Consider the following 288,358-nt stretch of genomic DNA (forward strand, 5'->3'; position numbering starts at 1 on the left):
GTGTGGCAAAAAAAAAGAAAAAAAGGAGAACGAAAAAGAAAAAAGGAGTGGTACAATAACAAAGAATAATACACAAAATAAAATTAGAAAGATAAAAAATATATTAGAAAAAATAAAAATACAATTGAAACAACTGCAACATGGTAAAATAAAACCACACCAGAGGAAAAAAAAAACACTAGGTAAAACAGAACCCCGATCTAAAAGATGAAAAAATATAATAAAGCCTTGGCTATGGGGGTAGAGTTTAGGCGGGGGTGGAACTTAGGCAGGGGCTGGGGTTTTGGGTGGGGCAGGACCTAGGCGGGTGGTAGTGCGACATTTGAGCGTGGGGTGAGGCCTAGTCTCAGAACCCATGCAGCTGTAGCCGGAAAAGGCCCTGGGAGTGGGGCCTAAGTGGGACATCCTTCAAGTGTGGGGCGGGGCCTCTACTTAGGACCTATGTGGAAGGGGAGCGACAGGACATGGAAGGAGGGCCTCTGGAGTGTTGAGTTTGGAGGTGGGGCCCTGAGTGAGGGCGTGTGGGTGGGGTTTAGGCCCACAGTGTTGGAGGGGGTCTCAGAGGGGGTCTCCGTGTGTAGCGGTGGGGCCCTGGGTGAGGGGGTAGGGTCGGGGCTTGGGTTCTGCCTGGCAGGAGGGAAGCTCCTAGGGCAGAAGATTAAGCCCGGGAGCCCAATAGGTTCCCCGGTGCCTAAGTGGACAGGGAAAGCACTAGCCCCGTTCCCTTCCGTTCCTTCGCTCCCCTCCCCCACCTTCTCCCCCAGGGTCTCCCCCATCACTGCTGGACCCCTAACCGTGGGTGGGTCCCGCTGGGTGTAGGAGCTCATCCCCTCCCCCAGCCACCCTTCAGGGGTGCTGGTCCCAGAGGTCCGGCTTTTACTTTTGCTCCCCCTTCCCTCCCTCCCTCTCCTTCAGGACCCGCGTGGCTGGAGGGGCCCTCGGTGGGCAGATGATCAGGCCTGGGATCTCAGCAGGTTCCTGGGGGTCCACCTGGGCAGGGGAAACCTGGCCACGCTCCCTTTTGATCCTCTGCCCTCCCAATGGTCCCCCAATTTACCCCTTCGGGTGTGGGATCCCTTCTCCTCCCCCAGCTGCCCCTCAGGGGTGCCAGTGTTGTCCCACCTCCACATCTCCTTCCCCTTCACTCCCCCCACGCTCCACGTCCTACCCGGTCTCTTGGGGTTCCTTCCTTCCCCTTGGGTGTCCATGGTCCCCCACGGGTGCCTGGTAGGTGCCCTAGTTGTGCGGAGACGCGAATTCCACATCCTCTTCATACGCAATCTTGACTCCGCCCCCCTAGTCCTTGATTTTAACTGAAATGATTTTAGTGCCTCATCATTTAAGAGGACAACTCTCATTAGATTTTGTTGAACAGCTTTCAAGAGTTTTCTGCCTTTGCAGTGTTTTACTAAGAGTATCTGCTAAATGTTACCAAATGACTTCATATGATAAAGGATTTGCTGTTACAGGTATTAGTATAAAGCATGTTGCTACGTTTTCTAATGTTGAACCATACTTGCATTTCTCAGTACAGCATTACCATCTTTATTACACTTTGGAATTTAAGTTTTTCTGGCTTCACGATATTATTGGGGGGCTCTTTATTTTATCCTATGACAGAATAGTTTAAATAGCTCTAGGGTTAAAGGTTACATTAAAATCAACTGTCAGTTTACCTGGCATTGGCATCTTTTTTGAATAGTAGACTTTTTATCCAGCTTTCCTATGGGAATTGATCCATTCAAATGTTTCACCCTTTCTTGGCTCCTTTTCCATTCCTTGGGGGCTGAGGCCTTGCTCGGAAGTACCCATTCCTGGTCCTGGTTCTTTTGGGCCCCGGGACCCAGTTTTGTGTTTCACATGAGTGCAGTTGTCCTGGGGCCTTAGGAGCAACTGGCCCAGGAGGTGAAGGTACATGAGCTTGAGGAGAGGAGAGTCCAGTTTGGCCCCAGCTCTCCAAGTCTTTTTCTCTTTTTGTTTTAACGAGTTCACATCTTTGGAGTGTTGCCTGCCTACATAGCAACTCCATCCCATCTGACAATACAGCTTGTCCTGCTTGAGACATTCACAAGACCAGGGCAGAAATTATATTTGGGGTAACAGGAAATCTGGAATAACAGTGAATTATTAGAATGTTTAAAAAATAAAGAGCTCATTTGTCCCCACCCCTATCATACCTCTATGTTCCTTTGTCTTCCTCTGTTATGGCTTTAGTTGTGTGGGTTGTCCTGGGAAATAATTAGGAAACTAATTAGTTATGTAATTACAAGATATGTGTGATGAGACCCACAAAATGTGTCCCATAGTTCTATTGGGGAGGAAGAAAATGTCCTCTAAGTTCTTCTGGCTGGTCTAAGAGTAAAATGGACATGAGACAGATTAACAGGAGAAAATAAACAAAATTTAATAATATGTATACATGGGAGAGACCCAGGAAAACTGAGTAACTTGCTAAAATGGTCAAAGCCTTCATCTTAAATACCATCTTCAGCTAAAGATGAAAGAGGATGTTGGGAGTAGTGGCTTGGAAATTCAAAGGGGGTGAAGGCAATTCACGTGGAGACAGGAAAGCAAATGTTGGTAAACAAATATTTGCTGGGACAGTGGGACACAGAGTGGACTTTGGCCTCTGGGCTGTGCCAGTTCCCCCCCACCCCCACCCCTCACCCCAATTCTTTGCAGACATCCCTCCCTGCTGATAACTCTGTTCCAAGGACAGTCCCTTTATCTCAGATCTTTAGACAGCTAAGGGGGAGGTAAAAAGAGAGACCTTCTGGGCTTCCCTGGTGGCACAATGGTTGAGAATCTGTCTGCCAATGCAGGGGACACGGGTTCGAGCCCTAGTCTGGGAAGATCCCACATGCCGCGGAACAACTAAGCTCGTGTGCCACAACTACTGAGCCCGCATGCCACAACTACTGAGCCTGTGTGCCACAACTACTGAGCCTGCGCTCTAGAGCCCACGAGCCACAACTACTGAAGCCCACGTGCCTAGAGCCAGTGCTCCACAACAAGAGAAGCCACCACAATGAGAAGCCCGTGCACCGCAACAAAGAGTAGCCCCCGTTCGCTGCAACTAGAGAAAGCCCTCACGCAGCAATGAAGACCAATGCAGCCAAAATTAAATTAATTAATTAATTAACTAATAAGAAAAAATGTAAGACGTTCTGTGTCTTCAAAATGATCAGCCTAAATTAATCCTCATGCCAAAGAGACATACTTGGGGGTGGTGCGTGTGCAAATTGTTCTGCTCTGCAGTTTCTTTGAGACATCCTTATTGTCTGCATCTATCACGCTTTGCCTGTGCCCTTGAAACATACCACCATGATATGGTTCTAGGACGTATCAAGTTTCCCTAAATGTCTTTGGTTAGATTTCTATTTGCATAGCCATAAATAAGCTTTTGAAGGGAAATTTCTCCTTTTTTAATAATGACTGAAATTGTTTTTATATAATAATAATGTTAACTGAAATAATTAGTAATTTATTTTTGTATTATTAAAGAGATATATATCTGGAGTTGAATTTACAGATATATTTAGAAAGGATGAACAAATGCTAAAAAGTTTTTATTATTTGGTATAATCTGCAACTGATTAAGTTTTTCTATTCTTTGTTGAAACTTGTCTTAAAACTAAATTGTATTTTTGCATCATTTTATGTGCCTAAGAGAAAAGGAAAACAGCCCCTAGGTAAGCATCCAAGCACCATCTGCCTGCTTAACTGCTACTCACAGATTATTTTTCTGTTTTAGAAATTATTTAACATGGAGAATGAGTGTATATAAATATTTAAGAGTGGATTTACATATGCCATAAAACTGGAGAACAAACTGGTGATACAATCAATATTTGTTCTATTCTTTTATTGATTGAACAGAAAACAAAACTAAGGAAAGTGACCCACCCTTACAGGGAAGTTGTCCAAAGTTGGCAAATAGAAGTAGGATAGATTTCTGCAATGTTCCATTTGTTCTGTAGAGCGTGGCTTCATTCCCCACCCCCTGCCGCCCTGCCTTAAAACATTTACATGTATATTATGGCAATAAAAAATAAATTAGAAAACAAGAGAACAACACACTACTATTTCCTATCAATAAACCATCCACTGTCTTCATTTTTGTGTTCTCTTCTAGTCTCTTTCCCCATACATCCTGCAATTTAGAGTGTCATTATAATAGTTTGGATACAACTCTGCAAGCTGTGCAGGGAAAGGAGTGGAGAGGGACAGGGGAGGGAGGGAGGGAGGGAGAGACGGGACAGGTGTTGGAACACAGCGTTGTGTCGATTCCTGGCATGCTTGTGGCTTCCGTGGCCCCAGACTGCAGTTGAAGAGATTAATGTGGAACCCTAAAGCAATGAGATCAGAATTGTCTCACTCCAGAAGCACAGGCAAAAAATTATTAAAAGGAATCTGATTCTCTACTTTAATTCCTAAAAGGGAATTAAGGCAATTTATAAGCTTCATCTACATCTCTTTCCTGTCTGAATTTTCCTCCCCCTTACCTGATCAGAAGCAGCAAGCCACCCCAAGGCTCAGTCCTCTCAACACACCTTCAAGTGTTTTATGTCACCCCCCTCCCTGCCCACACCCCCGACCTTGTAACCTGGACTTTGTCTCCCTCATTGTGCTAGTCTGGGCCCTCTGAGTCAGAGATGCCAAGACAGGATTAGACAGGCAAGAGATTTTCAAAAAGAAACATCTTTGAGGAAATGAAGAGGGAGGCCAGGGAGGTGTCTGACCTTGAGGAGAGAGGGAAGAATGGTAAGTCAGGTGATCTGTACCCTCAAGCAGAAACCTGGTCCAGGGAGACTCCTCCCAGATCAGAGGCCGGACATCAAAGCAAGGCCCTGCCATGGAGAAGCAGCTCAGGCGGATGGATGTATGACCAGTGCCCTAGGGATCCAAAAAGAGAAACTCATGTGCAAAAAGAAATGTACTGAAAGAAATGTACTAACAGAAAGAGGAAACAAATTTGGAATAAAAGGTAATTTAGGTTTTCAAAATAAACGTTGAGAAGAATGATCTGTCTATGAAATTAGACTTGAAGTAATTCAGGGAGATTAGGAAAGCTAATGAGAAAACTAAAATTTTATTTTCCAGTGTTTAAAAATTGCAGTGGAGAAGTGAAGTGAGTTAGCTCAGAGGTGTGGACATGGCAAATGGTGTAAAGATGGACAGGAAAACGTTGACAGAGAAGTCGGGAAGAGCATGAAATCTCACTTCCTAAATGAGACGTCAGAACAGTGAACAGATTGAACACAAATTAACAGCAACAAAAAAAAATGTTCTTAGAGACTTTTGAGTCTGTTAATAGAAAATGTCTCACCAAGCATCAGTGAAAAAAGTCCAGTATGTAGACATAAAGTAGTTCATGTTTGAATTTCTGGAGTAAAGAAAGAGAGTCCAACAAAGAAGAGAAAGTCTTACTGGCCTTGGATCTGTCCTGTGCAGAGGAGAGAGCAGTGGCCAGCAATCCCCCGGAGCCTGATGGTGGGAAAAGCACTTTGATGCTGTAGGGGTTAGGACAGCCAGCTAGCTCTCAGGAGAGAGGTGAACTGCAGACAGAACTGTTAAGCAAAAGGGAATCAGAACTTGGAGGTTTGGAACATTCTCAGCCTATCCACTGTTTCAGAAAATTAGAAAGTTTGTTCTAAAGAGAAAACTAGGGTTGCGGCTGAAAAACTATTTGATAAAGTGATCCTGGTGAGCTGTGGACTTAATCAGCCATCTCAGCAGAAGCTGGGAATGGAGATGGGATTATACCAGCAGGAACATGGCCAGTTCGAACTAAAGGGACACAGAGAGCAGAATGAAGGAAGGGATTCTACACAACAAACCACCGAGCTAGTCAGCCGTGAATGTGTACTATCCTTCAAGAAAATCATTTGTCTTAAATATTTCCATTTCTAAACAAGGATAAACATAAATCAATCAAGCAAAGATTCCAAAGGAGAGCAAAACAAACAGTCCAAAAGTAATACGGAAGTTAGTAGCTAGTAAAACAAATAGAAAAATAATGAGTTAGAAAATTTTAAAAAATAGAATTGATAAAACCAAAAACTATCTTCGACCAAATCAATAAAATTATGACTGTTAACAAGTCAAATAAAGAAAAAGATGAAAAGCACTGATTTTATAAAACTAGGGAAAATAAAGAGAAGTTACTAGCTGTGGAGCTGAATTTAAATGTATAGGAGAACACTTTGTGCAATTGGAACTTTTATTAATAAAAGAGGAAACCCTCAATGAAGCAGACTATTTCTGGGTCTACTGAAAATGTCTCATAATTTTCTGTCCCGTGTGCCGTAGGTTTTGTCTTCCCATAGAATCGAATTAGATAAAATCATCGAACAACCTTCCTGCTAAGGGCAAGTTTCTCTTACTTGAGCAGCCTGGGTTTCAGGCCCAGGAGGTCACTTCTGTTCCCAAATCTGCGGCTCCTTCCAAAGTCATGTGTTGCAGCTCCGGGGTGGACTTGATGAAAGTATAACTGGCAGTTCTGCTTCCTGGGTCTTCTTTCCTTTTCCTTTTTCTATCTGAGAGCCAGCTGTTAAATGCCTTCCAGACCATCACTAGATCTCCTTTCCCCTCTTTCCTCCTCAGGTTGAATCCTGGCTCATGTGACATAACAGGCAATGCTTGGTTTACTTTTCCTTATTTGTTCACAATAACTTAGGGTTGATCCATGTTGCCAGCTCTGCAGCTGTGGTCTAGACACTGATTTTCCAAATCCGGCTCTTGTTCAGATATCAATTTATGTGTTGAAGAAGGCTAGGAAAACTGTGGTTTCAATACATTTTATTCTATTATGAGTATAGATTCTGTTCTAATTAATAACATTATTACTGATTGCAAAGCTCACCATTCAGAATTGATGAGACCCTCTCGGCCTTTGTACAAGCCCGATATGAGGGGGTCCGACCAGTCCAGGAGCCGTCTCGGGGGTGACTCAGAAGCTCATCCTAGTGCCTGGATGGCCGGGATGTGCGGACAGGCCAGCCGTGTCACTGTCCACACACAGAATTGCAAGGGAGACCAGATGTCCGCGGCCCGTGTACCTTTTGTTGTTACTGCCGCATCACGGTGGGCTGTTCCCTCATTTCTGATCTCACAACATTCACTTCACATTCACTGCTGACCCTGTGTATGTTTCAGGTGACTTTTTAGATATGTCAACTGAGAAAAATGCACAACCTAAAAGTTGGAATTATGCTTTATTTGGCAGACTTTCCCAGGACTTCAAGCCTGGAAGGTAGTAGCATCTCAGATAGATCTGAAGGATGGCTCTGAAGAGGTAAGGGGACCGCCAAAAATAGGGATCTTTGCAACAAAGGCCAGGCAGTTGGAACATCAAAAGATGACTACTTAAAGAAAACCAGCTATCTCAGGTTAAGGAACTTAGTGTTTTTCTATGTATGGGAAGACGCAAGAGTCTGGACTCACTGAAATCATCCCTTTGATACACACCTTGACTACCTAGGGCCAGTATCCTGTTTTTCTCCATCCTGAATTCCCCTCAGGGCCCATAGTCTGGGGTGGCCACAGTGGCTGATGGCTTGGTGGCCCCAACATTCATTGTTTACTGGAAGGGCAGGTGACATTTTTCGGTCCACAGATACATTAATGGCATTTGGAAAAAGGCTATTTCCTGGAACGCGGGCCTCTCACTGCCGTGGCCTCTCCCATTGCGGAGCACAGGCTCCGGACGCGCAGGCTCAGCGGCCATGGCTCACGGGCCCAGCCGCTCCGCGGCACGTGGGATCCTCCCGGACCGGGGCACGAACCCGCGCCCCCTGCGTCGGCAGGTGGACTCTCAACAACTGCGCCACCAGGGAAGCCCTAGGCTTCTATTTTGAAGGTTAAATTTGATGACGTGCTGTGGTATTGAATAAAGCTAGGTCTAACTACCAGAGTAAGGTGATGAATCATTTAAACAGTCTGGCAACAGCGCCAGTGCTTCCCCCCATAGGTGAATGTTTCTGCCTTGTGTGCGGGGATCAGAGGGAAGCACAGACTGCAGAAGAAGGTGGAAGATGCTGGCAGAATCTGGGAGCTCGGGCATTACACTGACCCTTGAAGGAGGAGGTCCCAGGAGCTGAGACCTAGAGCCATCAAAGGGGAGGAAACCAGGAGGCAGCTGCATGGTGGTAGCCTGGATGGAATATGGGGACACACACGGGCATCCCTGTGGACACTGCTTGCACCCTGAGAATGAACAGTGTGTCCCAGGAGCTCCAAGGCTCCCACACCGGCTTTCCACGGTGACCACTAAAACTGTATTGGGATAAATGGTCTAAATTGGAAATAAATGAAAAACTTGATTTACATGTTTTAAAAATATTCCATTTGAATTCAAGAAGCCTTAATAGGCCTTTGGCAACAGCAAATGGTTGCCCTGTGGTCGTCATTCACACTTGCAATTTTGAAACATGCGGGCCAGCTGGCATGTTAGATTGTACCAGAAACGCTTGAGAGACAAATCCATGCTTTGCAAAAGGAAGTCTGATGTACAGCCTCAATTCTAATCTCTTGATATTTCTAGGTTTCAGCGTTCCCATCTCTGTGTTGAGGGAGTCTGAATAAAAGATCTCCAAGGTCTAAAATCTGTGGTGCAAACATTCTCCACCTCAATGTTCCCACCCCGCATCTCCTGTAGGAACAAAGGGAGGGTAGGCAAAGCAAAGCAAGACTCTGAGTTCCTACCAATAAAGAACCACATACATTTACGCTGTACATATAATTATCCTAATAATTGTTGGTCAGATGTACTTGCTATAAACTGTGAAACTGAATCCTGATATAAATTATATTTTTACATAAATGGATAGACGACACATGCAAAATTGTGTTTAATTTGCTAAGGATAGAACCAGCAGGAAGACAAAAGAGCCTGTTCAAATACAGGGATGCATAGAATCATCCAGGAAAGGAATGCACATAGGAGATTGCTAAGTTCCATAACCTGCCGTCTGACTTTTTACAGATCAATAAATCCACAGCATCTTCGAGTCACCATCCCCACTTGCCTAAACAGTGAAAACATCTGATCAATTTTTACAGGTTAACATCCTGTCTTACAGGGCTACTTAGCATCTTCTCCTTTCTCACTTGGGAATTGTTAGTGTCAATTGAAAAAAAAAATGCACAACCTAAAAATTGAGAATTCTGCTTTATTTGGCAAAAAAAAAACTGAGGACTTAAGCCCAGACAGGCTCTCAGATAGCTCTGAGGGACTGCTGTGAAGACGTAAGGGTGGGCCAGGATATAGAGGAGTTTTTGCAACAAAGACCAGGTAGTGGGAACATCAAAAGATGACTGTTAGTTAGTTAAAGAAAACCAGGCATCTCAAGTGAAGGAATTTAGTGCTTTTCTATGTATGGGAAGATGCAAGAGTCTGGGCTCACTGACATCATCCCTTTGTTCTGCACCTCAGCCATCTGGGGCCAGTGTCCTGTGTTTTCTCATCCGGAGTCCCTTCAGGGTGCACCGCTGGGGTGGGCTGCAGTGGCTGACGGCTGGATTGAGGGCGTCCTGCTTCCATCCTGAGTTCCCTCAGGGCTCACCGTCAGGGCCGCTGTAACGTGATGGCTTGATGGCTGCAACATCCTTTGTGTACTGATGTCACAGTGACATTTTTCATTCACACCATGATAGAGTGTGTGGAAAAACTCTCCCAGTGAGATCAACTCTAAGGTTTGGATAAAATATACATGCAGTTTTTTTTTAAAAAAATGGTTTGAAGATATCAGAGTGCAAAGGACTTGGAGGTCTAGCTGTCAGAGGAAAGGCAGGCTCACTGAGCTAAGCTCCATACTCACCTCCCCAGTGTTTGCTCAGGGCACTTGCAGGATCTAGAGCAGAGACAGATGTCCTGCGGAAAGCCATAGCCCAGGTGGCAGCTTCTGGCTGAGCTGGGAGGTGGAAGGTGGTGTTTGGGCTGCCAGGGAGGCTGGGAACTGAGAGGGAGGCTGCATTTGAGAAGAGGAGGGAACCACAAAGAAGTGAGGCCCAAATTCTTCATGTAATTTTCCTTCAAGGCATTTGCAGACTGCAAAGCTGCAATGTGCCAGGTATTCTCGAAGCAGAACCCGAGCAGAAAGCAGCAACTGGGTGGCTGGAGCTTGCGGAGACCTGCCAGGACTACATTGCTCAAGAGAGCGTGTGGAGGGGCCCCAGCAAACAGCAGGAGTTTTCAACCAAGACTTCAAGAAAGGCTGTGCCCTAGGAGTGAGCTGGGGGGCTGGAAAAGACCAACCCGAACAAAGCCTCAAATCCATTCGCGGCCAGATCACTGTAGCCCTCCTGTACTCTGTCAGCCAAAAGGCTCTATCCGGGGCCTGTACAATGTCGCTTTCACAGTATCTGTTGTTTAATTCAAAACTTCCAGGCAAGCCAAGAAATACCAAATGACCCCAAACCAAGAGAAAAGCAAACTAGGAAATGAGAGACTCACAGGTTATCAAGGTATGGTGACTATTTCAGAAGGTTTTTAAAGTAACAGACTAACATGCACAAGAAGACGGAAGAAAAGCTGGAGAATTTCACTGAGAACTGGGTTATACTGAAAACGTTGAAACTGAAAAATGCAATAACAAATTAAGAATTACGGTTTGCTAAAAAGACGAGGCAGAGCAGAAGGGGGGTATCGCTGATCTAGAAGACGAATGCTGGGCTCCTGGCTGCCTGGGTCTCCCTCGCTGCCCTGCCGTCCTGCTGTGCTGGGCTCTTCCTCAGTGCTTAGCCCCTGATGGGGGAGGAGGAGGTGCCCCCAGGCACCCACTTAGGCCTTTCTTCCTTAATGCCCTGTCTTCTTGTGGCTCACCATTCCGTGTAAAAATCTAAAGCATGTTGGCAATTTACCCTTCTGTGTAGCCATGGCAGTTTTATTTTCATTGTGTCAATTCATTATTTAATTCTAAAACTGTAACTCAGTTGTACATGCCCTAAGTTCCAGCTCTGCGCTGTGTGCAGCGCTAGACGCTGCGATGACCCTCCCTCCTCCCTGGTGGGGAGACCCTGAGGGCCCCTGAGGGTGGCGCTGTGACAGGCAGCTCTGCCGGAGATACAGGAGAACCCAGGAGGGACGCTTGATTACAGATGTCCCCGCAGGTTCAGGCTTGGTTTGGAATTTGTGAGCCTCAGCCCAATTTATTGTCAGGTCAGTGGACACATGATATCACGGGCTGGATTGTGCTGGTGTCAACCGAAAAAAAGAAAAAAAGCACACCCTAAAAGTTGAGAGTTATGTTTTATTTGGAGGACAGCACTGAGAACTTAAGCCCGGGACACAGCCTCTTGGGTTGCTCTGAGGGACTGCTCCAAAGAGGTAAGCGGGGAACCAGGATATATAGGAATTTTTGCAACAAAGACCAGGTAGTCAGGACATCAAAAGATTACTGTTAATGAAAGAAAACCAGGCATCTCAAGTGAAGGAATTTAGCGCTTTTCTATGCATGGGAAGATGCAAGAGTCTGGGCTCACTGAAAGCATCCCTTTGTTCTGCACCTCAGCCATCTGGGGCCAGTGTCCTGTGTTTTCTCATCCGGAGTCCCCTCAGGGTGCACCGCTGGGGTGGGCTGCAGTGGCTGACGGCTAGATTGAGGGCGTCCTGCTTCCATCCTAAGTTCCCTCAGGGCTCACCGTCAGGGCCGCTGTAACGTGATGGCTTGATGGCTGCAACATCCTTTGTGTACTGATACAGCAGCGACATTTTTTCACTCACACTGGTAACTAGGGCAAAACTGGGGGCTTGACACAGACTCTGCATTTCGGGAGACTGGATGTGGGGCTCCTGAGGGGATGAGAGACCTCCTTGGTGTTGAGTCCCCCGCCAGCACCTCGGGTCCTGGGCTGCACCTGATACAAGCTATTCTGACACTGCAAGTCAGTCACTGTGCAGGTGATGTGAACGACAGGTAGGGACTCCTTGCTCTGAAGTCAGAGCGGCACAGAAAAGTTCAGGGTAGCCAACGCCCATCAACTGCCTGCTTGAACAACTGTTCCTCAGGCAAAAAGGCATTATACGCTGTGTTCGTTTTGAAATCAGCCATTTTTAGCCTGAGCGTCCTTGAGTAACAGCCAGGCCAGCAATAGAATTTAATGTATCAATGATTAGTTATGAGCCATGTGACTTGGACTAATGTTTATTCCCTCTAAATCTCATTTCCATTTATAAAATTCTTCTGCATGCATCGTATTTTTTAAAGTACCATATAAATATCAGATATTATAATTAGATTAATTAAGATTAAAAACTGCTTCTCTCTATTCCCCTACTTCCTAATGAAGTCATATATATAAATATGGCTTTATTTGCCACTGAATAATTGTAGTGACCAGACTGCTTTTGTACATCCGGATTCTCTTCAGTAATTTATATTTTAGCTCATCAAGTTATATGTGTTTTTTTTTGTTTTTCAAGTTCCTAAGTGGTTCTTGGACTTCAAGTCTATAATTTTTTTTTTTTAAGAAGATGTTGGGGGTAGGAGTTTTATTAATTAATGAATTTATTTTTGCTGTGTTGGGTCTTCGTTTCTGTGCAAGGGCTTTCTCTAGTTGTGGCAAGCGGGGGCCACTCTTCATCGCAGTGCGCGGGCCTCTCACTATCGTGGCCTCTCTTGTTACAGAACACAGGCTCCAGATGCGCAGGCTCAGTAGTTGTGCTTCACAGTCCTAGTTGCTCCGTGGCATGTGGGATCTTCCCAGACCAGGGCTCGAACCCGTGTCCCCTGCATTAGCAAGCAGATTCTCAACCACTGCGCCACCAGGGAAGCCCCCAAGTCTATAAATTTAAAGTAAGTGTTTCATGAAATTGAAAATACAACTACCACACATCAAAACTTATGAGACCACAGCTAAAGTAGAACTGAAAGAGAAATTTATGGAACTAAATGCTTACATTAGAAAAGAGGAAAATTCTCAAATCAATAATGTAAATCACCAACTCAAGAAACTAGAAAAAGAACATCAGGGACTTCCCTGGTGGCACAGTGGTTAAGAATCCGCCTACCAGTGCAGGGGACAGGAGTTCAAGCCCTGGTCCGGGAAGATCCCACATGCTGTGGAGCAGCTAAGCCTGTGTGCCACAGCTACCAAGCCTGTGCTCTAGAGCACTCACGCCACAACTACTGAGACCACATGCTGCAGCTACTGAAGCCCACGCACCTAGAGCCTGTGCTCCACAAGAGAAACCACCGCAATGAGAAGCACGTGAACTGCAACCAAGAGTAGCCCCCACTCGCCGCAACTAGAGAAAGCCCGCGCGCAGCAACAAAGACCAAGGCAGCCAAAATTAAATAAATAAATAAATTTATTAAAAAAAGAAAAAAGAAAACAAACTGAAAGTAATAGAATAAAATAGTAATGATAAAAACAAGTCAATAAAACTGCAAACAGAAAGTCAGTTGTGAAAATTAATGAAGTAAAAAGCTGTTTTTTTTTTCAAAGATCAATAAAACTGATAAACCCTTAATACAACACAGGAAAAAAAATAGAGAAGATGCAAATTACTAATATTAAGAATAAAACAGGAGATGTCATTACAGATCCCACAGAAATTAAAAGGATAATAAAAGAATACTAACAGCTCTACACACATAAATTTAACAATTTAGAGGATATGAACCAACTCCTTGAAAAATATGAGCTGCCCCAACTTACCCAACATGAGACAGATAACCTGTATGAAAGCTACTAAGGAAATGGAATTCATAATTTTAAAGTCCCCTCAAAACTCCAGGTCCTGATGTTTCCATTGGAGAAAAGTACCAGACATTTAAAGAACTAATATCACTTCTATAAAATCTTCCAAGAAGAGAAGAGGAAGAAATACTTCCCAACCCATTCTATGAAGTCAGTATCAACCTGATACCAAAACTAAACGAAAGACAATATTTTAAAAAGTACAGACCAATATCTTTAATAAATAAACAGCATTTCTTAACATTTTTATTAGCAAATCAAATACATCAATATATAAAAAGGATTTTATGTTATGACCACAAGGGATTTTTTTTTTCCAGGAATGCAAAGTTGGCTCAAAAGTCAATCAGTAGGGTTTCCAGTCACCTCTCCATCCCAAAAACAAGTAAAAAGCTCAACAAATGGAAAAATCGGTAACACTTCTTAGATCCATCAGAGAAGTAAGGTCACAAAGCAAACTGAATCTCCCTAAAATTTGGAGAGACGTAGAGACAGATGTAGAGAATCAAACTCACCAGAGCAGAGACCTCCATGTGAATCAGCGCCAGGGCAGGAAAGCCTAACCTGTACGTGACGAATTGCTGAGAGTCAAAACCCCCGGGGGCCCCAGACATGGAGGGTCCTCACAGTTACGTGAACTTTGACATCTTTTGACAGAAGAAGGGGGTACGTATCCTTTCTGAAATATTTCAGAACCTTCTGTTCTTTTAAAAAAGTTCTGATCTCAGGAGAAACTTGACCACAGCCTAACCTGTTGAGGTTTTATCCAAGCGCAATTGAAGTGGGGGAAGGGAAATACCCAACTCCAGCCCCCGGAGCCATCCGTACAACCAAGGGGGAAGGTGGGGGGCTAAGAAACACTTGTGAAGCTCACAGTCCAGAAGCAAATACGAAAAGCTTAAGACCTAATGATGGGACTGAGAACCCTCCCTCCACCTTGCTGTCAGGGTTACTAAAGTTCTTTTTAGAGTAGTTCCTCTTCCCCAGTGCATCATGGGTGACCATTGAAAACGAAATTAACGAGGTACACCAAGAGGCAAAAAACAAACAAACAGTTTGAAGAGACCAGAACCAGAGTCAGATAGGACATGTTGGAATTATCAAACCAGAATTTTAAAATAATTATGATTGAGAATGCAAATAAACGGACTGCTGATTGGAATGTAAATTTCATAGTTACTCCGGTAAACAGTTTGGTAGTTTCTCATAAAACTGAACCTACAACTGCTGTAGGCTCCAGTGATTGCACTCCTGGGCTCTCATCTCAGAAGAATGAAGATTATGTTCACGCAAAACACATACGTGAATTTTTATAGCAGCTTTATCCTTGATAGCCAAAAAACTGGGAGAAAATCCAAAACGTTCATCAGTAGGTGCATGGATAAAGTGGGGTCCATCCATAGCATGGAAACATCTCTGTAAAAGGAATGAGCCATTGGTACTTTTGACAGCTTGGCAAGGTCTCAAGGGTCTTATGCTGAGTTTAAAAAGCCAACCTCAGGGGCTTCCCTGGTGGCGCAGTGGTTGGGAGTCCGCCTGCCGATGCGGGGCACGCGGGTTCGTGCCCCGGTCCGGGAGGATCCCACGTGCCGCGGAGCGGCTGGGCCTGTGAGCCATGGCCGCTGAGCCTGCGCGTCCGGAGCCTGTGCTCTGCAACGGGAGGGGCCACAGCAGTGAGAGGCCCGCGTACCACAAAAAAAAAGCCAACCTCAGAAGTCACTTATTGTTCCATTCCACATATGTAACATTCTTTTAATGACAAAACTATAGATATGAAAAGGATAGTGATTTCCAGGGTTAAGGTTGAGCGGGTGGGGAGGGTGATAACAGTGGCTCTAAACGGAGGCATGAGGGTGATGTTGGTGGTGATGGAGTGGTTCTGGATCTTGGTCTGGTGATGGTCACACAAAACTACGCAGATGATAAAATGACACAGCTGTGCACACACCCACTGTACCTGTCAGCTCCTCCCACTGGTTTTGTGCTATAACTACGTAAGATGTAACTTGGGAAAACTGAGTGAAAAGCACATGGGTTCTCCCTGTAATACCAACTTCTTCGTTTGACTGGAATCTATAACTTCAAAATAAAAAATTTTTAAAGTAATATGGTTCATAGGAAAACGTGTGTGTGTGTGTGTGTGTGTGTACACATTCAGAGGGAGTTGGGTACAAGAGTCTCATAATTTGGTTAATTTATAGGAACATTGCTTTTAAGATGGAAGATTCGGAAATTTTCAGTAATTGGAATCTGTTATAGAAATATCAATAGGTTGTAGAAATTGTATTTTAGTGAACTGTTCACAATTTACCAAACACTTTTATGTGGTTTTGATTCAAAAAGAACTTACAAAGTGCAGGAGCAGTAACTCTGTTGAACTATATCATAAGTAAATATTTGAAGCAGGAAGGAACAGCAACAGTGCATATAATTCTAAAAGTCACGTGAATAACCCTCTACTCAGACTAAAATCATCTTACATGAAGAAAGCTTATTTTTCTTCTTTTTTCAAATCGCAGTATAGTTGATTTACAGTGTTGTGTTAGTTTCAGGTGTACAGCACAGTGATTCAGTTATATACCTATGAAGAAAGCTTATTTTGTAAATTCTTCAAGGGTCGACACTTGTACCACCTAACTGTTACTGATACGACCACACAGAGAAAAGAGTTAAGTGACTTTTGAACAAAACGCACCAATTTGGAACACAGTTCCCTCTCCCCTCCTGTCAGTCTTGCCACGACAGACAAAAGTGTCCCCACGTGGTGTCCAAACCTACGAGGGGTTAGGAAAGGGGTTATAACATAATCCAGATGCAACAATGGTCCAAAATTTACAAATTATGTCATAGTAAAATCCTTTACCAGGAATAATTGCTCTTTTTTTTTTTTTTTTTTTTTTTTTTTTTTTTTTTGCGGTACGCGGCCCTCTCACTGTTGTGGCCTCTCCCGTTGCGGAGCACAGGCTCCAGATGCGCAGGCTCAGCAGCCATGGCTCACGGGCCCAGCCGCTCTGCGGCATGTGGGATCTTCCCGGACGGGGGCACGAACCCGTGTCCCCTGCATCGGCAGGCGGATTCTCAACCACTGCGCCACCAGGGAAGCCCTAATTGCTCTTTTTTAATCACAGGCCTGGGAGACAAATACCTGACAGTCCAGATGCTTGTAGAACCTTCGACCTGAGTTTAATCCAAAGTTAAGACTCAGTGAAGACCCAGAATCAGGGTTTCTTCTCACTATTCATTAAGCAGTAATAAGGAGATGACTTTATATATAAGTATTTTGAAAGCTTCTGAAACAAACACTTTCTTATATGAGACAAAGTGTAAATTGTTGCTTTCTACCGCCTGGATTAGGTGCTTAAATTACCTTTTTGAACACTTGGTGTTTTTGTTGGATTTTGCTTTTCTTCGCGGATACACATTTTACTAATACACTACCAGCACTTTCTTGTGAGCCTCACTTTACCATATCTCTTCCTAGCCTGAAGCAAATGATAATAAACGCTCTCAGCATTTAAGCATTTCGTATACACGGGGTGCGGGGGGTGGTTTTGGGAGGCCGGTTTCCAAATGCCCACTGACCTTGCTTGTGACGGGGACACAGGGGTGCTGCCTCACATGAGCCCTGTGTACGGATGTGGAGTGACCCCCGGGGACATATTTTTAAGCGAAAACAGCCAAGTACGTAGAGTTAGGAGTATGCTACCTTTTACGAAAGAAAGACGAATCAATAATAATTTGCTGATTCTTTTAAAGAAAGTTACGCTAGGGGATACAGTAGAGCTGGTGAAGCTGGCCATCGCAGTGGCTGGGTGGGAGAGCGCAGTGAGGCAAACGAGGCTCACGCTGTACACCACTGTTCATACGGCCACGTGGAGAGAAGGGCTGGGTGACTTCTGAACAAAGGGCACCAACTCTGAGAACTAAGAAAATCTTACTGTTAGGAAAAGCGCTTACGGTGTCATTTTAAAACTCTTTTACGTGACTGTGAGAGAGAGATCAATTTGAAGTGTTTCATTGTAAGAGAAAAGAGGTGCACGTATAAAATCTAAGAAGAAAGGATTATGAATCCTAATGTCAACTCACAATTTGAAACCTGTGCGTGTGTGTGTGTGTGTGTGTGTCCCCACCTGTGCCCACTGAGAGGGGCTGGATGCAGTGACTTCCCAGTAATAATGAGCACTTGCAATAATCAGGCCTTGGATCCTCGGTATCGCTCTCCACCAAAGGAACCTGGGCCCCTCGGAGAAAAGGCTGATTTCAGATGTGGGCAAAGTGAGCTGAAAATGCGTTGCTGGCACCGATGTGGCCGAGGCTGGTAGCAGCTGAGGGAGTGTGTCTGAAGGACACGGGAGTGGCCTAAAGCTGGGGCCACTCAAAAGCCGAATTGGGACAATTCTATTCTAGCGTAATCCTCAGGACTCCGGTGATGTATGGTATTCCCATTCTGCAGATGAGGCCATTAAGGCTCAGAACAATGACATCCCTTAGTCCAAGATCTCATAACTAGTGAGTAGTGGTACCGGACTTTGAATCCAGATTTTTCTGAAGAGGAGACAGGTAACTGCGTGAATATCTGTATCTAAAGGTACAGGTTTTCTGGGCAATTATGGAGTACCCTCTATGTGCAAAGCACACTGATAGATATTAGGGCAAATTAGAAGGCGATTGGACCCTCAAATCAAACTCTGAAAAAGAGACAAAAAGAGAAAAGCACACCAAAGAGACCTGGTGTCAAAAAGTCAGGGCATCCCAGGAGCCGAGTGGGACCAGGGCTCACAGGGTGGGTCCCACCTGCAGCTGCTGCTGTGGCTCTTTGGCCTCTGACCTCACAGAGCCGAGGACACAGTCCAAGGCCGAGGAACGGGAGGTGGGCTGGGTGGGGGGTTTGGAGATCAGGGACCTCCTGTGGGCCTACATGTGGGGAGGGTCTGGAGTTCAAGTATCCTGATTCACCGAAGCTGATGCAGGAGTGACTTTGGGACCGAAGAGGCAGTGGTTCCAGGCGTGTGAGCGTGACGTGTCAGCAACCTGCAGAGACCGCTGCCCTCTGGGAAACCAGGAGCAGTGCTCAACGGAGAAAACCGGGCTGATCTGTGTTTGGGCTCCTCCTCAGCTGGATGACTGTCAATGCTTCGAGGTCTTGGGGAGACAAGCGGGGTCAGGAGAGGAACCTAGGGCGGGTCTGAGTGGAGGGGCCCGAGGAAAGCGGAGCTCCTGGCGGGAGAAGGGGCGGTGCCCGGGGGTGAGGTCTCCAGGGCCACCTTCTGGAGCCCTGATCCTTGCCGCTTGGCTGACACAGAAGACAAAGCCACTGAAGCATGAGTTACTCTGCTTGGAGTTGTTCTGACTAGAATGACAAAAAAGCCAGTTTTTATCCTAGAGTTTTGGCGGATTCATTCATTTTTTAAAATTCTGCAGATGAAGATTTTTCACGTGTTTGATGACTTGATACAGTGTCATTGGGCGTGCTTTGGTGTGAGCACATTATCCAAGGCTGTAGAAGCGAAGGAAGGGAGGATGAGCCTGAGAGCCCTGTGTTCAAGGCTGAGGTAAGGACCGATGTCTCCGTTTCAGAGAAAGGTTTGGAGGCTGAGCAGTTGTTCCCATATGACTGAGTGGTATGAACTGTAGCACAGAAACCATTTGTTTCAACCGAAACAACTCACACTGGAAATCTCCCTGATAACCATTGCTTCGTGTCCTGGATTTTACATGGAGTAAGATGTACACATGGCACCTTTGTTGGCGGAGAAGCTGGCAGGTGATGTTGATCAAGAATCGAGGGGTCTTCAGTTCTCAAGGAAGACTGTGGACCATGTACCCCTGGTTCATGCTGAGACAGTGCCTCTCAAAGCGTGGCCCCAGGCCAGCACCGGCATCACCGGGGCACTTGTTATCCAAGCAGATTCCCTGCTCACAGCCCAAACCTGAGTCAGAAGTGCTAGGGGGTGGGACCACTAACCGGTGTTTCTAGAGCCGTCCAGGTGGTTGTTCTGTAAGCTGACCTTTGAAACCTGCTCTAAGAGGTGTGGTGGTAACACTGGATTTATGTCACTTCAAGCAATTTGCTTGTTTCCGCTCTCTCTCCTGATAAGCCTGGTTCTCTGAAAGTCCCCGTTAATCAAGTTTTTCTATGATTACTTGGAATTAATTGAATCAAAGGATTGCAGATCCAGCCCACGTAGAAGGCCCCCAAACTGAAAATCACAGTCGGTGAAAAACACAGGATTGTCATTCATAAAAACTTTATTTTTAAAATTTTTTTAAACTTTTAATTTTATGTTTGAGTATAGCCAGTTAACAATGTTGTGATTAAAACAAATAAAACAAATAAAAATCAATGTAGTGATAGTTTCAGGTACACAGCAAAGTGACTCAGCCATACATGCATGTATCCATTCTCCAAACTCCCCTCCCATCCAGGCTGCCACATAACATTGAGCAGAGCTCCCTGTGCTATACAGTAGGTCCTTGTTGGTTATCCATTTTAAATATAGCAGTGTGTACATGTCCATTGACTCCAAACCCCCTGAATATCCCTTCCCCCTCTGCTAACCTAAGTTCATTCTCTAGGTCTGTGAGTCTGTTTCTGTTTGGTAAATAAGTTCATTTGTATCATTTTAAATAACATGGCTTTCATTTCAGGAAAACACTGGGAACACTTCATAGTCCTGAAATGGTAACTCTTTCACTGTCCTTCCCGAAAGGGAGTGGATAAAACACGCAGGGTAAAGCTAACTCTAATTAAGTGCAATCTGTTTCTTCTTTCCAGGCCCAAACTGCTTCGCCGAGACCGCTGTCATCCCCGCTGGGAGGGAAGTGAAGACGGACGAGTGCACCGTCTGCCACTGCACCTACGAGGAGGGCACCTGGAGGATTGAGAGGCAGGCCATGTGCACCAGGCACGAGTGCCGGCAGATGTAGGGCTGGCCGCACGGACCACAGATGTTTTCTAGGATCCTTTCCCGATCTACCTGAACGTTCTGGATGCCTCTGGGAAATATCGACTGAAAGGAGCAGACTTTTGATGAGGAATTGTGGAAAACTGTTGGTACCTTTTCTTTTCTTGGTCACAACAACTGCAGGAGAAGGAAATGGACATATTTCAAAACATCGACAAGAACTTTGGGCAAAAAAGTCCACTTCTAAATAAATGTGCTATTTTCACAGTAAGTACACTAAAGTACACTATTATATATGAAATGTATTTCTATAATCCCTCTATTAGAGAGCTTCTATAAATGTTTTCTATAGATACAGATTAAAAATGCTGTGTTGTCAACTGTCCTCGCTGCGTACCTGCATTTCTTCTGCATTTCTGATTCCATCACGTGAGATTACTTGTGGTCGCTGATTCTCCTACGAATCTTGGAATAGTGCACCCATTAATGGATCGTAAGATAAGGGAACTGATTTTCCCTGAGATCCTCTCCAAATTCTATCTCATTACAGAGAGATATATAGTGTCGATCCTTAGAAGATCCGGTCAAATTCACACAAATATAATATTTCCTCCTTGTAACTTACTGCTTTTAGTATCTCCATTCTCAGTCATTTGGGAGATGCAGGTACAAAGATGACTAATACATGCTTTTTCTGTTCATTCGAAGCTCCCACGTCGTGGGCCATTCATTGGTGGATGCACGCAGATATTTCATTTTCACTTACTTGACTTTCTCTTCTAAACGTGACTTTACATCATGCCCCAAACTAAGGAACAGGATAGGCTGGATTATTCGCATCATTGGTACCTCACGCAGAAGCACACAAATAGGGGAACCCCTGTTTCTCTGGAGGAGAGGTAAGGGAAACTGAACCCCTGAACAAGTCTATACCTGCAATCTACATGTGGCACGGACATCCCACCTCTCTAGCCCATGGACTTGTGGTTCTCCTGGGGGCGATCCTGTCTCCTACATGGCAGGCATAGTCCAATCCTGAACGAGAGCCCTGTATTAGTCACTGTGCAAGAGCCCCATGAGAAAGCAGTTCTGTTGAATATATCAAAACAACAGCGCCGAAGGTCACGGGCAACGTTCCTGGAGTTACATGTCACTCCAAACCAACTCCACTTCTCTTCATTTGGATAAAAGAAGCCACTGCTAATCCCGCTGATCTGATCAGTGCAGGTTATAGAATATTTCCGCCTTTATCAATCACTTCAACACCTGACACACTGATGAAAAAGGTGGCCAGAGTTTTAATAGGTTTAGGGAGAAAAAGCAGAACTATGGTCACTATTTAATGCCTTTAAAGCTTTTCCCCCATACATTTATTGATTCCAAAATTTTGAATTAAGCATCTAAGTACAAATTATTGTGACCACAAGAAAAGGAATAAATCATGGTTTCCTGCCTTCATGGACTTTTGGCCTCTGGTGCAACACAAATAAGAAATCAATCACTATGTACCGTGGTGAGAGCTGAACTAGAGGTCAGCAAAGGGTGGTCAAAGAGGCTTCACTCCACACAGAAGAAATCACTTAGTCATTAACGTTTGAATAATACCCAAGAAAAATGGATACTTTTGTCATCGCTAAAAAGTTGACCCATTGTGGACCTTAGTAACTGCAAAGCCACCACTAACTGAATCCTCAAGAAATTTACATATGCTTAATTTTTATCTTATCAAGAACACTTTGGGCCAAATGGGCTCTGCACACAGCTTTCCATGCAAATCCTCAGGGGAAGTACCACGTAGACGCTCTCAGGTGTGATCAGCTTTCCAGAACTTACTTTTTGTATTAAAGGCTACTAGAAATCAGCCATCTCTCCATCATCCAAGGGAAGACTTTTATGAGCCAAGGTTATATCAAGGTATGATTTTGTCAACAAATGGCCCCAGCCTCCTGGGGAGGTGGGTCAGCAGGGATGTCTCAGCACACAAGCACCCTCTTCTCACCCCAGCGGACATGCTGCAACTAGACAGACCCCATCAAGGGGGCCCAGAGTCTCCCTGCTCCCCTTGGTGATGTCGCTCCTCCCAGCTGGGCAGCGAGCTTGGAAATCATGGTGATGGCTCCTCAAACGTGGTGAGAATTCCAGGAAACCTGGTATTTTGTTGCACAGAGAGCATGAACCTGACACCATCCTGTGAAATTGTCTAAACTCGCATGACCCACCCTTGTCCCAGGCATGCTCCAGGCTGGAGCCCCAGGGCCATTATTACAGTAAAGTAACCCCTGCCCCTCCTCTTTCCACATAAGGACGATACATAACCAAACACAGGGCAGAACATGGATTAACAACACTGCATAGGCTTAATGTAGAATGATACAATTTGCATTGTTGTCCAAGAGAAACGTGATTCTCAGGTTCTTTATTTCCTGCTGTTGATATTAGACTTTCACATCCATAAAGTATATCGGGGGAAATTTTGGTTTCCTCCTCTATTTCCATAGAACATTTTGCTGAGATTCCTAATGATGAAACTGCTCTAACAGAGGGAAGTATGGGTCCAAGTTATTGATTTCAAAATACGGTTTTGACATAGTACTGAAAAGGAAGGCTTAAAATTCTAGTGCAGAAGTGATTGGAGAGCCATCATTCTTAAAATTCAAATAGGCCTACTCCATGAGTACCTCATAAATGTTGCTGAATGGTTTACTCAAGTGAAAAAAAGGAAACCATGCTTACCAATGTATTACATGAATTTATTTAAAATGTTTCAACCTATATCAATATCTGAAAACCTGAAGCTACTTGTATAAGCAATAGTGACTCTGGAATTTTCTAATCTGATGTTTCAGATTTTCAAATTAGATTCATTCTTTCCGCCATAGGCTCTTTCCTTGTTGGATGGATCCATCAGTACTTGTACATTTCACAGAAGCTCGTATCTCACCTACTGCACACAACAAACGTTAGCTGCACCCTTCGCCACATGCCACAGTCTGCAGTACAGATGGAGACCTGAGTGTATGTTTGACCTCAAGGAATTTATATGCCTTGAAACTCACATTTGATTAGTTCCTTTTCAATCTTTTCATACCTTCAATGTCTTCATCTCCTGTGTGCAGTAAAACATAAAGAGATGAATTCTTAAACGATTTAAAATTTGTGGCATCATAAATAACTTTAATAAACTCTTCTCTTCACTCCCCCAATGTAAGTGTTGTATGTGTACAATGTTAAAAAATGCCCAAAAAATTTCAGAGAATTCAGATGTTTTCGATTTTGTTTTTGTTTTGATTTTAAGCATTGAAATGGACTTCTTGATGTGTCCATTAGTTGAAACATGAAAAATACACAGTTTCTAACAAGCATTATTCTAACATGCATCGATTATTTTAAACATCGATTACTGAAACATAGAGAAAACAAAAGTATAGACACAAGCCAAATTAGCAAATATTAACAACTCACTCTATTTGCTTTAATAGGCAAGAGAGCAAGTCTGCTTTTTATTAATTTTAAAAAGTCAGATGTAATTGTGTTGCATTGGAGGACACATCTGACTTTTTAGAATTAATAAAAAATTAACAAAGGTGACCTAGATGTCATCCCATTGGCACAGGGGACAGTTCCAGGCGTCCCAGTTAGTGGGCACCATTGGTGACAGCATATGGCTTCTCTGGCCAATATAATTTGCAACATAATGTTCTTACTAGACCTGCCCACTTACTATCACTCCGATGGCTGATGCAGTCATTTTTCCTGAATAATCTGGTTTAGAGCAAGCAATTCACTTATTCTAGAATAAATGCATTTTTACGGTTCGTACTTTTCACATTCCAGCTGCCACTCTTTATGGTTCCACAGTAGAACTGGTCCATGCTCCTCACTCCAAAGCAACCTCCCCAGTCTACGATTTTAGTTTCCTAAACACAGATTTCCATTTTGACTGAATGCTCCCAATCGCACACAGAACAGCCAGACTCCTCAGCATGGCAGGCTGGCATCTTTACATGTGGATCCTGGTCCACACCCTGACCTGGCCCTGCTGGCTCTCAGCACCTTAGGATCGGGCTGCCTCAGACTGGGCTCTGAACCTGCCTCTACCTCCCATCCCTGCCTTTTCAGCGCAGGGAGAGATGAGCCACTTTTCAGTATCAAACTCAAAGGCCATTACTTGTGAAAAGCTTCTTTAGTCCTAATTGGACAGTCATTTTATACCGTGCCATACTATTCATTTGGTATCTTATTTTAGCATGATTTATTTTTTCTATTTTTTGAAGTATAGTTGATTTACAATGTTGTGTTAATTTCTGCTGTACAGCAAAGTGACTCATATATATATATATATATATATATATATATATGTTATTTTTCTAATATATCCCTTTCCATTATGGTTTATCACAGGATACTGAATACAGTTCCTTTGCTATACAGTAGGACCTTGTTGTTTATCCATCCTATATATAATAGTTTGTATCTGCTAATCCCAAACTCCAATCCATCCCTCCCCCACCCTTCCTCCCCCTTGGCAAGCACAAATCTCTTCTCTAGGTCCGTGAGTCTGATTCTGTTTCATAGATAAGTTCTTTAGTGTCATACTTTAGACTCCACATATAAGCAATATCATATGATATTTGTCTTTCTTTGTCTGACCTACTTCACTTAGTATGATAATCTCCAGGTCCATTCATGTTGCTGCAAATGGCACAATTTCATTCCTTTTTATGGCTGAGTAGTATTCCATTGTATATATGTACCACATCTTCTTCATCCATTCCTCTGTCAATGGACATTTAGATGGCTTCCATGTCTTGGCTGTTGTGAATAGTGTATTTTAGCATGATTTTGAAATATCGTACTTTGCTTTATAGTTCACTTTATTTTTGCTCTATTCTTTACTCTAAAATCTAATTCAGGCTATGGACCATTCCATCCCCAGAATATCATCCAGTACCTTTATGTTAAAGGTTTATTGAGTTGTTGTCAATATATAAATTTAGTTATTTGCTGCCCTTGTTTAAGGCCAACACGTTTCTTGAAGAGCAACTCAAAGCTCCCATTACTATTTGCCTGCCCGGTGGTCTCTTGGTGTCTCAGTTGACTTGCAGACCTCAAAGGTCCAGGGCCAGGAACCTGAGGCCTACCCAGTCCCCAGTGTTGCAGAGTTTAGGGTGAGTAGCTATGAGACAGTCATTGGCCATTTATGATGCAAGTCAGGAAACAAATGGCTTTTGGTGTAAAATTTCTGATGCTAAATGTAATTTCTTATACTGAGGAGACACTGGTACTTACTGATGATAAAACAAGTCAAGTTCACAGTTTTCTTTACTGTATTTCTTTACTGATTATTTCTAACTTTTGGAATATAAATCTCTTATCTTTGACTTTCTTTCAGTGTTTTGAGTATTTCTGAATATTTTAATTTTTTTACATAACATAATTAAACACCTCAATAGGTATCTGATGAATTAATTAATCAATGAACTGAGTTATCAGTACAGAAATACAAGTTTCCATAGCTTGCTGGAAAAGTGTTACAAAGTGATGGTTGTCTATATTTCACCATGGTCAAACTGTGAAGAACCTGCTGCTCTAACCTAACACAGAAATGTGGAAATTAAGTACAAATGCCTAATTTTAAAAGTAATAAATTCCACTGAACATTAAGTGACACTGGACAGTCATGCTGGCCAAGAGCACTCAACCGGAGTTTCAATAACATTCAGAAAATGTAAATGAAAATGTGCCCCAACTGCTTGGCACATGGGCGTTTTATGGTCTAAGAACTATATTCTGTTTAACTCCTACCTGTTAAGTTCAGAGAAGCATATAAATCCAGTGGCTGCCACATTATTGAGACACAGAATTATCAAAAATAATCAAAGGAGGGACTTCCCTGGTGGAGCAGTGGTTAAGAATCTGACTGACAATGCAGGGGACACAGGTTTGAGCCCTGGTCCAGGAGTATCCCACATGCCAGGGAGCAACTAAGCCCGTGCACCACAACTACTGAGCCGGTACTCTAGAGCCCGCGAGCAACAACTACTGAGCCGGATGCCACAACTACTGAAGCCCATGTGCCTAGAGCCTATGCTCTACAACAAGAGAAGCCACTGCAATGAGAAGGCTGCACACTGCACCAAAGAGTAGCCCCTTCTCACTGCAACTAGAGAAAGCGCACGTGCAGCAACGAGGACCCAACACAGCCAATAAATAAATAAATAAATAAATAAATTTAAAAAAATTCAAAGGATATACCTGCAGTCATTTTAGTACATTACTGACACAGTCTGATGAATAAAAACAATTGTAAATATTGACACCTAAGTTTTAAATTCATTTCAAAAAATACAAACATTTCCCAATGTTATTTAATAGTCAGTAACATTTAATGATTAATTTCCTATTTTTAAAAATTGCTGTAATTAATTTCAGGCCTATTGCCTTTCAGTATACTTTATGGGAATATTGGTTTTCCCATTTTCTTTATTTATTATACTTACATTATCAAATGAATACAATTCTATGTTTATTTCTACTTGATTTCAGGGATTATTTCCTTTGGAAGCATGTATTTCCTACAATTAAAATGAAAACGAGTGAAAAGTATCCAATAAGTAATGTCTTTCTATGAAATTATTAGCACCCTATATATAACAGAGTTACTTATTTTGTAGTTTGAAATAATCCACTATTAGGCAATCAATAAATGCATATTTTAAGCCAAGAGTTATGCAGTTTCCCCAGGCAGTAGTTAACATTATCTCCTTTTTTGCAGAAAGGTAAATGTAAGCTCAGAAAGTTCAGACATGAGTTCAAGTTTCATTCCATTGAATGACGGGCTTGAGTTAAGAACCAGACTGTGATGATAATCTCAATAGATGCAGGAAAAAGCTTTTGACAAAAGTCAACACACATTTATGATAAAAACTCTCCAGAAAGTAGGCATAGAGGGAACTTAACATAATAAAGGCCATATATGACAAACCCACAGCCAACATCATCCTCAATGGTGAAAACCTGAAACCAGTTCCACTAAGATCAGGAACAAGACAAGGTTGCTCACTCTCAACACTATCATTGAACATAGTTTTGGAAGTTTTAGCCACAGCAATCAGAGAAGAAAAAGAAATAAAAGGAATCCAAATCAGAAAAGAAGGAAAACTGTCACTGTTTGTAGATGACATGATACTATACATAGAGAATCCTAAAGAGGCTACCAGAAAACTAGTAGAGCTAATCAATGAATTTGGTAAAGTAGCAGGATACAAAGTTAATGCAGAGGTATTTCTTGCATTTCTATACACTAATGATGAAAAATCTGAAAGAGAAATTAAGATACCACTCCCATTTACCACTGCAAATAAAAGAATAAAATACCTAGGAATAAACCCACCTAAGGAGACAAAAGACCTGTATGCAGAAAACTTTAAGACACTGATGAAAGAAACTAAAGATAATACAAACATATGGAGAGATATACCATGTTCTTTGATTGGAAGAATCAACACTGTGAAAATGACTACACTACCCAAAGCAATCTACAGATTCAATGCAATCCCTATCAAACTACCAATGGCATTTTTCACAGAACTAGAACAAAAAATTTAACGCTCCGCAACAGGAGAAGCTACTGCAATGAGAAGCCAGCACACTGCAACAAAGAGTAGCCCCCACTCACCGCAATTAGAGAAAGCCCACACACAGCAATGAGGACCCAACACAGCCAATAAATTAATTTATTAATTAAAAAAAATCTACAATGATGTATCACCTCACACTGGTCAGAATGGCCTTCATCAAAAAATCTACAAACAATAAATGTTGGAGAGGGTGTGGAGAAACAGGAACCCTCTTGTACTGTTGGTGGGAATGTAAATTGATACAGCCACTATGGAGAACAGTATAGAGGTTCCTTAAGAAACTAAAAATAGAACTACCATACAACCCAGCAATCCCACTACTAGACATATACCCTGAAAAAACCATAACTCAATAAGAGTCATGTACCACAATGTTCATTAGAGCACTATTTACAATAGCCAGGACATGGAAGCAACCTAAGTGTCTATCGACAGATGAATGGATAAAGAAGATGTGGCACATACATACAATGGAATATTGCTCAGCCACAGAAAGAAAGGAAACTGAGTTATTTGTAGTGAGGTGGATGGACCTAGAGTCTGTCATGCAGAGTGAAGTAAGTCAGAAAGAGTAAAACAAATACTGTATGCTAACACATATATATGGAATCCAAAAAAAAAAAAAAGGGTTCTGAAGAACCTAGGGGCAGACAGGAATAAAGACGCAGATATAGAAAATGGACTTGAGGACACGGGGAGAGGGAAGGGTAATCCGGGACGAAGTGAGAGAGTGGCATGGACATATATACATTACGAAATGTAAAATAGACAGCTAGTGGGAAGCAACCACATAGCACAGGGAGATCAGCTCAGTGCTTTGTGACCACCTAGATGGGTGTGATAGGGAGGGGGGGAAGGAGATGCAAGAGGGAGGAGATATGGGGATATATGTATAGGTATAGCTGATTCACTTTGTCATACAGCAGAAACTAACAACACAACATTGTAAAGCAATTATACTCCAATAGAGATTTAAAAAAAAAAAAAAAAAACAAAAAACAGACTGTGCTTTATATCAGAGCCTAGGACTTTAAAGCAGAGCCTTCAGAAATTCGACAGGAATTTCCAAAATGCTCTTCCTCTCTAATCCACACAAATATAGGGAACGAACAGCCACAGAGTCCCCTAATTCTACTATGGCAATCTCGACAGTTGTGAGACTGAAAGGTAATTCCTCACAAAATATGACTCCCTAGTCTAAATGTTTGTTGTATACTTTTGCTCCTAACCAAACTATATCTAGATCTCTTGTTAAAAGAGTATTCAAGCATCAGTAGTGGTTTTTATGTCTTTGTTTAGGTACGGTCCTTACATTGAAATTTATAAAATATGACCAAATATCAGGACCCACTTTCCTGAAACTAAATGAAGTAAGCTGCCATTTACTGTGTTCTGATTATATGACATGTACTATAATAGATATCTCAGATTCTCTCATCTGATTTCTTCCTTTTGTCAACTTTGCTGTCTCAATGTGGAAATTAAGACGTGGTAGATGATGTGTCTGAGTTTCAGTGATAGAACCAAGACCACGTCTGTCTGGTCCCATTTCCCTGCATGGGGCACAGTCAGGGCTGGAATGGGTGGTACCACCTGCATCAAGTGTTCTTCCGGAGGAGTATCAGCTGACCTCCTTCAACCAGTGATATCATGTTACAGATATTTCTTGAGTGTATCCTATAGGTCAAGTATGGTTTAGGCCTGGATGACCAAGAAATGTATGGCCTTTGGGCCAATGGAACTCTTGGTCTAGGACACCTACAGAGTCCTTAAGTCAGCAAAAACAGGGATGACATTAAATTCCACTTTGAACTTTTGCATAAAGTCATTAACTTGTATCAGTATCATCATTTATAATTTAAAATAAAAAATCTCGCTACCTCCTGATATACAGTAGAGATTGAATTATGAGGTTAAGACTGTATGGAACCAATGACTTTCAAAAGGTATTAAGTGTCTTCTTGGGTTAGTTACACTCTGCACGCGTTTTTTCATTTAATTCTCGTAAACTTCAGTTTAATTTAACTCACATAAATTAATTATAATCTTCACACATTATATTGGGTTGGCCAAAAGGTTCGTTCTTTTATTTCCATAAAATGGCTCTACTAGTGCTTAGTTGTCTTTAACTTCATTCAGAACAATTTTGTTAGATTGTATCTGACAACTATCATATCAGCGTGCATTTTAAAAAAGACAGCAAAATTGGCGAATTTTTGTGTAGCCATTTTAATATTGAAGATGGAAGATAAAAGGCAACAGTTTCAGCATATTATGCTTCATTATTTCAAGAAAGGTAAAAATGCAACTGAAATGCAAAGAAAGATTTATGTAGTGTATGGAGAAGCTTCTGTGACTGGTCGAATGTGCGAAAAGTGGTTTGCAAGGTTTCGTGCCAGAGATCTCTTGCTGGATGATGCTCCCCGGTGGGGTAGACTAGTTGAAGTTGATAGCGATCAAATCGAGACATGGAGAACAATCAACATTATACTACGCGGGAGACAGCCGACATACTCAGAATGTCCAAATCAAGCATTGAAAATCATCTGCACCTGCTTGGTTATGTTCATCACTTTGATGTTTGGGTTCCACATAAGTTAAGCGAAAACATCCATCTTGACTGTATTTCGGCTTATAATTCTCTACTTAAATGTAATGAAAATGTTCTGTTTTTAAAACAAATTGTGATGGGTGATGAAAAGTGGATACTGTACCATAATGTGGAACGGAAGAGATCGTGGGGCAAGCAAAATGAACCACCACCAACCACACCAAAGGCTGGCTCTTCATCCAAAGAAGGTGATGTTGTGTATATGGTGGGACTGGAAAGGAATCCTCTATTACGAGCTCCTTCCAGAAAACCAAACAATTAATTCCAACAAGTACTGCTCCCAATTAGACCAACTGAAAGTGGCACTCGACGAAGTGTCCGGAATTAGTCAACAGAAAACGCATACTCCTCCATCAGGATAACGCAAGACCGCATGTTTCTTTGATGAGCAGGCAAAAACTGTTGCAGCTTGGCTGGGAAGTTCTGATTCACCCGCTGTATTCAGACATTGCACCTTTGGATTTCCACTGATTTTGGTCTTTATAAAATTCTCTTAATGGAAAAAATGTCAATTCCTTGGAAGACTGTAAAAGGCACCTGGAACAGTTCTTTGCTCAAAAAGATAAAAAGTTTTGGGAAGATGGAATTATGAAGTTGCCTGAAAAACGGCAGGAGGTAGTGGAACAAAAAGGTAAATATGCTGTTCAATAAAGTTCTTGGTGAAAATGAAAAATGTGTCTTTTATTTTTACCTAGAAACTGAAGACACTTTTTTGCCAACCCAACATGGTACTAAATCTGTGATTTCAAAGCACATGCTATTCTCAAAACAAAACCAAAGACTGTCCCCAGTGCAAACAATTCCAGTGGCAGTGGGAGTGGTTGAGGGGGTGAGAAGGTCCCTCTGGGCAGCAGTCGGCAGACCCTGGCCAGGTCAGTCCAGCAGCTCCCACCCTCCCTGTTTTCTCTAGAAGAAAGCATTCCTACTTAAAAATAGGCATCAGTGCAATAAAGGAGCTTCATATAAAATATGATTTCCTATTGATCTTTTTGTAGGTTTGGATTAATTATGGTAAATCAATACCACAAAAATGTAGATCTTACAAAGAGCGACACTGAAGTAAGAATCAAAATTTGTCCTCTATTTATGTAAAAACTAAATGTCTTTAGAGAACAGACTGGTGGTGGCCAAGGGGGAGGGGGTTAGGGGAGGCATGGAGTGGGAGGCTGGGGTGAGCAGATGTAAGCTTTTATATACAGGATGGATAAACAACAAGGTCCTACTGTATAGCACAAGGAACTCTATTCAATATTACCTTATGAACCATAATGGAAAATAATATTAAAAAAGAATGTATATATATATATATATGTATAACTGAATCACTTTGCTGTACAGCGGTAATTAACACAACATTGTAAATCAACTATACTTCAATTAAAAAAAAGTGCCTTTAAAAGAAACATAATGGGCTTTTTTAGTACAATAAACAACATACCTACTCTTGAAAGGACAGATAATGTTATATACTAATAAGGGGGGAACGTAAAGGGAATGACTAATTTGGGTCTGGAACCGAAATGGAAAGGTTGAAATTTAGACTAATATAGATTTTAAAGTGTGTTAGAAACCTTTAAAATATCGAGGAATATGATTTAAAGGCTCAAAAATGACAGTATATAATGAATCCCTTTCTTAAAAAAATAAAGAAAATACATTTTAAAAAGTAGTCTTTGGGAGAGATCATTTCCCTCAATATATTCCTCAGAACTATCTGTATTTTCCAGCTGGAAGCTTCTTCCCATACATGCGTGCATCTAAACACATGGTTAAACATTTATCCTCTGAATTCACCGAGATCTGAAGTACAAATGTAAATATAAGTAGGATCAGATTGAAACAAAACAAGCAAAAGACAAAAGCAGCAATGCATCACTGGGTAGGCATTTCTTTTGGATCAATACCATAAAAAAGACAGATCTTACAAATAGTGACACTGAAGTAAGAATCAAAGGTTGATGTCCGACATCAAAGAAAGACAGATGGAAGCTGTAAAAGGTGTGTGGAGCAGACTGAGAGAGATGCTACTCAGGACTCTGTCACTCTAATTTGTCTCTGTAAATTCATAAAGTCTGTTACTGTTTGCTCATAGCTTTAAGTATAAGCATGCATATACACACATATGTATTTAATTGTGTTATTTACTACTTACTTGAATTAATTTTAAAAAATAATTTTAGAAACTGATTCCACAGACCCAGTATTTGAAAATGAAAAAAAAACCCAAATCAAATTATTTTAAATGGCGTCATTTACAAATATGTGTGATGATTTACAAGGTACCAGATGAATATAAAACCATAGGTCCCTGTTCTCATCTTTAACAGACTGTTGCAGGGACTGTATTTACTACATTTATGAATTACACACAGTTTTCCTATAGACTGAGAGTGATGATGTATTTTTAAAGTCCTTTAGTGAAAGCGAGTCTGCCTGTAAGTGTTTATGTCCCGTGCAAGTTTATCAGACAGCACTGACTTTATCTACCAAGTGTAACAATGAAGAATTCTCCGACCACCGTTTTTCCTGCTTATCTGACAGACAGAGAATATCATGCTCAGTGTTGAAGATACTTGGGGAATTCCCGTTGGGGAAAAAGAGACGAGGAAATTGATCTAAAGGGAATGCCCATGATGCTTTTAGGAACAAGGGCTAGAACATGCTAGTTGGAGGGATGGATCTGCGACCAGCAGAGGATGGTAGGAGTGAAAAGGCATAGGCAAGTGGGTCCCATCCCTGGCCTAGGCCTTATTCCACATCCACAGAATCAAAATCACCAGAAACAAAGGCCAGAGCAGCCTTTGAACATTTATCCTTAATAGATGTTTGCAATCTCTTTGCTTTATGTAACTTAGCAGTTCAGACTTTGGCCACTGGAGGCTGGTTCTAACCCCAGCCCCACCACTTACTGAATGTTAACCAAGTCCATGCTACCTACCTCCAACTTTCACCCTGCTCACCAGTAAAATAGAGACTGCAGTGCCAACCCTTAAGGTAATTAAATGAGTTAATATTTGTAAAACACAGACTAGAATAGATCATATTTATATGGCACAAGGTCCATATAAAAGTGTTCACTGCTTAACACATTGGAAATACGAGACTATTGAAATTAAGACATTTTGGAGAAAATACTTGGAAAGAATATGTCCAGTAAGGGGTTAATATCCAAAATATATAAAGAACTTATACAACTCCATATCAAACAAAGAAACAAAAAATCTGATTAAAAAAATGGGCAGAAGACCTGAATAGACATTTTTCCAAAGAAGACATACAGAAGACCAACAGTCACATGAAAAGATGCTCAGCATCACTAACTGTCAGGGAAATGAAATTCAAAGGCACGGTGAGATATCACCTTACACCTGTCAGAATGGCTATTATGAAAAAGACAACGATTCAGTGTTGGTGATGATGTGGAAAAAAGGGAACCCTCGTGTGCTGTTGGTAGGAATGCCAATTGGTTCAGCCACCAGGGAAAACAGTATGGTGTTTCCTCAAAAAACTAAAAATAGAACTACTATATGATTCAGCAATCCCACTCCTGGGTATCGATCCAAAGAAAATGAAAACACTAAATTTAAAAAATATATGCACCCTCATGTTCACTGAATTATTTACAATAGCCAAGATATGGACAGATGAATACATAAAGAAGATGAGAAAATAAGTGAGAGAAAGACAAATACAGTATGTTTTCAATTATATTTGGAATTTAAATACCAAAATAAATGAACAAACAAAACAGAAACAGACTCACAGAGAGCAACCTTGTGGGTACCAGAGGGGAGAGGGTGGGGAGAGGGGCAGGATAGGTGAAGGGGATTAAGAGATACAAACTACCAGTTATGAAACTAATCAGTCACAGGGATGTAATTAATGTACAGCACAGGGAATATAGTCAATATTTTATAATAAAACTTTTTTTGAAGATTCTAATTAAGTAAAAGTGAATGTCTTAATTTAGGACTCATTTTTTCCCTATTCTATGCCTCTCAAATGTTTAAATTTAAAACATATAATATCTTAGATTTTATCCTATTTATATATGATATCTGCCAGGAAAATGTTTTATAATACTTTAATTATATGTGATGTTGAATTTATATGATTAGGTCCAATGTGTACGTATTGTTTCATGGGTATGTGGGTCGAGCTGATTCTTAAAGTAAACTATTTTTTAAGCCGGGTTTTGCACTTCCACACAGAGTTACATTTAAAGGAATACCTTTGAAATAGTTCAGTCTTTTAAAGTAAATTAAACAAGAATAATATGTGTCATTAAAAAATACTCAAAATGCTATAAATATTTTGAATTATTTAAATATAATCCTTGAGGCTTATTTCAATATATACTATGACTTTCACTTCTTATTAAAATAAAGGATGGACATTACACTGAAGTAGTATCTATAATATAAACTTGCCTCACGGTACAGACTGTGTGACAATACATTTTCATTGTGTTGCTTCTAAAATTAAATGTGGAACTTCCCTGGTGGAGCAGTGGTTAAGAACCCGCCTGCCGATGCAGGGGGCACAGGTTCGAGCCCTGGTCCAGGGAGATCCCACATGCTGCGGAGCAACTAAGCCCGTGTGCCACAACTACTGAGCCTGCACTCTAGGGCCCTTGAGCCACAACTACTGAGCCCGCGTGTCACAACTACTGAAGCCCGCGTGCCTAGAGCCCGTGCTCTACAACAAGAGAAGCCACCGCAATGAGAAGCCCACACTGCAATGGAGAGTAGCCCCCACTCACTGTAACTAGAGAAAGCCCATGCACAGCAACAAAGACCCAGTGCAGCCAGAATATATATATATAATTAAATGCAATGCTCATTAAACTATGTAACTAGAAATAGGGTCTAACAGTAAGTAAATACCTTAAGTGCAAACTTCCACTAGAGTTTCCTCCACCGTAGCATGGAGGAAGACTTCTTTAAAAATAAATAAAAACCAAAAATCTTCTTTTTAAAGCTAAGAACTTCACATTCCTGAATTGGCAGATTGGATAATTTAGAAAAACCTTCCTGCCAAAGGCAACAAAAGAAGATGGACAGAATGTATAATTCTTCTTTTGGTATCAAAAGAAACCATGGAATTCTGAAGACAGCTGAATATCATAAATGTGCTGAAGGAAAATAAATGCCAACTTAGAATTTCATATAGAGAAACGGTACCCTACAGACTGTAGTATACATAAGTAGTTGCCTTATTAAGACGTAATATTTATTGATGCTTTTATCACTTTACAGGCAAAGCCATAGTACGATTTAACTCCATTTACCTCTTCCTTATGTATATCCATTATTTAAAATATTTTAATTCTACGTGTTTCATATCTGACAAGTCTTGACTATTACTTTTCTGATAGTCATTATTCATTTAGCTATATCCCTGTATCTGCTATTTTATTGGTTTTTTATTCCTTCTTTCATTTTCATTGAAAATCATATTTCTTCTGCCCGAAGAATACTTTTTGGTATCTCTTTTAGTGAATTTCTACTGGTGGTGATTTTTTTCAGTTTTCATTTGATTGAAAATATCTTTATGTTTTATGTCTTAAAACTATAAGGATATAAAATAGTAAAAAAATAAACATTAGATCTTGATAAGAATGTATACTATAATTTATAGGGTAGTATTTTTATATGTAACTGGTAAAATGAATAGGAGACAAAATACTCAGAGACATTTTACCAACCTGAATAACTTAATTAACAAAGTTGACCTAGTGGACATGTACATAATTCTTCCTAAAAAAATTACAGAATACATATTTTTTTACAAGCACATGTGGAAAATTTATAAACAATGACTTTATGCTGAGCCATAAAGGAAGTCTCAACACATTGTAAAGAACTGACATCATCCAGATTGTAATTCCTGACAACAGTTCAATTAAACTATAAATCAGTAAGAGGAGCTAAGTAAAAAGCCTCCATATGTTGCAAATTAATAGAATTCCAAATATCCCGGGGGACAAATGAGATGTCACAGTGAAAATTATAAATCTGATGGACTGACCAAGAACAAAAAGAAAGAAAAGGTACAAATAACAAATGTCAGGAATGGAAGAAGCAAAGTCACCTGAGACTTGGAAAATATTAAGATAATCAAATTATACTTCAGGAGACGTCTGGTTCTGCCAAAATACAGTAGTTCCCTTCCTCGAAGATTCTCCCTCTTTCTACTAAAAACCCTGGACATGACTCAAAAGAAACAAAAGAAGACTCTGGAAGTTGCAAAGAAGCAGGGGGCTGCCTGAGTTCCGTGGGATTTGGGGAAGACCTCTGCAGAGAGTTCCCTGTTTCCTTACTGTCTCCCCTGGAAAGCACACCCGCCAACAGCATAAACAAAAGTGCTCCAAGGAAGGCCAAAGGATGGGAAAAGGATGACCAAACAACAGAAGACTTCTCTGCCCATTCCTACCCTACCCTGGGCACACACCCACCCCTGGTTTCAGCAGACTGAAGGGGAGCTGGCCTCGCACTCGCCCTCCTCCTGCAGAAGCAGATGGCACTGCTGCTCCCCTGCTGGGTGGTGGGGGTCCACTCCTGCACCGCCTATGCTATGGAGTGGTCCCACCCTTGGCTGGCTACTCTTCTGTGCAGGATTCCATGGCTGGGGCCAGGCTGGGAGTGGCACCCTGGGCAGTGGTGCTGACTACACAGTGGGTGGCTGTACATTCCTGAAAGGATGGACCATTGGAAGATGAATGTCATCAAGTCGCTACCCAGTTGCTGGTGTCCTTGAGGAGGGGGGCCATACCAGGGACTCAGAGGTGGCGTGAACTGGAAGAGTCTGGGAAAGCAGGGGTCCGTGCCATCGGGAGCACACGTAGCTCACCTCATTACCCTGGCCATTCTGTCCATGTGTCCGTGTGATGAAAGCTGGCCAGTGTCACCTGGCTGGGACATTTTACCCACTTGCTTGTTCAGGGCCTCTTCCAGGGTACAAGCTTCCTGCTGGATGTTAACATGAGATTCAACGTCCTCATACTTGTGCCTATGCCCCTCTGTCCGTCCACAGGTCCCTGCTCCAGACATTTTTGTATCCAATCTTCCAGGCTTTTTCCTTCTAGGCCCCTGGCTGCAGCCAGCCTGTGGACCACCGACCAGGAGCAGGTATAGAATGTCCCCTCTCCAGTCTTTCCGCAACCTCTGAAATGGGCAGCCGCTCATAAATTCTGGCTTGCACTCACTGACGGAGCCAGTGCACCCATAAATCAAGCTTGGGATCTTCCTCATCCTTGAGTTGGTTGAACTGATGTGAGCATGGGGAAGGGCCCTGATGCAATGGTTGTAGATAAGATGGGGGTTGGGACGCCAGCTCTTGCAGTGTACTTGGGCTCGCTGGTCCTGTCTGGACTCAGTCATCAATGGACCACTTCCAGGCAACAACGGACTGCTGCCAAGTCAGCCCAGATTCAGTGCCTAGTGGGCGGTTCTGGGTCCGTGATCACTTGTGCCTAGAGCTAGGCATTCCCTCAGGCTTTATTACTGCATTACTCTGTCTCTCTCTCCTCGCTTTAGTCCTGGCCTGCAGAGGAGACCCACCAATGAAGTGCTTAGTGATGCTGGTACCGCTCAGACCCTCACGTCCCTGATGGCCCTGTGAATGGTGTGCCCTCGAGCCCCCTTGTGGAACACAGTGCTCTGTTGGGGTTCTCAGCCTCATGTCAGTTATCGGTTCCTGCATCCCTACGTCTGCATTCCTTGCTCCATCACTTTCCCGGGGCTGCCCCAGCACTTCCACGCTGCTCAGTGTGGCCCATCACTTTCCCCAGGCCTCTAAGAGCACGCCCCCCACCCCCAGCAGTAAGTTTGCGCATAACCTAGGGTCTTTGCCAGGGGAACCCAAAAAAAGTGTCCTGCTCAGTGAACCCTTGCACAGTCCATTTCATATTCCAGTTCCTCTGACCAAACACCCTCACCCTCCAACCTCCTGCTTGCTGCCAGTGCAATGAATGGGGTCCTTCTGTAGCTAAAAAGGGGCCCTCTGGCTCGACCCATAGTCTTCAATCATCTGTTTCTCATTATTCCTTTTCAAAGCATCCATTTGACTTAACAGTATTCTGCCAACACAGTTGACCTTGCTGGCATCATTGTCCCCTCATCTTTCAAACCTTCACACCTGCAAGCACACGGCACACAGGTGAGCACCCTCTCTGCCCACTGTCCCTGAGCCCCACCTTACTGCCTGTGTTCTCCGACTACTCCCGGCTCCTGGCGTTCCTTGGGTTAGTTAGGATCTCCTGAGAAACAGTCACAAAAATAAGATTAGATGTGTAAGAGATTTATTTGGGAAAATGTGTGTGAGAGAAAAAGGGGAGAAAGAGAGAAGAGGCTGAGAGAGCCTGGGGTAAGATGTAGGTTGGACCCCTAGGAGGCAAGAAGGAAGGAGGGGAGGTCTTGGGTGGAGCTGGAGGCTGCAGCGTGGGTCCAAGACAGGGCAGGCCGGGTGATGGGCAGCCCTCAGGCCACAGTCGCCCATCAGGAAGCCCCATGTATGCAGATAATGGGCCCGAGCTCTGAGCTCCATGGAGCTCAGTCACTGGGGGACACAGCCTGAAGGAAGCGCGGGGCCAGGGCAAACAGCAGGGGATCCAGAGCGCGGCCGTGGGTCCGTAGGTCAGTCACCCCTTATGACAGAAGGTGGGGAAGGAGCGTTGTCACAGCTGTTACACCCGCATCCTGTGCCAGCACCAGCCCATCTATCCTGGGCATTGTGGTCTTCGGTTCACTCTGCCACGGGACACCGGGGTGCTCAGACTCGCCACGGAGGACCCCAGCCTTCCTGCCTGTCTCCACAGTGCTGGGGAAACCCAGTCTCCTCTGGAACACTAGAGTCAATCACTCTGACCTTACAGTCAGCTCCCTCTTACGCATTGATTCAAGAGTGTGAGATGCAAGTTCCAGCTCACAGCTTAACAGATGCATTCCTCCCTTGGTAAATACTGCCTCTAAACTAGCAGAGTCCACAACTGCAGAGACCAGAAGCTAATGTTTGCTAGCTGGTCTGTGGCGTAATCGTGAGAAGCCATTCCTGTCACCTACTCCCCAACACACACACGATTCGGAGACCCACGAGGGTCTTAACTACAGAAGTGACACTACCAGATACTACTGTCGTACAGGTAGGGACAGCTCTCCCACCATGCCCTTCTCCAGATAATCACTGTAATTCTATAGGAGTAAAATCAGTGAGGAGAGTGTGGCCATTGCTATTAGCTGGTGATTCAAAGCATAAGTCACACCCAGGAGGACATTACCTGAGCCTCCAGGTGATCCCTTCAGGCGGCACCAGAAGAGTCTTCACCAGACCAACCCACCATCCTGTCACTACAGATGTTTCAAGGTAATGGGGAGCAGGGTGAAACTAGTAAACTGTAAGAGCACAAGTCTACTGCCATGCTTCACTTTTGTAAAGTAAGTTCCCTGTTCAGTAGCAATGCTGTGAGGACCACAATCACAGCAATAACAGCATTTGCTAAATCTGCAGGTGGTGGTTTTGGCAGAAATACTGGAAAGCAAAGCTGCACCCAGTTCCAGTGTGAACAAAGCACGGCCCCTTTCAGGATGGCCTTGGTCCCATGCTGCTGGACCTGCCACCCAGGTGGTTGGCTGTCTCCCTGGTAAATGCTGCCGTAATGGGGGCTCCTTGTTGGACTCTCCTGTTGGAAGATCAGGCACTCAGAAGAGGCTGCAGCCAGGTTGTGTCTTGATATCAGGCAGAGCCTCCATCTTTGTCACCATGGCCACTTGGTTCATGGCAAGGAGAGGCGGACCACTGTCCACAGAATGGTCATCTCGTGTATTGGATGGTCAAGGCTCTCTCAGCTGAGTTTCCCTTTAGTGTGCATTCCTCCATGCTCTGTGCTTATTCTGAGAGATGTAGTCACAAACATTTCCTTCTTGTCAACAAATTTCCAATCTTGTCCCACTAAACTTCTGCTTATTGCTTAAAAATCCATGCAGCTCCATGCTTCTAGTCAACTCTCATTTCTGACCAAGTGGAAAAACAAGGGCACTGCTCAAAGTTCCATCTCTTGAGAAGATTTCCCTTCACTGCTCTTACGGGACTACCTGTGAGCGTGGCTATAACTGTCCACTTTTGGATGCTTCCAGTATATCATGTACAGTCAACTTCCCCAGGCCTTCAGGACCCGCCCGAGCCCTTCTCACGCACACCCGTCCAGCACTCCCATGGCTGGTGGTGGGCGCAGCTCGTGCAGTGGCCTGCAACAGCTGCAGAGCCATCCCTTGCTCTGAGTCTCATTCAAAACTGGCAGCTTGCCAGGGTACTTAGTAAATTAGCAGGAGAAACAGATCAGTAGAAATTAATACTGACTCCAAAATCAAGAGAATTCCCCCGTTCGGCTTTGCACCTCTTTCTTGCTGGAAGAAGCCAGATGAAATTCTTCTACAGTCATGGAAGGAAATCAACATGGGCCAGATCACAAGACCCCTAGAAATGTCACCAAGGTGGCAGGATCCTGAAATCTTGTGGGGCTTGCATCCAACCTTCTGACACGTCTGCGTCTCACAAAGTTGTGTGAAGAATTTGGTAATTCCTGTTTAGCACTGCAGTGAGCACGGTGCCTTTAACACAGTGGGTCGGCCTGGTGCACTGTGGAATGGAAAGGTCAAGGATCTGCAGACAAGATGATGACAGAGCTGTAATTTGACACAGCCTTGCAGTAGGACAGTAGAAGTGTTATTATTGGCTGGCCAGCTGAAAACAAACTGCTTCTGGTGGACTTTACCTAAAAGTACAAAGATAAGAGCATTCACCAGATCAGCAGCTGTGGACCACGTATCAGGGACTGTTTTAATTTATTCTAGTAAATAAACAACAACTGTAAAGGGAGTTCAACTGCAATCCCACCTGATGGAGTTGGACGGTCATTCTCCAAGGTCCATCGTCTTCTGCCCAGGCCAGAGAGATGCGTGCATGGCGATGGGAGAGGAATCACTATCCTTCATCCTTCTAGTCTTTGAAAATGGCATTAATCTCCTAAATCCCTCCAGAAATGCAATGTTGCTTTTGGTTTATTATTTTCATAGGTGGGGACAGTTCTAGGGGCTCCACTAGGTCTTTCCAGTTCCAGTAACTCCATAGTTCATGGAACCAACAAGAGGAATTCATCGAGCTGCTATTCCGACTATGTGTGCTGGAACTCAGAAGAGTCAATCAGTGGACCAGGGAGCCCACCCAGCCCATCGTGAGACAGACCTGATCCCACACTCCTTTACTGGTCCCCACCCTGAGCACGGTGGTATCGTGAGTTCCTGGGAGTAACATCAGTTGAGAGCCAGAGTCGAGTAATCTCCAAAATAGCTGGTATGTTTCATTCACTATTATGCAGCCGCCCTAGCAAACGGCTGTGGGTCCCTTCTGGGAAGGCTGGAAGATGTGCAGCATAAATCTTGGGTCGCGTGGTGGGTCCTCCCTCAAGAGAGCCCGTGTGGGCTGCCTCTGCCCCAAGGTACACATACCTCTGAGTCTGTGAATTGACTCAGTTCTGGAAATTAGCTAAGAAGTCACAATTCTCAACTGCCATGGCTTAGTCAGGCTTCTTTGAAACAGGCCTGGAGCTCTGATAAACCAACCTGAATTTGAATCTCACAGACAGAACTGCCCTCCGCCTCCTTCAGTCTGGGGACACCATGAGCAATGTGCCGAGACCCCCGTGGATCCGGTCGTTCTGATCGCTGCCTCAGCCCTGACGCCCACCACCTCTGGCCTCTGCATGGCACTTCTCCTGGATGCCATCAGCCCATGTGATTCACCAGGTCCATCTCAACTCCCGTCACTGGACCACAAAGCACTGCCAGTACAGAGACCTCAAGATGCCAGCACGCTCTTCACCAAGAACTCCTCTGAGCCCTGGAAGGGAGAGGCCTCTAGACCCATCAGGGGCCAGAAACAGGGGAGTCTGCATGGAAATCTCACATAAAACGTCCACTCCGGCATTCCAGCCTCCCTAAGCCTTCAGACGCCTTACTCAGCACAGCAAGTAATTCCAGGCTGTCCACTTTATTCCGTGTAAGCTACCCACCGCTGGGGTCAGAGTCCAGTCAATCAGATGAGCAAACTGTTAGTGCGATTCCCAGCTGCTCCAACTAGTACACTGAATCCAGGCTCTCTGGCAATGACACCCGTCTCAATACGTTCAGCCCCACCCAACACGGCATTCCTTCCACTCTGGCTCAGTACACTGAGGACCTATTCCCTATGCATCGGTTATATGCTTTCTATTGCTGTGTAACATATCACCATACGTTCACGGACGAGGACAACACCCGTTTTCATCCCAGTTTCTGGGGTATGGCTTAACTAGGTCCTCTGCCCGGGACAGAGCTGTAGGCAGGTGCTGGCTGGGCTGGGCTCCTTTCTGGAGGAGGGTGTCCTCATCTCAGCTCACATGGTTGTTGCCAGAATCCAATTCCTTGCAGTCTGAGAACTAAGGCACTGCCTTCCTGCCAGCTGACAGCCAGGGACTGCCCTCAGCTCTCTGAGCCCACTGCAGGTCCTTGCCACTTGGTCGTCTTACAGGTCCTCTCACGACATGGCAGCTGTTTCTGTGCCAGTGGAAGGATCTCTTGCTCCAGATCCAGCAAAAAGGAATTCAGTGACTCTCCCATCTTTGACATCTTCTGTCGTCTAAAATCAAGTCACGGGTTCTACATGCACTCGAGGGAAGAGGATTATACCAGACATAACTCACCAGGGGGTCCCAATCAGGTGTCTCCAACATCGCCTATGCATCTCCCCAGTAAGCGTCTGCTGTAAACTGGCTACTACAATTCTTCTGATACGTGTAGTAGGTAACACTTGCTAACCAAACACCCTGGGACTGCCAGGATTCAAGTTAAGGTCTAGGTTCAGAAGCAATGAAAGATGATAGTTTCGGGGAGGAAACAAGACAACTGTTTTAGGACAACCATTATGGGCTCTTCAGGCAAGGGGAAGTTCAGGCTCCTCAGGGGAGGAAGGGCTGCTCTTACTGAGAAACAAATCCCAGTAGAATGTTGGGATTAATGTGTTTGGCTTCACTGGGACTTTCACACGTCTTCACCTCAATTCCTTCCCAACCGGTGCCTGGCCTCTGTCATGGGAAACATATTAGGTGGTGAGCTCCAGTAGATTTCTCATTCAATCCACCATTAGATTCCAATTTAAGTTTGTTTATCAAAAATCTGTGTGGCCACAGGAAAAGAGAGCTACTTCCATGGCAGTCATAGGAACTTTCTGGGTTTTTTTTTAAGCCCTGAACTCATCATTTTCTTTTACCAAATGCAGTTAGAAGCAACCAACTCATCTCGGTCCTTATACTTCACTGTCTTCATTAAAATGTACTCTTTCATCTGTGGCCTTCTCTTCCATAGGCACTTGGCCCTGAGTGATGAAGTGATCATTTAAATGATGTTTCCTCACTGAATGCCAGGAGTTGCCATCATCAGTGGAGGCCATCTTGTCTTTACATCTATAAAAGGACAGATCTGTGGAAACCGAGACCCCTGGGGAAGCTCACCCTCTGGACATCAGGCAGTGGGTGGCGTAACTGAGGTCACTGCTGGTCAATGCTGGCAGCAAGTCAGACACACAGCAGAGGAGAAGTGAGGGCCAGCTGGGGGCTTTGAGGGCACCTGTGCATCTTTTGTCACCAAGCTTAACCATGAGGACACAACACAACCTAACATAAGAGAACTGTCCTGCCCTTGGATACCCAAATCTGGGCAGCGACAGCTTATGAGTGTTCTGGGCCCCCGACTATGCAGAAAGTAGAACAGAATAGAGAAGGAAGATAACCACTGAGGTCAGAACCAGGGACCAATCAAAGAACTCACCCATATTTGACAGCAGGAAGATCTCACTATAACTTGCCCACCGGGATGGTGACTGGGATGTGTTCTCTTTACTCCCTTTTCTGAATGGGCACTTTAACCCAGTCACTCTCTTCCTTCTCACCCATTTTATATTCGTAGTTTGGAGGCACATCAACTCTAGACCATACGGACCCTGGACCTGATGCAGCCTTCCACACATCACCCATGATTTTGAACTTCAACCTGAATGCACTCACTGGGTGAGAGTTTGAACCTGTATTATGGGGGAGGGAGAGAAAATGAGCATGTGACACGCAGAGCTTGTTAATGTGAAGGGTGCGTATCGATGCAGACTCGTTAAAGGGATGCCCTGTGTCAGACAAAGACACCAGCCCACTCAACACCATCCCAAGTCCATGGCCACTTTTAACCCCTCTTCTCTATTAATGAGAATCAAAGATGAATATATCAATTTCCCACTTACGTGTCCTTGGGACAGTGTCCCCTTCAATGTGATGTAAAAGTCTTGTAGAGGGCTTTCATCTTCATCTTTTTTCTGAATAGAAGGTCAATCCGATGCCTAGATCCACAACAGCCACCTACAGCCATGAAGACAAAAGCCACATTAAGGAAGGTGGAGCAAAAAAGGACTGGTGGCCCAAGGTTAGGACAGCTCTATGGAGACATGGCACCAGCTCTAACCCGACCTTTGCTGGACTCAGAGACAGAACGGAAACCACTGCATCAGGGCTCTCTGTAACTGACACACATCTTCACCACTAATCAGCTTGTAAACTTGGGGAAGTCATACAATTATTGTGACTTGGTTTTCTCATATATGAAATGGGTAAAGAATTGGGTAAATAAACCATGAAAATATATACAATCTTTTCACATAATAAGCACTCAGTAAACAACACTCGTTAGCACCAGCAGCAGAATAATTGTATGAGGAAAGCCCAACCTCACCAGTGCCGCAGAAAAATGAAAGTGTAGTACGGGAAACTATTTCCATCTGTCAAGGTAAATAATTTACAAAATGAATTCAGGGAATTCCATGGTGGTCCATCGGTTAGGCCTCCGCGCTTCCACTGCTGGGCCTGGGTTCAATCCGGGGTAGGGGAACTACGATCCCACAAGCTGTGTGGTGTGCCCACACCCAAAAAAAGAAAAAAGTTCAGAGAGGGTGCAGTGAAATTTATACTCTGATATATCACTGTTGGGACTATAAATTGATACAATTCTTAGGAAATAAATTTGGCCAATGGTCCTAAGGATTAGAAATATCCAAACCCTGTAATTCTACTTCTGGGCAGAGGGAAGACTTAAAAATACCACAGAGTATTAAGAAAGAAGTTAACTGTAATGTTACATAAGACAGCAAAAGTCTGGAAGCAGTAGAATGTCCGACAATTAGAAATCATTAACCATACTGCGGTAATTTTGCTGAAATGTATCATGTAATAATCATTCAAATTATGTTAGTGAGGTGTATAAGATGGTGTAGAAAATATATATTAAGGGAAATACTGACTGCATATATATGAATAAAACATATAACGTGAATAAAAAATCACACAAAAGCAGGAAATTTACCAAAATGTTAACAATGCTGATATCTGGGTTATGAAACTGTAAGTGGTATTTCCCCCCTACTTCTAATTTCTTCCATTTTACCTATTTCCTGTAATGAACTCTCTACCAATTAGGATGCTTTTAGCTGTAGGACACCTAACTTGCTTTAATGAAAGGAACTTTCCTATCTCACAGAACTGGGGAGTCCAGGGCAGGCTGGGATTCAGACACGATAAGGGTAGTGATTCAGCATCACCAAGTGCCAGCTCTTTCCATGTCTCCACTCAGGGTCCTCAGCACGGGCTTCATCCTCAGGGTGTTCACCTCACGGTTTCAACAAAGTGGCGGCCAAAAAATGTCATGTGCTGACTGGCGAAGAAGGATAGTTCTCTGGAGTAAACAAACTTGGTGATCTGTTGGGAAGAAGGTGGGGGCGAATTGATACTGGAGAGTGAGCAACAATGTCTTCCCCAAATGGCTACTCTTGTCATTTGTCAAAGTATGTTTACTGCTTCCAAGATTTTCCAAAGTAATTCATTTCACTGTAGAAGACTTGGAAAACAGAGGGTATCAAAAAAAACCTCCCATAGGACCCTATCACATAGCATGACCACTATTAACATTTTGGTTCATTTGTTTTAAAACTCTAAACAATACTACATAACATTCTACCATATGGAAACAGCATAATTTATTTAACCATTTCATTCTTGCAGATAATTTCTGTTAATTCCATTTTCATTATTAGTACCTTTGGATGGAATATTTCACCTGATCTCTAATTTGCTTCCTTTGGATAGCATCCTTTAAGTGATATTACTGGACCAAACTTGTTAAGACTCTTTTTACATACTGCCAAATGAATACATATTACACACCTAATATGAGAAAAAAACCTAATTGATAAAATACAAAATGGGAACCATATTTCCCATAAGTTCACAGGTCAATGTAAATCCCAGATTGTGTAATTAAGAAAAAAAGGTTTTGTTAAAATTAAGGCATTATATAAATGTAAGATATTATTTTGATATAAACAAAAATAATGAACACCTGTAACTGTCTTAAGACAACAATCACTCTTAGGGATTCGTTTATAGTTTTTATCATACATATTGCCAATTGCTTAAAACTACTTTCAACATTCCACAACCTATCTATTAATATAACAGAAGCAGCTTTTATCTTAGTTATTATTTATACTCACAGGACTTTAATAATCTATTAATTAGTTTAAAAATTATTAAGCACATAACTATGTGCTTTGAAGATGACTAGGAAACTAGGAATACACTAGTATAATTGAATGTGGAAGACAGACACACAACCAACTAAAATAAATGTGATATGTGGTAAAACAGAGCCAAGAACATTTCACTTTGAGAACCAAGAAAAAGAAGTAATAACACTTCTCTTTCTTCTCCTAGCTCATCCTCTGCTTAAATTTCTACCAGCTGTTCTTTTTGCCTGGACTTTTAAATCTGACCTGTTCTGCCCCCTGGAATTTGTGTGGCCTCATTTCTTATGTGGTCTGCCTTCATAAGCTGAAAGTCCGTGACTGGCTCCTCTTTCTCCTGTCACTTGTCTCTTCTCATTCCAGATCACCCATCTCTTCTGACCTCCAGTGCCCGTCATCACCATGTCACCCCTGCCACTGCCTTCCCAGCTGACCAGCTAGGGGGCTAGTACTGGTCACGCCTCAGAAGGATGCATCAGAAATTAAATTCCTCTGGGCTTTTAAATAATAGGAAGAAAGTAATCCAAACTTAGGGAGTACAAAGGAAAGAATATGTACTCCAATGCATCTCATTATTAAATTAAGAAATTTGGAAAACTTTAGAAGCTTGCACTACTTTTACAGATGGAGACTTAATAGGTCTTTTACTAGTTACAGAAAGCATGTGCAAGAGGAACAATAACTCACCCAAACAGTAAAACGGCAAAAATACGTGACTTAATAGTGGAAAGACGGCTCTTGAATAACCTCTCAAAAATATATGAAAACAATTATGTCATGATTAGGAAAGTCTAAAGGGATTGTTAAAGAAAGATCAACAGGGCTAACAAAGAGATGTCATTTCCCTTCCCTCTCTTATTTGTGTGAGAATTCCAGAGTAATGTTTGTCCACAGGATGACGGAGAAGCTAATGTATTTACTGGACACTTTCAAAAAGCCATGCAGGGCCTTCCCTGGTGGCACAGTGGTTGAGAGTCCGCCTGCCGATGCAGGGGACACGGGTTTGTGCCCCGGTCCGGGAAGATCCCACATGCCGCGGAGCGGCTGGGCCCGTGAACCATGGCCGCTGAGCCTGCACATCCGGAGCCTGTGCTCCGCAACGGGAGAGGCCACAACAGTGAGAGGCCTGCGTACCGCAAAAAAAAAAAAAAAAAAAAAGCCATGCAGAGCCTCGGTTTAAGTACATGCCTTTCCTGTCCAGTGTGCTGCACAGCTGTGCCCAGATCCAATCTGTGTGCATTTTCCATTTACATATGTTCACGTCTCCACAAAGGAAATATGAAGAGAAAAACAGGGAACGTTCCAAGAAAGTGTAAAGTGGATACGAATATAATTAAAACAGTAATTAGAAAACTGAGAAGCTACTAATTTTGTGATTTACTCATGTATTTTCCTGGTAATTAATATTTAAATTTTTGGAGTTTTTCATATTCAAACACAACATCCCAGGGTGGGAGAGTAAGTATTAGGCGGTCGCAGCAGTGGTATCTGTCACAGAACACTAATAGTGAAGGAAGTGAAAATGACTGCTTGATTCTCACCCCTAGAGGTGCTGCTGGGGAAGGAAACTGCTTAGTTTCTCTTTCTCTCTCCACATTGTGAAAGGTCAAATGTTAATTTAGGCACATACAACGATTACTCCATTCTAAAATGTCAAAAAGGTAATTTGAGGGACTTTCAACTGAAAAGTTTAAGATCACCATATTGAAGTATATTAAAAACTCATAGTGTGTTTGGGACTAGGTCTTAAACTAAAGTGGCTAAAAATTGCAATAATAAGACTTGCAGTGACTTTGAGCTATGAAAGGTCAAACTGGAAGGAATAGAATCCCATAAAATTAAAATCAAGGAATGAAACAAGCTGAAATTAAAATGATTGTGGAAGAATATGGTAGCCCGAGATTAGTCAACATATAATAACGATAGAATGGGCTATTTTTGAAAAATCATAAAAAAATCTTTTGGGCTAACCCAATATAGTACATTTCAAACTATTTTAAAAACAATGATCCAAGAAATATTTTGGAGTCATATGTAGGTCTGGCACTAATGAATAAAGATTACTGGATGTACTGCATATAAGGCATTTGGACATACCGTGTTTCAATTAAAATGATGACACCATATTTTGGTAATATCTAATATATTTAATTTTGGCATAATAGTGATTTATTATATAGTAACATTTCAAAAATAGACTTTTGTGTTTAACAAACCACCGAAGAGCTCAAAATAACGTCCTATAAGCATGCTTTTGCTCCAAACCCCAAGCTGCTATTGCACTGAAGGCAGTGAATCCCATCATGGGAGTTGTAAGAGCCAGGGCTGCAGATCACTGTGAATAAAGAATAAGTTAATGAGTAAAAGTCTCCTAATGCCACGTAAATTAATTTTCAAAGAAGGTTCTTTTTTTTCTTTTTAATTGTGGTAAAATGCACATAGCATAAAATTTGCCATTTTAACCATTTTTGAGTGTACAGCTCAGTAGTGTTAAACGTATGCAAATCACTGTACAACTAATCTCCAGAACTTCTGCATCTGGGAAAAACTGCAACTCTATACCCATGAACCATCTCCTCATTCCCCCTCTCCCAGCTCCTGGCAGCCACCATTCCACAATTTGTTTCTATGAGTTTGACTCCTCTAAATGCCTCATGTAAGTGAAAAGTTTTAAGTTTTCACTCTAATCCAGCTTAAACCAAGACTGTGACCTAAAATAGTTTTACTGACCACACGATGTTGACATCAGAAGGCTGACTGGGCCATCCTGTAAGTTACAGAAGCAGCCACAAGGGGTCAAGAACCAAATGTGACTACCAGATGGTCCATAGTAACCACGATTTAGATGTATAAAGATAGCCCCAAATATGGGAAGGACTTGCAGATCATTTCTAACAATCCTCTGATTTCAAATCCTATTTCTATCCTGGGCTAATGGTGTAATTCTGGAAAAATTACTTAGCCTAAAACGTAACTCAGTTTGGTCATCCCTAACATAAGGACAATGTATACCATGAATACGTCACCACTGCTCCCTCTGTGTGATAGAAAGTAAAGAAAGGCAGGAAGAAACCAAGGTCAAATACATTCTCTGCCATTGATTAACTTTGGGATCCTGGGCAAAGTAGCCAATTCTCTTAGTTCTAGTTTCCTTATTTGTAAAACAGGTACAGTAACAATCAAGTCATAGCATTGTGAGGACTGAAACCAGATGACTTAGATGAAAAGGCACCCAGCATGTGATGGGCACTCAATAAATGCTTAACCCTGTGCATTGCGGGGTTGCTGCCTCTACTCACCTCTTCCACTGGGGGTGGGGAGGGCATCAAGGTCATGGGATGCCATCAGCCCCTAATTGAGTTGGGGTCTCTGACTAACCTATTGCAGATGTGGTCAGCCAAGGGATCACAAAGATGTTAGTAACAGCACATCTAAGGCATGGGTATCATGGGCCATCAAAAAAGATTCTTTTTCTAGCACCATGATTTAATAATACATGTCACTGACTGAATCTGAGTCATATTATATTATTTAATTTCTTATTCTTTTTAAAATATATTTTTTCAAATTGGGAAATATCTTAACCATCACTCAGAAAAAGTATTTTCCATTCTAGGTTCCACAGAGCTCCTCAAGTTTTAACAGACATTTTATTTGGGAATTAATGTTCCAGATGGAAAAAAAATTGGTAAACAAAGTTAAATAGATTTATTTGCTGCAGTAATAAGAAGAGTGTCTAAAGTGAAAATGTATGTGGTAAAATTCTAATGACATAATATTTCTCAAAGGTGTGTGATCATGGTACACTTTCTCTCAAAACACACATTAATATTTCTTGATGCACAAATATGGAAAGATTTAGCAAATGTATTGAAAGTGTCAAATCATTACATATGGAGAAGAGAAACCTGCATGCAGTCTTTACACACAGACTTTATACATGACTGTTACAAACAGAACTCTTACTGGCATAAAATCATCTAAATTAAAGTTTAAATAAATAATGATATTCTAATAAATATTCTTATAATTTAAAAAACCTTCATAATATAGTACATGTTATACCACAGAGCCCTTATCTGTAGCACTCTCTCCTACGATATATCCTGAAATATTTTGTTCTATTTTAAGTGGAATTGAGGGAAAATGCTAAAATGTTATTTAAATTTAAAGTACAAAATTAGTGAACTTTTCTTCCAGGTCTGAGTCTCAGTGAGTAGAACATCTCCCATCTACAGTTATGAGAGCATCCTGATTAAAACTTGATTATTTCAATAAGAAGAGAAGGAAGCATTGGTGACTGATCAGTATTGACATATGAAGAAATAAGTAAATACAGGAAAATATCTTAATGAATTTTGGATAGGGAATAATTCCTTAAAAAGGGAAGTGACTAGCCATAATAGAAAATAATTGATACATGTGGTATTAAAATTAAGAACTTAAAGTAACAATAGTAACAATAGTCAATCAAGAAAACTAGGAAATAGTTGCAGCTTATATAACCAACAGAGGACTACCATTCAGAAAACACAACAATTCATGTAAATCAATGAGAAAAGGACAGAAAATAATAGGAAAAACTTAACCAAGGAGGCAAATTCTTGTGTACTGAAAACTACCAAAAATTGCTGAAAGAAATCAAAGACACAAATGGAAAGACGTCCCATGTTCATTTAATATTTAATATTGTTAAGATGTCAGTACTACTAACTATCCATGAAATCGCTATCTATGAAATCTCTAGATTCTATGAAAGCTCTATCAAAATCCCAGTGGTGGCATTTTCAGAGATAAAAAAATCCATCATAAAACTCATTTGAAATCTCAAGGGACTCAGAATAGCCAAAACAATTTTGTAAAAGAATAACAAAGTTGGACATTTCACACTTGCTGATATAAGTACTACAAAGCTTCAGTAATTTCAGTGGTCTGGTACTGACATAAAGACAAAATTACAGGCAAAAAAAAATAGAAATAAACTCCCAAATAATTTTTAACAAGGATACCAAGATCATTCAATGAGGAAAGGACAGTCTTTTCAACAAATGTTTGAGCAAACTGGATATCCACTTGAAAATGAATGAGGTTGGACGCACCTTACACCATATATACAAAAATTAACTCAAAATGGACCAAAGACCTAAATATAAGAGCTGAAACCATGAAATTCTTGGAAGAAAACAGGAAAAAGCTTTATGACATTAGATTTTACAATGATTTTTTTATATGACACTGAAAGCATGAGGACAAAAGACAAATAATTAAATTGGACTACATCAAAATCGAAACTTTTTCTGCAAACTTGAACCAAGGAAAGGCCATGTGAGGACAAAATGAGAAGGTGGCCCATTATGCCATCTGCAAGCCAAGAGAGAACTCACCAGAAACGAATCACCAGCACCTTGAACTTGGGCTTCCAGCCTCCAGAATTGTGAAAAAAAATTTTGTTTAAGCCATCCAGTATATGGAATTTTGTTATGGCGGCCCACCCTAAAACAGTATTTATCCAAAAGAACTAAGAGTAGGATCTCGAAGAGATATCTGCACACCCATGTTCAGTGCAGCACTATCCACAATAGCCAAGCTATTGGCTGGAAGCAACCCTATGTCCATTGACAGACGAATGGATAAAGAAAACGCGGCATACACATGTGGACGACGGAAATGCGGTACATTAGTGCTGGGCCACCTAATGTGATGTTAATGTGGGAATGTGAAATTATAAAAAGTACTGTGGAATGGTATGAAAATGTGTGATGGTCACGTACTACACATGTTGGAGGTGGGAATGTGATACATATACACACATATACACAACAGAATAGTATTTAGCCTGCAAAAGGAAGGAAATTCTGACACATATTACAATATAGATGCCAAGTGAAATAAGCCAATCACAAAAGGACAAATGCCACATGATCTCATTTACATGAGGTACCTAGAGTAGTCGTCAAATTTATAGGGACAGAAAGAAGAGTGGTTGTCAGTGACTGAAAGGAGGGCAGAATGGGGAACTAGCGTTTAATAGGTACAGAAGTTCAGTTTGGGAAGATGAAAAAGTTCTGGAGATGGATGGTATTGACGCTTACACAACAATGTGAATGCGCTTAATGCCACTAATTTGTTCCTTTCAATATGCTTAAAAGGTTAAATCTTATATATATTTTACCATAATAAAAAATGTGATGCATTACATAATCATCAGATTGCAAATATTTAAAGTTTGTTTATGCCAAGAATTGGCATAGATATAGACAGGATCTGTCCTACATTGCGTTGTAAGTGTTTTCTAAATTTTTTGTATTAACCCAATCTGACATATTTTAATGAATTGCCCATCTTATGATCCAATATTAGCTAAAGACCTAGGATATACAAACAAAAATATTCACAACACCATTGTTTGTCATAGTAGAAAAACTGAGAAGTAGGAAGCAATTTCAACCAACAATAAAACAGATATATACTCCTTGACATATTCATAAAACAGAATATTATATAGAAAAGAAAATTTTTAAAAATTGTGTTATAACCACAAAAATGTGCATGAATCTCAGATACAATTTGCAATACTGTGAATCTGTTAAAATAGCCTCTCATTGGACATATTCTCAGACTGGATCTTTACAAATCCAACTTTATGCTGCTAATGTAAAAATGTAAGTTTTAATCAAATTAATCTATACCTGCACTGCACTCATAAATAAAACCTCAACTACAGTTTTATTTTATATAACTTGACAAATCAATTTAAAATGGACAACTTCTAAAGAGAAAAAAAGAAGGTGGTTTACCCTCTCTATACAACAAGACATTAGTTACCACAAACAGTAAAACAAAAGAGAGGACCCTTTAAAAGACATATATTCGTGTGTATGTACATATATGTGTATATACATACAAATGTAGGTGTGTGTATATATGCACCATATATTATAAGTATATATATGTGTATGTATACACACACACACACACACACAGTATGTACCCTTATTTTATGGACCTGAGAGTAAAGAAACAAAATTTGAAATTAATAAAATAAATTATTAGAGAATTTTTTTCCTGGTTGTGAGGCAGGTAAGACTTTTATAAGAGAAAACAAAGAGAGAAAATAAGCAACAAGACTTATACAATATTAAACAAAAAACAATGCACCAAACACAATGTCCACAATGCTAAAATTCAAGTGGCCAAGAATTCTAATTCTAGCTTATATTGAATTAATCAATCTGCAGAAAACACTTAAAACATCAGGAAAGAGGAAACATACACTATTGGACAGCCTTGAAGAGGTAGCGAAGACAGGCAAATGGGTAAAAGTATTATTATATATTTCAGCAGTGGGTACTCACCACACTATGTGGTGCATGGGTGGCTAAAACTGAAGCAAAAATTATGTCTACTTGGTTACAAAAACTGAGAGGACAGACTTCTAGGCCACCAGAAGATAGAGAAAGTAATGGGAGAAATTCAAGGAAATAGGTAGAAACAGAAGCAAGAACTCTAAAATCTCATATAGACTCCATGCAGATCACTGGCTGATGTGAGACCTTCACATTAGTCAATGATATTGCAAGAAGTTCAAAACCAGAAAAAGAGGGCTTCCCTGGTGGCACAGTGGTTAAGAGTCCGCCTGCCGATGCAGGGGACACGGGTTCGTGCCCCGGTCCGGGAAGATCCCACATGCCGCGGAGCGGCTGGGCCCGTGAGCCATGGCTGCTGAGCCTGTGCGTCCGTAGCCTGTGCTCCACAACGGGAGAGGCCACAGCAGTGAGAGGTCCATGTTAACGCAAAAAAAACCCAAAACCGTAAAGAGTTGGAAAGCTGAAAAAACTGAGAAGATGGTGCCTACAATGGGAGAGACAGTTTAGATTGTGAATCTAGCATATTATTAGACTAAATAATAAACACTCTTCAGAGCAAAAATAAGCCAGAAGACTCTACATAGCACTACCAATAAGTTTAGCATATAATAAAAATTATTAGATTTTCAAAGACACAGAAAACTAACTCATAGTCAAGAGAAATAAGAGTTTAAAAAAAATGAATAGAGTAACATCAGCAAAGATACTGGCAGCTCCAAATGACAGTCCCAACTAAAGAAACATGAAAATAATCAAGCAAAAACTCTCAGAATTAACTTTGAAAGAACTCTAAAAAACAATCAACATATAGGAAATAGTAAAATGGCAGAAGTAAGTCCATTCTTATCAGTAATTATTTTAATGTAAATGGATTAAATTCTATAATCAGAAGACAGAAACTGGCACAATGAATATTTATGATCCAACTATATGCAATCTGGAAGAGACTCACTTTAGACCAAATGAAACAATTAGGTTGAAAGTGAAAAAGTGGAAAAAGATATTCCATGGAAACTGTAATGAAAAAAGAGCTGGCACTAATTCAGATTAAACAGACTTTAAGTCAAAAACTGTTATAATAGAAAAAGGAAATTACATATTCCTAAAAGGATCAAATCACAAAGAAGATATAACAATTATAAAAATATACATACCAAACAACAGGTACAGAAAATATATAAAGCAAACACTGGCAGAACAGAGGGAGACATAGCTCTACAGCAATACTTGGAGATTTCATTACCTCTCTTCCAATAATGGATAGAGTTTCTAGACAGAGGATCAATAAGGAAATAGAGGACTTGACAACACTATAAACCAACTAAATTAACAGATGTATATAGAACACCTCACTCATAGCAACAGAACACCCATTTTTATCAAGTACACATGGAATATTTTCTAGGATAGACAATATTTTAGGACACAAGACAATTCTTCATAAATTTAAAAAGAATGATATCATACAAATCACAATAGAATGAAGCTACTGAAGAAATCAGTAACATAAGGACAAGTGGAATGTTCACAAATATGTGAAAATTAAACAACACATTCTTAAAAGACCAAGAAGATAAAGAATATATCAAAAGGGAAATTGGAAAACATATTGAGATGTATTAGAATGAAAGCATAACACACCAAACCATATGAGATTAAGTGAAAGCAGAGGAACATTTATTAGTAGTAAATGCCTATACTGAAAAAAAAAAAGAAAGATCTTAAATCAATAACATAACTTTACACCTGAAGGGATGAGAAAACAACAAACTAAATCTACAGATAGCAGAAGAAAGAAAACATTTTTAAAGATTAAAGTGAATATTAATAACAGAGAGAATTTTAAAAATAGAGAAAAGCAAGGGAAACAGAAGTTGATTTTTATAAAGACTAAAAGGACTGACAAACCTTTAGGTAGATTGAGAATAAGAGAGAAGAGAGAAATTTTCAGAGTCAGAAACAAAGATGGAACATCACTACCAAACTTATAGAAATAAAAAGGATAAGTCCATTTTAAGAAAAATTATATGCCACCAAATTAGGTAAGCTAGAAAAAAAATGAAAAATACCTGGAAACCCACGTGTTGCAAAAACTGACTGAAGAAGAAATAGAAAATTGGAAGAAATCTATAACAAGTAAAGATATTGAGCTAGTAACTGAAAACCTCCAATAATGAAAATCTCAGGGTGAGATGGCTTCACTGGTGAATACTACCAAACAGTTAAAGAAGAATTAAACCTATTCTTCTCAAACTCTTTCAAAAACAGAAGAGGAGGAAACACTTACTAATCAATCTGTGATATGAGCATTGCCCTGACATCAAAGCCAGATAGAGTTATTACTAAGACAAGGAAATAAATGTCAATATCTCTAGAATGCAGATGCAAACATCCTTAACAAAATACTAACAAGCAACTTCCAGCACTATATTAAAGTATTATTCACCATAATGAAGTGGGATATATTCCAGGAACTGCAAAGGTGGCTAAATATATAAAAACCAATCAAAGTAATATACTATACAAATAGAAGGGGGGAAAAAAACCTACATGATCATCTCAATTGATGCAGAGAAAGAATTTGACAAAATCCAAAATTTTCATCATAAAAACACTCAACAAACGGAACAAAATGAAAAACATTTCAATCTGATAAAGGGCTTTTATGAAAAACCCAAAGCTAACATCATCTTCAATAGTGAAATACTGAAAGTTTTCCCCCTAAGATCAAGAACAAGGCAAGGATGTCCTAAAGAAAGTTCTAGAGAGAGCAATTAGGCAAGAAAAAGAATAAAAGGCATCTGAATTATAAAAGAAAAAGTAAACTAATTGTAGATGACATGATTGTGTGTATGTATACACACACACACACACACACACACACACAGGGAGAGAGTGAGAGAAACCTGTGAATACACGTATACACATGGTACTAGAGCTAATAAAGGAATTCAGCAAAGTTGCAGGATACAAGATCAACACACAAAAAGTGGTTACGTCTATACACTAGCAGTGAAAAGTCCCAAAAGAAAATTAGAGAAGCAATTATATTTACATGATAATCCACAAAAAATCAATTTACAAAGATGTAAATTGAAGCAAGAAGGTTGAAGACTTGTAAAATTAAAATTATAAAACACTGCTGTAAGAAATAAAAGAAGACCTACATAAATGGAAACACATCCTACGTTGGAGAAGTGGAAGACAATATTATGAAGATGACAACACAATCCAAAGGAACCTACAGATCAATGTATCCTGTATCAAAATCCCTCAGGCTCGTGTTTTTTTTTTAATAACATCTTTATTGGAGTATAATTGCTTTACAATGGTGTGTTAGTTTCTGCTTTATAACAAAGTGAATCAGTTATACATATACATATGTTCCCATATCTCTTCCCTCTTGAGTCTCCCTCCCTCCCACTCTTCCCTATCCCACCCCTCTAGGTGGTCACAAACCACCAAGCTGATCTCCCTGTGCTATGCGGCTGCTTCCCACTAGCTATCTATTTTACGTTTGGTTTTGAAAAGAGGGAATGATGATCCTCAAATTCACATGGAATTGCAAGGGGCCTAAAATATACAACATAGTTTTGAAAAATACAAACCTAGAGTACTCACACTTTTAAATTTCAAAACTCCCTACAAAGCTACTGTAATCAAAACAGTGTAGTACTAGAAAAAGAGAGAATGTACACTAATGGAATAGAACTAAGAGTCCAGAAATAGCCACAGACATCAGTGGCAAACCGATTTTCAACAAAGATGACAAGACCACGCAAGGGGGAAAGAACAGTCTCTTCAGTGAAAAGTCCTGTGACCACCAGATAGCCACATGCCAAGAATATATTTGGACCCCTAACTCACACTGTTTTCTAGAACTTACCTCAAATTATCAATGACCTCTTTGAAAAAAAAGGGGTAAATTTTTCACAATTTTAGATTCCATAATGGTTTTTTAGAAATGACACCAAAAGCATCATCAATAAAAAAGAAAATAAACTGAACTTCATAAAAATATAAAACTTCTGTGCACAAATGGACATTATTAAAAAGTGAAAAAACTCTCTGAGAATAGATAAACCTTTGCAAATCATACACGTGCTAAGGTCTGAGTATAAAGAATATGTAAATATCCCTTAGAACTCAACAACAAAAAGAAAGAAAACCCAGTTTAAAAAATGAACAGAAGACTTGCCTAGACATTTTTCTGAAGATATACAAGTGGCCACCAAGTACAGGAAAAAATGCTCAACATCATTAGTCATTTGGGAAATGCAAGTCAATACTGAGACCCTACTTCACACACAAGGATAGCAATACTTTTTTAAAAGGAAAAGAACAAGTGTTGTTGAGATAGTTAACTTTGTATATTATTAGTAGCACTGTAAAATTGTGCAGGCACTGTGCTAAATAGTTTGAAAACTGCTCAAGAAAGGTAAACACAGGATTGCCTGTGTATAAAGTATAAACAAACAATGCAATATTATTCAACCATAAAAAGGAATGACATACTGATACATGCTACAATGTGGTTAAATCTTGAAACATTAGGCTAAGTGAAAGAAGCCAGAGAAAAAATGACACATATTGTATCTTTTCATTTGTATGAAATATCCAGAATAGAGACAGAAAGCAGACTGGTAGTTGTCAGGGGCTGAAGGTAGAGAAAAATAGGGAGTAACCACTTAATAAGCACAGAGCTTCTTTTTGAGGTGATTAAAATGTTTGGGAACTAGGTAGAGGTGGTGGTTGCACAGCACCATATACTAAATGTCACTGAATTATCCACTTTAAAATGGCTTTATGTTATATGAATTTCAACTTAATTAAAAAATGAGTGGAGCTTCATGTGACCCCTGGGCCAATATAAATTGGTGTAACATATGTGTAATTGATAACCAAAAAGGGAGGACAGAGGGAATAGTGCAGAAAACAATAAATGACATATATGACCCAAAAGCCTTGAATTTAACAAAAGACATAAATGAATAATCCAAAAAACTCTGCAAACACCAACATGAAATGTACAAAACCTCCACCCCTACACACAACATAGTCAAACTGCCATAAACCCCCAGTAAAGATAATCTAAATGCTATGGACTAAAAATGATGACACATTAAATGCAGGGTGCGAGAGGGAAGAAGTATGAGTAGCAGCTCACTTCTCACTAGGAGCAATAACTGCTAGAAGGCAGTGGAATATTATTCAGTGCTAAAAAGAAATACTACTAAGTGAAGGAAGCCAATCTGAAAAGGCTACACACTGTATGATTCCAACAATATAAAATTCAGGAAAAGGCAAAACTATGGAGACAGTAAAAAGATCAGTGGCTTGGGGATAAAGAATAATGAGTAGGTGGAAAGCAGAGAAATTTTAGGGTAGTGTAGCTACACTGTACGATACTGTAATTGTAAACATATGTCATTTGTCCAAAAAAACACAGAATGTACAACACCAAGAGTGAATCCTAATGTAAACCATGGACTTTGGGTGATAATGATATTTCATTCATTATAGATTCATCAATTACAACAAATGTATCACTCTGCTGAGGGATGTTGAGCGGTGGAGGTTAAGCATGAGGGGGTCCAGGGGACATATAGGAAAATCTCTGTACCTTACATTCAAATTTGCTTTGAACCCAAAACTGCCTAAAAAATAAAGTTTATTTAAAAAACATGAAAGGTAAAAAAAAAAGACATTTGGTAATACAATTTAGAGACATTGTAGATAATAACCCTGCACTACAAGTAAGGCTAAAAGTTGTTCTTTAGCCTGAAGAGAACAGTGAACAGATAGAATAAAGGAAATGATTTACCATTTTGCCTGAAACAACCGAAACATAATAACCATAGAAAGACATGGAAAATGGTTTTCAAGAAACTGGACATCAAACCACAAGGGACAGTGATCCCAAAGGACATACAGGAAACAAAATATTGATATATGAGCTCTACAACTGTTGTAGATTATTGCTTTCAGTGAGTATCTAAATTATGGCAAAGGGAACTGTGGTGGAGCTGAGTTCTTCCCTGAACTGAAGAGACAAAGCTGAAGTCCAAGAAGACATTGAATGCAGCTAGTGTTCTTCCTGTGAACCAGAAAGGAGATACTGTGGAGACAGAGAACTCTGGAGATGAGTAGAACATCTCACTTGATTATATAACAGAAATCAGCATATGTGTCTGAGGAAGCTACCTGAATCTGGGGAAAGGACCATCAATTTTGATAACTTTAGAGGAAAGGGTGCTTGGCAATCACTCAGGCTAAGGAACAGTGTCTGTTCCCAATAACCAGAAAAGAAAATTCATATTCAAAAAGCACTGGGTGGAGCACTTAGGAAAGTAGCGGAAAATGATTAGCTTTAGACTGAATGCTGAAACAGAAACACCGATCAGATTAGAAAAGCAAGACATGAAATGATCAAATCGTTTTCAATAATGTATTAACTGCACGTGAAAAGAAGAAGACAAAATTCACAGGAATACGAAAATATGCAGTACCAAATAAGGTAAAATCACAATGTTTGGAATCTACAAAAAGATTACTAGGCATGAGAAAGAGGCAAGAAAACACATAATAAAGGGAATAATCAAACAATAAAACCAAACTAGAAAAAAGGAGATGAAATACTTGTATACTAAAAACTACAAAACATTGCTGAAAGAAACTACAGGAAACCTAAATAAATAGAAAGTCATTCTGTGGTCATGGTAGGAAGACTTAATATTAAGACGTCAACATTACCCAAAACAATCTAGATATTCAATGCAATCCCTATGAAAATTCCAACAGCTTTTTTTTTTAAAGAAATTGAAAAGCCATTCCTCAATTCACAGTAAATTGCAAATGGCCCTGAACAGCCAAAACACAATCTTGAAAAAGAAGAACAAAGCCAGAGGACTCATACTTCCCAATTTCAAAACATACTACAAAGCTCCAGTAATCAAAACAGACAGACCTACAGACCAATGGAACAGAAATATACCTATTCATTTATTATCAACTGTTTCTTGATAAGGGTGCCAAGTTCATTCAATGTGAAAACAGTAGACTCTTCAACAAATGGTGCTGGGAAAACTGTATTTCCACAAGCAGAAAAACGAAGTTGGATCTCGACCTCACACTATATACAAATATTAACTATGACTTAAATAAAGAGCTAAAAATTCCTAGAAGAAAACATAGGGCTAAACCTTCATGTCTTTTGGTATGGCAACAAATGATTAGATATGGTAACAAAGTTAAAAAATGGATAAATTGGACTTCATCAAAATTTAAAATTTTGTGCATCAAAAGACATTATCAACAACTCTGTTAAATGGCTAAGCAGAAATGTTAACAGGGTCTATCTCTTTCTGGCACAAGATATAAGCACTAAGCATAAGAAAGCTGGAGTGATTATATTAATATCTAACAAAGTAGACTTCAATGCAAGGAATATTATCAGGAATAAAAAGGTGTATCATTACATAATGATGGAGAGTCAAGTCATCAGGAAAAGTAGCAATCCTAAATGCCTATTTACATAATTACTGAGTTGCAAAATACTTGGAAGACAATAAAGGAGAAATAGTGCAATCCACAATATCAGCTGGGAGCTTCAACATTTCACTCTTACAAACTGATTTAACAAGTGGAAACTAGAACAATAGAAATACAGAAGACAACTTCTACTTAAATGCCAGAATAAACTTATTATTCAAGAAGACATGGAACATTCATCAAGATGCGCCATATCCTGAACCTTGAAACACTTCTAAAAACAACTAAAAGATTCAAAGTAGTATAGAGCATGCTTTCTAAACAGAAAAAATTTAGTTGGAAATCAACAATATAAAGATACACTGGAAGTGATTAGTTATATGGGAATTAAACAGAATACTATGAAATGAGCCCTGGGACAAATAAAATTACAAAGAAAATTAGAAAATATTTTGCACTGAGTGAAGACTTAAAAATAAATAATATTAGTAGGATGAAGGTAAAACAATGGTAGGGAAAAATGTATAGCCTTAAATACTTATGTAAGAAAAGAAAAAGATATAAAATCAATGAATTGATAGTATGCTGCTCCCTTAAGAAACTAAAGAAAGAATAGTACATTAAGTTTCAGATGAGGAAGAAAGCATTAAAAAATACATAAATAAAGAGCAGATATTAATGAAATAGAAATCAAATGAAAAATTCAATAAACTAAAATCTGGCTCCTTGAAGAGACTAATAAAACTGATAAACCTCCAGCTAGAGCTTGTAAAACAAAAATAAGATACAAAACAAAAATAATAATAAGAATGCCTGTTTTTATTTCTATTCAACACCATACAGGAGGACCTAGTCACTGCAATAAAGTAAAAGAAAAAATGGCACAGATATCAGATGAAGAAGTAAAACTGTTATTTGCAGATTATATGTTTATTCTTGTAAAAAAATACAGGGTCTATAAAATAATTATGACATCTAATCACTGAATAAAACAGATATATGGGATCCAGGTTAATATTTAAAAATCAATATGTTGTAGTAATTCAAAAACACAGAGCAAGCAAAGCAATTTTTTAATGTAATATGGTAATAAAGCTTCATTAATCAAGACACTTCGGTATTGGTGAAATGATAAACATAAGGATGAATGGAGCAGAATTAAACCCACATGAATATATAGTCAGTTGAACTTTTGACAGAGGTACCAAGGAAAATTTAATGACAAAAGAAAAGTCTTCAACAAATGGTGCTGTATCACCGGGACAGGTTATCTGTATTGTAACAAATGATTATTGACCCTTACCTCATACCAAATAGAAATATTAACTCAATATCGATCATAGACTTAAATGCAAACCCAGAAGTACTAAACAAAAAGCACAGTAGAAAATCTTTGTGACCTTAGGGTAGGAAAATTTTTATTAGAACACAAAAACACATGAACCACAGAATTAAAAAAATTAATAAATTGGACTTCTTCAACGTTTTGCTTTGAAAACAAAAATGTAAGCCACAGTCTGGGAAAATATATTCACAGCACATATATAAGAAAAAAAACTTTTTGTCCATATTAAATTAAGAACTTACAACGCAGTGAGACAAACAACCCACTTAAAAAATGGGAAAGATATTTAAACAGATACTGTGCAAAGGAATACCAATATCCAATAGAAAGTTGAAAATATCTTTTAAAAAGGAAAATTAAAATTAAAACCACAATGAGATACCACTACACATACATACATTGGAATGGCTAAAATTAAAAAAGAGTGACCATACTATGCTTTGGAAAGTATTTAGAACAATTGGAACTCCGCAACTTTGCTGGTAGAACATGAAAATTGTACAGCCGCTTTAAAAATAATTTGGCATTTTTTTTATAAAGTTAAACATACACTTACCGTATGACCCAGCAATCGCAATCATAGGTATTTTCCCAGAAGAACTGAAAACACATGTCCACCCAAAGACTTGTACAGGAATGTTCATAGCAGCTTTATTTGTAATGGCCTAAAACTGGAAACAACCCAGATGTCCATCGTCAGGTGAATGGATAAATAAAATGTGGTATATCCATACAATGGACTACTACTCAGCAATAAAGAGGAGCAAACTATTAATACATGAGATAATACTGACAAACCTCAAAATTATGCCGAGTGAAAGAATTCAGACAAAGATTATATACTGCATGATTCCATTTATTAAAAATTATTAAAATGCATGCAAATATATAGTGATGCAGAGCATATCTGCATTTGCTTGGGAATGGATATTGAGGGAGGACTGATTACAAAAACGCATAAGCAAAATTCAGGGTTACAGCAGAGGTCCTCTTCTTGATTGTGGTGATAGTTTCATGGATGTATATGTGTCCAGGTCATTAAACTGTATAATTTCAACATGCGTACTTAATTGTATGTCATCGTTGAGCCCAAACAAAGCAAGTTGTAGAGGTTATTTAAGGCAAGACACCATTTTCTGATTATCATGCAAACCAATACTATATGTCATTGTTGATTGCCTCAATAAGAATTAAAAGTATAAAATTTGGGATTGGGGTAAAAAATATCCAATTCTGATAATGAATATATCTGAGCAGAAGAGGAAGACAATGGATTGTTGAGGCCTTCACAGGAAGCTTCAGCTGTGTCCTATTTAAATCACTTTAAATCTTAGGATACAAAGCAAGTGACAGAATATGAAATTTGTTTCGAATGGGTGATATGAACATACTTGTTTATAACATCATTTTCTATATTTCTAGACGTTTGAAATATAACATTATAAAGAAAAATTTTATTTCCAAAGAGCGATACTAAATCAAAGACAGACACACACATACACACACACATGCATCATTCCCTGAAAATCAAAACTAAACAAGCTTCAAGGTACAGATAGCTTCAATGAGGTATTGAGGGAAAAATTATATAAATTTTACATAAACCATTCAGAAAAAGCAAGAAGAGGGAACGACTGCAATTCACTTTTAAAACAGCAAGTGCCCTAATAATAAAATTTTATAAATATTTACAAGAAAACTATAGACCAAAGTTCCTTATGGATATAGATACAAGAATCTTTAACTAAATGTTAGCATATAAACCTCAGTGATATGTAGAAATTATGAATGATGATCATATATAGTTTATATTAGAGGTCAGTTTATACAAAGTTGGTTTAACTTCTATGTATCGATCAATGCATCATAAAACATGATAAAAGATACAAAACATATGATCATCTCAATGGTGTATACAAGACATGACAAAATTCAATCTCTTTCATGATGAAAAATCAAAATAAATAGAGAATGGAAGGGAATTTCCTTCATCAACCCGATTAATGGCATCTCTTAAAAGCTGCCAGCTAGCATCACAGCTAACGGGGAAAGCCCGTGGGCCCTGACAGTTGGCACAGGAAAAGAATGCCAACTCTCACCACTTTTGGTGAGCACTTTTCTGAACATTCTAGCCAGACTAATAGGGGCAATAAGAAGAAATAAAGAGCATGGAAATGGGAAATAAAGCAGTGAAATTGTCTTTATTCCTATGTGAGATAATTAGGTATGAAGAAAATCCTAAAAATAAAAAATAAATTCTTAGAACTATAAGTTTTATCAAGGCCACACAATACAAGGTCAATGTTTCTAGAAGAAAATTGGAATAATTCTTCATGAGTTTGGGATAAGCAGAAATTTCTTGGATGGACACAATATCTTTGGTTCTTAAGAAAAAAATTAAGAAACTTAGTTTTCTCAAAATTAAAACTTCTGTATTTGAAAGACACCATTAAGAAAGTAAAACGAATATATATGGACTTGTTTCCAGAATACATAAATAAACTTTGTAAGTCAATATTTAGAAGAATAATAATCAGAAAAAGGGTAGAGGAAATGATGTGAACAGTTTACAAAAGAACATATGTGAATGCTCACAGAGAACAAGAGAAGATATTTGATATCATTAGCTATAAAGTAAATACAAATTATATCACAAATAAAATAGCACTACACTGATTAAAATTTAAAAGTTGGACAATATCAAGACTGCAAGAATGTGAAACAACCAGATATCTCATACACTGCTTGGTGGACATGCAAAATCATACAACTACTTTGTAAAAGTTGGGAGTTTCTTAACAGTTAAAAATACTCTACCATATTATCCTAAACTTAACTCTTATGCATTTACCCAAGAGAAATGAAAACATAGGTCCACAAAAAACTTATACAGAAATGCTCATACAAGCTCTATTCACAATATCCCAAAACTACAAACAACCCAAATGTCTGTCAAAAACTGAATGTATAAATAAACAGTGGTAAATTTAATAAGTAGTTGTGATTGTGAAGTAGGATAAGGGGACAATTTGGGGAATGGAAGTTTCTATATCTTCATAGGGTATTGGTTAAATGGATGAATACACTTGTCGAAACTCAGTGAATTGTACAATTAAAATGTGCACACTTAAAAATGAGTGTATTTATGACACCTTAATAAAGTTGATTAAAGAAGTTTTCCCATAAATACTGCATGATCTAAAATAGTCAAATTCACAGAGGCAGGAAGTAGAATGCTGGTTCCCAGGGGCTGGTGAGAGGGAGAAATGCAGAGCTATTACAAAGCTTTAGTTATGCAGGATGAATAAATTCTGGAGAACCAAGTAGAGCAATATGACTCTAGTTAACAATATTACATTGCATACTTGAAATGTGGTAAAAGGGTAGATCTTAAATGATCTCACCATACACACACACACACACACACACACACACTACATATATATATATATATATATATATGTAACTATGTGAGGTATGGAGCATGATGGATATGTGAATTAGCGTAATTGTGGTGATTATTTCACAATGCATACATATATCAAAACATCAAGTTGTATATCTTCGACACATACAACTTTGTCAATTATACCACAATGAAGATGAAAAACAGACAGAGAGATATAACACATTTATGAATATGAAGCAACCTTCTCCCCAAAACATAATCCTATCAGGGTTACTGAAAATGAAAACTGACCAGCTGATTCTAAAATAAATAGGGGAATATAAGGACCTTGTGACAGACTGTATTTCCCAGAGATGGCTAACAATATATCTATCCCATTCTACACATTCTTACAATTGTGACCTTGTTGAGCAGTAGAATCCATCCGGGTCACCTCCTCTGTTCCTAAGTAGAACTTTGTATGACAGAAGTGACACCAGCTGACTTCTGAGGCTAGGTCATGGCTTTCTATTGTTGTCTTAGGACATGAGCTTTTAGATTCCACTGCCATACTGTAATGTAACAGTGCCCAGTGCTCACACAGGGCCAGTTAATGTGTATAATCCCATGAGTTAGTATGGAAACACTCAAGAATAATAGGCTTATGGCCAGAGTAAACAGAAAATGCTTGCCTCAATAGCAGAGAATGACTAGCCTAGACTGAACATTGGTTCAGCCAAATAAATTAAAAGTAAGACCAGGGCTTCCCTGGTGGCGCAGTGGTTGAGAGTCTGCCTGCCGATGCAGGGGAAGCGGGTTCGTGTCCCGGTCCAGGAGGATCCCACATGCAGCGGAGCAGCTGGGCCCGTGAGCCATGGTCTCTGAGCCTGCGTGTCCGGAGCCTGTGCTCCACAATGGGAGAGGCCGCAACAGGGAGAGGCCCGCATACCGCAAAAAAAAAAAAAAAGTAAGACCAGAAATAACCAAACTGTTTCCAAACAATTTTTCTGTGTGTGTAAGAACAAAACTCAATAATGCAAACATATAAAAATACAAAAATATTCAACAACAGAACATACACAAATATCTGGCATTCAGTGAAAAATTACTTGGCATGAGGGAGACAAGACAATATGACTCACGATAAGAAAAAAAGTTAATTACAATCTACCCTGAATATGTGGAAAAGGACATTAAAACAATTAATGTAACAATATTCCCTATGCTCAAAACTTAGAAAGCCCAGAGATAAACCCACGCACCTATGGTCAACTAATCTATGACAAAGGAAGCAAGGATATACAATGGAGAAAAGACTGTCTCTTCAATAAGTGGTGCTCGGAAAACTGTACAGTTACATGTAAAAGAATGAAATTAGAACACTCCTTACACCATACACAAAAATAAACTCAAAATGGATTAGATACCTAAATGTAAGACCAGACACTATAAAACTCTTAGAGGAAAACATAGGAAGAACACTCTTTGACATAAACCACAGCAAGATCTTTTTTGATCCACCTCCTAGAGTGATGGAAATAAAAACAAAAATAAACAAATGGGACCTAATGAAACTTAAAAGCTTTTGCACAGCAAAGGAAACCATAAACAAGACGAAAAGACAACCCTCAAAATGGGAAAAAATATTTGCAAATGAATCAATGGGCAAAGGATTAATCTCCTAAATATATAAACAGCTCATTCAGCTCAATATTAAAGAAACAAACTACCCGATCCAAAAATGGGCACAAGACCTAAATAGACATTTCTCCAAAGAAGACATAGAGATGGCCAAGATGCACATGAAAAGCTGCTCAACATCACTAATTATTAGAGAAATGCAAATCAAAAGTACAATGAGGTATCACCTCACACCAGTTAGAATGGGCAGCATCAGAAAATCTACAAGCAACAAATGCTGGAGAGGGTGTGGAGAAAAGGGAACCCTCTTGCACTGTTGGTGGGAACATAAATTGATATAGCCACTATGGAGAACAAGTATGGAGGTTCCTTAAAAAACTACAAATAGAATTACCATATGAACCAGCAATCCCACTACTGGGCATATACCCAGAGAAAACCATAATTCAAAAAGACACATGCACACCAATGTTCATTGCAGCACTGTTTACAATAGCCAGATCATGGAAGCAACCTAAATGCCCATCGACAGACAATGGATAAAGAAGATGTGGTACATATATACAAAGGAATATTACTCAGCCATAAAAAGGAATGAAATTGAGTCATTTGTAGAGACATGGATGGATCCAGAGACTGTCATACAGAGGGAAGCAAGTCAGAAAGAGAAGAACAAATATCGTATATTAACGCATATATGTGGAACCCAGAAAAAGGGTACAGATGAACCAGTTTGCAGGGCAGAAATAGAGACACAGATGTAGAGAACAAACGTATGGACACCAAGCGGGGAAAGCGGTGGGGGGTAGGGGTGGGGGTGTGATGAATTGAGAGATTGGGGTTGACACGTATACACTGATGTGTATAAAATGGATGACTAATAAGAACCTGCTGTATAAAAAAGTAAATAAAATTTTTTTAAAAACCCAAAAACTCAGTAATGCAAAAATATAAAAATATTCAATGCCAAACAACAGAACATTCACAAATATCTGGCATTCAGTGAAAAATTACTTGGCATGAGGGAAACAAGACAATATGACTCATGATAAGAAAAAAAGTTAATTGCAAACTACCCTGAATAAGTGGAAAAGGACATTAAAACAATTAATGTAACAATATTGCCTATGTTCAAAACTTAAGATAACATATGGAAGATATAAAAAAAAACATTTCATTCAATCTTCTAGAGGTCAAAACCATGCTGTGTGTGATGAAAAACACTCTGGGTAGGATTACCGGTTGACGTGATATTGTAGAAGGAAAGATGACTAATCTTGAAGATACAGCCATAGAACCTACAGAGAATAAAACACACAGAAAACATTTTTAACGAAGAGATCAACAAAGAGCTGTGGCAAAATGTCAGTCAGGTTAATATGCTTTTAATTGGAATCCCTGGTGGAGAAGATGAGACTAATAGAAAAATTATTTGAATAAATAAGTAAAACTATTTTCCAAATTTGAGGAGCACTGAGTGTCCACAAATCCAAGAAAATGAAATATTCTTCAATAGCAAATTCACACCAGAAGAAATGTTAAATAAAATCCTTCAGGCCACACAAAGAGAACTGCAGGTGGAATTGGGTCTACACCAAGAATGAAGACTAATGGAAAGGATAATTAGATGGGTAAATACATGTGATTTTTTTCTTATCATTTACATCCCCATAAAAGATAAATGTTTAATAAACAGAACAATGTAGTGTGGGATCTGTGACACAGGTAAGCTTAACTGGGTGGATGTCAACAATAGTGCAAAGGTCAGGAGAGAAGAAATGGAAGTATAATATTTTAAGATGCTTATACTTCATATGAAGTGGTATAATATTAATTAAAGGTAGACTGTGATAAATTAATGATATACACCATAAGCCTAAAATTACCACTAGAAAGAAACACACAGAGCTCTACCTAATAGGTCAACAAGGCAGATAAATGGAAGCACAAACACTATTCAATTAATTTAATTGAATGTAGAAAAAATGGAAAAAAGGGAGCAAAAAATAAGTTGGGGAAATAGAAAACAGTGAGATGATACACTTGAACCTGACAATGTGAGTAGTTACATAAAATTGGGTTTAAAGATGCCAATTACAAGGCAGATATTGTCAGACTGGACTTAAAATGCAAGATCAAACTGTATGTTGCCTAAATAAATGCATCTTAAATATGAAGATATAAATTTAAAGTAAGGGGCTAGCAAAAGGCATAGCATTTGTACTGGCCAGTTTTATGTGTCAGTTTGGCTAAGCAATACTAGTTATTCAATTAAACACTAATCTAGGCATTGTTGTGCAGGTTATTTTGTAGATAAGATTAACATTTACAATCAGCTGACTTTAAGAGGATAATCTGGTGGGATTGATTTAAACAGTTGAATGGCCTAAGACAAGAACTGAGGGTCCCTTGAATAAGAAATTCTGCCTGTGGACTTCAGCTTCAGACTGTGGCCAAGAGTTTTTTGTCTACCCTTCCTGAAGACCTGCCCTATAAATTTTGGAATTATCTAGTTAGCTATCACAATTACATGAGCCAATTTCTTGCAATTAATCTCTCAGTATACATATATCCTACTGATTCTTTTCTCTGGTGGAACCCTGACTGATAAACCATGATAATACTAATAAAAAGAAATCTGTAATTGGCAGTATTAATATTAGACAAAACAGAAGTCCGAGGAAAGATTATTACAAGGAACAAAAAATATCTCATAATGGTAGGGGCATGAATATAACCAGAAGGATATAGCATAAAAAAGTTTCAGTAAATTAAAAAGTATTCAAATCACACATATTCTCTCTGACAACTGAATTAAATTAGGTTTCAGTAACAGAAAGATCTCAGGGTTTCCCTGGTGGCGCAGTGGTTGAGAGTCCGTCTGTCAATGCAGGGGACACGGGTTCATGCCCCGGTCCGGGAAGATCCCACATGCCGTGGAGCGGCTGGGCCCGTGAGCCATGGCCATTAAGCCTGCGCATCCGGAGCAACAGGAGAGGCCACAACAGTGAGAGGCCCGTGTACCACAAAAAAAAAAAAAAAAAAAAGAGAGAAAGATCTCTGAAAATTCCCATAACATCTGGAAATTAAACACCACAATTCTAAATAACCAATTGCTTGAAGAAGAAATCCAAAGAGAAATGAACATTATGAAGTGAATGGAAATGAAAATACAATATGTCAAAATTTGTGAGGTGCCACTAAGGCTAGGGAGAAGTTTGTATCTTGACGGCCACAAATTATCAAAACGTTACCCACTCCTCCTCAAAATAAAAACCTGAATAGCATATGTATTACAGAAATCGAATTTTTAGCACACACACACACACACACACAAAAAACCCAAAAGACAAAAAACACTTCCCAACAAAGAAAACAAAATAAAAGGTGTACTCTGTCTTTGCCTTGCTGCTTATAGTAAAACGCAGGAGGAAAGAGATAAATTGATGATGGCACTGCTAAGCAAAAAGGAACTATCATCTGGTAATTAGAAACCTATCCAGATTTCAAAGAATGCTAAAATCAGGAAGTCCACTGTTAAAAAGCAAGATCTAGAGAGTAATGCTATGGCTGGATAAACTTTTGCTACCAAGACTATGTATGTGATTCATCGGTCCACTCAACCATCCTGGAAGAAACCTGGAATTGAGATATGGAATTGCAGAAAAGTTCTGTGCCTCCACAAGAGGTGTCACTCTTGACTAACGATGTGAATACCCATGACATACACAGGAGAACTGCAAGGTTTTTAAGAATGTTTTACAGCAGAAACACTGCTAACTTGGACTAAAGGGAACAGAGACAGGATCAAATTAAAGACAGTTTTTAGATTCCAAAATTCTACAAGCAAGAAATGGGCTGGTAGAATTAATCATCTGCAAACATGCACTACCCTTGAATAAAAAAGGAATGACTCCCATGGAAAAGTACTGGGTCCAGTGGTAGACCAAGTCAGACCCACAGGCCTGAAAGAGGGGATAATGGAACTTCCATGGACTAGAATGTAGTGCCTCTGTGGGCCCAGTGGGCAGAGGATTGAGCTATAGAGGACTATTCTCAAGACTAGAAATATACTGGAATTTTCCCTTCTAAATTTCAAACTTGCTTGGGACCAGTGACCCCTTTCTTTCTTCCAATTTCTCCCTTTATAATTATTAAATTATTAACTACCTGGACATGATTGATATTTATAAACTAATACACTCAACAACTACAGAATATACATTGTTTCCAATAAAATAACTATATATATGAATTAAATTAATAAGTAACATATTAAATCAGAACTCAATACAAAATGATACCTGAAAATCTCCAAATATTCACAAAATTTTTTGAGGAGGAAAAAAAGAAAAAAGGGAAAAGTGTCCTTTGGCAGTTGCATGGTGAAGTGAAAAATTAGCAAAGGGGAAAAAATTAAGATCCTGCAAGAAATAAAGAACTAAAATCTGGAGGGCACAGAATCCCTCTCCAATTACTGAAACAAATTAATAAATAAATCTACTAGCAGAAAAGGACTAGAAATTTTGTAAGACATCCCAAATACCTTAAAAATGAATATAAAAAGGCAAACATATCTGCACAGAATTATTTCAAAAAATGAGAAAATTAGACCAAATTCACATCAACTGTGGAAAAGTTTCCTTCCAAAAAATAAAGCCCCAGCCCAGATGTTTTCACTGATTAATTCTATGACATTTTAAGTAAATCCTAATTTTTTAAAAAAACTAATTACTGTTTTTTTTTTCCCCCAGAATACAGAGGAAGAGAGAACACTTGCCCAACTTGCTTTCTTAAGGCTGGCACACTCATAATACCAAACCTGAGAAAGAAATTATAACAAAATACATAATATAATAACACAGATCTTTAAAATATTAGCAAATTAAATCCAGCAGCATATAATAATGAAGTAGGATTTGTTCAAAGACAGAGATTTTGGTGACTACACACAACCGAGTGTAAAATAGTTTTACACTTTGCAAAAATAGTTTGGAAAAGTCTCAAAACAAAGGGACTACTAAAACCTTCAGTAAAAACCAAACAAAAGCAGCAAACTCTGGGGAAGGGGCAGAATATAATTTCTAGAGTCACCACATTATATTATTCCAATGCTCAACTTAAAAGAATAATAATAATTTAAAAAAGCTCAGAAAAACATGGCCCATTACAGGAACATAGTAAATTGACATATACAATGGAATATTGCTCAGCCATAAAAAGAAACGAAAGTGAGTTATTGGTAGTGAGGTGGATGGACCTAGAGTCTGTCATACAGAGTGAAGTAAGTCAGAAAGAGAAAGACAGAAACCAATCTTGAAGAAGCCCAGACATCAGGCTTATTAAAAAAAAGACTTTAAAATGACTATGTTAAATATGTTCAAAGAGCTAAAGATGTAAAAAGAACAAAGAACATAAGGAATATGGTGTATGAAGAAAATGAAAATAACAATAAAAGACAGAAATCATAAAAAAGGAAAGAGAAATGTTGGAGCTGAAACAACAGTAAATAAAATTAACTAGAGGGGTTGAACTTCATATTTGAGGCTGCACAAGAAAAAGTGAATTTGAAAATAGGACAGTTGAAATTACAAAATCTAATTTGCAGAAAGAAAAATGGATGAAGGAAAGTAACTAGTGTCAAAGGGACTTGTGAGACACCAGTATGTACATTATGGGAATCCCAGAAGAAGAGAAAGAAAAATAAATAATGACCAAAAACTTGATGAAATACATGAATCGACAAATCCAAAAATACAAGTTCCAAGTAGGAAAAACTGAAAGAGACCCACACCAGCACACACATTACAAGCAAACTGTTGAAGACAAAGGCATAGAAAAATATTGAAAGCAGCAAGACAGAAGTAATTCATCATTTACATAAGGCCCTACATAAGACGATCAGCTAATTTCTCAACAGAAACCTTGTAGGCCGGAAGTGAGTAGGAAGATACATTTAAAGTGCTGGAAAAAAAAAGTGTCAACGGAGAATTTTATATCCAGCAATAATATCCTTCAAAAAATTTTGGAGAAATTAAGCCATTCCAAGATAAAGAAAAGATGAGGGGGTTCATTACCACTAGATCTGTCCTAAAAGAAATGATAAAGGGAGTCCCTTCAAGGTACAAATGAAAGGATGCTAGACAGTAACTCAAAGTCAGACTTCATCTGACTTTATATCTTCATATAAAGATTTCTAGTAAAGGTAACACATAGTGAGTATAAATATCAGTATTATGGTAGTTTCAGGCTCTAACCACTATTTTTGTTTTCTACAGGATTTAAGAAACAAATGCATAAAAACAATTATAAATTATGTTATTGGGTACACAATATTAAAGATATAATTTAGAACATCAATAATTTAAGAGGGATGCAGAGTTGTAAAGGAGGAGAGTTTTTATATCTGAATGCAATTAAGTTGATAACCATTATAATTAGATTGTTATAACAGAATGTTATATTTCATTGCCACTGTAGCCACAGAGAAAAGAACTTTACTATATATACAAAGGAAATGAGAAGTGAATCAAAAAGTGTCATTATAAGAAATCAACTAAACAGAAAAGAATGCAGGAATGGAGGAAATAAGGAACAAAAAAGCTGTGAGAAATATAGAAAACAGATAGAAAAATGACAGAAGTCCTTCCTTATAAGTAATAACTTTAAATGTTAGTGGATTAACATCTCCAATCAAAAGACAGATATTGGCAGAATGGATTAAAAGAAAAAAAAACATGATGCAACTGTTAACTACAAGAGACCCATTTAGTTCTAAAACACAAATAGGCTGAAAGTGAAAGAACAGAAAAAGATCTTACATGCAAGGATTAATCGAAAGATTAATCAAAAGAAAGCTGGGGTGGCCATACTACTGTCAGACAAAATTAACTTCTGGACAAAAATTGTTATGAGAACATTACATATTAATGATGGACAATTCAGTTCATCAAGAAGAGATAACAATTATAAACATATGTGCACCTCACCTAGAAACAGAGTCTCAAAATATATAAAGCAAACATTGAAAGAACTGAAGGGAAATAGCTATAAAATATTAGTGACTTCAGTAACCCACCTTTAATGATAACCATACAAAAAAATTAATAAGGAAATAGAGAGCTTAAACAACACTATAAACCTATTAGACCTAAGAGACATACAGAGAAGCCTCCACAAGAATAGCTAAATACACATTTTTATCAAGTGCACAGGGAACATTCTTCAGGACAGATCATATGTTATGTAACAAAAAAAGTCTCAATAAACTTTAAAAAAATTGAAATAATACGAAGTGTCTTTTATGATTACAATATAATAAAGCTAGAAACCAGTACATTAAAGAATACTGGAAAGTACACAAATATTTGGAAATCAAATAATATACTATTAAACAATTAATGAATCAATTGATAAACACAAGGGAAACAGATACTTGAGACAAATGAAAATGATAACACAATATGCTAAAGCTTATGGGATGCAGCAAAAGAAGTGCTAACTCTAAATACTTAGATCAAAAAATGGAGATTTCAAATTATTAAACTGACTTCACTTAAGGAAGTAGGAAAAGTGGGACAAACTGACCGCCAACAGAATGATGGAAATAATAAAGATTAAAACTGAGGTAAAAAAAAAATGTATATATATGTATGTATATAGGAAAGTAATAGAGAATATCAACAAAACCAAAAGCTGGTTTGTTGAAAACATCAAGAAAATTAACCACTTTAGCTACATTGGCAATGAATAAAAGAGAAAAGACTTAAAATACTAAAATAACAATATTAGTGAAAGCGGAGACATGACTACTGATTTTACACTAACAGCAATATAAAACTATACTATGAATAACTGTACACCAGTAAGTTGTATAACCTAAATGAAATGGACACATTTCTTTCTTTTTTGGGGGGTTAGGATTTTTATTTTTTCTTTGATTTTCTTTTTTGGGGGGGAGTATAGTTGCTGGACACATTTCTAGAAACACATAATCTACCAAAATGACACATAAAGAAATAGAAAATCTGAATAAATGTGAAACTAGTAAAACATTAAATCAGTAATCAAAAACCTCCTCATAGAGAAAACCTAGAACCAGATGGCTTCACTTGTGAATTCTACTAAAATTTAAAGAAGTAACACAAATTCTTTTTTCAAACTCATCCAAAAAGTCAGAGGAGTAGACACTTCCTAACTCATCCTATAAAGCCAAACAGATGAGACACTACAAGAAAATTAGGCCAATATCCCTTATGAATACTAATACAAAAATCCTCAACAAAATATAAGAACATCAAATTTAGCAACATATTTAGAGGATTGTAAACTGTGACCGAGTGGGTTTTACTCCCAGAATGCAAGGATGATTCAACATACAAAACCTTGATCAATAAAATATACCATATTAACAGAATGAAATGTGGGGGAAAAAACATATGCTCACCTCAATTTACATAGAAAAAACATTTTTTCAATGTCAATACCCTTTTATAATAACAATAATCAACTACGTATGGAAGAAAACTCTCTAAACATGTTAAAGGCCATATACAAAGAACTCACAGCTAACATCATATTCAACGATGAAAGACTGAAAGTTTCCTCCTTAAGATAAGAACAATACGAATGTCCACATTTGCCACTTACATTCAACATTATCAGAAGTTCTTGACAGCGTAATTTGGTAAGAAAAATAAATGAATACAATTGAAAAAGAATAAAATTATTTCTGTTCAAAGATGTCATGATCTTATATGCATAAAATCCTCAACACTCTAAAAACCCTACTAAATCTAATAAACAAATTCTGCAAAATCACACCATCTGAAACCAATATGCTAAAATAGTTGTATATCTATAAATTAGCAATGAATAATCCAACATGGAAAAGAATAAAACAATTCATTTGCTATAGCATAACAAATAAAATGTTTAGCAATAACTTTAACCAAGGAGGCAGAAGATCTATTCACTGAAAACTACAAAACATTGCTGACAGAAATTAAAGGAAATGTAAATTTGGAAAGACATCCTGTGTTCATGGAAGACTTAATATTAAGATAAAAATACTACCTAAAGCAATCTACAAATTCAATGCAATCCCTATCAAGATCCCAAATGTATTTTTTTCTTTTCAGAAATAGAAAACCTCATCCTAAAATCCACATGGAACTCCAGGATCCACGAATAACCAGAAAAATCTTGAAAAAGTAAGATTTGGAGCAATCACACTTTTTGATTTCAAAACTGATTACAAAGCTACAGTAATCAAAACTGTGTGATATTAGCATAAACACAGACATACAGACCAATGGAACAGAAGAGAGGTCCCAGAAACAAACCCTCGTGTACACGGTCAACTGATGTCCAACATGGAGGCTAAGACCATTCCATGGGTAAAGGATAGTCATCTCAACAAATGGTGCTAGAAAACTGAATATCCACATGCAAATGAATAAAGTTGGAGCCTTATCATACATTATATACAAAAATCAACTCACAAAGTCCCCACCACCAAATACCACCACACTGGGGATTAGGTTTTGGCATATGAATTTACGGGGGGTACAAATATTCAGCCTATAGCAATAAGTTTGGTGAAAGTTAAAGAGGAATACTTTGTACTATTTTTCTGAAGTCCAACATTATATCAAAATAAGACGTTTAAAACAATCAATTACCTAGATATAAATCTAAGTGAAATATTTGTAAGACCTCTATAAGAACAATTATAATTGGGATGCATTTAAATGAAGACTTAATGGGATATATTTTAATGAAGAAGCACATGTGCGTGCATGTGCACGCACACACACACACACACACACACACACACATCATGTTCATGAAAGACTCAATACTGGTAGGATGACAATTCTCCCAAATAGCATTGTAGATTCAGTGAAGTGGCGATCATAATCCAACAGCCATTTTTATAGAACTTGACAAGCTGATCCAAAAGTTTGAATGGAGAGGCTATGGATCTCGTAAAATTGGGTTTGCCAAAAAAGTTCGCTTGGGTTTTTCTGTAAGATGTTACAGACAAGCCCGAATGAACTTTCTGGCCAACCCAATACAAAAGGACATGCCTTATCAGAGACTGAGACTCATTAAAAGTTATAACTGTTTTTTTTTAATTGGAGTATAACTGTTTTACACTGTTGTGTTAGTTTCTACTAACATTGTTAGTACTTGTAGTACTAACTAATGTAGTAGTACATTGTTCTACTTCATTGTTAGTACAATGAAGTGAATCAGCTATATGTATACATGTATCCCCTCCCTCTTGGACCTCCCTCCCACCACCCTCCATCTCACCCACCTAGGTCATCACAGAGCACTGAGCTGCACTCCCTGTACTATACAGCTGGTTCCCACTAGCCATGTATTTTATACATGGTAGCGTATTTATGTCAAACCTAATCTCCCAATTCATCCCACCCTCTCCTTTCCCTCATGTCCACACGTCTTTTCTCTACACCTGTGTTTCTATTCCTGCCCTGCAAATAGGTTCATCTGTACCATTTTTCTAGATTCCACATATATGCATTAATATACAATATTTGTTTTTCTCTTTCTGACTTACTTCACTCTCTATGACAGAGTCTGGGTCCATCCACATCTCTACAAATGACCCAATTTAATTTCCTGTTATGTCTGAGTAATATTCCATTGTATATATGTACCACATCATCTTTATCCATTCATCTGTTGATAGGCATTCAGGTTGCTTCCATGACCTGGCTATTGTAAATAGTGCTGCAATGAACATTGGGGTGCATGTGACTTTTTGAATTATGGTTTTCTCAGGGTATATGCCCAGTAGCACCATTGCTGGGGATAGACGAACGTATCAGTGGAACAAGAGTATTCAGAAACATATCTGCCTTTAGAGATACTTAAGTGTAGCACTGGATAAAGGATGAACTTCTCAATAAATCATACTGAGAAACTGGACGTTCTACATGAAATAAAATCAGACTACAACTTCACATAATATAAAACAATTCAACTGGGATTTCAGTATATACCACCTACTCATGTTTAAACATAAGAACCACTCTTTATTCTTCCCTTTCCTCCTGCTTTTACATTCCATAAACACTTTTTCTTGATTGTGTCTTAAATATACTAAATCTACTTTCTATTGCTGTGGCCAGTAATCAGCTCTGAAGCATGTCATCCTTAGTCATGCCTTTGTATGTGTTTTCTCTCTGCTAGGAAAACTCAGTACACAAATCTCTGTATAATCTTCTCCCACTTATCATGCAGGGCTCAACTCAAGAGTCACTTTTTAAAACAAATTTATTTATTTATTTATTCATTTATATTTGGCTGAGCCGGGTCCTAATTGCGGCATGTGGGATCCTTTAGTTGCAGCATGCAGGATCTATAGTTGTGGCATGAGGGATCTTTTAGTTGTGGCATGCAGGATCTGTAGCTGCAGCACGTGAAATCCTAGTCGTGGCATGAGGGATCTAGTTCCCTGGCCAGGGATCGAACCCAGGCCCCCTGCATTGGGGGCATGGGGCCTTAGCCACTGGACCACCAGGGAAGTCCCAGGAGTCACTTTCTGAGTGAAGTCATCCTTGACAATCCAATTGATGGATCCCCTAGTTTCACCCTAGACACTCTCCATGGTAGTCTCCAAATGAACCCCAAACCTGGTCCATCACCCACCCTTCTCTGCCCTGCTCCCTCTCTTGGAGCTAGCCTCTATGGACACCATCACCCAGGTTCCCTTCCTTTGGGTCTGGCCACAGGACAGACTTTGGGTCTGACAGGACAGACTTTGGGTCTGACAGCAGGACAGGACATTTATCTTCCTCTTGCCTCCTGCCAGTTTTACGGAGTGGCTGCCTCACTGTGTGCCTACAGCTCAGCTGGTGTCAGGCAGCCCTGTTTCCCCAGCTCTCACAGGCCACTGTCTCATTCTTCCCTCATCATTCTTCAAGCCTATGGATGGTAGCTGCTTCAAGATGCTGTAGTCCCAGGGCCTCAACATCCCTTATCCCTACCCAGACCTCTGACAGTGGCACTTTCATTCAATCCTATTCAAAATACTAGTGAGCAGACCTCCTGTTTACTGTTTAAATCCTGCCAGGTACACTAGGGTGCATCATATCACCTTTTTTAATGCTCGTTATTGTGCCTATCATCATATGCAATGACTTTATTCACCTGTTTGTTTATAAGCTGCTTGACCAGACAAAATATAAACACCAGAGAAGCAACTTGTTCATGTCTCTCATCAATGTATCCCCAGTGCCAGACACATAGTAAGCATGCTATGTATTGCTGAATTCTAACACATTTCCTGGAGGAATAAAATATAAAAAATGACATCAGTGTTACAATAAAGGGTTAGTTGCTCAAGATAAGGAAGATTTGGCTTACAAAGGGTATAATAAGTTATCCTATGAAGCCAGGGTTTTATTATTGTAGGTTTTAAAATAATGAGGTGATTACACTTGGAATTTACAAGTATAATCGGAAGCAATGTGAGTTATGGACTGAAAAGGAGAAAAAGTAAAGGGATACCAGTTAGGAAAAGACTAATCATTCCAGGCACAAGAAAATGGAATCCAAATTAAGATGACTACAGTGGGGATGAAGACAAGCAGATGAATTTGGGTGAAAGATCTAAACAAGAATTTAACTGTAGGAAGGCAGTGGGGGAGAGAGAAGGGAATGAGCAGTTATAAAGTGCTATGGATGGCTGTCCAGTTAACAAGCTCTGTGTGGCAGGCAGATCTGTGAAATCTCCCAGATAAAGATGTCAGTCTAAGCAGAACACAGCAGGGTGAGAGATACAGTCTTTACATGGCTATAAAATTTTGCTTTTTAATTTTTGAAAAGTCATGCTCAGAATCAATTAGAGGACATTCAAAGATGTCTGTAGGGCTTCCCTGGTGGCACAGTGGTTGAGAGTCCACCTGCCAATGCAGGGGACATGGGTTCGTGCCCCGGTCTGGGAAGATCCCACGTGCCGCGGTGCAGCTGGGCCCGTGAGCCATGGCCGCTGAGCCTGCGCCTCTGCAGCCTGTGCTCCGCAACGGGAGAGGCCACAACAGTGAGAGGCCCGCGTACCTCTGTGAGAGAGTCTGTAGCTCTGTAGTCTGTAGTTACACATACATTGTGAGAGAGGTTAAGATACTGTGAACGTTTTGAACTGTTAAAATAACACACCAAAAATGTGAAAACTCAAAATGCCCATTATTTAAGATTAGTACTCACATTTCTGCAAATTTATACAAGGAAATACTCAAAAAAGATAAAAGCTGGTTAAGTTCTTGTAAATAACATTTACTATAATAATAAAAATAGGAAATAATCTAAATTCCAACATAAACAAAATGTTTAAACATAATTCCTACAATTAGTTGGCCATTTTTAACAAACAAAAGTAATAAGAAGACAGTAGAGTAATATGGAATGATATTTACAACTTAATGGTTAACAGAAAAAAAATTATAATTTCATTATTCCCACTGAACCATTTATTGATAGCTCTGTTAAAATTATAAACTTATGAAGACAAAAATCAGGTGATACTATACACAAATTATAAATTTGAAGTATTAGAGAAAGAAAGCACTTCTTATTTTTCCTTAGCATGCCTTTAGTGTTGTTAACAATGGTGTTCAAGCTTTAAGGGAAATTTTTAATTTTTTACCTTTTTATTATGAAATCTAACACATGGAAAAAATAAGACATAAATGTACAATATAATGAATGTTTGCATAGAAAACCTGTCTAGAAACAATTGAGGCCATAACGTAGAAATCTGCCACCCCTTAACACTCTGCCTATGTCCCACCCACTCATACTCCTTCCCCTCCACAAATCAGCACTAGTCTTCTTCTGTGTCATGGTGATAATTTCCTTGGATTGCACTATAGTTTTAGCTTTTAGCATTCACAAATAAATCTCTATAAAACAGAGTTTAGCTATGCCTAAATTACATGGATTCCATTGTCCTTAGCTTCTTTTCCACAAGTTATATTTATAAAATATATTCATGTGGTTGTAATTCCCATTCACCAATTATAGCCATTCCATTGTATGAATACATCACTGTTTATTTGTACATTTTACTATGAATAGACATTTGGGTTGTCTCTAGTTTGGGACTATGAGAAAATATGCTGAGAGGAAATTTCCCTGAGAGTCAAATGCTAGATCATAGAGTATGTGCATCGTCATGTTTACAATAATGCCAAACTGCTGCCCAAGGGGCAAGATTTATACTCACTCAGGCAGTGCATGCTGCTCCGGGACTCCACATTTTTTTGAACACCTAGCGTATTGAGACTATTTATTTTTTGCCCACCTGATAGGTGCGTAGTAGGAGCTCATTTTGTTTTTAATTTACATTTCCCTGATTACAAAAAGGTTGAACATATTTTCATGGATCCATTGACCATTTGGAATCACTCTTTTGTGAATTACTTGTTAAAATCTTTTCCCATTTTTCAAAATTGTTTTGTCTTTTTAAAAAATGTTTTCTATGGGTTCTTTATATATCCTAGTCTTTTGTTGGTTATATCCATTATAAATAATTTTCCCATTCTGCAGATTATCTTTTCTCTCTTTGCAGTGTCTTTTGATAAACATAAGCACTCAATTTTTATGTAGACAAAAACGTTTTTTATTAAAGTTAGTGATTTTTGTGTGCTTTTCTGGAAATCTTTTTCTGCTACTGAAGACACGATATTTTCTTGTTATATTCTAAAACATTTACAGTTCTTTATGTATATATGTCTGTAATACATCTGGAAGTGAATTTTTAGCTGGGTCCAATCTTAATTTTTTCTATATGGCTTTATATGCCAGTATTACCTGACAATTTTTGTTTTATGTATTTCAAACCTATGTTAAATCCTCACAGATTTAGAAATATTTTATTTTCACCTTTTCTTGTTAGACTTATCCTTTCATCATTACTTAATGCCTCTACTAGTGTAACTAGTAAGACTTCTTGCGTTAAAGTCTGCTTTGTTGACAGCATATTTTTTTGGTCCTTAGATGTAAAACTAAAACAAGAGTTCATGGTTGCATGTCTGAGCAGGATAAATTTTTAGAGTCTAAAATACCTTATTAAAAACAACTGCATCTACTGAACAATTCATTTTCACTGTAAAATTAAATTACAAAAGTACACTTTATTAATAAAATTATCTCAAGATGTTTAACCTGTAACCTAATTATTTCTAACTACGAACACAGACACTATATCACCATGAAAGAGCTCCTTGCTTAAGTTTCCTGGGACTCCCCAAAGCTTTGGATGTGCAACAGAAAACCTTACTTATAAAGAAAGCAACAGAAAACAACAGTGCTGCATAAACTATTAGTGAGCTATACATTCATCCACAACAGTCAATGAAAAACAGTCTGCTGCCTCATTAGGAGGAAAGGCGTCCTATCTAGGTATCACTTTATCAACACCAATACTCAAGAGACTCAAACTTTCATGTCCATCAAATCACCTAGGATGCTTATAAACGTAAATGTGTGGCTCCCACACCTTGGATATATTTTTGAGAAGGTCTTCAGGTAACTTTGAGACAGTGTCATAGTTTAAAGAGGAAGAAGAAGGAGGAGTGGGATATTATGTCAAAAAAAGAATGTTATTTGATGAGCTTAAATAGGAATAAAATAAAAAGGAAAGCAAAATACATAGTCTTACAGAAATAATAGAAACTACAGAAATTACACAGTAAAACATATTTTAGAATCTGTGTTTTAAAAAATTCTATCAGAAACAATATAAAATTCTAGCTGGTCTTTGGTTGTAGTATCTTTATAATTTATGAAATTATGAGGCATCTATAATTCACAAATTAGAACTTTTTCATTATTCGGTATCAAAATGATTGACAAAATGATGCATATAGTAAGCAATGATAATGTGTAAAGAAGTACTTTCAGTGAAAATCAATTTAAAATGCTAAATTAACTAGAAATGAGAAAAATAATACAGGTAGAAATGTTAAGTCTCTAGGTTTATAAGCAAACGATCTCTATCTGTGATCTAGACATAAAGATTAAATGAGTAAAGATATCTAAAAAACAAGAAAACATCACCGTTTACTTTACCAACTGCTGAGAAAGTAAATAAACTTCCCTCACACAATAGACATGCTTATTCAGTCTTTGCTGAACATAAACTTGGTGTGTCTTCATTTTGGAAGTTAAGTCACTTTACAAAGTATCTCATATGTTTTATGTGCTTCTATCCAGTATTCCATTTCACACTTGAATGGATAAGTTCATTTAATATGTTAATTTTGTCTTATAACTATTGCTATATTTTATAGTGCCTACCAATTTGGAGAATGATAGAAATGTTTTTTGGGTAGTATGTGCTCTTTAAAATTTTTAGAGTAATAGCCTTCTGTAATATAGACTGTATTAATCACTGTAAAAATTCTGTAAAAAATGACTGTATATGATGGGGACCTGAAGGGCACATTATATTTAATGAGTTCTGTGCAAAAAAGGAGCTCAGTCTCGCTTAAGTAATCGAATAGAGATGATAATAGCATAAAGGTAATTCTAAATTAAAATATTTATTTACCATAGAACAACACAAAATGAGATACAGCAAATCATTACTTGATAAGTGTACTGAGCAATGATAATGATCCCATAAAATTCAAAAAATAAATGTTATTTCTCTCCTCTATGCAAAGATATGACTCTTATTGCCACATTAAATTTGAACTCTCCCACTCTGCTTTCAAAGCCTGTCATTCCCCACAGCTCTTCTGATACTAATCCTCTAGTCCCAGTCAAGCAAAATTCCCCCAGAAATCTGACACTCAGTCATGCCCTTGCTTGGGTGCTACTTGCTAAGCCTGTATCTTCAAAGTCTTACCTCAAGTCTCAAATCACTCAGAAAGCCTTTTTTTCAATTATATTAATCCTATATAGAGATTCATCCTATCTCTAACTTAGTTTGCTTTATATAATCTCCTTTCCGTTCTCTTCCCTGTAGTTTGGTGGTCTCTTGTTCTCTAATTGTTTCCTGGATGCATCTCCTGTATCTCTAAGCTCTGTGGGCCAAGACATATATTTAGGAGAGCAAAGCAGTATTTTAGGGGCAGAAAATATTTTGGAGATTTATACAACAGTTTCATTATATACTTCCCATGGTGTTTGTTGTCAGGAGTAAAAGAGTTGCTTAATGAACTTGATCAAATAGTACAGCATATAATAATGCTGAATGTTATAATTACATGGTAAAATTAGAGTACCTGAAAATTGGGTTTATCTGAACTTTTATACATGCAAAAAAACTCCAATGATGAAATTATTATTCATAATAATTTCATTATGATGAAACCTATCATTTCAACTGAAAGAGCTATGTTTATTTCAAAATTCTTAGAATTAACGAGATGCAACTATTTAAATTTTTAAATTTGTCTTAACGCTTTATTGACAGGCAATATAAATGCATTTAATAGACAGCTAAACTACTAAGTTTTGGTTTCACTGTTTGGCATTGCCAGGCTTTTCTTCATCATTTTCTGTGCTCTAGCGTGATATGCGTAATCACAGATTATCAAAACAGTCACAAGGTTGGCATTTGTAAGTGATTTATTTGTTAAATTTGTATTGTATTTCCTGAGATAAATTTTCAGTACATTTTGTCAAATTTCATATCCTTAAACAAAACCAATATTATGAAAAAGTAAAGCAAAATCTAACCAAGTTAAATAAAGCAAAGCAAAAATAATATTTACTGTTCTACCATATGAAAAGGTTTTTAATCTAACATAAGATAGTAGAAAAGAGGGAAGAACAGAGAAGACTCAAACAATGGCACTAATGTAGTGATATTTATGTTAGAAAGTCTTTCAAGACTGAAGGTTAACTGGCTCACTCCACAGCTGCAGATGGAAATTCTGAGACTGTAAATCCACGTCCTCATCCTAAACAGCCTCTATAGACGGTCCTATAATGAGCACAAAGGTGGGGAAGCCAGATAGATGCTCAGATCCTTTAGTGCCAGGATCAACGGTCGGAACAACTGGTAATAAAGCAACTCATATACTTACTTTTAAAAAAAGTGAAAAAGTTACCTAATCCAGACTATACAAATGTAAACTCTTCAAAAATTGATTCTAAAAGAAATATATTTTGGCTGTTAAGTAACTCTAGGTGTCTCATAACTAGTATTTGTGCTTCCTCCCAGACAACTGCCTAACACCCCAACCCCTCTTTACTCTAGTAGTAAAACAAGGCCAGAATTAAGTTGGCCTTTTTCTTTTAAATCTTCAGATTGACATAGTCTTTTCAAACACACTATTTCAAACCTAAATGATTGATAGTAAAAATAAGTGATAGACATTCACTTAGGCATAATGAAGACAAGTGAATTTTCATACATATAAACCATAAAATCATAGTTCATTACATACCACAGCACTCAGGACATTTTGGGTGTTTCAGGATATTCATTCCATACCCTGGGAAGCAGCGATTAATCCAAACCATTTGGAGAGTACCTTCAATGTAGTATATCTCAGGCAACGGCTCTGCACGTCTGCCCAGAACTTCCACTTGTTGATTAAAAAATCTCTCTATGAGAATTTTAGCCTGAAATAGAAATAAAGTATGAAAAAATTATCACATAAATGTAATTTTAGAACAAATAAGGATGCTTATGTATTTAGAAGCAGGGGAAACAAATTCTCAAGGTCCTTATTTTTTCTTGAATTCATAGGATATAAATAACACCTGTAAAACTGAAAAGATATCACCTATAAACCTCAAATATTTCTAAAAGTACTTCCATATACAACACAAAGAAAATATTTCAATATATAACCAAACTTTTTGGTCCCTTTGGTTTTGAATAATATATGGATGGGCATAAGAGCAAAACAAGACAGCTCTTTGAAATTAAATGTACTTTCAGAAGGGTACTCTAACAATTAAATGTTCTTAAAGAAATGTACTTTAAGAATCTTTAAGAAGCATATCCTGAGACATCTGCTCCACCCTTTACATAAAGAAAAATTAGGTTTAAAGATGGCATACAGCACATGTTAGAACTTCTAGCTCTGTTTCAAAAATCAAATTTACAAAATAATTAAGGCATAATTCTGACCTATAATTAATTACCTTTTTACTTGTAGTAATTATTCTGGCTTGACTCCGAAAAGTAACAAGAGGCTTATACTTTTCAGTGGCTGGTAAGCCTTACCTGGTAAAGCATGAGGTATGGTCATGAGTTCACACCCTCTACAAGCTAGTTAGTTCTGCTCAGTTCTCCTGTGCTCACCTGCACCTCTCATGTAGTCAGAAACAGGGGTAAATGAAATCGTGCTCATCTATAACCACTAATGGTGCATCTCAATCTACTGACTTCTCCAGATACCTTACAAATTACATCCCTCTGATGAAAATTTCTATAAATAATTGTAAAAGTGTTTTTCAATATACTGCATTCAACTCATTCTATTACTGAATTACTATATTTTTACAGTCTACATGGTTTTCTTGTACTTCTAATAAATTCTGTCAAATTTGCTGCTATTTACAATTTTGGTTAAGGAAGTGCTTATGAATTAATTAGCTACAAATCTGGTATCCAATTAAGTATATTTAAATGCAAGACTACAAATAAAAGTATCAGGAGACATGATCATAATCACTTGGTTTCCTGACACCCTATGCAGGAAAAAGAAAAAAAAAAAAAAAAAACAATGAAACTATACCTCACAAAATCTGACAAGAACAAAAATTATCATGTAAATCAGATTCTTCTTTCCTGTTTTCTTTCTAAGAAGGAGAATGAGAATAAATCTCTTATTTGATAAAAATGGAAAGAAGGCAAGAAATTATTTGAATCATTGACTACATTTTTTTTTTAAATAATGAGTATGTTGATGGTTGACATGGGGTTAATTATTTGTACCAAAGAAAGTGTGAAACTGAAGAATTCTCTGAGTTGGGTAAAGATTAAAGATTGTAAAGTAAAAATTTTTGGACAAATTTGGATGACATAAGAACAAATCATAATTATAGAAATTCTTCATAGATTAATCACCTGAATCACCTTAATCACAAAGAATTAATACAACTGAATAAACATCAGATTGCCTGGCCCAAGCTACTCCTCCCTTCACCCACCCATCCCCAAATTTTATAGACTTATTAAGCATATATGAAAGGAATATGTTCTATAATTATTGGTTATTGATTACAAGACTAGAACAAGAAATCATTACCACTTCAACAATAAGCAGTTTGTAAACTATATAAACTTCTGCGTGGAGAAGCTGAACAGCTTACTTTAAATACCATAACCTGCTCAACAGATCATGCCACATTAGGTACCTTTAAAAAGGCAACTAGAAAGGCTTAATATGTGCTCTACATTAGTCCAGTAAGCAACGGGAGTCCTACGATAGGCAAAAAATGGCATACATTATACACAACCAGAGTTGAATTGGAGCTCCAGTATCCATGAGGGGAGAATTCATTATGTACTAGGTATTATGGACAATACACTTTTAAGATGGAGTCTGTTGGAAACCTTTGGTTAACACCTATATTTGGGGAATCTCTTTGGAAAATGACTATAGTCATCAAATGGGGCTGGAACTAAAAAGCAAAAAACAAAACCCCAAAAAAACAAAAAAGGAGAGGCTTACAGTATCTTGGATGAAATGGAAAGAATTGTGAATTTGCATAGAAAAGACTAGTGATCTCAGTGCTCAGTGAGCAAATGAGAGGTAGGGTGTCCAGATCTTACAGGAAAATGTCCCAATGAAGAACTGTCAAAAAAGTTTAAAACAAAAACACAAAGTTGTCCCTCTCGTGGTAGGAACATCAGCATGGATGATGTACACTCACTCATATCAGTAAAACAGGCAGAGAACTATGAGATAAAGCTCAGTTTCAAAGCAGTGCCAAAGGGAAGAAGAAGAAAGTAAAGGGTTATATAATAGTTTGAATTCTATGAAAGTTGGAATCCACTGCTAAGAAGAATAATGAATCCCAGAACTTTAGAATAAAGAAAAATTTAACTTTGCAATGTAGTCTACTTCAGTCCTGAAGCAAAAGACAAAAGAATCAACTCTTCACTCAGCAATGTCACTGAAATGGTAGTTGCTCCACAAGAAATGAAACCTGTATTAGAAAACCAGAATTTTTAGAAGAAAGATTAAAGATAAATTATAATTTAGGTTTTGAAATTATTAGAGATTTAAACTGTCATATTAAAGTTCTTTAAAGTAGTATATTTCTAATTGAAAAAAAGCAAGCAGATAAGATAGGAGTGAGAGGAGAGAAATGGCATTTAAAAATACAGAAAAAGATTTCACATTTCTAACCATTTGGTGCACTAGATAGTCTGAAAAATCACCCTGCTAAAAATCACCTAACTGAACATAACACAGCAGATATTGTGTACCTATATTTCAACAATAAGAGAGGAAGAAAAAAGTAGAAAGGAAAAAAGGAAGACAGGGAAAGACAGAAAGAAAGAGAGAAAGTTGCTAAAAATGAAAATTACAAACCTAATATTAGCTGAGTCCCTATTTCATTTCATGTCAATCTGAGTATTCCAGAGTGTTATAATTTAACAAACAAAAGAGCTAAGGAAAAAAGGCTTAAAGCTGTTAAAAACAAACAAAATAAACAACCAAGAAAGACTCTAAGTAAAACAGTGAAACAGGAAAAGAAATTCAATTACAAAAGGGAAATAACAAGAAAGACTCTCAATAGGGTAGGGAGGGGCAGCAGGAGGGGGTGATGGAGTGGAGGGATGGGGGAAAGCAAAACTCCTCAGTGAATTCCTACATGATGGTTTGCTTTCAAAGTGGGTGTGGGGTTTTGTTGTACTTTCTGTGTGGTACAAGATCCCCAAGTCAGAAATTAACATAAAAATTTGGCTTTGATTGAGACCAACCATGGAACATTAGGCAAAAGCAAACATAGTAACTTTACAGAAAAACACACACAACCTAAGCCAAAGGGGCTACATCTACTGATAAAGGACTGACAAACATGTCTTATCAGCCAGAATTATGAAGCAGAGGATGAACTAAGAAACAACAGTGGGGTCAACAAACTGCCAAATTAGACCATCAAGAAATTCAGATAATGGAGCTCCAGTGACCTAAAATAGCAAAAAATGATATGAAGTATCCTTAGAACACATGAAGACATAAAACTGGTATGAAAACACAGGAAAGGAAATTTATATCACAATAAAAGAGAAAGTATATTTGAAAAATTACCTACTTAAATTACAATTAATGAAGGCAGTAAAAAATGTAGTGAAATTAAAAACTCAGTGGACAGACTGAACATCAGATTAGGCCCTGCTGGAGCCAGAACAATTAAATGCAATAAATAATTGAAGAAATTACTCAGAATGGGCTTCCCCTGGTGGCACAGTGGTTGAGAGTCCGCCTGCCGATGCAGGGGACGTGGGTTCATGCCCCGGTCTGGGAAGATCCCACATGCCACTGAGCGGCTAGGCCTGTGAGCCATGGCTGCTGAGCTTGTGCGTCCAGAGCCTGTGCTCTGCGGTGGGAGAGGCCACAACAGTGAGAGGCCTGTGTACCGCAAAAAAAAAAAAAAAAAAAAAAAAAAAAAAAAAAATTACTCAGAATGAAGAACATATTTAAAAAAAGAAAAAAAAGTAAGAGAGAGGTGGAGAAATAAATGAGATAACCCGAAACATACTAAATGGGAGTTCAAGAGAAGCAAATGCAGCAACAGGTACTTTTCAAAGATGTTCTGGCAGAAAAAAATTTCCAGAACTGATCAAAGTAATGAATCCTCAGATTTCAGTGGAACAATAAATATAGGAAGACGGAAAAATACATAAGGAAAGACTAAGAGGCAAGAAGAAATCGTAAGCAAAGAAATGGATAAAACTGTGGGTAAATCTAAACAGACACTGACATTCTGAAACAATCTTAATAATAAGTGAAAAATTTAAAAAAAATACTAGAATACTAGAAAACAAAACCTTGAAAGATAAAAACAGGTCATAAGAGTTAAGGGTCTTTAAGGCTTTTGTACTTTTTTGGAAGGTACTATAAACTAAGTAAGTTTTGGTTCTGCTATGAAGAATATGTTAAAATTTGAAACAAATCCAGAAGAAGAGTGAAAAAAAATATAACAAGAAAAAAGTCTGTTAAAAAATAGTTTAATCAATCCAAAGAAGATAGGGAAGGAGCAAAACCAGAAGAATAGAAACCCAGGTTAAATGATATATAATAGAATGATAAAAACCCATCCACATAAAGTAGAAGTATGATTTGAAAACAATAAAGCAATGAACAAGACTATAAAACAGTATCATTCTTTAAAAGGCACAATCATCCAAAAGAAAGAATAAAAGGAAAAAGTTACAAGAGATGGGACAAATAGAAAAAAATGGAAAAATGGTGGATTTAAATCCAAATCTTTGATAATTAAATTAAATGTAATTGGTCTAAATTTTCTAATTAAGAGGCAGGGATTATTAACTTGATTTGTTAGCTGGATTGTTAACTATATCCAAAAGGAATGCTGTCAGCCACACGGCAGAATAGGAGATTCCAGTCTTCACTGCACAAAAACATTGATTTGACAACGATTCAGGGATGAAAATACTTTTTAAGAACTCCTGAATATAGTAGAAATGTTCCAGCACCACCATGGGCCACAAAACCCAAGATCAGACACACTGAAAATGCTAGGAGAAACTGTTTCACTTTGACTGCATCACCACTTTCCCAGGTCATCAAAACTCAGCACCCAGAGAGATCCCTCTAGACCACAACTTCCCTCAGGGGAAGGAAAATGCAACGTGAAGGTTTGGCTTTCCCAAGCTTGGGGTCACTTCCCATGTGGACTCCTTCTGGAGGTCTACTTTTCTCTTACTGCACCTAGAACTCTGAAGAAATTAGCATGGCCGAATCATTTAGAGAAAGCTGAGAACAAAGAAAAGGGGTGGAAACTCATGGCACCTGGCACGTGTGCCCTGACAGCTGGCACACAGATCTAAGCAGGCGGTATGAAAGCCTGCAGCAAGTTAAACTCTGCAAAATTTGGTGAAGGTGCACAACCCTGAGACTGTTCCTTCAGGAGAGAGGAAGAGAGATGGAGCTTGCCACCCATGGCTCAGAATCAAGGGCACTACCCTGGGGAAAAGGGAAAGGTGACTCTTGGGGCATTTGGCATGACTCTGCAGACTACAGAGAGGGAGCAAACTCCAAGACATCCCCTTTAGGAGGGAGGGAGAGAAATGGAAGATGCATAAAAAGCCTTGGCATTTCAGGCACTGCCCTCAGGAAAAAGGAGTGGTTTGCTCTTAGCACTTGATGTGACTCTCATAACATGACATGGCTCTGTAGGATTGAGAGAAGAAATAATTCTAAGACATCCACCCCAGGAAAAAGCAAGACTTGAGGAGGTGCAGCCATAAGAAAGGTATGAGAGACTCCTAGAAACTCTAGTCTGGTAAAGGTCACTCTCTCCTGAAGCCAGACCATAAAGATTGGAAGAGGAAACTTTTCTTTAAAAGCACAGGCACCAATTCCAGCATACCAGGATCACAAAGAATCAATAAAACATGACACCATAAAAGAACAACAACAAAAAAAGCTCCAATAACCAGCTACAAAGGCCAAAGTTAGGAAGATCTATGAATCACCTAAAAATAATTCAATATAATCTTAAAGAAACTCAGTAAACTACAAGAAAACACAGACAAAATCAAGAAAACAATGTGCACATGTGCGTGCGTGCGCACACACACACACACACACACACACACACACATACACACAAAATCCAAGAAGTACAACAAAGAGATACAAACCATAAAAAAGAACCAAACAGAAATTCTATTCTGAAAAATACAGTGATTGGATTTAAAAATTCAATAGAGCTTCAAAGGTTGACTCAATCAAGCATAGAAAAGAATCAATGAATTAAAAGACAGATCATTTGAAATTGTCCAGTCAGAGAAACAAAAAGAAAAAAAGAGTGAAGAAATCCTATGAGGCTTATTTGATATCATTACCTAAATCAATACATGCACTATGGAGTTCCCTTAAGAAGAGAAAGAGAAAGGACTAGAAAGCTTATTTAAAGAAATAATACCAAAGAACTTTCTCAATCTTCAGAGGGAATGGGCATACAGATTCATAAACCTTAAAGAATACCAAATATGTTGTACTAAAGGGAACTACACCAAGAAACATTGTTATTAATTTGACAATATTCACAAAGACAGAACTACGAAAGTGGCTAGAGAAAAGCATCATCAAATAAAGGGTACCCCCCCACACAAATAATACTATCAGTGATTAGAAATCAGTGGATGTCTTGGCACAAACCTTTCAGGCTAGGAGAGTACATAATGACACATCCAAAGTGAAGAAACAAACAAACAAAACTATGAACCAGGAATACTATATCTGTCAAACTGTCCTTTGAAAATGAAGGAAAGATGAAGAGTTTCCCAGAAAAACAAAAACTGAAAGAGTTCAACACCATTAGAAGTCCCAGTATCTCAGTGCTCTGCCCAAGGGAGTGAACTGCCTTAGAAGAATTGCTAAAGAGAGTTCATCAAATGAAATGAAATGAAAGAACACTTAACAGCAACATTAAAAAGTATAAATCTCACAGCAAATACAGACTAATGTAATATTGTAAGGGTGATACATAAATGACATTTTAAACCAGTATAAAAGTTACAGACAAAAGTATCAAAAATATAAGTATAAAAATCTGTAATTAGATGTACAATATGAAAAATGTAACTTGTGACATCAATAACATACTGTGCAGAGGAGAGTATAAGTATAGACTTTCATATGCAATTCATATGCAATACAGACTTGCATATGAACTAAGTTATCAGCTTAAAGTAGACTGTTATAAGATTTATATATAAGCTTCATGATAACCAAAAAGAAAATATCTTTAAAGAAGAGAAAGGAATCAAAGTGTATCAATGCACAAAAAAGTCAAATAACAAAGGATGACAGCAACATTGGAAGAAAGGACTACAAAGATACTACAAACATACAGAAAATAATTAACGAAATAACAATAGTAGGCCCTTACCTATCAATAATAACTTTAAATGTAAATAGATTAAACTCCCCTGTGAAAAACATGACATGGCTTAACGGACAAAACAAGATCATCCAAGTATATGCTGTCTACAAGAGATTAGCTGTAGATTTAAGGACACTTATAAGCTGAAAGTGAAACATGGAAAAAGATCCCATGCAGATGACAACCAAACGGAGCAAGGATGGATGTACATATACCCAAAAGAATCACCTTGAAATAATCAAAAACTGTAATAAGAAACAAAAAAGGTCATTATATAATGATTAAGGAATCAATTCAACAGGAAGATAGAACATATATATACACCCAACATCAGAGTATATAAGTATATAAAGCAAACACTGACAGAGCTGAAAGGAAGAATAGACATCAATACAATAATAGTAGGAGATTTCAATACTCCAATTTGAATAATGGATAGAATATTCAGACAGCAAATCAATAAGGAACTACCAGACTTGAACAACACAACAGACCAAATGAACTTAACAGATCCACAGAATGTTCCATGCAACAGCAGAAGAAAATGGATTCTTCTCAAGTGTATACAAACATTCTCTAGGGTGGGTCACAAAACATGTCTTTATGAATATAAAAATATTAAGCTCACACCAAGTATATCCTCCAACCACAATGAAGTGGACCAAGAAATCAATAACAGAAGGAAAATAAAACAATTCACAAATATGTGGAATTTAAACAACACATCCTGGGATCACTGAGTCAAAGAAGACAAGAAAATATCATGAGACAAACGTAAACAAAGACACAAAATACTAAAATTTATGAGATGCAAAAAAAGCAGTACTATGAGGTAAATTTATAGCAATAAAAGCCTACGTTAGAAAAAAAGAAAAATATCAAATAAACACCCAACTTTACACCTCAAGAAACTAGAAAAAGAAAGACAAATTAAACCCAAAGTTAGGTGAAGTAAAGAAGGAATAAACACTACAGCAGAAATAAATGAAGTAGAAAACACAAAAATAGAACAATGATGAAACTAAGAGCTGTTTTTTTTTAAAGATAAACTAAGAAGACAAACAATGAGCAAGACTAACAAAGAAAAAAAGAGAGAAGACTTAAATAAAATCAGAAAACATAAAATAAGAAATGAAAGAAATTACAAATGATGCCACAGAAAGAGAAAAGATGATTATTTTCTTTCATAAATAATAATAAAGAACTATTATGAAAAACTATATGCCAACAAATTGAATAAGTTAGAACATATGGCAAATTCCTATAAACATACAAAATATAGAGGCTGAATTCAGAAATAAGAAAAAGACAGAAAACATGAACAGACCAATAATAAACAAGAAGACTGAATCAGTTATCAAAAACCTTCTAGCAAGGAAAGCTCCAGGACCAGATGTCAACATAGATGAATTCTACCATATATTTAAAGAAGAATTAATAACAGAACTTCTTAAACTTCATTCAAAAACAACAGTATAGGGAACACTTCCAAACTCATTTTGTGAGGCCAGTACCACTCTGATACCAAAACCAGACAAAGACACCAAAAGAAAAAAAATTTATAAGATAATATACCTGATTAACATACATACAAGAATCCTCAACTAAACACTAGCAAAACAAATTCAACAACGTATTAAAAGAATTATACACCATGACCAAGTGGGATGCATCTCTGGGATGCAAGGATGTTTCAACATACACAAATCAATCATTAACAGAATGAAAAATAAAAATCATATGATTATCACAATAGATGCAGAAAAGTATGATTTCACATCCATTCATAATGAAACTTCTCAATAAAGTCAGAATGTTAGGAACTTGCCAAAATATAATAATTAAGTCCATATAGAAAAATTCCACAGCTAGCAGCACATTCAAAAGTGAAAAACTGAAAACCTTTTCTCTAAGACCTGGGCAAAGAAAGGATGCCCAGTCTTGCTACTTCTATTCAATATAGTACTGAAAGTCCTAAAGAGAGTGATTAGAAAAGAAAAACAAATAAAAATCATCCAAATCTGAAACAAATAAGTAAAATCATCTGTTTTCAGATGAAATGTTCATATATGCAGAAAACCCTAAAGACTCCACAAAAACTCTTAGAATAAGCAAATTCAGTAAAGCTGCATGATACAAAATCAACATTAAAAACACCATTGTATTTCTACACACTAGCAAGAAACTATCTAAAAAGGATATCAAGAAAATAATCCCATTTACATGAGTACAAGAATAAAAAAATACTTAGAAGTAAAATTAAGTAGGAAGATGAGAGATGTGTACATTAAAAACTAAAAAACATTGATGAGAGAAATTTTTTTTAAATAAATAAATGTAAAGATACCCTACATTAAGATGGAAGACTATTGTGAAAGTGTCCAGAATACCTGGAGGGATTTAGACATTGATTGAAATTTGCTTCCAAATCCCAATGGCATTTTTTCCAGAAACAGAAAATTAAAAAAAAAAAAAACCCTAAAATTCATCTGGAACTACAAAATATCCCAGTCAAAGCAATTGTGAGCAAGATGAACAAAGCTGGAGTCATCACATGTCCTGATTTCAAATTACATTACAAAGCTATATTGATCAAAACCATATGGTACTGGCATAAAAACAGATATATTGTCCAGTGAAACAGAATGGAGTATCCAGAAATAAACCCACACATATACTGTCAACTGGTCTTACACAAGAGAGCCAAGAATACACAATGGGGAAAGGACAGTCTCTTCAATAAATGGTGTTGGGCAAACAATTTTTCCAGATGAAAAGAATGAAATCAGACCCTTCTAACTTACACAAAACTCAATTCAAAATATATTAAATATTTAAATGTAAGGCATGAAACTGTAAAATATCTGGAAGAAAATACAGAGAAAAAAAGTCTGACACTGGCCTTAGCAATGAAAACTTGGATATAATACCAAAAAACACAGGCAACAAAGGCAAAAACAGACAAATGGGATTACCTCAAACTAAAAAGTTTCTGAACAGAAAAGGAAATGAACAAGAAAATAACAAGGCAACCTATGAAATGGGAGTGTATTTGTAAACTTTGTATCAGATAAAGGGTTAATTTCCAAAATATATAAGGAAAACATAAAACTCAATAGCAAAATAATAATAATAATAATCATATGATCTGAATTTTAAAATAGGCAAAGGAACTGAAGAGACATTTCTCCAAAGAAGACATACAAACAATCAGCAGGTATATGAGAAGATTCTTTTTTTTTTAATTTATTTTTTTAAACATCTTTATTGGGGTATAATTGCTTTACAATGGTGTGTTAGTTTCTGCTTTATAACAAAGTGAATCAGCTATACATATACATATGTTCCCATATGTCTTTCCTCTTGCGTCTCCCTCCCTCCCACTCTCCCCATCCCACCCCTCCAGGCTGTCACAAAGCACCGAGCTAATATCCCTGTGCCTTGCGGCTGCTTCCCCCCAGCTATCTACCTTACTACGTTTGTTAGTGTGGAGAAGATTCTTAACAGAACTAACCATCAGGGAGGTGCAATAAAAACTGCAATGCACTATCACATCACACATGTCAGAATGACAATTATCAGAAAAACAAAAGACATAAAGTGTTGGTAAGGATATATAGAAAAGGGAATCCTTATACTTTATTGGAATAAATGTAAATTGATGCAGCCACTATGGAAAACAGTATGGAAGGTCCACAAAAAATTAAAAATAGAATTACCATATGATTTAGCAATTCCATTTCTAGGTATATATCCAAAGTAACTGAAATCAGGATCTCAAAGAGATATCTACACTCCCATGTTCACTATTCACAGTAGCCAAGACAAAGAAGCAACCTAAAAGTCCATCTGTGGTTGAAAGGATATATAAAAAACTGTGGCCTATACATATAATGGAATTTTACACAGCCACAAAAAAGAAGGAATTCTAAGGACATAGTTGAACTCAACACCACCATGAATCACCTGTTATAACTGTCGTTTATCAAGAGAATACACACTCTCCTCAAGCTCAAATGTAACATTCACTGTGACAGACAATATACTCCACCACAGCACACACTTTAACAAATTAACAAGAACAGAAATTATACAATGTCTGCTCTCAGATCATAATGTAATTAAACAGAAATCAATGGAGATTAAACAACACACTTCTAACACATGGGTCAAAGAAGATATCTCAAGACAAATTAAAAAAAGTATTCTGAAAATTTTTAATTTCAACAAAATATTAACAAAATTTGTGGGGTATACTAAATAATAATTAAAATAGTACTCAGGGATTAAGAAACAGAATTAGAAAATAACATTGCCTTCTGTTCTCAATGCCGTAAAATTTAACTCCTATTTCAAAAGTAAAGGAAAAAATATATCCCTGGGATGAGAGGTAACCCCTATGGAAGTTTTTTATATGGAAATACCTGGTTATATATAAATAGATGATTTAAGCTACATTTCAGGAGGCTTAGTGAGTACAAATTAAGAAATCATCCCCCTGTCAATTTCACTAGGCAAAAGTAATGGATACTGACCTATAAATATGCATTACTTATGATTTTAACAGAAAATTTTCATAATCGTCAAATGTAAATTACATTTTATTCCAAACCTTTTAAAATATTATTTTTAACAAAATGTTCAGGGTCATTGAAGAGTAATCTGAAGTAGGGAAATCTGCCATAAATTTACTGAGCCTGAATAATATGTTAAGCATAATGTAAAAGAGAAAACTAAATTTAATTGCTGCTGGAAGTTACAGCCTAATTTTCACCCTAAGCATAGATACAAGATGCTGAGTATAAAGCAATGTGAAAACAGTTAATAAACAGTATAGATCAAATTTATTATTTAGGATTAATAACAGCAACATGAAGAGAATTCTTCAGGATTATTAGTCATAAATTAATTTGCAATAGCAAACAAGGCCCTATAAATGGGAAAATCCTATTTCCTAATACAATCAGTTACAAAATGCTAAATTTCAAAGCATTTCATAAAAATATTAACTCCACTAAATCCTTGTCATTTATTATTTGATGTTATTTGATGAAGTTTTATTTTTATTGTTGAATTCCCTAAGTGTGTATGTTGGGGGTGGTGGTGGTGTGTTCTATAAGTAGCTAAGATGCTTACTCACACCCTGGGCATGTTCACCGCTTCCTCTTTTTTCTCACCTCACATAACGTACCTTAGATAGTCTTTTGGAAGATTCACAACTATGGTCTGCACATGGTTTGGGTCCTTTTTCAGTGTCTAGAGATGAAACTGAGAAAATATTTTATATTTTATCATGGGTCTAAACTACTATATCACAATATTTAAATTGGCTTTTGAAATATAAAATAGATCATGTATCTAATATTTCTATTCCACTAAAAAATTAAGCAATTTTCCAAATGTTAAATCACTCTTTTCAGCCAAAAACCTAACATAAAAATGTATCTTATATAAATCAGGAAAACCTATTGCAGTGAACTTAAGAGTATGTGGCAACTGACATCATACAATTTTAAACAATGGAATTATTTTGCCTTTTATACCATATATATGTGTATGTATGTATAAATGTGTTTACTCATTCAATATTCTACTTAACTCTACCCATATAACATAGTGTCAGTCATTTGACTAACTCAATTCTTAATCTCTACAAAGAGATAAATGATTATAACAATACTGAAAAGAGAATGAGGTTGGACTACAGTAGTGGCCATGGTAACTAAAATGATGAACATAGTCATATATGCATGCATTGATGTACCTATTTATTCAATAAGTAATTATTGAGAGTCTATTACATACTAAGAGTTATCCTAAGAGTCTGAGACACATAAGTGATCAAAATCTACAAACTCCCTGACTCTCTGGAAATTATATTCTAAGGCAGAAAATGAGAATAAACAACAATACATAAAAACAATAAACAGTCATCATTACAGAAACATATTTTGTGATAAGGTGATAAGTACTAGAAAACAAAGAGCAAGGAAAGAATCCTATAACCTGCAAAACTGCCCTTCAAGAGTGAAAGAGAAATGAAGACTTTCCTAACTAAACAAGAGCTGAGGGAGTTTGTGACCACCTGACCTGCCCAGCAAGAACTGCTCAGGCCGGCCTGCAGGTGAAGTGAAAGGATACTAGGAGGTAACGTGAAGCTGCATGAAAAGAAATAAAGACCTTAACAAAGGTAAGCACACGGACGACAGAAGCTGCTGTTACTGTCAGATCGGATTGTAACAGCAATTTTTCTATATATGACTTAAGAGTCTAATATACTTACAAAAAAACAATTGGTCTAAAGGCTAGTATTACTGTAACTTTGGTTTGTAACTCCACACTTTGTTTTCTATATAAATTAAGAGACTAATTCATTTAAAATAATTATTAGTTTATATTTTGGGGCAGACAATTTATAAAGTAGCAAGTTTATGTCATCAGCAACTGAAAGAGGTGGGGATACAGCTGTTAAAGGAGAGTTTTCAAATGGTGTAGAAGTTAGGTTGGTATAAATTCAGATTAGAGTGTTATAAACTTAGGAATGTGAAATGTAATTCCTGTGGTAACAACAAAGAAAATAACTATAGAATATACACAAAAGGAAATGAAAAAGATTTCAACATTTAACTACAAAAAAGTCAACTACACAAAAAAGACTATAATGAAGGAAATGAGGAACAAAACTGCTATAAAGCATAAAGAAAACAAATAGCAAAATGACATAGGTAAATTCTGCATTATCAATAATCATTTTAAAAGTAAATGGATTGGGGACTTCCCTGGTGGCGCAGTAGTTAAGAATCCACCTGCCAAAGTAGGGGACATGGGTTCAAGCCCTGGCCCAGGAATATTCCACAGAGCAACTAAACCCGTGTGCCACAACTACTGAGCCTGCACTCTAGAGCCCATGAGCCACAACTACTGAAGCCCATGCTCCCTAGAGCCCATGCGCCACAACTACTGAGCCCGCATGCTCCAACTACTGAAGCCTGCAAGCCTAGAGCCCATGCTCCACAGCAAGAGAGGTCACCACAGTGAGAAGCCCACACACCCCAATGAGTAGTAGCCCCCACTCACCACAACTAGAGAAAGCCCACATGCAGCAATGAAGTCCCAACACAGCCAAAAATAAACAAATAAATAAGTGGATTAAATTCTCAAGTCAAAAGAGAGAGATTTGAGAATGAATAAAAAAAACATAATCATACTATGTACTGTCTACAGGAGACTCACTTTAGATACAAAAACAAAAATAGATTGCAAATGAAAGGATGGAAAAAGATATTCCATGCAAATAGTAACCAAAACAGAACAAGAGTTGTTATACTCATAAGAGATAAAATAGACTTAAAATCAAGAAAGGGTATAAGAGACAAAAAAGGACAATATATACTAATAAAAGGTTTAACACAGCAAGAATATGTAATGCAAATATAAACATTTACATACCTAATATCAGACCATGAAAATTTTTGAAGTAAAAACTAACAGCATTCAAAAGAGAAATATACATTTCTACAATAACATTTGGAGACTTCAATATCTCACAATAGTGGATAGAAGAGTCAGATAGAAGATAAGTAAGGAAATAGAGGTCTTAAACAAAACAGTCATAACCCAGGACTGGATGACTTCAGTGGTGAGTTCTAACAACAGTTAGAAGAATTAATACCAGTCCTCTCAAACACTTCCAAAAAGGTGAAGAGGAGGTAACACTTCTAAACTCATCCTCTGAGGCCAGCGTTACCCAGACACAAAAGCCAGACAAAGACACCATAAAACACTACAGTCCCATATCCCTAATCAACACTGATGAAAAACTCAACAAAATACTAACCAAACTCAGGGGCTTACTAACAGGACCATACACCATGCGCAAGTGGGGTTTATTGCCAGAATTCAGGGATGGGCCCACATACAACTATGCCATTTCATCTCAGTAACGCAAGTTGTAGCCAGTGCATTGTGGCAGGAAAGCGAGATAAGAGGCGTCCAAATTGGAAAAGAAGCAGGAAAATTACTTCTGTTCAGAGATGCTATGATCTCATATGCAGACAGTAAGATTCCACAAATAAAACTGTTAAGAACTAATAAATAAATTCAGCAAAGTTGCACAATACAAAGTCAATGCACAAATCAGCTACATTTCTATACACTACAATGAAAAGCCTGAAAAGAAAATTATGGGAACAATTCCATTTACAAAGGCATCAAAAAGAATAAAATACTGAGGAATTAACCATTAACTTAACCAATACTCAGGAATTAACTTACAATTATAACGTAACCATTGTTGAAAGAAATTAAAGAAGACATATAGAAATGCATGCAATGTTCATAGACTGGAAAAGGTACCATCGTTAAAATGTCAATACTACACAAAACAATCTATAGACTCAAAGCAATCAACATTAAAATCCCAACTACATTTTCTGCAAAACAGAAAAATCCACACTAAAATCTATGTGGAATCACAAGGGACTTTATTATATAAAGTCTTAAAAAAGAATAAAGCTAAAAATCATAATTCTTGATTTCAAAATTTACTACAAAGCTGCAGTAACCAAAACAGTGTGTTACTGGCATAAAGACAGAAATATTGACCAATGTAACAGACAGCCCAGAAATAAGCCCTCACATATATGGCCAAATGATTTTTGACAATGGTGTCAACACTATTCGATGGGGAAAGCACTGCCTTTTCAATAAATGGTGCTGGGAAAACTGGATATCCACATGCAAAAGGATGAATTTCGATTCTTACCTAACACCATACATGCAAATTAGCTCAAGATGGATCAAAAACCTAAATGTAAAAACTAAAACTACAAAATTCTTAGAGGAAAACTTATGGCAAAAGCTTCATTGGATTTGGCAATGATTTCTTGGATATGTCACCAAAGGTACAAGAAACAAAAGAAAAAAACAGACAAATGGACTTTATCAAAAAAAATTTCTAAAGTGTGCATCAAAACACAATAGCAATAGAGTTAAAAGGCAACCTACAGAATGTGAGAAAATATCTGCAACTCACATATCTGATAAGGGATAAATATACAGAATATGTAGAGAACTCCTAAAACTCAATACCAAAACAAGCAAACAACCAGATTAAAAAATGAACAAAAAAACAAAAGTGGGCAATGAGGGACTTCCCTGGTGGTCCAGTGGTTAAGACTCCATGCTCCCAGTGCAGCGGGCCTGGGTTCGATCCCTGGTCAGGGAACTAGATCGCACATGCTGCAACTAAGACCCGGCACAGCCAAATAAATAAATAAAATTTTTTAAAAAACGGGTAATGAATTTGACAAGGAATTTCTCCAAAGAAGATGTAGAAATGGCCAATAAGCTCAGGAAACGATGTTCAACATAACTAATTTTTAGAGAAATGCAAATCAAAACTATAATGAGACACTACCAAACACCCATTAGGATGGTTACTATGAAAACAAAAGAAAATAACTAGTGTTGGTGAGAATGTGGTGAATTGGAACTCTTGTACACTGTTGGTGGGAATGTAAAATGTTGTAACCACTGTGGAAAAATAGTAGCAGTTCCTCAAAAAAAAATAAATAAATAAAAACAGAATTACTATTATGATCTAGCAAATCCACCTTTGAGTATATACCCAAAAGAACTGAATGCAGGGTCTCAAAGAGACATGTGTACACCTATAAGCAGCATTATTCACAATAGTGTACTGAAAACAACACAAGTGGCCATCAATGCATTCACGGAGAAGCAAAATGTTGTATATACACAGAATGAAATATTATTAGTTCTTAAAAAGGAAGAAAATCCTGCCATATGTTACAACATGGATGAACCTTGAGGACATTTTGCTAAGAGAAATAAGCCAGAAACAAACAGAAAACTACTGTATGATTCCCCTTATATGAGATATTTAGATAAAATCACAGAGATAGAAAGTAGAAGGGTAGATACTAGGAGCTGTAGGGAAAAGAGCAACTTATTGTTTAGTAGAAACAGAATATCAGCTTCCCACAATGAAAGTGTTTTGGAGGTAAATGATGATAACAGTTAGACATGAATGTATTTAATGCCATGTAATGTATACTTGAAATGGTTAAGATTAATTTTATGTATGTGCATTTTACCACAGTAAGAAAATGGAAAAAAATTAAAAATAAATGAATTAAATCAGACTTCTCCTCAGAAGTCATGCAAGCAAGAGAATAGTGTGAATGATTTTAAACACAGTATTGAAAGAAAAAAAAGTCACCAAACTAAAATACTGAATTCCGTGAAATTATTCTTCAAAACTGAAATAAAAACAAAGACTTTCTCAGAAAAACAAAAATTGAGAGAATCTATCACCAGAAACCCAGACTTATAAGAAACATTAAAAGAAGTTCTTCATAAAGAAGGAAAACAATACGTGTCCACAACTTGGATCTAAATAAAGGAAGGGCACTAGAGAAGGAATAAAAGAAGGTAATAGTAAATCTGTTTTTCTTATTCTTAACTGATCTGACAATAGCTTGTTCAAAAGCTTATGGATGAGTAAAATAAATTACTGCAGTTTTATAAGGGAAGAGAGGGCAAATTTGGGAATTCTATTGTAAAGTACTTGTACTACCCATGAAATGGTACAGAATTATTTGAAAGTAGACTTGGATTAGTCATAAAAGTGTACTGCAAACTACAGGGCAAACACTTAAAGTAAAAAACAAATTATAACTGATATGTTAATAGAAACAAATTGAGTCATATAAATGCCTGATTAAAACCAGAGAAGGCAAAAAAGTGGAAGAGGAAAAAGAAACAAAGAAAAGGGGCAACAGAACGGTAACAAATATGGTAAATGTTCATCCAACTCCACCAATAATCATTTTTAAAGTCAATGGTTTAAATTCACCAATTAAAAGACAGAGACTGTCTGAATGAATTTTTTAAAGATCTAATTATTTCTCATCTACAAGAGACCCACTTTAAACATAAAGATACTGATAGACTAAAAGTAAAGGGGTGGAGAAAATCACACCATACTAATGTGAATCAAAAGAAAGCTGGAAAAGCAATATTAACTTTAGACAAAAGACAAACATCTAGACAAAGAATAAAAGAGAAATTAGAGGACATTACTATCTATCTTTCATAAATAAAAAGGATTATAAGAATATTATATACAATAGTATGCTAAAAATTAGATAACTTACATGAAATAGATGAAAACATAAATTATCTAAACTGACCCAAGAAGAAACACAAAATAGGAACAGTAATGTAACAAAGAGATCAAATCAGTAATCAATGATCTTCCAATAAAGAAAACCCTGGACCCAATGGCTTCAGTGGTGAACTCTAACAAACATTAACTATTAAAAGAAATCTTTCTCCATCACTTTCAAAAGAATAGAAGAGGAAGGGACACTTCTTAAAACTCATTTCATGAAGCCAGTAGTATGCTGATACCAAGGGCAGACAATAACATCACAAGAAAACAAAACTCTGGGCTAATATCAATTTGAATGCAAATACTCTCAATAACAGAAGTACAAAATTATTCCAGCAGCATACTAAATATATATATATATATACCCTGACCAAGTGGGATATATTGCAGGAGTGCAAGCGTGGTTCACCATGTGGAAATCAAAAATTACAATGCACAACATTCATAGAAGGGAAAAAAAAAACATGACCATCTCATTTGACACAAAAGAAACATTTGACAAAAGCTAACACCCTTTCATGATTAAAAAAAAACACACTCAATAAACTAGGAATTGAAAGTAACTGCTTCACCCTGATAAAGAGCTTTTATGAAAAACCCACACAGCCAATATCAAATTCAATAGTGAAACACTTAAACTTTTCCCCTAGGATCAAGAACAATTCAAGGATGTCCACTTTTGCCATTTCTACTAAACAATATATTGACATTCTAGCAAGAACAATTTGGCACAAAATAGATAGAGAAGAGATAAAAGTTATCCAAATTGGAAAGAAATAAGTAAAACTATTGTTATCCTTAGGTGACATAATCTTCCATATAGAAAATACTAAAAATTCCAAGCACCATAAAATAACAATTAATTAAACCAAGATGTAAGATACACAAAAAAATCAATGAATTTCTACATACTAGCGATGAACAATGTGAAAAAGAAAATTATTGTACTTACAATAGCATCAAAAACAATAACATATGTAGTAATTACTTTATCAAGAGGTGTTAAGACTTACACACTGAAAAGTATAAAGCACTGCTGATAGATAAAGAAGTCTGCTGTGTTCTAAATATTTTATGCCCCGCCCCAGTTCTTATGTTGAAATGCTAATGCCCAATGTGGTAGTATTAGGCGGTGGGGTCTTTAGGAAGTGCTTAGGTCATGAAAATTGAGCCTTTATGAATGAGATTGGTGCTCTTACAAAAGAGGCTCCAGAGAAACCCCTAGCTGCTTCTGCTATGTGAGGACATAATGAAAAGTCTGTAACCCTTAAGAGGGCCCTCACCAAACATGGTGGCACTGTGACCTCAGAATTACAGCTTCCAGAAACGTGAGAAATAAATTTCCATTGTTTATAAGCTACCCAGTCTATGGTATTAGTTACAGCAGCCCAACAGACTAAGACAAAGTCCTAAATAAAGGGAGAGCTATCCTGTGTTCATGGGTTGGAAGACAATATTGTTCAGGAGGTAACATTAGAGACATTACAGATTCAATGCAAACCCCAATGGCCTTTTTCAACAGGAATGAAAAAGCAGGTGCAAAAAACATATGGGATTGCAACTGACTTCAAATAGCCGAAACAATGTTGAAAAGGGGAGAACAAAATTTAAGGACTCCCACTTCCCAATTTCAAATATTACTACAAACAAAGCTACTATCAAAACCTTATGATCAAAGCGTTGTGGACTACCATAAGAATAGGCATACAGAGCAATGAAATAGAATTAACACCCCAGAAATAAATTCACATATCTGTGGCTAAGTAAGTTTCAACAAGAGTACCATGACAATTCAAAGAGAAAAGAACAGTCTCTTCAAAATTGGTGTTGGGATAATCGTACATCCACATTCAAAAGTATGAGGTTGGATCCATATTTCACAGCATATACAAAAATTAACTCAAAATGAATCTGAGACCTAAATGTAGGTGGTAAACTTAAAAATTCTTATAAAAAAGAAAATGAGTACACATCAAGCAAAGAGATCTCAAATAAAAAATGTAACATTATACCTCAAGGAATAAGAAAAAGAAAATCATGCTAATCCCAACATTAGCAGAAGAAAGGAAATAATACATTAGAGCAGAAATAAATGAAATAGGAAAAAATACAAATGGTTAACAAAACCAAAACTTGGTTTTTTGAAAAGATAAAACTGACAACCTTTAGCTATAATAAGAAAAAAAGAGGATCCAAATACATGAAATTATAAATTAAAGAAGAGACATTGCTCTGATACCCAGAAATACAAAGGAGCCAAAGAGACTACTATGAATAACTATACACCAAAAATTGGACAACTGAGAAGAAACTGATAAATTCCTAGAAACATGCAACCTACCAAGACTGGAATCATAAAGAAGTAGAAAATTTGAACAGATCAATAGTGACTAAGGAGATAGAATCATTAACCAAAAATTTCCCCCCAGCTCCACAAAAAAGCCCAGAACCAGATGGCTTCACTGATTAATTCTACCAAATATTTAAAGAACTAATGTCAATCTTTTTCAAACTTCAAAAAAACTGAAGAGGAGGTAACATGCTCAAACCATTTTACAAGGCCTGATACCAAAGCCAGATAAGGACACTAATCAAAAAGAAAACTATAGGCCAATATTCCTGATGAATATAGATGGAAAAATCCTCAGCAAAATACTGGCAAACCAAAATGAACAGCACATTAAAACTATCAAACAACATGAGTAAGTGGGATTCATCTCTGAGATGCAAGGACGGTTCAACATATGCAAATCAACGAATGTGATTTATCACATTAATAGAATGAAAAATAAAAACCACATGGTCATCTCAATGTATGCAAAAATGTATCTGACAAAATTCAACTTCCATTCAAAATAAAACTCTCAACAAATTAGGTACAGAATGAATCTACCTTAATATAATAATGGCCATGTATGACAAGTCCACAGCTAACATCATACTCAATATGAAAGGTTGAAAGATTTTCCTCTAAGATCAGGAACAAGGAAAGGATGCCCACTCTCACCACCCCTATATAACATAGTACCGGAAGTCCTAGCCAGAGCAGTCCGGCAAGACAAAGAAATAAAAGACACCTGAATCAAACAAGGAGAAGTGAAACTATCTCTGTCTGCATATGATGTAATTTTACATAGAGAAAATCCTAAGGATTTCAGCAAAAAACTGTTAGACTTAATAAATGAATTTAGTTAAGTTTCAGGATACAAAGAAACATGCAAAAATTGGTATAATTTCTATATAATAACAAATTATCTGAAAAGAAATAAAGAAACAATCTTATTTACAATACTATCAAAACCAAAAAAATACATAGGAGTAAATTTAAACAAGGAGGTAAAAGGTCTGCACACTGAAAATTACAAGACAGTGATGAAAGAAACTGAAGAAGACACAAATAAATGGAGATGCCTCATGTTCATGAATTGAATGAAATTAATATTGTTAAAATATCCATACAACACAAAGTAACCTACGGATTCAACGTAATCTTTACTAAGATTCCAATGTATTTTTTACAGAAATAGAAAAAAAATCCTAAAATTTGTATGGAATCACAAAAGACCCTGAATAAGTTATCAATGCAGTTCTAAGAAAGAACGAAGCTGGAAGTATTACACTTCTAATTTTAAATTATATTACAAAGGTATAGTAGTCAAAACAATATGGTACTGGCATAAAAACAAACACATAGTCCTATGGAATAGAACTGAAAATCCAGGAAATAAACCTATGCATGTAAGGTCAACTATATTTGACAAGAAAGCCAAGAATACTCAGTTGAGAACAGACAGTCTCCCCAATAAATGATACTGGGAAAACTGGACATTCACATGCAAAAGAATGAAACTAGACTCCTATCTCATGCCACACACAAAAATTAACTCAAAATGGATTAAAGACTTAAATGTAAAACTTAAACCATAAAACTCCTAGGAGAAAACACAGGGAAAAGCTGGTGCTGGCAATGACTTTATGACTATGACACCAAAGCACAAGCAATGAAAACGAAAGTAAACAAATGGGACTACATACAACTAAAAAAGCTTCTTCACAGCAAAAGAAACAATCAACAAACTGAAAAGACAACCTAGAGAATGGTATAAAGTATTTGATAACCACATAAATTTGATAAGACAATAATATCCTAAATATATAAGGAACTCATACAATTCAAAAACAAATAGCCCAATTAAAAATTGAAAAGGACCTGAATAGACTTTTTTTTCTTAGAAAGTATTCAAATGGCCAACAGGTAAATGAAAAGGTGCTCAACATCACAAATCATCACGAAATGAAAATCAAAACCATGAGGTATCACCCACATCTGTTAGAATGATGATTATCCAAAAGACAAGAGATGAGTGATAGCAAGGATGTGGAAAAAAGGTAACCTTTATGCACCTTTAGTGGGAATATGAATTGGTATAGCTACTATGGAAAATAGTAGGGAGGTTCCTCAAAAGGTAAAAAAAAAAAAAAACAAAACAATAGAACTACCATATGATCCAGCATTCCACTTCTGGATATACATCTGAAGGAAATGAAATCACTATCTCTTAGAGATATCTGTACCCACGTGTTCAATGCGGCACCATTTACCATAGGTAAGACATAGAAACAACCTAAGTATCCATCAACAGCTGAACAGATAAAGAAAATATGCTACACACACACACACACACACACACACACACACACACACACACACACACACAGGAATATTATTCAGCCATAAAAATGAAGGAGATTCTGCCATGTGTAACAACACAGATAAAACTTGAGGGCATTTTGTTAAGTGAAACAAGTCAGAGAAAGACAAATACTGTATGACCTTACTTATATGTGGAATCTACAAAAACTGAACTCAGAAAAGGAGAACAGATTGATGATTGCCAGGGGCATGGATTGGGGGTGAGGGAAATGAATGAAGGAAGACAAAGGGTACAAATAAATTCAGGATGTAACGCAGAGCTTGGTGAATATAGTTAATAATACTGTATTGTATATATCTGAAAGTTGCTAGAAGAGTAGATTTTAAAAGTTCTTACTGCAGAAATAAATAAATTAAAACTATGTGAGAAGATCTATGTGTTTAACCTTATTATGGTAAACATTTTGCAATATATAGATACATCAAATCCTTATGTTGTACACTTTGAACTAACATATTGTTATATGTCAATTATATATCAATAAAGCTAGGGAAAAAAATCAAAATTGGGCAAAGGACTTGAATGGACTTTTCTCCAAAAAAATATATGAATGGTCAATAAGCACATGAAAAGATGCTCAACATCATGAGTCATTAGAGAAACGCAAATTAAGCCCACAGTGAACTAATTTCTATTGAAAATCATCTCTTTCCTCTTATGGGTTCAAGTACACTTTCAGCTTTTCTCAAGACTATTAAATGCCTATTAATAGCACCTATTCAATACACCAGGTACAATGACACCATAACTCTCATGAATGCTAACAGTGGGTCTTTGATGAGCTAAAGAAAGACTCAGACTATCCTTCATAATTTGCCTTAGGGGCTGGAGAACAACTCAAAATTTTTTCTGGAGAGAAGAAGTAAGGAAGATAAAAGATAGTGAAAATGGGGTTGAACACCTCTTATTCTTTTCTCTGAAAGCTTCGCACCTCTCACTTGTATCTAAACATTCAATCCTAGATGGCCAAGAAAGAGAGGGGGAATATCAGAGAAATGGGTAAGTGTAAACAAACACTGACAGTAGAGGAATCAAGGACAGAGGGTAAAGAAGAAAGAAAGGAAACAGCAACATACCATTTGAGATGAAAAGTGGAGGGGGTCCTCTTGCTACTGGGACCCATTAAGAACACATGCATGGGTATTCCTAAATGCTCATTCATAAACGGGCCCTTTATAAATCTAAAGTCTTCAGATATTAAGTCCAATTCTTGGTTTTCCAGAATATACTGGGCTTTTGCTCTGCATTGTTAGGAAAAGCAACCTAAGCTGTTAGAACAGTCCCTCTGGTCTAAAGTGTTAACCTAGCTTATTATATAATATATACACCAGGTACAATAACACTTATCTAAAGTGTTAACCTAGCTTATTATATAATTACATGCTTTTACAAATTAAATCTTTGTAGCTAAATTATCATAGCAATGTTTAAGTTATTTGGGAACCCAAACTTTTCATTAAGTACATGAATCAGCAGAAATGTATTTGGGGGCTGCTATAAGATCTAAGAAGTGAAAGTAAAGAATATGAAACATTCAGATCTATAGCATTTACATTCTAAAAATGCCACTAGTAACTCAGGTCTCTAAGATTAGTTTTGCAGTCTAACTTTGTTTTCTTTAAAGAATTACACATACTTACCTGAAAATGTAAAAAACAATTCATTTTGCAAACCAGCTCTTTGCATTTTAACATGATGGCATTCAGACTTCAGTAAGAAAACTTGACATGAAAGGTCAAGAACCAATTTGCTTAAAATCTCAAGAAGTTTCTTCTCAAAAGAAACATTATAGATAGTATTACAGGGAGCTGCATGATATCGAGCTGTGAACTGGTAATAATAATGTGGCTCACGATAAGCTGCAAAAAATTAAACAGAGAACAATACAGCAGTGGTTATTTAAGCAATTCAAATATATTTCAGCTATTCAAGAGAAATCATTATTTGGAATACATCTGACCCTTGAACAATGCAGGGTTAGAGTTAGGAACACCAACCACACCCCCAGTTGAAAATACATGTATAATTTATAGTCAGCCCTCCTCACCCACATTCCTCTGAATCCAGGGTTCTGCAATGTGTGGATGTGGATCGTGTGGTACTGCAGTATTTGCTACTGAAAACATCCATGTATAATGGACCCACACAGTTCAAACCCATGTTGTTCAAAGGTGAACTGTATATGTTTCTATATACAGCCATATATAAGTATTTTTTTAATTTAACAAGCACTTATCTAGCAGCTACTAAGTGACAAATGCTGTTATAGGCACTTTAAAAATAGAAACTCATTTAAATCTCCTAAGATTATTAAAGATTGGTATAATCTTCACATCCAGCATGTATTGAGGGAAACTATGTCACATGCCTAATGCCTGTGCAATCAAAACTGAGACTCTAGCTGAGGAGCCTAGCCCAGAGTCTGTGCCCTTAACCACCATGTCATGCTGCCTCAAACTCAGGTATGAGACTTCCCTAAGTTTAAATATTCATCTTAGGGAACGAGGGGAAGATGACAGAAGAGTAAGACGCGGAGATCACCTTCCTCCCCACAGATACACCAGAAATACATCTACACGTGGAACAACTCCTACAGAACACCTACTGAACGCTGGCAGAAGGCCTCAGACCTCCCAAAAGGCAAGAAACTCCCCACGTACCTGGGTAGGGCAAAAGAAAAAAGAAAAAACAGAGACAAAAGAATAGGGATGGAACCCGCACCAGTGGGAGCGAGCTGTGAAGGAGGAAAGGTTTCCACACACTAGGAAGCCGCTTTGTGCGTGGAGACTGCGGGTGGCGGAGGGGGAAAGCTTCGGAGCCACGGGGGAGAGAGCAGCCACAGGGGTGTGGAGGGCAAAGTGGAGAGATTCCAGCACAGAGGATCGGTGCCGACCGGCACTCACCAGCCTGAGAGGCTTGTCTGCTCACCGCCGGGGTGGGTGGGGCTGGGAGCAGAGGCTGGGGCTTCAGTCTGAGCGCAGGGAGAGGACTGGGGTTGGCGGCGTGAACACAGCCTGCAGGGAGTTAGTGCGCCACGGCTGGCCGGGAGGGAATCCGGGGAAAAGTCTGGACCTGCTGAAGAGGCAAAAGACTTTTCTTCCCTCTTTGTTTCTTGGTGCGCGAGGAGAGGGGATTAAGAGCGCTGCTTAAAGGAGCTCTAGAGACGGGCGCGAGCCGTGGCTAAAAGCGCGGACACCAGAGACGGGCGTGAGACAATAAGGCTGCTGCTGCTGCCACCAAGAAGCCTGTGTGTGAGCACAGGTCACTACCCACACCCCACTTCCGGGGAGCCTGTGCAGCCCGCCACTGCCAGGGTCCCATGATCCAGGGACAACTTCCCGGGGAGAATGTACAGCATGCTTCAGGCTGGTGCAACATCACGCCGGCCTCTGACGCCACAGGCTTGTCCCGCACTCCGTGCCCCTCCCTCCCCCCGGCCTGAGTGAGCCTGAGCCCCCGATTCAGCGGCTCCTTTAACCCCGTCCTGTCTGAGCGAAGAACAGATGCCCTCCAGCGACCTACATGCAGAGGCGGGGCCAAATCCAAAGCTGAACCCCAGGAGCTGTGCAAACAAAGAAGAGAAAGGGAAATCTCTCCCAGAAGCCTCAGAAACAGTGGATTAAAGCTCCACAATCAACTGGATGTACCTGCATCTGTGGAATACCTGAATAGACAACGAATCATCCCAAATTGAGGAGGTGGACTGTGAGAGCAAGATTTATGATTTTTTCCTCTTTTTGTAAGTGTGTATGTGTATGCTTCTGTGTGAGATTTTGTCTGTATAGCTTTGCTTCCACCATTTGTCCTAGGGTTCTATCCGTCCGTATTTTTTTTTCTTAATAATTATATTTTATTTTAATAACTTTATTTTATTTTACTTTATCATCTTTCTTTCTTTCCTTCCTTCCCTCCTTTAGACAACGAATCATCCCAAATTGAGGAGGCGGACTGTGAGAGCAACACTTATGATTTTTTCCCCTTTTCCTATTTTTGTGACTGTATGTGTATGCTTCTGTGTGAGATTTTGTCTATAGCTTTGCTTCCACCATTTGCCCTAGGGTTCTATCTGTCCGTAATTTTTTTCTTAATAATTATATTTTATTTTAATAACTTTATTTTATTTTACTTTATCATCTTTCTTTCTTTCCTTCCTTCCCTCCTTTAGACAATGAATCATTCCAAATTGAGGAGGTGGACTGTGAGAGCAACATTTATGATTTTTTCCCCTTTTCCTCTTTTTGTGACTGTATGTGTATGCTTCTGTGTGAGATTTTGTCTGTATAGCTTTGCTTCCACCATTTGTTCTAGGGTTCTATCTGCCCATTTTTTTTTTCTTAATAGTTATTTTTTGTTTTAATAACTTTATTGTATTTTATCTTACTTTATTTTATTTTATTCTTTCTTTTTCTTTTCCTTCCTTCCTTCCCTTCTTCCTTCCTTCCTCCCTCCCTCCTTTCTTTCTTTCTTTCTTTCTTACAACTTCTACTAATTCTTTCTTTCTACTTTTTCTCCCTTTTATTCTGAGCCGTGTGGATGAAAGGCACTTGGTGTTGCAGAGTCAGTGCTGTGCCTCTGAGATGGCAGAGCCAACTTCAGGACACTGGTCCACAAGAGACCTCCTAGCTCCACATAATATAAAATGGCAAAAATCTCCCAGAGATCTCCATCTCAACACAGCACCCAGCTTCACTCAATGACCAGCAAGCTACAGTGCTGGACACCCTATGCCAAACAACTGGCAAGACAGGAACACAACCCCATCCGTTAGCAGAGAGGCTGCCTAAAATCATAAGTCCACCGACACCCCAAAACACACCACCAGATGTGGATCTGCCAACCAGAAAGACAAGATCCAGCCTCATCCACCAGAACACAGGCACTAGTCCCCTCCACCAGGAAGCCTATATAACCCACTGAACCAACCTTAGCCACTGGGGAAAGACACCAAAAACAATGGGAACTATGAACCTGCAGCCTGCAAAAAGGAGAACCAACAACAGAATACACATTTTTCTCAAGTGTTCGTGGAACATTCTCCAGGATAGATCATATCTTGGGTCACAAATCAAGCCTTGGTAAATTTCAGAAAAATGAAATTGTATCAAGTATCTTTTCCGAACACAATGCTATGAAACTATATATATCAATTACAGGAAAAGGTCTGTAAAAAATGCAAACACAGGGAGGCTAAACAATACACTACTTAATAACGAAGTGATCACTGAAGAAATGAAAGAGGAAATCCAAAAATACGTACAAACAACTGACAATGGAGACACGACGAGCCAAAACCTATGGGATGCAGCAAAAGCAGTTCTAAGAGGGAAGTTTATAGCACTACAATCCTACCATCATCTTAGAAGAAAAGAGTGTCATATAATTGCCAACAATAGGCAAAAAAAAACTATGTTTCTAACATATCTATAAGCTTTATTGAGTTCAGTTACAACACCTGAAACTGAGAATAGGGTTTTTTTTTTCTATCCGTTTCAAAATCTCACTGAAATGACACAAGAAATATAAAAATGATAAATCCATGGTACTAGAAATCAGAAAAGTTTACCTTCTGAGACAGGGAGCTCTGTTGCTACTTTTGTTAATCAAGGGGCCTGCTGAGGAGACACTCTCCACTCGCACTAAAGTGATAGCCACCACCGTTCACTTTCCTACCTGCTCATTTAAGCCAAAATTGAGTGCACAGACCAAGCTACTATAAGCCTTTGTATTCAAGGTTGAGACCAGACAGCTTCTAATTCATTTACAAACATGAATGAAAACCACAGATTCTCCTAACCAAATCTGGGGAGTTCCAAAATCACTAAAGGAAAGCATGAAGGGGTTTCCCTGGTGGCACAGTGGTTGAGAATCTGCCTGCCAGTGCAAGGGACACGGGTTCAAGTTCTGGTCTGGGAAGATCCCACATGCTGCAGAGCAACTAGGCCCGTGAGCCACAACTACTGAGCCTGCCCATCTGGATCCTGTGCCCCACAACAAGAGAGCCCGTGACAGTGAAAGGCCCGCACACCGTGATGAAGAGTGGCCCCCGCTTGCCGCAACTAGAGAAAGCCCTCGCACAGAAACGAAGACCCAACACAGCCAAAAAATAAATAAATAATTAAAAAAGAAAAGCATGAAAATGAAAAAGCAAGGGAAAATAACATAAAAGAAAATTAATGTAGGAAGCATTTAGAAATAAGTTTTTAAAATTCTAACTAGTAAGGATAGAAAATATATCCATAAAACTATTATAAAGCTATTGTAGAAGAGAAGTGATGCTAAATACGAAAAGCATCCTGGAAAAAATTTTTAAATACAAATACAGAAAATTTAAAAATTAATTGAAGTAATAAATGAAAACAAGGTTAAAAATATGTTTGGAGATGGAAGTAATGAAATTCTCACATAGCATAGATCAAAATTAGAAACAAAATGACAAGAGCAAAAGAAGAGAAAAGGAAGAGAGATCCCAGATAGCCTATGTTAAAGTGAAGGAGTTCCAGGAGAGAACAGAGCAGACAAAGGAGAAGTTAATCAGGGTACAAACAGGGAAAACACTCTGTAAGCTGAAGAACGATTTGTGTCATCACACCAAAAAGGTCCATGAAACTGTGAGTAAGAAAACTGAAAAACAATGTCACATTGAGACATAAATCTTAAAAACCTATCAATATCATGCATTTACTGACACATATATTCCCATATGATAAATGACTGATTTATATTGATTATATCATGATTTATCACATCAAAGCTGTGTGATGTGATACATACAAGAACCATGTTGAAGAGTGAACCTTATCAGATGGACCTGGAAGCTGCAGCAAGGCTCCCAGCAAGGACTGCAGACAGAGCAAGCACTCCTCTGGTTCATGGGCTAACAAAGAACTCCTTTTTCCTTCCAGAAATCCGGCATGTATCATGCTATTACATTTGATAGAAAGAAATCTGAATATAAGCCACAATATCTTCAAAATGCCCTCAAAAACGCTATCAAAAGTGTCCTTTTCTGAAGACAGCTTCTTATCTCTGGGAGAAGTACACATTTACACACACAGCAACTCAGGATCCGCTTGTAAATGAGTTATTAACAAGTTGTATAAAAGAGAACACAGCAGGCTGGAGGCTGCCTACAGGATTGGCCCTTGGCTGGTAAGTATTTCCCTAAACGGACAGGCATTGCTCCCCATGTGATAAAACTGTTTCCCCACCTGAGGAACTGAACCCTGCACCTCTGGGAGTTTGGGACTTCTGTCGTTGTCAGGCAGAGGGAGCCTTCAGGACTAGCTCCCAATCAGCGCCTGGGTGCTAAGTCGGCACAGGGGTTACTGGATTTTTACCACTAAGGAAAGGAGGGGGCTCAATGCAACCTCACACAGGAAGGATAGCACAGCAGTCCTGTACGTGGATTTCACCTGGCTCTGGCCGTGACTTTCCCCCTGCCATTCCTACTGTGTGTCCCTCACCTTAGCCTTGAGTACAACTCTGCTGAGGCCAGCAAGTCCTTGCAGGGAATCCCTGCAACAGTTTAAAAAATAAAATCCTCATAGGAAAATCAGAAGCTTTCAAAGAAAAAAGACATATACGGCTCTAGAAAAATGGGAATGATAAAAAAAATGACATAAACATCTACAGGAGTTCTCAAAAGTTTTGGTCTCCGGATCTCTTTACATTCTTAAATTTCACTAAGGACCACCAAAGAACTTTTATGTAGGATATAGCTACCAATATTTATGATACAAAAAATTCAAACTGAAAAGCTTTTAAAATGCTTATTAATTCATTTTAAAATGACAGAAACTCATCAGGCAGTAACATAAAAAAAAAACACTTTTAGGTACAATAACACTTTTCAAAGAGAATCAGTGAGAACAGTAGTATTGTTTTATATTTTGAAAAGCTCTTTAAGGTCTGCTTAATAGAAGTCAGCTGGATTCTTATACTTACTTGTGCATTCAATGACATATGGTGTGTTGGTTTATTGCCTCATAGAGATATGTAGTTGGTTAGAAAGAAACATTTTAACAGCTTTTTTGCGTAATTGTGGATGACTGTTCCACAGTAGCTTACCCACTTCAACTGTAAATCTCAACACAGTTAAAACAGTAAATAATATCATTGTATAATTACAAAAACAGTTTTCACCCTACTGACCCCTTGAAAGGGACTCAGGGACTCCAAGGAGTCCATAGATTACTATTTGAAAACTACTGATCTATACTCAGAGTTAGAGTATTTGAACTTACTGGAAGTTGGCAAGAACACAATAACTTAGTAAAACAGGTAAAAAATATGAATAGAAAATCTCAAAAGGAATAATAAACACAGAAAAAGATGCTCAGAGATGCTAGTACTAAGGAAAATGCAATCACAACGGTGGCATAACATTTTATACCCCTATACAAATAAAAGAGCAATAACACCTATTTTTGTGAGGGATATGGGTACGAACAAGTTTTCATACACATTATGAAAATTAAAAAATAAAAGAAAGAAATATATATCTCAAAATATTAGAGAAAGTAATAAATTAAGAATAGGAAATTATAGAACAAAAACCGGTACATATGACTAAAGAACAAGTAGAGATTTTAAAGAAAAAGATCCAATTGGAAATACTGGGGATGGAAAGTATAGTCATTGAAATAGAAAAACGGCACCAAAGTTAAAACAGAAAGTGAACAGACTAGCTAAACTTGCAGACTTCACACTGCTGAAGACAGGTTTGATAAATTGGACAATGGTACCTTAAACACATTTAAAGATGTGTATATATGAAAGACAAGTGAAAAGATATGGATGATAAATTAAGGAGCCCTAACAAATGTTTAATTGGTATTCCAGAAATAAATAGTTAAGAGGAAAGGTTTTTAGAGATCATGAAGGAGTCAACGAAATCCAAGCTAGATGGAAACTCCACTCCAGACTGGGGCAGACAAGGGCACAAGGCTCCCTCTCCCCAAGAAGGGACAGGAGGTCAGCCTTTCTCATGCAGACCAGAGCTACCTGGTGCTAAAGGGAAGTTGTGGGTGAGTACAGCTGAGAGGTGAAGGCTCCCTCCTTCCACCTCCCCACTTTGTGAGATGGAGGCTCTAACCTGGCTGCAGCAATTCTGAAAACAATGGGAGCCCATCAGCCTTGTCCAGCTCGTCATGTGAAGTGTCCACACAGGAGAAACATGCTGTGGAGACCCGGGGCTGCTGCTGCTACCCCCTCCAACAGATGCTAAGTTCCCAAAGCAGTGTGTCACTCACAGAGAAGCACACCACTGTCCCCAGCCCCAGCTCCAGAGCAGTGGCTCAGAGAATCTGCCGGGGATGAGCAGCAGGCTGAGAAGAGAGCTCAGAATCTCTTCTCAAAGGAACTGACGTCCTTGTGATAAACTGTGGGGAAGCGCAAACCTCAGGGCACTTTCAGAAACACTGGCAGTATGGGGAAAGACAACTGGGAAAAGGCGAAACTGCAGGCAGCCTAGTTTGTCAGACAGCAACACAGGAGGTGTCAGCGGGAAGGAGCTATCCTGAGGTCAGAACAAATCTCAAACAGACCTGGGGAACCCAAACTGAACTGGATCGGTTTTAGAGGAATTTATGCCTCAGGGCATTGTTGAAAACAACAGATACATGAAACCTCTATGGGTACACCCAAAGTGCACCTTCCTAGGACAGACTTTGGAGGCCTCACACTATGGTGGTAGCGGGAGTGAACCTCACTGAAATAATCTAGCCAGTTGCTAAACAAATAAACAGGATAAAATTATGACAAATCTGGAGGGTGGGGGAAGGAAATGGACCAGTACCCAGAGTTGCTACAATACATTATCTAAAAAGTCCAGCTTCCAAACAAATTTATGAGACATGCAACGAAACAGGAAAGTATGACCTATACACTGGAAAAAACTAGGAAGCAGAAATTGCCTGTTTAAGAGTGACCAGATGTGGTCACTTTTAGAGATAAATATTAAAAACTAAAGACTTCAAAGCATTCATATAAATGTGTTAAAATAACAAAAGAAAATCATGATTAATGAAGGGAGGTGTTTTAATAATGTCACATCAAATAAAAACTATCTATAAAAAATTATAAAAAAAAGAATCAAGTGGAAATTCTGTAGGTAAAAAGGAAAAACACTGAAAGGAAAAACACAATAAGAAGCTCAACAGTAGATCTGACCTGACAGAATAAATAAATAAAGATTTTCAGACTGTTAAAAAGAAAACCACAGGCCCAAAATTGTGTCACATGTGCTAAACCCCAAGATACTAAAACTACAGTTAATATCTAATCTAATGGCAGTTTCAACCTCTCCCACAAATGTAATCCTAATCAACCAGTCTGGAATTTTCTAGTCTAACAGTAAAGTAATCTATCACACAGGCCTCCTCCAGTCCCCAGAGGAAGAAGAAGCAACCTGCATGATAAAACCAAAACCTCTGCCACTCCCTTCCCCACACCCTCAAGAAAAGAGGGCCTAGTCTAAAAATAATCCTTTCTTTTCTTTTGCTAATAGCATACAACCCCTCAGAGCCACCTTCTAGTTGCTAGATGGGATGCTCCCCGATTCATGAATTACCTAATAAAGCTAATTAGATCTTCAAATTTTCTTGAATTTTGTTTTTTAACAAGACTGAAAGAACATAACCTCAGTCAATAATCTGAATCCACACAAAAAAACAAAGCACTCCAGTAAATCATGTAATTATATAGACAGAATAAGTGCATATTTCTTCGACTTTCTTTCCTCTTTACTGATTTAAAAAGCAATTGTATAAAAGAATTTGTATATGATGTATCCCTGGGACCAAACATAAATATATATTTTCCAATAGGAGCACAATGGAGGTGGGTGGGAGCAAAGATGTACTAGACTAAGGAAATGACTACAGATGGAAACTTGAAAAAAAGCAAACAATTAAAGAAAATAAAAAATGATAAACAAGAAGGCTAATGTAACAAAATCTATAAATATACACTTGCTCTCCTAATTTCAGCTTCTCTAAACTACATAAAGTTACACAAAATAATAATTATAAAATGTATTGTTAGTTTTGTAACATTCACAGGTGTAATATGTATAATATTAATACCACAAAAAGCATGGAAAAGGAATAGATCTACATAAGACTAAGGTTTCTCTATCTCACCAGAATTAAGTTTGTAAAGATGTCAAGCTGATTCTGATAGGTTAAGATATATGCGGCAACTTCTAGAGCAATCAATAAGGAAATGATCCAAAAATATATAGTAAAAAATCATTAAAGTAATTAAAATGCTACATTAGAAAATATTCACTTAATTCACAAGACAATGAGAAATAGAAGAACACATGAGACAGGGAAATATAAAATAAAATGATAGAGTATATCCACTTATATAAATAATAATATTAAATGTGAATGGATTAAATTATCTAATCAAAAGGCAGAGACTATGAAACTGGATTTAAAAAGCAATGAACCATTTAGTGTCTACATGAGACACATTTTACATGCAAAGATACAAATAGACTGAAAGCGATGGGGTGCAAAATAATACATCCTGTATACAGCAATCACAAGAAAATAGGAATGGCTATTCAATTATCAGGCAAAGTAAACTTTAAAACAAACAAAAAATGCTACTATAGCTAAAGGGTAACATTTTTTTATAATAAAAAAAGACAACCTATCAGGAAGAGAGAACAATTATAAACATACACACACCTAAGAACAAAGCACCAAAATGAAGTAAAAACTGACAGAAATGATAAAAGAAATAATTATTTTGATTATATGATGATTATATCATTAAATAATGATAAAAACAATTCAAAATATTGCTTGGAGACTTCCAATAATGAATGAAACAACTAGGCAGAAGATCAACAAGGAAACAGAATACTTGAATAATGCTGAAACCAAATATACCTAAAAGACATCTACATACCTCTCCACCTGGCAGCAGTAGAATATACATTCTCAAGTGCTCTGGCATATTCTCAAGGATGGAGACTATTTTAAGCCACAAATCACAATAAATTTTAAAGGACTGAAATAATACAAAGTATTTTCTCTGATCACAATGTAATAAAATTAGAGTAACAGAAAAATTTGAAAAACTCACAAATGTGTGGAAATTAAACAACATAATTCTAAGTAACCAATGTGTCAAAGAAGAATCAAAAGAGAAGTTAGAAGAAAAACTTCATATAAATTGAAAAAAAAAACATAACCTATGGAATGCAGCTAAAGCAGTACATTGTAGGAAATTATATATACAAAATTATATATATATAAAATATAATATGATCTCTAATCAATAATTGAAACTTTTACCTTATGACACTAGGGAAGAAAGAGAAAACTAACCTTAAATCAAGCAGAGGGAAAGAAATAATAAAAATTAAAGTAGAGATAAATGACATAGAAAATAGAAAAACAATAGAATCAATGACACAAAAACATAGTTATTTGAAGATATCAACAAAATTTATAAATCTTTAGCTAGAGTGACCAAGAAAAAAAGAGAGGACTCAAATTAACAAATCATCAATAAAAAAGGAGGCAGTATTATTGACCTTACAGAAATAAAAAGAATTACAAAAGGATACTATAAAAACCTGTATGTCAATAAATTAGATAACTTAGATGAAATAGAAAAATCTCTAAAAGACATACACTACTGAAACTGACTCAAGAAAAAATAGACTATATGAATAGAGCTATACCAAGCAAAGAGATTAAATTAGTAATCAGAAAAAACAACTACCCAGGAAGAAAAACCCAAGCTCAGATGTTTTCACTCATGAATTCTACCAAACATTTAAAGAAACATTAACAATCCTTAATGAACTCTTCCAAAGTCAGAAGAGAAAGAAAAAATTCCCAAGTCATACTCAGTATTATCATGAAAGCAAACCCAGGTAAAAACGATATCACAAGAAAACAGAACTACAGACCAATATCTCATATGAATATAGATACAAAAATTCTCAACAACATTCCAGCAAAATGAATCTATCAGTATACTGAAAGCATTATACATCATGACCAAGTGGGATTTTAGCCCAGGAACCAAGCTTGGTTCAACACTTGAAAATCAATGAATGCAATATACCATATCAATAAAACAGAAAATAAAAAATATACAATTATCTCAATTAATGCAGGAGAAACACTTAACAAAATCCAACATCCTTTCACAATAAAAAATTTTAAATCAACAAACTTGGAATGGAAGGAAACTTCCTCAACCTAATAAAAGGCATCTATGTAAAATCCAATCTAACACCACATTTAATAGTAAAAGACTTGATGAGTCCCCCTAATATTACAAAGAAGGCAAGGATATCTGCTCTCACCATTCTTATTCAACAGAGTACCAGAAGCCCTAGTGTCCCCAATAAAAAAAGAAAAATAAGAGGCATACGATTGAAAAGAAAGAAACAAAACTGTCCCTATGTGCATATGACATGACAGTCTCACAAAGAATCTACAAACATTTTTTTTTAATTCTAGACCAAGACACAAATAATAAACCACTTTTTGTTTACAGTATGTCTCGTTTTGTTGCGCTCCACATTATTGTGCTTAGCAGATATTGCATTTTTTACAAATTGAAGGTTTGTGGCAACCCTGTGTTAAGCAAGTCTATCAGTGCCATTTTTTTCTGCAGCATTTGCTCACTTTGTGTCTTTGTATCATATTTCGGTATTTTCACAGAATTATAAGTCGAACTTGAATATGTGACTGAATTGCTGCAATCTCATGATAAAACTTGAATAAATGGGGAGTTGCTTCTTATGGATGAGCAAAGAAAGTGTTTTTTTTCTTATTTTTTATAAATCGTTTTTCTATATATTAGCAATAAACCTGTGGAATCCAAAATTTGAAATCTAACATCATTTACAATTGTGCAAAAAAAGCCCAAAATAACATACTTAGGTATACACTTAAGAAAGCATGTATATAGAGATGAAAGAGGGAATTCCCTGGCAGTCCAGTGGTTAGCACTTCCACTGCAGGGGGCACAGGTTCGATCCCTGGTCAGGGAACTAAGATCTCACATGCCTCACGGCATGGCCAAAAAGAAAAAAACAGAGAGATCGCAAACATCCCCCAAATTTATCTATAGATTGAATGCAATTCCCATCAAAATTCCAGCAGATACATTGTAGATACGTATAGGATTATTCTAAAATATATAAGGAAAGGGGTGGGCCCTAAAAAAGAAAAACATTTTGATAAAGAATAGTGCAAGGAATCACACTACCTGGTACTGAGGGTTTCTATAGTTACAGTGATCCACACAGTGACACTGGCAGAGGAACAAACCCCATAGATCAATGGAAGAAATTAGAAAACCCAGAAACAGACCCACACAAATATTCTCAACTTACTGTTGACAAAGGTACAAAAACACTTCAAGAAATCATGCTGGAGCAATTGGATATCCTAATGAAAATTATTAAACCTCACACCTTACACAAAAATTAACTGAAATTGCATCATGTTAAGCAAAACTATCACAAAAAAGGAGAAAATCTTTGCCTATGGCTAGGCAAAGAATTCTTAGACTTGACAACAAAAGCATGACTAATTAGCAAATCTGATAAATCAGACTTCATTGAATTGAAAACTCTGGCTCTGTAAAAATACTGAAAACTATTAAGACATCAAGAAAAGAAATCGAAGAAGAAAGAAATAAGTGGAAAGACATTCTGTGCTCATGGATTGGAAGAATTAATATTGTTAAAATATTAAATACTACACAAAGCAATCTACAGCTCCAATGCAATCACTATCAAAATTCCAATGGCATTTTTCACAGAAATAAAACTCTCAGAAATTTGTATGGAACCACAAAAGACCACAAATAGCCAAAGCAATCTTGAGAAAAAAGAACAAAGCTGGAGGCATCATGCTCCCTGATTTCAAGCTATATTACAAAGCTACAGTAATTAACACAATGTGGTATTGGCATACAACCAGACACACAGATCAATGTAACAGACAGAGAGCCCAGAAATAAACCCATACAGAAATGGTCAATTAATTTACAACAAAGAAGCCAAAAATATACAATGGGGAATAGACAGTCTCTTCAGTAAATGGTGTTGGGAAAACTGGCCAGCCACATTCAAAAGAATGTAACCACTGTCTTACACCATGCGCAAAAATCAACTCAAAATTGATTAAAGACTTGAATGTAAGACCCGAAACCATAAAACTTCTAGCAGAAAACACAGGCAGTAAGCTCTTTGACTTACTGTCTTAGAGATAAATTTTTTAATCCAACACCAAAAGTAAAAGCAACAAAAGCAAAACTTTTGTTCACAGCCCACGCAAATAGCAAAACTCAAAAAACGTCATCAATGACCAAAAAATAAACATTAAAGCCATGAAATACCATTATTAGACTATTACATTGGCAACAATTCAAGATACAGTATACTAAGGGCATTTTAGGTAATGAGATTCTCGTGTACTGTGGCGGGGATACAAACTGTACACTCTTTGCAGGGCAACTAGCAGAATTATCAAAATAACACTGTGAAAACCCTGTAGAAGATATTACCTTACAGAATCACCTCAGCAAAATACTAACAACATCTATAATACAAGAATACTAGTGTGTGTGTTTACACACAGATCGATGAGCAACGGACTCATACACAGAGACGCACAGAGGGACTCAGGGAAGAAGAGACTGAAGGACTTATTTCAAGGTTCCACGCACTGCTGTTTGAGGCAGGGAAAATCTGAAACACACGAAACGATCATCAACTGAGGAATGTGCAAGCAAAATCTGGAATACCATGTGGCATTGGAAAGACTAAAGTGGATCCTTAGAGTGAAACAGAATGACTTAAATGATTTTTTTAAGCACAAAAATAGTCGGTCTCCAAAATCAGTTTATTAAATGATGTGTCATCCTGCTGCCACTGGTATAGCAGTGGGGCACAGTAGGTATCAAGAGAGATAAAAATACGAACTCTAGAACGAGAACCCCTAGATTGAAATCTGAGTCCCACAGTCTAACGAAAATTGCAGTACCTACTGTACGGGTTTGTTGTGAGAATTAAATAAGTTGAATATAAATAAAGCACTTCAAAAAAAAAGCCTTGCAGGGCTTCCCTGGTGGTGCAGTGGTTGGGAGTCCGCCTGCCGGTGCAGGGGATGCAGATTCATGTCCCGGTCTGGGAGGATCCCACATGCCACGGAGTGGCTGGGCCCATAAGCCATGGCCGCTGAGCCTGCGCGTCCGGAGCCTGTGCTCCGCAGCGGGAGGGGCCACAACGGTGAGAGGCCCGCGTACCGCAAAAAAAAAAAAAAAAAGCCTTGTGAAAATAAGCAATATATGTGTTTTGCTGTTATTATTATAATTACACGTAAAAACACAGCATAAATGCTTGGTAAATATTAGCTATCATTTTCATTACTATAAACCAGCATTCATTTTAGGCACTGTTACACTTGTTAGCTTATGTGAATATACCCTTATGAGAGATTTCAAAGTATATTTGTTATAAACTATATAAACTATACTAAATAACACATATCATATTTTACAGGAAGAACTATGTAACAAAAATGAAGCGTGACTGATTACAAAGTTTAAACAAATTATTTGCCTAACAAAGTTAATATAATTTCTCATGAAAATTATGTCTTTCTTTGGATATATGGAACACCGTTTTTTAGTGTATAAAAATGATCAGGGAACCATTAATAATCTGCCATTTGTTCTACATCCCAGCTGTGAAAACAATGCTGCATGAGCTTCCTATTGCTTCCAATGGTATATTAACTTCTTAAGCCACAAACCTCGTGGCTTAAAATAACACAAATGTATTATCTCACAGTTGTGGAGATCAGACGTCCAAAGTGAGTCTTGCAAGGCTGGAATCAAAGTACATTTGCTCTGGAAGTACCAGGCTCCAGAGATCTGCCACCTCCTTGGCTTGTGGCACCTACCCCACCCTCTCCTTTCACTGCCACGTCTCCTTTTTCTGCCTTTGGGGCTGTCCTGCCTTCCTCTTTAAGGACCCCTGTGACTGCACTGGGCCCACGCTAGTAATTCAGGAGAGTCTACCCTTCTCAAGATCTTAATTACACCTGCAAAACCTGCTACTGTAGGGTAACATATTCAGAAGCTCTGGAGGTGAGACACGGACAGCCTGGGGGACCCTGACTCTGTCTCCATGCATGGGTCCCAGCCGTGAGACGGAACTTTCACTCAGGCTGTTCTCCTGGCCACTCCATGACCAACTCACCTCTCCAGTCTCAGACCTCAACAGATCAAGCTACTTTTGGACAGCGATTTTAATACAGTGGCAATTCATGTTCCCGGTCACGGGGATGGCAGTGCACCATCAAGAGGATACTCGGAATTTAAAAGCAGTACGGAGTACAATATCATGCTCATTCTCTGAAAACACGATTTCCATACCACTCTGTTTTTATGCACCGTCTTAAATTGATCTGTACATGTCAATATTCCCCTGAAGAAAAATGATCTTCCCTTACCACTAACCCCTTACAAAGCACTTCACAAAATATAGGCAGGCAGACATTTTTCTTTAATTAAGAGAGACTAAACACAACAAAATCCCTTTAAAACAAACCTGTTAAAATATGTAAATATTTGTAAACATTAAGAAATGTTAAAATACAATCAAAATCCCTTCTTACCATATACAACATATTTCAGTTGGAGATTTTTAACGACTTCTTCCACAGTAGGTTTATACTCCAGAAAACACGTGTAAACCCCACTCATGCTCTCTTTGAAGTTCTGGAATACAAGGCTTCCTGTGGAGGTCACTTGTGCAGTGCTGTTTCCTAATAGAGGAATAAGATACAGTGATCAGTAGCTTAAATTACATGAGATTGAGATAAAATAACGAAACAGTTTCTTAACAGAGAAAAACCATCCAAATTTACCTACAGAATCACTGAAGGAGTCAGGGACAAAGTCATTGTGTCTGGTGGTTCTTGACAGTGGGTGCCAGGATGAACTTAGTGTCAGAATTTCACTAACCAGAGTTCATCAAGTGTGTGGCTGCCTAAGTGGTAAGAGACTAACACACGTACATGATGTGCTCCTCATCTGCTTGTCGCACTGAGATGGCATGATCAGTACTCATATACATATTAATATAGCATATACTTATACATACTATCAAGTAATTATATTTGTATATATGCATATAAATACTTTATTTATGAGTTATGCTCTCATTAAGCATAAAAAAATGTATATGAAAGGGATAAAAACAGTGCGTCCAGAACAAAGGCTAACTCAATATAATCACGAACACCTAGGGATTTGTTGTCATTACACAAGGTACTTGGCAAAATTTGGATTACAACCGTGAGGGTTGCAGAAGAAAGAAAACAGGAGACTGGATCACTTGACACCCGAAGTCGCACAATCAGAATTGCAGGGCTGGGAGTCAGAACTTGGACGTAAGGTCCCTTGTCACTTCAGCATCACTTAAGTACCACACTGGGAGAGAGCCATGTTGTGTAATGGGAAAGAAGTCTGATTTAGAGGATTAGGACTTGGCTTTTAGGTGTGCCTTTCTTTCTCATAAACTGTGTAACTGGGGATAATCACTTAATCTTTCTGAAGTCTAGCTCCTTCATTTGCACAACAAAGAATCATAATATATGATAATATATCTCATTGAATCATTTTTGAATAACAATACAAGGAATGTTAAAGTACTTGAAAAAGCTATAAATCATTAAGCAATTAAAAATGGTTACTCTCAAAGTTCATAACCACGGGTTTGCACTAGAAAAAATTATTAGATATTAAAACTCACTCAATAATTTAATAAACTATTCATTAGAATTGAAAATATTATCTTAATAAATACTCATCTTTTTCTATTTTAAGAAAATAATTTATTGCCTATAACTGTCAAGTTGAAATTTATTTTGAAGAAATTTATTGCTTCAAAATAAGATAAAAGATGAATGTTCTTAGTGAAGAAATTTTCATTATTCATTTTTTCACTAAAAATGTGTTGAGTTTCTAGCACATGCAAAGCCCTGTTTCAGATACTGAAGGAGAAATGAATAGATGGATATACCCACCCTCAAGGGATTTACATAGAGCATTATGCCTTGAGAACTCCCATTTCTATACCTTGGATGAAGCTAAAAAATGTGATATAAATTTAGAATACATTTCTATTGTACTGCCTATTTCTTCATGAATATCTTTTGATGAAAGAGTACATATTTATCATAACATGTTGTCTCTTTTTTAGAACAGATTAAGAGGTTTTCAAGCATTTGCTATACATATATTTCAGCAGACACAAACAGATACATCATAGTAATATGATAAAAGGTGCCCACAAACTGTAAAGAAATTTTAGAATATCATGTCAGCAATGAAGCCATGCATTCCCTGGCAAAAATTTGAAATAAAATTTCCCAAACCAGAAGCATTAATAAGTGTATTAATATATATTTGAATGCCTACTACAATGTTAAATATTATGACAGCCAGAAAATCTAGTATCATACAATTTGTAAGAAAACACTCTCTGGCTACCTTCTTATTTAAAAAAATTTAAAAGTAGCACACTTTGAAAAGATACCCAGATGATTGCATAGCCAAGAGAAGAACCCACTTAACAAATACCACTTAACAAACAGACTTTTACAAAACTAAGTTTAAATGGGAATTTCAGGATGCCAAGGCATATCACTATATACTATATAAGAACTCATACAACAGCAGACAGTCAATAAATAATTAAACTGAAGTCAGGACTTCTTTCTCTAGAACTCAGCTTGATTATCTAAAAATTCAGAGTTGGATTAGATTTCTAGAAGCACGTGCCTCAGAGCTCTAAAATTACATGGCAAAATTTAAGCACCATTTCATTACAATTTATTTTTAAAAACAGGTTTATACTTTTGGTTTCTGCTCAGATATGGAGAGTGACTATAAGAGCAACAACATCATACAACAATAAGGAAAAAGACAGACAAACTGTCAACCAACAAATTTTCTTGAACCCATCAAACAAATGAGGCAGGTAGGGCAACCAGTAACCCTGAAAACCAGGAATGAACAGGGCCTGCAGGTAGAACCTAGACCTAAGCATTTGCTTCAATGGTCTAAGAACATCTGGCTAAAAGTTTTCAATAAATTGCTAAAAGCCAAGTGTTGTCCAGTGTGAGCATGTGAAGCCTCTGAGGACCACAGATGGGGGCAGGGGGAGTGCAGAGGCAGTTGCACTCTCTTACAGGCTTTTTACCTTCATGAAAATCTTTGGGTGTTCAAAGGAAGATCAGGGGAACCCTGAGCAAGATTCCTACAGGGCACTGGCTAGAGGAGGGGGCCGGCGCAGGGTACTGGCTAGAGGAGGGGGCCGGCAGCCCTGCCAAAACTCCACCCTTGCCCATTTCCCCTACCTCCTGGTGAGGAGCAATGCTTTAACCGACAAGGGAGAAGAAACAAAAATGGTCACTGAGGGCACTGTGGAAACATGTTACCACTAGAGAAGGAAACAGGAAGAAAAAAACCTCACTCTTGAGGAAGTCAGCAAGAAGTACTAGGCCAACACTAAAGCCGGCAGACAGGCTGAAGCACTTCTAAAGGCCACACCCACAAGATCCAGTGACACCACACCTGCCAAAGACTAATGCTGAATCAGAACACTAGAGACTGCCCCTCTCTCCCAACTGCCCATCACTAATAAGAGTCTAGCAAAAATGCAGTGAAATCAAGCTAGGAGAGCTGCAAGAAAGATTCTCTCTAGAGAAAGCAAAAAAGGAGAAACCAAAGCCAAAGATGAGACAATGGAGAAAAATAAGTTTTCAGTAACCACAGCAATAACCAATATCAAAGCCAGACAATTCCTGACTAGTTTAACACAAACTCCCAATATTAAAGGCTTAATAATATTTTAAAAAGTGTTCATCTCAAAGATAAAAAATAATTATCTCAATATTTACTATCTTATTCAAGATGTTCTTAAAAAATTAAGAAGCATACAGAAGGGTAAGAAATGGCACATTTCCAAAATACCAGGCAATGACACAGATGTCAGAAGTATCAGACAGTTAGTTTAAGATAACTATGAATAATGTATTAAATAATTTAATGGAAAATGTATAAAGCATGCAAGATCAGATAGGTGATTTCAGCAGAGTCTGAAACCATAAGAAATAATCAAATGGAAATGTTAGAACTAAAACCAAACCAAAAAAATAAAAAAAGAACACAGTAACACAGATGAAGTCTTCCTTCAATGAGCTCATAAAGAGGCCTGACACAGCTAAGAAAAGAACCAATGACTTGAAGACAGATCAAAAGAAATTTACCCGAAAAGAAAAAGCAACGACAACAACAAAAGCAAAACACCACCAAGAAGAATGAATCCAAGAGCTATGGAACAATTTCAAACAGTTACATAAGGGTGACAGAAATCTGAGAAGGAGCAGAGAGATAGGATGAAGCAGAAGAAATACTGGAAGATATAATGGCCGACAATTTTCAAAAATTAATGACAAACCAAAACTACAGATCCAAGAAGCTTATAAAACACCAAGCAGAATAATACAAATAACCAAAAAAAAATGCATTTAGTATTCAAATTACTGAAAGTGAAACGGAAAGAAAAAATCTTGAAATTAATCAGAAAAATATGGCACACTGCCTACAGAGGGATAAGGACTATTTTATAGCAGCCTTCTCACGAGAAACTATGCAAGCAAAAAGAATACAGAATGCCATCTTTGGAATGTTGAAAGAAAAAAACTGCCAATCCAGAATTCTACAACCAGCAAAAGAAATAGATAAGCAAACTTTACCCAAAGCAAACAGAAAGGAAATAATAGTCAGAAATCAATGAAACTGAAAACAGAAAAATACCAGAGAAAAATAACTCAAAAGCTGGTCCCTTGAAATGACTGATAAAATTGTTAACCCTGTAGCCAAGAGAGACCAAAATGAAAGAGAAAAGACACATCCAATACCAGGAGTGAACGAGAGCATATCATAGAGATCCTGCATATATCAAAAAGATAATGAGAAACTATCATAAACTATGCACATAAATTTGACAAGTTGAAAAAAATCTAAGTTGGACAAATTCCTTAAAAGACACAAACTACAAAAAGTCACAAAACGGTGAGAAGGGAAAATCCTAGTCCTACCTCATTTAGATTATCTGTGAACTCTGAAGCCAGACTTCAAAGGCACTTGACTTCAGGAAAGTACCTTGTTCTCTCAATGCCTCTGTCCACATATAAAAGGGAGAAAATGACTGTACTTACTGCAAAGAGCTGTTGTGAAACTTAAATGATTAGTATATGTAAATTGCTTAGAACAGAATCTGCTACATGATAAAAGTATACATGTTGATTATTTTTATAAAATTCGGAACAAAAACACTAAAGTAAAAATATGCTTGCAGAATATATCCATACATGTATATCTATATTTTTATATATTTAAATATGTGCATTTACTATGTGTACGAATACACACATACAGAGATATATGTATGTATTTGTGCATGTGTATTCGTACACATAGTAAATGCATAAAGAAAAGCTAAGGAATAATATTGTAAAAGTTCAGGATAATGTTTACCTAAGAGGGGTTGGGGACAGAAGAATGGGATTTTTCAACATTAGAAGGTTCAACAGTCATGATAATGGTATATCTTGGCTTCTATAGCAAGCTCAAGGATGTCTGTTTTATTACGCTTCATAACTTACATATCTGTTATACAGATTTGTATTTATCAGATGCTTCATAATAAAAATATTAAGGTAGAGTAAGATATAATCTATGATCTCATTTTTTAAAAAACATAAGAAGGATGCAGTTACAGGGTAAAGCTCAACGTGTGTGTGTGTGTGTGTGTGTGTGTGTGTGTGTGTGTGTGCAGTTATACAGGTTTGTGTGAACATTTAAAAACGTGGGAAAGTCCACACACCAAAAAGAGCTAATTCATCAGAATGGTATTAGGGTTGAAGTAAGAGATACAGGGCTTGCTGCAATAAATGCTTTACCTTTGTAACGCGCAGTTATACAGGTTTGTGTGAACATTTAAAAAAGTGGGAAAGTCCACACACCAAAAAGAGCTAATTCATCAGAATGGTATTAGGGTTGAAGTAAGAGATACAGGGCTTGCTGCAATAAATGCTTTACCTTTGTAAACCAAAAATGTTGGAAGAGAGACAGAAGAGGGTGGCAGTGGGGGTGAGAGGAAGAGAGCCTAGCAAGTCTAAGACTTGGCCTCCACACTGTACAACCATCTAAACAACCTGGATGCTTCTCTCCAAAGGGAGGCGCAAGTACATAACTACATGTTTCTTTGGTTCAACTGTAGGGGAACTATCTTTGGAATATCCATAAAAAGATAACAAAAGTACAGTGTAGTTTAACCTAGAGTCCAAAAAGCTTCTCTGTTTTTCAGGCTTTAATAGAATTAGACATTTTCCACGTCTCTCTGCAATTACAGTGATAGTACTGAGCTTTAAAGCTGGCAGACAGCGAACTATGACGTGACACTGCACTGAAAACACAACTGTAATCATGCTGTCAGAATACCAGGACTTTCTGAGAATAGTCTTTATAAATACAAAGCCCTTGCATCTATATGATTTTATTCTTACCTGGAAACAGCTACGTTTTTGAACATCTGTTTTCCATTATGAAAGTGAGTAATATAAAATGTCACTTCTAGTTAAAGGATTCAAAATTCACTTACACAGTATACTTTGCAATACAAGCTGCAAGACCTGGCCTGGCGTCTCAGAGAAGAGCATGTTTCACATCTCAATTTTCAAATCAAAGGGGTAACAAATTACAACACAACAAATCAATACTTAAATGCTTCTATTTTTGAACTCACAGAGTTTTAATAATGAATGTAAAATATATTTAATATACATGCTTGTGTTATATTATTTGCTATTAGAAAGCAATAAAAATAAAAATTGATTTTATTTTCAGTATTGGATACCTTTACTCCTGGCCCCCTTTGCTGATTTATATTAACTGCCTAGCCTCTCAGGACCTCTGTCCCTGACCTCTGCTGACCCCCTCCTACACTCTAGTACTGCAGCCAGGCAGAGGTCACGCTGCTCTGCGTACCTCCTGCAAAGCTGGGCACAATGGCAGCCACCAGGTAGTCACTCACCTAGAGCCGAGTAATTCACTTTGGAGACACACCACCTAACCTAAAGAGTGAAGTAACTCTTTAAACCTTGAGCTATTTCAGAATCAACATAAATATTACGGCAATGTACAACTTAGATTGTTCAACTATATAAAATATGAATTAAAACATATTAAAAAATAAATATTTATGAATGTTTCTTCAGCGAGTCTTTGTATGAATATACTGCTTTCCTCCATCCAGGTCTACAAAATAAACCTGTAGGTTTTCACCCACAAGCACTGTCTCAAAACACCAATAAGGGAAAAAAAGGAGAAGAAGGAAGGAAGGAACGGAGGGAAGGAGGGAGGAAGGGAGGGAGGGAAGGAAGAGAGAGAGAAAGAAAACATGGTGAATAGAGCAATAAAGAAAAACTTGCACAGAAGGTATGCAAAAGGTACTTCCTTGAACAGATATTTAGGATGAAAATTCATTATCCGAATTTTCAGCAAGGCTGAAAACAAAAACAGCTAAGCTAATTGATATTTTTTAAACTACACTGCAAAAACAAATCAGCTTTTAGCAAATGAGATATCAGAATACAAGTAAGATGGGCATTTCAAAATAACAAAATAAGAAGTTGAATGGAGAAAATGTTGACCAAATCAATCATACCAATAGTAATCTCTATGTGGTAAAATGTACCTTCATGAGAATAAGACCTTGTTTTCTCAAAAATCTGAAAACTGTAAGGTTACTATCCAGATGTAGCTCAAGTCCATCTTCTCCTCTGGATGAGTACCCAAGTACTAAACTTCCTCTTTTGTGAGCACAGCATCAGTAACATATTATTACACAGCTGCCACCAAACCACGCAGTACATTTAAGAGCATGTTTTTCATACTAAAATACTGAATGTTAAATTTAGTCAGTTTTTCAAAATGGATATTAATATTTAGGTTAAATTCAAATATAATCCATACTGTCTGGTCCGGATTTTAATCAGAGTGAAATATAAGATAAAAAATATAAAATCGTAACTACTAATAAAGTCTCAAGTTGTCCCTATGTGGGGCTGTATAAAACAAACAAATCCAGAATTTTAAACCTAGAGCTCAAAGTGCTCATTTGTATTTTTAACAAAAGCCAGAATCATATTTGCTTCTTCATACATACTTTGCTAATAAAAGTCTAACTGAGGTAACCAAAATGATTTTATGAATTTTACAATAAAAAAGGAAATTTTTTTGAAATATGGACGCTTAGAGAATTCTCCAGTTTAATCATCCAGTGTGTCTCTATCTCAAATTAAGATCTGGAAAAAATGGTCATGCCATCTACATTGTTAGATTCTAACTCCAAAAAGAAATTGCAAGAAAAAGAAGTGAGCTAATACATGAGCGTATATGAGATACAAATATTCTTTTTGCTCTGAGTACATTTCATACATATTTTTAATTATAACAACTGAAACAGAAGCCCACCTGAAATGATTTTTCCTTTCGGCCCATGCCACTGGAATGATGGGTCTATGAGTTCAGAATTCCGCAGTCGCTGGGTTACACATAACATGTGTGGACTCTTTTGATGGAGCATAACATATACTTTCACTGAAAATAAATATTAAAATGTTCCAATAATATTTTATGTTCGTTCACGATCTATAATGGCTTACATTTTTGTAGTCTGGGTTACATGTTTTCAGAAGTTTTCTTTGGATTATTGCTATTGCTTGGTAAGAACTAAATTTCATTGCATTCCATATAACTAACTTTCAAAAACATACACTTAATTTATTTGCGTGTGCGAGTGTATCTTAATCTCAGCATTATGCATTAGTCTTTTTATTCAGAGTTTATATACCAACTTACTTTGTTGTCATAAAATTATTTTAATTACAAAGTATTAAGATAATTCTATATCCATACTTCATCTGTTTTGCAAAGACACCAAACCTGAAAGAAACTGACAAGATAAATTTGTTTAGATTATGGAACAATACATTACTCACAATGATGTAACACAGTGTACTGAATTTTAAAATTGTAATGTGATTAAAAAATTCACAAATATGTGCTTTGATTGATTTTAATTATTAAGCATTTTTCCCACTTTGCTTTAAAATTTAGAGCACTGCTCATTAAACAAGCAAAAATAGTATTCTCTAGGAGATACAAAAGGAACACACTAAAGATTCAATTGTTTTGCACTTACTTATAAGAAAGCTTTTAGAAAAGCTTCTAGAAACTCCTCAGTAATCCCATGGCAACACTTCACTAATCAACCATATACTAAGATTTTTGTGTTCCAGTAAAATAAAAATTGTTTCTATGAGAATCAAAATTCTCCTTAACTTTAAAGAAACTGTCTCTAAACTTTAACCATACAACATCATGTTTATTGAATGTAGCTTTTAGATTGCTACCCTTACTTAGGTTAAGAAACTTCCCCTCAATTCTTGGTAATTTGTTTTCCTGGGACACTTGCACCTATATTCATAAATGTAACTCTATATAATTTTCTTATGTTATCCTTTGTCTTTTTCCAATTTCAGTACAAATTTGTTATTTAGTGTTTAGCACTACTAAGTTAGGCATCTAAGATTATAATAGCCACATAAAATGAATTAGGCAGATTTCCTTCTATAAATTTTCTCTGAAAGAATGTGTAAAGTGTTTTTGTCCTTGGAAACTATATAGCCTGGTACTTATTTTTTGGCAAGGGAGGAAGTAGCAAAACAAATTTCTGATTAACAATCTGGAGAATTTAATTATTAGTTTACTAAGTAATTTAATCAAGTCTGTTTTAGAAACTTATATTTTAGTAGAGTTATTCACTGTACGTTTATTATATAAAATTATTCAGAATACTAAATTCTGATTTTTAAATCTCACCATATCTTAATTTATTCATAATATTTTTGTACTTTCATTATTCTCTTGTGAAACAATTACCAAAACTCTGTCTACTAATTGCTCCAAAGACAGCTTTTGGTTCCATTCAATCTATTATTCTTCTCTGGTCTCTTTCATTAATTTCTCCTCTTATTTTATTTCCTACTCACCTCAGTTTAAACGTTTCTTCTTTTTTCTACTTTTAATGAATGCTTATTGTATTAACGTGCCATTCCTCAGCACGACTTACTGGCTCTTTTATAAGGACACCAGTCATACTGGATTTGGGTCTACCCTAATGACCTCATTTTTAACTTGATTACTTCTATAAAGATGCTGTCTCCAAATAAGTTCACTTTCTGGGGAACTGAGGATTAGGACTCAAATGTATGATTTTAGCGAGAAGGATGATTCAGTCCATCACACTGAGATTCAGTTGTTTTCCTTAACTGAAATGTTAATTCATTTTAAGGATAAATATAAGCACATCCAATAAAAAGGGAAGTTAGTTATACATGACTTTTATAATTTAGGTTTAAAAGCTGTAGTTTTAAAACAAAAGCTGTGATAAAAGTTGTGATATCAGTGTAAATGGCAGAGTAAAGAACTCCAAAAATCATCCCCTTGATAAAGGTAATAAGAAAATGGCATATTGTTAGAATCAACATTTTAAGAACTCTGGAAATTAATCAAAGACTTACAGCACCCAGGAAAAATGTACTCAGGAAAAACAACTGAATCTCGGTGTCATGGCCTGAATTATGCTTCTCCCTAAAGTCATATGGTTAAGTTCTAATTCCCAGTTCCCCAGAAAGTGAACTTATTTGGAGATAGAGTTTTTATAGAAGTAACCAAGTTAAAATGAGGGCATCAGGGTAGGCCTAAATCCAATATGACTGGTGTCCTTATAAAAAGGGGAAATTTGGACACACAGACAAACACAGAGGAAAACAATGTGAAGAGATACAGGGAGAAGATGGCCATCTCCAAGCCAAGGAAGGAGAACTGGAACAGGTCCTTGCCCTACTGCCCTCAGAAGGACCCACCCAAGCCTCCATGATTGGACTTCTATCCTCCAAAACTGTGAGACAACACATTTCTGTTGTTTAAGCTGCCAGGTCTGTGGTAATTTTTTACCATACCCCTAGCAAATACACCTGGTAAAAACAGTGAGCTTGTAGCACTTTAAGTTGCTGTATTCCCATCAGAACCAGCAGCCTGGTAGCCACTAGAGGGGCAGATGGGGTTAGATGGACTTCAGTGCCTCCTTCCCAGAGAATTGTCATTATTTCACCTTTCTGGCAGTGTTCTGGAAGACACCATGCACAAAGCTATCTTTACACGACCTAGCTTGGAGCACACCCACTGTAAAAAGCCTTTTCCCCAAGAGTCTTTGTCAAAAACAACTAGAGCTTGCCACTTAACTTTGTAAATGCCTGAAGCAGTGGGAGTAAACATCAGCTTAACCAAAAGCTTAAGAGGAAACGCTGGGTAATGACATGTCAATGGGAGCTTTGAAAACTTCAGACACGTTCCTAGGAAAATAGAAGGGCATGTTAGGCCACGTGGCCAAGACTGGGCATGCTCAGTAAAGAATGAGAGGGCTTAAAGTTCTCACCTCTGGCTGAAATTGAGCCTCTGTACAGCAGAAAGTGAAGGATATGGTGGAGCTGTCAACTGCCTGGCTAAATGTTTAAGGTAAGCCACGACAAGCTCACAAGGATTCTCAGAAAATATTAGGAGACTAACTGGTTCAGGTGTTTAATGAAATCTCTGTTGAACCATTAGCCTAACTAAGCTAACTAAGCAAAGACTTCAGTGGCCACACATGACAAGGAATACAGAATTTAAAGAGAATTAGTTCAGAAAAGTCACTAAACAAATGCTACAGGAATACCTCATTCTACTGTACTTTGCTTTACTGTACCTCACAGATTTTGCATTTTTTACCATCAGTGGTTTGTAGCAATCCTGAGTTTCAGATGATGGTTAGCATTTTTAGCAATAAAGTATTTTTTAATTAAGGTACATATATTGGTTTTTAACCAAATGCTATTGCACACTTAATAGACTGCAGTACAATGTAAACATAAGTTTTATAGGCACTGGGAAACCAAAAAATTCATGTGCCTTACTTTATTGTGATACTCACTTTATTGTGATGGCCTGTAACTGAACCTGCAATATCTCTGAGTATGCCTGTACAACAAAAAGCAACTACATAGATACCTAGAAAGGGGGAAGAATCTGATTTCCAGAGTACTACATAATATTCCCTTCAAACTCCAGTTTTCAACCAAAAATATGAGTCATGCAAAAAACCAAGAAAGTATAGTCACAGGCAGCAAAAAAAGCAACCAATAGAAACTGTCCCTGAGGAAAGTCAAATTTTGGAATTACTGGACAAAGACTTCAAATCAGTTATTTTAAATATGATCAAAGAACATCATGCCTAAAGGACTAAAAAAGTATGAAAACGATATCTCTCCATATAGAAACTATCAATAAAGGGATAGAAATTATAAAAAAAGATCCAAAGAGAAATTCCAGATTAAAAAGTACAATAACAAATGAAAATTCACAGTTAAAAATCAATAGCAGATCTCAACAGACAGAAGAAAGAATCAGCAAACTTTACGTTACATCAATGTGGGATTTATCCAATCTGAGAAAAAGAAAAATAGAAAGATACGTGAAGATAAATCAACAGTACTCAGAGACCTTTGGGAAACCATCAGGCATGCCAGTATATGCATAAAACTCCCATGGAAGAGTGGAGAGAAAGAGCCAGAAAGAATATTTGAAGGAATAATAGCAAAAACTTCCCAAAATTGATGAAAAACATAAATCCACACATCAAACAAGCCCAATGAACTCAAACTAGGGTACATTCAAAGAGATCCACACCTTAGGCACATCATAATCAACTGTGAAAACCCAGAAACAAAGAATCTTGAAAGCAGCAAGACAGAAGCAACTCATTACATAATATGGTCTTCAATAAAATTAGCTTACTTCTCATCAGAAACCATAATGAAATAGAAAGTCTGAATAGACCTAAAACAAGTAAAGTGATTGAATAATAAAAAAACTTCCCACAAGGAAAAGCTCAGCACCAGTTGAATTCACTTGTGAATACTACCAAACAAGTAGAATTAACAATACTTCACAAACTTCCAAAAAAACAGAAGAGGAGGGAACACACTCCAACTCATTTTATGAAGCCACTATTGCCCTAAAACCAAAATCAGACAAAGACTACACGAGAAATCTACAGACCACTTTTCCTTATGAATATGTACATGATAACCTTCAAAATACTAGCAACCAAATCCAGCAACATGAAAAAGGATTATACATCATAATCAACTCAGATTCATTCCAGAAATGCAAGGCTAGTTCAAAATACAAAAATCAATCAATGTAATACCTTATCATATCAATAGAATAATGGACAAAACCCACTGATCCTCTCAATATACGCAGAAAAATCATTTGACAAAATCCAATACCCTTTCACAATAAAAGCACTCAACAAACTCGGAACAGAAGGAACTCTCTTAATCTGATAAAGGGCATCTACAAAAATTCACAGCTAACTTAATAGCAAAAACTGAAATCTTTCCCAGGCCCCCAAGGTCAGGAACAAAACAAAGATATCTGTTAACATCAGTATTGAACTGGAGGTTCTACCTGGAGCAACTAGCAAGGAAAAATAGGCAGATTGTAAAAGAAGAAATAAAACTACCTCCATTTGCAGATGACATGATATTATATACAGGAAATTTTAAGGAATAATTCCCCCTATCCCTCATTTAAAAAATTAGAGCTATAAATGATTCGGCAAGATGACAGGATACAATACCCATCTGCAAATCTCAATTGTATTTCTATACAGTAGCAATGAGCAATCCAAACATTAAATTGATAAAAACATTCTATTTACAGTAGCATCAAAAAGAATAAAATATTTAGGGATACATTTAACAAAAGTAGTACAAGAAGACTCATACACTGAAAACTGTAAAGCATCACTGAAGGAATAAAGAACACCTAAATAAATGAAAAGACACTCCATGTTTATGAATTGCAGGACTGTAGAGTGTTAAGGTGGTAATACTCCCAAGATTGATCAACAGATTCAATGCAATCCCTATAAAAATCCCAATGGGCTTTTATTCCAAAAATTGCCAAAGCTGATTCTAGAATAACACAGAATTTCAAAGGACCCAGAATAGCCAAAACAATCTTGAAAAAGAGCAAATGTGAAGTACTCACACTTGATAATTTCAAAACTTATTATAAAGCAACAGCAATCAAGACAGTGTGGTACTAGCGTAAGGAAAGACATATATATCAAAGGAATAGAATTTAGAGTCCATAAAAAAAAAACTCATTCATCTATGGCAAACTGCTCTTCAACAAGAGCACCGAGACATTCAATAGAGAAGGAAAAGTTTCTTAAACAGATGATGCTGGAACAAGTGGATATCCACATGCAAAAGAATGAATTTTGATCCCTACTGTATACCATATGCAAAAATTAATTCAAAATGGATCAAAGATCTAAATATAAGCACTAAAACTATGAAATTCTTTCAAGAAAATGTAGGAGTAACACTTTGTGGCTGCTGATTAAGCAATCACTTCTGATACATGACTCCTAAAGCACCAGTACAAAAGAAAAAATAGAAATCAGACTTTATCAGAGTTTAAAATGTGTGCTTTAAAGAACACCATCAAGAAATGAAAGCACAATCCATAGATTAGAAGAAAATATTTGCAAATCCAACATCTGATAAGGGTCTAGTATCCAGAACATATTAAAAAAAAAAAAAAAAACTCTTCCATCTCAGTAATATAAAAGACAGCCAAATTAAAAATTGGGTAAAGGACTTGAACAGGCATTTCTGTAAAGAAGACATCCAAATGGTCAATAAACATATGAAAAGAGGTACCACATCACTAGTCATTAGGGAAATGCAAATAAAAAGCACAATGAGAATCCACTTCACATACACTAGGATGGCTAAAATTTTAAAAGATGGACAATAATAAATGTTAATATAGATGTTGGGAAATTTGAATCCTCAAATTTCTGGTGTCAAAGTACAATAGTTCAGGTTCTTTGAAAAATTGTTTGGCAGTTCCTCAAAATGTTAAACATAGAGTTACCATATATCCCAGCAATTTTACTCCTAGGTATACTGAAAACATATGTTCACACAGAAACTTGTCCAGAAATGTTCATAACAGCACTTTTCAAAATAGCTAAAAAGTGGAAACTTCCTAAATATCCATCAATTGATGGATACACAATTGTAGTATATCCATTCAATGGAATATTATTCAGCCATAAAAATGAATGATACATTCTGTAACATAAATGAACCTTGAAAACATCATACAAAGTGAAAGAAGCCACACACAAAACACCACATAGTATATGATTCCACTTATATGAAATGTCCGGAATGGACAAATTTATGGAGACAGAAAATAGATTAGTGGTTTCCAGGGGCTGGAGTGTGATTGCTTAATGGGTACGATGTTTCCTTCTAGAGTGATGAAAATGTTATGGAATTACACAGTGCTGATGGTTTCAGAACCTGGTCAATATACTAAAAACTACTCGAATGTATACTTTACAGGAGGAATTTTAAAGCATGTGAATTTACCTCAATTAAAAAATATATAAAGAGTTGTAGATGCTATGCCTCACGTTACTACTGCAAAATCTTATTAACCCAAAATCTTTATGATATACAGATCCCATTTAAAAAATGTTTTAGCATAAGAACTGCATATGTGGACTTCCCTGGTGGCGTAGTGCTTGGGAGTCTGCCTGCCAATGCAGGGATCCCTGGTCCAGGAAGATCCTACATGCCACGGAGCAACTAAGCCTGTGTGCCACAACTACTGAGCCTGCGCTCTAGAAGCCACAACTACTGAGCCCGTGTGCCACAACTACTGAAGGCCGTGTGCCTAGAGCCCGTGCTCCACAAGGGAAGCCACCATAATGAAAAGCCCATGCACCACAACAAAGAGTAGCCCCTTCTCACCCCAACTAGAGAAAGCCCACGTGCAGCAACGAAGACCCAATGGAGCCAAAAATTAATTAATTAATGTTTTAAAAAAGTGCTTTAAAAAAAAAGAACTGCATACATTTAATATTATGTTTAATTATTATACAATAACAAGCAAAAACACTGTAGACAACTTTAATTAGATAGCTTTTAGAAATAATTATTTTTTGCATACTTAAGAAGTTACAGCAAACAGAATTAAACTATATGAATCTAACTCTGTGGAAACAACTTTAATCCAGTTCCATAGAGGAATAGGGCCATAGGAAACTAGGATAAGTGGGGAACACTAGCCTTTTGCAAAAGATTGATAAAATTTAAACAACTGCCAATTACTTTCTTACAATTACTGAAAATCTATTTATTAATACCTGGAAAATTTGGTGATCCCACTATTTTCATTGAATCTTGGGTCAAGTGAATACCTCTTGGTAATTGAGCCAAATATCCCACTATCAAAAACAAAAAGAACAGCATTAATCAACAATCTGGCTCATTACAAATTTCAAGACATTCGAATAGGATAGTATCGCAGTATATTTGATGTTTGTTGAAGGGGAGCCATAAATCAATATCCTCTGATACCTGGTATCTCTGTTCCAGCTCTATTCCCTTCATACGCTCCAATGAAATTAACATACCCACCGCTTTCCCTATTATGTCTCACCTTCAGATTTTTCTACATCCACTTAGAATACTCTCAACAAGTCCAAATCCCCACCCTTCAAGACACAAATCACAAGTCCCTCCTCCCTCAAACCTTCTGTTTGTCCTCATTTCTTACCTCTTTAGTACGTCATCAGCAACACTCACTCTACATTGCATTACAGCTCTTCATGCACAGATATAATTTTCCTTATTTGACTATAAGCTCAATAGTAGGATCAGTGTTTATGTCAACTTATCGAGAATCGATATCTTTTGACTGCCTTCATCCAATTCCCCTCAATCCCGCCTCTGGTAACCACAAATCTGATCTCTTTTGCCATGAGTTTGTTTGTTTTTGAAATATAATTGTCCCACAACACTTTGTTAGTTCCTGTTATACAACATAGTGCTTTGATGTTTCTATACATTTTGAAATGATCACCACGGTTAGTCTAGTTATGATAAGTCATCATATAAAGACATTACATTGCTATTGACTATATTCCCCACACTGTACATTTCAAACTTGTGACTCATTTATTTTGCAACTGGAAGTTTGTACCGCTTAATCTCCCTCACCTACTTCTGTCCCCTTTGGCAAACACCTGCTTGTTCTCTATCTATAACTCTGTTTATGTTTTGATATGTTCGTTCATTTGTTTTTTTAGATTCTACATACAAGTGAGATCATGCGGCACTTGTCCTTCTCTTATTTCACTTAGCATAGCACCCTCTAGGTCCATCCATGTTGTCACAAATGACAAGATTTCATCATTATTTTATGGCTGAGTAAGAGTCCACTGTATGTACCTATTATCTTCATTATCCATTCATCTATTGATGGGCACTCAGGTTGCTCCCGTATCTTGGCTACTGTAAATAGTGCTACAATGAACACAGGGATGCATATATCTTTTCTAATTAGTGTTTTTGTTTTCTTCAGATAAATCCTAGGAGTGATATTGTTGGATCATATGGTAGCTCTATTTTTAATTTTTTGAGGTCCCTCCTTTCTGTGCTCCATGGTGGCTGCGTCAATTTACATTCCCACCACCAGTGCAGGAGAGTTCCCTTTTCTCCACAGCCTATCCAGCACTTGTTATTTGTTGCCTTTTTGATAATAGCTATTCTAACAGGTATGAGAATGGTATCTCATTGTGGTTCAGACTTGCATTTCCCTGATGATTAGTGATGTTGAGCATCTTTTTCACAGGCCCATTGGCCATCTGTATGTCTTCCCTTGGAAAAAGGTCTATTCAGATCCTCTGTCCATTTTTTAACTAGACTGTTGTTTTTTGATGTTGAGTTGTTTGTATATTTTGGATATTAACCCTTATAGGATATATTCTTTGCAAATATCTTCTCCCATTCAGTAGGTGGCAGTCAAAACGTACAAATTTCTAGTATTAGGATAAGTACATACTTGGCATGTAATAAACCATATGATAACATAAATTATTATGATAAACAAATGATTAGTATAATTAACACTGCTGTATGTTACATATGCATTGGTAAGAGTTAATCCTAAGAGCTCTCAACACAGGAAAAAAATTTTTTTCTATTTCTTTAATTTTCTACCCATATAAGATGATGGACATCCCCTCAACTTATTGTGATAATCACTTCATGATGTACGTAAGTCAAATCCTTGTGTTGTACACCTTATAATTATACAGTGCTGTATGTCACTTATACTTCAATAAAACTGGAAGAAAAAAGTATGTTCCTTAAACCTGGAGGACACAGGGATGGGAAGCAGAAGAGGAAGTTAGGGCCAGACTGGGGAGCTCTTTGTAAGCCATCCTTTGACTCTGCAAAAACCAGCAAGCAAAAAAAAGATTTAATCAAGAAAAAAATAACCTGTCAAGCACTGTACCTTGCACATAGCAAATATTAAATAATAATTGTTAAATATGATATATTCTGATGTTGTTCAGTCCTCGCTGAACAAGTGAATGTTGATGGACACATGAGTGTGCACAGACAAGTGGCAGGAGCAGCACAAAAAATGCAACAAAGCTTAGACCCAAATCTTCTTTGCTGTTAACAGAGAGGAGGTACAGAACCAAGAAGAGTATGCTATTCAAAGTCAGATGACCTGGATTTAAATCCCAACTTCCACTAACGAGTCTTAAGAAAGTCAATTAAAACTCCAGGAGCTTCAGTTTTCTCATCTGCAAAATGAGACTAAATTCCAGATTTAGAGTTTTTGTAGGAACTGAATGGACTATCATATATACTATAAAACGCAACATAAATGTTGCTTCACTATTCATACCTTACATATTAAGATACTGCGTCCTTAGTCTACTTCTTGTATCCTCAGGCCTGATCTTGTTCTTGGATCAAAAGACAACACACACACACACACACACACACACACACACACACACACACACAGAGAGAGTCGTAACTAGCATAAGATCATGGGCCGTGGTCAAGAAGCATCCTTCTCCTACGGGGTAATTAACAGCTATCAGCTAGTCTCTACTTAAACTAGAATGACCTTTGGACTTTGGCATATTTTGTAATGTCTCTTCACTCCATTTCTTTCCATTCTCCTCCTATCCCCTGTCTACCTCCGCAGCCCTTCCTCATTCATATTCTTGGAGGGCTTCTTTTTTCATTGCCCCTTTTCTGCACAAATTGTATTTTAAACAAACCTCTTTTGTGCTTTCTATGATTCAGTTCTGGGAGATACTTTATTTCTAAAAAGTCTAAAACTTAAACGCAAAATAACTTTATTTCTAAAAAGTCTAAAACTTGAACGCAAAATAACGCAGCCAAAACCTTTCTAGTTAAACGATGACCGTTGAATTAAGCACTCCCTTCGGTATCTTAACTCTATTTTGAAAACATGAGAAAGTATTTCGGATCTCTGAATCAAAAGGAGGCAAAAAACGGCGGCAGCAGAATATCAAAACTTTAAGTTGCCAGTCTTTCCTGTACTTTATAGCTAAAACCAATAGATGGAGCTCCAGGACCACGGGAAATGAGAAAGCGGCGGGACGTCTACTCATTTCAAAATACACTGAAATCCTGAGACCCGTACGTCGTGGAAAGCTGGCAAAGGACCCGGGGACTGATAAGGGGCTTGTTAACGGCCAATTTAATCTCAAGCCTTGAGCTGTGGGTGTTTGAATTACCTCGCCCGTCTATACGACATCAATGTGCCCAGTCCTGCTATTAAATTCAAGAGCAGGACCAGTGATACAGGCTTTCCCATCAGCGGACGCACGTGACACACAGAAACCTCCGGGAGCCGCGGTCCGGAGCCGCCTTCCGCCGCCTCACCTGACGGGGGCGCCCGCAGCACCAGCGCGGAGAACACCAGGACCACCACGGCCCGGGAGAGCGGGAAGCCCGCGGCCCGGGACCGCCGCCAGCCCCGCCGCGCTCGGCAGGGGGCCGAGGCCTCCATCCACCCGCCGCCGCCGCCGCCGCCGTCGCCAGCCGACACAGCGTAGAAGGTCGTTACGCAGCTCGCGCCCACCCGCCAGCCAGCGGACCGGAAGGGGGGCCGGAAAAAGGGCCACCACTTCCGGCAGGGCAGACCTGTGGAAAGTTGGGGAGCCGCAGAAGAGTCGCGGGCAGAGGGACGGGCTGGCCGAGTCTGAGTGTTGAGGCCAACTCTGGACCACAGGGCGAGGGTCACGGGAGTGAAGGCTGGTCCAGCCCGAGAGGGCTGCCTCTCTCTCCCGACGTCGGCTGCTGACTACCTACGGATTTATGGGACGCAACTGGGCGATGGATGCAAGGTCCAGCCACCAGGAATGGAAGTGGGCCTTGAGCCCCAGGAAGAGGCTGGGCGGGAAAAACGAGGCAACAGCCTTAGATGGAATGGATCGCTCAGCCCGAAAGATGGTCTTTTATCACCTGAGTTCAGAAAGATGCATAAAACCACCCGTCTGCCTACATGGGCGTTTATAGCGGGAACGTGTTAGAATACTCTGCGTTTCTGCGGTGGGAAGGATTCACTTCATGTGAAGGGAGCTACGATACAAGTAAATCTTACCCAGGTGGTACAAGTACATAGGACAATGAAGTTTAAGCAACAGAAGACAGAATGCCCAATAACCCTGTGTAATCAGAAGAAATGAGTGGTCCAGGTGGTCCAAAAGCCATCACTGGGTGTCCTTCTCTCCAGACGAGGGTTTTCGAACTGACAGCCTGAGCACCCACCTGAGTCCACCTTCCCGCTTGTTCGGTGGCGTATCTCGCACATCAATGCCTTCAGATGTATCTTGTTTGTGCCACAGAGAGCATCACCCCTTGCTGTCTTTCAGCTGGCCTGCTTTACCAACTATGTCTTCACAGCTAGAATCGTGTCTGTTTTGCCACCATGTTAACCTCAACTCCTGGGATAGTTCCTGGTATAAAGTAAGCATTCAAATAACCCGTTTATTTATTTATTTATTTTTTTTGCGGTACGCGGGCCTCTCACCGTTGTGGCCTCTCCCGCTGCGGAGCACAGGCTCCGGATGCGCAGGCTCAGCGGCCATGGCTCACGGGCCCAGCCGCTCCGCGGCATGTGGGATCCTCCCACACCGGGGCACGAACCCGCGTCCCCTGCATCGGCAGGCGGACACTCAACCACTGCGCCACCAGGGAAGCCCCCGTTTATTTTTAAAAAAGAAAAGAACAGAAAACATCTAGCAGAAAGGAAGGAGAGTTCATTTTGGACCAGGACCAGGATGAAGACATTTCTTAAGGATTACATAAATATCCAAAGTCCTTGGTTCTTATTAACAAAGGAAATTGAAATTTCTGCTTATTTCTTGAGTTTTCTGGCTATCTTTATGCATGTGCTAATTGGTAAAATGTATCCAGTACAGTTTATTCTACTGAGTAGATTTACTTCTTTAGGAATCCTTTCTAATCTGTATAAAGTCTTGACTTGAGTACAGCCTGTTCAGGCATGTCTTAGTAAAGAGACCTGCATGATTTAGACCCAGCCAGCATTTTGGTCAAGGTCTTGCACTTCCTTTGAGCACACCTAGTAAACAAATTTTACTGAATAGTGCCCAATAAATCACTATACTTGTCTGGATATATATTCTGCTAAAATTCCTTTTAATTTTTATAAACAAGTCAACCTGCACAACATGATTTTTACCAAATGAACTTTGGACTGTGGACTTATAGAGAATAAAGGGTAGAGAGGACTGTTCAGACCATGCTAAATCTTGAAATCTCTGTTTTCTGTAATTCAGTCCCTCCTGCCTTGGTCTGCAGTGTAAATTCCTAATATTCAACCTGAGAATAAGAAGTAATATTGGAGATCTTAGTTAATGTATGGTGTGATTCTAAAGATGGAAAGCTGATTGCTGAAAATCAAAAAGAAAGTGGGTCTGTTATTCGTATTTGCACTTTTAACTCCAGTAGGGATGGTGTTAGCTTTTGTGCCCAAATTCTACTGTCTGGAATTCCTTTGATAGCAGTTTTCATGCAAGACCAAGTTACCTAGTTGAAATGAGCTTTTAAATGAATAGTATATTGATGATGTCTTTTTTTGCATTGAGCTAGTAGCTGCTACTTACTGTAGTTTCCTGAAATGAGATTAAGAACTTCATTGCTCTTACTCTGCCATCATGGTAGCAAAAAGGTAGGTAAGCATAATGTAGGGCACGTAAAAGATGAACCTGTACCTTGACTATAAATTGCAAGTTACTTTCCTTAAAAATTAGATACATTGATTTAACTGTAATGTAATACATGTTCATTTTTTGCACTGCATTTAAATTTACAATTTATATAGGCAGTGTGTTTTGTACTTTTTTATATCTATCAGGTAAATACTTAAAGTATATCAGAGATATGTTTTAAAAAAAATATTGCCTCTTCATTAACTGCTTTATTTATACCCTTTACTGAATCTCATTTACCCATAAAGTATCAACTTATGGAAAAATTTAAAAATGAGCACAGTTTTCCTGAGCATTGCTGAGGAAACTGTCATGGAGATTTTACTGACAAGTCTGTTTTTGTTTTTCCTAAGAATTAAATTATGATGTATCTAATAAATGGTCCAATGTGTTAGAGTTCTAGCTGTTGCCAAGCAACATGGGCTCTGTTTCGTTTAGTTTTTTCTGTTCTGATCCCTTACTTCCTTTGATGGAGAAAAAATATTTACCTTAAAACTTTTTTAAAAGAAGAAACTCTATTGACATTGAGAAAGCCAAATCAATAACTATGTTAGGTTAACCAATCGTCAGTGGTTAGAAATATAAGAGTTTTATAAAGAGAAAGACTTCAGAAGCAATTAATATACAGTCACCCACAATTTTAAAGAGAAAGGCCGTATATATGGATTCACAGCACACACCTGGAAAGATAAGTATCTCTGAAGGATCCTTCCTTTCAAGAACAAAGGCTGTTGAGAATATAGATTACCCACACTATCATGCTCTCTTACGAAAACTGAACATGCCTTTTGTGAAAGGAGTTGAGGACAGACATGACTGTGAAAGAATTGAAAAGAAAGGCAACCCTACTTTTCTTAAATTTCACCCTTATCCCCCTTCAGTCCTGCCAGACTATCATTTACACTATCCTTATCCCACACCGTATGGGCCAGATTATCCATTATTTCCACTTCGGGATGATGTACCCTTAGGTGACACCTGTTCAGGGTTTGTGAGCCCTGGTGGTGATGCTGACTTAAAGCCTGGCATTGGCAGAACCATACCAAGCTTGGTAGATTTCAGTGATGTGAAACCTCAACATCGAGTTCCCAGGCCAGACACAGGATTTCAGACGACATTAAAAAGGAAAAAAATGTTACTAGAAGAACTAAAACAAGACAGGAGATGGAATTCCAGGGCAGTACCAGACATTTCCATCAGAGCAAGACTTGGAGGTAAATGATGTGACATGGGCTTTGTAATTTTTAAACACTCAAATGAGAGAGAAGAGCATGGATCTAAGATTTAGCAGTTCATTTGACATAAAATTGTAAAAGACCAAATAAGGAATTCTTATTTTTAAATTATGGATTGTAAGGAAAAAGTAATAAGAATGATAAGCCTTTTTTAAACCTGTTTGTAAAAAAATAGTTGGTTTTCAAAAAATATTCATCAGTATGTGGCCAACACAAAGTATATATCAGATAATTTATTCTAAACACACAGATAACCTAATTTTGCCACAAAGGAATTTATATTTAACTTTGATAATTGTGTATCATGCCTCCTTATCTGTCTCTGTCCTTTGAAAAAATTAACTTGCTGATGATTATCAAAGAGTTAGGTTACAGGAGCTGAAATGCAATGCGAAAGTAGTTGAAAGTAAATTTTGGGGTCTTGTAAGAACAGGAGCTGAAGAGAGGCAACCCCTGCATAAATAACTCCACCACATTCCTGGAGGCAGAATTTGATGAACACTCACTGACTGCTGCACCTTTTGGTTTCTCTGTAAGAACTCCTAGAGGGTGTCACAAGCCTGGCCCAGAAGTGGTGAGGAACTTCCAGAAGAAATCCACGGGCAGTGTTCCTGTATGGAATGTGCCTCGTAGGCAGGGAGTGAAAAGAGATTAACGTGTTTGAGCATGTGGGAAAAGCAAAGACCAAGTGTTATAGCAAGAGATGCTGAGCTTGCTCTAGCCTTAAGAGGCTGCGCCCTCTTCACCACTCCTCTGCAGTGCCCCGCCACAGACCAGAAGCCTAGGGAGGCTGTGTGGAGGAACAGTGACATCATTGTTTTTTGGAGCAGTGGAAGCTCATGGTTCCTGCCACTCCTCCATGAAGAGAGGCCATAGGCACTTGGGACTAGGAAGGGAGTACGAATCAGGGCAAAGGTAGTAGAAATGCAAAGCCCCACAAAATAATGGTCCCAAGCCACACTCTCCAGATACCCACTCTTGAACAAGAAAAGAACAATTTGATGAGAGATAAGCAAGGGATAAGAACTATGCTTTTAATGTGCACTCCAGTTGTGGCCTCAGCGGGTAGGCTTAGGGAAATTCCTTAGTTTGGAATGTTCACGTAAATATATAAATGAGGTCCAATAACATTTTAAGAAATAATTATTTTATAATCCATTTGAAATACCATCTAGGGAAATAAGGTATTACTGAGAATCAAATGCAGTTCACATTGAAGGAACCATTGATGAGTTCAGGCCAGTCTTACAGCCATAGTACAGTTTTCACTGATTCTGAACTAGTGACCAATTGTCTGATCTGTCCAGAAAGGAGCTTGAGCTCAATCTTTTGTTAATGTTTCAATGTACACTAATAGTCATTATCAAGAACTCTTCTTTAAAGGAATCGAAGTCATTTTTCACTGTAGTCTTATTTTAGACAAGTATGACACTTAGCTTGTAAGCAGAAAATCCCAACCTAGAGTAATTTTTAAGAACAATATTGATTTGTTTTTGTAAGTTTTCCTAAGAGTGAACTGTCAAAGCATTCCAACAAATTAGAGGTGAAGAAGCTAACTTATGACTGAGATAGGGATAACAGACATTGCACCAACAGTTCAGAACCAAATATAGAGCTCATCTAGCCTCTATTTCATTGCCTAGATCAGTACAGCAGAATGCAGAAGATAGGCTCTAGAGTGAGACTGTCTGTACTCTATTCCTGGCAGGAAACTTACTTGCACCATGACCCAGGACTCGTTGCTAATCTCTATGCCTGTGTATCCTTACTTATAAAATTCAGATACTAGTTATAATTTACAATAGCGAGGGCTATTTACCGTTATTCATGTAAAAATATCTGACAAAGGAATGAACCAATAACATTTGTTAGATGTTGTAAAGTTAAACAAAGTCATGTTAAGTTAAAGTCCAGAATTTTCAGTTCCTTCATACATAAATTGTCTTATAAAATTGTAGGAATTGAATGAATTAAGATGGGTAAAATACTTAGCAAAATTCGTGGAACCTGGTAAAGCATTTAATTAGTAGTAGGTGTTATGAGCTATTAACAGTTTCAAAGAACAATACTTGAAGTTCAGGGATTGATTTCAATATAATTTGGCCTATGCTTTCAGTGATTCTGGAAATAATCATTAATTATAAATAAATATTTGCAGTTTTTAGCAAACCTAAATACACATAATTTCTCATACATTCTGATAAAGAAGGATATCTTCTCAGAATTAATTATATCACACACCATTATGCTTTTCAGTGGACTTTCATAAATATCAAAACGTCCACTTTATAGATTATATCACTGATTTTTTGTCCTATTTCAACCTTATCTAGACATTTAACAGTGGTCAGTTGTTTTTTGTTCCTAGTTCCATCCTGTCATGGGAGCCACACCCTCATGGCCTCATCTGAACCTAATTACCCAAAGGCCCCACCTCCAAATACCATCATATTGGGGTAGGGGCTACAGCATATGAATTTTGGGGTACACACCCTCAGTAACAACCATCTTAACCATTTTTAAGTGTGTAATTCATTGGTGTTAAACACATTATTTTGCAGCCATCACCACTGTCCGTCTCCATAACTCCTTCCATCTTACCAAACTGAAATGCTATATCCATCAAATACTAACTACCTTTCCCTCCTTCCTCTCAACCCCTAGCAATCATTTTACTTTCTTTCTCTATGAATTTGACCACTTTAGCTACCTCGTATGAGCAAAATCATACAGTATTTGTCTTTTTGTGACTGGTTTGTTTCACTTAGCATAGTGTCCTCAAGGACAGCAGTGTTCTTGCTGTAGCATATGTCAGAATTCCTTCCTTTTTAAGGCTGGATAATTTTCCATTTTATGTATATACCACGTTTTGTTTATCCTTTCATCCATCAATGGACACTTGGGTTGCTTCACCTTTTAGCTATTGTGAATAATGCTGCTATGAACGTGGGTGTACAGATATCTCTTCAAGATCCCATTTCTGTTCTTTGGGGTATATACGGAAAGGTGGAATTGCTCAATGGTAATTCTGTGTTAGTGTTTTGAGGAACCAGCTATTGTTTTCCATAGTGGCTAATCCATTTTACATTGCCACACACTGTATTAACGCACAATTACAATTCCTTACATTCAAGGAATAAACCCCACTTGGTCATGGTGTATAATCCTTTCAAATGTGTGTTAAATTCTGTTTTCTAGTATTTGAGGATTTTCGCATCAGTATTCATCAGGATATCGGTCCATTTCTTCTTGTGTCTTTGTCTGGCTTTGATATCAGTTGGCCTTATGGAATGAATTTGGAAGTGTTCTCTTCAATTTCTTTGGAAGAGCTTGAAGTGGATTAGTGTTAATTCTTTTTTAAATATTTTGTAGATTTACCAGTGAAGCCATCTGATCTGGAGCTTTTCTTCATTGGGAGTTTTGATTACTGATTCAATCTCCTTATTAGTTATAGGTCTGTTCATATTTTCTGTTTCTTCATGATTCAGTCTTGGTAGGCTATGTGGTTTTAGGAATTTGTCCATTTCATGTAGGTTATATAATCGTTTGGTGTACAACTGTTCATAATACTTTCTTATAATCCTTTTTTATTTCTGTAAAATTGTTGGTTCTAAACCTCAGGAGTTCCCCAGGTGAGATCCAAAACTGGCCCCTGTACTCACAGGGCAAGGAGAAAGAGGCAGACTCTCCAGACGGGTAGGTGGCAGGTTTAATTACCAAGGAAACTTACTTATGCTTGTCTTAGGTGCCTTAAGATGAGTAAGATCTCTGCACCCACCCTCCAGAATCTTCAAGTTTATGTAGAGGACTTAACAGGGTTCAGTCACGTATACTGTCCAGATGGTCTCAACGAAGCGTTACTCTCTCAAGGCTGTGTTCCTGAAACAGCTCCTCCTGTGGGAACAGTGGGCAGAACATACATTCATTTCAAGGACAGAGGAGAGGGTAGGAGCCTCTGATTGCCTGAGTTCAGCTCATGGCTCAGTGGGTGGTCACGTCCTCTCAATGACCTCCAGCAAAAATCAGTTGTAATGTCCCTTCTTTCATTTGTGATTTTAGTTATTTGAGCCTTCTTTCTTTTTCTCTGAGTCAGTCTAGCTAAATGTTTGTCAATTTTGTTGATCTTTTCAAGAACCAACTCTTGCTTTCATTGATTTTCCCTATTGTTTTTCTATTCTCTCTTTTGTGTCTTTCTGACCTAATCTTTATTATTTTCTTTTTTCTGCTAGCTTTGGGTTTAGTTTGTTCTTTTTCTAGTTCTTTAAGGTGTAAATTTAGGTGGTTGATTTGAGATATTTCTTCTTTAATACAAGCATTTATACCTATGAGTTTTCCTCTTAACACTACTTTTGCTGAACCCCATTACTTATGTTTTTGTTTTCATTTGTCTCAAGATAATTTCTAATTTACCATGTTATTTCTTCTTTAATCCAATGGTTATTTAGGGGTGTGGTGTTTAATTTTCATATATCAGTTTTTAATTTTATTCCAGTCTATTGATTTCTAGTTTCATTCCATTGTGTTCAGAAAGTATTAATATATTTTACATGCTTTCAGTCCTTTTAAGTTTACTAAGACTTGCTTTGTCACCTATAGTATAGCCTAGAGAATGTTCTAAGTGCACCTGAGAAAAATGTGTATTCCGCTTGGGTATTCTGTTGGTTTGAGTGTTCTGTAAATGTCTGTTAGGTCAAATTGTTGTTTAAGTCCTCTACTTCCTTGCTGATCTTTGTCTGGTTGTTCTATTCATTATTGAAAGTAGGTACTAAAGTCTTCAACTGTTATTGTAGGGCCGTTTCTCTCTTCAATTCTGTCAATATTTGTATCATGTATTTTGAAGGTTGGATGTTTGGTTCATATAAATAAAATAGAGAATAGAAAAACAGCAGAAAAAATAACCTAAACCTAAAGTTGGTTCTTTGAAAATATCAACATAATTAACCTACCTTTTGCTATATTGAGAAAGAAAACTCAGGGAAGACCACTCACAAAGGGTATTTCAGATGTTAAAAAAAAAAACCTGTCTGCAACCATTAGAGGAGAGACAACACATGAATAAAAAAATATACATAGAATAGTCCTTGAATCTTTCTTCTAAGGTTTTGGCTTCCTTAAAAGCACCTTGTTATGGAAATGTTTTATAATAAAAATAATAAGGCCTATGGGAAAATAGTGTTCATGGTAGATTGCTCCAAACTCATACAGTTTCATGGGTTACACACAAAACCCATACACTGTAAAAATACGATCACAGTTTTAAACATGTTAAATCTCTAATAAATGAAATACTTTTGTCAAGGAAATAATACAGTGCTTTCCTTGACAAAACACTTGATATTTGTTTGGTGGCATGAAAGCAATGAAGTGAGACTGTGGGTTATGAAGGAGAGGTGTGTAATAGCTGTTCCCAAAAGTGGCTTTTGGCAGCTCACCCCTTCCTGCGTGTGCCTGCCACTTTTCCTACCATAAAATGAGGTCTGTTTCCTTCTCACATTGACTCTCGGCTTGGACATATGAGTGGCTTTAGCCAATAAGATATTAGCAAGCATGATGCAAGTGGAGGCCTGGTAAGTACTTGCACATTGAGATTGGTCATTTAGGGATTGTTCCCCTGGAGTTTCAGTCACTATTTTGTGAGAGACCCAACCTAGATCCAGAGGGGAAGAAAAATAAGGCATTGGTCATCAGGCCCAGCTGAGCCCAGCTAGCAGTCAATACCAACTTGCCAGCCGCGTGAGTGAGGTCATTTTGAACTAGCTATCGGAGCTATGCCTTATGACAGAACAATTCAGAGGCCCAGTAGATGATGAATGGTTGTTTTAAGCTGCTAGGTGTGAGGTTATTTCGCAGCACTAGTTACTGAAACGAGGTAGAAGAAAGGATGTCATCATACTTAGATGTAAGCGTAGTGCCCCTGAGGTATATAGTTGTAATTCATTGCCCTGTTTACTTCTACTCTGGCTTAAAGTCAAAATTTTAGTTTTCTTGTTTTTCTACTTTCCTTTTTATTTTTTTCTAAGTAACTGCTAGAATGGCTTCAAATCAGAGGATACCAAAAAGCACCATATTGCTGCTGATGGCATGAGAATCTACTGGAGGGTTTTCTTTGGCCAGCTGAGTCACAGACAGAATTATCCTTCTTCTCAAAACTGAAAAGATCATGGAATTCAGCACGGCCTCTCTCACTCTGCCTTGGCCTCTTGCCTTCGCTTCTGTATTAGTTTTCTCTTGCTGCTATAACAAACTGCCACAAACTTAGCACCTTTAAACAAAGGCCATTTATTACTGACAAGTTTGTGGGTCAAAAACCTGAGCGGGCTTAACTCTGTTCTCTATTTGAGATCCAACCGCCAAAGTCAAGGTGTGCTCTTTGTTCATATCTGGAGGGTCTGGGGAGAAATCTACTTTGGGGCTCATTCTAACTGTGCAGAATACAGTCCCTGACATCTGAGGCGCCCGTTTCCTTGCTCTCTGGCAGCAGGGGATGCACTCTGCTCCTGGAGTCTCCTCACATGGCCTGCTCCATCTTTACAGTCAGCAGTGCTGTGTCAAGGCCTTCTCACATGCTACTCTCTCTCACTTACCTTCAGAATCCACAGAGGGTCCCCCATTCTCCAGCCCTTCATTGCCACTTCTGAGTTTGCAGGTTCTGTCCTGCTTGGTCAAATATTGACTGAATCAGCATCATCATTATGAAGATGATGTTACTACATTACTACTATAGGTACTAATAATGTTACAACTACTAACTGATACTGTTATAAACTGCATGCCAGAAATTTGCCAATTCCGTTAAATACATTAATGGTAGTTTTTACAACCCTGACAGCAATCATTAAAGGTAAGAAAAATAAGACTCAGGGGGGTCAAATAATTCACGAGGTCACAGTGGTACCTTAGCCAGGAAGTATATACATTATTAAGCCCCAAGTATTGCTGTAGGCTCTTATGGAGCTTCACCAGATTGCTATCCATGGTGACCAGGGTGCTCCTGTGTTATCCCAAATCCCTGTCACAATTCATCTCACCTATGCTTAGATATCTCTGTACTGTCCAGCTAGCTCCCAGTTTTAACATTTTAGTTCATCTTTTGCTGAGTTAGATTAACTCATGGGGCAAAGCTAAAAAGTGGAGGACCAAGTTAGAAGAACCCATGCGGTAGGAAAAGGATCTCTGTGGTACAACCGTTATCTTCACCTACACTAGTGCCCTGTCCAAACCAGAGTAATTTGCCAAAGTTATCAGTCTCTCTTATTAAGACTTACTGAGGAGGATAGGTCCAAGGCTTTCATGTCCTGACATTGGCCTACCTCGTTTGTTCATCTTCCACCATTCCCTGGCTGCCATTTCAAGACATAGCTATACCCAACCTTCAGTAAGAGTTGTGATGCTGCTCTCACAGGGCAAGCCTACCATTGTACATACTGTTCCCGCATCTGGAATGACTCTTCTTCCTCCACTTCCCCTTTGTTATCCAAGTCATACTCAATTGTCAAGATGAGGTCAGGTCTTATCTTCAGGAAGATGTTCCTAACTCCCTACAATCTGGCTGGATTAGATGTCCCTCCTCTGCACTCCCGCAGCACTCAGAGCTCAACAGTGATCACAGTCACCACATTGTACTGAAATTATCTACTTACATGTCTGTCTTTTCCATTTGTTCATGAGCACCTCAAAACCAGGAAACCTGTTTTCCATCTTTATACATTCATCTGCTTTCATTTGTGGTGAGGTAAATATTTGTTGAAGGCAGCTTTTATATTTGCCCATCTCTTATCATTAGGTTGAATTATCTACATAGTAAACTCCTTTGTGTCACCACCATCCCCAACCTGTCTGCATGCACATGCACATGCACAGATTAATAATGCCCGAGAGATCTCTTCCAATAATAAATAATAAACAACAAATAATTGTACACTATTTAATTAATCTAACTCATAAATTCCAGAGCGCTTCTGTTCTCACTGCTGAGAAAAGTTGTTAGATAATCCATGGAAAAATCAATACCACACAGTTTAGCTTTCTAGTAGGAAGTATTTCTGGTGGAAGAAGAAATTCCTATTGCATTGTGTACATTTGTATTTCTTACGTATGTACCCAAAGCACATACATTTTTGTTTTCAGGTTGGACAAGCCCACTGAGAGTTACTGCCTTAAAACCTCATCATGAAGAATACTCAGTAAATCACCTATATACATTTGATGAGAAAGCAACATGTACCGTAAGGTTTTCTTACTGCATAGCATTATGTAGTATTTGTAATCAATTTATTTCCTTGTCTGTATTTGACATTTTATGCCCTGTAAAAAATAGCTACGCATACTGAGTGAAGTAAGTCAGATAGAGAAAGAGAAATATCATATGATATTGCTTATATGCAGAATCTAAAAAACAAATGATACAAATGAACTTATTTACAAAACAGAAACAGACTCACAGACTTAGAGAACAAACTTATGGTTACCAGAGGGGAAGGGTGGGGAGTGGGAAGAATAGTTAGGAAGTTTGGGATTGACGTGTACACACTGCTATATTTAAAATAGATAACCAATAAGGACCTACTGTATAGCACAGGGAACTCTGCTCAGTATTATGTTACAACCTAAATGGGAAGAGAATTTGATAAAGAATAGGTACATGTATATGTATAACTGAATCACTTTGCTGTACATCTGAAGCTAACACAACATTGCCAATCAACTATACTCCAAATATAAAATAAAAAGTTTAAAAAAAATAGCTACCATTTATAAAGTACTCCTTATGGGCCAGGCACTATGTAGAAGTTCACAGTTATTGTATATTATGCATGTCTGTGCATCCCTACAACAGAACAGTACTATGGAAGAAGAATGAGTAGTAGATGATGGTAGTGCCCAACACAGGCCCCTCTACTGGCAAGTGCACCCTCCCCAGTGGCAGTAGGCAATAGCCACTAAATGTCTGCCAGCTGCCAGCTGGACACTGCACCCTCCCACATTGACCACTCAGGCTTTGGCCAATGACTGACTTCCTTGAAGAAACAGAATAAAGCTAGATTTCAGCTGAAACCACATTCCCACTGGTGTGTTTTCCTTGTCGTATCCTACACTTCACCTAGAGCACTCCCACCATGTATTAATTGAACAAAACTTGTGTTTGAGTCCCTGCTTCTGGACAAGACAGTGTTGTTATCCCCATCTTATTTGAGAAATCTGAAGTCCTGTGATGTTAAGCAACTGACTTTTGACCACAAACTTTAAACCGGGATGTATGTCTGAATCATCCTATATGGATTAATAGATTCTAAACCCGTGGTATTTAAATTACTTGAAGACTCCCCAAGGAATACATAGATATGACAAGGGATTGAAAAAAAAAACAGCTTTACTGAGGTATGTTTTACACACCATAAAGTTTGCCCATTTAAAGTGTTCAATTCAGTGGGGTTTTTTTCTTCATTCTTTTAGGATATTCACTGAGTTGTACAACCATTGCCACAATCTAATTTTAGAACTCTTTCATCACTCCAAAAAGAAACCCATGCCTATTAGCAGTAAAGATACGGATGCTTTCAAGGAGTCAGTTTCCATTTCTGTTACTCTTGTATGTACTCCTTCCTAAAGTTGATCTGCCTGATGAATTACCTGTACTTAGAGATACAGATTGATTTCTTCTTTTCCCTCTTTCCCCACCTCTCCCTTTGCCTTTTCTAATTTTACCACAAAAAGGAATGGAGCATACCTCCCACAAATCATGTACTAGGGTATATGGCCATGGAATAAAAAGGTCATTCAAAATAAATGTCAACAATGCCTCCTCTACTCAAGATGCCATCCACCCATGCCAGGGCTTCATGTCTTTCTTTGTCTATGCATTTTTCTCTATAAGAAAATTAAAGCATTAGAAATGAGGGAGATGTGACCTGTTTTGAGCTATTCTAAATTCAGATAAAAGGCAGAATTTGTTTACAAGGGTAAAGAAAATTTGTTATTTTCACTTATTCCATCTCCAGACTCTTCAAAGAGTCTATTGCTCCTTCTGGTAAGTCCTGTGAAAGCAAATGAAAGGGAACATTATAAGAAATTGAAGGCATTAATGCCTTTTTTTTTTCCATCTAAGGCTGCAAATTTATGGCAAGGCTACATACTTTACTTAGCTATATATTGTAGAATTAGAATTCTGAAGTTTGTGCTTGTCCTGCAAAAGCTTATAGAGCATACTTATTTAAATTTAAAATAAGCTTAGACTTTTATGACAAAATCTTGATATTTTACTACCAGTAGTGGGAGCTAAGTAACATGGGACAGTACTTCCAATGGAAAAACAACTGGATTAACATTTTTTTAATATCAAAAAGCTAATAAGGTGGAGAGAAATTACTGGGCCAGTGAGAGGGTAGAAACTCTAAAATATAAGCTATCACTTAGGGTCACTTCAGCCTTACAGCAATTTGCTGTTCTGGAAAGGGAAACTAAACTTTAACTGAACTTTTCCTAGCCTCGTGGGTATAAAACACCAAACATTAGAATTGGTCTTTGAAAACCACCCACTACACCTGAAGCCTTTCACCTTAGAAGTAAGGGTAGATCAATAGTAAAAAGCCTTGAACAGACTATAGCTGCTTCACAATAAAAGAGAAAAACAAGTCTTGAACTGGTATTAAGGTGATCCTAGATTGCTATCATTCCCAGAGTCCAGACATACAAATAAAACTTCTTTGGAGGATGATAGTATATTAATTACTAAGCCTCAAATTATTTCTGTCAATAACTTTTAAAATATAATGTTTAACACATAATCAACAGTAACCAAATGCATAAAGAGAAAGGACACTGTGAATGAGAATCAGCAGAAATGAGAGAAAACAAAGAGAGACAAAAATTGATTCTAGACGTTGGAAATATGCATAAAATGTTCAAAAAGAAAAAAGATTAAGCTCGAAATTTTTGTAAATAAGTTAGAAATTAGAAAATGCAAAATTAGAAAAATGAGAAAAATGTAGTACCAGAACTGAAAAATACAGTAAGCAAAGAATAAGGTAGATGGGTGCTGTAGCAGATTAGACACAGTGAAAGAGAGGAAAATACTCTTGATGATGCACAGATTTACAAAAAGATGGAAAATACCAAAGGGAGAGTAAAAATCATAGAGGATACAGTGAAAAAGAAAAACATATGTTTATTTGGAATTCTAGATGTGTAAGAGAATAGGAGAGAAGCAACATGTGAAGACACAATTATCATATCCACTGCTGTTTATTTATGGAGTTCCCTGCGGCATCCCCTCACATATTCTGCTGTACATTAAGGATTAATTATTAGTAAGCCAATCATGACAGCAGCAGCAGCAGCTGCTGATGTCAGCCCCAGCACCAACAAAAATGGCAGCAAGAGTCTCAAAAGACAGACAAAGCACAGAAGACACAAAAATGGAAAGAAGGAAATTTTTTTTTAACTATTTTTTTTTTTTTTTTTTTACGCTGTGGCCCCTCCCGCTGAGGAGCACAGGCTCCGGACACGCAGGCTCAGCGGCCACGGCTCACGGGCCCAGCCACTCTGAGACACGTGGGATCCTCCTGGACCGGGGCATGAACCCGCGTCCCCTGCATCAGCAGGCGGACTCTCAACCACTGCGCCACCACGGAAGCCCAAGAAGGAAATTTTTGCAAGTTATTTCTTCACATTGTTTATGGTAATTGCATTGTTTAGAATCTGGGCATCAGTTGTTATCTTTTGTTAGGTCTTATTGAACATGAAATTCTAGGAAATTGAAACATGATATTGTTGGTGATGGAGGATCTTAATGTGAGTGATGCTAAAGTATCAGGACATAAAGAGAGATCTCCTTCAATGTTATTAGTCTTGTCAGAAGAAACTAGGAAATATCTAGATTTATTAGTAGAGGTTCCCATTGAATCAGATTCCAAGAGCACTAGAGATGAAGTCAAAGATCAAATTTAATCACTTCTTTATGAAATAGTACACACAAAACATTCAGAGAACAGAGATAGAAGATGTACCAGCAGAAGAATAGCTACTAGAAAATGAATATTTATTAGGAAATTATGTAGATGATAAATTTGAGGACCTGGAAACTAAAACATTTCATAAAGAAATTGAAGCTACATAACATAGAAGTGGCAGCTTACAAGACTAATCAGGAAGTGGGAGAGAAAAATCCAGATTCCAATGAAAGACTGTGCCATGATACCAATGACATGATAAACCAAGATGATGATGAACAATAATATGAACCACCAGAAAATGGGGAGACATAAATTCAGACCCTGCTAGGAAATATTTAGTTACCTTCTTGAAGCAGAGCAATAGGAAATGACAGATTGCAGAATCTTTGCCCGTAAAACTAGAGGAGGGCCAATCTTATCCACACATCGCTCACCAACTTTATCAATACATTGCCCACAGGAAACAGGTAATTGTGACAAATCTTGTAAATTGCTGAAAAGCTCACAATCTAAAACATTTTAAATGAATTGTAGTCAATTGTAATTTAGAATACTTTTTAGAAATAAACAATTGATGTGATTTTGCATTTCTACATGCCTCATTTTTGACAGCAGATCCATTGGTTTTATTTGCCTGTTTGCTCCATCTCTCACGCAGCTCTTATTCTTACCCATGTTTATGTGTAATCTTCAGAAAAGATGTAGAAATTATATTGATGTAGCAGAAATTGTTTTGTCAAAGATGTCGTATGTGTTAGTAGTGCATAACACTAACAATGTTAGGTTTACTTGGGTGACCTCTGTGCTAAACATGGATTTTTATCTGCAAAGGCACGGAAATATTTGCTAACGACTCAGGCTGATAGGAATCGTCATAAACTGTGTGCCAATCAACAGGACAACGGGATACTGGGGAATATAGTACATATAGATATACTGGAACTAGATATAGTAGGATAAAACAGCACAGTTAACAACTCAACCTAATAGACATACAAAAATAAATCTTTTTGCAAGGACCATTTACAAAAATTACCACATACTATGCCGTAAAACAAGTCTAAAAATATTTCGAATGTTTTAAGTCATACAAAGTATATTCTTTGCCCACAAGACTATTATGACAGGTCAAAACACCTTAGAAAATCATGCATTTGGAAATATAAAAATGTATTTATGAATGAGTGATGGGCCAAAGAAGAAATCATAAAGGAAACTAGAAAATATCTTGAACTGAATAATAAAATGTTGTACAACACAAGGAATATAGCCAATATCTTACAATAACTATAAATGGAGTATAACCTTTAAAACTTGTGAATCACTATATTGTACAGCTGTAGATTATATAATGTTGTACATCAACTGTACTTCAATTTAAAAAATAAAATCGATCATGGGAGGAGTGCGCCTCCAGGGAAGGAAAGGCCAGAAGTGATTCCGCCATGGTTGGGACCAGCCTGGAGCCAGTGAGGGTCCCTGACTGAAGACCCAGCAGGCCAGCTTTGAAGAAAACCTAGAGAGAGGGCAAATTACAAATCATCCCCAGACTACAGGAGATACAGACATGGCAGAAGGGACTTGGATCAGGTCAGAAGCCAATTTCCCTGTGGTACCTAAGTGGATCCTGATGAATTTACCCTTGCAAGTGAAAAAGATGACATTACATACAAAACTGGAAGTGCACGAGTAAGAAGAGATTGAATAATAACTCATACATGCCTTTTGGGGCATTTAAGCCCTGAGAAAACCCTCTGTGACCCAGAGACTCACAAAGCGAGAGGAGTTGTCATTCTTCATGGTCTGGGCATTGCCAAAGGCCTCCAGCAGGGGATTGGCATTGATGATTTGATCTTCCAGAGTTCCCTGCAAAGACAAGAGCAGTCCTCACATCTGGCCTTCCTGAGCACTCTGACAGTCTTGATTCGGACACACCAATCAGACCCACCTGCACTTTGCCACTTTCATCCTTCTTCTCTCCAGTAACTGCAATTGTTGCAAAGTACTGGATGACACGCTCCTCTGTGTTCACAGTCTTTCCTGCTCCAGATTCTCCACTGTCAAACAGAAACCAAATAATAGATCAGAACTACAGCTTACATTGTCAATATCTAAGACAATCACCACAAACCAGAGAAGAAGAAAAAAGTCACTTGTGTGGTCAGGATGGACTGGTTCTCATGATCTGTGAAAAAGAAATCAAGACCATCAGTTTTTAAAAATAGTACACATCCAATATGAAGATTATCGACTCTGTTCAGATTAAACATAGTTTATTCTTTTTAACATTTTGAAGATGTTGCCTGTGATCTTGGTTTTGTGTGTCGATCCCAGATAGTACTTGCCTCTTGCAGTAAAATGTGAAAACGAGAGGCAAGGAATCACCTGTTTCTTCTTAAAATATTATTAATTTTAAAATTTATGGGAAATTTCAAACATATGCAAAGGTAGAGGACATAATGTAAAGAGCTCCTATGTACCCATCATACAGTTTCAGCAGTTATTATTTGGCCAGTTTTATATAATCTATACTCCAATCCTAAACTCACTCAGTTATTTTAAAGAAAATTCCAGGCATCATATAATTTCATCTGTAACTACTTCAGTAAGAATCATACAATTTTGAAGTTTCATTTAACAGATGAAGAAACAAACCCAGAGAGAAATAAGTGATTTTCTAATACTTACATAGCTTTTCAAGATATTTAGGTCAATAGTTTATATATTTTTCTGCTACCTGGCCTCCTCCAGGTTCTTCATATTAATTTGACTACTGCTAATTCTAAAAAAGGAAGAGATCTGGAATTGTAACTGTTGGTGCTCATTTACTTTTAGTTTCCTTGTATACACACTTCTAAGGGATAAAAACAAAAATTATCACTAAAAATAATAAAATAAAAAAATAAAATAGAATTATTGTAGCAATGTGTGGGAATGCAACTATAACAGTGCCTGGAGGAAAATATATAATCTTTTTTTAAATAATCTTAAATGAATATGTTATAACAGAAGAAAACCTGAAAATTTAAGAACTAAGCAAGCATCCATCTCAAAATGAGAAAAAATAATAGTTTTTTAAGCTGAATGGAGGATATAATAAAGATAAAATGAGAAATAAGAAAAGAGAAAACAAACATATATTTTAAAAGAACTCCAAGGCCACAAGTTGGTTCATTGATAAACAATTGATAAATATCTGCCAATGTCAATCAAGAAGAACAAAAATATATAACTTTGGGAAAGCCAAATATAATGCTGACCTCATAAAACTGTGCATCCCCACATAGCCTCAAAAACAGTGCAGAACAAGACAAATGACAGTATACAAAAACCTTACCATAACTAGAAGGCAGAGAAATTCTAAATTTCAAATTACTGCAAGTTCAAAAGAAAAGAAAACAGAAAATCCTAACAAGTCATGTCTCAACACCTCAACAGAAACCCTTTTTTTGGTAAATAAGGACAGCTTTGGAAAAATTACATGGTAGACAGAAGCCAGCTTAAAATTGGTCAAAACCGTGGATAAATAGACAAAAGTCTAGGACTAAAAATATAGATAATGTCAAAGTCTAAGTCTACAGAGAAGGAGTTAAAAGAACATGTGATCTGAGATGGCAGTTTCTGAAAGGAATTGATTGTGTAGGAGAAGAAGGTTAAAAGAAAAAAAAAGAAGGAAAAGAGGAAAATTTAAGATCCTGAAAGGCAAAAAGAATTATTTAATTGGAGATTTTACAACCCCTCTGGTAACAGTCAACTAAGATAAGGAGAAAACTTTATTAAAGAAACTGTGCTTTGCTACACAGACAGAAGAGGGTACCACTGAACTACAAATATTAAACCACACAAAATTCACAGAATTAATTAAAGAAAACTGTAATAAGACAGAAAACAAGAATCAAAATACCTTAGTGAAGAAAATTCCTCCCCAAATCAACTTTAAAAAATATTGTAATATAACACTCAGAAGTTTGTTATATATTTTCAAGCAAGCATTTGAGAATATGAAAATTGCCTGCATAAAGAAATTCAAAGATTTACAAATAAAATTTTAGGTGAAACAAGTGAAAGAAAATTCATTTCAAAATTAAGACCTAATTTCTAATTACATGATGCCCAAGGAAACTAAAATTAAATAAGATTTAATTAAAATAAAAATTTAATGGGGGACTTTGAAGAAAGCCAGGAAGACACCCAAGAGAAGAAGAATGAAGAATTAGTTTAAAATATCTGAGTGAAAATGGTTGAAAAGGAAGATAAGCAAAGATAAGCAAAGAAGAAAGAATATATGTATAATTGGAGTCCCTGAAGAAAAACTAAATGATAGAATGGAAATAATGTGTTAAACCAGGGTCTCTCAACTTTGGCGCAGTGACATTTTGGGCTGGATAATTCTTTGTTGTGGGAGAGATTTTGTGCAGTGTAGGATGATTAGCAGCATTCCTGGCTTCTCCCCACTAAACACCAGTAGCACCTTTCTTGATGAATGAAAATCCATTCTCAAAATGCTAGAAAATGGACAGCAAAGGAAAACAACAATAGTACAAAGTGAGAAAAAAGATAACAGAAGAAATTAATGAAGTACAGGAGATGGAGTAACATGCACTCAACTATCCTGCCTTAATAATGTAGAAAACTGAACAGATTTTGAGAAATAATGGCTTCCAGACACTAGACAAGAGGCAGTGAAGTACTAAGCTCTCTGAGGAAGGAAGAAGAACATTGTGAACTCCACAATCATACTGGCTTACTACCCGGAGACAGTTTCTAAACCACAGTCCAGGGAAGGGAAATCCATACAAAGCTTCACACTTTCATGCAGTTGAGGAGACATAGAGATTGGTGTTCTGGGGGTGAGGGGCAAGTCAAGCATAATTTGCAGAGTAGGATACCAGGGAGGAGGGAGCTACAGCAAGGGGGCTCTGGAGATCTGGGAGAGAGAATGAGCAGATCTTTGAGCAATGATCTGTGCCTCCTTAAGCGGAAACTACCAAAGCTGAGGAAACACCTATTGTAAAGAACTGACATGATCATTTTCTGAAGCTCAAACAGGCAGGGGATGTCCATGTCCCCACAAAGTAGAAGGAAGAAACTTTTTAGTTCATGGGATGTCAGGTGGACGCTTCAGAAGGATGTCACCTCTGAAGTCAGGCTTAGTTAGCCTTACTCTAAAGCTTCCTCTGGACTTTAATAAACAAAGCTTAAAAGCAACCCTCAAAAGCACCCAACTGATTACAAGTACTGAACTTTGTGCTGAAACAGAATCTAACACTATTTAAGTATCAAAATAAGTTCTAGTAACCAATAAACTAACATCCAAAATAAGCAAAACTCAATTAAAAATTGATTTTTATGCAAAGGAGAAGAAAAATATTACCCATAGTCAGGAGCAAAAGTAAGTCAGTAATGCCAGACACAGAAGTGACAGACATGAAGAAACAAGCAGACAGGGATATGTTCAAGCAGCTATTACAAATGTGTTCCCTACATTCAGGATGTAGAGGAGACCACACTATGATGATGTGGAAAATGGGCCATACAAACAAGACTCAGAAGGACTTCTAGAGAAAAACACCATGTCTAAAATGAAAGATAAATGGATAGCTTCAAGAACAGATTAGACACTGCAGAATAAAAGGTCAGTGAAATTAAAGACATAGCAGTAGAAACTCGAACATGAAATACAGAGAGAAAATTAACAAATAAAGCATCAGTCAGCTGTGGGACAGTGTCGAGCAGTCTAACATACATGTAGTTGGAATTCCAGGGTAAAAAGGAAAGTGGGAAAAAAATATTTTGGGAAATAATGGCCCAAATTGTTCCTAACTGAAGAAAATTATGAATCTTCACATCCCAAAAATTCAGCAAATGCCAAGCTGAGTAAAGATAAATAAAACCATGCACATCAACCACATTGTGGAAAAACAGTGATAAAGAGAAAATCCTAAAATAGTTAGAGAAAAAATATTATGTACAGAGGAACACATGTAAAAATGACAGTAGGTTTCTTGTCAGAATCTGTGCAAGCCAGAATAAAATGAAAACACATTTTAAATTTTTAGAAAATCAACTATGAATACTTTAACCAGAAATAACACATTTCAAAAATAAAGTCAAAACACACAAGGACATTTTCAGAAAAACCAAGCTGAGAAAATTCATTGCTAGCAGACATAAAGGAAGTTCTTTAGATAGAAAAAACTAAAGTATATGGAAATTTGAATTTCCACAATGAAATGGATTTGAGATCAACAGAAATGGTAAACATGTGGGTAAAAATAAAATACTATGTTTTGTTTTTAAGTTAAAGTATACTGACTGTTAAAGAAACAACCATTACAGGGCTTCCCTGGTGGCGCAGGGGTTGAGAGTCTGCCTGCCAATGCAGGGGACACGGGTTTGTGCCCCGGTCTGGGAAGATCCCACATGCCGCGAAGCGGCTGGGCCCGTGAGCCATGGCCGCTGAGCCTGCGCGACTGGAGCCTGCGCATCCAGAGCCTGCGCGTCCGGAGCCTGTGCTCCACAATGGGAGAGGCCACAACAGTGAGACGCCTGCGTACAGCAAAAAAAAAAAAAAAAAAAAAAAGAAAAAAAAAGAAAAGAAAGAAACAGCCATTACAAGTAGTTAGAGGTTATAGCATATGTAGGAGTAAACTGTATAACAGTAACCCAGGGAATGTCAGGATGAAATGTCAGGGGATATGCTGTTGTAATTTTTACACCATTTGTGAAATGGTTGTAATATACTGTAAACCCTAGAATTAAAGACATGTATTGTAAATCCTAGAGTGACCATGATAAAAGAAAGAAAGAGAGAGAGACACACACAGAAAGGAAGGAAGGAAGGAAAGAGAGAAAGAAAGAAAGCTAATAGGCAGAGATAAAATTAAATTGTAAAGAGGAAAAAAATTACCTTAACTAATCCAAAACAAAGTAATGCAAAAGGAAAAGGAGGTGAAACAAATAGTAAATAAAGCTAGATTTTAAAGCTAGATTTAAACCAAATTATGTCAATTGTTATATTGACTCTAACTATATATAATTAAATTTAAAGTCAGCAATTTTTATGTTGGATTAAAAAAATTAATACCCAACTATATTCTGGCTACAAGAAAACCATGTTAAATAGAAATAGATAAAAGTTTAAGATGGGAAAATATATACTGCACAAAAAAGAGTTAAAGAAAACAGAAATATCTGTAATAATATCAAACGAAGTAGATTTCAGAACAAGAAATTTTACCAGATAGATATTCCATGATGATAAAGAAGGTCAATTTATAAAATGACCTAATAACACAACTCAAATACATGAAGCAAAAACTGATGGAACTGAAAAGCAGATCCACAATCACTATCAGAGATTTAAACACTCCATTCTTAGTAACTGATAGAAAAGGTAGACAGAAAAAAAAAGTGAAGATAAAGAAGATATAAAAAGAAGATATAAAAAAACATTATTGACTGACTTGACCTACTTGGTATAGTCCACACAACAATAGCAGAATAGGAATTCTTGTCAATTCACACAGAGGGTTCACTAAGGTAGATTGTATTCTGGGACATAAAATAAATCAATAAATTAAGAGAATTGAAATTATACACAGAATACGCTCTGATTGCAAATGAATTAAAGTAGAAATCAGTAATGAAAGGTATCAGGTAGAGACTGAAGATGCACACACATGTTTAGGGTCTAGCAATATAGCACGTGGTTACTAAAGTTAAGTCATGATAAAGTTAAGTCTACCCCAGAAATGTAAAATTTGCTTAACTTTAGGAAATTGGTAAACATAACTAACTGTATCACAGTAGAAAAGTCATATACTCATCTAAACATAGGCAAAAAAAGAAAAAAGTTTGATGAAAAGAACTGAAAATTATCCTCAAATTAACAATAGATATCTATGAAAAGGTAAATCAAACAATATTTGAACTCTACACATTGGAGTTCCTAGCCAGCCAAATCAAAGAAACATAAAAATAGTATAAAACTTAGAAAGTGTTAAACAAATCTATTATTCTTGATAATATGATTATGCATGTTAAAAATCCAATTAAATCTGCAGTTAACTTACTGAAAATAAAAAATGAGTGTAATAAGTTTTCTAGAAATAAATATTATTATAAAATCATTAATTGTATTCTAAATATCAGTGAGAAGCAGAACATTTTTTAAGTTTAAGCTATCATTTAAAATTGCATCAAAATTATTAACTATTGAGTAATAAATCTAACAAAACATATTCAAGAACCCTGTGGCAAAACTAGTACATGTATTGAGAGAAATTTTAAAATACCCAAATAGATAGAGAAATATACTATTATCTGGATTGGAAGGCTCAACATTTAAAGTTTTTTTAGACCTTTCTAAGTTGATTTACAGTTTCAATGTAATTTCAATCAATATCCTATCTGTGTATTTGTGGAAATTGAAAATTTCTTTATAAAATGGATGCAGAAACCAAAGAATCAGAAATAACCAAGACTATTCTTAGGAAGAAGGGAAAAGGGAAAAAGAAGGGAAAAATCAATATTCATTACATTTATGAGGGGACTTCCTCAACCTGATATTTAAGGCATCTGTGATGAACTAAGGCTAAAGTAATGGTGAAAGACAATTTTCTTTCTCTAAAATCAGGAACAAGACAAAAATGCCTGCTCTTACCACTTTTATTTTCCATCCAATGGAGGTAATGGCTATTGCAGCAGGGTAAGGAAGAGAGGTAGAAGTCATAAATATTGGAAAGGAAGAAACAAATCTATCTTTACATAGAGATGACCTAATATTTATAAAAATCCTCAGGAATCTTCAAAACAACTACTAAAAGTAATAGCTGAATTTATTAAAGGCATAAGTTTATAGTTAATATACAAAAACCAATTGTATTTGTGCATATCAGAAAGCAACAATTGGAAAATGAAAATTCAAAAGATTCTGTTTACAATAGGGCCAAAATCAACATAGAATTTAGTGAAACACATGCACATTTTCTTCACTGACAACTAGAGTACATTGATGAATGAAATCAATTAAAGAAGACCTAAATAAATGGAAAGCAAACCAGGTTTATGGACTGAAAGACTTATTATTGTTAATATGTTAATGCTTCCCCAGTTGATCTATAGATACTTTCAATGCAAACTCCATCAAAATCTTAAGAGCCACTTTTGAAGAAATTGGCAAGCTGATTATAAAATCAATATAAAACGGAAACCTAAAATAACTAAATCAATTTTGAATAAGAAGAATAAACTTGGAGGATTTATGCCACCTGATTTCAAGTCTTACTATAAAGTTACAATAATCAGTACCAAAGGGAAAATGATAGATACAGATTAACGGAACATAAAAGAGAGTCCAGAAGTGGAGCCGCCTAATATATTGCCATTTGATTTTTTTAATGTGCCAAGGCATTTTAGTGAAGAAAGGGAAGTCTTAATATATTACTAAAACAACTGGATATCCTATGGGGAAAAAAATCAAGTTTTACTATATTAACATATACAAAAAATTAACCTTAAAATGGATAATAGGCCTCAATATAAAATTAAGATTGTAAAATTTTTTTAATATTTAGATTTTCAAAATGCATTGTTAAGAAAATGAAACAGCAAGCTACACAATGGGAAAATATTCACAATCACATATATGACAAAGGATTTGTATCTATAATGTATAAAAACCTCTTAAAATCAGTCAATAACAAGACGAACAACCCAAGTGAAAAATGAACAAAAGATCTGAACAGACACTTCACAAAAAAAATAAGAATGGCTAAAAAATACATGAAAAGATGTTCAACATGCTGAGTCATTAGTGAAAAACAGTATATCCCCACAATGGCTAAAATTTAAAAGACTGAAATTCCAGGTGTTGACAAGGATCCAGGACACTGGAACTCTCACACACTGCTGGTGGGATTGTGAAACATTACAAATACTTTGGAAATTCTTTAACACTGTTTAGAAGTTAAACACACACTTATCAAGTGTCCCAGCCATTCTACTCCTAGATATTTACCCAAGACAAATTTAAATGTACGTCCACACAATGACTTGAACATAAATATTCAAAGCAGCTTTATTCATAATTGCCAAAATGTGGAAACAAATGTTCACATGCATGTGAAAGTATGAACAAATTGTGGCATAGTCATACAATGGAATAGTATTCAGCAATAAAAATCTACTGATACATGCAACAACATGAATGAATCTCAAAATCATTATACTGAATGAAAGTAGCCAGAAACAAAATATTACATACCAACTGATTCTATTTAAACAAACCTCTAAAAATGCAAACCAATATAGAGTGACAAAAAGCAGATCATTTTTGCCCTGGCCTGGGAACAGGGGGAGATATGGACGCAAAGGGGCATGAGAAATACTTCTGCAAAATATAAATGCTCTGGATCTTGTCTGTTGTGTTTTCATGGATATACACAGCTATAATATGTCATCAAATTGTATGCATTTATCGAATTTAGTTCCTTGCAGTATATTATACCTCAATACAGTTTATTTTTTTAATAAAGGATATGATAAACAACTTTATGCCAGTCAATCTGACAACTTAGCTAAGATGAGAAAATTCCTTGAAAACACAACAAAACTGACATAATAAGAAAGTCTGAGGAGCCCTATACCTATTAAATAGCTTAATTGATTATCAAAACACTTTCTACAGAAAAAACTCCAGGGCTAGGTAGTTTTACTAATGAGCAAGTTCAGATATTTAAGGAAGAAATAATATCATTTTACCCAAATAATATATTTGAGGACAAAAGAATCCTGTCATCACAATATGAAAAAGATATCACAACAAAAATTAGTCTGATATGAACAGACAAAAAAATCCTTAGCAAAATTTTACTAAATTGAATTTAGTAATATATAAAAAGGATGATACATCACAACTAAGTGGGGATTATTCCAGGATTGCAAGATTTGTTTAGCATTCAAAAATCAGTGACTGTAATTTACTATATATGTTCTCAAACCACCACAGAGTTAAATTAAAAATAAATAGCTATAAGATGTCTAGGAAAACATCAAATATTTTTAAATTAAACACCACAATTCTAAATAATCCATGGGTCAAAGAAGAAATCACAGGAGAAATTAGAAAATGTTTTAAACTGAATGATAAATTTGAAAATGAAACATATCAAATTTTGTATAAAGGAATTAAAACTCTGCTAAGAAGAAAAAAATAGTCTTTTGTGTATATATTAGAAAATAATATATGTTTCATTTTCTTAACAAGAAAGGTCTAAAATTAATTAAATACATTTCAATCTTAAAAAAATTATTAAGCCAAAAATAAGAAATGAGTAGAATAGCATATATTTGTAAGTTTTAATTTAATTAGTAGGAGTATACACACACACACACACACACACACACACACACACACACACACACACACACACAATGTAAATTTCCAAGACAATAGAGGAACGTAGGAAAGCATTAAATCTGGTGGATCCAAGACGTGCTTTGAAAGAAGAAAAATGCAGAATAAGAGAAAAAGAAAGCATGGTGAATATAAAACATTAGCAATTTTCATTTACATCTAATCTTTTTTAACTTATTATTCACCACTTCTAGGATGATGGAGAACCACTTTTACAATCAAACAAGAAATATAATGCAAAAGACTCATTTTACAAGTCCTCTACACAAAAGTAAGCATTTTTCTCCAGTAGAATTTGATTTTAAAATGTATTTCTTTTTTCTTTGATAACACATCTCCTTTGTGTCCACAATATCCTGGATCCTGTGAGGAATTCAAAGACTATCAGACACAATTCTTTACTTACTTACATTGATTGCTAAAATAAACAGTTGAAGGAAGAAAACCTATATTTAATAGAAAAATAAAACCAAAACAGAAAGGAAAGGCTCAGAGAGAGAGGACGAGATAAGGATGTCCAGCATCTTAGAAAATGAAAGCAGAGAAGTTTGAAGGAGAACTTTTTTACTCAGTTGAAAATCATATAGAGTATCTGTTATGTGTCCATGCCCTAGGCTGTGAGATTCACCAGTGAATAAAAGAGTCCTCCAATGAGCACTCACTCCAAAGGGAGACGGACAATAAGCCACAAACGTAATAAGTAAATAGATCATATCTTAGAAGGTGATGAGTCAATGAAAAAATAAGAGAGAAAAAATAGAACAGGATAAGAATATCAAGAGTGTCCTGTGTGGAGTAACAGGCTTCCAGAATAACTAGGAGGTCTGGGTAGGCCTCCTTGAGCGATGAGATTTGAGCAGGAACTTGGAAGTGAGTGCTGTGCAGATATCTGGATTGACTACTTCCCAGTCAAAGGGAACGTAGAGCAAAAGCCCTGTCAGAAGTGTGATTGAGGTGTCAAGGAAGAGCAAAGGCCAGGAGTCTACAGTGCAGTAAGAGAGGGGTAGCAAAAGAAGAGGTCAGGGAGTACTCAGGAACCAGATCTTGCTGGGCACTTGCAGAGACTGTAAACAGTAGGGTGTCAGCAGTGAAGTGGCCAGATCAGACTTGTGTATCAAAGTAGTCATGGTGGCTGCTGGGTTCAAAGTGGACCAGGTGAGGGGAGAAGCTGGGAGACCAGGCAGAAGGTTACTGCTGTCATCTAGGTCAGAGATAATGGCGTTTTGGAGGAGCGTGGTAGGAAGTTGTAACAGTTGCTGGCCTCTGGATACATTTTGAGAGCAGAGTCAACACAGTTTCCAGACTGGAGATCGTGAGTCTGAAAGAAAGAGGCATGGAGAATGATTCCAAGGTTTAGGGCTCTGCAGCTGGATGGACTGAAGCCATCACTCATCAAGATGAAGGCTGGTGGAGCAGGTTTGGAGGGAAAGATCAGAGGTCAGTTTTAGATGTGCTGAATATAAAGATGCTCATTAGACATCCATGTGGATGCGTCAAGTAGGCAACTGGGTCTGTGGGTCTGCAGTCTGGGGGAGAGGTCTGGGCTGGAGGAGCAAGTCTGGGTGTCATGGCTTATGGGCAGTGATGTCAAGCCCCAGCAATGGATGAGCCAGAGGAGAACAAAGCTTGAGTCCTGGCATCTGTACATCAAGAAAGAGGAGAAGGGGCTTCCCTGGTGGTGCAGTGGTTGAGGGTCCGCCTGCCAATGCAGGGGACGCAGGGGGTTGGGGGGAGGAAATGCAGAGACCTAGTGCTTGGGTGGCAAACTAAGAAAAAGTGCTTTAGGGGGCAGGGGGGTGAACATCATGTGAATGTTACTGACTCCTCAGTGGCAGGTAATCAAGATCAGAGGTCTAACTTCGACCATCAGGGGCTGAGTGACCTTAAGCAAACAAATTCAGTTTTCTAAGCCATAGCTTATTTATTTGTAAATTAATGTTCTTCTTGCCCTGCTGCAAAGCTCAAATGAATTTCTTTTCGGTAAAGTGTAAGATGTATGTATATACGTGTATGCATTCGTTTTCTATTGCTGTGTAACAGATTACCACAATATGGCAGCTTTACATCATGCCCATGTAGTAGCTCACGTTTGCATAAGACAGAAGTGCTGGCAAGTGCCCGCTGAGTTCAATGCTCAGGGTTCTCAGGCTGGAATCAAGATGTCAGCAGCGGCTGAGTCCCAGTCTCCCAGGATCATTCAGATTGTTGGCAGAATTCAGCTCAGCGCAGCTCTAGGACTCTCAGGATTTGTTTAAGGATGACTGAAGTGTGTCTGCTGCTGTTTTCTTGCTTCTTTTTAGGGGTCACCTGTTTAGGTCAGAACCACTTAAGATAATCTGCCTTTTATTTTATTTTTTTGATTAACTCAAATTCAACTGATTAGGGACCTTAATTATCTATGCACAATCCCTTTTTGCCACATAAAGTTGCCATATAAACTATCATAGGCGTGATACCCTACCATATACATTTGCTCTGCCCACACTTGAGGGGAGGTGACTACATACAGTATGTACGCCAGGGGCAGGAATCTTGGGGGGCAATTTAGAATTCTTCCTACCACAGAATATGCTATTGTTAAGAACTATGCCAACTGAATATGTATTTTTCATAAAATGTCATTATTGGGGCTTCCCTGGTGGCGCAGTGGTTGGGAGTCCGCCTGCCGATGCAGGGGACGCGGGTTCGTGCCCTGGTCTGGGAGGATCCCACATGCCGCGGAGTGGCTGGCCCGTGACCCATGGCTGCTGAGCCTGCGCGTCCGGACCCTGTGCTCCGCAACGGGAGAGGCCACAGCAGTGAGAGGCCCGCATAGCGCAAAAAAAAAAAAAAAAAAAAAAAGTCATATTTTTTAAAATTTCAAGGGTTTTAATAAATAAAAAAAAAAAAAAAAAAAAGTCATTATTTAATAATTTCATAGGGCTTATGAAATGGTTCCTTGGGACAAGATGCTACCACCAAAACTTGATCCAGAAGAAACAACAGTGGAAAAAGCTGCTGACCCTATCTCACAGTGTTTTACACTGAAAAGATATGAAGGATTGCCAGCAATAACTCAGGTCAGTGATCATCTCTCATAATGAAGTTTTTTAATATATCAAAGTACATAAAACTAAAAAGGAAATCAATTATATTGAAATACAGTTCTAAACATGGACTCCTAAGAGGTTTGTGAACTACAGGTTAAGAAGCCCACAGTATCTTGAAAAACTTCAGCTTTTACAGAGAAAAATGATAATTAGAGAGGAAAAATACAGTTTTAATATAAAATCTCAGCACAGGATTTGTGCAAAGAAATTAAAACCAATTAAAGGACCAAAAATGTGTCTGGATTCCTATAACTATTTTTAAGGATCTCTCAACTCCTTTAAAATCTTTTTGTACCTTGTGAAAATTGGTCTTTTATTACATATTGTTTAGTGTTGAATTATACTTGTATCCAAAGTCCTTCCTGGCGAGATGATGGTCTAAGATGACGGCTCTGGGTGGGGGAGACTAGCCTGGGGCTGTGGAGCATGGGCTAAGGGGGAGCCAAGAAAGCACAGTCTTGGGATGAAAATCCAAACCAGACCTTTCACAAGGGCTTCAGCCCAAAGGAGGTGGCTAACGAGGCAGATTCCAGCTGTGAGAAAACAAACTGACCCTGAGGGTCTGCGAGCAGAGCAGAGACCAGGAGTAGCTCTGGAGCAACCCCCGGAGTGACTAAGGGTGCTCAGGGAGTGCTTTCCATTGGGTGACTGGGGCTCTTGCCTGTGATACGAGAGGACTGAAGCTTGTATACTAGAAATTACAGTAACTTAGAACATATATACTAGAGATTACAGTAATTGGAACTTAAATACTAGAAATTACACTAACTTGGTTAAATACTTGTCATTCGTTTTGATGGTGATTTTAGATGGTTGGTGGACTATGGGACAGATTTCAAACAAGATCTTTCTTGGCACCAGTCAAACCAGTCAATTTGTAAGTTTTATCTCCTAATGTTCTCATCAGTAGACCTTTTGCCATCACATATTTATCATAAGACTCAGAGGCTCTAGTCCATGGTTGAGGGGCATGTTCTCCGGAGAGCATCCCAGAGACCCTCAGACTTCGTCCCTGTGACTGGAAAGAGAACACAAATCCCAGTTCAGTCACTCAGTGTTGCCAGCTTTCTCTTGTTTTCTCTTAACCCTTCTTAAAATTTAGACTACCAAATATACCACAACCATTTAAAAATAAAGAGTGTTTTATATGTCACTTGATATGAAGAATTATAATGTTGTAAAATGCATGGACTTCAAGGGTTTATGAATTATTTTCTATCAACTTTTGTATCATATAGTTATTTTGAGTTCTATTAATGCTAGAAACAATGATTTATTACTAATCTTTCCACATAGGTAATTTTGTGCATTTAGTCTAAAAAGTTTGGTGTTTCTGTCTTTGAAAATGTCACTATTTTGTCTCTTTTTTCTTCTTTTGACCCACAATACAGCCATCATCTCTGTTTTTATTTTTTAAATTTATCTTTGAATAATTCCTATATAAAAATGTAAAATAAAAATATGATATAATCTGCGTGTCTACTTCCCAACTATAAAAACAAACCGTTACTAACACCACAGACGCCCCTACGTACTTCTCTCTAAGCACATGTGCCTTCCTAAGGGATCACCATTATTCCAGCTGTGAAGTTTCACATTTTCATGCACCCTTAAAACATATGTGTTATTCTTAACCAAGATGTGGAATTGTGCTCCATGTTTACAAGTGGTAAGTAAGTGTTCCATGTTTATAAGTGGTAAGTAAGTGTTCCATGTTTATAAGTGGTAAGTAAGTGTTCCATGTTTATAAGTGGTATCAAACGTATATTCATACAACTTAACATTTTTGTTCAGTTCTGTGTTTGTGAGACTCATGCTGGCATCTCTAGGTGTTCATTTTCTCTGACACATAGTCTTCCATTGAATCGTTATACCACAATTTATTCATCCATTCTCATAACTTAATTTTTTGTCTTATTTCTGTTGGAGTTGGAAACAGTATCCCCATACCTTTATAAAGTATAAAGCTATTTCTGGGTTTTATATAGACATCCTTACATGTACAGTTGCTACATCAAGAGGTGTAAACTTCTTTATGTTCTAAATATTGCTACGTTATTCTCCAAATGAGTTTTACCCATTATGGACCAACCATCAGCAATGCTTGAATTCCCACTACTGCACTTTGTGGCCAGCATTTGGAATTTTCAAATTAGAAAAATTCTAATTTTAGAAGCAGGAAATTGTACTTCATTATCATTTTAACATTTACCTGGTTACTAAGAACCATTTTTTTGGTAAGTTGTAACTTACTGCATGTTCACATGTATAACTTACTTGTTCATATATTTTGTCTTTTACTGATTGATTATACAACTTTTTAAGTCTATTATTCTAGATTAAAATCCTTTATTGGTAATATGCATATCTCCTTCTAGGCTGTGACTTTTCTATTTTATAGTGCCCTTTGCTGAGCTGAAGTTCAAAATTTTAATATAACTGAATTCATCAATATTTACCTCCATACCTTGTTATATTTGTGGAATTTTTAATAGATCTTTCCCTATCCAGAAGTAAAAAAGATATTATCCTTCATCTACTTTTTTTCCTAAACATAATTAAAGTTTTGCTTTTCATATTTATCTTTTTAAAACATTTGAAGTCAATTCTCACTTATGATCTGAGCCAGGGACCCATTTCTCAGCATGGCTCGGCAGTTGTTCTGTCCCAGTTTAGTGAGTGGACTGCTGAGCAGACTAATGAGTGATTTGTAGCCTGCAACCCATTAGTGGAGAGTCACAACCAGCATTTTGTGAAAATTAAATAGAATAGAAAACATAAGAATGAATCACATGGAACTTTAAACAGATATGTGTATTTTGCAACAAATACTGTGGCTGGCTATGAAGAATAGTGTGAGACAGACAGATAATGCATAAGAAGAATGCATGCGTCCACAGTGAGATAATCCCATCTTTTGTTCCCTGGAGTTTCATATGATGTTCTGGTTTGATGATGGTCAATTTGTTCATCACCTCAATGGGAGGGTTTTTAATCTTGTACATTTAATTTTATATTTACCTAATCCATCATTAATTGCAAAGCAAAGTATGGGAGATTTTAGGCCTTAGTCAGCAAAATTAATAAGTTATTAATAAATTTAAGTTATGGAAAAATAATATCAAAGGTGACATTTTCCAAATCTTTAACAATTGTATGTAGCACTTCAATAAAACCAGCATAAATTGCCCTTTAAAGAAGGATTTTTTTGGAGGACCTTCAAGATGGCAGAGGAGTAAGACTTCCTCCCCACAAATACATCAGAAATATATCTACATGTGGGACAACTCCTACAGAACACCTACTGAATGCTGGCAGAAGACCTCAGACTTCCCAAAAGGCAAGAAACTCCCCACATACCTTTTTTCTTTTGCCCTACCATGTACCTGGATAGGACAAAAGAAAAAAGAAAAAACAGAGACAAAAGAATAGGGATGGGACCCGCACCACTGGGAAGGAGCTGTGAAGGAGGAAAAGCTTCCACACACTAGGAAGCCCCTTCACTGGTAGAGAGAGAGGGTGGGCAGCAGGGGGAAGCTTTGGAGCCATGGAGGAGAGTGCAGCAACAGGGGTGCGGAGGGCAAAGTGGAGAGACTCCCGCACAGAGGATCGGTGCTGACCAGCACTCACCAGCCTGAGAGGCTTGTCTGCTCACCCGCTGGGGCCGGAGGGGGCTGGGAGCTGAGGCTCGAGCTTCAGAAGTCGGACCCCGGGGAGAGGACTGAGTTTGGCTGCGTGAACACAGCCTGAAGGGGGATAGTGCACCACAGCTAGCCAGGAGGAAGTCTGGGGAAAAGTCTGGAACTGCCTAAGAGTCAAGAGACAATTTTTTCAGGGTGCATGAGGAGAGGGGATTCAGAACACCACCTAAATGAGCTCCAGAGACAGGCACGAACCACGGCTATCAGTGCAGACACCAGAGACAGGCATGAAACGCTAAGACCGCTGCTACAGCCACCAAGAAGCCTGAGTGCAAGCACAGGTCACTATCCACATCTCCCCTCCCGGGAGCCTGTGCAGCCCACCACTGCCAGGGTCCCATAATCCAGGGACAATTTCCCCCGAAGAACACACGGCATGCCTCAGGCTGTTGCAATGTCACGCTGGCCTCTGCCACCGCAGGCTCGCCCTGCATTACGTACCCATCCCTCCCCCTGGCCTGAGTGAGCCAGATCCCCCTAATCAGCCACTCCTTTAACCTCCTCCTGTCTGGGCAAAGAAAAGATGCCAGAGGGCAACCTACATGCAGAGGAGGGGCCAAATCCAAAGCTGAACCCCAAGAGCTGTGCGAACAAAGAAGGAAAGGGAAATCTCTCCCAGCAGCCTCAGGGGCAGCTGATTAAATCTCCACAATCGACTTGAGGTATGCTGCATCTGTGGAATACCTGAATAGACAATGAATCATCCCAAAATTGAGGTGGTAGACTTTGGGAGCGACTGTACACTTGGGGTTTGCTGTGTGCGACTCTTTTCTTTCTGGCTTTTATGTTTATCTCAGTATAGTTCTTAGCGCTTGTTATCATTGGTGGATTTGTTTATTGGTTTGGTTGCTCTCTTTGTTTTTTTAATTACTTTTCAAATTTTTTATTATTTTTTTAATAATTTTTTTATATTTTATTTTAATTATTTTATTATTTTTTCTTTCTTTTTTTTTCTCCCTTTTCTTCTGAGCTGTGTGGCTGACAGGGTCTTGGTGATCTGGCTGGCTATCAGGCCTGAGCCTCTGAGGTGGGAGAGCCGAGTTCAGGACATTGGACCACCAGAGACCTCCCAGCCCCATGTAATATCAATCAGTGAGAGTTCTCACAGAGATCTCCATCTCAATGCTAAGAACAGCTCCACTCAATCACCAGCAAGCTCCAGTGCTGGACACCCCATGCCAAACAAGTAGCAAGATAGGAACACAACCCCATCCATTAGCATAGAGGGTGCCTAAAATCATAATAAATTCACAGACACCCCAAAACACACTACTGAACACAGTTCTTCCCACCAGAAAGACAAGATCCAGCCTCATCCATCAGAACACAGGAACCAGTCCCCTCCACCAGGAAGCCTACACAGCCCACTGAACCAACCTCACCCACTGGGGGTGGACACCAAAAACAATGGGAACTATGAACCTGAAGCCTGCAAAAAGGAGACCCCAACCACAGTAAGTTAAGCAAAATGAGAAGACAGAGAAATACACAGCAGATAAAGGAGCAAAGTAAAAACCCACAAGACCAAACAAATGAAGAGGAAATAGGCAGTCTACCTGAAAAAGAATTCAGAGTGATGATGGTAAAGATATTCCAAAATCCTGGAAATAGAATGGAGAAAATACAAGAAACGTTTAACAAGGACCTAGAAGAACCAAACAGCAAACAAATAATTATGAAAAACACAATAAATGAAATTAAAAATTATCTAGAAGGAATCAATAGCAGAATAACTGAGGCAGAAGAACTGATAAGTGACCTGGAAGATAAAATGGTGGAAATAACTACCTCAGAGCAGAATAAAGAAAAAAGAATGAAAATCATTGAAGACAGTCTCAGAGACCTCTGGGACAACATTAAACACACCAACATTCCAATTATAGGGTCCCAGAAGAACAATAGAAAAAGAAAGACACTGAGAAAATATTTGAAGGAATTGTAGTTGAAAGCTTCCCTAATATGGGAAAGGAAATAGTCTGTCAAGTCCAGTAAGCACAGAGAGTCCCATACAGGATAAATCCAAAGAGAAACATGACAAAACACACATTAATCAAACTATCAAAAATTAAATACACAGAAAAAATATTAAAAGCAGCAAGGGAAAAACAGCAAATAACATACAAGGGAATCACCATAAGGTTAACAGCTGATCTTTCAGCAGAAACTCTGCAAGCCAGAAGGGAGTGGCAGGACATACTTAAAGTGATGAGAGGGGAAAACCTACAACCAAGATTACTCTACCCAGCAAGGATCTCATTCAGATTTGACAGAGAAATTACAACCTTTAAAGACAATTCTCTTTACAGTAAAGAGAATTCAGCACCACCAAACCAGATTTACAACAAATTCTAAGGGAACTTCTCTAGGCAGGAAACACAAGAGAAGGAAAAGACCTACAAAAACAAACCCAAAACAATCAAAAAAATGGTAAAAGGAACATACATATCGATAATTATTTTAAATGTAAATGGATTAAATGCTCCAAATAAAAGACACAGATTGGCAGAATGGATACAAAACAAGACCCATATATATGCTGTCTACAAGAGACCCACTTCAGACCTAGGGACACATACAGACCGAAAGTGAGGGGATGGAAAAAGATATTCCATGCACGTGGAAATCAAAAGAAATCTGGAGTAGCAATACTTATATCAGACAAAATAGACTTTAAAATAAAGACTATTACAAGAAACAAAGAAGGACACTACATAATGATCAAGCGATCAATCCAAGAAGAAGATATAACAATTGTAAATATTTATGCACCCAACATAGGAGAACCTCAATACATAAGCCAAATGCTAACAGCTGTAAAAGGGGAAATCAATAGTAACACAATAATAGTAGGGGACTTTAACACCCTACTTTCACCAGTGGACAGATCGTCCAAAATGAAAATAAATAAGGAAACACAAGCTTTAAATGACACATTAAACAAGATGGACTTAATTGATATTTATAGGACATTCCATTCAAAATCAACAGAATACACTTTCTTCTCAAATGCTCATGGAACATTCTGAAGGATAGATCATATCTTATGTCACAAATCAAGCCTTGGTAAATTTAAGAAAATGAAAATTTATCAAGTACCTTTTCTTACCACAACACTATGAGACTAGATATCAATTACAGGAAAAAAACTGTAAAAAGTACAAACACATGGGGAGCTAAACAATACAGTACTAAATAAACAAGAGATCACTGAGGAAATCAAAGAGGAAATAAAAGAATACCTAGAAGCAACTGGCAATCAGAACACAGCAACCCAAAACCTATGGGATGCAGCAAAAGCAGCACTAAGAGGGAAGTTTATAGCAATACAATCCTCCCTCAAGAAACAAGAAACATCTCAAATAAACAACCTAACCTTACACCTAAAGTAATCAGAGAAAGAAAGAAAAAAAAAAAACCCAAAGTTAGCAGTAGGAAAGAAATCATAAAGATCAGATCAGAAAGATATGAAAAACAAATGAAGGAAACAATAGTAAAGATCAATAAAACTAAAAGTGGTTCTTTGAGAAGATAAACAAAATTGATAAACCATTAGCCAGACTTATCAAGAAAAAAGGGAGAAGACTCAAATCAATAGAATTAGAAATGAAAAAGGAGAAGTAACAACTGACACTGCAGAAGTACAGGGAACATGAGAGATTACTACAAGCAACTCTAAACCAATAAAATGGACAACCTGGAAGAAATGGACAAATTCTTAGAAAAACACAACATTCCAAGACTGAACCAGGAAGAAATACAAAATATGAACCAACCAATCACAAGCACTGTAATTGAGGCTATGATTTAAAATCTTCCAACAAACAAAAGCCCAAGACCAGATGGCTTCACAGGCGAATTCTATCAAACATTTAGAGAAGAGCTAACACCTATCCTTCTCAAACTCCTCCCAAAAATAGCAGAGGGAGGAACACTCCCCAGCTCATTCTACGAGGCCACCATCACCCTGATACCAAAACTAGAAAAAGAGGTCACAAAAAAAGAAAACTACAGGCCAGTAATACTGATGAACATAAATGCAAAAGTCCTCAACAAAATACTAGCAAACAGAATCCAACAGCACATTAAAAGGATCATACACCATGATCAAGTGGAGTTTATCCCAGGAATGCAAGGATTCTTCAATATATACCCAAATCAGTCAACGTGATACACCATATTAACAAATTGAAGGAGAAAAACCATATGATCATCTCAACAGATGCAGAAAAAGCTTTTGACAAAATTCAACACCCATTAATAATAAAACTCTCCAGAAAGTAGGCATAGAGGGAACTTACCTCAACATAATAAAGGCCATATATGACAAACCCACAGCCAACATTGCTCTCAATGGTGAACAATTGAAACCATTTCCACTAAGATCAGGAAAAAGACAAGGCTGTCCATTCTCACCTCTGTTATTCAACTTAAATTTGGAAGTTTTAGCCACAGCAATCAGAGGAGAAAAAGAAATAAAAGGAATCCAAGTTGGAAAAGGAGAAGAAAACTGTCACTGTTTGCAGATAACATGTTACTATACATATAGAATCCTAAAGATGGTACCAGACAACTACTAGAGTTAATCAATGAATTTGGTAAAGTTGTAGGATACAAAATTAATGCACAGAAATCTCTTGCATTCCTATACACTAATGATGAAAAATCTGAAAGAGAAATTAGGAAACACTCCTATTTACCGTTGCAACAAAAAGAATAAAATACCTAGGAATAAACCTGCCTAAGGAGAAAAAAGACCTCTATGCAGAAACTATAAGACACTAAAGAAAGAAATTAAAGATGATACAAACAGATGGAAAGCTATAGCACGTTCTTGGATTGGAAGACTCAACATTGTGAAAATGACTTTACTACCCAAAACAATCTATAGATTCAATGCAATCCCTATCAAACTACCAATGCCATTTTTCACAGAACTAGAACAAAAAAGTTCACAATTTGTATGGAAAGACAAAAGACTCTGAATAGCCAAAACAATCTTGAGAAAGAAAACCGAGCTGGAGGAATCAGGCTCCCTGACTTCAGACTATACTACAAAGATACAGTAATCAAGACAGTATGATACTGGCACAAAAACAGAAATATAGATCAATGAAACAGGATAGAAAGCTCAGAGATAAACCCATGCACACATGATCACCTTATCTTTGATAGAGGAGGCAAGAATATACAATGGAGAAAAGACAGCCTCTTCCTTAAGTGGTGCTGGCAATACTGGACAGCTGCATGTAAAAGAATGAAAGCAGAACACTCCCTAACACCATAAACAAACATGAACTCAAAATGGATTAACAACCTTAATGTAAGGCCAGACACTATAAAACTCTTAGAAGAAAACATAGGCAGAACACTGTATGACATAAATCACAGCAAGATCCTTTTTGACTCACCTCCTAGAGTATGGGAAATTTAAACAAACAAATGGGACCTAATGAAACTTAAAAGCTTTTGCACAGCAAAAGAAACCATAAACAAGACGAAACGACAACCCTCAGAATGGGAGAAAATATTTGCAAATGAAGCAACTGACAAAGGATTAATCTCCAAATTATACAGGCAGCTCATGCAGCTCAATAACAAAAAAACAAAGAACCCAATCTAAAAATGGGCAGAAGACCTCAATAGACATTTCTACAAAGAAGACATACAGATTGCCAACAAACACATGAAAGAATGCTCAACATCACTAATCATTAGAGAAATGCAAATCAAAACTACAATGAGGTATCACCTCACACCGGTCAGAATGGCCATCATCAAAAAATCTGCATACAATAAATGCTGGAGAGGGTGTGGAGTAAAGGGAACCCTCTTGCACTGTTCGTGGGAATGTAAATTGACACAGTCACTCTGGAGAACAGTATGGAGTTTCCTTAAAAAACTAAAAGTACAACTACCATACTACCCAGCAATCCCACTACTGGGCATGTACCCTGAGAAAACCATAATTCAAAAAGAGACCTGTACCACAATGTTCATTGCAGCACTATTTACAATAGCCAGGACATGGAAGCAACCTAAGTGTCCATCGACAGATGAATGGACAAAGAAGATGTGGCACATATATACAACGTAATATTACTCAGCCATAAAAGGAAACGAAATTGAGTTATTAGTTGTGAGGTGGATGTACCTAGAATCTCTCATACAGAGTGAAGTAAGTCAGAAACAGAAAAACAAATACCATATGCTAACACATATATATGGAATCTTAAAAAAAAAAATGTTCTAAGGAACCTAGGGGCAGCAGATGTAGAGAATGGACTTGAGGACACAAGGAGGGGGAAGGGTATGCTGGGACGAAGTGAGACAGTAGCACTGACATATATACACTACCAAATGTAAAATAGATAGCTAGTGGGAAGCAGCTGGGAGCACAGGGAGATCAGCTCAGTGCTTTGTGACCACCTAGAGGGGTGGGAGGGAGGGAGATACCAGAGGGAGGGGATATGGGGATATATGTATAGGTATAGCTGATTCACTTTGTCATACAGCAGAAACTAATACAACATTGTAAAGCAATTATACTCCAATAAAGATGTTAAAAATAGAAGGATTTTTTTTAATATTTAGAATAAAAAAGTGTAGTGAAGTGGAAATACGCAAAATCATAATCAAGTTTAAATGCTGAATCTGGAATTGCAAATAATGACAGTATTGAGAAAAATATTGAGTCATGTCAGCAAACTGATTTTATTGAGCCATATTCTAAAACCAGTATTTAAAGTTTTGATAAAGATTATTTAAAAGTTGGTTTAACCAAAGGTATAAAACACCCCAATAAAAATAATAGATTCCAATGTATAAATTGAATGGTAATAACTTTAATCAAAGATTAAAACATCCAAAATATAACTTCCTCATGGGCCCAGGTTCAATCTCTGGTTGAGGAACTAAGATTCCACAAGCCATGTGTCACAGCCAAAAAAAGAAAAACAACTTTATTAGCATCTTTCTATTTACATGTCATGTGGTAAAATAGCAAATAGCTCACCCAGTTTCTATGCATCCATTGCATTTATTGTTTTAATGATGAATCATCTACTGAACTAAAAGCTGTAAGTCCTAGTCAGTTCTGCCACATCTCAGAACTCCTGAGGGATCCACTTACCTTGGAGCCTTCCTCTAGTAAATGCTGCTCCCATTAGCAAGAAAAACCTATATGTGAATGCTCATAACAGCTCTAATCATAATCTTCAAAACCTAGAAACAACCAAGATTGCTTTCAACAGGTGGATGGAAAAACATGTATTGGATAAAGATACTAGAGTAGAGCTACACAATGGAATACTGTTCAGCAATGAAAAAGATCAAACGCAACACACAACAATATGGATGAATCTAAAAAGCATTTTGCTCAATGAAAGCAGCAAGATCCAAAAGATCTCATACTGCATGATTCCGTTTTTTTTTTTTTTGGCGGTACGCAGGCCTCTCACTGTTGTGGCCTCTCCCATCGCGGAGCACAGGCTCCGGACGCGCAGGCTCAGCGGCCATGGCTCACGGGCCCAGCCGCTCCGCGGCATGTGGGATCCTCCCAGACCGGAGCACCCATCCGCGTCCCCTGCATCGGCAGGCGGACTCCCAACCACTGCGCCACCAGGGGAGCCCTGCATGATTCCTTTTATATGACATTCTAGAAAAGGAAAAACTACAAGGGTGGGAGTAGATCAGTGGCTACCAGGATTTGGGGGAGGGGGACAGCGTTGAAGACAAAGAGCCTGTAAACAAGCATTAGGATGATGGAACAGTTCTATATGGTTCTGTGGTGCTGGCCACGTATTTCTCAAACCCATAGAACTGTATGTACACCATGGAGAACAAACTGTACTGAAGGCAAAGTAAAAAATAGAGAAAGAGAGAGAAATGTATACCAGGATGGTGGGAAAATCCAGGATGGAATTCAGAAGGTAACAAGTGAATCTGTATTACAAACAAATGACATAACTACATTTAAGTGGATGGGGGGAAACAGGAGTGATCCTAAATTTGGACCTTCATAAACTTGGAAGCAGTATTTTGACACAGAACTGTAAGGCTAATGACAAAAAGAACTGTATGGAAGTACCATCTGTACTCTACTCGGTAAATGTGTTTCTCACCAAGAAACAGGTTGGCAATTCTAAACTTCTTACATGTATACTCCACGTAAGAACATGCAGTGTGACTTGTGCCTTTTTGTCACGTTTTGTTACATGTGACAAAAAGTAAATCTTTGGCAGATGGCGAGAGGCAGGTCTCACGCTGTCAGAGAAGGCTGAGGGTGAGCCCTGTGGTGCTGATTGGACTTGGGGGCCTCCACGAACTCACGTTTACGTTGTGCTTCACAGATTCTGTGTTTTTTACAAATGGAAGGTTTGTGGCAACCCTGCCTCGAGCAAGTTTACCGGGGCCGTTTTCCCAACAGCGTTTGCTCACTTTGTATCTCTGTGTCACAGTTTCGTCATTCTCACAATATTTCAAACTTTTTCATTATTATTATATTTGTAATGGTGGTCTGTGATCAGTGATCTTTAATGTTACTAGTGCAACAAGATTTCAGCTTGCTGAAGACTTAGATTATGGTTAGCATTTTTTGGCAGTAAAGTATTTTTAAATTAAGGTATGGACATTTTTAGACATAATGCCATTGTACACTTAATAGACTACAGTTTAGTATAAACGTAATTTTTATATGCACTGGGAAATCAAAAAATTTGTGTTACTCGCTGAGGTATCCCTTTATATATATATATATAGATAGATAGATAGATAGATATATGCAGAAAGTAAATACAGAAATATATGTAGATATATGGATACACACAAGTTCAAATACAAGTTCAAATACACCGAGATATTCCTAGCTCTGTCCGCTGGGAGGGCTTAGAAGCAGGCACACACAAGCAGCCAGAAGCATGTCTAGCTCCAAAATGTTGGTTTAAAATGCCACTCTCCAATAAAAGACATTGTGAGATCCTTGGGAAAATGGCTGATTCTAGGGTTGGAGCAGGGAAAGTACACAATAAACCCAAGCTCCTCTAAGCGCCCTAAGTTATTGCAATCTTGTGTACGTCACTGAACTCCTTTGGGCCACAGTCGCTTCCTCTCCACCATGGAGAGTTACACTAAATGGTCAGTAAGAGCCAGTCAAATGTGGACCTTCTGTGTGTCTAAGAAAACGAGAGGTCAGCTTTGCCAAATATGACATGTCTAACCATTGAGGACAAAAACAGCAAAGAAAAACCCAGGAGAAGAGGCTTTGGAGCTAAATCAGTCAACAAGGACTTACGTGTCCTTGGCTGTTTGGAGTCAATTTGTTCTGTGTTTGATTTTCATCACTTAAAAACTACATCTTTAAATCTTTTCCGTTTAAAATTGCCAACTTTTGGAAGCCCATTCCTATGGGATATCTCTGAAGACTTTTTTTAATAGAAACACTGTAATCGTGTGATGTTTATTAATGTCGATAACTCAGCTGCCCATGCTTTCTCTTTTTCTAAGCGTGAGTCCAAGTTCCAGAAGCAAATACATTCCTCTCTATACGTAAGTAATGTTTCTTAATGTTTTAAAAATTACTAGATTTACATCTAAATTGTAGTTGCTTTCAGCTCACTCGTGTTTGTAATTCACTTTTTGAAACAGCTTACGCTTTCTAACAGATTTCTAATGTTTTCCTAGCATGCTGCCTGTCAGGCATTTCATCAAAAATGCGTTAAAGATTTTAATAAGAGAAAGAAAGGGGGAGCAGTATCTTTGGTGTTCCCAAATTGGTTATTTTATGAAATAAAATACCTTGGTTTCTACTAATACTGGGTGTTGTCAACAAGAAAGACTTTTACACTTGATGTGGAAGCTACAATGTGCTCGCCAAAGCTAAGGGCAGGAAATGCGATCTCTTGCTTTTCTATTTAAATTTGGCTCTCCGTGGGTGGCACAGATGTGCGTCACCGCCCTTTGGGGTCTTCTCTGCTTTATATTGGAGAAAAAACTTGTGCTTTAGTCAGCTTGGGCTGCTGTCACAACATAGCACAGACTGGGTGGCTTGTAAACAACAGACGTTTATTTCCCACAGTTCTGGAGGCTGGAAGGTAGGGACGGCCAAGGGGTCACAGACTTGTGTCCACGTATGGTTCAGGGGCAAGGAGCTCGTGGTGTCCCTTTTATAAGAACACTAATGACCCAAGTACCTCCCACCTCCTGATACCATCACCTTTGGATGTTAGGAATTCAACATATGAATTTTGGGGGGACATAAACATTCCGATCACATGACCTTGAAACAAAGTAAATCCAAGAAAACAGAGGAATCTGGGCCTTTCATCTCTACCCTCCCCCCTCATTACTCCAGCCTCTCCTACCCCACAGTAGAATTGACTCACCTTCCTACCAGTGGCCCCAGAAGTGCCTGCAGGACACCCTCTCACTGCCGTGGACTAATTGGACCTCCTGGCAGGCCCCGAAGGCACATTGCCAGTTGTCCACAATCCCAGGCACCTGCCCCATTTCTGTCCCCACAGGAGGCCCCTCAGCTATGAAGACACCCATCTCTGCCTTGCCCCGGCTGCCTCCAAGCTCCAGGGAGGAGTTGGCTCAGGGCTGCAGAAGCAGCTGCTTCATTGCTCAAAAACACAAACCAGCTGTTGCTCTCACTCTAAAAAAGAGAAAGTCTCCTTACTTTATTTTTTTTAAGGCAAATTGTTCCATCACCGTGGTTAATTTTTTGCATTTTGATCTATTTTGGCAAGATTTCCTTTGCAAGTTAGGATATGTTCATCTATGTTTTCTGTTTCTTTTCATCCTAACAGTGGTTGCGTGCATTCTACAAATGCTGATGACGTTGACGACCCCCGAGGAGACATCACATCTCTCGCCAAGCCTCGCAGCTCTGAAATTCTTTATACGAGCTCAAGTTGGTGAGTTCCACTTATGATTATTCCCCTCACTTTATTATTCAGGAGGAAACATGGTCATGGGCTTTGCAATGAATGGAGCAATTAAAAAAGGGCCCTGGATAAACAACAAGGTCCTACTGTACAGCACAGGGAACTATATTCAATCTCCCAGGATAAACCATAATGGAAAAGAATCTGAAAAAGAATGTGTATGTGTATAACTGAGTCACTTTGCTGTACAGCAGAAATTAACACAACATTGTAAATCAACTCGACTTCAATAAAATTAAAAAAAAAACCAGCCTGGTGCTGTGCACAGCTTAAGAGGAAAGATACCTGAAAGATACCTGAAAGATACCTGAAAGAAAGGTACCTGAAAGGACCGTAGTTTCTCACAAAGGAGGTTATAGTTTTGAGCACTGACTAACCTGGGTGCCTACATATATATGCAATATATCTTTACACGCTATGTTTTATGAGTATATTATATATATATAATATGTACAAAAAGTATGTATATATTCACTTTCACCAGTGGAACTACTGAGCCTCAGAAATTACTTCCCTAGGATTCACCGGATACACTACAGGAAGCTGACATTCTGTGTCTTTTTTTTTTTTAATTTTTACTGGAGTATAATTGATTTGCAATGTTGTTAGTTTCAGGTGTACAGCAAAGTGAATCAGTTATACATGCACACATATCCACTCTTTTTTAGATTCTTTTCCCATATAGGTCATTACAGAGTATTGAGTAGAGTCCCCTGTGCTCTACAGCAGGTCCTTATTAGTTATCTACTTTATGTATAGTAGTGTGTATGCATCAATCCCAGTCTCCCAAGTTATCCCTCCCCCCCTTACCCCCTGGTAACCATAAGTTTGTTTTCTATGTCTGTGGGTCTATTTCTGTTTTGTAAATAAGTTAATGTCTACCCTTTTTTTGGATTCCACATATAAGTGATATCATATGGTATGTCTTTGTCTGACTTACTTCACTTAGTGTGATAATATCTAGGTCCGTCCATGTTGCTGAAAAGGGCATTATTTCATTCCTTTTTATGGTTGAGTAATATTCCGTGGTATATACGTACCACATCTTCTTCATTACGCCACTGAGCTGCTACACATCACGGCTGTTACCCCATCAGTTTCTGTGGTGACTGAAAACCTTGCAGGAGGTATCCTGCAAGCCTATAGTGTGAATCACGACAGTATGTTAAATGTTAGCTGCTTTCTATTTTTTTTAAACATCAGTTGTGTCCATGAGACGAAATAGCTAAATTTCACATTGGCTGTCCTTCAGACCTATTCTACACCCTATAATAATTTTGAATTTTCCTGTGTTATATATTCTGACTCTAATTCTTTTGACTAGTTGGCCAAACTAAAATATGTTTCAAAACTAAATTTGGTTTTAAAATATATTTCTGTAACTTATTGCATTGAAGAATTAAATGAGTTGATCTATTTCAACCAAAAACAAAAAAGAAAGAAAAAAGAGGAGAGAATACATAAAATATTCCATGTACTGTGACAAAGACTTAGCCCTCACGTAGCTTGCAAACCTGCAGGGCCGGTGAGCTCTGCTCACCAACAATGATAATATAGAGCAGCGTGGAGTGAGTTTCCTGAGCAGTGAGCTTAGTGCTTTTGATCTCAGTTGTACAGAGAAGTCACTTTCACCCACGAGACTTGAAGGCTATGATGTTTTAGCTGAGTCCTGAGGAAGGGTTCGTTGGTTATGATTCTTCCATAATTTCTGCAAGGAAGTTATTGCTATTAAACGTGGCAATTCTAAAAAATTTTCAAGAAAGAATATGAGGATAAACCCAACTGAAAATATCCTACTGGCATAAAATTTTATTTCTCCTTTGAAATGTACATCTGAATTTTGGAATGTTTTATGAAACATTCTTGCTAAAGAATGAAATGTATTCTTCTGGGTCATTCTTCAAGGATAGTAAAGAGCAGTCTGGCAGCATTTTAAAAATTTGATGTAGAACATACCATTTAACTTAAGTAAATTTGGGAGCATGCCATTCCACCTCATCTTGCTGTTAATTAGTGTTTTTAAGGAAAGGAAATTGAATGGATTATGTGAAAGAATTGGACATTAACTGTACTTCCCCAAATTGGCCACTAGAGGGCCTCCGAGGTTGCAAAATTTCTTTGGATGAGGTTTCATTTTTTAACAGAATCTTAACCTTTTAACACAAAGAAAGGTTTTCCATTTTTATTATGAAGTATTGATACAAAATGTATAGTGTCATATGTAACATATAAAGCAAAATAACAAGGAAATGCCTGTGCATCCCGGGCCTAGCTAAGGACATAGTACTGTATCTTTTAAGCCACCTGTATATTCCTCCCAACCTCATCTCCTTGGTCTCCTTCCCCAACCCAGAAGTCATCACATCAGACTTTGTGCTTATCCTTTGCTTCCTTTGCTTGATAGTTTGGCTACATATACTTGAATCTCTAAACAAAATGTTATGTCCTTTCCACAGTACCACACTGAGCAAAGTATAGAAGAATGCATACAACATGACATCGTTTGCATAAGGTCCAAAACCCAGAAACACATCAACTTACTTTGTGCCCAGTAGAGTACCATCCTATTCAAAAGCAAATATGACTCTTCCTTTGTTTCCTCATCTTAAACTTTCTTAAAGGGAAATACGTTTATGAGATCATCTTTAAGGTTCTCATAACCCGTGACAATTAGGACAGGAGCTGTACTTGCCCCGACTCCTTCAGTGGAAGCCGCATTGCAGACAGAGTCAAGGCTACTGCCTCTTGGGTTCAGGTGGTTGGAATCACCAATTTCCCCAAAGGGTAAATGTTTTCAAATTTTCCTCATTCGTTGATTTTGTATTCTGGCCACCATCTCATTCGACATGCCCAATGTATTGGTGGTGATTATACTAATAGTTATTTTTTGGGTTTTTTTTTTTTTGCGGTACACGGGCCTCTCACTGTTGTGGCCTCTCCTGTTGCGGAGCACAGGCTCCGGATGCACAGGCCCAGAGGCCATGGTTCACGGGCCCAGCCGCTTCGCAGCATGTGGGATCTTCCCGGACCAGGGCACGAACCCGTGTCCCCTGCATCGGCAGGCGGACTCTCAACCACTGCGCCACCAGGGAAGCCCTATACTAATAGTTTTAAAAATAACTTTTAAAGTTGTAGAACTGAATCTGATCATTATAGAAAAAAGTACAGGAAAAATTAATAACAATAAAAACATAACTTTTAAACAGAAACATAGGCATTATTAATATTTTGACATATTTCCATCTGTCATCCTGAATCTCGTATTTGTATATTTATATAGCTATGATCATACTACATATATAATTTTTACTACCTTAACATTGCAACATCATCATGGGTACATGTTATTATGAACTCATCATGATTTTTTATTGGTGTAGCTGTACTGTCATTGACTAGTTCACTTAGGTTACATACGTAAATTCTTTCCATCTTTTGCTACGATAAATAATGCTGTCAAACACTCTTTAAGTGAATCTTCTTCTAATTTGGAGTTATCTACTTAAGGGAGACTCCTTGAAATGGATTATGAGGTCAAAATATATAAACATTTTTAAGCATGTTACAAAATCCTTTCCTGGAAGTATTATAAAAATTTACAGTAGAACCAGAGTTTATGTGCAATGTGTATGCACGTACACCTTCAGTGCTAGCCTTAAAGCTCACCAAATAGTATATTCTTTTCCTTCCAAATGTGTTTATTATAAAAACAATTCAAATATGTTTGGCAAAAGTGGAATACCTCTTTCGTTTTCAGGGCCAGTGTTGAAAAGTGATACATGTTTTAGACTTTACCGCCAAACGTGCATGAATTTCTGCCTGTAGGTAGCTGCATGCCGCTGTATGTGCACGCGAGTGTGGGGCGGTGTTGGGTTGACAGGTGCAATGGACGTTTTCCCAGGCTCTATGCAGGGCTTTGAAAATCTTTTTTAATGGCTGCGTGATATTCCACTACAAGCTGTATCATAGTTTACGTAGGCCAAGTAGTTACTAAAATCTTTCCTATTGTTAAAAAAATACAGCAGTAGACATCCTCCACATATATCTTTGCACAGTTTTATGCATCCATTTCTATAGAACAAATCCTTAAGAGCAGAATTGTTGCATGAGTTTTCTCATTAAAATTAATAAAATATTTTCTGATTTGGTAGTGATGGGCCAGTTATTAAAAGATATTTAGTTAAGGAACTCAAGACATTAATTCAGTTTCCACTGAGGTTCCTAACTTCTAACTTGGGCCTAGTTTAGGAACTAGAATCCACGATATCCATTGGCTTCAACAGTTCTTGAAGCTCAGGCACTGAGTAGAAATTACACACACACACAAAAAAGGTAAAAAGTCAATCCTCACTCATAATCTGTGTCAAGCAAACAAGGTGAGACTAACGTAGGGAGCCCCCCCATTTTTTTCCCAATCTGTTTTTTCAGCCTACTCTTAAATACTAGAGCCATATTCTTTGCAAGAGCTTATTATAAAATGAGATGGAAGAGAAGTTTGTTTTCAGTTAGTAATTATTTTGTGGCCCACATTGTTTGGAAATGCCTAGCATTCAGGACTCATCAGTGCGAAGTGTCTGACTATAGAATGATGTGTAATAGGGATCCAAAAGCATGGAACCTTGCCCTTTCCTAAGAAAAGGGAGAGTGTTTTTCTTTTGCCGTGGACCACGTGGGCTCTCACGTATGTGCATCTCAGCTGGTCCAGCCCCTCCCTTTACCAACGAGGAGGACGCTGGGGCTCGAGCAGGAGAGAGGCACGTCCAGGTGACAGAGCAGAGGCTGTGCCCTCCGACCCCATACCCGGTGCTTTCCAGACACTGTTTGCCGTTTGGTTTCCCAAACCAGCCTGACGCCTCCACCGTTCTGTCTTCCACTAAATCATAATCTTTTATTTCAGGACTTCACCCAGTTTCGTATTCACTGTGCCTTTACCTCTGCTGTCTCTCTGATGAAGCATTTGCAAATCATGAGTAGTTGTCCAAAGTGACCTCCAGGCACCCCTGGGCCAAGGCCTGAGATGGAAGAAGGGGCCGCCCTGCCCGTCCCCGGGTGCGCTGCACCTTTAACAAAATCTGACCACAAGGCAGGTTCAAGACGGGCTATGAATAGCAGTTCCTTACACTAGCCCACACTTCTGCCTTTTCTGAGAACTTTCACATCGACTCTCTCATTTGTTTTTCAAAGCAGTGTGATGAAGCCAGAGGTGCGGGAATAAGTTCTCTCCCCACTTTACAGATGGGGAGGTTGAAGCAGAGTAACTTATGTAAGAGCCCCAGGTACTCATTCCATGAGCGGTTAAGGAGAACAGCCCCTCAGTCCCCAGGGCAGCCTCTGGCCAGTGAGCGCTTCCTGGGCGTCAGCCCTGCTTTGATGGGGCTGTCGGCTCCTTTCTGTGTCCCCTCCCGGATGCCAGAGGGGAAGCTTCCCTGAGAACAGAGGGAGAAGAACATCCTCTAGAGTGTGGTGATGGTAGGAGTGACACTAATTCCTGAGCAGGTCCTGGGGATCTTACCACATCTTACCGCATTCAGGGAGGCACAGCCCAGTGGCCAGCATGACTCTGGTCTTATCTAGATTTCTCACAGAACGGTCAGCAAAACCAGTCACAGTTCCCAGACCCTCCTTCCCCTCAGCCTTCCCAGGCCTGCCAGCTTCTCTGTCCACACGTGCACTAGGCCAGCACTTGGCCCAGCTAACCTGGCCCCCTGCCCCTGCAAGGGAGCTGCACATCCCCCCACCCCTGACTTAGGCAGAGGTGGCTCAGAAAGCTCCCATCCCGTGTCCAGGATCACAGGGCTGGTGGGGGCAGCCCTGAAGGCCGATGCCAGCCCTGGGACAGTCTGAGCCCGCGCCTCCCTCTGTGTCCCTCTCCCACCCTCCGGCTCTTCCTGTGCCTCAGCGATCTTTGCCCCACCTGGATTCTGTAAACCTCTAGTCGTGCATTTAACAACTTTACTGCTTAGCGTGAAAGCTGTCAGGCGTCAGGCCTGTGAGTTCTTCTCGATCTGTACTTGACACAGAATAGCTCTCAATGAACGAGGGCCCAAGTGGCTTGAACGTGCACTACGCCCACGCCCTGAACGACGCCGACCACCTGACCCAGCACAGCTCTCCCGGCGCGGCTGGCAGTCTGGGTGTCAGGGCCTTCTGGGTCGGGTCAGTCCCGCCACCTGCCAGCTCGGTTGTCTCTGGGCACATGACTTGGACTTCTTCTGAGGCCCCAGTGCCTGCATCTATGAAATGGGCATGATACCAGGACCAGCGACCCAGAGTGTTGGGAGATTAAACCAGTCAACTCACGTTAAGTGTCATGAAGGGCGCACACTCAGTGAGGATTCGTCAGGCCTGTGGTACAGGGAGAGAACGTGTGTACACTGGAATTCTAATCCATGTATGCATGACCTATAGTCTACATATAACATGGTTTTCTCCATGTTTTCCTTATGTTCTATTTAGCTTTTCATTACACACCATCTGGCTCCCTCGTTCTAACTGATTTACCGAAGTTCCTTATATTTCTCAAGTTATTTAATTTCTATTTTATTATGCTTTGCTGAGCAAAACCAATTAGCTGTAAACTTAGGCAAAAATTTATTCAAACTTACCCATTAGTGAACCAACTCTAGGCTTATTGTGGGAACTGGGCACCAAAGAAGGTGCCCAAAACACTATGGAGCAAAGGCAAACATGAAGACTTCGCTTATCTTTAAATGGTTTCCTGTTTCTCTCGCTTTCCTTAAATGGGGGAGTGGGTTTGAACGTACAACTGCTCTGGAAATTCTCTTAGAGCCTGTACATTTCCGTGTCTCTAATATCTTTGTTTCTTCCATCTGAAAAACCGTGTCACCCATCAGCCGCAGGTCTGCAGTGTCCCCCAGAGACTGTTCTCCTCTTGATATAAGGTCAACATGTTGCACTGAAGACGGAAAAAAGTCCCCCTGTGATGTCCCTGCCAAAGGGTTAAATGGAATAGCTTTTAGAAGCAGCGTGGGTGAGGACTTTCGTTTTCAAATATGTGACAGTTTATTATGCAACCGAATTCATTTCTCAGGCCTAAGCAGCTTATCTTTAATTCAGTCCATTCGTGCATGGGTGTTATTTTTAGATATGACGTAATATAATATCATTATTATAACGTAATGTATAATACCGTTTAACATCAATAACCTGTATGCCACAAGGCACATATAGTGGGGTGATGTTTCATATCAAGCCCTTCTTGTGATTGACACGTCACTTGCTTCCACCTTTGACTTCTTAACTGCTCTGATGGAAGGTTATGACTTCAGAGGCATTTTCATCCTGCAGGTGTTTTAAGGGCAGTGGAAAAAACCTCTCACGCAGAGGAAGGGGATTTCCTTTGTAACATGCATGGAAGCTTTAATGAATGTTTGGGGAGAGACACAACACATGAATGATTTTGCCCCATTTTTTGTTACCTCTGTGACATACAGCTGCAATTCTTTAAGAAAATTCCAGGAAACCCTGAAGGGCCCTGCCTAGAATTGGACAGCAGTGGTTTACTCACCCAGGTCCCTGCAACAAGCCCGAAACAGAGACTTCCAAACCTGGCTGCCCACGGGAGTTATCTGGAGAGATTAAAAACCCCAATTCCCGGGTTACACGGCTTGCCAATTAAATCCGAATGTCTGGGGGTAGGAGTAAGGCATCAGTACCTTTTAAAAATCCCCGTGAGTCGTCAGGACGCAGCAGCGTTTGGAAACCACTGTCTGTCTTCACCTCTCTCGGGCTGCCTGTCCTGGACGAACTGCATTCCTCGCCTGCCAGGCTCCTATTTTGTACAGTTCTTATTTCTTTAAAATCTTACATGCTCGATTAATTGAGCACCTACTAAGTGCTAAAGACTTGCCAGTTGCTTTCACCTTCACTGAATCCCTTTGACCCCCAGGGCGCTGGGAGGCCACGTGCACCCTCGGGCTGCAGCTGGCAGAGACAAGGGCAGGGCAGGCCTGGCTCCCTGATTTTCCTGGCCTCACAAGATCCACTAACTTGCACAGCTTACTCTTCTGTTGCCCTTGATGTGCTTGCCCTTCACTTTGTCTGCATCGGGGTCCCCTGCTTTATTGCCTGCAAGCCAGCAAGTCGTAGGCTGATGCGCTTGGAAGAGACACAGGATTTTACTGGGGCAATTCCTACCTGATACGTCATTTCCCGTAATGTGCTGATGCCAGGGGCACATCATCAGTGCCCAGAAGGACGCCAGAGGACCTGCCTGCCCACAGACACAAGTAGAATCTGGCCTCCCTCCTGCTCATGCCCTTGAGCTTGGTACTGTCGCCCCTCTCGTAGCTGAGGCCCAGATTTGAGACCCTGCCCCTGAGCCCACCCCGTTCATTGCCCCGCCCTCCACTGTCTTCCTGTCCCTGACTCTGTACGCAGCACCCTCCCTTAAGCTCCGTATTTCGAAAATTCCTCCTGCGGTCAGTGCTGCTTGGAGGTTTCCTTGGCTTATTGGATGTGTGGAAAGCATGAGACGAAACCAGGAGACCCTCAGAGGAGCCGTCCCTCTGCCTTCCATGGGGGCTCGGTCCTTGCTGCTGTTTGCCTTGCGTCTGGGCCTCCATCGAGGATAAGGACCCTCGCCAGAGGAATGTCACGCTCCCGAGGAGGGGCCCTGGAGTGGCCGGGGCAAGCTGAGCCCTGGCCATGGCAGCAAGAGGACCCTGAGAGCTGAACTTCACAGAGATGGGTGTTATTGGAGGGAGCCTTGTGATTTGCAGAAAGCGTGTGCTTGCTCTTTGAAAATAGTCTCAACCTCACATGTTTCCTCGCACTTGAGGGTGAGGCTGCATGTCTTAAGCGGCACTGGGACTGGGCCCACCTCTTCCTCAGGAAATAATCCATGGAAAGGGTTTTATATGCTGTAAAAATGGCAAAAACAATACTTATTATTCACACTTCTCTGAATTACCCACTAAAATATTTCTTTTGGATGTTTGCTCGCCGTTCTAGAGAGGGATTTTATACCCACACTGAAAAACCCTGCCAGACCTTCTTGTGTTTTTCTTTTACTCTCTCTCTCTCTGGAGGGGAAAAGGACCAGGGAAGCAGAGGAGTAAGTGGAATTGAGTTAAATTTGTGCAATTTCAGGAAATTATATGAAATCAGTACTTTAACGGTGGCAAGACATAAATATTATTTAAAAATCACAGCTGTGGGCTTCCCTGGTGGCACAGTGGTTGAGAGTCCGCCTGCTGATGCAGGGGACGCGGGTTCATGTCCCGGTCTGGGAAGATCCCACATGCCGCGGAGCGGCTGGGCCCGTGAGCCATGGCCGCTGAGCCTGCGCGTCCAGAGCCTGTGCTCCGCAACGGGAGAGGCCACAGCCGTGAGAGGCCCGTGTATCAAAAAAAAAAAAAAATCACAGTTGTGACTGATATTGGAATTGGTGTCACAGAGCTCCGTGTGGGACCCAGGTCCACTCTTTGGTAAGGAAAACCTGTCCTCCTTCATTAGAAAACAGAGCTCACACACCAGTCAGAATGGCCATCATCAAAAAATCTAGAAACAATAAATGCTGGAGAGGGTGTGGAGAAAAGGGGACACTCTTGCACTGCTGGTGGGAATGTGAATTGGTTCAGCCACTATGGAGAACAGTATGGAGGTTCCTTAAAAAACTACAAATAGAATTACCATATGACCCAGCAATCCCACTACTGGGCATATACCCTGAGAAAACCAAAATTCAAAAAGAGTCATGTACCAAAATGTTCATTGCAGCTCTATTTACAATAGCCCGGAGATGGAAAGAACCTAAGCGCCCATCATCGGACGAATGGATAAAGAAGATGTGGCACATATACACAATGGAATATTACTCAGCCTTAAAAAGAAATGAAATTGAGCTATTTGTAATGAGATGGATAGACCTAGAGTCTGTCATACAGAGTGAAGTAAGTCAGAAAGAAAAAGACAAATACCGTATGCTAACACATATATATGGAATTTAAGGGAAAAAAATGTCATGAAGAACCTAGGGATAAGACAGGAATAGAGGCGCAGACCTACTGGAGAACGGACTTGAGGATATGGGGAGGGGGAAGGGTGAGCTTTGACAGGGCGAGAGAGAGTCATGGACATATACACACTAACAAACGTAGTAAGGTAGATAGATGCGGGGAAGCAGCCGCAAGGCACAGGGATATTAGCTCGGTGCTTTGGGACAGCCTGGAGGGGTGGGATGGGGAGAGTGGGAGGGAGGGAGACGCAAGAGGGAAGACATATGGGAACATATGTATATGTATAGCTGATTCACTTTGTTATAAAGCAGAAACTAACACACCATTGTAAAGCAATTATACCCCAATAAAGATGTTAAAAAAAAAAAAAAAGAAAGAAAACAGAGCTCAACTGTGAATCATGTATGTAAAACACATGCAAATTGAAACAGTAGAAAAACATGGGCCTGAAGTAAGTTTCTTTAGTCCTAGAGCAGGGCTGTCATCTGCACATCTCTGGCCCCTGCCCACACGCTTTCCTGTCTGGCAGACAGATTTCCAGACCTGACGTGGGACAAAACCTTTAGACTGCGTCCTCCTTTGTGCTTTCATAGTTGGGTGCCGGTGACCGTGACTATTTCACAGGTTGTTATTTTCCTTTCCTTTCTTGCCCTCTTTCCTTTAGCTCTGCAAATATTCCAGGATACACTGGTAAGGTTCATTTCACAGCCACCCATCCAGCAAATTCTCATCATCCATCAACGACCCCCTCGCCCGATTCAGGAGTGCACCAGTAAGTATGAGTCCTATTACTCAGTGCGCTCAGATACGTGGTGGGGAGGTGTCCTAATGATGATTAGCCCATTAAGGAGCCATTCAGTACTAAGAGTAAATTTACGTTGTTTAAAAAATAGGGTGTCGAGTCCAAAAAGACAGAAGAGTCCATTCCCCACTGTTGCTGCTCAAAGGAGCATACTGAGATATTTCATGCATCTTAGGTGGATGGCATCTTTGCCTCTTGGGCTCAGCTCTGCATACACATCACCCTTCTGCATTGTCCTCAGAACACGCATGGAACACGCTGCACGGGACACGTCTTCACTTCTTGTGACTAGCCACCTTACTTTTCACGAAAGACAACATTCGGTTGGAAGCCATATATATTTTTAAACTCTGTTTTGCAAATTGAAAACAGGAGACATCTGATGGGGGTTTAGCGCAGACCCTGTGTGTTGAAGCTGCCAGTGAGAAGCAACGCATTATTGCTCATCACACCTCAAATTTGAAAGCATCTTATGGACGTCCTGGCCTTGCAAATAAGATAACACAGCTCTGAAGATGCAAATGCGGGGTCCAGAGGCTGGCCCCGTGCCAGTAAATACGCTCTCGTGGTGGGTCGGGGGGTGTGCATCTGGGAGGGGGACCGATGCAGCCCCCCGCCTCCATTGGTGCCTTTTCTCCTTTTTGGTGGAGAATCCACTCATTCCTGAAACATTCTTTGAGCACCCACCCTGGGCCAGGCACTGCTGAAGGCTCTGTGCTCACCGGGTTGAGCGGGAAAGCTCCAGGCTCTCAGGAACCTACGTTCTGGCGTGAAAGACAGAAGCAAAGAGGCATACAAGTATCTGAAGACATGAATTAAAACGATTTTGGACAGAGACACATGCTGTGCAGAAGAAAAGGCAGGGTGACGTCGGAGAGGGAGCCTGGGCAGGGACCCAGGAAGCCGGGCGGTCAGGGGGGCTGGTGGGTGCTGACCTGCAGGCAGAGTCCGAGCTCCTGCCCTGAGGGGCTTCCTGATCATCCCGAGAGGCAGGATATGGCGGGGCCTCGTGGACCTCGGCCCGCGGTTCATACATCAGTTCGCTAGTCATACACTCATGTGCGTGTGGTTCATTCAACAAATGTTGTGTCAACACATGTTTACAGTGCCAGGAATTCACAAGAGTTAGACCCAGTTTGCAAGGAGCTCCCAGTCTAGCGGTGGGCGAGGGATAAACAGTTACCCTGGAGGATGCCCAGTGTCTTCATAGTGACGGTCACTTAACAGCTGAGGGCTTCTGGGACACTGCCCTGTAAGGACTGACTGGTCTTATCAACCCTGTGACCGTGTGAGGAAGGTCTCTTGTGTTCCCATTTGACAGGTAAGGAAACTGAGGCTCCAGGCCAGCAGGGCATCTGTGTGGGTGCAGCGAAGACTTCACGAAGGGAGGAGGTGGTCCACGCCGTGATTCTCGGGGCAGTGGGCTTCGTCTCACAGATACTCGAGGGCAGGCCTCTGCCTGCCCCAGGCAGCCCTCATCGTGCAGCCGTGGGGTCTTAGGGAGGCAGCTCTCAGGTCACCGCCCGCCTCAGTGTGAACTGTGTGTAGAGAGCCGCGTGGTAAGGGCAGTGACCACAAGGCGACGGGGCGCATCGTCAACTGAGCTTAGCTCGGACAGTTTGCCAACTGGCCGGCATCTCTGGGCCACCTGGTGGGAAACATTTTCAAGAAGGTCATTGGCTTTCTAGGCTGGTGTTTTGCATTCAGTCCGTTTTCTCTCAAGACACATTGTCAAACATCACACAAATCCCAAAGGAAGGGCTGGTAGAAATTTAGACACAGTGTTTTACTTCCTCTGAAGGACCTAAAGAGGCAACGTGAAAATTAAATGCATCCTTATATCTGTCGTTTAGACTTATTGCCCAGAAAAGCCAGGGTAACGCCCTGCGTCTGGGCAATTCACGATCGAGGAGAGAGCAAACTCGAGGATGCTTTTTCTGGCAAATGCAGCCGGCTCTCACCCGTCGCCGTTTCTGTCCACAGCCCATCCTCTCACCCCAAATCTCTCAGACCTCGTCCCCGACAGCCTTGTGGTCTGGCGTGTTTCTGCAGCCACGTGAGCTAGCGGTCCAAAGTCCCTAATATATTTCAGAGGAATCTTTATTCCTACGTGGGAAACTAGCCTCCACCGTTACTACTCCTGTTCCTACTGTGGTCACTGTTGCTACTTGAGAAAAGAGCCTGAGTCTTTAGGCCGTTTGGGGTAATGGCCACGGCAGCAGACTCAGGCTGGTTGCTGACCCCTGGCAGCCCCACACTCACCCCACACATACTGCACACACGGCTGTCACCTGCTGTCCCAGAGTGGGGCCCAAGGACCCGTGGAGCAGTCTTCTCTGGGGCTCTCATTCTCAGGGTGCACACCGGCTCTGGAAACATGGACAGTGTCACCCACTGTGTGACACGAAATGACAGACTCGTGTTGGGCTGGGAGCCCGATCACCCCTGCGCCCCACAAACAAGGGCTCCTGATGTGGCAGCGGGGCTCTGTGGTGAGAAGGCACAGGGGGGCGTGTAGATTTTTAACAGCACTCTGCTGACACAGGCCGGCGGCCTGCAGCAGGGCGGCCAGTGGTCTGCACCTGTCCTGGCCCCTGTGATCAGAAAAAGTCAGGTCTTTGAGGTTCTCCATGGTGAAGTAGTGCCTCTGCTTTTTTGTGACACTACACTTAATGTGTTTTTGTTGTTTTCTCTTCGCTAAAAGCTTCCAGCGGCCGTGAGAGTCTGAGTCTCTGTTGAGTATCATCACGAGCCCTTAGTAAGCTGACGGCCTCCAGGCGCTCTTTGTTTCTCCCACTGTTCCTGAGAAGCCGCCTGCCCAGGGCCTGCCCTGACGGCTTCCCCTCGCGGCTCTCCTTCCGTGGAAAGCTGGCTCCACCCCGTGGTGGCAGCAGCCCTCCACCTTCCCCATCAGAGGGCTGCCCTGCTGCTCCCCAGGCCCCCCGCCTACCTGCTCCGGTGGACCGCCACCCCCGTGTCCTCCCCCCACTTCAGAATCGCTACTCCCACCACTACTCCTGTTTCCTTTCCTCCCAGAAAGGCAAGCTCCCACTTGCCTCAAAGGTTCTTCCTTCCCTGTGAGTTCCAGCTCCCCTTCAGCCCTGTGCCCTCGCTGCTGGCTGGCCAGGCCCAGGGCCTCCCTACATCAGACCTTCGCCTCGAGCAGCCAGCCTGCCCTCCCTCGCAGCTCCACGCCGCCCCCAGCCCTCTCCCTCCTCCAGCTCATGGCTCTCCTCTTACAGTCACATGAAGAGCTCCCACAGGGCAAGAATGGCGCACTTGCGGTGGAGTTTGTGGCCGATGGGCCGCAGTGGTGGTTGAGTGGGGTTGAGTGGCTTAGGCCTTGAATGTCAATGCCAAGGGAGGGAGGGCCGTGCGGTCCCCATAACACATGCTGAGGGTGGTGTGCAGGACACCAGCAGTGCCCTAGGATGGGTACTGCTGAGAGGAGATGCAAAGGAGCAGGGAAGGGATGATGGGACAGGGGTTCAAGGCGGGGAGACGGGGGTGCAGGAGATGGGTCAGAGGGATGCTGTGAGTCTCCAGGTCTGAAGGTAGGGCGTCCACTCCTGTTTGCATCACAGCTCAGTGTTTCCTGTGCATCCCTCACACCAGAATTCAACCTTCACAGAAGGAGGAGTTCTCATTTCAACAGCCTTTTTTCACAACATCAGAAAAAACTATTGTCACTTCACGATAATCGCAGTGTAAAAATAGGGTGCTTGAGATTCATTTGCCGTGTCCTCTATAACTTCTGCCACATACGAGCATCGCGGTGTGTGTGTGTGTGATTCAAGTAGCAGCAGATTCATGAGAGACCCGCTACAGGCTGTGTGCAGTTGTTCAAGAGAGATGGCATGACCCAGGTCCATGCTGACGTGGACACCTCTGGACACAAAAGGTGTTCGGAAAGCATCATTTACATACACAGTATTCTACATTTTCACGGTTATTTCCTTTCTTTTAATTCTCACCAGAAACTTGGTAGGGCATCATTTCCATTGGAGGGATGAGCAGACTAAGGTGTGGGTTGAGAGCATCGTGAGGGAGCCACCAGGTTACCCCACCTGCAGGGTGAGGCCAGCGCTCAGCCCTGCACGTGGCCCGTCCCGCCTCTGCCCTTGTCTCCCTCTCCCCGTCCACGTGCTCCATGCCCTCCCACCTTCCTGTCTCCCTGAACTCCAACCTTTGCACCAGCTGGCCTTTACCGTGACCTTCCAGATTCCTCCCTGACATAGACACTGGGTGGATGTCCTTCCCCAACCCAGAAAGGTGACCTTGCCTCTGGGTTCCCTCACACCCTGAGCCCACCCCCACGGAGGCTTTGTGTGGTGGCCCTGGGTTATTCAGCTGCCTCTCTGCAGCTTCACCTGCTTTTGTCTGTATTTTCTGTATTCTTAGCATCTACTGTAATTCTAGGCACAAAGTAGGTTTTCAATCAATGAAACTGATGGCAATATAATGCATAGAATGCAATCAATGAACTGAATGCAAATAAATGAAATAAAGGAAACAATACACACAAGGACTAACCATTTTCTTTCTGTTCTGTGCTTCTCCTCTCTCTCTCCCTGCCCCCCCGCACCCCGACGTGTATATCATTAGTTGGAGGATAGATGAGGTTATATGCTTTTATTTTATGTGTCTTTTTTCCCCTCCATTCTCTTACAGCACCTTACGGAGAGAAATGGCAGTTGACCTCTTCCGTCACCAGGGGCCACTGTCTAGAATGGTCACAACTGTGAAACCCTACAACCCCTTCAATAAGAAGGAAAAGGAAACTGTAGGCTACTGAAAGGGACCTGCCCTGAGTGACACCTGAGTCTTGGGGAGGCACCATGCACAGTACAATGGGGAAATAAAAGAAATCAAATAAAGCATGTTCCCAGTGTGTCTGTACAGGTTGGACAAGGTTTGGTGGTGCCACCATTCCAGGATGGCAGCCAAGGTCTTCTAGAAGCCCCCAGCTGCAGAGGTGTTATTTTAGAATATTCCTCTTTAGAGTTGGAATGCCAGGCTACCTAGAGGTCTGGGGTTCATGTGGGGAATTCTAACTGTGAAGCCTAGATCACAGATTTTATGATCACAGATTACCCAGTCCAAGGCCCGTATGCTGTCGATGAGAAAACTGAATATGAAGAGAGAGAGGGGCATTCTTTTCACACAGAGTGTATCGCATGGGGACAGCACCTGTGATACAGAAGATAGAAGCCGGCCTTTGCCTGGCTCCAGTGTTTCTCTTCCTGAGAGACAAGAGCACCCCAGGCTCCATGAGGGTCTGAGGCAGGAGTGCCCCCACATAACCACATTAGGGTCAGCGTGTGGCCTGGCTGGGCCGTGACCAAGTGGAGCTCCAGCTCCAGAACCTCTCAGGCATGGATGCAGGCTGTGTGGGATCCCTCTATCCTCCCACACGTGGTTATATTTGTATCCACACGTCTGTAGATCCCATTAGCTTGCATAAAACTTAGCACATTTTTTTCTTTCTTTTTTTGCGTTACATGGGCCTCTCACTGCTGTGGCCTCTCCCATTGTGGAGCACAGGCTCCAGACGCGCAGGCTCAGTGGCCATGGCTCACGGGCCCAGCCGCTCTGTGGCATGTGGGATCTTCCTGGACCGAGGCACGAACCCGTGTCCCCTGCATCGGCAGGCGGGCTCTCAACCACTGCGCCACCAGGGAAGCCCAATCTTAGCACATTTGATCCACAGCTCCACAGCAGGCATTTTTCAAATCTCTTGCTATTTTATGAATAAGCAGACTGAGACTAGGAGAAGGGAAATACTGATCAAAGGTCACACGCTCATAATTAGCAGAAATAGAACAAGAACCCAGGCTTTCCAGATTTAGAACCTTGGCCACTCCATTTCTCAGCACACCGAATAACCTTCCCTGAGTTATTAAAAAACAAACAGAGACAGAATGACCTCTCCTTCTCCCAAGAGATTCAGAATGAGCTAGGGATCCCACAGAACTCCAAACAGATGTGTGAATCATCTGGGGTAGTTTGGCCCTGCTTTCCCATCGGAAGGGCAGAATCACCTGTTTTGGCTTGGGAATCATCTGTTGCCTGAGCTGACACCTCTACAGACCTAGACGCTGACTGCAGACCCTCCCTGCACACTGCTTTTCTGCCAGGATGCACAGGACGGCAGGCGTCCACCCTCCATCCCTCCTGCGGAGCTGACTTGCCTTCACAGAAAAGGAATGGCTTCACCTGAACCCGATCGTGCTGTGTAATTATTTTCAGAAAGAGCAATTCTATCAAAAAATCGGACTACAACAAAAATCTTCATCTCTGCAAGATTCTCACCCAAACACAGATGGGAAGGATGAGCCCTGTCCAGGGGGTAGATGAATTCAGAGACCTGAGATCACATTTGCGATAAACATCCCCGGCAGGTCACTTTGTCAAGAGGAGTTGTTGCTCCAAATCCGAGCCACCTGTTTATCATTCTGGGCCTTTCTATGGCAGGGCACCAGCAGCACCCGATCCTAACACCCTGCAGCCTGTGATAACTGTTTCCATCCTCCACGGTGCAGATCCCTGGGCACCCATCAGAGCACCGAGCACCTCCAAAGCTGCTTCTAGAAGGATGCTGGCTTGGTCCGCAGCATCCCCGGACCACATCCAGAAAAGAGATGGCAGCTCTTCATTTTCACAACAACTGGCTCAGACTTTTCACCTGTGAAGCTCAAATGCAAACCCTGCTCACCACAGATCCAGAGTCCAAGGCCAACATAGCAACACCAGTGTCCGTGGCCCTTACCTCCAAGTGCAAGTTGTATGACTTGGGTTTCCATGGTCAGCAGTTCAACTGAAAACCATAAAAATCAAGGAAGATAGCTTCAGGGATTTGCATCTGCTCTCCAGGTTCTGAATTCTGGTCTTGGATTACTCTGACGCTTGCCCGCCGCTGCTGTCCCCAAGCCCAGTCCTCCCTACAGTGTTACTGCCTCAGCTTTCATTTACCACCAGGGATGACGCAGACACAGAAAACCTCTGCAGCTTTTGTAAAACATAGGTGGAAGAGAGTGCCGGAAATTATTAAAGAGTTCACTTGGAAGAGAAAATGCACACGAATGAGCTTATTCTAGCAAATAAATATATTGCAATGTAATATTGTAAAAACATTACACAAATGTAACACTATGAAAAATATGACAGTCACGGGAGAGCAGAAGAGAGAATCTAGAAATGGACAGATAAATAAATCATTTTAAACCCCTGAGCCCAGGACAGATTTTTTTCAATAGATGATATAGTGACAACTATTTGGAAACAAAACAGAAAGGAAGATCCAGGTCTCACCCATAGAACAAAAGAAAACTGCTCCTGGAATACAGCTTTAAATGGATAATTTACAGCCTTCGACAGGTGACCTCGAAATACAGGAGAACTGGTTTATAACATGTGGATAATGGGAAATTTTTTCCAAAGAGGCCGCTGAAGCCAGAAATCATGAAGAAAAAAATAAACTTTTAATATTAAAAAATACCGCCAAAAAATTTTAAGACAAACCTGTTGGGAAAATATGTCAGACGAAGATTCATATCCTCATTCTAAAAACAGCCAATGATAAAAAAATATATATATATTATACCAATAGAAATAAGACAAGGGATATTAACAAATATATTCAAAGCAAGAAATATAAGTGGCCAATAAATAAATGTTGGGGTGTTAGAGAAATAACAGTAGTATTTCCCTTTTCACCCATGGTCGGCGCTCGTGGGAAGAGGTCCGTACCTTTACCTTCTACTAGTCGGTCTTGACATTGCTAACACCTTTCCAGAGGGCATTTGGCAAAATGTTTCAAGAGCTTTTCCAAGTGGCATAAGTTCAGACTTAGCAATTTCACTTTTAGGGTTTTGTCAAGCAAATAATTTCACCAGTGAGCAAATATGTTTTACAAAGAAGTTGAAGGTACAGCATTTCATGACTGAGAAATTAGAAACAACTCAATGCTCAACAAGAGAAAATTTAATAAGCTGCTGTCCATGAATATACCAAAATACAATACATGCATTAAAAGATGATGGGGCTCTCTATGTATTTGTTATCACGGAAAGATATACATGCAATTATTGGTAAGTGCAAAAAGCAGAATTTACAACAGTATATTTAATTATCTTAATTTTATATATGAACATATAGAATAATGTGGGAAAATGTAAAAAAAAAGTTAATAGTTTTAATTCTGTATTTTATACTGCTACTAGAGTAGACATGTATTTCTTTAAAGTTGGAAAATTTGAAAAGTCATATAAAGACAATATCCTTAAAACTTCAAAGCCCCTTATAAAGGAAACTACCCCCCAAATGTCTTTTATGAATTGAGTACCAGGAAAACGTTTGTCCCTCTTGAAGAACTGGTGTCTGAGTGTGAGGATTATGTAAGCCATCCGCCTCAATCTTTTCTAAAATTTGATGATTTGTAATCTACACAGGAGTGAAATTACACTTCCTGTAAATGGAAAACGCTAAAATGGGAAGTGCTTCCATTTCCCCATGCCTGCCAGGAAGCTCAAAGGGTATTAAGTAAAGAAATGAGCTTAGAAACCCGAACAGACCTGAACCAGGCGCCCGGTTCAACAGGGGTGCTCCACAGGCCTCTGGAGGCCTCTGGCACATGCCCAAGTCGGGGACCACTGATTCTGCGGGGCAGTGTACCTGTTTTCCCCTCCTTTCACATGGTTTCAGATTTTTCTGTTTCTACTGTTAAGAGCCTTGGACTCTTAGGAGATGCCTTCACCCTTGAGGAAACTGATAAGATACAGATTACATTAAATTTTTAATGTTTCCCCGTTAGTGTTTCATGCAAAATAATGAAGCACTGGCTAAGGAAGGAAAAACCCAAGCTGGCACTGAGTGGTAAAAACTGTCCCCATTGCCTTTTGTTGGGAGCAATCTCCAGCCCTGCTGGTCCTGCCTGAATCAGGTTGGTGGCGGGAGAGGGTCAAATCACCCAGCAGCAGGAATAACCTGATGACCCAGGACTATTTTCTAATAAATGAGAACATTCTATGGTAGGCCCGTTTGCTCCCCTTAGCCTAGGGTAGACGTGATTGTTTTAATCTCTGGGAATCAAAGAGTTCTGCTTTGTGATCTATAAACTGCTAAAAATATAAAAGGCAAAGAAGAAAATGCAAAATAACTACAATTAACTGAGGAGAAGGTAGGTTTCTCTGCAAAATACATTTTCAGGATTGATTTTTTTCAAACATCTACTTTGAAGACAGTTTTCTGTCACTATTCTCATTTAAAGCCTGGGAGGCAAGGAGGCATTCTGGCTACAAGCGTGGGTTTCAGGATCAGCCTGAATGGGATCTAAATCCCGCCCTGTCCTGGTGAGCTGCTTCGCGGCTCTGAGCCGCACTTCGGAGAGGGAAAGAACATGATATATTTCCATATTCATAGGAATATAGAAATAGTGTTATGATTACAATCAGAAACATGGGTATGACAGTGGCCCCAACAGTACCGAGAGCCTCGTTCCCTGAGATAGCGTGGAAGGTGGCTACCCTTGACCGGTGCACATTTGTCATTCAGCAAATATCCCAAGAAGAAACAATGTGTGAGTTCAGGAGTTGCGGGTCCTCGTCCGGCGTTCACGCTGGCGAACCAACAGGAGCCGTAGAAAATGTAAAGAACACGTTGATTGTGCCAAGGAGGCTACAGACAATAGCGATGTGCTCATCTCTCAGCTCACACACATACACAGATTATATGGGGATATATGTATATGTACAGCTGATTCACTTTGTTATAAAGCAGAAACTAACACACACAGTATAAAGCAATTATACTCCAATTAAGATGTTAAAAAAATAAAATAAAAGTAAATCCGTAGGGCTTCCCTGGTGGCGCATTGGTTGAGAGTCCACCTGCCGACGCAGGGGACACGGGTTCGTGCCCCGATCCGGGAAGATCCCACATGCTGCGAAGCGGCTGGGCCCGTGAACCATGGCCTCTGGGCCTGTGCATCCGGAGCCTGTGCTCCGCAACAGGAGAGGCCACAACAGTGAGAGGCCCGTGTACCACAGATAAATAAATAAATAAATGAATAAATCCTTAGTGTTGTAAATTGAGCCATCTTTCTTCAAAAAACTACGCTGCATTTTTCAAAGTAAAAATATTTCCTGTGTTAAGATAGGTGTACTTGTATATACGCATACACACAAATACACTTAATGGATCATCCAGTGGAACTAATTTTATATCTTTGCCATAAAAGACCTTGGTTTACCCAAATTAATGCTGTTCTGGAAAATGGGAATACATTATATTGGCTTTGGGGAAGGGTGGTAACAACTGCGAATCCGTAAGAGTACTGGGCATCCAGTAGGCGCACAATATCTTTTTTATAAACTTTTGTGAAAAGGCGATATCTGGACGCCCTGATCTTTGGTGTTTTTTTCTGACTTTGAGTCACAGTCGGTCCTTCTGTGTTCTATCCAAATGGTTCACACACTGCACTGTGGTTTTATTTGTTATGCTGGTATTTTCTTATTATGGTTGGTTTTGACAATTGCTGTCATCAAGGCAGTTCCCATCTCACCCCCCACAATGTAGGTTCCTCACACCCCGGTGCAAAGTGACATGCAAGGCCACTCCCGCAGCCTTCACGCTGATGGTGCACAGGAAGGGCACCGCCCTCACAGGGCACCCGCCCAGCGTGGGTTTCAGGCAAACCTCACTGCTGCAAGCCTGGAAACTGTAATGCAAACAGCTTTACAGCCTGGCATTCCCACTTTGGAAATAAAGTGCTAACGTGTTGCACAAATCAGTTTTTCCAGCGCTGGCTGACCGCTTTTATGTGTCTTCTGTGGGCAGGGCCAGGAGGTAGCAGGCAGAGCAGACTTGGCAACGTGCCCTGGTTTGGGGTGGGGGGTGTTGGTGGGAAGGAGGGCAGGCAGGTGCGGGTCCCAGGGGGCTGTTGGGTGTTGGTGGGGAGACCCCTGGGGATCTGTGCAGAGGATAGGGCAAGTCGGGCCCACCCAGTGCCAAACACAGCCCTGGGGTCCCAGGCAGGATGTGAGTGTCAGGGCAGGTCTGGGGTGCGGCGGGGGGCAGGGTTGATGTGCACTATTGAAGCAGAGTCTAGAAGAAACCCACTCAGATAGCTGGATGGGGAGACCTGAACAGCAACCCCGTGGTCTAATATCGGTAGATCTGATATTTCAAACCCATCTCAGCAGCATTTCACGGTTTAGGGACACCCTCTCTATCCTCAACTAGTTTCCTAGGAGGACAAATGCCACAGCAAGTCTTCCCTGAGAGGGTCACTGAAAGTCACAGTGTTTTGAGCAGGGTGTCCTGGGGTGGGGGGAACCCTTACTGAGATGTCTGCAAGCCCACTGCAGACTCTAGTCCAACACGGAAACTAGACCAAGACCCCAAGGTCACCGTTATTTTGGACACTGCAGTGGAGGACCCTGGATTCTAGAGACATTGTGGCCGTTGGGTTCCCTCCACTCCTGTGACTTGGGTTCCACTTACAGGGATTCACGTCCCCCTCAGCTGAGCTCTGCTGGTGGCATGGACACAGTGGCTCAACTGCCTGGACCCACCAGTAAGGAGGTTCACGCAAACTAAATCCAGGTCTCAAGGGCAGGTTCAGCCCTAGGAGGTGCTGACGGCCGTGACCAACACTGATGCAGAAGGAGGGGCTTGTGGCTGCGCCCTGGGGGCACAGCTGCCAGTACACTCTGACCCACGTGTTCTCTCCCACGTATTCTGTCATCCAGGTACTGATCAAATCTGTAATCCTTTAAAAACTCAAGTAAATTCCCTAAGATGTAACATGGAACTGGTGTATAAAGCACTGCGGCACATCAAAAGATGGATGGATCTGAATCATGCCTGCAAAATATTGGAATCTATCTATCATCTATCTATATCTATCTATCATCTATCTATCTCTTGATCTATCTATCTGTCTGATAACATCTGTCTATAATTATTCTATTTGAACTTTTCAAGTCCCCTTGAGTTTCTTTTCCCTTTGGGAAAAGAGCTCTCTCTCCTAATTTGTTTATCAAACTAAGGTCAGTAATATGCACTTTAGGTTATCGGTGTTCTTGCTTTTGCTATTTAAAAGAATATGTCTCAACTGCCATCTCGTAAAGGTCACAGATATCTTAATGTACTTCTAAAACCAGGGGACCAAAAGGCTCAGCTTTCAACACATGTTAAAGTGGGGTGATGCAAATTGCAGAAAATCAGTGGCCTGTGTCTCTCTAAGAATTATTTAATGATGAACTTACCAGCTGAAAAATAAAAGGGTCTCTCTAGAGTCAGCAGGGAAATTCACAAGGGGCTTTCAAAGAGACCTTTTGAAAACAGCAGGAGGACAGGGAAGTAGGTCCACACGCCCTGAATGATCGAGACCTGACCCAAGGCAGTGTGGGGACAGAGCAAACCAGGTCCCCAGAGGGACGTGTGTGTCTTTGAGTCAGTGTGTCTGTGTGCAGAGGAAGGCCCTGCAGGGTGCACGGCGGGATGGTGGTTGTTGGGATGTTCCTGAGGGGCCTTCTGGTGGAAAACACCCCGCTACGTGTGATTCCTTTCAGCAGACTCAGATGGGGCTCCTGGTCGCCCAAGGAGGTCTGGCCACTGCCTGTTTGGAGCACAGAACATTGGAGGTGCCCTCTGGCCTCAGTAGTTGGAGGCAGGGGTCTTCAGAGGCCGATGAGGGAGGCTCTGCCTGGCCTGCGAGTGGCACAGCCGGGTGCCAGGCTGCCCCTCAAGAGGAGCCCCTGGGGCTCAGGGGTGGAGGCCACCATGCCGGGGAGGTGACAGCACCTGATATTTCTGCAAAGCTCAGGGACTTTTGCAGAACGTGTACCCTATTCTGCTTAAAAGATGAGGTTAGTGAAGGTGGGGTACAGTGTTTGTGTTGGCTGCAGTTTGTTCACTGTTCCTTTGAATTCTTCATTGTTTGCCCTTCTGGGTGCCTGGAGTGGGCACCTGAGAGAAGGTGCTTTTCTTCAGAAAGCCTCAACCCCCTTCAGTCACAGTGGCCGCACCCTTTCCTTCCCCACAGGCCCCACCAAGAGGTAACACTTTGTATCAGAAGCACCTCTTGTGAGCGCCTTTTCACTTCCTGCCTGAGAAGAAAGCAGTGGGTCTGAACTGGAGGGGGTCCAGGAGAAACAGGAGGACAGAGCTTCCCTGGGGTCCAGAGCAGGGCTGGGGACCCCAGATTTCCAACTCAGCTCCTCCTGGGGCCCCTGAATGTGAGAGCAGGGCATTTGCTTCCTCTAGGTCGAAGTTTTCTCCTAAATCTGAATGCTGATTTTTCTAACTTTCTAAATTGACACGGGTATCCCGTGAAGACCTATCCCCTTGGGAAGGGGCAGTGGGCTCCATGAGCCCCTTCCTCACAGCTGACTCACTGGGCATTATGTCCTCAGTACTCACAGTTCTTATTAGGAAAATGCTGGCTGGTTGAGGGTGTTAACGGAGAGAACATATGTAAGTAGCTGGTGCATTAGCGACGTTCAATAATATTAACTATTATTATTATTATTAAAAATAACGCTCCTCTGAAACAGACCTTGGCTTCCCTTCTTGGAGTGGATGCAGTGTTCACGTAACAACCAGCCCTTCTCCCACCACTAACCATGTCCTGTGTTCTCCGACCCTGCTCGGTCTCTGCAATCCCAGCGAGCTGGTGAGTCCACGACTCACCACGTGCTGAAGCCGGAAGCTGAGAGTCACCTGACATCCAGTTTGGATCCTACTTTCTCTCGCTTTTGCTACAGCTCTCAAATAAGTTCTCTTATTTCTGTCTGCTGATATTGCCTTACTTAGGTTTTGTACGTATTGTAATATATTAGAGCAATTATCTCATTGTCTTGATAGGATCTGTTTACGTATTTTCCTTTTCCATTCCTTGAAGTCTGGAGGTGTGTTTTATTTATCTAGGTATCAACCAGGTCCTATACCTAGCCAGGTGCTTATTAGATACTTTAAAATATCTGTGTAATAGTGGATGGATAGATGGATGGATGGAAGCATGGATGGATGCAGGATGGATGGATGGATAGATGAATGATGGATAGTTGGGTGGATGGATACATGGATGGATGGATGGATGGGTGGGTGGGTGGATGCTGAATGGGTGGACAGATGGATGGATGGATGGATGGATGGACGGATGGGTGGATAAATGATAGATAGTTGGGTGATGGATACATGGATGGATGGATGAGCACATGGATGCATGGACACATGGATGTATGGTCAGGCACACGGATGGATGGATGGGTAATTCTTCATCCCGGACTCTGAGAAGTCCCCTCAGCAGAAAATGAGTTTGAACCCTCAACTCATAAAACTGAATGTCAGGAATTCCCTGTGCTTTTTCTTCTCTAGCTGTATCCCCACTCACTCCCTCCTTTTGTTTGCTGTGTTTCCTCCCTCAGACCACTTCCCTTCATCTTGTGCTAAGGTCAACATGCCTCCTATTCTTGTCTTCCGCTTCCCTCTGTTCTCCCAGTCTCCACCTCATTGCTCACAGTTTGAATCTGCAGCTCTGTCTGCATTCCCATTGGCCAGCGCATGGAGGAGCATCTAATCTCGGCTTAGTGCCGAGAAGAAGTATCTGCATTTCTCCTTTCCCAGCCAGAGGAACCTGAGCTTCAGAAATCACATGCTAACTCGTGTGTGTGTGTGTGCAAATCTGCACACCCTTTTACCGGGAGAGCATCTGGGACACAGAACATGTTAAATTCTTCTACTTTAGCGTAAGAATCTTCATTAACAATAAGACCATATATCACTAAGGGCTAAATTACATGGTGCAGACTGTACACACGTTAGAGCCTCAGAGAAAAGAAAGAAACTTTCAGGTCAGGGAAATTGGCACTGATATTTAAGATGTGGAACTGGAGTTAAAACTTGAATGAAAATAGAAAGGGATCTCGAAAGTCAATTTTTAAAGATTTTTTTTATCCAGTACAATCTCACTAATTTGGACGCGATCATCAGGCTTCTTAAATAATTTTATTATGCTTTCTCTGAATTTGGCCAGTGAAGATGTAAAGGACACTATAAAAGGAATGCTGAATGTGGATTGGAGACCTCATCTCAATTTACTTTTCTTTTTCTTTTTTTTTTGCAGTACACGGGCCTCTCACTGTTGTGGCCTCTCCCGTCGCAGAGCACAGGCTCCGGACGCGCAGGCTCAGCGGCCATGGCTCACAGGCGCAGCCGCTCCGCGGCACGTGGGATCTTCCCGGACCGGGGCACGAACCCGTATCCCCTGCATCAGCAGGCGGACTCTCAACCACTGTGCCACCAGGGAAGCCCCTCATCTCAATTTAAGTAAGAGGGGAGGAGCAGACAGAAGAGAAGGGAAGCAAAAGAGCGAAAGCACTGCTAGCCCCCATGAGCTGGGTCAAAGTAATATTTCATTTAATCACCCCAAATACGCTACAGGGTGGGTACTATTTCTTGCATGTTACCGATGAGAAATTGAATTCAGACTCATACCCAAGGCTATACCTGGCTTCATGGCAGAATGAGGAATTTAGCTGGTGTCTGGCTTCCTCAAAACTCTTGGCCTCTGTAGATCTGCTCCTTCCAACCCCCTCAGACAACTGATATTCTGATTGCAGCTTATCACAAATTATATTTAATCAAGTACCACTCATTCTAATTGCTATTAAAGGAGAAGAAACTATTTCTTTGAAAATACCTGTAATTCAGGTTTTACCTGCCAGATGGAACTGCCAAATTCCTTCAAAAAAAGCAACATCAGACTCTACGTGAATGTTCCATTCCAGAAAAAATGACTGTCCTCAGCCTGCTTCTCTGGGCATGAGATCCATCTGCCTGGATGTAGACACATCCACAATCTTTTTTTGTATCAAGCTCCATGTACATCTCAGCCTTTAGCATGGATCTGAGTATGCTGGGCCAGCTGCTCTGGTTCCTCACTTAAGGAACCTCAGAGTAGGGGTCTCCCTCCAGCACGCTAGGTTCTGGGGGTTATGGAATGTGGTCCAGCTGCAGGGATAAACAGCGTGAGGTGAGGCAAGGCCCCAGGTGCAGTAGGTATAGCTAGGGAGCTCTTAGAGAGGAATGGAAAACAGATGATTCTTCCTGGGGTCCATGACCCTAGGACCTCATTAAAGGGAGGGGAGGGGAGACCCTTCTAGGCAACAGGGCAGCCAGAGCAGAGGAGGAAAGTACATGGCACACTGGAGAGATCTGAGCTGACTTCCTCCATCGTGTGGGCTGGCGGGTCTCAAACATGTGATCTCAGGGCTCCTCGACACTCTTAAAAATGATGAAAGTCACCAAGGGCATTTGCTCATCTGGATTATGTCATTCATATTTACTGTATTAGAAATTAAAACTGATCAATTTAAAAATTTTTATTAATTCATTTTAAAACCATAATAACAAAGCCATTACGTGTTAACACAAACTACTTTTTATGAAAAATAACTATATTTTGCAAAACAAAAAATTAAATGAGCCTCATCGTTTTAATTTTTGCAGATCTCTTTGGTGTCCGGCTTACTGGAAGACAGCTGGACTCTGTGTCTGCTTCTGTGTTGCAATCTGTGGCAACAGGTGTTTTTGAAGTATATAAAAAAAAAGTGAAGCCTCACATAGATCGTTGATAAGGAGAGGCATGTCTTAACAGACTTTTTAGACAATTGGAGCTATTCTTCTTTGATTCTATATTAAAAATCAACAAGAGGTAGTTTCTTCAAGTTTCGTTGCAATATGGAAATTGAACCATGTTCGTGGTTCGTGGCTGAGGTCCACTCCCCAGAATTTCTGTTCCAGTATGTTTCCGGTAAGGACAGGCAATGGAGAGCTTCCCCCTAGAGTTAGGGTGGGAAGGGAGGCAATGGGGTTCTGCAGCACTGTCTACTGGTCCATCAAATACGAAGAGTGGAGGCTCATTCCACCAGCCTCCCTTCCTTCTGGGCCAGGTGTGTGTGTGTGTGTGGTTACTGGAGAAGGGCCCTGGCTTCCCCAGGACCCCCCACCACTAAGAGCAGAGGCAGCAAGAACAGACACAGCCCCCCTTGTGTCCTCGTGAGGCTCCAGCCCCACCTGTAGGTTCCAGCCTGCTCACAACCATTCTTTCTAATGGCCTGCTGGCAGGCTTGGGGCTCCAGCCTCAGATGGAGGGCAGCCTGGTGCAGGCTGCTCAGCCAGCCCCCTTCTGTACTGAGTTCATTGAAAATGGTGTGTGTGTGTGTGTGTGTGTGTGTGTGTGTGTGCGCGTGTGTACATATACATCTGTATATATACAAACACATACACCCACGCATATACTTATATGCCACTGGTTCTGGTTTGTGAACTGAACAAAAATAAACAACCTAAAAGTTGAGAATTATGTATTATTTGGCAGACAAAACTGAGGACTTAAGCCCGGGACGTAGCCTCTCAGATGGCTCTGAGGGACTGCTCCAAACAGGTAAGGGGAACCCAGGATATTCAGGAGTTTTTGCAACAAAGACCAGGTAGTCAGGACATCAAAAGATTACTGTTAATGAAAGAAAACCAGACATCTCAAGTGAAGGAATTGAGTGCTTTTCTATGTGTGGGAAGATGCCAGAGTCTGGGCTCACTGAAAGCATCCCTTTGATGTGCACCTCAGCTACCTGGGGCCAGCACGCTGCTTTTCTCCATCCTGGATCCCCTCAGGGTACAGAGTTTGGAGCCGCTGTAGTGGCTGAGAGCTTGGCAGTGGGCAGCCTGTTTGTCTCCATCCTGAGTCCCCTCGGGTCACTGTTGGGGCAGCTCTCATGTGATGGCTTGACGGCTGCAGAATCATTTGTTTACTGATACGGCAGCAACACTTTTCATTCACAAGGCCTTCATCATCCCATGTTTGATATTTCTGTAACAGTCTCCAGTGTTTTGTCTCACCCTCCCTCCCTCATTCTATCCTTTTCAAATCGATCTTCCTCAGTGTTGTCCTAGGACAGCTCAAAACACACATCTGTTTATTTCAACTTTTTCCTAAGAGTCCTTCTACCTTCAGAACAAATCCCAAAAAACCCCAGAAAGAATCCTCAGCCGTTAGCAGGGTTTCCCAGGTCTTACACAGCATGGACCCTACCTTTCTTTCCAAGACCATCTTCTGCTAGCCTCCACCCATCCCATGTGGCCATCACGAGGTGGCCAGTTTTGTTTTACACGTTTCTTACAAACTCTCTTGCCTTTGCCTGGGAGGTCTGCATTTCCCACCAACTCCCTCACCCCAAACGTAAACACTAGATAATAACATTCCAGTGGGAGTTAATTACTAACACCCAGGGGAAATTAATTACTCCTTCATCATTTTATGGCACTTTGTACATATATCTATTTACTTGTAAACTGTTTCATAATTGTTTATCTATATGACTGTTTGTCCTATAATGCCAGCAACTATGTCTTGTAAGGGTAGAAACATTGCCTAGAGTATACTGAGAACTCAACAGATGTTGGAAGAAGTAAACTGAGGTTCATGTCTGTGAAAGACCACGTATCCATTCACACCTCCACCGTCTTATCTAACATGACTCCTAAGATGTTGAGGATAAGAGGGGAAAATTGCAAACTCATTCACTTTGATTTCTCACTATTTTAGGAAACACTTACTAAAAACCTACCATCGCCCAGGAAAAAAAAGTGCCCTGTATTCTGCATGTAGATACACATGAGACTTGGCCTATACTGTGGCTAAAAAGAATTCCGCCCTAGGACCACACGTGCAGGCGTGTGGAGAAGACTTTGCCTGGAGTGGAAGACAACTGTGGACTGATTCACCTGCGAAGTTTGTACCGGAAAGAACTCAGGAAGGTGCGAACAGTAGAGACGGGCTTCCTGCTAGTAGAGAGGCATCCTGCAGGGTGGTTGTGAAATCCCTCAGGTAGTGGGTTTCTGCTGAAACTTATTTAGAATAAAATAGAGGAAATTTACTTCTGAGTCTGTCAGAGAGAGCTGGTCAGGTAGGAGAGGAAGCAGTCAAGGTATAAAGCATTTGGCTCTGATGCCGTCCACTGATGGTGAAATTTGACTGGATGACTGGATACAGCTGTATTCCTCAATTTCTACTACCCCAAGTGTCCTTTTCTCACATCCAGGTCATTGGCTGGTTCAGGTGGGAGAATTTGCCACGAAACCTTCTCATATCCCTTCCCTATGAAGCTGATTTTCTGCTATTTTAACTCAAATAAAATGTTCCCATCTGTTCATTAGCTGGAAACCTACTCCCTTGATTTCATGTGCCGGGCAAGATCCCTTCCTAACATCCCAATTGTTCCTGAGTTCATTTTGAAGCCCAGTTTGTGCTTTTCTGCCATCAACTTTACTTACAGAAGAGTTGGGTACTTTGTGTGAATGGCCATCCTGTCAAAATGTTTTTTTTCAGACAATTAAAGTATTAAAACTAAGGTAAAGAGCCCATAATTATTTAGGCAGAAGTATTTGATATAATAATCATACTTTTTTTTTTTTACGATGGCCTTGGAAATTCTTAAATCTTGTCATTTGGTCTGTAAGGAGCTGCAGGAGCAGAAATGACATAGGAAAGGTGCTGGGGACAGTGGCCTCTGCTTTTGATCAGCTGCATGGTGTCATCAAGCAGGTCACGTGGCAACCTTGGGTCCCAGGCGTTCCCCTGTGAATTAAAGGGTAGATTTCAAGGATTTCTAAGTTCTTGCCCACCTCACCCTTCAGGATGTCATGAGTAGCTAGGACCTTCTGACAGTATAGGCTAGCTATGAAGTACCTATAAGGACTGTATGGGCTACTTCAGGTGCTCGCTGGGTTTATATGGCCACTTAGATCTCTGGGTCCTCTTTGGATTTTTCACTTGCTTCCCAAACAGAATCACAGAGGCAGGGTTCGCACAGAGTGCATTGATTACAAAGCTGGTCCATGCAGTTTTGCTAACCTGGGACTTCAGTTCCCATGTTCTTGGGGTGTAGGTCACAATCTTAAGGGTCTTGGGTGCCTAAGCTTCATCCAATACCATCCCTGGGTGGGGAGTTGTGGGGGTGGGATGGCAGAGAGAAGAGTGACCAAAGAGCATTCCATTAGCTCCTGTTAGGGTAACTCAAGTTGTTCTCAAGATCCCGACCAGGCCTGGAGCCCAGCTTGGTCGAGGCCGTCCAGTCAGAGTGTGGTGTTTGGTGGACTTCAGAGGCCCTGTTACTCCAGGCCCATCTGCCCTTGGTGCAGACCAGACCTCTGATCCCAGTCTGCCTCCGCCATCTTTCCTGGGGATCCAGGCTGGTCCAAGGACTTGTCATCGATGGCACAGGGTTCATGGGGGTGCGTAGCAGTCAGGATATGACCACATCACCGGTCCTGACGCGCTCCTACTTCTTTTCAGTTCCCAACTTTCAGTCTTCTTCCTGTTTAGGTCCTGCTCCAATGCTTTGAGCAATATGTATTAATTCTCTCCAGTTTCTAGAACATTGGCTTGGATTTACTGGGTCTCATCACCCATTGCAGACCTCCTGGGAGACGGGACTGTCCCTCGTGCCCCAAACTCGTCAATGGTGGTGGGAGCATTCAACCGGCAGAGAGGCCAGTGAAGGAGCAGAATTCTGGTCTAAGGGCAAGGCATTCACGTAATTAGACTGAGGTACAAACTCAACGCGTATCATCCCTGTAGAGATTTGTACTCAGTGGAGAATCATTTGCTAGGTTAGGTGTTGGTGGACTGAAATATGGCAGGATGAGATTGTCTTTGTCTTTCAGGATGTCCTTCTCAGCTTTAACCTTCCCTTCCCTTTTTGTTAACTTGTTAACAAAATTAAAAACTTGTTAGCATAAAACTTATGCTATGAGAGAAGCTGGATCCTTGCCTTACATCATATTAAAAATTTCCTCAAAATGGATCGAGCACCTATATATAAGATCCAAAACGAGAAAACTTTTAGAAGAAAACACAGAGGAAATGTTTCATGACGTTGGATTTGGCAATGACTTCTTGGATTTAACACCAAAATCATAGTCAACAGAAATAAACCTGGCTAAGTCGGACTAGGACAACACTAAAAACTCCTGTACCTCAAAAGTCATGGTCCACAGAGCGGAAAGGCAACCTATAGAATAAGAAACGATATCTGCAAATTACAAATCTGACGAGAGGTTAATATCCAGATTATAAAAGTAACTCTTACAGCTTAACAACAAAAGAATAAATAACTCAATTAGAGAATGAACAAAGGACTTGAATAGACATTTCTCCAAATTAGATGCACAAACTGTCAACAAGCACATGAAAACATGCTCAATGTCACTAACCCTTAGGGAAATACAAATCAAAACCACAGTGAGATGTTACCACACACCCATTTGGATGACTCATGTCAAAAAAAAAGGAAAAGAAAAAGCCAATGCCGAGGGTTGGCGAGGGTGTTGGGAAATTAGGGCTCTTGTTCACTGTGGGTAAGAATGTACACTGGTGCAGTCACTATGGAAAACCGTATGGAGGTTCCTCAAAAAACTAAAAACGTGATTCAGCGATTCTGCTTCTGGTATAAATCCAGAATAGAAAATGGGTCTTGGAGAGATACTTGCATGCCCATGTTTGTGTCAAGACTGTTCACAATGACCAAAAAGTGGAAGCAACCCAAGTGTCTACCCAAGGATGAATGGAGAACAGAACGAGGTCTGTACATAGAATAAAATATTATTCAGCCTTAAAAAGGAGGCAAATTCTGACACATGCTACAACGTGAATGGACCTTGAGGACATTGTGTGCAGTGAAAGAAGCCAGCCCCCCGACACACACAGAGACACACACACACAACAAATACCCTGTGATTCCATTATATGAGCTGTGTAGAGAAGACAAATTCACAGATACAGAAAGTCGAATGGTGGTTGCCAGGAGCTGGGTGGGGCAGGGAAGAAGGGGATTGTTTAATGGGAACAGAGTGTCACTTTTGCAAGGTGAAAAAGTTCTGGTGATTGCCCAACAATGGGAAGATACTTAACCCGAACTGCACGCTTAAAAATGGTTACGATGGTACATTTTGTTATCTGTATTCTAATACAATAAAAAAATTTTTTTAAACCTTATGCTGTGAGAAATGACCAATATTGACAACAGGAAGAAAGAAGGGTGAAGTCTAAGAGAAAGGAATCAGCAGATGCGCCAAGAAGCCCAGTTTGGAGGGAAAGCAGCTTACTCGATCTAATTGGTGCATAAATATTTCACACCATCCCATGGATACCTTGTGTATCCTTGATCACCTGAGAGTAAGGTGATATCCTTGGGTGTTGGTTTATACCAGGACAGGCTTGCAGATCACCGTGGGCATAAACAGAGAATAAGCATATGCCCTGGGCTTCCCTGGTGGCGCAGTGGTTGAGGGTCCGCCTGCCGATGCAGGGAACACGGGTTCGTGCCCCGGTCCGGGAAGATCCCAGCATGCCGCAGAGCGGCTGGGTCCACGAGCCATGGCCGCTGAGCTTGCGCGTCCGGAGCCTGTGCTCCGCAACGGGAGAGGCCACAGCAGTGAGAGGCCCGCGTACCGCAAAAAAAACCAAAAACACATATGCCCTGTGCCTTTCGGTAGCTAACTACCGGGGGAGACAGACTCGTATCCAATTAGCCGGCGCTATAATTTCATCGGTGCTCTTAGGGAAATATAAAGAAAGTGTCATGAAAGCAGCTCCTTTTCCCTGAGCATATCAGAGAAGCCATCGAGGAAACGTGGCCTTCAGGGTCTTTCGGATTAAGGAAGGAACTGACCGTGTGCAGGGTCCAGGCGACAGCACAATAGCCTACTCCACGTGGCTGGAGCAGGCTCTGGAAACCGAGGAGCCTTGACAGCTGTTGAGGACAGAGGCTACAGGACAGGAGAGGCTGGCGGCAGTGACCGTCTGAGCTGGACAGGCCTGGCCTCACTGCCAGACACCACCCCTGCCACCGGCCGCCCAAGAAAGGCTGCCCTGTCCTCAGCGTTCCCCTCGTGAGGTGCCATGCACATCCCTGATAAATGCGGTGTATTTGGGCATAACCCAGATTCTCAAGGGCGTTCAACTGGAGGAAAACTGAGGTTTCACAGTGAGATTTCATTTTCCCTAGTTTTCACTCAAGACTGGACAATTCCAATTCCCCACACCTGTCATTCAGCCATCGTTTTAACTACTATCTGTCAGCGTTTGCATTAGGTCCTGGGAATACAATGAAAACCAAAGCACGTCCCCTGCCCTCACAGAGTGGGAGAGAACAGGAATAGGGACACACAGTTTGCCATGAAGCCAGGAGAAGCATGGTTGTTGTCAGAAGTCACACTCGGGTTGGTGCGTGCCCAGCACATGCCAGCCCAGCACTGCCTGGATGCCCCCGTAAACCGGAGAGGTCGTGCTGCCGTGAGAAATCCCATTTTACAGATCAGAAAACCGAGACCTGGAGAAGTTCAGTAATTCAGGGGGAAATGGTGCGAAGCCCAGAGCAGAGCGGCGGTGGGACCAGCGGTCTGTTATCTCAGAGGGGCCAGGGCGTCCTTTGAAATGAACGGGCAAAAGGACAAGCCCAGACCAAGACACGGCTGGGGCTGGTGGCAGGGACAGTACCTTGGAGATGGGAGATAACTGGTCCAGGGCCTTGAACTCCAAACCATGTGTTTTTCATTATGCCCGTAGATCGGGCAGCTTTCCTTGGGCTTCCATGGGGATTCTGCTTTTGCTTTAGACTTAGAGGTCATTAAACGATGTGTTGGCCATGATAGCCGTGCAGTTATATACCCTGAGTACCTTCACACATGGCTGGACTTTGCACCAGCAGATTAACAACCTGGCTGCCACGATGCCATCAGAGAGCTCAGCCCTGAACCAAAGGCTGTTTCTGTCTGAGTCAGCTTCTGAGGGATCCAGACCAGAGAGCTCGGGTCTGGGGGCAGCGTGAGCCCCAGAGGCACCCGCTGGCCACTGCAGACCCTGTGGGTTCCAGCTCAGAACAGCCACTTGGACCCCAGGGATGCCGGGGTCAAAGGCAAAGCGCACACGGGGCCCAGCAGTGCGGCATTTGTCAGGCTTTCCAGGGAAGGAATCCTGTCAACTTTGCCAAGTTCCTCCTCTCTCCAGACACTTCCATCAGAAATGCGTTTTTGTGTATAATAAATTGCTTCTCCTTGGCGAAAAATCATTTCTCGCTGTTATCTCTGTGATCGGTAACTTCTGGTGTCCTTTAATGGACTTGCCTTGATTATACGGCTAAGTCATTAAAGGCTTAGTCCCCGGCACAATGGTATCTTATGTAGAGTGATCCGTGAGAGCTTTTGAGAGGCTTACCAGCCGCGGCCTTAATTTTACTCATTCGTCTTAATTTTTTGTAATCATTTTTTGTAAAGAGGGTATAGTGTCAGGCTTGCTTCCCTGCCTCTGACAGATCCAATCTAGCAGATAATTACCATAAGGAAATTGATGCTTTAGTGTGCGGGAGAGAATTTAATTCACTCAGACACCCTACAGCACAATGCATTCCACAAGATATGAGGACTTAAGTTTTTAAGAAATTAAATTTTACTATTAACATGATTACTTATGTTGAACATCATTAACTAGCTTTTTTAACTGTTTGAAATAATTACGAGCTCACTTGCTGTGTCTCAAATCCAGAGGCTGCATTAAATATGGGATAAGGATCCATGAAATGAAAAGAAAATCCCGTCCTCTTTTCTTTCTCTCCAGTCTTCCAAAATCTGCTCTTTAACACCCACGGAGGAGGGCTGAGAATATGCTCTCTTTGAAAAATATATATTCTTTTCTGCATGAAGTTTTAATGCATACTTTAATAGAAGTATTATAGTAACAGGTCTGGCCTGGGGCAAGGTTATTAGTGTAAAGGGTTGGAAGAAACAGAAAAGCACTTGGGGATGGAGTGACCATGGTTATTCACGCACTTTGCAGAGCAAGGGTGTACTGCAGACATGAACCACTTACAGTATTTCCTGTTTTTCTTTTCTTTTTTTTTTATTTTTGAGACCTGAAGAAAACAACCACAACAATCCCGAAGTGTAAGCTCAGGACCACCAGAAAGTCAAGACACAAAGACAGGACGTAAAACAGCCTCCTTGGCCTAGGCCGGTGAGAAGCAGTGTCCCAGGCCCTGAGGAGAGGCCTGGGTAGAGAATTTCTTTTCACTGAGTCTAAACCTTTTTTAACTAGATTCCCAAGAGTTCCTCAATCCTTTCCTAAACGTGAAGTGAAACACTTGACAGGAAATTTCTGGACAAAGCCAGCCCAGAAGTTCCCTTTATCCAGCACCTCTGCCCGCTCACATTTCCTCTCAGGAGAAACTTTCAGAGAAGCCTGTCCTGCGCTGTGTCCCAGACAGACCCTGTGACCGTTTGGGTAACAGCAGGGGATTGCCCAAGGGTCCCAACCGAAAAGTCCCCCTGCCCCTGGGCTGAGGAACCTGGGCAGCCTCTGTGATGGTCCTGCTGTAGCGGCTTCTGGGATGCACACTTGCGGCCCCAGCTGTCTCGGCGGCATCCCTCCCGGGTTTCCGGGTGGATGTGTAGGTTCCAGATACATCGATTCCTGGAAATGAAGATGTTTCACCAGGACTATCAGGGCCCCCGAGATGGAGGGCTGTTCCACAAGCCGGGAAAATGAGTGCCAAGGTTTAAAGGTCATATTCATCAGATATGAGAATGGTGCGTCTGTCCTTACCTCTCCCTGCTAATTGCTCCATCATTTGAAACCTTAAATATCACTTTATTTAACAACATATTTGCACTCTGTGTCTGTATTTTTAAGCTATAAGAGACAAAAAGGGAAGCAAAAATGCAGGCAATACAAAACTGTAACACAGTGGTCTCTGTCTGAAATAGTCAAGTGGTAAGGGAGGTCTGGGGTCAGATCGCACCAGCCACGTTATCCCATTCATCTTTTACAGCCATTCCAAGAAGTATATCTATATATAGCCTATACATATAGTTAGAAAATATGAGAAAATTGGGACTTAGGTTACATGTGTCCAAACATATACAGCTGCCAATGCAACTAGTAATACTAGCTAATAATTTCAGACACCTCACTCTGTGCTAAGCATGGTTCTAAGCATCTCACTTATAGTGACAGCCTTTACACACACACACACACACACACACACACACACACACACACACACACGGCACTACCATTACTCCCTTTTACAGTTGGGGAAACCTGCATGCAGAGAGTTAAGGAACACACTCAGGGCATCAGTTAACAAGTGGCCAAGCTGGGATTTGAACCCAAGGTTACTAATGGGAGTCCGTGATCTTAACCGTGAGGCTATGCTTAGGGGAAAGCCCAGATCCATCTCCACGGCACCGAAGGCCATGTCAGCCGTCGCATCACTATTAATAATCAGAGTTCTACCATTTCTTCGCTCCCCCCACCAGCCAGCATTTCTTCCCAGACGTTCACTGACACCTGTTCCCTGCCGGACGGCCAGGCAGGGAGGATGCCGGCTGAAAACGCTCACCCCTCTGCATCTGCACAGAGACATGTGCGTCACATGAACGCACAGTGAAACGTTTGGCCTCTCAGATGACTGTGTTTGTCGTGGAGAATGTGACTGAGGCCCCCAAGGCCAGGCGGCTCCTAATCCGGCTCCCCGCCGCGCCCTCCCCTGCCCTGACCGCACACGCTTCCTCTTTCCCCCGGGGCAGCTCTTCCCAGAGTGCAGGCTCCTGACTTCTGCCCCGTGGAAATGCACATCGCCAGGCAGTGCAGGTTCACCAGTTCGTGGCTGGATTCAGTCTGGAGGCCGGCCTGCCGCCCTTGAATTCCCTAGTTGTCTGGAAAGCTCCGTTCTGCGCTCTGAGTCACCATAGCATCCAGGGAGGGCAGACTGCCGTTCCTGACCTGGATCTTCAGCAGCTGGTCTGGCTCCCCAGCTGTGCGGAGGCATGTCCGCTGATGCACGTCTCCTCTGCCGGGATCCACCCTGAAGGAGGGGCTGAGCCCGTGGAGGGGGCCTCAGGGATGCACCAGGCAGGGACCAGACACAAGTGACTTGCACTCGTGCTCAAAAAAATGTCTCAGGGCAGCACAAAAGCCATCCCCGTGATGTAACAGGTACATCAGGAGAAAGGGAGGGCTGGAGAAAGGGCTTCATTTAGGGCCCAGGTTTGCCCACCCCACTCCACCCCCCATCACCTGTGGCTTCCGAAATGTTCCATCGTGGGACTTGGTGGGCAGAAAATGGAAGCCATCTCTAAGTCCAGAATTGCCAGTGAAAAGTTTTTAGGAATTTAGGAGCTAACAAGGCTCCAGGAAGCTTCCAGCAGGTGATAACCAGGGCCCACCCGGACTGACATGACAACACTTCCTTCTCTCATCCGGCTCATTCACGGATGACCACTTCCATGACACTAAGTTCCAGAAGGCGAAGGGTCCTGTCTCGTCCATCACTCTGGCCCTAGCGCCCGGCACAGACCCTGGCACGCGGTGGAGCTGAGTGACTGTGGAAACATTACTGTTTGGGGGGTTTCTTGTTGATCAGTTTTCCACCCTTGTTGCTCGTCCTATGACCCGTGGAACTTTCTCTTTTTATTGAACTATAGTTGATTTACAATGTCATGTTAGTTTCAGGTGTACAGCAAAGTGATTCAGTTATACACATACATATATGCATTCCGTTTCAGATTATTTTCCCGTGTAGGTTATTACAGAGTATTGAGCAGAATTCCCTGTGCTCTACAGTAGGTCATATTTGGTTTATCTATTTTATATATACTAGTGTGTATCTATTAATCCTATACTCCTAATTTACCCCTCCCCCGACCTTTCCCCTTTGGCAACCACAAGTCTGTTCTCTATGTCTGTGAGTCTCTTTTCGTTTTGGAAATAAATTCATTTGTGTCCTATTTTAGATTCCACATGTAGGCGATATCATATGGTATTTGTCTTTCTCTGTCTGACGTACTTCACTTAGTATGATAATCTCTAGGTCCATCCGTGTTGCTGCAAATGGCATTATTTCATTTTTAACGGCTGAGTAGTATTCCATCGTATATGAATACCACATCTTCTTCATCCATTCATATGCTGATGGACACTTAGGTTGCTTCCATGTCCTGGCTATTGTAAATAATGCTGCTATGAACATAGGGGTGCAAGTATCTTTTCAAATTAGAGTTTTGTCTGAATATATGCCAGGGAATGAAATCACTGGATCATATGGTAGCTCTATTTTTAGTTTTTTGAGGAAGCTCCATACTGTTCTCCACAGTGGCTGCACCAACTTACATTCCCACCAGCAGTGTAGGAGGGTTCCCTTTTCTCCACACCCTCTCCAGCATTTGTTATTTGTGGACTTTTTGACGATGGCCATTCTGACCAGTGTCGGGTGGTACCTCATTGTGGTTTTGAACCTGTGGAACTTTTTAGGGACTCAACTTACTGAATCAGAAGCTAAGAAGGTGTGGTCTGGAACAGATGTATCTACTGAAATTTCTGAGGAAACTGATACTCACAGATTTTAACCCCAAGCACCCAGCTAGTAACCGCCAGGGCTGGTCTGCTATCCCAGGTCTGTGGCCTGCCAGCTTGCTGCCTGTACATCCTCGCACACCTGACTCCACTCGTCCCCTCAGTCCTCAGACTCCGACAGGTCCTGGTGCAGGACCGTCAGTGGGCACTGTCCACGGCGAGCTGGCCCCAGGTTGACACACACCTCAACAAACCGAAAACTTCTGTCACAGAGGAACTTCCTTTTCGGTTGGGGGAGGGGGGGTGTTAATTCTTAAAATTGGTTTGCATTTCACAGTCAGAGATACGATCCATGCGCTATAAATCGTAATCTTTTCCACTCATTAAAAAATAGACGGTTTGTCTTCCTTTGGGCTCATTTTGTCCTTTTCTAGAGGGGAAGCCTGGATTGCAGTCTTGGGGGAACTTGGCCAAACTCCACCGCATTCGCTACCAAGCCCAACTTTACGAGGGACCCCCGTCCCCTCCCTCACCTCCCGTGGACTCTGATCTAGTAGCACACGGTCACATTTAGAGTCAAAGAGACCAGAAGAAATAGAGCTTCACACCTCATGCTTCTGTGGCCCTCCAGCTCCGAGGCGGGGATTTCAACTCTTCTTAACTCTGAGCTATGCTAACTAACCTTCTTCAGACAAAGTCCCTTTCTTGCCTAAGTGGGTCCCTTTCTGCTGCTTGCCACACAGACCATGACACCCAGTTACCACCACCCCCAGGCACTCGCCCACTTTCTGACCAAATACTGATGCTTCTACCCATGAAACAGCTTCAGAGTCCCCCTCCTGCCCCACCTGGACCCTCGCAGCAGCCCCACGCTCGGGGCACAGCCCTGGTCCCCACGTCCAGGTGCACGGCCTGCAGCTCCCCCCCGCCCCATCCCACACACAGCCATGTGGTCGTCCTAACCCGGGCACCGGATGGCCCTACCTCGGGGGCCCCCGCCTTCTTTAAGGGCTCCCCATCAACATCTGGACAGAACCCCTGGCTTTGCAGAGCCACAAGGCCCTCTGTGACCTGCCCCTGCCTCCTGTTCGCCACTTCCTCTTCTCTCCCTGTGTCCCTGCCCCACCCGTCAGCAGGAAGTTTGCTTCAGTAACACTGCATGGGTTTCCCAAAACATGAGATGACCTTGACCTCTGGGCTTCGGCGCGTGCTATTTCTTCATCTGGGAAGAGCCCGCTCTTCTTGTTCACTTGGCAAGTTCTCGCTCAAGCTTGGAGATTCTGTCTGTCCTCCCTCCACGGTGGAGCCTTGTGGGGTGGTCGAAAGCTCGTGCTCTGCGGCCAGGCTAAAGAGACGTGCGTCCCGATCCTGTCACCTGATGGCCACATCACCTCGAGGAGGTCATTTTTACCTCTCTAAACCTCGGTGTCCCCACACGTAAAACGCTCCTTCATAGGGTTCACTGTGAGGGTTGATCCAGACTGAGCAGGTTGACACCTGGCACAGAGGCTCAGGAAAGTTAAGCATTGCCGTCACAGTCAGCACCTTGAGCCACTGTATTGTTTACACCTGATTTCTGCACTAAACTGTAGACAGCTCCTTTCTATCAGAGGCAAGGTCTTTCCTGTACACGTACACAGTGTTCAGAGCCCTGGCACGTAACATGCTCTGGGTAAGTGTGTTGGTTCGATGCCCAGCTGCAGCGAGGCTTCGCTGATGCCGGGAGGTTTTGAATGCACTTCTCATCTTGATAAACCAGAAAAAGAAGACCCCCACGGGGAGAGTGTGAGGTACCCACTTATCATGGTCTTTGCTGTCAGTAGAGACCTGCGAAAACACCGTCAACGGAAGACAAGCCCAGACATTTTAGTTCTCAGTAATGCTTTGGAAGATTTGCCCTTGAGAGTTGAGGGCAGAGGTGGGACCCACCACATCCCCGACGACTGAGGAAACACCGGGGAGTCCGTCCAGGGCAATGGTCACGGTGGTGGGCTTTGGGCCCTGGGGTGAAGGGTGCCTGAGGCAAAGGGAACTGAAAAGAGCAGAGGTTTATGACAGAACAGAGCCGGCTGAAATCACTTTTCTTCTTCTGGAAATGTGTGGCGCGTCCTAATTAGCAGTTTGGGCCAAAGCGTCAGATGAAATTTCAGCTCCATCCCTTAATAGGCACCTTACCCGTGAACTTGGGGACTTTTTAGCATCTTCAAACCTCCGTGTCCTCGTACATAAAGTGGAACAGTAATACGTACGCCATGGGGCTGCTGGGAAGATTGCTGTTCTAATGCATAAGAAAGATTTTGTGGCGTTCCTGTCCTATCCAGAAAGTGCAAACGATGATGGATTATGCATCCTAAGAGACTTTCTGTAGCTTAATATATATTCTAGATCCAATGGGGATCTCCAAGCGGCTTGGGAAAAGAAAACAAATATAACTTTTGGAGAACAGCTGCAAAGATTATAATCTACATGAGAAACAGAAACTATTTCTTGAGTCCTTATTCTGTTCCAGGCAGGATGCTAGGCACCACATGTTTTGTCTCATTTCCTCAACATCCAAGGGTTACACACCAGAGTATTTGCAAGGCTCCTTCTTCTTCCAGAAATTCTCAGGATGGAGACCCCGGACTGTGCATCCAATCAGAGCAGACGAGCATCTGTATTTGAACATCTCTGTACATTGATCAGCAATAACGGGGTTAATGATGCTCTTAGGCAAAGAGTCTCAATTATGTTTCAACATTAACACCCATTAAGATGAATGACAATGCATTATAAGTAGTGTTTCCATTTGAAATTGAAATTGTATCAATTAGCCTTTAAACTAGCCCAAATAAATTCCGTTTGGTAGCTCAAAAATGATTCAAATGCCATGATTTTGAATAAGAGGTTTTTAAAAAGATTTTTATTCTCTTCTAAAGATTCATACTAATAATCATCATCTCCGTGTCTATGATCTCTTAAGAGAGAACAGGAACAGGGACCAGCCGCTGGTAAATCATCCCAGCTGATGAGGGGTGAGCACAATTATAAGAACGGTGATTTCCCAAAGGGGAAAAGAGACACAGAGGAACGAGGTCTCTTCACACTGCTGCCGATGGGGAGACGTCTTAAAATCTGGGAAGAAGGGGGTCCGGATATTTAATGGGTCCTGTGATGCCACAGACTCTCAAAGACGGCCTGGCTCCAGCCTCCAGTGGGTCCTCCACCCCAGCCATCACATAGCAGGGCTGTGGCTCAGGATCTAGAAGGATATTCCCCTTCTCAGTTCCCATCTGGCTCTCCTACAGCTTCCCCTTTGATGACGCACACACCTGCCTCCTATCTGAGTGTAGGCACCACTGAAGGCATCGGCCCGACTCTGCTCGTCTCTCCAGCGCCCCCATCTCCCTTTACCTGGCAGACGCGTGCTAACAACACATGCCCAGGTAAACAAACACCCATCCTTTTAGACAGTGGACCAGCTCATTGATGTGTACACACGTTTGCTGTTTGCCTCTTGATGAAACTCCCAAACTATTTCTCTGCCAAAGTTCGGACTAGACCTTCCCCCTCTGCATTCATGGCCAGAGGTGGACATGGGCAAGATGCAGCGAACATCCAGGGCTGCTGCCCGACCGTCATGGGGCCAGGTGTAGGGTGGGGCTGGCACTGGGTCAAAGGGTCCCAGAGAGAAAGCACTCAAGAAACACCAGCCCTTGCCCCCTGCGTGCTGCAAGGTTACGGTGCCCATGGGTTCCTGCGGTCGGGAGTCCAGCTTCTCCTTCTGGTGCTGGGGCAGCTGGAGGAGAGGGGCAATGCCCTTCCTTGTCTTCTTTGTGGCTGCCTTCAGCACAGCTCACCTGACCCAGAGCGCAGCTGGGCAGCGGGACCAACACAGCCGTATGCAGAGGTGCCCACGTGTCCTGGCCACGTGCTGAGCCCAGGGTGTCCTGCTGGTGATGTCATCACATCACCCTCCTGCAGCACTCAGTCACCAGGCTGGCCACCCTGCTGAGGGTGACACTAAATTCCTCTCTGTGGGCCCAGAGCCCTGGGTGACCAGCAGCGTTTGAGGACAGACGTGCCATTCTGCTCCCTTGGTTGACATGTCCTGCCCCTTCTACACACACACACACACACACACACACACACACACACACACACAGACACACGCACACATTTTTTTTTGAGAATGTTGACTACAAAGTTTTTATTAGAGATTAACAAGCCAGAGTGTCATGGTTGAAGTATTACCACATAAGGCACTGAACGACCATGTCCCGTCTGACAGGAGCTGGTTCTGTTTCCTGAAATTTTTTAAAAATTAAAGTAAAGTTGATTTACAATGTTTCAGGTGTACAGCAGAGTGGTTCAGTTATTTGAATACTGGCTTGTTTTGTTGTTTTTGGACCATATACTATATTTTATTTTATTTTTATTTTTAAAAATTGAAGTATAGTTGATTTACCATGTCGTGTTACTTTCAGTTGTACAGCAAAGTGATTCAGTTATATATATACATATATATATATATATATATTCTTTTTCAGATCCTTTTCCCTTGTAGGTTATTACAGTATATTGAGTAGAGCTCCCTGTGCTGTACAGTAGGTCCTTGTGGGTTATCTGTCTTAAATATAGTAGTGTGTATCTGTTAATCCCAAACTCCTAATTTATCCCTCCCTCCCCCTATAGTAACCATAAGCTTGTTTTCTATGTCTGTGAGTCTATTTCTCTTTTGTAAATAAGCTCATTTGTATCATATTTTTAGATTTCACATGTAAGTGATATCATGTGATATTTGTCTTTCTCTGTCTGACTTACTTCACTTCGTCTGATCATCTCCAGGTCCATCCATGTTGCTGCAAATGTCATTACTTCATTCTTTTTTATGGCTCAGTAATAGTCCATTGCATACATGTACCACATCTTTTTTATCCATACACACATTTTTGCAGGTGGCTCCCAGGGTCTCAGATCTCCACAGCCACCATTAGGGAAGGACGCCCCATCTAAGCTGTCGCGTTTTCTTCCCTGGAAGGTGCTGGGAGGTGGCCATGGAACACAATTTGTCTCCATGTTGTGAAACTCTTTACACTTTTGTAAAACTGTCCAACATTTGAACCTCCACAAGTCCTTTGCTTCTCAAATGAGTTATGGAAGATTAAACAGTCCTAAGCAACTTGCTTTTCAGGACGGGACTGAGTCTTGCTTTTAAGACAGTTGCGGCCTTTCTCCCTGGACCTCTCGTCTCTCTCGGGAGCCTGGGTGCTAGGCTGGACTCTCAGATCTAACGTGCCCTGGTTTGTCCTCGAGCATGTTTTTAAACTGAAGTATAGCTGATTTACAATATTATAGTAGTTTCAGGTACACAACGTAGTGATTCAATATTTTTATAGACTATACTCCATGTAAAGTCATTACAAAACAATGGCTACATTTGCCTGTGTTGTACAATACATCCTTGTTGCTTATCTATTTTATACATAGTAGTTTGTACCTCTTAATCCCATACTCATAATGTGTCCCTCTCCCTTCTCCTTTGGTAACTATGTTTGTTTTCTATGTCTGTGACTCTCTTTCTGTTTTTAATCTTTGAAAGCCTTGTTTACCTTGTCTGTAAAATGGGTGCAGTCATTATACCCATCTGGAAAATAAGATGATCCAGGAAAATGGAAGTCCCCAACAAATGTAAGTGAATATTTTATGACAATGATGGTTGCGTCAGTCCCATGGCCATGGTAGCTATAGCCCAGAGGCAGCCATACCTGGATAATGGGTTAGAACCGGAGAACCCTGTGCCCACACAGTTACCGGTTATATGACCTGAACAAATAACTTCTTCCCCAAAATGAGGGGTAATGTCCCTCAAATGTCTTCCATCCCCCTCTCTCTCCAAAGGCGAGGTGGAATTGGGTCTTATCAGGTTGGCTGTTAGCTGCATGCGTCTGGGTAAGACTCCACCTCCGTGGGCCCAGGTTTGTTTATAAAGTAGGGTCGGTGATTCCCTCACAGTCAGGGCTGCTGTGGACCTAACACACTCTCTGGCACGAAGCAGACTCTCAGGAAAGAGACATGATACACCAACTGGGAGTGCCCACAAAATCAGTCGTGAAACCTGTGAAACGTCTTCATGGCTCTATTTGTTCTGGGATGACATAAATATAAGACCTCTGGTCCAGAAGCAAAATGGAAAGAAAGAAGAACTCTAAGTGCCCCCTCTTGGCAGGAGAGACCTAAGCCCCTACTATCCCTCTTCCCAGGCCCCCACCCCTGCCATTGCAAAGCGCAAGGGTGGCTTAATGGACCTCATGCTGGGGAACCCGGATGAAATTTCATTTGCAGAGAAGGTTCAGTAATGTCCAGGAAAGTACATGCATATGCATCCACATTGTATCATCACGTGAACTTGTAGAAAGCCGAAGCGGTTAGTAAAAGTGGCATAGACATACAGACACTACCAAACGTAAAATAGATAGCTAGTGGGAAGCAGCCGCATAGCACAGGGAGATCAGCTCGGTGCTTTGTGACCACCTAGAGGGGTGGGATAGGGAGGGTGGGAGGGAGACACAAGAGGGAGACGATATGGGGATATATGTATATGTATAGCTGATTCACTTTGTTATAAAGCAGAAACTAACTAACACAACATTGTAAAGCAATTATACTCCAATAAAGATGTTAAAAAAAAAAAAAAAAGCAAAGAACTCTGGAATTGTCCTTCCCCACTTAACAGCTGTGTAGCCCTTCAGGGCCTCTGTTTCCTCCTTGGTAAATGGCACCCTCAGCAAGGACTAGCTCATGGAACTCCAGAAGGATCCGGTGAGATGGTGTATGCAGAGGTACTTTGTAAACTGTAAAGCCCTGTGCAAATGTGACACGGTGTTACTGGTCCAACCAGGAAAAGACTCTTGGAGATTTCCTGGGCTAGTTGCCCTTAGCCGTCCTAGAGCCAGGAGGAAGCTACCCTCTTTTGTAAATTTTATATCTAGCTGATTAACGATGTTGCGGAAGCTACCCTCCTGTAGAACAGAGGTCCCTGATTGTGTGCCCACGTCCCTGACGGATACGCACAGGCTCTGACTCCCGCCTGTAAACAAGGCTGTGTCCACACGTGGTGGGTCCAGGCTCCCATCCCTCGGCCGCCTGCTTTTTCCTCCCGCTGCCGCCCTGAAGCCGGCTGTCCCCTGGGGCTGCTGACGGCTCGGCCTCAGCTGTACACAGGACCTCTGTCTTCCACCCCTCTTCTCGGATGTAGATGCTGCAATCGGGCCCAACTAGTGGTGTGAGGAGTGAGGGCACCAGAGGTACCCACTGCTCCCAGGGAGTGGAGCCAGAGGACAGACACCCCTCCTCTGTGACTCCAGGGGCAGTTCTGCGGTGCGTCCCACAGCCCCCAAAGGGCCCTGGTCGGGTAGGGTCCAGCACCCCAACAGGGCCTTTATCTCCTCTCCTTAACCCCACCCCTAATCCTGGGGACCACTTCCTGCACACCAGCCCTTGCTTCCTTGTCCTTTCTTCCAGAAACCCAGGCCTCACCTCTTAGCCAGTGGGCTGCCCCCAAAGATGATCTGGCAGCCCTCCCTCCTTTTCATGGCACCGCTGGGTCCCCATGAGCTTAATAGGGCCAGGGTTTGATGGAGCTTCCAAACAACTCGCCGAGTACACAGGCTCAGCAAGGACCAGAGTTTGGCCGAAGATATTCCAGCCTTGTCTCCACGGTGGAGGTTGTGGTCTGGCGGAAAGAGCAAAGCTTAGGAGCTAGAAAGTGAGGCTGGGAAACCAGCTCCATCAGTGACTTCTGGGTGAATCTGGGCAGGACACGTAAAGCTCCCTAAGCCTCACTGGCCCCACCTATGAAGTTGGGGCAATAACCCCACCTCACTACACGCCCGGTGACGGTTACACTAGATGATGGGGCAGAGCTGTCACCTGAAGATCGGTGACTCTGATGGTGGTGATGGGCATCGATGTGCTGCCTGGTGCTTTCTGAGTTTGCGTTCTCCATATAAGGAAGGAGAGACTCTCTCTCTACGTACTCCTTTTCCCTTGATATTTTAGGCAGTAATAAAAAATTCTGACTCCTTTTACCATTCTTGCTGAATTTCTCTCTTCTCCTCTCTTCCCCCGAGCCTTAATTGACCCTTTATTACTCTCTCGCTCGTTCGTTTTCCATTTGCAATATAGTTCCAGGCGGGTAACTCTAAAGCTACCGCGTGGACCTGTCTAACCATAAATACAACTTGACAAACTATTTCCAAGCAGCCGGTAACACGAGAAGGGAGGCCACAGTCGCTGCTCGTCTCATTGAGCCTCACACCTCCTTTCCACACACACGGCAGACCCCAGGGAAATGATATGATTTTCCTTAGACTTCAGACAATAAAAACTGATCCTCAACCTGGGCACCGACTTTCAGACCTGCCTCTTCTCTCTGCTGCTAGAAAAGTCACGGCCATTATGAGACGGTTGCTGCAGGCCCAGGACAAAGAACCCGGCAACCCACGTCTGCACACAGTGTCGTTTGCACCCAGAGATGAATGGGGACTTGGTTTCTCATTATCGGGCCACCGAGCTGAATGGGGGAGGGGGTGTCATCAGGGGAAAGAGATGCAGGCATACCGTTTAAATAATTTTTATTGGAGTAGAGTTGATTTACAAGGCTGTGTTAGTTTGAGGTGTACAGCAAAGTGAATCAGTTAGACATGTACACACATCCACTCTTTCTTAGATTGTTTTCCCGTATAGGCCATTACGGAGTACTGAGTAGAGTTCCCTGTGCTCTACAGCAGGTCCTCATTAGTTATCTGTTTTATGTATAGTAGTGTGTATGCATCCATCCCAGTCTCCCAAGTTATCCCTCGCCCCTCTCCCCCTTAGTAACCATAAGTTTGTTTTCTACGTCTGTGATTCTATTTCTGTTTTGTAAATAAGTTCATTTGTTCCAGTTTTTTAAGAGGCCACATACGTAGAATCTATGTAACAAGAGTATTGAATCCTCGCTTACAATTTTAGCATACCCACAGATGATTCCTTCACGTGATATATAGGAAATGTAAGGCTATTGACGTTCCATCACTCTTCCTATAGGTTGTGAGTGACAAGGATCCATTAGGTGTGTCTGAAGAAGCCAAGCTATGTTTACCTCCCGGAGTAGAAAACACTTTTCCTTCTTGCTATCTGTAGGTGACCTGCTTCGTCAGTGTGGGGTACAAATTCAATCACATTTTTTTCTTATTAGTTGTTTGAGCCTTCACCTGCCCTTATTAGCAAAAATGTCTGTATTTCCCTTCTGAGGCTGAGGTGGTCCAAGGAAACAGCTCTGAGTCCACTTCCAGGCAGAGGGCCGGAGCAGGGGACACCCGGCCAGGTCTGCTCAGCTGTCACCACTTCCTGCTGGGCACCCGTTCTGCCGGTCTGACGGCCACCGTCCGCTCTGCACTGGTGCCTGGGCTGCCCCAGGCACTGGCCATGGGGCTGCCCTGCCTGGAACCTGGGGTCGCCCCCCGTGTGGATCCGCCTCATCCAGGATGGCTCACCTTCACCCCCAGTCACAGGGCAGCCATCCAAGCAGCTGGCCTGGCTGTGCCCAGTCCCACCTCGGCCCCTGACCTCCTGCTGAGCTGGGTCCTTTGCTGGCAGAGGAACTTAGTCAAAACCCCATCGGAGGGGCCTGGGGTCCTCATCCCTTCCCTTCCGAAGGCTTTGGGCTCTTTACCTAAATTGGTCCACCCCCTTTCCCCGGGGCTCTGAACCCCTATGGAGGGGATGGTGTCTCAAGTCAAATAAAAAGTCACTCTGTCTTCTGCCTTCTGAGAGATTTTGCTCCAATGTCTCCTGTTTAACAGATATCCTTTCCAAGGTGGATTTCTGCTTCTGCCGCACAAAACTGTGGTTGAAGTAATTGAGTAAATAAAGTTTAAAAACCGGGTATTCATTGTTTAAACACTAGTACCTCTGACATGTAAGAGAAAGGTTAGCTTTGCTGAGTCTCTTACTGGCTCCCCCAGGCCTCTCCAACTCTAGCCAACTCTGTTGTCATCCCACACTGTTACTGTAATGTTCCTGGCGTCACCCTAGATGGGGTCCCGTGAACTTCACCTGCGCGGAGGGGCACTCGCCCTGCTTCCCTGACCACCCCTCACTGCTTGTGGTCTTGTGGGGCGAAACCCCAAATATGACCCTTCATTTGTTCAGTGTGTCACATGGAAGCCAGGCTGCGGCATGGGGCTCATCAGGGAATGAGGAAAGACACAGAGCAGGGGCAGGGGGTGGGGATGGGACTGCAGCCTGGTCATGACTGTCCTTCCCCAGCATCTAGACTGTCAAAATGCCCAAACCTCTCAGAGAGCAGCCTCCAGCCTCAGGAAACGGGACATCACAGGGTAGTCCACGCTTTAGCCAAAGGGTCAGAGACAAATCCTGTGAAGGGGAACAATTTCTCCCACTGCCCAGGAGCACCCTCCCCTTTTCCCCACAGCTACCGAAATCATCTCCATTCTTCTAACACCTGTTCAAATGCCAAGTCCCAGAAAAAGCTTCCACCGACTTCCACAGCTTGGGCCGTAGTTACTGGAACAGCGAGGCATCTCGCACTCCATCATCTCGGGATGTGTAACAGACACCGAAGACTGGGGCCTAAACAACAAGCACTCATTTCTCCTGGTTCCGGATGCTGGACGTCCACGGTCAGGGTGCCAGAAGATTTCACGTCTGCTGGGGAGCTGCTTCCTGGTTCGTGGATGGCTGTCTTCTTCTTGTGCCCTCATGTGGCAGGACGAGAGCTAGAGAGCTCCCTGGGGCCTCTTTGTAAGGGTGCTAATCCCATCATGGGGGCTCCACCCTCGTGACCTAATTACCTCCCAAAGACCCCACCTCCTAACACTGCTACATCACGAGGTTAGGATTTCAATACATGAATCCTGGAAGGGGCTGGGAATGAACATTCAGCCCATAACACACACCAAATGCGTCACACAGATAGCACAGCTAGAGCCCAAAGAGACAATGACAAGTGTTGGCGAGGATGGAGGGAAGCTGGAGCCACCATTCACCACTAGTGGGAAGGCGAAGTGGTGCAGCCACTTTGGAAAACAGTCTGGCAGCTCCTCAAATGGTTCAGCACGGAGCTGTGACGTGACCCAGAAACTACTCCCAGGCACTGAGCCCAGAGAAATGAAAATGTGTGTCCCACCAAAGCCGGTACACGGACATTCATAGCAGCACTATTCACAATAGCCCAAAAGTGTAAACCACTCACATGTCCATCAGCTGAGGACTGGATAAACAAACTATGGGAAATCAATACAACAGAGTATTGTTTGGCAATAAAAGAGATGAAGTGGCAATGCAGGCACGACGAGGAGGAACCTCAAAAACCTGATGCTAAGTGAAAGAAACCAGACACGAAAGTCCACATGTTATAGGATTCTTTTTTTTTTTTTGCGGTACGCGGGCCTCTCATCGCTGCGGCCCCTCCCGCTGCAGAGCACAGGCCCCGGACACACAGGCTCAGTGGCCATGGCTCACGGGCGCAGTTGCTCCGCGGCATGTGGGATCTTCCCAGACCGGGGCACGATCCCGTGTCCCCTGCATCGGCAGGTGGACTCTCAACCACTGCGCCATCAGGGAAGCCCTATATGATTCTATTTTTATTAAACGTGCAGAATAGGCAAATCTATAGAGACATAAAGTAGATTATTGGTTGCCAGGGGCTCGAGGAGGAGAGCTAGGGTGGGAGGATATGGTCATTACTAAGGTTCAAAGTTTCTTTTGGGGGTGATGAAATATTTTTAACTTTGATCATGGTGATAGTTTCACATTTCTGTGAATACACTAAAAAAAAAACCAACCTGTGCAATTTCAACAGGTGAATTCTCAGGTATGGGATGGTATCTCAGTAGAACCGCTACAAATTGAAGTACAGAAGAAAAGAAAAAGAGAAGCATGATACTTATTTATGGCCTGAGCAACAGCGCAGATCTGTTTATTGAGACAGGAAGACCCATTTAATGGCATTGAGAGCTAAGAGCTCGGCCATGACCCTGATAAGATGGAGAAACACACTTGCACAGATGTGCCAAGTGTATGGTTGGAGGTGAGAGTCTGGATTTTCAGGGAGAGGCCTGACCAGCAGAAACAGAATTGGGGTAATAAGCATCGACATGGTGCTTGAATCCACAGAGCTGAAGAGGTTCAGGTGAGGGCAGGTGAAGAAGAGAGCGGTCTGGACCAGAGCCATTGGGCCCACCAATGTTTCAACACCAAGCAGAGAGACTGGAAAGGAGGCTGAGATAAGAGGTAGAGCATGGGCTCAGGGTCCCCAGAGGCCTGCAGGAGAAGCAGATGTAAGAAGGAAACGGTGCTGAATACTGTCAAGAGGTCAAATTAACTAAGATCTAAATGTGCCCTTTGGGTTCGGCCTGGAGTTCCTCGGTGGCCGGCAAGAGCTGTAGCGGGTGGAGGGCTGGCTGGAAGGGCTGGAGCAGAGAGCGCAAAGCACAGCAGTGCTGGGTGACCGGGAACCACCCTGCCAGGAGCATCACTGGACAGCTGAGAGGAGAAGGGCCCAGGGGCAGGAGGGGGATAGGAGACCAAGAGTGGGACTTTTTTTCTTCTTCTTTTAAGATGTGAGGTCCTAAAACATGCATGTGTGTGCATGTCCATGATTTAAGAGAAGGGAAGTTTTGGGGCAGGATTTCTTCTTTCTTCCTCAGGGGATCTCAGTCTTTGCTCTGAAGACCTTCAACTAATTAGACAAGACCCACCCACATATAGAGTGCAATCTGCTTTGCTCAAGATTTAAATGTTAATCTCACCTAAACAAACAAACACAAACAAACAAACAAATACCCTTCACAGCAGCATCCACAGTGGTTGTTTGGCCAAAAGCTGCCTAAGGAGCCTAACCAAGTTGACACATAAAGTTAACCATCACAGCACGTGAAGACGTAGACACTCAGTCTGAGTGATTAACATGGGTGGACCTGTCAGTTGGCTGAGGCCATGCTGCTAATATTTAATACAAGGTAGATTCCAACCTCAGACAACCTCCAGGGCCCTGGCTGGCCCTTCCCCTTTCCCTGGGGTCTTCGGCTGCAAACCTCCACCTCTCTGCTCTCAGGGCTCCCCTTGGGCCTCAGGGGGATCTCTGTGTTTCTGGTTCACATCGATCTTCACAGGACGTGCTCTTAAGCTTGCTTATTCACCAGCATTATGTGTGAAGAGACCTTAGACTTAGGACACCTGGACATTCAATCTACAATAAATTTCCTCTAGAACTGCATCAAAATGGGAGAATGTAAGTGTCACCTGACTACCCCTGCCTTTCCCATCATCCTCCCAGCCAGGGCCAGGGAAGCCCTACCCTTCAAGCAACCCCCTGTGGAGCCCTCACTTCCCCAGATCCATCCTGATGGGGGCTGTCAGCTCCTGTCACCCCTCCAGGTTTCTGGAAGTCTCCAGCCTGCTTACGATGAGATCACTGTCAGAGCTTATCCCTTTTAGCCTCAAATCACAGCTAAACGTGAGACTGTCATCTCTAATGACTCTCCCCAGGTTTGAGGCCAACATAGGGGATTATGGTGTAGAAAGGAGAACTTGAAGCCATGTCAGCTGGCCCCGCTCCTGGCATCACTCAGCCTCATCAACCTGCAACCCCTCCTGATTCCAGTGCAGCTGGCATGTCACTGGGCCTCCCCCTTCTTCCTCAGTATGCCCCCCAAACTCCAGCTCCATCTTTGCTCCCATCTGCAGTCACAGAACAAGGTGGGGGGAACAGATGCTTTCTGGTCATCATCCCTGTCACTTGGGCAGAAAAGCCCTCTGCCTCCAGGAAAATAGATGCTTCTCACTACACGTGGATTGTCTTCTTCAGAAGCAACTATACAACAGAAAAGAGCATCAAATTGCCCAAAAACAGAGGATGAACCTCCCCCCACCCCAGACTGATTCAGACCCCAGAGACTGATCCCCACGTGAAAATAGCTTATTTGTCTCTGGCCCAGTCAGATGACAAGGCCTGTGGGCTGTGCTCTGTGAACACAGGAGAAGCTGGGACCTGGGAACCAGGCGGCAGGAAGCTCGTAGCCAGGGCAGGAGGAAGGGAAGCTCCCAGGGGCCTGGCCCCCGTGAGTCACACATCAAGCCAGACCCAGGTAGGTGATGGAGCCGAGTCGCTCTGACTCACCGCCACCCCCCTCCCCGTGGACACAGGGCTCCTCCTACCCTGTTGGGTGGGCGTATGGAAATGGGCCATGACTAACGGGGGGCTGCCACCAGCCTGGGTGCCGAGTTGTCCAGAGATAAGTGATGTTCTGATCCTAATTTCTTTTCGAGCTCAAAATGTTGCTGGATGTGTAAATGCAGTTTGAAAACCTTACACGTAATTTCCAAGTTACTGAGAACATATTTGAATCACAGATTAAGAAAGCAAGATGGCAAGCGTCTCTTGTGTCTTTACAATAACGAGTAACTGGACTCACAGACACAGAAAACAAACCTACGGTTATGGGGGGAGGTGAGGGATGGATAAACTGGGAGATGGGGATTGGCATATACACACTGCTGTATACAAAATAGATAACTAATAAGGACTTACTGTGTAGCACAGGGAACTCTACTCAATATTCTGTACTGACCTAAATGGGAAAAGAACCTAATAAAGATTAGATATATGCATATATATAACTGACTCACTTTGCTGTACACCCAAAACTAACACAACATTGTAAATCAAATATATTCCAATTAAAAAAAATCTTTTCCCTATTTCCTTTTTCAAAGGAAGAGAATTGGATGACTCTGCCATGGAAGACAGTTCATAATTATTAAAACGGATTTTAAGGAGGAAAAAGTGGGCTGGAATTTTCTCTCCCGATCTTCCACTCTTAATGAGCAGCTATGAGCAAATGTAATTACAAGTTTGCCACCGGTAAAGCTATGTCTGTAGGACATCGTTTTCCAGGATAAAATGATGAATGCCCTTCCTATAAACTAATGATGAAAAATCTGAAAGTGAACTCAAGAAAACACTCCCATTTACCATTGCAACAAAAAGAATAAAATATCTAGGAATAAACCTACCTAAGGAGACAAAAGACCTGTATGCAGAAAATTTTAAGACACTGATGAAAGAAATGAAAGATGATACAAATAGATGGAGAGATATACCATGTTCTTGGATTGGAAGAATCAACATTGTGAAAATGACTATACTACCCAAAGCAATCTATAGATTCAATGCAATCCCTATCAAACTACCAGTGGCATTTTTCACAGAACTAGAACAAAAAATTTCGCAATTTGTATGGAAACACAAAAGAACCCGATTAGCCAAAGCAATCTTGAGAACGAAAAATGGAGCTGGAGAAATCATGTTCCCTGACTTCAGACTATACTACAAAAGAATGCCCTGTTCAAGTCTGTTAATTGCCAGCATCTCTTCACAATGGACATCAAGTGGAAAGACAGTAGTATGGGTCCTGATCCTTCTTTGCTCAACTGTCTGTTCTAAACGGGCAGGAACCCACCTGTGATTCGCTGAACATGGTAAACATGCACAAAGCTTGATTACGCAAATGAATGAGTAGTGGCTGATTTTACACTGGGTGATGTGCACTTTTTTGCTTCTGTTTCATGAAGGAATGTCAAGCTCGATTTCTCAAGGACCGTAAGGTCTTCAGTCTGGCCCGCTGCGAGTGTGCTGTAGGAACCCCCACCTTAGCCAGAGGGAGCCCCTCCTTACTCTGTATGGCCCACTTCTCTCTTCCATCCTTTGCCTCCCCTGTTGCCCCAGCCCCGAATCTCAACCATTCGAACCTTAATCGCTAAAGGTTACTCATTTTCTGCTTCAAGTTCACATTTTCTTTCCCCTGAGATTTGCATAGACATTTTCCTTTTCTTGTTTGGGCTGTAACTCGTGTCATCCTCCACTGAACTCCCAAATGTGTCATCACCGTGCTGGGCATTTTGTGCACGTGACTTCTTTCAGGTGAAATGAGACATGTGGGCAGCTCACGGGGGTGTACATGCGGAAGCTGTGGGGCATGTGCTGGGGGAATTGGAGAGAGAGCGGGAGATCCTGTGGGTCTCTGATGGACCCTTTGGGCAGGGCCTCAAAATGTTGGAAGGATGCGGACCTGTGAGGTAACAGCATGAGGCAAGGGAGCGGGGTGGGGGGCCTGTCCAGGTGTGGAGAGCAGCAGGTGTGGCCACAGGAGGAGAGGAGAGAAGCCCATGGGGGCCGGAGTTTGAACGTAAAGCCACATGGATGCTTTCTGCTGGATGGGGGAATTTCAGTGTTCACCTCCTAGAGTAAGAGGTCCAATCTTTCTTTTGAAACACAGGGGTAATGAGAAAAGTGTCATTTGTGGAACCACGTGTGTTCAGGTTTGTTGACTGTTTATTAGCTGAGGGATGTTGGATAAATTCACTCACCTTATTTGCACCCCCGGGTCTTCCGGGTCTTCTGGGGTGAGATGGAGGTAGGAACACGCATTTCACGGGGTGACATGCGCGTGAAATGGGACGGCACAGACTGGTGCCAACAGGATGCCCAGTTAAATCTCTCTGCCCAGCCTGGCCTCTGTCCCCAGGCTGTGTTGCCTGATACCGAATTGCAGTGAAGAAAGAATGCGCGGTTTAGCCCAGATAAGCCAGTATAGGGTGACCAGATGTCACTTTTGAGGTTTTTTAACTGAGTGGAACTTTTGATGCAGGAAAACAAGGTAAAAATTTCCCAAGGGGTTTCTACAAGATTTCCAGCACTTCCTAAATTAGCCCCAACCAGTAAAACCACGAGCAAAGACCTCCTGGCAGGGCCCGCATGGCCATTTCCAGTCCCAACCGAAAGCAGGAAGCCTTGAGACAAGTCATAACTCAACTCTTCAGTTGGCTTCCAAAATTATCCACGCACAGATCCCCGGGCATTTACGCCGAAGATCAGGAGGCATTCTGATTTTATCTGTTCCAGGTGATCGACTCGTTTTTGACCAAACCAATTGCAGATTCACTTCTAGCTACTGGAAATATTTTTACATCTTCCTCATTACTGACACACGCTAAGCACGGATCTCTCCCCAATGAGCAGTTCCCTGCAGCTGGCAGGAGCCCCTCTAAGCCGGAGCTCGTGTGCTGTGAACCTGGGAAGGGGATGAAAGAAAACCCTGCCCTTTGGATTCAGATACCCTGAGTGCCATTCCCTGCCTCGTCACTTATTCGCTGGGTGACCTTAAACAAACTGTTTAAATTTGCTGTCTTGGCTTCCTATTCTATAAAACAAAGAAGCTCCACATCCATTGGGACGACTACTATCAAAAAAGAAAGTGTTGGCAAGGAGGTGGAGGATGTAGAGAGATTGGAAACTTTTCATTGCTGGCGGGGATGTAAAATGGTGCAGCCACTGTGGGAAACAGTACGGCAATTCCTCAGAAAATTGAACAGGCAATCAATCAGGACTAACTATGCCTGGGTATGTTCTCCAAAGAATTGGAAGGACTGTCTCAAAAATTATTTGTATACCATGTTCATAGCAGCATTATTCACAATAGCCAAAAGGTAGAAACAACCCAAGTGATGGATGAATAGATAAACAAATGTGATATGCATGTATGTATACATATATACACACACAACAAAATATATTCAGCCTTAAAAAGGAAGGAAATGCTGACACATGCTACAACATGGATGGACTTTGAGGACGTTATGCTCAGCGAAGTCTGTTGCAAAAAGACAAATACTGTAAGGTTACATCATATGAAGCATTTAGTGAAATTCATAGAGACAGAAAGGAGAATTGGGGGTGCCAGGGGCTGTGGGAAGGATAAGGGATGGGGCATCGGTGTTTCATGGGGACAAAGTTTCAGTGTCGATGAAAGTCCTGGAGACAACGGTGGTGATGGTTGCACAACACTGTGAATGTACTTAATGCCACGGAAATGCACATAGTAGGGAGGTTCATTAAAAACCAGAAATAGAGCCACCATATGATTCTGTAATCCCGCTCCTGGGCACATATCCATAGAAAACTATAATTCAAAAAGATACAGGCACCCCCATGTTCATAGCAGCACTATTTACAGTAGCCAAGACACGGAAACAACCTAAACGTCCATCAACAGAAGAATGGGTAAGAAGATGTGGTACATATAGACAATGGAATGCTACTCAGCCATAAAAAAGAACGAAATAATGCCATTTGCAGCAACATGGACGGACCTGGAGATTATCATGCTAAGTGACGTAAGTCAGAAAGAGAAAGGCAAATACCATAGGATATCGTTTATATGTGGGATCTAAAAATAAAGTACAGATGAACTTATTTATGAAACAGATTCACAGACATAGGAAACAAACTTATGGTTACCAAAGGGGAAGGGGGGAGAAGGGATAAATTAGGAGTTGGGATTACCAGATACACACTACTATATATAAAATAGATAAACTACAAGCTCCTACTGTATAGCACAGGGAACTATACTCAATATTTTGTAATAACCCATAAGGGAAAAGAATCTGAAAAAACTGTATAACTGAATCACTCTCCTATAATCCTGAAACAAACATGACACTATAAATCAACTATACTTCAAAAAAATAAAAGAAGTTTTAAAAATGTTAAATAGTAATTTCATGTTATATGTATGTTAACACAACATTTTTAAATGGAGAAGCTCCTTTTTTCATGAACGGTGTTTAGTCATTACGGTTCTTCTTTATCAGAAATCCTGTCCTAATTCACGCTTAGATTCCAGGCAAAGCACACACATCCATACAGGTGGTCGCAGGACGTGCTGCCTGCTGACTTGGCAGATTTCAGCGCATGGAAAGCTCTGGCTCTGTCTTTAGGGCAAGGACCTTCCCCGGCAGGTGTTCGGCTGTAGTGATCCAGTGCCCGATGGTCCTTCCAGCCTCGACACCTGGACATGGAGTTTTCTGGCTTCTCTGTGAGGAAAACTGAGACCTGGAGCCCAGATGGTGATGCCAGGACAGGCTGGCCTCCTCCCTTTTCCTCAGCTATATTCCTGTATTGTGCTATTCTCTCTCTCATTCTTCTTCTGCTCTTCTTGGTTTTACATGAATGATTCTCCCTCCTGCAATTCTTTGATCAAAGATCAACAAGCCGGGTGGGAATGTCTCCATCTTTATCAAATAGATTTAGTTAAGGGCTTCCCTGGTGGCGCAGTTGTTGAGAGTCCGCTTGCCGATGCAGGGGACGCGGGTTCGTGCCCCGGTCCGGGAGGATCCCACATGCCGCGGAGCGGCTGGGCCCGTGAGCCATGGCTGCTGAGCCTGCGTGTCCGGAGCCTGTGCTCCGCAACGGGAGAGGCCACAGCAGTGAGAGGCCCGCGTACCACAAAACAAAAACAAAAACAAAAACAAAAACAAACCAATAGATTTAGTTAAGATGGAGGGAGTAGAACGACTGGGTAGCCGTGGTGCCAACGGAGGAAAGGGCTGTCCCGGGAGAGGAAACACCCTTTTGAGTAATGACTTGAGATTATAGAACTGCCAGAGCACTGATCCTAAGGCAGTGCCTCCGTCTCTCTTTGGAAAATGTTAATTAAATCCTTCTGAGACTGGCAGAGAGTAATAGACGTTTAGAAAATTGTGGACATGTTTCGTTATGTCACTTTGGGGAACGGGACGAAATCAAGTGACATATGTTTTCTTTGAATTATCAGATAATTCCTCCACTCCTGTTCATCTTCCATGAGCCTTTTCATTTTCTACCTTCTTAGGAAGCCTTTGCATGGTAACTCTGCAGAGTCACAAGCCATTATGCCATTTGTTTCTGGAACAGAGATGATCCAGCTTCCTGCAAGTACTTTGGAACATGGTTGCCAGTATTTCCCTCCTCTGAAGGGGTGGGCATGGCTGTGCCACTGATGCTGTAAGAACCCTGGGGTCGGTGTGAACCCCAGTGACCCCCTCCTGCATTCCCACCTGTGTCGTCTTTTCCCCCCTTGCAGCGGGCAGGCGTGCTTGTGTGATCCACAGCATAAAGTAAAGGTTTGGGGCTTCTGAGGTTAAGGTATGGAAGGTTCTGACTTCCCTCCCTCACTCCTTCTGCCCTCTGCCTCCCCGACCCTGTGATGGATCGAATCCTCCCGCCACTAGCCTCGTGCTTAGACGTGGATGTTTCAGCCTCTTCCAATGACTGCATCCCTGGCCAACAGATTCACTGCAATTTTAAACCTCCCTCAGATTTCTTTAAGTTGCTAAATTTGGGGCAACGTTTTACCCAGCAGCAGATGAGTAATACCAGCACCTTCAGCGTTTTCTGCCCTCGCATCTCAGGTTGTGCCGTTTCTTGCAGAAGAACAGCAGTGTGGGTCTCAATTATGAGAGTTTTGGACTCACAGCAGTTTTTAGTTCCCATTCAGTAAAGCCAATAGGAGCCCAAGCCCATCCCTTTTGCTCTGGCGTCCTGGAGGTTCCTGTTGCTTCCCTTGGCTCCCCAGTGGCCTCTGTCCTGTGACCAGATGAGTTGAGATTGTGCTACAGACCCACATGGGAGCCTCTGTTTCCAGCACCTGACATGCTGTCTGACCCCATCTCCGTGGTTTTGACAGGTGCGTGAAACGGGGCGAGCGTGGCCTGTGGGCCACGTAGACGTGATGCAAACATTAGTTCTGCCACTTAATGGCTTTGCGCCATCTCTGGGAGGCTGTTTCCTTATCTGTAAAATGGACAAATAAGAACCTTGCAGGGTCGTCATGAGGCTGCAACAAGGTGATGCAGGGAGTCTCCGGGGTGAAGGACGTGGTGTTGTGATTTACTGATGCATAACCAACTACCCCCAAACTCAGTGGCTTCAAACACCGATGAGTAAGATCCCTGAGGGCCGCGAGGATAGGCTGCAGCTCTGGCCGACTGGCCTCAGTTCATCCACGCAGCTCCATTCAGCTTCAAGGTCAGTGGGGCTGAGGTCACATGTCGGGCAGTTGATCTTGGCCTCTGTTCTTCTCATGTGACCGCTCAGCCTCCAGAAGACAACACAGGTGTCCCTACTCGGTGGTCTCAGGGCAGAGTTTCAAGAGATCAAAGCAAAACCAGTGGATCTCCCAAGGTTTAGACCCTGAACTTGCAAAATCCCATTTCCATTCATTTTTTAATCAATTATACCAATACAAGTCACAGCTCCAGATGGCAGGGGTGGGAAATCCACACCAGTTCTGGATGAAGAGCACAAAATCACATTGTCACGGGACACACGTGCACTTTGGAAGGAATCTCTGCCCGTATTCTGCAAGCTACCACGAACGTGTAGGAATCTGTATTTGTAAGATTCGTTGCCTCCACGGTTCCCAGAGCAGCCATTAGAATAAAGTTCTGGAGCCTGGATGACCTCAGTTTTCTTCCCCACTTGGAAGAGTTCTCTGTGTGGCCTCAGGACAGTTACTCAGCCCGTCTAAGTTTTACTTTCTTTACCTGCATTTTTTTTCTTCATGCCTCCACTTTCTTCAACCCTTGTACTTTCACCTTTAATGCTATTGTCACACTTGGTCTTCAAAAGTTAAAACAGAAGAGACAGGAATGGTGATGCCCACAAACACTTCCTGAACCTCGGGCGCAGGTCCCCACAAGTGTCCCCCTCAGCCTCAGCAGGGCCCCGTGTGCGCAGTCCCCTCCGAACCACATGTGATCGCTCCAGGGGCACCACCTGCCTAGACCCAAGGGAGCAGGGTGACGAACTTCTTTCCATCTTTCGTTTCCTCAGTCTCAACCTGTAGCATCATTCCTGCTGCTTTTATGGCAAGGGGGGAAATGTCCATCAAGGAGAAGCAAGTCCGGATACAAGAACCAGAGCGACAGAATACGAGAGCAGGGGTCTTATCGCCTGTTTCTGTTGTATCTCACTTCTTAACGCTCAAGAGAAGAAAATGACCCATTCATTATCCCTGGACTTGAGCAATCCAGAAGCACCCTCCTCTCCTCCCTGGGATGAGGGAGGTGGATGGAAAACTCAGGAGGACCTGGGAGCATTCCTGTGCTGGAGGCCACCTCCCAAGGATGGGGCAGAGCACCTTTGCATTCATTCAACAAACACGGAGCACCTATGGCAGCCCAGATGCTGCTTTATGTACAGACACCCTTGTCCGGGAGGAGCCCCCCAACTCCGCTTTTACCATCCTCTCAAGGAGCATCGGACAGCCTGCCTTGCGATGCATGTAGCTGTCTGCTCATCTCCCGCAGGACAGAGCCAACCTAGGGCTCACTGTGCCTTCTCCCCCAGTGTCCCCAGGGAGCGCGCAGGGGACCCCAGCCTAGCACCCCCCTGCTCCAGCTCACAGCTTATTTCAGATCCTCAAAGAGGCCCCTCTCCCTCCTGCCCTGGAAACTTTGAGCCCCTTTGCCTTCTGTCGGGGGGTGTTCCTCTCCCCCTCGTGACCGAGCTGACTCTCCTCCATCCTTCAGCTCTCTGGACAGAGGCCCCTTCCTCAGGGGAGCCTGGCAGAGCCCAGGCCAGGTGAGTTCCTTTGCTCTCCCGTCATGTGTGAGGTAGCATTCTCAGAGTAAGGGCACACTCACCATGTGATATTTTGGTTACCCCTCACCTCTGTCTTTGAGAACAGAAACTGTGGAGGTTTCATTTCAGTGTCTTATCCTTGCCCCTGGCATGGTCCTTGGCAGTGGACTCTCAATTATTATCTGATGAATAAGTGAATGAGTGAACGAACCTCCCTTGGTGGTCTTCAGAGATAACCCCTGAGCCTGCAGGTGACCAAGCAGGGTCCCAGGCCAAGCCCGCACCTGGGAGCAGGGTCCTTCCCGAGAGGGTGGGCGCACTTTCATTTCCTCCTCTTTCACGTCCTCAACCTGGAGCCTCGTGTCTTCACCTCTGTTCTGAGAGTCCTTCCTGTTATTTCTCCAAGAAAGACTGGGAGATACTCATGTCAGCCTTCTGCTGGCCACTCAGGCACCCCAAACCCCAGACCCAGGCCCCATCCATGCCTTGTTACAATTCAGAGACAGAGAAGACGGAAAAGGCTTAGCATAACACACAATGCTAAGTCGGGATTCTTGGGCATCTTCAAAGGCCACCCGGTCGCGAGGCGCTGGTGAGGACACAAGAGCATCAGGAAAGCTGTGTCAGAGGCAGGAGTGTGTGCGGGTAAAGAGGCATCCCCGCCCAGCAGACGCACAGACACAGCTTCCCACTGGCTGCTCGTCTGGACAGCCTGCCCAGGCTGCCAGCACGGCCTGGCTCTTAGCGGAACTTGATCCTATGTTCGAGGGGCCAGGTCATCGCTGCAAGGACCAGAGGACCAGGACACACAGTTACCATCCGCTGGGTTACTGGTCCCGGTGAGGAGATGCTGACGGAACCCCAGAGGGGAGCAGCTGGTGGTCGGATCTTCCTTGTTTCATGAACGATTAGAGTCACAAGGAAACGTAAACCAGCCAGAGTGTGGCTGGTCGGGCCTGGCATCTTTTTTTTTAACATTTTTATTGGGGTATAATTGCTTTACAATGGTGTGTTAGTTTCTGCTTTATAACAAAGTGAATCAGTTATACATATACATATGTTCCCATATCTCCTCCCTCTTGTGTCTCCCTCCCTCTCACCCTCCCTGTCCCACCCGCTAGGTGGTCACAAAGCACCGAGCTGATCTCCCTGTGCTATGCGGCTGCTTCCCACTAGCTATCTATTTTACGTTTGGTAGTGTATATATGTCCATGCCACTCTCTCACTTTGTCCCAGCTTCCCATTCCCCTTCCCCGTGTCCTCAAGTCCATTTTCCAGTAGGTCTGTGTCTTTATTCCCATCCTGCCCCTAGGTTCTTCATGACCTTTTTTTTTTTTTTTTTAGATTCCATATATATGTGTTAGCATACGGTATTTCTTTTTCTCTTTCTGACTTACTTCATTCTGTATGACAGACTCCAGGTCCATCCACCTCACTACAAATAACTCAATTTCGTTCCTTTTTATGGCTGAGCAATATTCCATTGTATATATGTGCCACATCTTCTTTATCCATTCATCTGTTGATGGACACTTAGGTTGCTTCCATGTCCTGGCTATTGTAAATACTGGGCATATACCCTGAGAAAACCAGAATTCAAAACGAGTCATGTACCAAAGGGCCTGGCATCTTAACAGACATTTTTAAACGGCTCTGTTTTGGCCTAAGTGCAATCAGTGCTGCCAAAGGCCTGGAGCTGAGCTCAGGGCAGCCCACACTGCCACTCCTGGAGGTCTCTAGGCACAGACAGCCCGACAGGTGCTGCTGGCGCCTTGAAATCCAGGCTGCTCCTCCCACGGGAGCTGTCTTTGTGAGAAGTGCATGTCTGGGTCACAGTGGGAAGTGGGAGAGAAAAAAGTACAGGAAGGAAATCCTCTCTCTCTCCCGCTAGAGGAATCCTTCCTTCCCTAGGACTGGGGAAGGATCTGGAATTGCACCAACCTAAAGATCAGAAATGCCTTTCGTAGCAGAACCTGCAGGTGGGGTACCTGGCCAGCAGGTGGCAGTAGTGATGGGTCCTGGCACCCACCAATCAGAACGGGCTCCCAGCTCTGGGTGAGAAACAGGGCAACTCTGTGGGTGACACCCCTGTTTCCCAGTCAGCTGGGCAACAATTCAGCCTTTTCTCTCTCTCTCGGGCAGGGGCTGTCACTCTGCCACCTCAGCTCCCGGTACCGCGTTTGGGGTGCAGGACCCACCCTGCAGTTGGCTAGGCCGGGGGTCTGCAGGGGCTGCCCTCTGCCCTCCCCCAGGCTGGGGGGGGGTGGTGAGGTGATTCCAGGGGGAGGAGCGGCCTGTTCCCGAAGCCAAGGGGCGGGGTCCTGCAGCCTGAGGTTGTGCAGGTGGGAAGGGGGACGTCTAATAAAACGCGGTGCGGGGGAAGCTGAGTCCTTCCCTCGCGGGGCCGGGCAACAGCAGAGTCCATGTGTGTAACCGGTCACCTGGGCTGGGAATCCCTCCTGGAATGAGCACCTGCACCACGACTTCAGGTGGGGAGGGCACAGCAGAGGGGGTGGGCCTGGGGGAGTCCGCCCACCCTCCCAGCCCCCAGGTCTAAGCCGCGGTCCCTGCAGGCCCCACAGCGTCCTCTGTCATCTCTCTTCCCTCACATCAGCGTCACTGGCATCACTGCATAACTTGTCTGCCTGTCCCCTGGATGACGCTGGGCACTCTGGAAACTGCTAGAAAGATGCTTCTGTACTTGCGTCTCCATGTGTCTCCGTGTCCACAAACAGCGGGTGCTCAGGAGGTGGTGCAGCGTCGGGCAAGGGACAGAGTGGTCCAGTGCAGGCGGGGGTGATGGTGCCCCCCCGGTGGCTGCACCGAGGCGGAAGACATAAGGGGAGAGGGGGAGCCCTCCTGTACACCTTGCAGGCGGCCCCATGGCTTGTTTTGCACACAGTGGTCGGGAGGACGTCCAGAGCTAAGGAGGGAGGCCAGGGCACAAGCCCGGGGGGCTCAGGGGAAGCTGATGTTGGAAAAGTGATGTGTTGGTTGTCACCTCAAACTCAGCCACTCAGCTGAGTGGGCTAAGGGCTGGGGTACAGGTGGGGGCCCAGGCACCACGTCTCCCATGGGGAGCTCAGCCTACAGCCAGAGAAGCAGGTAGTGATAAAGTCAACGCAGTTATTTCCCCCTCCAGTGGACCCTGGTAGAGGTTGGGGGGCGGGGCGGCGGTGGCCAGGGTATCCTCCTTGAGGAAGGGACTTGAATAAGACCTGAGCCTTGGAGCCCCCATTCCAGTCACGAGGGGAGCAGCGGGGCTGGGGAGGATACGCAGCCAGCAGGCACCTCCAGGGGGACGTCCAGGCCAGGAAAGGAGGCGGGTCTTCCTCTGAGAACGAGGAAGGGGTCTGTAGGTGGGGCTGACAGAGTCCAGTGGTGGGTACAGCCGTCTCTCTGGTCTCTGTGAGAAAAAAGATTAGAGGGAAAGCATGCTCCCTGGACCAGGGAGATGGGGCAGGAGTTTGCAGACAGGGTAAGGAGAAGCGTGTAGGTGCGGGATGTGGTCAGAAGTGAAGGTGAAGCTGTGAAAACCTGCTGATGGGGCAGGTGTGTCAGGGCCGAGAAAGGGGGACAGTGAAAAGGGAGCTGGATGAAATGCCTTGAAAGATTGACTGTGTGACGTTGAGGCCATGCGGCTAGAGACGGTGGTGTGACGTCGTGAGGTTTCTGGCGAAAGCCACCTTTCAGTTGATGGAGGATTGAGTGGGAGTACCGATGCTCACTTGGGTACCAAATAATGGATGCAATGATGGATGCTCACTTGAGGACCCAATAATGGATGGGAGGTTGGACGTTCACTTGGGTACCGAATAATGGGTGGGGACTTGGATGCTCACTTAGGGGCTACCTGGCGCCTCTCCTGCTGGTGCCCATGGCAGGCCCACACTGCCTGGCCATTGGTCCTGCCCTTGGTCCTCATCACAGACCCACACTCCTCCCCAGGCTGGCCTCTCGGTCCAGTTCATTTGCCATAAGAAGCCCTGCTTTCCCCATTGCCCGCCGCCTTTCTCCAGCTTGCCTGTGTTCTCTTGTTTCTTTATGTTCTTAGCACTGGTTTGAGCGAGGCCTCCCGCCCCTTTATTAGCTGCAAAGGGCATCCACATGTCCGGAGTGCTTTCTGACGAGAGCAGATGGAATGAGGCCACAACTGAAACCATAGAATGGTCTTGTCGGATCAGAAATTGTTCTCTCTTCTTTCTTCAAGAAGAGAGACGTGGCATGAAGGACAGAAGCCACTTCTGTTAAGAGACCCCAGACTTTCATCGTGGTACCATACCATGGCTGAGGTGTCCCACTTCGACGGACGATGGACAGAACTTATTTTATGTTTCTCTGAAGAAACCGTCCTCCTCAAGTGTGAGGGTCTATTTTTCAGGAATAAAATATTTTCAAACATTTTCACAGAACCTCAGAAAGGCTTTAAAACAGAAAACTAAGGTGGCTTCCTGCCAAGGGGAGAAAATAAAGCCAGATCTTTGTTTTCGTCACAAAAATTTTTTTTCCAAAAGCATAATAGGTTGTTGCTTTTTTAGATGTCAGCACTAATTTGAGTATCATAAACGAATAGGCAGGTATTTGTCAAATGAGAAAACTGAAGTGTTTGTCCAAGAGCACACGGCTTTCCAAGGGTGGATTTCAGGCTGGGGGGCGGGTATTTCCCACCTGACCCATGTGACAGCCAGCATGGAATCTCGAATCAGGCAGAAGAACCACAGGGCAATGGGCACATTCACACCGCCTGCTGGAAAGAATGTTTTCCTTCAGAAGACATAGATTTTGAAAATCTTTACTGCAAAGTCTGATGGCTGTAACTTTATGTCTTTCAGGACTAAAACAGAAGCATCCCTTTGCTGGGAAAGTCACGGCCACATGTGGGACCCTCAGCGCCGTGTGCCTGGCTGGGGTTAGCAGGTCACTGGACCCACCGGGGATGCCACAGAATCTCCTGTCCCTCCCTGCCCTGTCCCTGCCCGGAGTCTGCTGGCTGGACTTTCTCCTCTGTGGTTCCTTCGAGCGTAACTCAGACAATTCCACACCTTAGCGCCCCCTGCCACCCCTACAGACCCTACAGACTCTTTCCCTTTCCAGAAGGAGGTTGGAGATGGAGGAGACTCCGACACAGCCAGCCCACTCGTGCTCCTTCAGATTCGGACGTGAGGCCTGGGATGCAACCTGAGTCGCGGCCTGGGTGCTGCCCTCTTGTTAACGCGAGACGCTACCAAAAATACCTCCATCTGTCACACTGGACATCGAAGTAGCAGGGAAATGAAATGATTCTCCAGAGAGCAGAGGAGGTTGGTCCGGAGGCCTTGTCTACATTCCAGCAGCTCTGCTGGGAGGAGCATCGCAGTCTGTACTTACAGGGCTCTTGCTCTGGGCAGTTACCTTATTTCTCTTTCACGGTGCCCTGTGAAATAAATACTGTCTGGGTAATGCTTTCACAGGTGGAAACCAACACCCAGAGAAGTTACTTGCCCTAAGTCACACAGAACACGCTGGAGCTGGGGTCAGGGGCTTTGGGCCTCCAGACCACCTATTCCTAACCTTGTCCTTCTGCTGAACCATGTGGAATGCTCCCTGAACCCCTGCTAGGCATTGCACCAGCCACTGGGTCACCGAGTTAGCAGGTGGCGTCCGTGGCTTTCGCCGGACTCACACACCAGCGAGTGATTTCACTGGGTCAAATGGGAGTGTGTGCAAACCGACCGGGGAACTTGGCAAATCTCTCCTTATCTGGGCGGTCTCTGCTGTGCAATAACCGTGTGCCCAGCAAGGCCCGGAGGACAATCGATGGCTTCGCTGAGCAGCCCTGTGCAACCGGCTGCATCCAGAGCCCTCTTACTCAAGACCACTGCCGAGGGCGGAGTGTGAGAGCTGGAAGGCTGTGGGGCCTCGGCCTGGGCACGGGAGGCACTGGATGGAGACAGAAGTTCCCCTCTCTTCCTGCTGCCCTCACGGGTGGGCCGGGCCTGGTCAGCCCTGGGCCTCGGTTTCTCCTCTTTAACATGTCATGATAAATGCCTGACTATCCCCCTTCATAAGGCAGTATCAAATGAGCGGAGGTTACTCAACAGATGCAAAAGGATGGAATTTTACTCGTACCAGCGTGTCTGTCTGTCTCTCTGGGTCACAACTACAAAGTGTGGGGCATCACAGCCCTGGGGGGCCAGAGCCAGGTGCCCGCTGCCCGCGGGCATCAGGGTCACCTCCCACCTCTTCATCTTCTCAGTTTCGTTTCACGCCATCCATCCCTTTTGTCCCCCTGAGGCCACTTGTAATCTCGTATCTTGTGTCCTTAGAAAGGGTGAGCACGTATTATAATAAATACCTCTTGAGACTTAGGTTTCGAGTATTGGTAGCATCTTTCTGGTGAAAGGAAAATGACAATACCCACATCACAGGGTGCGGTGGAGAGCCAGTAGCGTTGTGGATCGAAAAAACAGATTGTAAAGGAGCAGACGCATTGATGAATTGTACGAATTGCATTTAGCCACAAAAGTCTTTAAAAGTTTGCTATTTTTTAGGTGCTAGCCATGTTTTGGGGAATCGACACAGTCTAAGAGTTTTTAATATAAAAATCTCTATTTCATAGTATTAAATCTCTATCTCACAGTATTAAATCATGACTTGCTTTAATGTTTATCAAAGCAAACTGCAAACATAAACTGCGATGTCTGATTAAGGATGAGTCGAATCGATACAACGAATAATTACGACGGCGCAGCTTCTGTGAGTGACATAAGGGGTACCCATCAGGTATGTGGGATGAAAAAGCAGTGAGCTCTCTGCCAGGTGGCAGGGGGGACTTGAATGTGCTCATTCCCTCCACACCCCACGTGTCTGCCTGTATCGTGTAGTCGTGAGGGCTCTCGGCTAGTACAGTCAAATGTGTACCCGTGGGCTGAAAAACACCACGCCGTCCTTTCTTTCATTCATTCGTGTGATAGCCGTCACTGAATACCTGACAAGTGGCAAACACCGTGCTTGATACTGAAGGTTTTCGTAAATGACTCAGCACAGGTCCTGCACTCACAGCCTGTCTGACGTGGAAAGCTGGGTCTCTACGCGGCCACAGCAATCACATTGATGCGCATGGCAGCCCCTAAGAGGGAGGGGAGCCACTGAGATCAGAGCCGGGTCATTTTTCCTGCTTTCCTCTTCCAGGGTCCTCACTGGCAGGAGCCTTCACTCTGGGGCAGGCGCGGCCCAAGGCAGCTACACGAAAGGAGAGACGTGAGGTCAGCCAGGTGTGTTCTGACCCCATTCAGAGGTCCCGCAGCTGAGCACAGAAGCTGGCTGGCGCCAGGAAGCATCCACTGATGCACATGTTCTGGGCTCCGAGGGACTGTGAGACCCGTCACCTGCTTCCCAGGGCCTGGGTCGCCTCCCAGGCTGTGGAAAGTTGAGCCGGGCCAACAAGGCCACTTGCCACCCTTAGGGTAAATGCCCAGGGCCCAGCAGTCAGCAGTGCCTGTGTCCGCCTTCCTGTGTCCCCTCTTCACCCAGGCCGGCCCTCCTGCTGCCCTGTCGTTGGTCCTGCATCGTAGGATACCCCAGGCCACAGTTCACACTGGACGCATTTTCACATTCTTGGTCCTGGTTAGGTTGCCTTCGGGCTGCGGGAGGAGAGGCTGGCAGAGGTGACCAGGTCAGGGAGACCCGGCTCCGTCTCTGAGTCCACGATGTATTGGGTGAGGGACGCAGATGCACCAGGAGGTGGTACCAGTAAAACGAGGAAGCGTGCTGATGGGCGTCCGGCATCGGGGGACTGGGCTGAAGAGCTGGGCGGAGAGGTCGGGGTGGAGACTTTGGTGGGGGCCCCCCACTCAGAGGGAGGTCGAGGCAGGGGGATCCCCGTGCCCTTCCAAGGGGGTCAGACGGGCCAGACCAGGGCGCAGGGTGACGATGCCAGGCCCCCCACCCCCGGCAAATAGGACCGAGGTAGGCAAGTGTCTCAGGTGAGCCCCCTGCTAAGTTCTTCCAGCCTCAGTCCAGCTGCTTCCCTGGGTGCTGAGCGCAGGAGGGCCTCTGTGCGGCCATTGGACAGGCTCAGGCCACCAGGGCTCGGCCGGACCGGGACTCCGGGCCAGACTGGAGGCAGCAGCAAGATGCACAGGGTGGCGGGCGAAGGGCAGGGGAAGGGAGGGGGCGCCGGGCAGGCAGAGGACTGGAAGAATCTGTCTGGCGGGTGGGGGGACAAGTTCTGCACTGGGCTCCCCTCCCCCTCCTTCCTCCCCCCCATCCCCCGCTCCTGGGTTCCAGAACAGCACTTATCTCTAAATCAGGCACGCACGCGGCCAGGATGCGTATCTTCAGGGGGCCTCCAGAGACTTGGAAACCACATCCGTACCTTGGCTTCTACACGAGAGGAACTGCACCGTGCTGGAGAGCCCCTGGGCTCCACCAGCTGCCTCTGCTTCCTCCCAGCAGCCTCCACTCTGCCCGCTGGGATGGGGTCTCCTCCCCGCTGGAGAGCGCGGCCGGCTGCTATTCTCGGCTTTTCCACATGTGCATGCTCTGCCCTCGCATCCCTGCTCCCCTGCACTCAGAGCCCACACACACTCAGCACCCCCCTCCGCACGCACACACACAACAGCACCGGTCCTGTCCCGGCCCTGTGGTCACACAGCGTATGGTGGCGCTCGGGGCTGGAAGGTGCTTGAAAACGGGCCTTGGCCGCAGCCGCGGTGTTGGCGAGGAGGTGCTGGCTTCATCTGGGCCGGGGTGGGGGGATGGGGGCAACTCCCCAGGCCCCTCCCACTGAATCTTGCTCCCGTCCGTCCCCCTTCCCAGCACGCACTTCTGTGGATCCCTCACAGGAGCTGCCTTTGCTTTGCTGGCATTGAGCCCAGAAGGGACAGGAGCGTGAGGTCAGATCCCAGGGTCTGGGGGGATGCGGCCTCCGTTTCCCCATCTGTAAAGCAGGGAGCAGTACGAGGCTTGGCAGGTGAGATTCTGGAATGATCGGTTTGCCTGGCTCAGAGCTGCCCTTCCATCAACACCAGTCACTTTCATTGCCTGGGCTGGGGGAGGGGACGCAGCTGCTCACCTGTGACCTTCAGGAGGCAGGTCAGGCCCATCCCACCGAGGCCTAAGGTTCCCCGGGGGAAGGAGGCCCACAAATCACAGGCAGGCCGGGCGCAGCAGCTTGGAAGTGGAGTCCACGAGGGAAGACGCTTACGTCTGGAGGGAGCGTGCTGTTGAGTGGGCAGATGGCTGCAGCGCTCATCACACTGTTTTTGCAGGGACCGTCCAGGCTCCTGTGCTAGTGGGCCGGCTGCCCAGTGTCTGCAAAGCAGCAGCCACTGCTCTCCCGGAGAGTCCTGGTGGCGGGGCAGAGCAACAGAGACTCTTCCGTGGACCTGCTCCCAGACCTGGCCTGGGGGTGTCTGGCTTCCTCCCTCAGGCCTCGGCTGCCCCTGGGAAGCTGGAGAACCCCACCGTTCCCAGAGCAGCGTGGAGAGGTCCCCCAGATCTCCCAGGCGCTCAGCTCACGCTGGGCGTGGATTGGTAGCTGTAGCTGGGAAGGTCCTCACAGCAGAGTCACATCTGCAGCAAAGACGGGACAAGAGAGGGTCTGCTGGCTGCAGGCTGGCCTTGCCCAGCACGGCTCTTCTGAACGTGTGTCTCTCTCCCCCTTATCTTTTTCTCTTAAGGCCTGTCCTTTCCTAGATGTCAGGAGTCACACACGTCCCCCTATCTTTCCCTGTGGTTCCCCAGTTTTCCCACCTGCCCCTCTGAGATAATCTGTAGAAGGTGTAGCACAGCGACAGGCGCAGAGCAGCCGGTCAAACAACACCTGTCAGCCCAGCCCCTCTGTCCCTCCATGACCTCATGAGGCTCAACACCAGTCCGGACCTCTTGGGGCCTTCAGATCAACAGTCAAAGTGAAGGGATGTGAATGTGTATCATTTAATTTACAAAACTGCAACCAAGTTCTGTGTGACCCAAAACTCAAGAATTCGCTCATCTGGATGAGGTCTGCCCGGCAGTATGGACAGATGGATGTCCCTTCAGCACTCAGCAGCAGACTCAGTTCCCAGAGCAGGATGGCGAAGTCAGACGTCCGTCTGGGTCTGGATGCTGCGGGGTCCAGGGGTGGAGGACGAGACGCATGGTGTGCCGGCTGCCAGCTCTGCAGGGTCGGGGGTGCCAGCAGGAGGGGGGACACGCAGCTGAGTGTCCTGGGGCTCATGGCCCTGCTTCAGGATTGAGGCTCCATCCTGATCCTGCAGGTTCCGCCTGGGGGAGCCTCGCTCAGCAGGGTTCAAACTAGGGAAGACGGAGTTCGATTTGGACCCAAAGGCAGAGCAAGGATCCGGGAGAAGAAACTGGAGCCAAGTGGAGCAGCCCGGGGTCGTTTCAAAGCCCCATGTGAGGAGTCCTGGGTCCTCAGGGACCACTGCTCGCCTCCCCGCTTTCCAGGTGTCCCTGCCAAGCCCCCCTTCAACCACAGGTGAGAGTTAGGGACCCACACGTCCGAACGCAGCATCAGTTTGGAGGTGGAGTCAACAGAGTCTTGGGGTGGCTGGATTTAAGAATATTCTGCCCCTGCGGTGAAGAGCTAAGAACGCGGGTCCACAGAGAAAGAGAAGTCACTGGTGAGCGGCTGTGTGTGCATGTGTGCGAGAGGGAGAGAGAGGGGGGAGCGCCGAAACACCTTCTTATCGGTTCAGAGAGAGGCGTCTGTGTACGTGTCATAAACTTTCTTGTGTCACCTCCGCTCCCCAGAGGCGACCTTTGGTTCTGGCCATCAACCCGCCCACCTAACATTCCCCCAACAGCCCTTCCTCAAGCAGTGCTCTCACTACCATCTCAGGCATCATGGGAGAGTGTGCAGGCCTCGCATCCAGAAACCGCGGGTCCCCACCCCGGCTCAGCCAAAGATGCTCTGAGTGACACTGGGCAAAAAAAACCACTTCCCACTTTGGCCCAAGCTTCCCCTTCTCCGACATGAGGGTTGGGCATGGATCACACCTCGGGCCCGATTCAGCCCTTAGGTCCCCACAGCTCTGTACTAAAGAGCCCAGGCCTGAGCTCTGACTTCTTGGGGTTGGTTGCCACTTGGAGTTTTCACTCTGTCCATATTTACCATGCTTCGGGGCCCTTTGATTTGGGGCCAGATCACAGCTTTTTCCAAGCATGGGTAACGCACCCGGCCCCCTGGGCTGTGCGTTGCGTAATCCCAGAAGTCACCCGTTTCATAGGCCCCTCTGTGAATGGTAGCTCCACTGGGTGTCCTAGTGGCCTCACTTCCATGTCCCCACTGTGCACTTCACTTGACAACAGCCATGAGAGCAGAGGAAGGGCTAGCTGGATGTGCAAGGTCAGGGTTCATCCGGTACCACCCACCTAATGGGGTGGGTCAGGACCCTTGTCCCCACTTATCTCCTGACTTTACAGTCATGGACTTTCCATCCTGGACACCCGTGTTCTGAAGCTGCAGAAGCCAGAGGTGGTCTCCAGTGGTCTGTGACACCAGCTGGCGTGGATTCTATAAGAGTGGTCACTCAAGATGGAGACCTCGTGGGAATCTGGCCTTACAGGAATGCTGCCTCTCTGATATGCTGGGGAAATCATTCATTGTGCCGAATTTCTCACCGGAAATCCTACCACCCATTAGTTGGCGGATATCCAGGAAAACAAGCGAGAGATTATGGTTAAACGGTCCCGAGCATTTCAGGGAACTGAGTGAAAACATTTTTACAGAGTTCTCTCTATTCGTGTTGCCTGTTTGAAGCCCGAGTCCATTAAGACTCGAATGCAATCAATCCCCTGAGACTTCCTCGGGCCATCAGAGCACACGGCATTTCAGAAGCGCAGAAACGCACAAGCCGGCTTGGATCCGTTAAGTTGCTTTCCTATCTGAGCGGACATTGTGGGGGTATCTGACCAGTGCTTTATTGGTAACAATAAGAACAACTGGGCAAATCTCTTTGCTCATTTCACCGATTGATATTAGAGACAATGTTTAAATGCCCGAGAGAAGAACCGTCTGTGAAGATGAATTGGGAGGGCTATGATGCAAACTCCCTTATCGAGGTTGCATTGTGCGCTTGGCATCTATTTCATTATCTCCCATTTCCTACTTATAATGTAATGACCAGCCTTTTCCTGTTGCCCAAGGGTAGCAATTTCCACTTTAGACAACACATTTCTTACATATGCTTTGGTAATCGTGGACACCTTAATGATTTCCCCTTGTTCTCTATACAAGAGTGTCCTGCCCTTCTTTTGAGCAGAAATGCCAGACTCTCTTCTCTTCTTTGCAGGCAGGAAACCAGTGGCCAAAGCTCTAATCAACAATCTGAGATTGCACAGCTCTCATGGCGTTGAAATTGGAGTCGTCTTTAAAGGCTAGAAAGGAGTCATTCTGCGGGTGCCATCGGGTCACCCAGCTTTGGGGAAAATGTGGGCCAGCAACCAACTTCTCAGAGGGACGGACCACCAGGAGGAGGGAACGTGCTCCTGAAATAAACAGGAACCTCATTCAGTTTAGAAACAAGACTTTCTCACTATATCCAAACAGCAGCTTTGCTAGGGTGAAAGAAAGGTATTACCTGCCCTCCCTGGATGATGCCACCAAGGTGAGGTATCTCTTCACAGTGTCCATAGGTGGTGAGAGTCTAAGCCAGGTGTGCTCAGAACTCCCAGGCCCAGGAAGAGCCCAGGTGTCCGGAGCTGTGATCCAGGAGCCAGAGGAAGGGTGAGCGCCAGCTGAGAAAGGGAGCTGTGACCAAACCAAGGGGAGAGTTGGAGCCTGAGAAGACTGAATGTTTTTGAAAAAGCTCTCAAAATAGCTGTCCCATGTCCTGCTTGTGGGATCATCCAGGTAGAGAAGCCAGAGATTGGCTGGACTTAGATGGGCCTGAAAGGAAAGTGTTAGGTTGGAAGAGGAGGATTGAAGGTGACAGATACTATGCAAGTCACTGAGCACTCATGCCCTCCATCCTCACAGGAGCCTGGGAAGCAAGGAGAATTCCCACTCTATAGACATACAACTAGGCTCAGAAAGGTGAAGGAATTTTCCCAAGGTCATGAAGCTGACAATGGAGGAAACCGAGATAACTACTCAGGAGAGGGAAGCTTCAAAGTCCACGGTTTTACCACTAGGGATTCATCACTCAAGGTCCACAGACCAGCAGCACCTGGATCACTGGAATGCTTGTTAGAAATGTAGACCCCTGAGCCCAGCCTCAAACCTTAGCATCAGAGTCTGCATTCTATCGAGATTCTCAGGTGACGAATCTGCCTTCCTGTGGTTTGTCCTCTAGTCCTTTAGGGTCAAGTCTCAGCATCCAAGCCAGGTGGTGGCATGTTCCCAGGTCAGGAAGGGGCTGTGGAATTTCTGGAGAAGGAGTCCTATGAGGCAGAATAAGCAATGCCACCCTGAGAAATTAATGTCCTAATGTGATAATAAAATGCAGACAGAAAGTGATGATAAAGTGAGAGTTCATGAAAGACAGCAAGGTCAGTAGATGTTGCCTCTGTCATGGATTTTGAGTTTACAAGCTCTTTGTCCATCTCTGCATCCAACCATTCATCCAAATTATTGAGGATAAAACGTCTTGTAAGGATACAGGTTAGGTCATGACATTAACTTATTTTGGTCAATACAGAGGAGTTAAAGTAGCATGTCTTCAGACTTAAGCCGAGCTTCCAAATTTAAATTATCAGAATTCTCCCCTAATGGAGATGACCACACTGCAGTAGTCTTCAGGAGATGGGGTGTCTCTTAAATCAAAGAGAGAGCAAGACCATGCAGAAATCAAATGAAGAGGCAGTGGTCCAACCCATGGTAGTACCATGCCTGAGGAAAGGGTACCAGTACAAGGCAGATGGTTTAGAAAAGAGAGAAGGAGGACGATGTGAGTGAGTGTTTGCCAACAGTGCCCAAAGAAGAAGGACTGGGCAGATATTAGCATTTAAGAGACCTAAGTGGTACCAGGAATTGTCCTGTGGGTTTTCCCAGGGTCCTCAAACGTCATCCATTATCCTGTGCCCTTAATCATATCCTGATGGTTATGGATTTGGAAGTGGTGCCATACGTAGCACGTATGAGCATCACTAGAAAGGAATACAGTTGACCCTTGAACAACACAGGGGGTAGGGGGTTCGACTACATTTTCCATGTAGCCAGAAATCCCCATATAACTTTACAGTTGACTCTCTGTACCCACAGTCCTGCACCTGTGGATTCAGCCAACCACAGATCACGTGGCACTGTAGTATTTATCAGGAAACATTCGTGTGTAAGTGGACCCGTGCAGTTCAAACCCATGTTGTTCAAGGGTCAACAGTACTTTATGTTGGAAGTTAACAAGACCCCTGACTGAGATGTGCCCCTTGGATACTCTTGTCCACCTTCCCCTACCCAGACAGTATCCTCAGCCTCGTGGGTTCCTCTAACTCTTGTTTGCTTGCCCTGTCTGGCAGACTAAGCACTCCCTAGACCCACCTCTGTACCTCCCTACATGGCTGAAGATGGAGTTCCTTCTATAAAATTCACCTAATTTCAAGATAGAGGTGCTCAAAGGAGCCACCAGAGTGAAGGAGGTGAATTAGTGACAATTTCACATAGAAAAGTTTAACACACGTCATGAAGATGAATTAGGAAAGGGGTAGAAGAGTACCTCCAAATAGAGGAAGTGGGGTAACACTGGCAGGGACTAGGCAATCACCAAGCTCAGCAGGAAATGGAAAGGAGACTAGTTTGTGGGGAGGCACCCGGATGGAAAGCGGGGAGGGGTGTGGCTGCCTGGAGTGGTGAGGCTCTCCCTGGGAGCTTGGGGCCCTTCCCTCCATGGGAGGAGTAGTGGAGGAACACTTTTAGTTCTGTGCTGAAGTACCAGCAATGAACAATCATTTGTAGCTTATAAGAAGAAAATTAAACAGCCAAGGTTAAGATCTCAGACCTCAAATCTATGTCAGAACTATTATGCAAACGCAAAACAACCTAAGATGAGAAATTGATTTCCACGCAATTTCACTTTTTAACCCAGTGCAACAATTTCAACTACAGACTTAAGCCAACCAGATCATCTCTGTGAACCATCTCATAATTCCCACTAAATGTTCAAAAGTAGAATTACATTTAATCATATATACACAGAGATACATATACACAAGTATATATAATACATATATGTATGTGTATATACAGACACCATTTGTTAGGGAGAAATTAAGTGACTGATGCCATGTGGTTACAACCTCAAAAATGTTTGCAGTACTAGAGTGTTGCTTCCCAGTCACTAACTCCAGATAATGTAGTGATTAGAAGGAATCCTAACGTTACTGGAATCTGACTTCAGCCAAACACAATGAGACAGGCTCATGTTGTTTTTAATAGGATTTTACTAGATAATACCTCAAATATAAAGAAACAAAGGGGTTGGAAAAAGTCCTGCACAGATACAAAGCCTAGTTCCACTCTCTCTAGGCAATTCAAAAATTAACTATGTAAATGGGATTAAATGGATTAAGAAAGCCTTAATGTAAGTGTCAAAGATAGAGAGAAAATGCAATATACCCTTTCTTGTACATTCTGCACTGTCTTGTCATTTGAAGAAATTTCCCTGGTTGGTTAGGATCTTTGGAACATTTGTAATCTGCCCCTGCCCCTTACCTTCCATAAATTCTAAAATCCCTATTGTCACGAGAAAAAGAAAACAGACCAATATCTTCTATAAATATAGATGCTGGGACTTCCCTTGTGGTCCAGTGGTTAAGACTTCACCTTCCAATGCAGGGGGCACTGGTTCGATCCCTGGTGGGGGAGCTAAGATCCCACATGTCTCGTGGCCAAAAAGCCAAAAAACATAAAACAGAAGCAATATTGTAACAAATTCAATAAAGACTTTAAGAATGGTCCACATCAAAAAAAATCTGAAAAAAATAGATATAGATGCAAAAACTGTCAACAAAATATCAGCAAACAAAATCTAGCAGCATATTAAATGAATTATAAAACGTGTATAAACACGAAGTAAGATTTACCCTGGGAATTCAAGTTGGCTTAATATCTGAAAATCAATTAATGTAATACAACATATCAATTAAAAAAAGAAAAAAAACTGTATGATCAGCTAAATTGATGCAGAAAAGTCATTTGCAGAAAAATCCCCTTCCTGATCTTAAAAAACACGCAAAAAACTAAGAATAAACGGTGCAATCATCTACTAGGGCTGCCATAACAAAATATCATGAACTGGGTGACAAACAATAGAAATGTATTTTTCACAGTTCTTGAGACGAGAAGTCCAAGATAAAGTTATCATCAGAGCTGGTTTCTGGTGAGACCTCTTTTTCTAGCTTGCAGATAGTGGCTTTCTTGCTGCATCCTCACATGACCTTTCCTCTGTGTGTGCATGAAGAGAGAGAGAGAGAGAGAGAGAGAGAGAGAATAAAGGTGTCTCTCCTCTTCTTATAAGAACATGAGTCCTATAAAATTAGGACCCCACACTTATGGCTTCATTTAAACCTAGTTATCTCCTTAAAGGCCCTATCTCCAAATGCAGTCTCCTTGAGAGTCGTTATGGCTTCAACGTATGAATTTAGGATGGACACAATTCAGTCCATAACAAGTGGGAATGCCTTGAACCTGATAAAAGGTATCTATGAGAAACCCACAACTAACACTTTTTCCCTGATATCAGGAACAGGACAAGGGTTTCAACTTTTACTGCTTTTATTCATCATCGTACTGGAGGTTCTAGCTACAGCAATCATGTAAGAAAAAGAAATAAAACACATTCACATTCTAAAGGAAGAAGTAAGACTATCTTTATTTGCAGGTGTTATGGTTTTGTATATAGCATATCCTAAAGACGCCACAAAAAAGTATTGAGCTAAGAAATGAGTCCAGCAAGTTTGCAGGAAACAATATCATTATGTAAAAATCAGTCGTAAGCTATCAACGAACAATGCAAAAATGAAATTAGAAGAACAATTTCATTTACGATAGCATCCAAAGAATAACATACTTAAGAATAAGTTTAACCAAGGAGGGGCAACACTTGTACACTGAAAACTACAAAACACTGCTGAAAGAAATTAAGGAGACATACATAAATGGAAAGACATACCATGTTAATGGATTGGAGAGTTTAATATTATTGACACGGTAACACTTCCCAAAGTGATCTACAGATTAAATGCAATCCCTATCAAAATCCCAACAGTCTTTTTTACAGAAATGGAAAAGTCATTCCTAAATTCCATATACAATTGCAAGAAACCTTGAATGCCAAAACAATCTTGATAACATTTGGAGCATTCATACTTCTAATCTTCAAAGCTTACTGCAAATCTACCACTTCAGTGGTATTGGCATAAGGGTAGACATAGAGATCAATGGATAGAATTGCGAGTCCAGAAATCAAGTTATATATCTATGGTTAGCTGAGTTTTGATTAGGGTGCCAAAACCGTTCAATCAATAAAGAACTGTCTTTCACAAGTGGTATCGGTACAATTGGATATCCAATATGCAAAAGAATGAAATTGTAGCCTTACCTCACAAAATATGCAAATATTAACTCAAAATTTATCAATGATCTAAATATAAGGACTAAAACATTACAACTATTTGTAGAAAACATAGGAGTAAATATTCATGGCCAAGGATTTGGCCGATTTCTTAGATATGACACCAAAAGCACAAGCAACAAACAGACACATTGGATTTCATCAAAAAGTTAAAAACTTTCGTGCGTCAAAGGATACTATCAAAAGACAGAAGTGTTTGCTTATCATTTTCAACTTCTCTACTTTTTAAACATCTAAAGATATTTAGATATTCTGATTAAGCCTAACCAGGGATTTCAACTTTTATGCTAGGTAAGTTAAAGAAATAAATTATTTCACTTTGTAATGGCTGTTTACTCTTGCTGCAGCGTTAGGCTAGTTTTCTAAGAATTTGGAACATGCTACATCATTGGAACTACTTCATGGTGAGAAATATTTATTTTGTTGGAAATGTGTGAGTTTAGAGAATTAGATGGGAATTATGGGAGGAAAAAAAAGAGGGAAAAAACACTCACAGAATGGGAGAAAATATTTACATCTTATATCTGATGAGGGTCTGTTACCTAAATTACATAAAGAACTCTTACAACGTAACAGCAAAAAGGCAAACACCCCAATTTAAACATGCACAAAGGATTTGAATAGACATTTCTCCAAAGATGATATACAAAGGGCCAACAAGCACATGAAAAGATGCTCAATATCATTAGTCATCAGGGAAACTGAATTCTAAGCCACAAGGAGGTAGTACTTCACACTCACCGGGACGGTCGTAATAGAAAAAGTGGAAAATAACAAGCGTCAGTGAGGATATGGAAAAATTGGAAACTCATACACTGTTGGTGGGAATGTAAAATGGTATAATTGCTGTGGAAAACAGTTTGGCTGCCCCTCGATAACTTAAACATAGAATTATCATATGACCCAGCAATTCCACTCCTAAGTATATACCCCCCAGAATTTAAAACACGTGGGAAAACAAAACCTATATATGAATATTCATAGCAGCACTATTCATGATAGCCAAACAGTGGAAATAACCCAAATGTCCACCAACTGTTGAGTAGATAAATAAAATATGGCCTCTCCACACAGCAGGGAATAGGAGTGATTTTCTTAATGGGTACAGGTTTCCATCTGGGGTGACCAAAAATTTCTGAACTAAAGGGTAGTGATGGTTGCAAAGTATTTTTTATACGCTACTATTTTTAAAAAGTGTTATAACCAACATTGTGTCATGCTTTCAACTTCACAAGATGTTTGCACATGACAAATATTTTGGAACTCAAGGAAGTAGTATCATTGTCATTTTATAAAAGAAAAAAGACACAAGGGCAGGGTCTCCCTTAGGCCCTAAACCTCTGCCTGAAACTGGGCTCCCTTTTCTTTATCTGTTCAATGGGTTAATGACAATACCTAACCCAGAGTATTAGTATGAGAATTAAAATACACAGCACATGTAAAACACTCAGCACAGTCACCGGCAGGCGAAGATCCCTCGAAACTATATGCTGTTACAAAAATCCACGCATGTGTTGGTGTATGTTAGTCAATACATGGCTTTAAGAAAAGAGTTGAAAACCATGATAAAAATAATGGCTTGAGCCTCTGATGCAATGAACTTACAAACACAGAATTTCTCCCTAAAACAGATTTCTAGGAACAGTGTCATCAGCATGAAAAAAAAAAAAAAGAATTAGAAAGAAGCTGCCTTCCATGGTCCAAGACTCTCAAAAGGATGTGTGCTCAAGGAGACTCGAGTAATGCTCAGAAACACTCAGGGATCCAGCTCGGGTTGGAATTTTCAAAGAATATGCACAAGGTGGAAAGAACACACAATCCAGGCCCAAAATACGGGCTGACGCTCGGTCGTCAGAATGCAGTGAGACTTCTGGAAAACTGACTACAGCAAAGATCACTCTTTAGGCTCTGTTCAGGGGAAGAGATGTGAAGGAGGAGTGGCCAGGGCTGCTGGTGGAAAGTGTGGGGAATTCCTGACAAAAGGAAAATGAAGCCCAAGATGAATGGGGAAATGAGAGCCACAGGCTGTGCTGAATCAGTTCAAGGCCAAGAAAATTACATCCCAGGCAATGGTGTGAACTTCAAGTAAGCTGACTCGGTAATAATGCAGACAGACCCGGGATCAGATTCCTGTTCCGCCTGTTTCACTTTGGGCTCATCTTTTTCTCTCCGTCAGCTCCATCTGTTCATCTACGTGATGAGAATGGTAGTATTAGGTTGAAACATATAAAAAAGTCAATACTGGACCTTTTTTACTTCCAAAATTGACAATTTAATACAATTCAATCTAATACCTGATTTGCATATGTGTTAAGGATGATGAGATTAGATAACATATCATTTCACTAGGGTTGGTTCACAGTACAGGTTAGCTCTGGTTCACCTATAATGGAAGATGTGCCAGACAGCTGGACGTGGGAAAGTACCAGAAAACATCCTGATTTTACACAACTAGAATATTCATACTTTAAAAATTTGAAGATGCTAAATAAATCACTTATATTTCCTAATAACAATAATGTCATAATGCTCAGGGCACTTTTTTTTTTAACCACTGTCTTATTTTGATTCTTATGATAATCTTTTGAGCTGTATGGTTAATATCCGTCCCCTCACCACACCTCCAGAAATTGAGACAGTCCATACGTGATAGAGACGAGACTCCCAGCAGAGGGTTTAATTTCAAATCCAGGGCTCCTTTCACTACACCGTACCCCCTTCTATATTTGCAAGCAAAAGCTCCCAGAAATGGCTCTTCAGCTCTAAAGCAAAGCAATCCCTTGGCCTTGAGGTTCTCCATCCCGGAGTCCTTGGAAGAGGGAGGTCTGGTTAACCGGGTGGGTGAAGCTGGGATTCTCCTTTCTCTCTTAAGTGGGTGGTAAGTACCAAACATTTTCTGTTTGGAACTAAGTTTTCCAATCTGGGGGTGATTCTTTCAGGACAGCTAACCCATCTGAGCTGCTATTAATACAGAGGAACCTTTGCGTCATTATCTAGTGGAGGGAACCAGGATTTGGGTTTCAAGCTAAGAGTTCTTAGAATTAAATTTTCTATTTTCAACTAAAGGTCACCTTCCCCATTTTGTTCGTTCTATTATAGATTGCAACACGTCCTGACTGACTCGGTTTAAAAATTGGGAGAGAGGAGGAAAAGTTCACGTATTTATTTATTTGACCACTCAGTTTGCAGGATCTTAGGTCCCAGAACAGGGATTGAACCCTCACCCTCGGAGCTGAACCTAACCATTGGACCACCGGGCAATTCCCAAATTCACGTGTTTGAGTATGTAAACTGGGCAGTGAGGGTAAGTGCGGAGTAAGTACAGTTAGCATCAAAATCAAGCTATCTTTCTTGCCTTGCTGCTTGTCTGAAATAATCTCATTACAATTCACATGCAGAAGAGTAAGCATCTTGGTGCACAGCCCGTTGTGTCCCCGCCCCCCTGCCCCACTATGAGTGAGGCTGTTGCGAATGTCGCCGGTGTCGTGGGATCCCTTTCCAAACACCTCGAACTTCCCTGGAGGGCCTGGAGCTCTGCTCTCCATCACATGCCTGCTTCAGTGAATGAGAGACAGGACAGCACGCACTTCACCAGTTCTCTTTGGCGAGGGCTAATTGTTGGAAACTTCTTCAGTTTATTCACATCAAAGAAGAAAATAACAAAATGCCACACACAAATGCCGCCTTTAAGGTGTTATCCCCTCCTCATCCAGTCTCATCTCCAGCGAGGACCCAGTATTGTATTTTAATCTGCATTTGTAGTTAAAGAGAATTTCATCCTTATCTTGTTAAATATAGTTCATTTTAAATTTCCACTAAAATCGCTCTCCTTGTTAAAACGAGAAAAGCAATACAAACCCTTTCCAGTTAAGTGTTCCTCTTTTCTCTAGATCTTCAGCAGTATTTTGGGGTTTAAAGGAAGCAAGTCTCGTCCTAAAATGTAAATATAGATCTCCCATTGGCTCCAGACATGGCTTTGCCTTGTGGCTGAATTTTGCAAACGGAGAGGAACAGAATGGCCATTCTGCATTACTCAAGTTCTCAGATTACTCTGTTAAATGTTCAATCATTCATATTCATAGTCGAGACAGGGCTTACCATGAGGGAAATGTACTCTACTTTCTATTTTCTTCATTCCAGGATGCCGTTGAGTATAAACCTACCATAGATTTAATCACATCTGTAAGCATTCAAAGTGAGGAAATATTCATTTCCTACATGTTAATGTTTCTGATTTAGAATGCAGTGTATGATCAAAATATACACATTAGTCACATACAGATCATAAAATGTATCCCAATGTGAGGAATGTGAAGATATGAGAAAACACACATCTTAGCTTTGAGAAATTTAATGTTTATTTTCATGTTTTCTTCTCTTGTTTATTTGGTATTGCTCCTTACCTCATCCCAGTCTGTGTTATAGATTAAACAGCAAAAATTCTATGCTTTCCAGTTGGTGAAAATTTCAAATATAAATTGGACTTCTGAAATACGGACCAGGCATCCCAGGAGTTGATAAATGGGAGAAGCCTGAGGATAAGTAAGGATGATGAAAAAGAGTGACTTATTTAAGAAGACTATTTGGGAAGAATGTCAGTTCTATCCAGGGTCCACTGTGAGAGTAGTCAGAGTAGTTTTTGTTTGTTTGTTTGTTTGTTTATAAAGCTTAAGAGTCAGGAGTCACCTCTGGGAAAAACTTTTCAACATAAAAGAGGATTGATAAAATGACTGTGGGAAAAAAATCCAATTATCCTGAAGTCACCTGGTTGCAAAAGTAATTTGTACTGAAAGCTGAGAAGTCTTTACTTGGACCCCAGCAATAAAGGACCCAGGATGGAAGGAAACGAATTACTTTGCTTTGGAGAGATATCAAAGGCAACTAAAAGAAAAATTATTGGGTTTATTTGGGCAAGTCTCTATTCAATGAATTATTTGTGTATGTATAAATAATCTACTGGGACCATAAGATACTTAAGATATGTCAGGATTGTTCTGAGCATTTTCTAATATGTTTCCTTGTCTCCAAACTCTATTTAATGCATCCTTTTAGGGAAACTTCATTGCAAGTTGGATGACTGGATATTTTAGAGGTCAGGCTGCTCATCAATCCCAAACACAGCACTCCCTCCTCTGTTAAAGAAATAAGATAGTGATTACAAATAAGAACGGAAACATTCAGGAACCAAATTTACCTTGAAGATAGCAATCTCAGAAAAGAGCTAAGCCTGCAATGAGAGTGACCCACCACCAACCTGGCAGTGGTTCTTAAGCAGAAATCTATACCCCATCAGTGTGGAGCACATGCCTAGGGCATAGCAACAGGCAACATGATTCAATAATCCAAATCTCTTTATTTTTAAATTTATTTATTTATTTATTTTGGGCTGCGTTGGGTCTTCATTGCTGCACACAGGCTTTCTAAGAATGCGGAGAGTGGGTGCTACACTTTGTTGCAGTGCGCAGGCTTCTCATTGCGGTGGCTTCTCTTGTTGCCGAGCATGGGCTCTAGGCGCATGGGCTTCAGTAGTTGTGGCACGCAGGCTCAGTAGTTGTGGCTCGTGGGCTCTAGAGCGCAGGCTCAGTAGTTGTGATGCATGGGCTTAGTTGCTCCGCTGCGTGTGGGGTCTTCCCAGACCAGCGCTCGAACCCGGGTCCCCTGCATTGGCAGGCGGATTCTTAACCACTGCGCCACCAGGGAAGTCCCTCAAATCTCTTTATTTTTAAAAAGCTCCTCAGGAAATTTTTCCTAGATGAAAAATTATAACCCATGCTCTTTATAAGCACTTGAAAAAAATATATATCTTAAAAATCACCTGTAATATCACCTCTCAGACATTGTCATATTTTGTATTCCCTTGCAGTCTTTTTCCTTTGTGCATGTATTTTCATAAATAAGACATGTGTGTGTGCATTCATACATGTCAACATGTATATGTGTATCTCCATATATACACATACACACATTATATATACATTCCTTATTTTACACCCAATGCTTAGCACAGTCCTTGGCACATAGTAGGTTAATATAAATATCAGTTAAAATAATTAATCACTGAATACTTTGGTAGATTTAAAACACAGCAAAGAAAAAAACAAAGAGAAAGAATCTGCTCAAGGGTGAAAAATAAGCAACAGATTCTCTTTTGCCCCTTGTGACATCAGACGTAAGCTATTTTTCTATAGGTCTTTACCTTCATTGTGCTTCTTAAAGAGAGATGAACTCAAGGGGGAAAAAATGTGCAGTTATGGGTTTGGAGGGTGGTCATCGGTTTTTGAACATACAAATTAATCACACATCTTCTCTACATGGGAAGTAAATGCTGACTTTATTGAACAGAAGGGCAAGAATATTAGACTCAGGTAATAACACCCAGGTTAGAGAACGTGGCTCAGGGCATGAGTCCTAAACTGGGCTTCCTAGTTCCTCTTGCATGAACTCTGAAGGTGAGTGGTTGACAAAGCATCTTGGTGATTGGAGATCAGCCTTGAGGTCAAAACTTCCAGAGGTCAGACCGTAATTCTCTGTGTAGGAGGGGCTGGACGGTCAAGGAAGAGACAATAAACCTCTCCTCAGACAGAAACCAGATGGTTGGGAAGACATACCTCATTTCTTTTCTCTGTTATGCTGCCTCTGCCACTCGTGCTGCCCTAATCAGATATGACCACTTACATAAGCTTTTCTCTTACGTCCAGTAAGAAAGTTCTAGGATCTTCTTGTTCTGTTCTGTGTACTTATTATAACATAGTTTACAATTTTGGCTGAGGTTGTCCCTGTCAATGGGATCTTCTACAGATAGTTTTCCAGTTATTTACTGCTAGTATTAATTAAAGAAATTCCTTTGTGTCTGCCCCATTTACCAAACTCTCTTATTGGTTGTAATAGTTTTTGCACTTAATATTCTCATATTTTCTAGATATACATTATATCGTCTGCAAATAATGAAAATTTTGTCTACTCTCCAATATTTGAATTCATTATTTCTGTTTTATTCCTTGCTTTATTGACTACAAATTCTAGTATAATGTTAAATAATGGGTACATTTATCTTACTCTGTTAATTAGGTCATTTCTTTTTTTCTTTTTTTTCTGTTGTGATTTTTTTTATTGGAGTATAATTGCTTTACAATGGTATGTTAGTTTATGCTTTATAACAAAATGAATCAATCCCTCCTAAGTAAGATATTGGCTGCTGCCATGTTATATATATATATTGCATGTTAAAAACCAGTTTGTAAACAAGTTCTGTGAATTTGGGGTATATTTTGTTCAAAATCAGCTGGAGATCTCTAATAAAAATATTCAACAAGTGGAGAGCTAAGAATCTTCAGCATTTCTGTTTTAACAAAAGGAATTCTCGGAAATTAAACTGAAACCACCTAAGGACCTATGCAGTTACTGTATCCAGATCAAAGTTGCAAAAAAGGGACTGAACATATTAAATGAGAACTCAAGTGATATACTAGATTTAATGGTGAATATCTACAATTGTGTTTTGGATTATCTAGATGTGTAGAAACACTATTTCAATAGAGCTCTTATTTCTTTATTTTGTATAAATTCATATTCTATACCAGAATAGCACAGAAGCCTCAATGTGTGCCATCTATGCTCAAAAGAATCATGAAAAAAAGATGATTTATGTTATGAGCTTTGTCTTATAAATGTTTGTCAAAGGGAGGTACTAATGACTAAAGGCAAAAAGATGATGCCTATGAAAATATTTAGACTTACACACATTTTAACACAAAAATATTAGAATATTCCCCATTTATCAGCTTTTACTCTGAACTACCAGAAATCTCAGCACCTCTGCAGAAATTTTTCTGAATTAAAAGTAAGTTCTAAAGAGAAAAATCCATGAAGAGTGTCAACAGTTTAAAGTATATTAACCATAAAATGCATCCGTGAAAAATATTTTAAACAAGTTTATTTTTTAAAGCCAGTAAGAAAATATTTTATAAGCGTTTTGCAGGAAGGCAAGTTGTTATAATCTAAGAGGATTATTTTAGAATGTTTAGAAACAAGCTAAATAAATACCAACAGCACTGATAGTAGTAAAACACTAAGATGACTTTGTCCTACACGGTCTCTGAATATCATTTCATATGGGTAGCTTACAAATTTGGTTTTGGGTCACAGCTACCAAACCTGAAGAAATAGTTGTTCCAGACTTTAAAAAAAAATAGCCCCATTCATTTTGTGAGGTTAGTGTATTCTTGGTTCCCAAACGAAATAAGGTCCATGCAAACAAGCAAAGAAAAATCTATAGTTCCATTTCACTTACGAATCTAGATGCAAAAACCTTAAATAAAATATGGGTAACTAAATCCAATAGTATGTTTAAAATATTGTCATAAAATGCTAGGAACATAAGTATAGTTCAATATAAGAAAATCTATAGTGTAATCTGCCATGTTAATGTGTTAAGGATAAATACATTATGACTATTTAAATAAATGGAGAAATAGTAACCTTTATTCATTAGTAATTCCCTTTGAAAAACATTTAAAGACAAAACTCCTGGCATAAATCATTTTTTTTCATGATTCTTTTGAACTGAGATGGCACACATTGAGAATTCTGTGCTATTCTGGTATAGAATATGAATTTATAAATAAATGGAGAAATAGTTACCTTGAGATACATGACAGAACTTCATCGTATATGCCAACAATTTATAGTAAATATTTACTTGATGAAAAAAATGTTGATGCATTCTATTTAAACCAGAGCCAGAACCATTTGACCTAGTGTTGCTGTAGGATTGGGAAGGAAAACATGAAACTATGCTTACTTGCATGTGACTTGATTACCAATGAAGAAAAAGCATCAGGTAAACTTTTAAAACTAATAAGAGTTTTCAGCAACTTTGTTGTACACAAGCTTGATCTACAAAACTCAGTAGCATTTCCAAACACTAGCAAAAATCAATGACCTCTATTGTCAGTTATCATTGTTCACAGCAGTTGTTTTCTACAAATTCAGCATGAGGACTGAGGTGGCAAATGCAGAACCATCCTTTCTAGAGGAAATACAGTTTTAAGTCCCTATGAACTTCTGGTTACAATAATTTTATCAACTGACCAATACATACCTGATTTTTTGTGCCCTTCTGTTTAAAGACACCTTACTTAATATATACATTGTTGATTCATTAACACTGAACACATGGCCAAGTTATGCCTGAACAGTGCTGATCGAATAAACACACACATTTTCTCCATAAGCCAAGTTCTTTCTTTAGTTATTGAATTTAGGGTAAACATTATTTTTATTTCAAGAAATCTTACATTGAGGTTAACAGTAAAGAAACTTTTTGTAAGCCGCTCCCACCACTCAAACAACTAGCACTGACAAATAACACAAGGTCCTTAAATTCATTTTCTTTCAACACTTAAATAAACCATTGATGATCCATATCCTTTGCACTTATATACTGAAAGATATTAACAACTATATTCATGATCCTTTCATTAAAAGATTCAGAAAACTGAGCAAAAGGTATTTTCGATATCTATCAAACTGTAGAATGAAGCCATAAGAGAAACACCAGTCTCTTGTTTTAAAATTGTAAGGAATCCAGATTTTTAATATAGCTGGAACACTGTCTGCTGTAATTGGAGCTAATTTCTCCACATCTATCAGAAATTATTCTTTGAAAAAATGTAAAAGATTCAACAATATCTATGCCACAAATTCAATTTTTTTAGATTGTGAATTGACAGTATTTCTAAATATATTTGGAAGTTCTTCGGGCTAAAGCATACCAAAAGTATTAGTTGAGTGGCATTTCAAAACAGATGACACATCTACAGCTTTTCAAATGTTGAATCAATTGGTCTTTGATATTCTTAGAAAAGTATTGTATTTTGTGGGCAATTATTTGATGGCTTAACTGCAGGTTTTCACTTATAGTAAAATATCTTCTTTAGTCTTTCCTTTGTAACTTTCTAACAAAATTTCTATAACTTAATAATTTCTTTTACCACCTTCCTATCTAAAAATTCTTTCTTTTCTGTGTACGAATTTAAGCCATTCTATAGATGGCAAAAGTTATAAGCCCAGTTTCTATTAAAGATCATATAAAATTTTTGTGTTGGTCATTTAATTCTCATTTCAAGTGATTAAGTTTTATCAATTATTTTTTGTTGGCAATTTTGTATTTGCTGTAAATGTCTCTTAACATTATCCTCTTTCTTATGTTTAAATTTTACTCTTTTTTTGCTGTGTTAGAGCAATTTGTAAATGCCATTTATCATAAACTTTTTTTATGTACATCTCTCCATTTTTTATTGATTTTTGTTATATACATCTACATCTCCACTTGTTTCTGCATCAGTAGTATGGCTTCATTTTAAACACAAAATTTTGGTAATACTTATTTTTAGACTAGGAAGATATTAAATACATTGACTAAATAATAATAATTTTAAAATGTATTTAATAATTACAATTTACACAAGTATCACTCTAACTCTTCCTGTTTTCATAATATGTTCAATAAATACACTATGATGTTACATCAGTGTATAGAATAAAATCATTTTAACTAAACGAATTGGGTGACACCAATTAGATTGGTAATATGTTTACATGCAACAATAGAAATGATGCATGTGCCCAACAAACACACCACAATAACACAATAATAGCTTATATAATGTAATAGTTAAATGCATGCCTATCAGAACAATTAGTTATGTGTGATGGAAAATAACGCTTTTTCAGATTTTACATTTAAATTAATTGAAACCAAATAAAATTAAAATTCAGTTCCTCAGTGCACTGGTCACCTTTCAAGTGTACAATAGCAAATCTAGCAGAGTTCTACGTGAATCAAAGATTCCAGTATGAAAGACAAAACTTTAAAATTAATTATGAAAAATGTAAGACCATACCTTAGTGATCCTGAAGAATGACAGAAGTATAGAACTTAAGTAAAATGAAAACCAACAACCTGTTATTAGATCATACTAAAATTATTTCTGTTTAATGACAAAAACCATGGACAAAGTTCATAGATAACAAAATTTGAAAGCAAGATAGGGTCAAGCATTAGTAGAAATGTGAGGTATAAATCCCTTCCTACAATACTGGTAGAAACATAGATTGATTTTAATTGCTACAGAGAGCAATCTAGTACTATTAGTCAAAGGACATATAATGGCTCCTCAGTGACAACCCAGCAGTCCTCAAGGGCTCACATATGACGATGCTTCTTGCAGCATCCCTGTGTTGTGGGGAGCTGGGAGCCACAGGGAATCTGTCCTAGAATAGTGGATAGGAAAATATGGTAGACATCTTCCATGGAGAATCATTTAATAGTGAGAAGAAACAAATTAGACGTATACAATAAGACATAGAAAAACCTTTAAAAAATAGTGCTTAGTGAAAAAAAAGAGTAATAAACAGCATGAGATTATATTTTGATACCATGGGAATCAATTAAAAATACATGCATACAAGATACCAATATACATTTTGAAAGAACACTCCCAAAATATATACTAAACACATCAGAATTATTGTCTGTAGGATAAGAACAATGGCAATGACGTGGACGAATGATTACAATGTGTCATAAAGTTGGGAGTACGATTAATTTAATTTTCTATTTTCGAGGTCCAATAAAATTGTTCCAAAGTACACAGTATGACAGAATGACCTGAGATATCTTTTCACACACACAAAATTTAGTATAAAACATTTTTAAGAATATATTTTTTGCACTGCTCAGAGGCAATGAAGTTGAGAAAAGAAACCACAGATGTAAGCAAGCACTCAACCTCTTTTTCCCAGAAGCATCAGTGGGATACTATTGAAGTCGGCTTTCTGACTTGATTTCCACTCACGAAGCACAAGGACAAGAGTTAAATAAGTACTCTCCCAAGCTGGGGAAACAAAGAGATGCCTACTTAAAGTCAAAAGCCAGAAGGGTAGGGTAATTTAGAAACAAACCTACAAAGAGACAAAGGGGAAAGTCGCCCACCTTGGCTTTGGCACCATATAAAAGGGAACAAATTGTCCTTTGAGATTTCATCATCTCTACTGACTTTCACGTGCATTTTCAACTCAAATTCCAGCTGTCTCTATGGTTTGAAAAATCTAAAGCCAGAAATTCAAGTGGTCCCAGGTTAGTAATATTCAAAATTTCCTGGGAGGAAAGACAAATCCTTTCCAGGAAACCCAATTTTCATTCAGTTCTCAAAGAATTCCTACAAATAAATTTCAAAGGAACATCATAAAATATAAAAGGAAATAGGGTACGATGAGTAAAAACTAGTGGACAATAAAATATGACCAGGCATATTGGGAAAAGAAGGAAGCATATCAAATTTCTGAAATTTTTATAGTACTGAAAATTGAAATACAATAGTCATCAGATTAGATACAGCTGAAGACAGAATTATTTATCTGAAAATTAAATCTGAAGATATTATCGAGACTGCCACACAGAAAGAAAATGAGATGTTAAATATGAAATGGATTGACATGAAGTGTAGATTGTGATGGTTTAACACAGATTTGTTTAGAGTCTAATAAGAGAGAGATGGAGCAATGTCTTTATTAGCAATTGCTGACAATATTCTAGAATTGATTATAGGACTCTCTCTTGCGATTTAGGTAGCCCACGGAATCTAAAAAAAAAAAATTCATACCTAGATTCAAAATGTTGATGTTTCACAACACCAATGATAAAGACCTAAAAATTAGGCAGAAAAATACAAAAACCTAAAAAAATAAATGGCAATTACACTGACAGCTGCCTTGGCAACAATGGAAGCCAAAAGATACCATTGGAGTGTTGGCAAGAGAGAACTGCCGATCTAGAATTGTACATATAATGAAACTCCCTTTAAAGAACAAGAGGAAAATAGAAATTTTTCTCAGATAAACAAAAACTGATCTATAAATACTCATTAAAGAAAATTCTAAAGGAAGTACTTCAAAAAGAAGAAATATAAACTCGGACAATTTGACCTGCAAGAAGGAATAACAAGCAAATATATTTGTTACTGTGACAGGTAAATCTAAATAACCATTAACTATATGGTAAAACAACATTTAACATTAGTGCTTAGGTAAAAGTAGAATTAATCTAAAATAATTGAACCGATAAAACAAAAACATATTTATCTTAGATCTTTGCGATGTTTACGAGGAAGACAGATAACTTGGTGAACTGCATACTTTATTCATTATCCCTTTTAAAATATCTAAGATAATCGCTAACAAATAGTGACCCTTGAACAACAGGGGTTTGAACTGTTGGGTCCACTTATATGTGGATATTTTTTCCTAATAAACAGCTAAACTCTCTATTCGTGGTTCCACATCCATGGATTCAAACAACTGGGGATCACAAACTTAACACACAAGCTGTGGTTGGTTGACTTCCTGGATGCAGAACCTGCAGATATAGAGGGCCAACCATGGGATTGCCAACAGTTATAAAGAGCACTGTTGAAGAGAACAAGTGGAGGGATGTGCCTGACCACATATCAAGACATATTTTAAACAATATGATTAAGACACACTTCATTGGTGCAGAGATAAACAAATAGACTTACGGTACAGAAGAAGAGACTCAGAGACAGACTTACACAAACTTAGAAACCTGATTATGATGGAGCTGGTGGTGGAGACGGAGGGAAAATGGTGCAGAAAACAACTGCTTTCATATGGGGAGGAAAATGAACTAATACCCCTAACTCACATAATATACTAAAGTCATTTTAAGGTAAACTTATGACATATACCTTAAAAGAAAAACTATTAAACTTTAAGAAAACAATGCAGCTGGCCATTACCTAGAAAAAAGAAGACTTCATAAAGATGTTAAAAGCACATTCCATTAAGGAAAGGTTTGGCCAATTCATCTTAAAATTAAGGTACAGGTAAGATGTGAAAAGACAATACATATTGAATTAAGATATTTTCACACATCACAAATATTTTTTCCTAAAACATGTGAGTATACTCCCAATATAAAAATAACAAAAATGACAAATGATCTAGTAGAGAAGTGGGCAAATTATTTCGATGGGCACTTTGTATGAGAGAAAAATATGTGAAAACATGTTCAGTTTCATTAATAAACAAGGGAATTCCGATCAAAACTACAGTAATGTTAGTTTTATCACTAGATTGGCAAAGAGTTTGAAACCTGACAGCATCAAGAGTCAACAAGCATTGTGGAATGAGGCATTTCCAGCGTTTTCCACGACTGAAAAGCAGGAGGGCAGCTGTGTACCTACCCCGTGTTAGAGGGGGTGAACCTGGGTGTGTGGAGGCAAGGCCAGCAATGGAGTGAAGGGACCAGTGGTTCTAAGCAAAACCAGTCACGCTGACTATAATTTCAATGTCTTTATTTAGTGGACCTGAAGTTTATTCAGTACCTGAAATCGTAATGACCAAAATAAACCGACTAACAGTATCACGAAATCACAGAAATGCACAAACCAGCTGCCACCCCTTTTTGCTGACATAGGGGCAGAATTTATTTTATGGTATTACCATATTTATTTATTTGCAGTATTACCATATTGCCCCTAATATAATTGTTTGAAAAATCACTAAACTAACGATAATGAGAGAAGCTAGTACTTATCAAATGCTTTATTATGATCTGCACATCACAAACAAGTTTATAAAATATTATTATGGGTAATATGTAAAAATGTATGCTAGGTTTTTTTTTTAGGGTTTTTGTTTGTTTTATTTTGTTTTGTTTTGTTTTTCACATTCTCCATGAAGCAATGGGTTCAAGATAAAAATAAAGCACCATTGATAAAGATAATCAAGGCTTTGTGGTTTTGTTCAACAAAATTCCATGGGCCCTTCTGATCTTTAATATCCAGTGTCCTCTTGGCAAATCTGCCTCACTTCTCTGGGTGACAATTTCTCAACTGGTTAAAGAAAAGAGTGATAAATTGGCAACTAAGTCTTGCCAGTGCTGAAATTCTAAAATTCTAGGATATGTATGACTGAGTTGCTGTGCTGTACACCTGAAACTAACATGATATTGTAAATCAACTATACTTCAATAAACTAAATAAATAAATAATAAGTAGATAAAATAAATAAAATTCTAGGAATCACCATTGATTAGTGGTAAGATGGCAAGTCTTCACAGCTACCTGCTGAACTTTACAATTCTAACTACATTAGAGAAGGGGTATATTCTGCCATTTTCCCTCTGGCATTAGTTCTACGTCCATTCTTGCTTAAGCAACTCTGAGTCAAGCACTAGTGGTGCAAGTTCTAGGGCTTTGGAGTCAGACAGCACTGGATCTCCCTCTCAAGCTAGCGACAATAATTCTCTTAGCCTCAGATTTATTTTCTATCTATTATCTAGAAAGTGTAGATAATATCCTTCCAGCAGACTCGTTGCAGGAATTAAGCACATAATGTCTCTCAAATGTCCAGCCAGTTCTTGGAACAGAGAAGCCCTCAGTGTGTCCCTTGCTGCCCTGATAAGCACAGAGAACAAAGGGGCATCATCCAGAGAACAGGGCAAGGAGCATCGCATCTGAGCAGGGAGCACATCACCCCACCGCTGGCGGCTCTGCATTTGGCCCTCACTCCCTCTCCCTTCCTGTCCTCTGGGTCCTCCAGCTGGTTGACATGTCACCAACCTCACCGCTGCTCCCCAGACTTGGATGCACATCTCTGCCCCTGGGCACCGACCTCCGTGGAATGCCATTAGACACCTGTCACCCTCACCCTTGCTGGCGTGGTCCCCAAACCTCCCACAAATGTCACGAGCACAGCCAGACACCAAGCAGGCCCTTCCCAACCTTCTCTTGCTCATGGCCTCGCGACCCCAGGCTCTCTGCATCACTCTGCCTGCCCAGGACAAGCTTGCCCGAGGCAGTACAAGGGCTCTGGACCTTCATGCATCAGAATTTTCTTCCCTGAATGATTTAGGAAGGAACATGGCCCAGGTTTTGTCATTATATCCGGTTGTCTAAGCTTCCACCTCGTTACCTGCCATGTGCTCCTTACCCTGTTACCCTTCAGTTTCTGGGCGACCATCCCCCCAGCTGCTCTTGCCGCTCTCCAGCTGCCCTATTCATTGAGCACGGCTCCCTGGGTTCTGATCTGACAGCCTTGAACTTGTTTTATTAACTGTGTGTCTGCATCCTCTTCATTTAATCCTCTGCTAAGTTGCAGGAATGATGTTTCCTAAAATGCAATCTAGACCACGACACTTCTTTCCCTAAAATCCTAAAACAGCAAAAATACAATCATTGGGTCCTTTGTGATACGCCTCTAGCTTCAGCTCCCATTCTTCAAATGTATCTTACATTCCAAACATATTGACCTATACACAGTTTTCCAAATTGGCCATGTCCTTTCTTTCTGAAAATCATGGTTTTGGGGAAACAATCTCAAATTTAGAGGCAAGTCTCAAGTACACTAGTAAAAAGCCTCTCCCCTGCAACGGCATTTGATACTAAGTTGCTGACGTGATGTTTAATCAACCTTCAAATGTTTTAGAGTATATTTTCTACAGACAAAGAAATTATCCTATAAATCTTCTATAACACCGTCAAAATGGGAAATCAACATTGATACACTATCATTCAATCTACAAACGCTATGCAAATTTTATGAACTGGCCCCCAAATACATGACTCTGAACTCGATCTGTTGGTCCTAAAG

The 288,358-nt window shown here is 40.5% G+C and overlaps 3 protein-coding genes across 3 annotated transcripts in view; 2 read left to right on the forward strand and 1 right to left on the reverse strand.

Moving 5' to 3' along the window:
- VWC2 (von Willebrand factor C domain containing 2) overlaps positions 1 to 20,631 on the forward strand; it is a 114,271-nt gene extending 93,640 nt beyond the window's left edge. The window contains 1 exon segment of the mRNA XM_024764381.1: positions 20,480 to 20,631. Within this exon segment, the coding sequence (XP_024620149.1) occupies positions 20,480 to 20,631 (152 nt within the window).
- Positions 20,632 to 49,636: 29,005 nt separating this feature from the next.
- On the reverse strand, positions 49,637 to 147,923 carry ZPBP (zona pellucida binding protein). The gene is made up of 8 exons (XM_024764375.1): positions 147,789 to 147,923; positions 144,215 to 144,295; positions 136,348 to 136,473; positions 128,415 to 128,564; positions 112,386 to 112,604; positions 100,025 to 100,101; positions 87,177 to 87,354; positions 49,637 to 49,845 (listed from the first exon to the last, which is right to left on the reverse strand). The coding sequence occupies exons 1-8, from the start codon at positions 147,913 to 147,915 to the stop codon at positions 49,751 to 49,753; spliced, it is 1,053 nt and encodes a 350-aa protein (XP_024620143.1). The 5' UTR covers positions 147,916 to 147,923; the 3' UTR covers positions 49,637 to 49,750.
- Positions 147,924 to 148,241: 318 nt separating this feature from the next.
- On the forward strand, positions 148,242 to 208,054 carry SPMIP7 (sperm microtubule inner protein 7). Its single transcript, XM_024764387.1, has 10 exons — positions 148,242 to 148,358; positions 150,786 to 151,353; positions 159,502 to 159,599; positions 174,939 to 175,015; positions 177,665 to 177,803; positions 178,643 to 178,710; positions 191,036 to 191,077; positions 192,340 to 192,447; positions 203,122 to 203,229; positions 207,931 to 208,054. The coding sequence occupies exons 1-10, from the start codon at positions 148,242 to 148,244 to the stop codon at positions 208,052 to 208,054; spliced, it is 1,449 nt and encodes a 482-aa protein (XP_024620155.1).
- The last annotated feature ends 80,304 nt before the right edge of the window (positions 208,055 to 288,358 follow it).

This window comes from Neophocaena asiaeorientalis, unplaced genomic scaffold (assembly GCF_003031525.2).
Source record: "Neophocaena asiaeorientalis asiaeorientalis breed wild unplaced genomic scaffold, Neophocaena_asiaeorientalis_V1.1 scaffold191, whole genome shotgun sequence".
In the NCBI taxonomy this organism is placed as follows: Eukaryota; Metazoa; Chordata; class Mammalia; order Artiodactyla; family Phocoenidae; genus Neophocaena; species Neophocaena asiaeorientalis.

Excerpts from the sequence above, each read along its gene's own strand:
- SPMIP7 (XM_024764387.1), top strand. The coding sequence starts at position 148,242 with ATGGATGCAAGGTCCAGCCACCAGGAATGGAAGTGGGCCTTGAGCCCC. Across the intron at positions 192,448-203,121 it reads CTTTATACGAGCTCAAGTTG|CTCTGCAAATATTCCAGGAT; the intron begins GTGAGTTCCACT and ends TCTTTCCTTTAG. Across the intron at positions 203,230-207,930 it reads CCCGATTCAGGAGTGCACCA|CACCTTACGGAGAGAAATGG; the intron begins GTAAGTATGAGT and ends ATTCTCTTACAG.
- ZPBP (XM_024764375.1), bottom strand. The coding sequence starts at position 147,915 with ATGGAGGCCTCGGCCCCCTGCCGAGCGCGGCGGGGCTGGCGGCGGTCC. Across the intron at positions 136,474-144,214 it reads GGGATCACCAAATTTTCCAG|TGAAAGTATATGTTATGCTC; the intron begins GTATTAATAAAT and ends ATTTATTTTCAG. Across the intron at positions 112,605-128,414 it reads ACTGAAATATGTTGTATATG|CTTATCGTGAGCCACATTAT; the intron begins GTAAGAAGGGAT and ends AATTTTTTGCAG.